This window comes from Urocampus carinirostris, chromosome 8 (assembly GCF_059441175.1).
Source record: "Urocampus carinirostris isolate Australia breed hairy pipefish chromosome 8, RoL_Ucar_1.0, whole genome shotgun sequence".
Taxonomy (NCBI): Eukaryota; Metazoa; Chordata; class Actinopteri; order Syngnathiformes; family Syngnathidae; genus Urocampus; species Urocampus carinirostris.
Genome location: NC_142356.1, coordinates 19,055,971 through 19,299,763, shown reverse-complemented (window position 1 = coordinate 19,299,763; position 243,793 = coordinate 19,055,971). Strand labels below are relative to the sequence as shown.

The window sequence follows — 243,793 nt, the reverse complement described above, 5'->3', positions numbered from 1 at the left end:
ATCAAAAATAAATGTGCTGAAGACTGAGCTTTTGTCTGGGGCGCGGGTTTAGCAATTTAGTAAATTTGTCTCATAATATATGGTGTGGCTCTTTCCCAAAATAAAATTAATATTTTTTGCTTTTATGGCTCTTTGAGTCAAAAAGGTTCCCGACCCCTGATGTAAAAAAATGTCTTCCGAGCAAGCAAGAACCCACCAGGGTCTCACAAAATTCTACGCAAAACACTGGTACATCCATTCTTTTATTTAAGACATAAGTGAAAAAAAGCAGATTAGGAATATGTACAAAGTCAAGTGCTGGTCTCAGATCTGAGGTGACGGGACAGTCAGGAGTCCTGTGGGTTTCAGCTTGTTGATCCCTCCATCAAGGATGCAGACCCGCGGGAATTTGACTTTGACAAGGTGTGCAGCAAACTAGGAGGAAACACAAAGAGGGAACATGTAGGAACTTATGTAGGGTAGCTGCGATGTTGTGTGCTTTATTTACATTGCAGCAATGCGAAAACATGTATATATTATAACTGCACTGACTTGAAGGTATATTTACAGTGGCTTGCGAAACTATTAAGGTACCCTTGAACTTTGTGACCTTTTACCACATTTCAGACTTCAAACGTCTTTTTTAACAAATAAAAAACGAAAAAGTGGATGTGCAAAATCATTCAGCCCCTTTACTTTCAGTGCAGCAAACTCCAGAAGTTCAGTGAGGATCACTGAATGATTCAATGTTGATCCAAATCAGGGGTGAGCAACCTTTTCGGTGTGAAGTGCCACTTTCAAATTTCCTTGTAAATCAGTGTGCCACACAAAGATTAATGACTCGCAAAACATTTTTTTAATATTAACAGAGCTGTCATTTTACACCAGTCCAAATATACAACACGAATATACATTTTAATCGTATAACTCAGTGTTTTTCAACCCTTTTTGAACCAAGGTACACTTTTATTTATAAAAAAAGTTCCGAGGCCCGCCGTCAGTCGAAAATGTCTGAAAATGAAGTTATGTCAAACATTTCACTGTACTACCTCATAAGCAGATAATTAGTACATAAAAAAGAAAATAATACCGTAAATTCCAGACTATAAGCCGCTACTTTTTTCCCAAATGTTCAACCCTGCGGCTTATTCAGTGATGCCGCCAGTTTAGGTAAATTTTTTCTAACGGCCGCCAGCGGCGCTCGAGTACACAAGGTAAGATTTAGACCGCTGGAATATATGCGCCGAGGAAGACTGCAACATCTTAGCTTGTGCACAAATTAAATTAGCGTAAACTTACCCACATCATGCAAATTGCAAAAAAAAGGCACATGACGCAGCCTTCAAGCTAAAAGCAATCGAGCAATCCGATAAAGAAGGAAACAGAGCTATTGCACGTAAACTTTACTTTGCGAGCGTGTTTTGGAATAAGGGAGCGTGGGACGACTTCTATATGACAAAGTTTCTTTCCGATACTGAGGAAGACGACTTTGATGGGATAAGTTATAAGGAGGAAGATGAGGATGGTTTACCGTTATTTTTACAAGTACGGTATATTTTTTTAACAGACCCGTTTACTGTTTTGCGAGCGTGTTGCTAGTAGCGTGTTGCTACCTGTCACAGTCACGGTTTGGGATGAAAGTTATATTATTATTATTAAAGCTTTGAAAACTCTCTCTGTGTACCGTCTTTCTTTGTAAATATGTGTAACCATGTATAATATGTATTTGCAACTGTATATTTTTGTAATGTATTTATTTTAGAGACTTATTCTAATATGTTTTCCATGGGCGAATCAAAAAGAAGGGGCGAAAACAACGGGGGCTGACGGGAAGTGGAGTAAAGGTGAGACGTGTTTTTGGACGCAGCGGACAATAGTGGATGTATATTTTTCCCACCCTTACCTTTGGAAATCTAGACTTTTTTTCCTTGGACTACTTTCAACAGGACCCGGACTCTGCAGGTCTGCATCAAACGTTAAGTACCGGTATAATTTTCCTTTCATTTTGCCGGCTGTGGTTTTTGGACTGTGTACTTTATATTCAGTTACAATCGCGGGACTTAAAGGCGGGTTTGGGTTACCTTTGTGATTGTGTTACATGTTTTAATGTGGGCGCATGCGGCTTATAAACAGGTGCGGCTTGTGTAAGTACAAAAGCGGTTATCCTCTTAAAATGTGGTGGGTGCGGCTTATAATCAGGTGCGCTCTATAGTCCGGAATTTACGGTACTTAAAATAAAAAAGAATGATGTTCTTTATGTCTTTATTCTTCTTTCTATTTATTCTATTTATTACTGTGCAATCTTAAACCAGTTTTTTAAACACATTAAGTTATTAAATGTACAGTGCTACCTCAAGAGCAGATAATTAGTACATAAAAAGTATATAAAAATCTACTGCCACCTACTGATATGGATGACTTTTACAGTTCCTCGTCTGAAGATTGCAAAACTACTGAATAATGGCCTGATTTTTTAGAAAGATAAAATTGAGCAAATTGCAGCGGCACACTAGACAAGGTCTTGCGGCACACTAAAACACCTGTATAACTGACCAATTTATTTTTCACTATTCTTTTTCATCAATCAACTAAAAAATGAATGTGAATAACAAGTGGAAAGCCCTGTAGCCATCCATAACTTTCACTTTTTGCCACAAGAATGAACCAGAATCAACCATTCTTCATTACCAATGAACTACAATCAAAAACAAGTACTATGGACAGCCAACATACCATTCATCAATGATATCTTGTTGCAGAAAATATCAAAACTTGAAATAACAGCAGCAAAGCAGAAGGCACGCGCACGCACACATGCACACACACGCTTCTTTAAAATATTCGCCATCAGTAAATGGTTTTCTGTGCTTTGCTAGGCAGTGAGCAATACTTGTGTTTTTAGGAGTGACAAAGGCGCTTTAATGTCTCTGCCTTGTCGGACTCATCCTTGAATTCATGTTCATGTTTCGTCTCGTAATGACGTTTAACACTTGCTGTGTGAGGTACAACGCTCTCGGGGCATAATGCACAAAACACCACAGTCATTTTTACCACAAAGCCCCAGTCATCTGTCCACACTGGCTGGAAAGAACGAGATGTTTCATTTCTCGCGCGTGTGTGTTTCGTTGGCTCGGTTAAAACACGGATCTCTCCTCTTCTGCGAGGCGCGGCGCAGACACGCACTCACACACGAAGAAGAGGAGGGACGCGATCGTAAACACGGCGAGCAACTGAAAATGTCTAAATTTCGGGTAAAAGTGCGCATTCTTAAAATATAATTATAATTATTCTGCCGTGCGCTCGCGTGCCACTGGTTAACCCCCCTTTTGCGTGGAACCCATCGGGTTAACCAGTGTCATAGGTTGCCGACCCCTGATCTAAATGAATAACGATGATAAATGGAATTCAAGTCTCTGTATAAATGCACCTGCACTCTGATAGTCTCAGAGGTCTGTTCAAAGCGCAGAGAGCAGTGAACAATTATTGTTACAAAGATTCCAAGAGTTTTTATAAATAGTATATATATATATATATATAAAATTCGTTTTTTTATGTAGTAGTAGCAATACCTGGTATCCTGTCCATCACCTCGTTACATGTGTAAGGGATGGGAGGGCTTAATATCAGGTGCATGGCACAGCAGTGTGTAAAGGGCTTCTGAATTTTAGTCAGTAAATTGTTATGTTTTGAGTTTTTCTCTCACTCCCGTGTATATGTTAATGCAAATTTAATTAAGAATGACTGCTGCCGTAATTAATTAATTTCTCTTAATTGCTTTAGTAAGTTTCTCAACACCACTGACTCACTAGCGCACATCCCGACAACACTCCAAGTTTAGTCGTGCTAATTGTCTTTTGTTCACGTTCATAGTTTTTCCTTTTCTTTTGATATTCTATCCTTTCTTTTGATTTCTGTACTGCAATGGCATTGTCTGTCAATAATTTGTAAAAACAAAGGAGTAAACCGAGTCTCTTGCAATCCATAATCCAGATGTTATTTACAAGTGTCATCTAAACTTATGTCAACCATCTTTAGCATTAAAGCCTTCCACCAGAGTAACTGTTACATTAAAAACATGACTAACCAATTTGACCGTCCTGTCTGTACACAATGAAACAAGGAGTTGTCGTTTAGATAGCACTGTCATGTTCATTGACAAAGGAATTTATTTTTTAACGATCGACGAAGAATTTGCACCAAAAACTAGCTTTTGCATGTATTCCATGGTGTTTAGCTTTTTGTTCGATGTGCTTTGAGAATTTCAAGTCTGATATGAGAAATGTAACAAGATTGACAGCTGTGGACATAGTCCGCAAACAAGTGTCTTAATCATTGCACAATGTTACTTTTCTGTTCTAGACATTACCCTGCTGATTTTTTTATGTAAGACATTGAAGTAAATAAGCTCATTTTTAAGGCCATTTATCCGATGCTTCTTGTACAAAACCAAAGTTGAGTTTCTACCTTAAATGTTCTGATACGGTTTTCAATCATGTGCGCTCTGTAGTCAGGAATTCATGGTATTAGGTTGTTTTTTCTAAATACTTCCTTACCGTAGAAGCGCTTTTCATGGCGTGACCGATGACGACGACAACCCGACCCCGGTAATTCTGGAGGGCCCCCGCGGTTGGACATTGTAGCACTTCGTCATCGCAGCCGAACGTTGTGCTGTAAGGAACGTTGATGCTGCCGGACATGTGGCCCTTACTGAAGCTGTTTTGCGTCGGGTCAAGGAAAAACAAGCGCGGCTTTTTATAGATTTTAGTTGGTATGCAACCAGCGTTACAAAGGAACATGGAACGCAATTACTTCAACTACGTGTTAATACGTGTTAATATCATTTTGTAACTCGTTTCTACGTGAAGCATTACTGCATTTAATGCAAATACTGAGAAGTGATTTCCTCCAACTGTTGAATAACTCTGTGTCAATCAAATGGTCATATACAATCCATGATCCACACACAATATTCCTGGAGGGCAGTGTTCATTTTACCTGTGAAAAGTGATGGGTCCCGGGGACTCGCATGCTCAAAAAATCTATGAGTCCCAACAGATATCTATGGGTCCCCAAAATTTAGTTCAATTGAGGTTGAAATTGTAAATCGGCAACAAATATATAATATAAATCTATATTTTCATTCAGTTTTAATCATCACAGTTAATTGGTAATACAAAGCAGTTATCACTTAAAAATAAAAAAAAATAGTGTCCATTATACAAAATACTGAAAATACTGCCATCCACTTAACTATTTTTAGCAGTGAAAGCATTGGCAAGTCTTCTTTTTGATGTCGTATCCGTTCATACTTGCTCTCTTTCTTCCTGCAGCAACGGAATTTCCATAGCTAATTTGTGGTTTTCATTGTCGTTGTGCCGATCCAATGTGCTTTTCTGAAAGTTCGTATTGCGAAATGATTTATGCAATCCAGTTTTTTTGTCACGCTGGGTGCACGCATCACAGAACATGTAGCCTCCATTATCATTCTCCTCATAGCGTAACCAGGAATATAATTTAGTCTATTTTGGCAGAAAAGTCATTTTCTTGCTAGGAGTATTCTTTTATTTTCTTTTGTCAAATCGTTTGCTTCAACACACGTGTTTTCCTTGCCTCCGCGATCTTCTGAAGAATTTCTCTACCGTTTTTTCGTGCCGGAATTATCGCTGTTGTTATCACTTTCTGCATTATGTTTCGACTTATTACTGACATTGAAGAAATTACCAATTTTGTGTTGATTTGCACCTAATACTAACTGTTTTTTCTGAGACATACTTATCTTTCACTCGACGACAACTACCACAACAATGACGTAATCTCGAAGCAACGAGATCTCGTTTGCCGAGATCGGCGTGAAGACGAAAACTCGAACCGCGAGACCAAAACAACAATGGCGGATCTACCTGACGAAAAGTTTGGAGTGCGATAAATCTTTGTCAAAAAAAAAAAAAGTAATCGGTTAATAATGACAATTTTGTGTCAAAAAAGTTGCGTCCCGGGGACGCACGTTGATTTGACACTATGCATCCCCAGCAAAAATGATGCGTCTAGGACGCAGGGACGCGGGCAAACGAGAACACTGCTGGAGGGGTGGGCATGCTTTTATCTACCTAAAAAGTACAACTGAGTACAGTTGTGGTGGTGCCATCTCAAGCGCTATATTTCTCTTCATATTAATATTTAAGCAAAGTTTACAACTATTATTCCATTACTCAAATCAGGGGGGTCAGTTTACAGTGGCTTGCAAGAATATTGCTCCCCCCAAAATGTTTTGACATGTTGTCCTATTTCAGGCTTTAAACTTACAGGTAAAAACTCAAAATATTCTCTCACAAACAACAACATTTGAGACACAATCGTGAAAAGAAACCAAATGCATTCAACATTTTATATTGTCCCAACAAATAAAAAATTAAGAAGTAGACGTTGCAAAAAAGTTGGCCCTCTTTGACTTAATTTTTGTACAACCTTTTTGCTGCAATCACAGTCACAAGTGTTTTTTGGAATGTCTCCATAAATCTTTCACATCTTGAAACAGAAATATTAGCCTATTCTTCTTTACAAACCAGCTAAAGTTCCTTAAGGTTTGACCGTGATCGTTTTTGCTCAGCATTTTTCAGATCTTTCCACAAATGGTTTACAGGATTGAGGCCCTGGACTTTGACTTGTTCATTCTTACAGTGATTTTGTTAGTTTTAAACCCATGTACTGGAACAACAAACCAACTTAAACTATGGAGTCAACGTAGGCACAGAATTTACAGTAGAGAAGTGCTGAAATTTGGTCTTGTTATTTGTAAAATTAGTTTTGCAATACACAATGCCTGGAGAAAAAAAGAAAACGTCTTTGACAGTAGACATAAATGTAGAAGGAAATTGTTGAGTGGTTTGAAGCCCATAGACAAAATGGATATGGAGTGTCTTGGCTGAGTGTTTGTTTGCAAAACTCAAGATTGCACAAGCCAAGAAATATGAAGTGTTTGCTGCTTTTACAGATTGGTGTAAACATTTGTTGTATTTCTTTTTAATTATGTGGCTATTTTAAAGCATTTTCAGCGGGTTGGCTTTCTATGAGAGTATGTACGGTAATTTGTAAGGGTGGGGGCGGGGGACTGAGATACATTTTAAATGAAGTAACTCGTACCTGAAACTACTTAGTGCTTTTCAGTATTGCGCCACACACTGCACACAAAACATTTGGCTGAGAAATTCCCTCTTGGTCATAAATCTTTCAACAGAACTTGCTAAGACAAAAGGCTTTTAACAATCCCGGTTTCCTCAGGGCGAAACCTTTCCCTTTCTTTCCTGATATGAAATTCAAGCCTGCCGTATTAAAATCCCTTTTTTAAGAAATGCGTGAAAATCATTACGTGTAATAAAAAAAAAAAACTCGTATAAACCTTTCTATTTGGCTAGAGTCGAATAAATGATAACCCATGGGGTGGAAATGGAATGAATGGTAAAAGCGACAGTGTGTTCTGTTTCGTGCTCCTTAGTGGTACAAAAAAACCAACAAACCAAAATTAATAAAAAATAATAGGCAAAACTATATGAACTATGACAAAATGTCAATGTTTAACAATACTCAAAGGTTGAGAAATTTGCATATACTTGACAAAACATAAGGTTCACTTAAAGGGAACTGACATCTTGGCCGTCTTCTTGCTTCTACGGTTACTCCGAGAAAACAAAAAACCTTGTAAAAGTGTGTCGCTGTTTGCATGCTAGCTCTGCTAGCTTTAGCTCACGAGCCAAGATGGAGTCCGTGTTGAGGCAGGCTTGTGTTGGCGAATGCAAACGAGGGCTCACTTCATCTTCGTAGTGAACATGTTACGGTTCTCTGTTTGTATCCACTGGTGATTTAAAACACAATTTTTAGATCATTTGTTAGTTTTAAACAATGCAATTTCCATTGGCTAACCGTGATTTTACGCCTTATACCAGCTAAACTTAAAGGGACTGTGTGTATCATTTAGCGCCTCCTAACACTAATGATTTAAATAATAAGATGTTAATACAATTATGGGTAAGTGTAAAGCACATTGTAAAGCGCTTTGGTGTGACTTGAAATGCACTATATAAATGCAGACCATTTACATTTAAAAGGCTGGGCAAATGAATTAGAATTAAAAATGGTGCGCTTTAGTTACATTAAGTCATTGTTTGTATTCGTTGTACTTTTTAGCACTCGTTTTCAGTTACAACTACAAAATGAAGCGACATGTACTAGTCAAATAACACACGCTGTCCCTAGAAAACGATATGAAAAAGCTGATTCGATATAAGGTACTTAAAAGACGGCTGATGTATGAGGAAACAAAATAAATCTTCCTGCTCATCTTACAGCTTATGCACACCATTTCCTGAAGAGACTAACTTTAAAAGGGGGGAAAAGACCTTAGTAAGGATACTCTTCTGCACTCCGAATATCCACAGCAATAATTTTCAGTCTCCTGGTTTTGGTCCGGGTGGTTGCCGTGTAGGACATATCGCAGAGGTCGATGAAGTCCTCAGCCGAAATGCGAGGGGACACTTCGGCTTTCAGGTCCAAGAGGACAAGAGGCTCTCGAGACTGCAAAGAAAATGCAAACTGCATTAAATGCAAAACAGAGGTCACACATTTGGTTCTTCTATCTTTACTCCTGGTTAAGCGTGCGTAAAACACGTATCGCAAGATGGCAAAATGCTTGCCACAGAGCTTCGACAAGAAATTCATTTATTTACCGGCACCCCCTCCAAAGAGACAAAGGGTATACGAATATTTAAGGTTTATAACTGTCAATTGCGGTAAACGAGTTAAAAACTTTCACATAGATGTTCCCAACATTCACTCTCATATTGTTATAATAATAAAATATATCACTGCCCATATTCAGTCATGATAATATAATTTCTTCATTTATAATTTCTTCATTTATTTAGACCTGTTTTTGACTTCAGTTGTGTTTTTAGTCAGAGGTGTCAGAACCAAAGTTAGGTCTATCACTAAGAGTGGAATACACAATTAGAGGCAGAAAAGATCAATTTCAGATCAGCTCAAGAATGCCACTGCGGAAGGTCACAATAAGTAAAAGTCCAGCCTTCACCCCAATCACAAAATCCAACTGATTTCCACAGGAAAATTGAGCGTTTGGATAACCCCAAAGATGAGACAACAGTCAGTAGAACGCAGACAACTGTGGGATCCCTTTGATTACTAATACCCAGCTTTGAAATAGATATACAATCAGTTTACAGGCTGTTCTTTTGCGAATTCCTACAGCTATTGCCTATAGCTCATTTATGCTCAGAATATTCTGTAAATAAAACGTTCGAAGGAACAGCTCATCTCCTGCTATGATTTTGACTGACCACTTGTCTCATAACCCGGATATAAAAATGGACAGAGGAAGAAAAGCTGTTTCTCAACAATATCTCTACTTTGTTGTTCTGGAAAAATATAAACATTTGCCTCAGTAATCTGGATTTCTTTTGTCAGGATATTATTGATATTTGTTATCAAACTTACTAAATCAATCTTGGAAAAATCTTGGTAGTCAGAAGAGAAGTACGTTGAGCTTTTCCCGAAGCCGTTGTCACCAGAGGAGGCCTTTGGTGGCTGTGCGTGTTGTCTGAACGTTGCGCTTTTTGGCGTCCAGAAAAAGAGGTTGATGGATTCACGGACGCAGCGTTCAATGTCAATTTCTAAAAACGAAAAAAATCAAAAGAACCATCAGTTAGCTTCACCGTTATATGCCTAATATTGTACCATTTAGCGATAATAAACTTAGGTATATCCATCCATCCATTATCTGCACCGCTTATCCTTAGTAGGGCCGCGGGGGTGCTGGAGCCCATCCCACCTATCCTTGGGCAGTGGGCAGGGTACACCCTGAACTGGTTGCCAGCCAGTCGCAGGGCACACAGAAACAGACAATTCGCTCGCTCATTCACACCTAGGGACAATTTGGACCGGAGAATTAACCCTACATGCATGTTTTTGGAATGTGGGAGGAAATCGGAGTGCCTGAAGGAAACCCACGCAAGGACGGGGAGAACATACAAACTCCACACAGGAGGTTCGATTTCATGACCTCAGAACTGTGCCGCTGTGCTACCCAACTTAAGTATAATGTGTAATAAAGTGAATACATTTGAGGTGCACCTATTTGTACATAGGGCGTTCCTATCATGAACCTTAGTAACATGCAGTTGAGTGCCGAAAATAGCTCACCAGTGATTGGTCAATTTGATTTCCTAGGAAATTTGAATTCATATAAGGCTATGTATTTTTGAGGCTCGTTAGATTAAACTTGTATAACAAATCTTAAACATGATCTTACATACAAGATACATTTTGAATATCTCGGAATACATTATTTTCCGAACTGCTTATCCTCACTATGGTTGCAGGGGTTCGGAGCCCATCCCATCTCACTTCAGGCAGTGGGCAAGGGACACCCTGAACTGATTTCCAGCCAATCATAGGGCACATATAAACATAAAAACCTTGACACACATTGTTTTTGGAATGTGGGAGGAAACCGAAGTGCCTATAGAAAACCCACCCAGCTTAGAAAACAACATGCAAACTCCGCACAGGAGCTGGAATTGAACCCAAGTTATCTTAACTGTAAAGCAGGTGGGCTTGGTAACCCCTGCTTTATATGCAAACTAAGGATACTTTCTAGCCAAAGGAGGGTCAAAATAACAAATATGTTTACGGATCAGTTTTGCAATTGGTTGCACTTGCAACAAATGCACACATGAAATAGTCAATCTTAACTTATTCAACTCCATCCCAGTAAAACAGATCTCAACGTCTCTTGCAGTCAATGAAAATGAATGTCAGCCTAGTAAAAATGTATCTATCCATTAATATTATTCTGGAATTGTGAACCCTACAAGGTACATTCGATAAACTTCTCAAAAAGTCCCAATTTAATTCGCTCTCTAAAATGCATGTCATTGTAGTTTGACTGTTCCCTAAAAACTAGAGCCCAGAAGTTTCTTTACCTAATTCCTCTTCAGCCACTAATGTTCCGTGAAGGCAAATCCTGCGGCATCGTCAGTAAATAACCCAACGCCTCACCACAAATCAATGAAGTCCCTGAACAAGAGAGACTTACGGTTGGATCGCCCCGGGCTATGGGCCAAACACAATGCAATTGATTGACTGCAGTTGTCAAGCTGAGATGCGTGTCTCGCATGCTCGCAGGCAAAATGTTGCAACTCTGATTTAGCAGATAAAGGTCATATTTAAAGGTAAGCAGAACCCATCATAACATGACACTTCCTGAAATTATTTAGCAACAAGGTATGTTATCTTAGCCATCTACAACTTCTCACCTTTAGAAAATGACTCAAGATGACATGTTTTTGTTGGATCTTTTAAAAAGTATGTCTTATGCAATACTTCACTGTCCTTTTTAGTGTGCTTCATGGTTTCACCCCGGGTCCCACCTTTTGCCATAATCACTAGGTTAGATATGGAAGGGTTGATATCAGATTTCCTCAAGGTGGGGTGCGTAGTTTGAGGTGTCCTTAAAATATCGAAAGTAGATTTTTTTCCCCCTATTAAATATGTGAACAACTGAGTTCAAAGAGCCTTTATATATTTGTTTCCACCGTGCCTATCTGATTTTATCTTACTTTGATCATCGGCGTTCTGGCCATGTAGCGCATTACACTGAAGGAAAGGAAGCGGGGCAGGGAGGGGAGGGGTGGCGGATATTGCTTTCACGCACGTGCTCGTGGTATTATTTTATTCTAGGAAAAAAATGGTGAAGGTAAGGAAATGACTGTTTCAAATAGAATCCTAATGCCAACTCAAACCCCCAAAAAGATATAAAAAAGAAGAGTTTGTTCGAGCGTGTCTAAGAAAGTCAACGTACTTGCACGCACAACAAAAGAATTGACAGAGGCTGCAATGATGATAAGCCAGAAGATGGAGTCAGGAAGTAGACATTTTTTGAAGATACAGACATTGATTTCACTGTGGCCGAAATTTCAGAAAACAGGAGGGCTGCCACATACCGACAGATGTTTGAAGCTTAGTGAGGCAAGACCTTTTAAATGCATTATAATAATAATAATAATAATAATTTCCTTGTATTGTCATTCTGTGTAACAATGTACACAGAACAAAATGTCGATTACACCTGATCCGTTGTAGCGAGCCGATGCAGCCGCAGCCAACAGAGGGCGCCGCCAACCACTTTTTAAGTCTTAGGAATGACATAGGGAAGCCATAAAAACTGTTCGTACACCTTTGTCATGGCCAAATTTAAGCATTTTTAAAGGACTTTCAAAACCAATTTCTCCAGTACTTTTAAAAAGAGCTGGTGTAAATCATGTAAATTTTTCATCTTGCGTGTTATCAAGACATGATTTTTACAACTTGAGTTAATCGGGAATATATTTGTGAATCTCAACAATATGTGTGTAAATATTATTGAGACAAATCTCTCCCCATATAGGTATGGGGTAAAAGTAACAGTACAGTAATATGTAGCTAACATTTTCAGTTGGAGAAAGTTCTTTCCATTACAATTTATCACTAGGAAATGCTACCTTAGTTTTTAGCATGCTCCGTAATAAATATCCATTATTGATACGTAATCCTTGCACTGGTACATATTTCATAGTACCCTATTTAAGTGTAGCATGCACCTGTCCTCTAAGGCGCGACCCATAGGAGGCGATGACGCTTCATAGGATAATGCAATACAAACTAAATCAGCTGCCATTAGTCACGAGAGAAGAAATGCAATGCCAAGACTTAAAACGTAGCAACCATTTCAAGCATTTACAAGCAATTCAATCAAGATTCAAGCGGAAAAACACAAGCATTTTCAAGGATTTCAAGCACCCGTACGAACCCTGAGGGTTTATTAACATTTTTTGAGCAAAGGCATACTTTCTTCTTTGAAAAATCTCGAGGCACACAGTACATAAAAAATGTTTAATAATTAAGTTTAAGTTTTAAGTTTAAATTACTATGCTGCCTAAATTGATAGTGTAAAGTTTTTCTTATCATTTGGGATCTCAGTGGCTCAGAAGACAAGATAGTTTATTTATTTAGGATAATTTTGCTGTAGTGGTGGATTTTATAATTCATTTTTTCTCGAAAAATACCAAAGATAATGCTTAATTAGCAAAAATGTTCTGCCTATGTACCAAATACTTTCTAACTGTTTTCTATTTTCTTTTAGTGTAAAAAAACAAAACTGAAAAAAATCTGTATATTGTACTGTATATTACTGTATTTATACATGTGTAGCGCACTTTTTTTTAAACTAAAAAGAACTCGAAGTTTGGATGGGAGGTTTTACGGTAGTATATCACCGTGTGTGTGGAAAGATTCATCAGTCCAAAAATATCACTGACCAAAATCGCAAAAAATGGGATGCAACGGGAATCGAACCTGGGTCACGGAGGTGAGAGTGCAAAATCTTAATCCAGCGACGTAGGTGACATACGGTACAAAAAGGAATTTGATTTTATCTCATAATCACACTATTCATGGTACCAAAGACAAATGTTAAAGAATGGACTAAGTCGTCCTGAAAGATATAAATCTAGCTCTATGAGGGGAAAGAACTCTGATGTATCTGACAATGAATCAGTCTTTGAAGTACATTGAATAAATACATTGTAAATTTTATGTTGAAATTGAGTAAATAATTTTTATAATGGTCGTATGTATTCAACAACATTTGCCGCTTCCAATTCTTAGTTTGAGCTGAGAAGAAGTGAAAAAAAATGTTTATACCGATTTTTAATAAAAGGGGGTGTGCGTCATACACAAATAGATTAGGTAAGCACAAGATTTTGACTTTATTTTTTTATCTATTTTTTTGCTGTGCAATCTTGAACAGCTTCATACAACCAAATACGGTTTTAATATATAATATATAATATATTTCCCAATACTACTTCATGAGCAGTTTATACAAATAAAAAAATGTAATCTACTGCCACCAATTGATATGGATGAATGTTAGTTACTCTGCTGATGGATAGAAGAAGGCAAAGAAACTGGACAATGGGATTCCTTTTTGGCAAAGATAAAATTGGGCAATTTTCTGTGGCACTAGAGAAAGTCTCACATCACACAAGTTGGCCCCGGCACACTTGATGAATAACACTGGACTAGAAGATATGCTCTCCCCATTTCTTGCACAAAGCACAATAAAAAAATACTTGGGGTGTGCTTATTTGTTGACTTCTATTCTCAGGTCATTCAGGCATCGTTTCTCCTCAGCTCTACTGAAGCAGTAATAACAAGGTAAGCAGCTTTGAATGTGAGCTGGCAAAAACATTGGCTCTTCTCAAATCTTGGCAAAGGAAGCAACTGCATTTTATGACTGACATATTTTACTTTTATAAGGAAACTGCCCCTCCCTTGCCCTTATTCCTAGGCCACATGTGCATGTCAGGGAAGGGCAACCGGGTTTTTTTTCTGGGAAAGTTGCTTGATCTTGATTTTTATTTGTTCTTTTTAAAGGGTAAAGAGCAAAGCGGAGTGGCATTTGGCAAAGCAAGATGGTCACTCTATTTCAGTGATTTGCAACCGGCGTGCCGGGGCACAGTAATGTACCATGAGACCTTGTCTAGTGTTCTGCAGGAAATTTCGCATTGCAAAAAAGCTGGCCATTGTTTAGTTTCTTTATTTTTAATAATGTGATTAGCCCGGTAACTAACATTCATCTTTACCAGTAGGTGGCAGCATATTACCCTTTTCTTTCCTTTTGTATACTAATTATTTGCTTATGAATTAGAACAGTATAATTTAATAACTTATTTTGTATGTGTTTGGCTTTTTATTTGAATTGCATTTAATTCAAATTCAAGTTTTTGTTAGTAAATAAAAATACATATTTGTATATTAGATAAATAGATACATTATTCATAGGAAAAATCACACTTCGAGCAGTATCCTTGTGTTAAAAAATAAAATAATAAAATAAAAATATAGAATATAAAAAATACCCAATATAATGTTTTGCTATAGAGTATTTGAATAGTGCTACGGAAAATACGCACTGTAATATAAAATATAATATAAAATAGGGTAATATGCAAATGTGGGGGTGGGGTTAAATGTGGGCTTTTACTCCCCCGGATGGAGTTAAAGAGCCTATTATGAGTTATACAAAACCTTAGATGAAATGGTGCCTTTATAATTAAATGAAGGGACAATGAAACACAACACGTGCCGGTCAACACAAACAAGAAAAAAGGGATTGGCTTATGTTATCTTTTCTTCCTCATGTGTTGCCAAGGTATGGGATTTAAGGGACTCTTTCGGCAATACAAAAAAAGCCATTTGTCTTTCCTTTCGGCCCAGAACCTATGCAAATTTTTCAACCCATTGTGGCCCGCCTCATAAATTTATAGCCACCTGGCAGGTCAGAGAAGAGCAGGATGCACTCGTTGAAGCCGTTGGCAAGAAGACGTTCCCTGAGTTGCTGCAGAATGGCCATGCCGATGCTTAAGGGGAACGACGAGTTCCCGAGCAGCAGCGTGTCCCACAGGTGGAAGATTTTATGCAGCGGGAACACATCTGCAAAGACGGGCGCAGACACGGGAGTGGGAGAAGAACAAAAAATAATTCAAAGAGACGTAGCCGAATGCAAGACAGCAGGATCGTGACATTATATAAAAAGGCGGGATTTACATATGTGAATTATACATCGTCTAAAGCGTGCTTGTGATTGTAAAAAAGGACCAACATACAAAAAAATGCAGAGAAAACGTTGCCCGTGGGGAGTTTCCCGGTGGAGGTGGTTTTCTTTTTTATGATATACCTAAAACGGCCCTCGATTTTCTAATGATAATTTTCTCATTTGATGGTGATCGTTCTCCTGTTTGGATCCCCTGTGGGTACTCGGAGGCGTCAGGAAGCCAGTCGACGGGGATTTGTGTATATTTATGTATGTGGCGAAGACATGACCCTGAAAGTGATGCTGGGAAGGAGGACATTAGCAGTCAGTGCAAGATACTCCCTAATGCTGGACTTTGCCTCAGGGGAGGCAAGAAGGAGGTAAGAAGGTCATGGATTATGCTCCTTTCCATTACTTGTGTGTGCTTCTCATGCTGGCTGACATTGCACGGACTAAAATGACATCCGGTAACATTTGCAGAATATACCGTATTTTCCGGACTATAAGGCGCACCCAAAAAGGTCAGCAATGTAAACCTGTGCCTTATGATTCCATGCGGCTTCTACGCGGACACAATTGGAATTGAGTTACCATCAACTTTGGGAATAACACCATTATGAATAACGTTAAGGGCGTTATTTTTTCTATAACTGGGTAATCTAAAAATTTTTAGCCTTTACAACGCGGTTACCGCTACTGATGGTCAAAAGTGGTGCATTAATTAGAATAAAGCGGTTTTCCGCTCCCCCCGATGTATTTTCGGATCAAGTCAAGTCATTCAACATAGCGACTACCATATAGTTAGTTAGCGATTACTAATATAGTACAGAGTCCCCCTCGCTACTTCGTACTTCGGTTATTGCTGGGTCACTCCTTAGCGGATTTTTTATTTTGTGGTCTTGATATCAAAGTGTCGTTTATTGTCAGAGAGAGCACACAGCAAGTTCTTGCATGGGGCAGATTGTGTGTGCATGTATTGGGTGGGCGTGACAACTTGCCTGCACGACTCTGATAGGCTGTGTATGCTGTCAAACAGCCGGGGTGGTTATGCGCAGTCTACCTCTCCCAATCAAAAATAAATCGGCGCACGGCTACAGCTACAGATATCTTAAGATAGTTGTTGAGTGGATAGTATCCGATTTGCTCTTGCCGCAAACTGGGTTTGAATTCCTGTTGCATCCAATTGTATACAATGCAATATGTAGTACTTTTTTATTTGTGCAACCCTAGTCCTTCACCAATGTGATTTTAATACAATATGCTTTTATAGTTCGTTGCGCTTTGTATCTGAAAATAAACATGACAAAAACTTTTTGGGGGGTGTGCCTTGTAGTGCGGAAAATACAGTAATAATTAAAATATTTCAAACCAAAACAAATTTTATATAACTGCATGATTTTTAAGAGTCTAACACAGCTGCTCGATGGGATCGAATCATGAAAAATATTATACAAATGAATCCGTAGACTGAACAAAGGTCAGACAATTATGAGAAATAACATATGCCCGGAAGAGCCTCTAACCTTTTCAGTCTCATTCTTCGCTCCCCAAATGGAAGCAGACTCTCGGAGCCTGGGGATGCTAATTGAATTTGGCCTCTGCCACCGCACGTCCACCGTTTCAAATAGCATAATCAAAGTGGAAAGGTGGGAGATGGGAGGGGTGAATATGTTCTGTAGGGATTGTATTCAGTATTTCAAAGAACGTTGAGCATCTTCTTTTGGTGATTCACACCAGATGAAAACAGGATTTGTGTAGTTTTAAATTCCCACGACATAATCTTATCCCTGCATGCTTCATTTTTGAAGATGTAAATCGTTTTCCTTGATCATTTTAATGGTCCTTTTTCTACAGTCATCTGCTGTGTACCTGTTGGTCAGTAATATAGTGTTTCACATCCATATTTTGGATTATATTACTTTTTATATATTATTATTGTATTAGGTCCTATCTCACCACATACATTTTGATTATTATAGTGGGAAAACGGATGAAAACCCATTATAGTTATTCTAAAGGGGTTGGCTACACACAACTTTAAGAACATTCGTTTTACCATTTTTGATAGTTCAATATACTTTCATCAAGACACACACACACTCTCAGATTTGCAGGGTTTTCTTTTGCTAATCATCTACAGAACAAACTGAAATAGAACATAAAACAAAAATAAGAAAATGAACCGGCCTCCTGGGGACTCGTTGTCAAGGCAACCCGGACTGTTCCATTGGTTCACATATGAAAGAAAACAAATCTTACGCCCAGCTCTTATCAGAAAACTTAGTCACTGTGAATAATTTAATTAAAGCATAACATTTAATGCACATGTTCTGACATTGTTTTATCATTTTTCATAACATTGCAAAACGGAATGTTGACCCAACCTTGAATGCGTTACACCCGAGACACACCACAGGAAGTCGTGCTTTAGCGACCCAGAAGATTAAAGGATCCGAGAACCTAATAAAAAAGAGAACACTAACTCTTTTTTAATTGAATTGATACATAAAAACCTTCAATGCTGATATTGACTAGCATTGATAATCAAACGAAACGAGACGAAGACTCCGGTAAAAACAGGGGTTGGAGACTACGCGCTACAATAATAGCGGAACCATTGACACACACTGCTCACTCTATATGGAGTTTCTAGCTATGTACCGGGAGAGTTAACTGTGGTCTTTGTTTGCTGTATACTTTCCACCGCTAACAGTTTCACCGGATGCTAACGTTAGCATAGCTGCTAAACAGCAGCTTGCACACCCCAACGGAGCTTTATCGTCGACGGCGACTTTAATCGGGCATGTTTATGGACTGTACTCCCAAATCCATTCAATTGTGGACTGAGCAATTCGGAAAAACGCTGGACTATGTGTAATGTAAGATCAAACATTCGGTTGTGTCCGGCAACTCTGTTTGACCCTATTCTATTCTGGACGAATTATACAATGGGTTAAAGATTTGCCTTTGCTGTGTTGTAAAAGCCAAGGCAGTTACGGGATCTCTGAACCGTGAAGCGTAAAAAACCTATTCTGGTTCTACTGTTAAAGCTGCAATACCCCAATTTCATTTTCATTTGTGATTACAAGGACTGCTCTTTTAAAAGTATATCCATCACAGTCCCACCAAGGTGAGTTCAGGTCACAGTCACTCAATAAGTCCCAGTTTAGCTGCAAAAATGTAAGATGATAACTACTCACGTGTGAACATGGTCAGGAACCAAGGAATGGCATAAAGCTGTGAATGTGCAAGACAAGAGGAATAATGTTAGTGAGATGAAGCAACATTTGCTATTCACAATGTGCTGAATTGAGTATTATCAAATGGGTTTTAATCAGTGACTTAACTCTGCAGGCCCCGAAGGAACAGACAGCAAAAGCTGCTGACTGTGATTAGGAGTCACAATTAATCTCATTGTACCAATTTGTCATCCCCCATTTCTACCCCCAAGGACTCCTATGAATGCTAAATTAGAGTACAAAACACATTTTTAAGTTTGTCCGTCCTTTAATGAAGCGCCTGTGCACACATCTGCCAGGTTTATGCTTAAAGGGGAAGTGGGTGTTGTCACGGGTTATGAACATCTGGCGCTTATCTGTGCCGCTCAGTTGACAGCTAATTGGAGAGATGCGGAAAACGCAGAGTTTCACTGACTGGCCCCTCACAGATGATAAGCAGCGCCGCCGGGTGCAGACTCAATTTCATCAAGTCGGGCTGGATTGGTAAAGGAATGCACACCCCAGAGGTGGGGGACATAGCCAAATGGAAAACGACCTGAATCAAACCTCTAGGTGCACGTTATGGGTAGGCAAATTTTGGCCGCAAGATTTATTGGCAAAGAAACTGCAAGCAAACTGCAGTACATAAACTCAGATTTTTAAAATTATTTTTATTTTTATGGAACAGATGCCTTCTGCAGATCTACAGAAAACACAGATGTCTTTATTGTTTGCAAGTCCATTGCTAGAATAATTGATGTAATTGAGATCTTTGTATTTCGGGAAAGAGAAAAGCATCTCCTGAGCTGTCACAGCAATTTGTGATATAACTAACACAAAATGTTAATTTTCCAAACCGCTAGTAAAACATCTTTATTTTCACTCACATTAGTTCAACTTATTAGGCAAGCAAAGAAAACACTAGCTTTTCATTCACATTTGTATCTATTCCGCTATAAATTTGGTGTTGTGCTGGAACCTCCACACTGGAAAATGTCCAGAGACAAAATTCAGATATACGGTCTTTACAGTCTAATGCAGTGTATTTCAACCAGTGTGTCGTGAAACCTTGTCTAGTGTGCCGCTGGAATTTGCCCAATTTTATCTTTCCAAAAAAATCAGGCCATTATTCAGAATTTTGCTATCTTCAGACGAGGAACTGTAATAGTCATTCATATCAGTAGGTGGCAGTAGATTTTTATATACTAATTATCTGCTCATGAGGTAGCACAATACATTGAATAACTTATTTCAACAAAGCGGTTTAAGATCGGACTGTAAAAAATAACAACATAAATAAAGCACATCAATCTTTTTTATTTTAAGTATTGCTTTTTTCTTTTTACTAATTATCTGCTAATGAGGTAGTACAGTGAAATATTTGACATAACTTCATTTTCAAACATTTTCGACGGACGGTGTGCCTCTGAACTTTTTTATAAATAAAAGTGTACCTTGGTTCAAAGAGGCTCGGTCTAATGACTCGGATTGGAATGATATAAATCATTCCAACATACTAATGCTTAGACAGTATTTAAAAAAAAAGAAAACGTTATTTATTTTTGGGAAAAAAATTATTTTCTATGCATGTTTGGCTCGGCGTCAAAATTCAATAACCAATAATTCTTCGGAATGTTTTTTTTTTAACATAGACAAATAGATAGTTTCATTATATCAAGTGAAGCTAAAAAGAATATGATGAATCACAGACTACTTGGTGCAATGAAACAAAACAGTCACACCCTTTTGTGCTAATTTCTCATGGATTTAAAATAGAACCTTCTTAAAACAGACTGGAAATAAAGGATGCAAAAACATTGTGCTTTTTCTATTCTTACGTCAGGTATGAAACCAATGTCATTCAGATGGTTGCTGAGCTCCGGATCATGAAACGCGATCATTTGCGAGAACACGGTCAGGTACTCTGAAAAATTCCAGAAAATAAAAGTGAACACAATCATCAGCATAGAAAAAAAGTTAAAATTCTAATTTCTTCCTAACTGAAGCGGTACGATGATGTGAACGATTGTTTGTGAACTGAAACTTGAACTTTGCTCACACAGCTAGAATAATTCCGTCGTCTAAATTGCCTTGGCAAGATGAAGCAAACACATTGTGAGGGGAACTAAACACCAAAACAAATCGAAACCATAACAACAACTGATAAAGCACAAATTGTGAGGGAACTATGGGCTCAACTTCTGGGTGATTCATTAAATAGTTGGTCAAAAAAAGTTTATAAAAGGGGACTCAGGTTAGTCGGCTTAAACGGTTAGTGACCATTATTTTTATTGTCCGGATCTTGGAAATATAATTGTTCAATGTTGGCTAAAAAGAAATGCATTTCTTAAAATTATCATGGACAAACAAAAAAAAAAAAAGCTTTGAATAGAGTGACAAACATAAAGCTAACTTTTTGAAACATTTAACTGGGGAGCAGAAGTTGACTACAAAATTTCCTTGATAGTATTTTGGTATGAATCTGTTACATAACAACCTGAATTAAATACATTTCTGAAAAGTAGTGTATATATATATCTATATTTCTGGATTTTTCTTTTTAGTTTATCCCTCTCACAGTGGACATGCACCTACAATGAAAATTTCAGACCCCTCCATGATTTCTAAGTGGGAGAAATAGCAAAATAGCAGTGTGTTCAAATATATATATATATATATATATATATATATATATATGTATATATAGCATAACACAAATGATCTGTTTACTTGTGTGCATACGCAAATGTGATATTGCTCATGCGTCACCCTTATACAGGAGCTTGAAATTCTTGAACATGCTTAAATTTTAAAGGTTGTGTTTTCAAGGATTGAAAAAATACTAGTATTTTGCGTGAAGTGCGTGTAAATGATTGAAATTGTTGCCATGTTTCACAACAAGTCTGCTTAAAAATGACCCTGACACGACTCTCCTGTGGCTTCGCTTTGCCAATGCTTTTCTTCTTTCTCCTAGTGATTAACGGCAGCCTTTATTAGTTTGTATGGCATTGTACTATGACGAGTCAGTGCCTCCTAAAGAAGAACAGGTGCATGCTACATATATGCTACACATAAACAGGGCACAATGAAGAGTGAATAAGTGCAAGCATTACATAACTATTATAGACGTTTATTGTGAGCCATGCAAAAAAGAAGGTAGCATTTCCCAGTGGTTAATTGTAATGGGAAGGAATTCCTGCAACTGAAAATGTAAGCTACATAGCAGGGTTCAGTTGGCTAACCTGCATTGGCTCCCAGTTAGCCAAAGATGTGACTTCAAAGTTCTCTTAGTATTGTACAAAATCATACATGGACTTCCTCCCTCTTATCTTTCAGATCTGATCTGCCACTATGTCCCGGTCCGTGGAATGCTCTTCCCCCTGAGATTCGATCTGCAACCTCAGTGGAAATGTTTAAATCTAAACTTAAAACTCACTTCTACTCCATTGCATACGAATAACCTACTCCTCTTGTCGGTTGAAAATAGTTTGTGTAATATAGTGTAACAATCTGTGAAGCCCTTTGAGACTCTTCGTGATTTAGGGCTATACAAATAAAAATGACTTGACTTGACTTGACATATTAGTCATTTTTCCCCAACACCTATATGTGGAGAGAATTGTCTCACAAATATTTACGCATGTGTTGTTCACAACCACCACAAATATATTCGTGATTTACTCAACATCTAAAAATCTTATGTCCTTATAAATGCACATGTGAGATAAAAATATGTTTACGTTTTTGTGGATCTGCCAAATACATGATTCACCGTGGATTTCTTCTTTTAATTTTACTGGAAAAATTGGCTTTGAAAGTCCTTTTAAAGTGCTCAAATTTGGCTGTAAAAAATGTGTACGAACCCTGTATAAGGAAGGGTTCATTCGTTTGTCACTGGCCATGCAAGCGATTCATTTGGAATGCTCCAATAGGTACCAGGACACAGAAAGCAGTTCCCTGATTCGTTTGAGTGTGCTGCAACTCTTGAAGTGACGGTGAAATTCCCCAATGTATGCAAAACTCTGCTGAAATAACTAATATCAAAAACTCCCAATGCACTGTTGATGCAAAAAGTGTAACCCGAGTTTGTGAGGAGGCAATGTAGCCCAGTTTGTGGCTTTTTCATCAGTCAGGCAGGAATCGTTTTTAATGCAGTTCCATTTATTTCCGTTTTGCCGGATGATGCGCCACAGCTGTGGAAATGCATTAAGGGGGTCTTAAACTTTTCGCACTTTTGAAACAACACACGCAAATGCAATGAAGACGGAGCAGCTGGCTGCATACGGAGATCATTTGTGTTTGAGGTGTGCTGTGACAATGTTCTATTTTTCTTTTAGCCGCTAAAATCCCAGACTAAACAATCTGAACTGTTATATCATATAGAACTCAGCATTTGTCCTCATTCTCACCTTGGATGACGTGCGAGTTGTCCTTCAGGAAGAAGTTGTAGAGGTATTTTGGGATAAAAGCGGACATGCACGAGTATGCCAATGCTGTAAAAAGCACAGGTATGTAAAGGAACAAAAAACAAAAAGCCAAACTATAAAAATGACACGTTTTGGTTATTTACCTTCATTGTTAAAGTTCAAATAGAGAAACGGGGCACAAAGTGAATCCAAACCTGAAACACATAACACAGTAGAGCAAATGTGTTTCTGAAAGCCAAGTTTGACCAACAAATGCCCTAAATATTTTTTATTCAGATTAGTAAAAACACATGGACCCAAAAATGTAAATTTCTGAGAAAAAGTTTCACACAGAATAGTCTTCCAGGAAATATATTGTTCTTTCATTACTTACATTAACAGCTTTATTAATGTCTTACGATGTCTATAGAATTATCTTTGTTTTCATAGGATTACTTCTAGCATATAAACTCAATGCCTGAAAATGTGTATTTCAAACTTCAAAATGACTAAAATATAAACACAGTGTGTAAGAAAGCATCCAAGATTGTAAATTTTTATTGATGCTACTGGGACATTTGTTAGTGGGGATTAAAAAAAACAGTATTAATGCTTTTTTCCCTCCGACTTTTCTACTGTAAGGTTATTAATTTTGTGGTAGATAGTGTATAGTACTTTTCTTAAAATAGGTTTATTTTATTTAAAATTTTAAATTAAATAAACATACACAACTTTTGAAGGAATTATTAGTTTTAAATAACACTTTTTTCAATCATTTGAACAGTTTATTTTATAGCCAATGCCTTTATGGCAAAGGACTGCTACCACGTGGCTAATTATTTATTATACCTTATCACAGGCGAAAACTTAAGTTGAGGTTGGATTCATCCATCCTTTATATGCACCCCTTATCCTCACTAGGGTCACGGGGGTGGTGGAGTCCATCTCAGCTTTCTATGGGCAGTGGGCAGGGGACACCCTGAACTGGTTGCCAGCCAGTTGAAGGCCACACAGAGACAGCAAACCATTTATACGCATAGTCATACCGAGGGGAAATTTGGAGTCACCAATTAACTTGCCCGAAGTAAACTCACGTAGGCACAGGGAGAACATGCAAACTCCGCACAGGAAGGCCGGAGATTTGAACCCATGACCCCAGATCTTTGCCCCGGGCGCCCTACATTAGATTCAATTGAATTTAATTACCAGTATTGTCATGGATATCAACGTTGTGAAACATTGTATGCATCAAAATTAGACATTACATTAAACAAATGTAAGGTAATGTAAATGAAGGTACTTCCCTGCTACCAAGGCATTTCCCCTAACCTTTTCCAACCATCAACTCTGCACAACAAAAGACCCACAGTTCACTCACTACAAGTGTTCATTTGTAATCAAAAGAATAATGATTTGTATTTTTTGTCATGTTTCATGCCAGGGAATTTATTTCATGATGTGTCTGAATAAAATGTTGTCCCATTATTACTTAATCCACCAATTAGAGACCTTTATCTTAAAAAGCATCAACAAGAACTCCAACTTGTGACAGGACAGGCCTCTAGGGAGAGAGAAAAACTGCCTTTAAAAGAGAAGCGCGAATGACTCTGGCTCTCTCAGCTCACCGGCCTTTACCCCCTTTAGGACAGTGGGGACCAAGAAGGATGAAATCCACGGCCTTGTTTCTTCGGCCAGGAAACATGGTGAAACCAGCCATGTTTCCCCCTTTCCCTATCCATCCGCTGAAAGAGGCCTGATGGATTCAAGAAAAGGAAAAACTTTTTCTGTGGAGGGGGAGGTGTGCCATGTTGTCACTCCCCCTACCCCCCACCATTTTCCCCCTCGCATGCTCTGGCTGACCAAGGTATGCAAGAAAAGCAACTGCAAAATCAATAATTTGAAGCTAAAAATACAATATGTTTAGAAAATGGTTTCCTTTGTGATAAATACTAGACACAATATGAGTCTCATTTGTGTGGGAATCCGTGAGCACCACCTGCCGGCCGAATCAGTAACCAGCGAAATAGATTCTGAACCAAAAAATATAATTGAAATCCCATTCGATTTAAAAGAGAAAAATAAAAAAAAGTTGTCAGGATAAATAGGAAAAAATAATTATAAAGTATTACTTAGAAACTTGGTTAAGTTATAATAATAGTGCCATGGAGAAATAGTGCATCCTAACAGTAGTGCAATGAAAAGGAGTACATGAATTCAATTGGGTAAAACACAAATATTATTCCAGCGCTAAACTGACCCTGCCAGTAGACCAAGTCAGGATGGGAAACCACCCAGGCTTTCAAAAGACGTCTGAACTTAACGTGACCCTGTGGAGAGGACAGCAGCTCATCGTACTGGTGGCAACGTGGGATGTCCACCTCGATCTGGGGGCGAAAATAGACTCATACTTAATTATTGAAAAAACAACAACATTCCAATGGTTGTGTTGCAGAGATGATAAAGACCACTCTTTGTTTTTCTTAATAGTTGGACTTTATGTAATTTTTCCTCCTTGAATTTGGAAATCAACACATACTTTTTCTGCTCTCTAAAAAAAAACAGGACTTCCTTTTTTCAGACTACACAGATGACAGGAAAACAAATAAGCTATTTGAAAATGATAAAGGCTAGTCAAGAACTCGATTGTGATCTTGATTATTGGAAATATTAAGATCTTCTAAGACGGGAAAAAGGAAGGCTGCAGCCACATAAAGCAACTCAAAATTAGGAAACGTACACAGAACAACATATTTGGAAATCAATCAATTTTTTTGTTTACATAAATGTACACCGTCTTTCCATTTTGTGTGTACAAACATACACATACTTTATTGTATCCTGTTTTAAACTCCCATTGTAAAATGTACACTAAGGTTGCAAAGGAAATGTCATTGATATTTTATGTTAATGACATGAAGACAGTCTTGAATTTTAAATAGTAGAAATCTTATCGAAGTTTTGTGATAAAAACATGTGCATTTCTTTTTAAATTCAAACTCAACCTTTTTTGTTGGTCAAGTATTTTTCTTAGTATAAAAACAATGCATGACAATGCAAGGAGTGAACCATTTTGTTTATTTATATTTTGTTAAAAAGGAAAACTAATTTCTATTTTAAGTCAGCAAACACGCCAACCTTTGCACATTTAAAAAGCGGTAAATTTTATCATTCATTCACAAAGACTTAGAAAAAAAATCAGCTGTAGATTAAAATACTAGTCTCGAGGCGAGCTTTTTTTTTATTAAATTTGAAAAGCGTTCGATTTAAAGAAAAAAAATCGATAGGTGTTTTTATGGTGAGAAAAGTAACAGTCCAACGCATGAAGTGGGAGTGTTAACGAGTATAAAGTAAAATTATAACTTTATATTGTAAAGATTTCTACTTCAAATAGCACAACATTTTGATCATTTTATTATGTATTCTAAATTGAAATTTATTGAAAATATTTTCCCGTAATTGACAAATGAACAAAACTATTTTTGTAAAATGAAAAAAAAAAACATACCTAAAAAGAGAACAATTCCAGTAAATGATCTTTCTTTTCTCATAAAAGAGGAAAATTATTTGAACGTTTTTTTTTTCTTTTTTGTCATGTACTTTAAAGAAACAGCTTTTTAAAATTGTTGTCATTGGAGTAAGGCTATAACAGCAATTCAAGTCTACATTTGAAAAAAATTATGTTCATTTGGTACTCCTTTTCTTGTGGCTTTTTATTTAGCACAAAAAAACAACATCAACCACTACCTAACGAAAGGAAACAACAAAATATTTGCACATAAAAAAACAGCTGTACAATATAATAATCCATCCATCCATTATCTGTGCCGCTTATCCTCAGTAGGGTTGCGGGGGTGCTGGAGCCCATCCCAGCTATCTTCAGGGAGTGGACAGGGGACACCCTGGACTGGTTGCCAGCCAGTCGCTGGGCACACAGAGACAGACAACCTACTCATTCACACCTAGGGACAATTTGAATCGGCCAATTAACCCCACAAGAATGTTTTTGGAATGTGGGAGGAAACCCACGCAAGCACGGGGAGAACATGCAAACTCCACAAAGGCTGCAGTAGCTGGACTTGAACCCTGAACCTCTGCACCGTGGGGCTGTGCGCGAACCACCCAGCTGCCATGACAATACAATAACATAATACATAAAAACATGTGCCCAAAGGGAGTAGGCTAAAACCAAAGCTTTTTAAGTTCCTACCCCTAGTCAATTTTTTTCCTTGCAATCCAAAATAAAACCAAGAAAACGTATTTTACCTGTCGGTCAGTTGGAATGGGTGTGTCCTTGTCGATGCCATCATATTTAGCCTGAATGTCCCCCTGTAAAAGAAAAGCGTGCATTTAGGTGGTATTAAATTTTTTCTAAAAGAATATTTTGTACCTCAATACCCAGCAGTGCAGCCCAAGCTAGTCCACGTACAAGAGGGGGGATGTCAACCCTGGCCTCTTTATACACAAGATTCTTCTTATAGGGATAAGCCTGAGAACATTATTACATATTACGTAGAAATTGTGATTTGATCATTCCTAAGCGAAAATGTCTTTGCGTCAAGGGAAGACCTTGAGCAGCCTGTCGAAGAGGATGACGCGGATGAGCTGATATTCGGTGTCCCTCTCGCGGATGATAAGCGGTAGCGTGACCGTGGTCGACAGCTCATTGGCGCTGTTGGAGTGTGCCAGGCTGGACCGTCTGGGACGAGTAAATGAAGAGCGTGCAGGAGAAAGCATTAAGTTTTTTTTCCAGACTATATGGCAAACCCACAGTAAAAGCGATCCTTATAACCGAGTTATATACTGCAAAATATGGTGAATATGATTGGAAATGCATACAGTATTGATACGTGTGTTTTACAGTATACTGCTGTATTTGTGCAATGATTGATCAATCAAAAAAATACATTGCTGGCAATAATCGCAAAGCACTGTGTGCAACGGGAAATAAACCTAGGTCAGGGGAGTGAGAGCGCCGATACCTAACCACTTGACACTAGTGATACAGATGTTAGAGCATAGGTGTCAAACTCACGGCCTCCAGGCCAAATCCGGCCCGGCATAAAATTATACAGACGCTCCCCTGCTTACAACCATTCAACTTATGTAAAACGGTAGATACGAAAAAAATTTCGGAATGCCGAACATTGCTGTAAGTTAGATTTTGTATTGTGCACCTTCATCTGAGTAGAGGACATTACTTTAGTGCTTCTTTCCGCTGCTACCGGTGTGTGGTTGCGGTGTGAGAGATCACCCAGCATCCACCCTGAAGAAGAAATCCGGCTTCCTCTTCCTAGTTCGTGTATAAACATACTCTAGTATATGGCCCGCGGGCCGTAGTATGCCAATGTCTGTTCTATACTGTATCTCTAGCACGCTAAGAACTTTGACATTTTTATTGTTTGATATCTCGTGCATCCATTCAATATGGTTGGTGTAAAGTGTAAAGAAGAGGCGAGCTGTTTCTGTTGAAATGAAAGTGGAATAAGAAAGCTTGATGCAGTTGAGAAAATGAAAGTGGAATAAGAAAGCTTGATGCAGTTGAGAAAATGAAAGTGGAATAAGAAAAGCTTGATGTTTAAGTTAAGTTAAGTTTAAGTTACTTTTGGAAGATAAGCTTCAAGAATTAGGCGACTTGCTCCTTCGTGGTAGAAAGTAGCTGAAAAAAAGCGATCCAACCATTTTCTCAACCGCATCAAGCTTTCTTTTTCTAAAGAAACGGCTCGCCTCTTCTTTACACTTTACAACAACTATATTGAATGGACGCACGAGATATTAAACAAAAAAAAAAAATCTAAGTTCTTAGTGTGCTGGAGATAGTATAGACATAGAGCATAGAATGTTTACACACGAACTAGGAAGAGGAAGCGGATTTTTCTTATTGGGGGTGAATGCTGAGTGACCTATCACACTGCCACCACACACCGGTAGCGGCGGAAAGAAGCACTACAGTAATGTCCTGTACTAGGAAAAAGGTGCACACGATACAAAATCTAGCTTACAGCAATGTCCGGATATTTTTCGACATACCCAAAAAAGTGTTCATATCTACCGTTTTTCGTAAGTCGAATGGTCGTAAGTAGGGGAGCGTCTGTATAAGTAAACGCAATGCATTATCAGATACACCACTTGCGTTTATTTTCAGTTTTCAGGATGACTTTCTGTTTCCTCCATTCTCTAACATTCGTTGTTGGTACCGTGACTATAAATGGTGTGATACTGAGTTAAAACCCAATGCCTTTTTGTACGTCATCTGTATCACTACTGGTCTAGAGGTTAGGTTTCGGCATTGTCACCACCGCGACCCAGGTTCCATTCCTGTTACATACAATATTTAGTGATCTTGGTCAGTAACATTGTTAAAATTGATCAATCATTGTACTTTACATACCGTAAGTGTATAAAATGAGGTAATACACAAAGAAGTATGGTAGCCTTTACTGTAGTTTGAATACCATGCGCCATTTTTGAGGGGTGAGCCTTATAGTGCAGAAAATATGGTACCTAAAGTCAAATGGAGCACAAAAAAATTCCACTCACTCATCATCCAGAAGAGGGAAATATGTTTCTCCCGAGACGTCTTTCAGTCTCTGAAAAAGGACAAAATCATATCGAAAGGTAGCATCAAAATCACCTTTTTAATACACCCTAAATGTCTTGTTTACATTTCTGAGCTGGCACAAGGAAAGCGTCACCGTGGTGTCGTCAAGCAAAAAACTTCGATCCCTGCCCTGGCCGAACGTCTCTCCGTCTTCAAGTACAAAACTGCACAAAAAAAAGAAACAAGGAGGTGGTAAAAAGATTGTCAAATCATGTGGCGGCAACAAATGTTTGGTGTACTTGGGCAGCGTGCATATCGAAGGTTTGGATTGGATGATTTCCTTGTTAGTTAGCTCCTTTTCAAGGTCGCCCCCTGCGAGGCACCACAGGTGGTACACCTCATTAATGGCCCGCTCCGAGAGGTAGTCGTCGCTGTCCCCTAAAAGACGCACAGTCAAGTAAAGTTCGTTTGTGATGCCCTTTATTACAAATACAAATGAAATGATCTGCATTTATATAGCGCTTTTCAAGTCAATGACTTCCCAAAGCGCTTTACAATGTGCTCCACATTTCCCAATAGCGGCCTTGTATTGCAGCCATGTAACCTGCTTATTGGGGGTATTAGGGGTTCAGTGTCTTACCCAAGGAGACTTCGACATGTAACCCGATTCAAACTGGGATCCCTTGATCCCAAGACGAGCGCTCTACCTCCTGACTATATAATACACAATAACCCTTTAGGTTAGGTTTACAGTTCAATTTACACTCCTATTTCCAGATTTTTTTTAAAGTCAAATATTTTTGGTAGGGAGGAGGAATATTACCCAACTCTACATTAATATACCAAACTACTGCATTTTTAAATCACCACAAGGAATACAATCACCTCATCCGCACAAGTCAAGAGTTTCCAGAATCATATTAACTTAAGGAGACACCTGACCGGCATTGTTGAAGAGGACGGAAATATCAGCATGCACGAAGAGAGCATCTGGGCCAACCTTTGCAAAGGTCGCCGATGTCCTCGGGGAGCTCCAAATGGGCACAGCGTAGAGAGGACGAGAACAGACTGACGGGTTTCTGGTAGGCCGAGTAGAGGCACGACACGCCGTCAAACACGCTGTCCCGCAACAACTCGGCTGGGGTGGGCCTGGAAGGTTGCGCACACGGCATCTGTTAGCTAGTATTGGGTGGGGTTTATTATTTCCTTGGGGTAGGGAATATTTTTCATAACACTTCCTTTGAAGTTTTGTAGAATTGAAGTCTGTATCTCATATGCAGCAAATGGCTCGGATGTCTCAATCTTATTTCTCTACTTATAGGCCACATAAAAAAAAGTGGAAGCTAAAAATAACTTTGTTTTAAAACAATTTATTTATATCTAATACATTTTTTTCACGTTCTAATATCAATAAATAAAACAGTGAATCAATCAGGTTAATCCCTTACATCCTGTAAAGTTTGCCTCAAATCCCAATCCAATATGTACCCAAAGTAAATTGAATGCGTTTTTAAACTGTTTGGAAAATATGGATGATTTTGGTCTCCTTTGAAAGGTAAAGACTCTTCGGTTTTGTCCCAAAATGAAATAAGTAATGTAAGTGCTACTTAGATTGAGTAATCTGAGTTGGAATACACAGAAATAGAGGGCTTTCATTCTCGCCTGAATTTTATTTTTGCATTCAAAGCCTGCAAATGAGTGTAAAATACAAACGTGTTCTTTTGTAGCGATTAATTTCTGGTGCTGTGCGTACTTTTTTCTACTCACTGACACCCTCTTCTGGTTTGTGTCATCATTGCAGCCTCTGTCAAACTGCATGCAAGTACGTTCAATTTTTGCACGCACTTGAATAAACTCTTTTTTAATCTTTTTAGAGGTTTGGGTTAGCGTTTTGACTGTGTTTGAAACAGGCCCTTCCTTGTAGAGTAAATTCAACTATAAATGTGTCTTTTTATGTTATCAATTCAGATTCGCTGAGGGTGATGTGATCTTACATTCAACCAATAAGAACAATGTATGGTCTCATTGCACTTCTGCTGATTAAACCCGATGTCCCAAACATATCCTGCTATCTTCAGTGATTGCTTTCCTTGTTACGTTTCCTCAAGATTGCAAAACAGCATCCGGCCATTTGTGCTTGAGATTAAATGAGCTGGGTTACAGATATATCCTGAGAGAAGCTAGTTTCCTTTTAAGTCATATCCTTTTTTGCACACTGTGTAAAGGTAACAATTTTTTATTGTGTTTAAACTCATGTCTTCAATGATTGATATTCTAGTCATATCGTGCTTCACACTCTCATGCCTTGAACTCCATAAAAAGGCGGAACAAACAGTGACTAACACACATTTGGCCGGTGTCCTTCTTGCAAGAAGAAAAAAAAGTGTCACTCCGATCTGAACTCAGACTTCTGTCTTTATTTCACATGTGGGTGGACTGAACCAAAAGAAGAGAGGTTTAGATCCCACACCCTTTCTTACTTTAACAATTTTCATGCTACACTAACAAAAAACTGCGATAAGAGTATAAAGTCACTCTCCATGGTCCCCCCCACCCTAATACCCCTTTCCTCCTTATTTTTGTTTTAATCTGCATATTTCATATTCAAAGTTCCATATTTCAAACATTTAGCATTCATGCAGGTAGGGGAGAAAATGTACCCATCCCTAAACAATGTTCAAAAACAGTCTTGGGAAGACAGAAAATAACCTACCGCTTGGAAGGATGGAAGGTCAAGCATGTCCTAAGCAACTTCATGACGTTGTCAGGAAGTTCCTGTCAAAATATATTTTACAGCCCATCTAAACTTTGAATAAAAACAGAATGCTAAGAAATCAAAACTTTAGAACTGGACCAAAAGGGGGAAAGGGGTCACATAATAAAGAAAAGAAACTCAAAATACTAATTACCTCTTGTTCCAGCATTTTTATTTCAACATATTCTACGCTTAAATCCAGCTGATTTGAAGACTACCTTTATTTTGTCCAAGCAGCCGTGCTCTTCAGCGAGGACTATCACAATGTCATCCATGCAGCCTGGAAAAGGTACTTATACATTACAAAAAATGCTCGCCTCCATTTCCAAATAAGACAAGCTTACCCAAAGTTAGAATGAACTTCAATCTCTCACTTATGTCAAGGTTATGCAGCAGTCGCCTTCCCTGATCCGTGCAAAAACAACCAAAAGAGGCGTTGAGGTAACAAAACTGGCTTGATTGTGATTTTGGGTAAAACATTCTTACAGAACAAAGTTCAAACAGAAGAATGCCAAGTGACCACACATCAGATTTGGGTCCCGATGGATGCGGGGCTTCATTGTGAGAAGGGTCACTGGGGTTAAAGCAGCCCTGCGCGATCACCTCGGGAGCAAGGTATGATGGGTACCTGTCATTAGATAGATAGATAGATAGATACTTTATTCATCCCTACAGGGAAATTCACACGTTATTGAGTTTTTTTGCCATGATTAATGACAAAATAACCAAATAGTCTAGAATTAAATGATGCTAACGGTATATGTAGTGACAAAATGGATTTAACTGAACTGTCTTAAAATGGCAGTGGTTTATTCAGCTTGATTCAGTTTTTACTTTTAGACACCTGCAAAGGAGATCGCATAGGATTTCAGAGTTATTTATTATTTGGACTATTATGAGCTGTTTAAATCACCGTCACAATTGGCCAATTATGTTGCCTTTCTTTGATTTGCACATTTTTTGGGCAGATCTGCTTTTTGTAACGTAGGGGATTTTAATAAAAGGAGGACATTGAGAACAGATTGGAATTTTGCATCTTGAGGATTTTTGTGCAGCCATCTCCTGTTCTCCTTGCAAGTTAAAAATGTATTGATGTCTTGGATGATCAGTTTGTAAACTTAAAAAAATAGAGTTCAGAATTTGCTGCATGAGTATTTCCCAGAAAAGATTGTTTTCCTACACATCATCAGTATCAGACCTCGTTCCTCTTTGCAAATTGCGAAACAACGTCACATGAATTTAGTTGTCTTAACATATTGGAACATAACGAAGAATTTCTGCATTAGAATCCCTTTTTAATTCTTCCCTGAAGGTGCTGCTTGCATGTTTTTTTCCGCAAACTCAGAAAAGAACTCTCCCATATGCAGAAAATGTGTTGGCATAGTACAGTATATAGTATTTAAGTCACTATACATCAGTCAGGTGAAGTGCTATAGTTCTTGACTGCCATCGTGTGGCTTATATTCGCAACTACAATTGCAATGTCATTCATTCAAAACTACTGCATTCTACATTTGCGTCTTCTATCGCTGCTCTGATGCAGACATTTCTCAGATTCTCTATCTTGATAAAAAGGTCAACGTTTTTTCTGTCATGGCAAATAAGTAAAAAGGCTTCTCACCCAATCGGAAAGTCCACATCCGCACCATGATCGGTCATGTGATAGAGGCCAAATTTTGCAAGCTTGACATTTCCCTGCAGAAATCAACAAAACAAAACATGTTTTATTAACATCAGCACACAATATAAGTAACTTATGTTTTAGTAAGCGATATTCTACCTTGCTATCCAGGAGTACATTGTGCACACTGAGGGCCCTGTGCACCATACCATGTTTGTTCATAAAGGCCAAGCCTTCCAGGATCTCATAGGCGATCTGCAGAACTCGCTCTGGGCTGAACGCAAACATTTATGAAATACCGAACAAGGTAAAAAAAATATGTCGAACACTCAAAACTAGAATCATTCCATACATATGAATTTCTTGTTATGATTATGGGATATAAACAAACTTCCAACCTGACTTTGTCCCCTTGTTTTTGGAAATCATTCAGACTTCTTTCATGATGTTCAGCAACAACGATGAGACGTTCTGCAAAAGAGAAGATGCTACTGAAAAATTTAGAACAGTGGTTCTCAACCTCTCTTTAGTGACATCCTCTTTGGGAATTTTTTTTTCAGCCAAATATCCCTAACCAATAGATTTTTGTAGTTGTTGGGATAAATATATATATACTGTATATATTAAAAAATAATTGATTTGATTTAATATTTATAACCTGTGAGGTATTGAATATTTGACATAAACTGATTTAAAATGAAAAACTGCAAAAAGTCCAGGTAGAAAAATAACAGGGAAATGTCAGATGATAGTTGTGTATATATAGTTTTATCCATTGTATTTTTTTTTAATCAAATCATTATCTTGTTTTGCAATTTATTCTAAATGCTATTTTTAGTTAGATATGAAATGTAATATTTAAAATTAAAGAAAGTGGTTTATGTAGCAATATAATTCTAAATTTAAAGATTCGTTTTTTCTAATGTATTTATTATTATGACATTCAAACAAAAATAAGAAAACATTAAATAAGCAAATCCCTCTTCTGTCTTACATAAATTTGCTAATTCTGTGTCTTTTTTCATATTTGGCTGGGCAAAAAATAAAAACATGGTAAAAGAGAAAAATAATATTTGAAAAATGGAAAAACCTTTTTTTGCCCTGTATATTAACGATTTTCTAGTACATTAAATCAATTTTTATTGATCTAGCATTTTTCAGGCAACAAAATGGAACTCAAGCTGCTGTATAAAATAATTAAATGTACAATAAGGAACTATACTTTTCAGAATTAATGATATCATTACACAATTACGTTAAAATGGTTTTACAATGATCCTTTTTAGTGCATTTATTTCTTCTGCCTCCAGGAGGTATCCCTATTTGAAAAAAACTGATCACAAATATATTTCGCATCGCATACCATGCTTTCCTCTGGAGATGTCCACATACTGGCAAAGTCTGGGATGAGTGACTGTCTTCAGGATCTGGAAGCGTCCCAATATTTTGATCGAGTTGGGGGTTAGTGGGAGACCGTTGCTGCCGCACACATCGTGGGGGAGTGCTGAGGCAAAGAATGTAAACGCCCCCAACTGAGCATCCTTAAGGGGATGCATCCTGTAGGGCAACATGCATTAAAACTGGTTTCAGTATTTAGCGTTAGGCAAACCTTAAAACTTGACGTCCAGTGATGTGCAGAGAGGGGAGGCAGCTGAGGCTGTGCTTCACTTGTCATTATGGAAATATAAAATTATTCATATATCAAATGGTTATATTTATTCAGTGTCCGTTATTTCTCATTTAACTTCACAATTTAATGATTTTCTTTTTTTTTTTTCAAAATTGCCATATTTTATCATTGCGGGATATTTTGAATATCCATCCATTATCTACACCACTTATCCTCAATAGTGTCGCGGTACTGGAGCCCATCTCAGCTATCTCTGGGCAGTGGGCAGGGGACACCCTGAACTGGTTGCCAGCCAGTCGCAGGGCACACAGAGACAGACGAGTCACTCGCTAATTCCCACATAGGGACAATTTGGACCGGCCAATTAACCTGAAACGCATGTTTTTGGAATGTGGGAGGAAACCCACACGAGGACAGGGAGAACATGCAAACTCCACACAGGAGATTCGATTTCATGACCTCACACGTGCTAACCACTGCGCCGCCGTGCTGCCATATGGATGGCTAGATATTTTGAATGTTATGATTAAAATTAGTATGGAACATATGGTGCTGAGCGTCTGCAGATCCAGAGTGAGGCATGCAAGTCTCTTGCCTCATGACAGAGGGCGACAGTTGGACTGAGGATTCTGAGTTGGCAAGTACCCTAGTCCCAAACATTGTAATCAGTCATATTAAAAGCAAGCTAACTGCTTCCACCTACTTTGAGTACAGGTTTATATTTTCTCATCTTATTGTACAGCTGCTTTAAATGGAAACATTTTGTTGATTATTTTTCTTAGTTAGTGGTTGATGTTGTTGTTGTTTTTTTGGTACTGAGCCTAAATAAAAAGCCATAAAAAAGTCAAGCCATCTAGTATTTTTATTTTTCTCTATTGATGCTTTTATAGGTAGCAGTATGTAACATATTACTGTCCTGAATGTCTGCATATGCAAAGTGAGACATGAAATTATCTAGCCTCATGGTAGAGGGCTATAGCGAGACCAATAATTGTGATTTGGCACACACCACAGCTCCAAACAATATAATTAGTGATAGTGTTAGCAAACAAACAGCAAGTCCAGCATTCAGTATATTTTTTTCCTCGTTGCATGTATTTTCTTTTCATAAAGGAGGATTACCTATAGATTAACTCTTTTATTCAAAAGGGGGGGAGATTTTGTATAGGTTTATTGTTCTATATTCTTTATCAATTATCCATTACCTAGTATCAGTCATTTCATGATACAGTGCATAAGACTGAGTTTATGAGTTAAGGAAAGACAATAACACGTTTTCCCTTCTATGCAAGAGTGTATATATTGCTTTAATAGTCTGCCAATCAAATGATGAATAAGCTGTAGGTTCATTTATTTGTAACTCTGACTGTGCTTCACCAGACACGAACTTCACCGTACGTCACTTTTGCCATGTTTTCATCATCATCAATTGCATCTAAGAGATGCTTCCAAGACACACTCAAAAACACGCGCTGACATACATAAAAGGTAAGGTGTTAGTGAAGCGTAACTCGCTTACAGCATCATTAAAAAAATGTCGCATTCACTAGAAAAAAACTAACCAAATATAAAGTGTACTCATTACCTATCAAATGTGTTTCTCTTTCCGATTCACAGCAAAGCCAACGTAGGACATGAACAACACTGAGATAAACAATATTTACATTCATGAAATGGGATGTTTTCGCCCAAGAGGAAGCGAACGTGATCTGACGTCATATTAGCGCGACAAGGAGGGACAAGTTCACACACGCTTACAGGATCAATTACATTTTTAGGTAAAAAAATAGATGAATAAAACATTATACATGATTTTTGGGGAATTCATATTTTTATGTTTTTCACCCGGTTGTCAAAATTTATTTATGAACTAAATATCCGGCGATCATTTTGGCCAGCTGACGAAACGATTGATACAACATAAGCTTGAGGGCGCCCATAGCTCTATGTGACATCCTTATCGTATACGAATCGTAGAAGAGGGGCTTAATTTAGCAACCGTGTGCCTGCCTGTCCTAAATTGGTGCTAACGTGGCTAGCAAGTTAATGGCAAGCCACCAACACTTGAGATAACGTGGAGGGGTGATTGCACAAAGTCCATGTAAGTCTCACGAATATTGTTTTATGTTTTCTTCCTCATTATTATTTCACGTACATTTTCACTTATAACTTCAACTATTAGAATGTGTACCTATATAGACACGCGTTTGAAGACAATTCAGTACAATTAATGACATCTAGCTATTGTATTTAACTCTTCTACTATTCAAATAGGCTTGGTTTTGATATCATTTGAATATTTCATTAATTTAAGTGTTGCAACTTGTATCACAACGATTGAATTAAATCCCACGTTGATCGCGTTAAAACCCCCGAATACTTTTGGAATTGCTGTAAAATAAATATCACACAGATTCAAAAAGATTAATCAATCATGACAAATATGGTCATAGCCACCCTTTGTATCTGTGACTAGAATGGTGGTATGGCTATATTTAAATCGCAGTTCACTTTAAAGGCGTAAGGTGGCGCCATGGCTGCAAGTTTCTCTTTGTGATGATGCACGCAATGCAATGCATGATGCATATTTTCCTGTATAGTATGCAAGTGTATCAATAGCAGTCATAGCTCAAACTGCAAGCTGCATTTGCTCAACTACATCTCATTCTGAGAGACGAGATCATCACAATGAAATAAAATATATAACTCATGCAAGCGCTGGTTATTTCCATCTTCCTCTATATGTTCGATTTGTGCACTATCACAGCAGAACTGTGAAGGAAAATCTAACCTAGGGAGAAGCGATGCTACAGGAACCCTCTAGAATAGAATAGAATATAATAGAATATACCTTTATTGTCATTGTTACAAAATGGGTTAACATATTGTGACAACGAAATTGGGCATGACACTCCAGTCTCACACATTCTCAGTGAGGTAAAAAACCCAAGAAGATAAAGGAACAGAGAAGATAAAGTTATAAAACAAGGAGGATAAGGTTAGAGTTATAATTTACACAAAATTTACACAAGAAATGTCGGCATGTAGGATGTTACATACAGTTTGGTATTGTAAGGGTTTGTGCAATATGCATTTGGTGCAAAAATAGTCATCATAGTGCAAAAAAAAGATAGTCAACATTGTGCAAGGTGAGCAGTAAACATAGTGCAGTCAACATTGTGCAAGAAACATAGACATGAGTACCATTTACGTTCGTACGTTCTAGGCATCAGCTATGTGTCAAATGAAATGGTGCGCACACCATCAAAGAACATATTGGCCCCTACGAAGAACTTGTCTACGGTGTGTATACAAAGCCACATCACTAGATTTTCAACACTGGCCGAGATCATTCCTCAGAGTAAGGAGACAGAAGGAGAGAAGGGCAAAAAAAAAAAAGAGCTGGGCCAACAACATCAAGGAATAGACAGTTGCAAACTTTGCCACGACCCAAACTCAGGCTAGGAACCGTCATCTGTGGAGAGAGCTGTCCAGAGTAGCGTCCTCACGGGTGCCCCAACGAGCCAGGCGGTTAAGGGACCTGTGATATACTTGTTAAAAGTTGGAATGTATAAATGAGAAACAAAAGCAGAATTTACCAGTCCACGCGACATGGTCTGTCAATTTAATTGATTGCCCAAATTAGATTTGGTTTTATTTGGCATGCCCTGCCGGGCCTGTTTAAATTACATTAAGACAAACAACTGTTTGATCCATGTTTAGTTGTTTTTTTTCCAAGGAACGGCACCGCTTAAATGTTTCTAATTTTCTTTATCCTTTGAAATTTCTTTTGTTCTATTTTAAGCGAGCTGTTGTTTTCCAGCACCTTACTTTAATCTTTACAAGCCATTCCCTTCTCTAATTTTGAAGTTAAAATAAACTCCAGACTTTTTTAACCTTATGAGTATTCCGCCCGGCATTTAAAGTGACTTCCGCGAGATCAGTATTCAGTCCCGCTGTCATATGTCCCTTAAGGGTTATTTTTTGGGGGGGCTGGTTATGTGTTAATGTTCCATGCACCATGTACCTTTTTAACTCTTAAAACGGGATATAAATTCACAATAAGATGTTCAAATTAGAAAGTATCAAATGTTAAACCGCTAACTCGTCTTGAATGGCAGATAGGACTCTCTTTAAATGCCTTATAATCATCAATAAGAAGTAAACGGCGCTCACTCTAAAAAACCTTTTTCTTGCTGTTTCAGGTTTTTATCTCGTTCCTTTCTCAAAATGTCAAGTCCTAACCCTTTGGCCAGGCTGGAGCAGCGAGCCGCTGAGGCTGACCAGATCATCGAGTACCTAAAACAACAAGTACAGCTGCTCAAGGAGAAAGCCAGTAAATCATTTTACGTATACGTACAGCATATGCATTGCGTTTTTTTCTGTATGCTTTGTCAGGTACGCCCAAAGTTTGGCCCTGGGGCCAGTTATGGCCCATGATGACATTTTTACTGTCCTGCAGCCTCTGTCCATAGTATTAATGTTGACTGAAGTATAAAATGAATTTTTATGAGAGAACAAAAAAAATACAATTTCACTAGACGATGGCAGTATCCCTTTGGGCATCTTGCCCAGGGCTTTCTGCAAGATTCCAGCCCACCCTATTTCTGACATGGCAACTGTAGCTAAAAAAGGAAAGTTGACTGAGGGCTGCCTCTTCCAGGCAAGTCAAAATTGAAGTATTTTTTTTCACTGAAATCTGGAACAACTGCGTCTGTGTAATTTGCCAAGATACTGTGATTGTTTTCTAAGAATAATAATATCAAGACGCACTGCCAGACAAAACATCCTGACTATAAAAAAGATAACTGGAAACGAACGCTGTGAAAAAGTAAAGCAACCGGAAGACATTTTAATGGCACAGCAGCGCTTTTCTACAAGACCCAAATGTAATGCTACTAGGTCGCAACGCTGATATCCAATTCAAACCTTTTACCAAAGGTGAATTAATTAAAGACTGATAAAAAATGCCAGACTGAACAATTGGCCCTCACACATTTTCAGCTTACCAAATTTGGGCTGCTTTCTGAAAGGTTTGGACACCCCTGGCTTAAGTAAAGGATTACTTCTTAAAAGTTAGTATTACAGTGCCTTTGTGGGGGTTGGTGACAGGATTTTACCTTGTTGTAGGTGTCCAAGCCAGCGTCAGAGAGGAGAAGAAGCTACTAGTAGAAAATGCCAAGCTGAAGCAGGACATAGAGGACCTTAAAAAACAGCTGCTGGACAAGGAGAGGAAAAGGGGAGGTAAAGGATATGACTGAATACCCGCCAGTAAAAACGGCTAACAAAAGATTTGATGGATCCATGTCAAGATAGGATAAAATCAACAACTTTACTCTGCCCACAGTGCAAGAAATTGCTATGCCATCCGCTGAAGTCGATGCGAAGTCCAGTGCAATTACTCCAAAACCTAGTGGTCCGGCGCCCTCTGTTGCCCCCACCACCAACACCGCCCAGAATCCTCCCAAAGACGAGGGCCACAATAAGAAGAAGCCGGAGAAAAAAGGTGACAGATGGCGCACATCAACATTCCTCCCATTATTAATTTCTTTGAAGTCGTGACACAACAACCGGTGACGGCTGTCAAGTCACACGTCATAACTCGGGATTTAATAGAATTTTTTTTTTAAATGCGCTACATTGAAGTTATTAAAAATGACCGTTTAGCACTTTTTAAAGCAGTCAGTCACATGGACGTCATATTAAAACGTCCACATTTCTCTTAGATGGGTTGTATTTGATGCTGTGGATAAAAACCCTTATCATAATTATGTGGCGAAAATACTGCATTTGAATTGATTCACTGAGTTAACGTTTGAGAGAATCCGCAGCTGGGTTTCATTCATCTTTAGAGGGCCTTTTAGTTACCCGTTAGTATCTAAATGCTTGTTTTTTTCTTTCCTTTTTAAATAAAATGCAGTCACACCCTTTTTGCGGGCATCCGATTCAAAAGACGAGCCAAAGTTTTAATCTAAACGGATGCCTCCTTGTTATGATGAATCAGAGGATTGCCTCTCAGGGGAATATTTCTCTGAATTATTTCTAATAAACATTTCCTTGAAACCCGTGCTGCACATTTTTCACTAAACTAGCATGAAAATACTCAACAGATGCTCCTGTCCCAAACATTTTGGGAATACAGTGAAAACGTTTAATACGTTTCATACTGGGTTCAGATTTTTGGATAGCCCTAAAAATTTTTTTTTGCCTAAGCAGGGACTTCATTATTTTTAAACAAAAACATGATTAACCACAAAGGTGATGTTTAAAGACAATTAAACAAGAAAGTACCATCAGCTTTTTCCAATTTGTTTGGAGCAGTTTTTCCTCACGATATTGTTTTGAAGACATTTAGATTTCATTACTTTGCTACTATTTCTAGCTACTTAATAAACATAAGTAAAACCTTTTTCAGGAATGTCCAATGAGGGCCAGCCTTAATATTTGAACTTCAACAAAGGATTTTAATTTTTAATTAATTAACCTGATTATTTGCTCAATTTATGGAAGCTTAAAAAAATGTCCTCCTTTTTTGTGAAACGGTAAACTATCGGGCAAATTAAGTATTCAGATATGTTTTCGACAAGAAATTCCATTAATCTGCAGGATTTCAGCTTGACATTAAAAGCATCGTGGAAAGAGGAGTTTACGTGGCTTGTAGCAGACGAGGCAATGCAAACATTGCATGAATGAAGATATGTAAATACAGGTACATACTGATGGCAGATGTAAAACTGCAATGTCATATACGTGCAATGAATGTTATAAGTAGTTTTATAATGAACTTAGTTTTAAAGTGTTGTTCTGCTAAATATTCTTATTATCAGTCCCTAATTGGGGCGGCAGTAGCTCAGGAGGTAGAGCGCTCGTCTTGGGATCAAGGGATCCCAGTTCGAATCCCGGCTCGTCCGTGTTACATGTCGAAGTGTCCTTGGGTAAGACACTGAACCCCTAATACCCCCAATAAGCAGGTTAGCGCCTTACATGGCTGCAAGGCTGCTATTGGGATATGTGGAGCACATTGTAAAGCGCTTTGGGAAGTCATTGACTTGAAAAGCGCTATATAAATGCAGATCACTTCATTTCATAATACTTTTCAACAATGGATTTTTTTGCGATTAGTCGTCTTATTGTGTTTCAAGTTGTGAAAAATGGGGCGGGCAACTTTATGGCTGGGTAGGCAACTTTTCAGAGTTGTCTGCCCTGGTGTCCGCTAACTTTTGTTATGAGTTTCAGACACTGGTAAATAGTTAAGAAAAAAATTGTAAGTATCATAATTGTTGTCAACTCCTAGAGAAAAAGCCGCAGCAGACGGCGTCAGCCAGCCAGGAAGAAGTTAAGGTGGACGTGTCCCGCCTGGATCTCCGCGTCGGGCGCATCATCACGGCCGAGAAGCACCCAGATGCGGACAGTCTTTACGTGGAGCAAGTGGACGTTGGTGAGGCTTCGCCCAGAACGGTGGTCAGCGGCCTGGTCAAGCATGTTCCTCTGGATCAGGTATTCGCTCGGCCTGGAAGAGATTCTTCACTTTGTTCCGTTATGCAAAATTCCCCTTGATTGAAGTATGTCGTAGGCGGTTGGATTTTTCCGCTCTCCCGTCCCGGGATGAGTGCATCTCATCAATGTTTTGGACTGTGTGATGCAGATGCAGAACCGTTTGGCCATTCTGCTGTGTAATCTGAAGCCTGCCAAGATGAGAGGGGTGACGTCTCAGGCCATGGTCATGTGCGCCAGTTCCCCCGACAAGGTGGAAATCCTCGACCCGCCGAGCAGCGCCGTGCCAGGGGATAGAGTCATTTTCCAGGGTTTCTCAGGTTATTTTTTCCTTTTTGCAGTTTTCCACTTAGCAAGTCCATCCGAATGATTGGCTGATCTTTGACATGCCCAAAAAAAACCCACAGCATGTCCGTCATTCGGATCCCCTGACGACGATAATGGCAGGGAAAAACTTGCGTCGTCTGTGCTGTTTGTTACCAACTCCATTTTCTATGACCAACTTATCAACACCGCTGCCAAAAAGAGAACCTGCTTTTCTCTTTCATGGCACGATACAAATTGGAAGTTCCATCAAAACTGACAGACCCCGTTGATGAAGAGGAAAACGATGATAAATATGTATCACATTTTCCACACTAAATGGCAACCCTCTCAAATATATTTTTTTTCTATATAGTTTCCTTACATAAGACACACTGGACTATAATAGGCATGAAATTGAGACTACAGTAAGGGCTACCATGTTTTGTGCAATGATATATCAGTTCATGAGTTGCCCACCCAAATCGCAAAGCATTGTATACCACGGGAATCGAACCTGGTTCGCGGCAGTGGGAGTACAGACACATATCACTAAAACCATCCATAACACAGATGGAAAAGCTTTAGATCGTATTTCATTATCGCACTGTTTTACTTCCGGTGCCAGAAACTGCATTGTGAATTTTCTTTCTGCATTTTGAAAGTTTAAAGAGTCTCTCCACTTTATCACCTGTGTGTCAAAAACTTTGCGCTTGAATTTGTATACGTAAGTAAAAGAGCTTGTGTAGTATTTTGTTGAAATACTTTTGTTTTCTCTATTCACATTTGTTGGTGAAGAAGTGGACGGACTGTCAAACCAATTAGAATGCAGAAAAACAAATGCACTATGCAAATCATTTTTTCTGGCACAGTAAAAGTAGTGTGGTCATGATTTAAGGGCCAATACCTTTTTGTAGGTCAGCTGTACTACTGGTGGTCTAGTGGTAAAGTTTCAGTGTGTCCATTGCTGTGATCTAGGTTTAAATCATGTTCCAAACAATGTAAATAAAGTGACATTAAGAAAACTACTGTTTCTAACATACTCCAAATGCCAACCCAAACCCTAAAAAAAAGAATAAGGAAGACTTTATTCAAACGCATCAAGTTCACATACTTGCACGCAACAAAATGTGCTGAAATGATGATTTCAGTCAGAAGTAGAATATTTAAATACACCACCTTTGAAATAATAAACTGGAGCTAGCGAATCCGTTTTGCGACGCACGTTTTAAAATTGTAGTACCAAGTCTCACATCTGAGAGGCACCCTGTTGCCAAAGCACTTTAAGTCAAGAAGTCAGCGCTGAATGCATTTATCTTTAGAGTTTAAAATGACCCGTGGACAGCATTTACCTTTTTGTTATCTTCCGTTTCAAAGTATGGGTGATAATGTCTTGAGAACAGGAACAAACTCGCCTTAAAGAGAAACCGTGTGGATTTTGAGTTACAGTGAAGTTGTCAAACTTTATGGTTTTGTTATTAGTCACACAAATTGTTTCACGTGGCCATTTAAGAACTCGAACTGGTGGTCTGCTTCAAGTTGGAAATGTTTTGTATTGGATACATTCTTTTTTTTCTTTTCCTAATTATTTATTGTAGTTCTATCCACATCCATTGAATCCTCATGTTCCCAAATGCTCAGCCAAGCGTTAAGAATACAAATATGCCTTGTCGGTTAAGATTTTACGGTTTCTATCGCAATCTCATCACTTTTGAACGTTTTGCAGGCGAGCCTGACAAAGAACTGAACCCCAAGAAAAAAGTATGGGAGCAGATTCAACCTGACCTGCTCACGAACGGAGAGTGCGTGGCCACATATAAAGGGGCAGCGTTTGAAGTGGCTGGGAAGGGAGTCTGCCGGGCGCAGACCATGAGCAACAGCGGCATTAAGTAAGAGGCAAAATTGCTCCAACGTTAAGAAATGGAAGTGAGAAAGCATTTGAAAGGCTTCAATAAAATTTTGATCAGCTTCTTAAAGTGTGTTCAACAATTTGTTTTTCGGAGGGACTAGCAAGATGCATGTTGGTAGTGGGGTTCTCAAATACAGATCATGATGGTTTTAGACTTTTTTAGTGTCTGGGGTCAGTTGCAGCAGATCCCAGATCAATGCACAGGACTGTCTCATAAAATAAGAAAATAGTACTTAAGTTATTTATTTTCTGCAATGCAACTATAAAAAAACTACAATTTCATACATTCCGGATTCATCTCAAAAATCAAAACAATCGAGTCATCTCAAAATAGTAGACCTTCATAAAAACGCATAAGACATAATCAGCAATTTAAAAATAAAAGGTTTGCAATATTTCAGTTGATTGGTAATAAATCCATTATTTATGACACATTTGTATTTTAATTGCATTACAGAAAATAAATTATTAAATCACAATATTTTGATTTTCTAAGACGGCTTTACACTTTGGACTGTAGACAAACACTGCCACAAAAAAACTGTTGCAACTTTCCTTAATTGTTTTTATTTATTTTAAAGTGTATTTTTTAGCATGTTTAAATAAGACTTTAAAACATTAGGTATGAGACAATATCTCAAACGTTCTAGTATTGTTTTTCTTTATTTTGTTTGGCATATTTTCAAAAGTTGGATTCAATAAAATAACAATTCAATATCTAAACAATTCCAAACAGTAGTCCCAGAATTCATAAGGCACTTTTTTTCCAACTAACATCTGATGCCATTTTTCAATTTGAAATTTTGCTATTCCATTAAAATTCACTATACCCAAGAATTTCAATAAATCTCACTTTATATGTAATATACATTTCAAATTATGAAAGTAGCAGCGGATGAGGATAAACCTCCATTTGAATAGTTTCTCCTGCTACATAAACTAATTTGAAATTGAGTTTTTAACTTGTTGTAAATTCATAAATTGTTGTTGTCATTGAAGAAAATGATTAAATTAGACTTGTGTGATGAAATAAAATTGAGACCAATACCCACCACTTTTATCCAGTATACACAATTTATACTTTAGTTTTATTCTAATAATGTAAAAAAGTAATACTTAGATATGCGCTTGTGCTAAAAGTTTAAAGGTTCTAACTTTTAATTAAAAAAACAAAATAATTTATAGCTCTATATTCTGATATAACAGATTTTTTTCCTTTGGAAGTATTTATATTTTGCTGAATTTTTAGATTGTAAAGTTTTAAAAATATTTAAGTGAGAAGGATGCTCTGCCAATATAGCAAGAACACGCTTCTTGGAAAGATAATAATTTTACTGGATTTGTCCTTAATATTCCAACTGGACTTTATGCAGCGTGCAGAAACGCCACTATTCATACTCACCTGTCTGGAAAGAGAAAGGGTGGGCAATATGTCATTAAGGGTCAGAGACCTGCTGGTTTTATGTATTTACTTTCTCTTAACACTCCTTACTCATAATCGGTTCATTAGGATAATCTTATTAGAAACAGGTGTATCGAGGAGGGAAACTGAAAATCTCTTGGACCAAGACCAGACATTTTGACCCAGATTGTCTGAATTGCCAACCAGACACACAAGTGCTTTCAAATGTCTCTTGTGATCGCAATTTTCAAGGACTTACGTAAATGTTTGTGGCTCAGATGTTTCTCTTTTGTGACGCACCACTCAGACATGAACGTTATAGGAGATTGTTGTCATATGTCAGACCCAACAGTCAAAATAATGATAGAGCAATGCCACGCAAGAAAACCCTAAAAATCATATTTTAAAAAAAGTGTATTAGCCCCAAAACACAACAGCATTTCAAACAAGTAAATATTTTGGCACTTAACTGAGATTAGTGCAACGTGAGAAGATTGGGTTTACTCTACTTAAGCCTCTATAGCCGGGGTCGGGAACCAATGCCAACCATGTATGTCTCTTTGTGAGTATATCTGGCTCAGATAAAATAGAACTTGCGCAACTCACTGCTGTGGTGTTATATGTGGAACCAATTGAGGCACATGCAAAGCTGAGGCAACACTGGTTATCACTAGGTTTCAGTCCAGTATATATAGGGAATAGTTTCCACTACAGTCTACAATCCTTTTATATAGATTCTCATTAAACATTGTATTTTTGTCTTCGAGACACTGATGAAAATCCACAAAACAAACCATAAATACCCAAAATCTCTAGCAAAGCACCCAGAGCAAGTTCATTGGATGAGTGGCAGGAATGGGCATGGCTATACACACTGCACACACATTCCTTCTCGCCCAGCGCTGTCTGCACTGAAGGTTAATACATTGGTATCCTTGTTTGCAGTATTTTGTGATATTTTTACAAAATAACATTACTGGCACCTTTTATTGAAACCATTAACAACACTCAAAGGTAACTGCAGGAAGGAGACTGTTTTTAACTGGTATATTCATATTGGTATGGGACACAGGCTGCTCTGACATTATGATTATTTTATATCTATATTTAAATCATCAAACCTGACATGGTGAAATAAAATGTGCTGAAGAATTAGGTTTTGTAGAATTTCATCCTAAATAAACTGGTGCGGCCCTCTCAAAATAAGAAAAAAAATGAAATAAAAATATTTTTTTATCTATGGGTCACAGAGGTTCCCGACTCCTACTCTGGAGTGTCTTTCTTGACCACTTCTCATCTTTTTGATTTCAAAATCCAGGCCCAGTTTCTCCTTTGTATTCCTGTTTTACACTTCAGGTTGTTCAATCATAAAGCGATTTTGCAGAAATCTTCCACAGTGCTCGCCAGGATGTGTTTGCTGGGTTCCCGCGGTTCCTTGAAAAGTCTTAAAAGGCATTGAATTCATTATTCTAAAAATAAGGCCTTAATAGGCATCAAAATGTCTTAAATCCAAATTTTGAAAGTCTTAAATGTGAACACATTTGTATTTGTTTTAACTGAAAAGTAACATTTATTTATTGTCTTTTTTAATAATTTACCGATCTACTTTGGTGGCAACATGGCGTGACCACAATAACGGAACTAGTAAAACGGTGATTTGGTTTCAGTCGGGCCTTTCATGGCAAGTCATGTTTATTTGCATACTTCTAATCACAAGGAGTCTCAAAGGTCGGTATGGACCACAGACTATTATTACACCATCCCCTCATCTAAGACCTACACAAGGGCAAGGAAAACCCTTAACATGAGGACAATGAAGAAACCTTGAGAAGGGGCTGCACATGAGGTAATCCCTTTTCCAGGATGACTAGGCTGCAATGGAAGTTGCAATAACAAAGTATAAAATTAAAAATAGAATACAAAACAATTAAAGTATAATATAAAATGAAAAGGATGACCAGTTTTTTAGAGTAGACCCACGTTTAAGGTCTGGCCCACAATACACTGACCAACTATGGACCATGGGAAAATGTACATTTTTTTTCCATGGTTAAAAGCCGTGCCACGTAATGTGGACGGGGCAAGATGTATCGTGCGCAAGAAGTATTTTGTGTTTTTTAATTTTGTTTGTTTCAATCGTATGTTTTTTGGTCAACTTGGTGTTAAATTTCATTTCAAAGGCATTAAAAAAAAGTCTTTAAAAGTCTTGAATTTAACTGGTTTGTCCTTACTTTCCTTCATTGGTCCTTTGTAGGAAGACTGGAGGGACCACATTTTTCAAAGAGGGGACTTTTACAATTAGTGTCGGACTTAAATCCCATAAAATTATTTGTCACAGTTCATCCACGTTGCCTTTGCATTTAATTTACCTAATGTGTCCAGGCTGATGATTGATGACACAGGCAGACCATTGCAATACAGCTCCCGCTGCTCAGTGCTTTCTGTCGGACATTCAGCAGGTAACGTATATACCTTGACGTCTCTGGGAAAACAAGTTGTAAATCTCAAGTGTGTCCTCAACACTGAAAATAGAAGTAAAGTACAAAAATGGAAGTGTAACATAAAGCACCCAGAGCTGAGGTCCAGCAGATTGAAAGTCAAGACAAAGAACCCCCCGCCCCCTCCACATTTAAAAACAAGGAAGTAAGCACTTTTCCAGAGGCAAGCACATGATTTTTTTTTTTACATTTTAAAGATGACCATTCAACAAGGAGACTTTTTGTGATTAAGGGCTCTACAAATAAATGTGACCTGACTTCTATTCTATAGCTTATGAATGACTTATATTTCACGTTGACAATATCTGTGTATTAATTGTTATTGCAACCTCCATTGCAGCCTCGTCATCCTGGAAGGGGGATGACCTCATGTTTGGTCCCCTCTCAAGGTTTCTTCATTTTCCTCATGTTGAGGTTTTTGAGTTTTTCCTTGCCCTCATTTAAGTTTTAGATCAGGGGGTAGTGTAATAATAGTCTCCAATTTGCAATAATCTGTGGTCTGTGATTAAGGCTATACAAATAAATTGACTTGAGGTAGAACTGAATTCCACATGAACTTACCCCCTGGTATTTGAATCCGTCAAGACTATTTTATATATATATAGCGTGAAGTCAAAGGTGCATTCAGTGGAATTGACAGCTGTGGATGTTATTTTTTATTTTTTACTGCGGTGACACTCTCCACCAATTCCAGATGACTACAAAGAGACCTGACTTTCTTATCCTAAATGCACGTATCACCTGACAGCCTGCAGATGTCACAACAGTGAGAGTATACAAGTGACATGCGCTGCAAAACCCATTGTCCTCAGGTTATTATATTATTTTGTATTTTGGGGGGAAACATCCATCCATTGTCTGCACCGCTTATCCTCAGTAGGGTCGCGGGGGTGCTGGACCCCATCCCAGCTGTCTTTGGGCAGTGGGCAGGGGACAAAAATGCAGTTACAGTACATTTATTTTGGGAACTATGTCTTTTTCTGTTGGAAGACAATATTTTTTTTATCTTTTTTTTTTTTTACCAGAAAAATAGATACATGTTCAAACCTATTTTGCTCAGAGAAAATAAGTTCAAAATTTGGCAATGTAATACTTAACGTGTTATTGTGTATCATGATATTTGAAGGTCCCAAAATTTGTATATATTTTTAATAACATATAGCTCACTTAGAGGGCGCTGACTTGATTGTCCTATGTCTTGCTGCTGCAGGTATCCCCCCCAAAAATAAAAATAAAATGAAAGACTGGGCAAAAAAATGAGAAGAAAAATAGTGCTGTTTGGTCACTGTGAGTCTCCGTAGTTTGTATTCTTCCTTTTGCTTTGTAGCACTCGTTTTCAGTTGCACTACACAGTACAGTGACAAATATTAGTGTGCTCTTAATAAAATCATTTGCCGAATAAACACAATTTCTTTGTGGCAATGACGTAAAAGTTAGCAAATGCTTAATTAGATTAAATAACAATAAAACTGTAAATTGGATTTTCATAAGTTGTAATATTCTAATTTACAGGTGGTGTATTAACTTCAAAATATTCTGCTTGCTGATGCCATCTTCTGTCTGAAATCATCATTGCCGCTTCTTTTGTTGCGTTTGCAAGTAGTCTTCCTTTTCATGATTTTGGGGGCTTTATGTTGGCATTTGGACTGTATTTGAAACAGTCCTTTTCTTAATTTCACCATTTTCATTCTGGAATAAAAGAAGACCATGCATGTGACATTACTCCTTACCTTTAGCATAATGCGCTTAATGGCCTGAACACCAATGACAAAAGTAAGTTAAGAGCAGATAGGCGCGGTGGAAAAAAATATATAACGGCTCTTTGAACTCAGTTGGGCATTGTTAACACATACTTAATAGAGAAACTATTTCATTGTAAACTTTCTAAGAACGCCTCAAACACTTTAATAGTCAGTTTTCTACAAAGTGGCCCGCATGAAATACTTGACTGACACAAGTAAAGTCAAGTTTATTTGTATAGCTCTTAATCACAAAGAGTCTCAAAGGGCTGCACAGATCAGTAGGATGCATTGGAAATTGCTAACTCAGCAGCAGTACCTAAGGTCCCTGTTACTTTCTGATAGTCATCACTCGTTTCCCGAAAACACAGTTTAAATTAATGTATTTCTCTGGACAACATTCAAATTGAATTTTAATGCTATCCAACCCGGCATTATGAACAAAATATCAAGCTGAAAAATAATCTGAATAAACTCTAAAACCAAGCAGTTTGCCGTAGAGCTATTGAGACTGATTGGAATCAAATTGAAACTGATAGCCTCAGAATCTTGCTCAAGACATACTCCTTCGTGAGTCCGCCAAAGGAACGAAAATTGCTGAAAATAGTCAACAGCATTCTTGGAATCATATCTCAAGAGGCACGGAGTTATTCTGCATGGACAGCGCTGATGATAGAAAATGTTGCCTGAGTTGATCTGGCTACACTTGAAAGGGAAGAGCTAGCATACTCTGTGTGTGGTTGGCGCATTGCAACACTGTGCATTGACCAATACGATCCAGGCAAGGTCTGTAATGCGTATGATGGGAGCTGTGGGACCTTCTGAGGCCTCGTCAACATGTCTGCGCTTCGTCTGAGAGGAGCGATCGGCCTCACCTTCCTTTTCAAGAGGCGTCGACTTCGGTTTGCATGCGGTATGTCTGCTCTGCTACCTCCGATGTCAAAAATGGCATTATAGTACTGTGTGTCTTAGTGTTTAACTTCTTTTCTTTAAACAAAGATTAATCCGTTCCACATCTTCATGCTGGAGTTGATGGTTCGATAGCATATCCCTTCATTTGTAGTAGGACCTTTCATCAATTCTTACCGATGGAAGAACTTTACAAACAGCAAGTTCTCAATCTGATTCATTCTGAAAAGATAGTCAAGTGCTATTGAACTGAAAAAACTGTTGCCACATCAGAGTCCAAATTATATTATTTAATTCAAGAAGAAATAAAATACTGTATGTTGACTTTGTTTTTATTTAAGAATTGTCTTTTCAAAACTCACAAAATCCAGGGTTATTACCGGTGCTAGAAATCCTTAAAAATGCTTGAAATTTAATGTTGTGTTTTCTAGATGAAAAGTGTTTGTTAATGCTTGACATTGATGCCCTGTTTCCCAACAAGTCTGCCTTAAAATGACACCGATGCTGCTCTCTTGTGGCTTGACTTGCTTTTCATTTCTTCCCCCGTGATTAACAGGAGCTGATTTACAGTAGTTTGTATGCCATTGTCCTATGAAGCATCATCACCCCCTATAGGTCGCGGCCAAGAGGACAGTTGCAGGCTACACCTAAACAGGGCAACATAACATTTGTATTATTGCAAGGGTTAGGTATCAATTATGGACATTTATTATGGGCCATGCAGAAAAATAATTGTCTCCGTGTGCCCTGTGACTTTCTAGCAATCAGTTCAGGGTGTCCCCTGCCCACTGCCTGAAGATAGCTCGGATGGGCTCCAGCACCCCCGTGACCCTATGGAGGATAAGCAGTGCAGATGATGGACGGATGGTAAATTGTTGAAAAACCTCTTGCCACTCAAAATGTAAGCTACATATTAGTATCATTTTACCCTATATGGGGAAAGATTTGTCTCCAAAATATTTACACACAAACTGTTCAGACACCCTTAATCACAAGGAGTCTCAAAGGGCTGCACAGACCACAGACTATTGCAAACCACAGACTGTTATTACGCCATCCCCTGATGTAAAACCTACATGAGGGCAAGGAAAAAATCAAAACCTCAATATGAGGAAAATGAAACCTTGAGAAGGGACCCCATATGAGGTAACCCCCCTTCCAGGATGACCAGGCTACAATGGATGTTGAAATAACAAAAAATACACAGATATTGTCATCATAAAATATAGGTTATTCATATGCTATAGAATAGAAGTGTGTTTTAAGCCTAGATTTAAACAGTTCCACTGAGGTTGCAGATCGCATCTCAGGGGCCACAGCATTCCACAACACCGGGGCTCCTATGGAGAACGCTCTTGAACCTGTGGTTCTCTTCTTGGCCCTTGAGATCACTCAATATTATGAAGTGAAACAGTACCTGAACTGACAAGGTTGAAATCCTCTCATACACAGACGGATGAGGTCATTGATATTTCCACTCTCATGAAGCTTAATTACTCGACTTGATAAGAGGTAACGTGAGCGTAGTTTGAGTAGTTGGGAAGAAACTTAAGAACAGGGAACCATCATCAGAACCAAATACCGGTACTTGCCAAAATGACTCAAAGTCAACACTGGGAGACTCTGAAATCAATAATTAGCAAGCTATCAGTGGCTCACAAGACTAGGTGGAGACTTTTGAAAGCTTTAAAGAATTTCAAAGCAGCCCAAGTGATGAACTTAATAATTGGTTGTCTGTCAGGTACACTCATCACTCAAGTGTTTTTCCATTATTCCCTCACTGAGGCCCCCTGACTAGGCAAGCAAATCAGCTCAAAATGGGGGTGAGTCAGTGCCTTGTTTCAGGTGTCTGTTCAGAATTTCCATTGTCTTCACTTCGTGATTCTTTTGATAAATATTTCCATTCTGTTACTTTGTATTAGTAAACAAATATGTACAAGCTGTGCACCCCCAGCTTGTTCTAAAACTGCTTGAATGGCATTCTCTGGTTTATTTATCGAACCACAATGCAAATAAAACTCCCTAGCATCCAAAAGAACACAGACTACATGTGTATATTTTCCATTACTTAGTTAACTACTTGGTGCTGTACGCAACTTAGAATGGTAAACAGCATTTGGGTTGGATAAACCATTTTCGGTTTTTGGAAGAAGAGAAACCTTATTATAAACCTATTATAACTCAAAAAAAACAAAAACCTGTAAACAAGTCGCTAATGGCTGTTTCTTTGGGTTCCTGTTATAGCTTCTCTGGGCCAAAATGAAAAGTCTCAAATTGATATTGTCTTGAAGCCACATTAGCTAACAATAACGTACTTGGCATGGGGAGTGATACTGTATCACAATGAGACAAGATCATGGTAATGGAAAAGAAATATTTCAGTTGCAAATGGAATTTCTGAAATGAACATGAACTGCTTAAACAAAAGTTTTAAAAAGAAAACATGCTGGTATTAACTGTTACCTTATTTTTAACTCTGTAGTAGGGGTGGGCAATACTGGGAATATTAGTGTCTAGCCGATCGAAGTCAATATACAGTAGTATCAATTGATCCCCGCCCAATGCCGATACTTTTTGCATGGAAATTTTATGATTGTTGAATAATTGAACCCTTCCCCCTTGAGTTAGTTTATAATTACGATAAACACATCGCACAGATTTCAGGCACTAAAAAGGTTTCATCTTATATATGCCTAGTTCTTCCCCAAGGCCATCACCGGTTTAAACAAATGCACTAAACATATCTCGGGACTTATCTTGTTTTCTTTTTCAATTTCTTGCTAAATGATACTGTGAAAATATACTACTTGTGATTTGTTGTGTTGCACTTCTTTTTATTGCACTATTGTTACAATGCACTACTCTTTTTTTATTCACGAATATTGCAACTTAGGCCAGTCTCTGAGAATTACTTTGTAAATATATACATAGATAGATTGTTTATGTGTGTGTATATATATATATATATATATATATATATATATATATATATATATATATATATATATATATATATATATAGAGAGAGAGTTTACACCTGCACCTTTATACAGTGTGGTTATATATATATTCTGCCTTTTATCATGATAGTCTTTTATCGTTTTTCATTTCAAAATCTTTTTTACATGTTTACCCTGGAGTGCCATGTCTGTCATGGCCAGCATGGTCGCCGTGGCGACCGGTCTGCCCCGCCCCCTGGGCACCAGCTGAAGCAGATCTGCTATTTGCGTGTGTGCTATTTAAGGGTGGGTTGTGGGTTTTGCGGGTGCTGGCTCATTGCATTTTCTGATACACCCTTTCCGTTCTGTTATGCCCTGTCCTTGTACAGTATAGTTTGAGTCGGAGGAAACCTGTACTTGACCATTCTGAGTGTAAGAATGTTTTTGTTCAGTTTTGTCCCGGAGTTTTGGAAAACTTTTATTTTGTTAAATAAAAGTTTTGATCGTCACCGCAATTAAGTTCTCCCTTCCTGCCTCCTGCCTCCGTTCTGGTCCGGTCCCACCTCGTGACAATGTCCAATCTCGTGTTTTGATTATTTGAATATTATTTTGCTTGTATTTTGTTTTGTACAATGAGTTATTCTTAGGGATTTTTATTTTTAAAGTAAAAAAATAAACAAGAACAAAGGACAAAACATTAAAGAAATGAAGAAAAAATGGAAAACACTTAAAAAACTGAAAACCAGAAAAGAAACAAGACCCTGAGAAAATTGGTAGAATGTATTTTTTTAATCATTTTTTTTCATTTCTTCCACTAAATTCCATACACTTCTACTCCTTCACTGTTAGCAACTAAATTTGATATATTTTTTGTGTGTATTGTTGTCAAATTCGCATGAGGAAACAGCAAAAATATGTTGCAGACAATTCCACTAACTTTGCACTTTGGCAGCTGATAACAGAATCCATTAAATTTACGATTGTGCCGCCAGAAAACCCAAATTGCGTAGCAGGAAATTCTGAATGACACTTAGTGGTAAAATTGTGGCGATAGCAAAGCCAATGATAATTAATTGGTTTCCATATTTTTAGGGGTGGTAGCCACAACATCCTGACATGAAACTCTATCAGCAAGTCACAAATGATTGTGTGAAATTCCAACCATCGAACGATGATTTCGATGGAAAACAAATAGCAAATATATTGTCCTTAGTGAGGCATCCGTGAGTGTATTTAAGCATTTTTTTGTACTTTGCTCATTTGTTCAGGGTTATGATCTGATTATAAACATCTGTGCTGTGTTAATTTCAATGAGCAGGATTTTAAAAACAAGACTTAGCACTTCCTGTGGTTTTGTCCGCAAAAGGGGATCCCCGCTGCACCAGTGGTGTGCAAACAACAATGGACGCCCGCCACTGGGGTCCCCACAAACTATACTACACAAAATGTCCAAGAACGAAGTTACCTTTATGGAGTAGCAATTGGTTACAAACAGTGTCGGGCATGTTACTTTTAGAAAGAGTATTTAGTTATAGTTACTCACTATTTCTTCCAAAATGTCACGGTTGCCGTGGTGCCCAATTGGCCCCACCCGTGTGGCGCCAGTTGTGGGTCGTTGACAGATTGGCTTTCCGTCTATTTAAGCTCAGTGCTCTCACTCTCCCTTTGTCAGTCCGTCAACGAACCTTTGCCCCGTGGCTTTTGACTCGGTCCTGTTTCCTGCTTGTTTTTCCTGTCCGGTCTCATTCCCGTCTACTTTGTCCTGTTTAATATTGGTTAACAGTTTTGTTCCCGTCTAGTTTGTCTTGTTTAATGTCGATATCCTGTTTTGATATCAATCCTGTCCGATATCTGCTCGTGCAATTGGTATCGATAGCGTCGGCCTCTGGCTTTCTATCATTCCACGCCAGACTGATGCCTAACGTGCATGACTCCCCATTTCCCGTCAAATAAAAGGTGTGTGAGAAACATGCATTTGGGTGTTGATCCTGTTCCGGTTCTTGACAGGTCTGGCCCACAATACACATCCCATTATATATACATATATACATATGCATTTGGGTATGTTCTGGTTCTTGACACAAACAATCGAGTTAGTAACTGAGTTAATATATAGCAAAAGTAACTAGTTACTCGTGAAAGTTACTATTTCCGTTATTTGAAAAAGAAGTTGTATGTCAAAGAATTTGAAATTTTCTAAACAGTATTTGAGTCACTTGAATAGAGAAGAACACACAGGTAGTTGTGTTATATAACCTTGTAATATTCGTCTCATCTTACCAGCAACAGATTTATCCTACACTTGAAGTGCAACAAATATAAACAGGAAACATCCATCCATCCATCCATCATCTGCACTCCTTATCCTCCATAGGGTCACAGGGGTGCTGAAGCCCATCCCAGCTATCTTCAGGCAGTGGGCAGGGAACACCCTGAACTGGTTGCTAGCAAGTCACAGGGCACACAGAGACAGACAAACAATCATGAGCTCATTCACACATAGGGAAAGTTTAGACCGGCAAATTTACCTGACCTGCATGTATTTGGAAACTGGGGTGCCCGGAGGAAACCCACACAAGCACGGGGAGAACATGCAAACTCCGCACAGGAAGGCTTTTCGCAAGATTCGAACCCATGACCTCAGAACTCTGCCGCGGACGCGCTAACCACTTATCTGCCGTGTCGCCTAGACTGGAAACAATATGATAAAATAACAATCAGCAGTAAACAATATAAAGTGAGTTAAATAAATTAAAAGGAAAAAAATTGAAAAAAAGAAACAAAAGACAAAGGCAATAACTATCATTGTTGCCCATGGCGCCCAATTGGCCCCGTCCGTTTGGCGCCAGCTGCGGCTCGTTGACTGATTGGCTTCCCTCCTATTTAAGCTCAGTGGTCCCACTCAATCTTGGTCAGTCCTTCAACGAACCTCTGCACCCGCAAGACAAGTGTTTTGACTCTGTCCGGTTTCCTGCTTGTGTTTCCTGTCCGGTATGGTTTCCGTCTATTTTGTCTTCTTTAATATTGATCTCCAGTATCGTTCCCGTCTTTCTCGTCCTGCTTGTTATCGAACTCCAGTCTCCAATGCGTGATATCAATCCAGTCAGTCCCGTCCTGTCCGATATCTGCTCGAGCAATTGTTATCGATCTCGTCGGCCTCTGGCTTCCTGTCGTTCCACGCCAGACTGCTGCCTTACGTCTTCCACCCAACAATCGCCGAATCACTGGATTAACGTACATGACTGCCCCATTTCCCGTAAAATAAAGCTTATGTGAGAAACGTCACGCACCTGGGTCCTCCTCCTATTCTGTGTTTTGACAATAACAAAAGGTAAATAGAGAAATACAAGAAGAATAAAAGAATACACTTTACATTTTTATAAAAACATTGAAAAACACAGGAAATAAAATTAGAATATTTAAAAATCTAGGAAAAAAAAGATAGAATACAAAACAATTTTAACCTTTTTTATGCTGGACCAATTTAAAATCAACAACACAGGATCCACCCACTCAGAAGTATCAATCATCCTCTAAGTTTAAACCAAGGGTGTCAAACTCATTTTCAACAAGGGCCAAATCAGCCTAATGCGCTGTCCTCTAAGGACGAGATGTAACTTATGATATAACTTGATGTGATTGAATGCAATGTAAAATCGATGTAACAACGCCTTGTTTTTAAATAACGTGTAAGTTATCATAACCCATACAAGTGAGAATTAAATTTGTATTAAAAACATTTGATTGCTGTTCTAACATAAATCTTTTTGAATATTGTAAGCTTATAAAAGCCACATAACTCCGTTAAAATGAAAGATCAAACGGTCAAAGTAAACAAAGAAAAATAACATTGTGATGATTCATACCAGAAACGTTCATTGATGTGAAACATTTGTTTTATATTGTATTCATAAAAATGTAAAACTAATTGTATCCTCTGCTATAAATAGATTTTCAAAATGTAATTGTCACAAAATAATAATAATGTTGTCTATGGTTATCTACAGTGGCATGATAAAGTATTTGCTCTTTTCTTGAATTCTGTGTTTTTTGAATATTTACCATTTACAAAAGTTTCAGATCATCAAACCAATTTTATTATCACAGGAAGACAAACCAAGGAAATACAAAATGCAGTTTTGAAATGTAGATTTCATTTTTTTAAGGCACAAAGAAAACCTTTCTGGCCCCATGTGAAAAGGAATTGCCTCCCTGAACCTCATAGCGAGTTGGTCCACCTTTGGCAATGATAACAGAAATCAAATGTTTACGATAATTGGTAAAGAGTCAATGCTGTGAAGGAATTTTTGCCCACTCTTCTTTGTAAAACTGATTCAAACCTGCCATATCGGAGAGTTTTCTAGCATGAATTGCCTGTTTAAGGTCACACCATAGCACCTGAATGGGATTTAAATCCAGACTTTGACTTGGCCACTTCAGATTCTTCATTTATTTATTTTGTTTGAGTTATTCAGAGGTGTCCTAGCTGGTGTGTTTCGGATTGTTGTCCTGCTGGATTGTCCAAGAGCGCTTGAGTTTAAGGGCAAAGAACTGATGGCTGTATGTTCTCCTTCAGGATCTTCTGGTAAACCCCAGATCTTTTCACGGCACTGTACTATCTTCGGATTTTGTAAACAAAGCTCGCAATTGTAGTTTGCCTTTTAATTAATAATAATTTCCTTTGTATTGTCATTCTTTGTAACAATGTACACAGAACGAAATGTCGATACACCTGACCCGTTGTAGCGAGCCGATGCAGCCGCAGCCAACAGAGGGCGCCGCCATTTTACCAATGTTATAAGTCTTAGGTATGACTCGGCCGAGGCGCGAACCAGCGACCTCCCAGTCTCAAAGCGGGCGCCCTACCAGCTAGGCTATCGGGCAATGTTCTTGCTTTTGTTTGCTATTTGTAGCTTTGTTGAATGCTAGCTTTAGCAAGCTCCGTGTATGGTGTCAAAATGCAAAATGTACTGACATCGCTTCTTAGGACAAAAGACATAGCGGTCTTTCTTCTTGAACAGGGATATACAACTCAGTTCTGTTCTTTGGCCAGATCCTGACTTTCTCTTCTGAGAATTTTTAGCTTTGTTTTTTAGTATTGAGTTTCATCCTTCAGCCTACATTAGTAGACCACTCTACGTATTGTAATCACGGATGACAACACATTTATTCAGAGTGGAAAAAACATTGTTTATGTTTGGCAATGAATGTGGTAACTATGGTATTTTATTCTAGAAGTTGAATGAATGCAGTTTTACACCTTAACCAACTCCACATGCAATACAAACACTGCCCTCTAGTGGCTGGAGACAGCATTTGATTTGCATTAATTTAAAAAAATCAAACATTTGATATATATGACCTAGAGGCTCGCTCCTTTTTTCAAAATACGTATAAATTTATGACGGGCCGGATTACATCATCCAATGGGCCGGATCCGTCTGTTTGACATGTCTGTTCTTGAACTACAAACAAGTATTAGCCTTCCCATTTTTCGTCTGGCAGGCGGCACGGCGGTTGATTGGTTAGCACAGTTCTGACGTCATAGGATCTAATCCAGCTGCCAGCCCTCCTGTGCGGGGTTTGCATGTTCTCCCCGCGCTTGCGTGGGTTTCCTCCAGGCACTGCGGTTTCCTCCCACATTCCAAAAACATGCATGTCAGGTTAATTGGCCGGTCCAAATTATCTCTAGGTGTGAATGAGTGAGTGAGTTGTCTGTCTCTGTGTGCGCTGCGACTAACTGGCAACCAGTTCAGAGTGTCCACTGCCCACTGCCCAAAGACGGCATGGATGTGGAAATACTGGGAAAAGCATCATGGGAAATGTAGTTCTTGGTCAAAGCACGCTCTTAAATTTTGAGGCGGTATTAATTTTTGGACACTCAAACTTTTAGGATATCGCGGATCACATAAAATGACAAAGCTGGCCACATCTGGCCCGCGAGCTTTGACTTTGACACATGTGGTTTAAAACCAAATGACAAGGTTGAGCCAAAATTCCCATTTTACTACGATGGTTTGGATTTCAGAACGGATTGATTTAATTCCCACAATTTCCTAAGTGAGAAAAAAATGATTGATGATAGATGAGTCATTGACACTTGGTGGTTTTCAAAGTAATTCCAAAAGTGAATCAACAATCTCTCAGTGGTTACCCTTGAGTGATAAAGCTGATGACAGTTCTTGTCTTTTTCATGTCGTGACCTCTTTGACCACCAACTGATACATATGCCTAAAGGGGAAAAAAAAAAAAAAAAAAAAACTCCTCGGGCCTAGACTGACTCCTGGGACCAAACAAAACCAGCACACCAATTATTAGATCAGGTCTCCTAGCTTTTGTCTGGATGTTGTTTTGTTTGTTTGAGAAATTACTGGTGTCCGGTCTGCAGAAAAGACGATCAGGGTTGGAAACTGGAACAATCACAAAGCAGCGACAACGCCTTTTGGCACTTCTTTAGCATGGCGCTGCAACCCGATCCTCGCCTATTCGAATGCTGCGTTTGGCTAAGCGTCGCCATGGGACCCACTGATGCGCAGCCTTTTCGGTAGTGTATGATTCCCATGCATTCTTCTCTTTTCCTTACAAGGTGTGGACACTTGTACGACAACTCATCCACGCATAAAGGCTTTTGAATGGAGAAATAGAACCTTTGGGTGAGCGAGAGGAGCAACGTTAGGGCTGGGGCGAGGTTAAAAGTGCAATGGTATTAGGAAAGGTTACCAGAACTATGAGAAGTTGAATCTTTTTGTTTTCAGTGGAAACATATGTTGGCCTGGAGAGGGATAGGCGCCATCAGACTTTACCTGCCCAAGACACACCACAGGAAATGGTGCCCCTACGACTCTATTGTTAAGGGATCCAACCAACCAATCAACTAGGGTTTGACAAATTGTAAAGTAGGTGGTTTTATCAAGAACCGGACCAGGAGGAGAACCCAGATGTGTAACGTCTCTCACCCAAGCTTTATTTGATGGGAAATGGGGCAGTCATGGACGTTAACCCAAACGCCAGTGATTCGGAGATCGCTGGGCGGAAGATGTAAGGCAGCAGTCTGGCAAGGAATGACAGGAAGCCAGAGGCCAACAAGATCGATACCAATTGCATGAGCAGATATCGAACAGATGCGGTCGATACAGGACGGGACAGACAGGATTGATCTCAGGCACTGGGGACTGGAGTCCGATAACAAACAGGACGAGATAGACGGAAACGATACCAGACACGGGAGATCGAAATTAAACAGGGCAACTTAGACGGGAACGCTACCAGACACTGGAGATCGATGACAAACAGAACCAAATAGCCGGGAACGAAACTGGGGATCGATATAAAAAGGACAAAATAGACGGGAACGATACCGGACAGGAAACACAAGCAGGAAACAGGGCAGATTCAATACCCACGTCATGCGGGTGCAGGTTGCCATGGCGCCCAATTGGTCCCCGCCGTGTGGCGCCAGGTTCTGTCACGGTTGCCACGGCGCCCAATTGGCCCCGCCCACTGAGACCAGCTGAAACGCGTTGACAGATTGCTGCCGGACTACTTAAACGCGGTCTCGCGAGTTGCCTGGTGTCAAAACGTCTGCGAAACTCCTGCTAGACTCTGTGTGATATGCCAAGTCGTGTGAATTTGATCCTGTTTTATTTTCGGCCCGATCTGTTTGATTTTGACCACTCCTTAGTTCTGATTTCGATCTACTTCCACGACCATTGATCGAGTGTGGGCACATTCTTCCTCTCGCCAATAAATTGTGAGTAACGTTACGCGATTGGGTTCTCATTCCTGTTTCCTGTCCTGGTTTGTGACACTGTCAGCTTCCTTTCATTGCTTTTACCCTCGTCGCACTGCTTCCAGATGTGTGCTTTCATATTTAAGCATTTAACCAATCACATTTAAGCCAGCACTTGTTGCCAGGCTTAGAAATCTACCCAGAGACCATCACAATCAGTTCTGTAGGCCCAGAGGCATAATAAAATTGGGATAAAGCTGTTACTTAAGCCAACCAGATTTCAAATTGGTGGACCACAGCCTTCTAGCAGGCTTAAGGAAATGTTAGTGGTTTCAGAAACTCTGACTCAACGTATAGAGAACAGCTTTAAAAGGCAAATGTAGTTGGTCTTAGAACAATTCCCTCTTTGCTAGACTGTACCGTGAGAGTGCGTAGCTTGGAAGGTTCAGCTCAGGTTCTCACAAACGGGTTTACAGGCAAACAATACATTTCATGAAAGGAAGCCATTATAGTGTGTTTGGTAATGCATTTTTATCATGTGACCGTTGTTTACTCTGGTAACATAATCTGAGGCCATGGCGGAGATAGCGGCGATAGCATCAGTGCAAGGGACGGCTTCATTGAGTCTATCTTCCCAATCAGCAGTGAGGCAAGACATTTCTGACAGCCTGTAAACTGTGAGTTCAGTAAAAGTGCAGAAGTGTATTTGTCATCATAAAACCTCAAAGATAAGGCGGAAAACAGGAAACGAGGCTATGATAAACTGTATTGACTTAAATCCTATCCGAAAAATGAGAGGACTGAATTCCAAGAAACAAGTAAACACCTCATTATAGTAATTTGGAAACAAGGAGCAATATTTCCTTGCTAAATTAGTGAGTGAATGTTAGCGGGCTAGCAAACTGCGGTCTTGGCTAATGTTAGTAACGGAGGGGATTTTCAAACTTATTTCTCAACTTGATTATTATGACCATATGTTAGAGTGCAGCATTAAGGGATTTAGCAGGCAACGAGAAAGATTTAAAGGCTAATTGTTAGAAGCCTGAACATATATTTTACTGATCATTTTCTGTTGTCTAGCTTTGATTGTCTTCGTTGTGATTGCACAACAGATAAACATATTGTACATAAATTGATGTCTGATTATGATTGGAAAATTTCCAACAGTAATTTTCTCTGCCACAGCGTTTGGAACCACTTATTGTGTTGCCGGATACATTCCTGACAAGCTTCATAAATTCCCAATTTAACAATCTAATAACCTGAAGGCAGAACTTCGAATATCCTTTTATTATGAAAAGCCACACAAGATTTATTCTTGTAATATCTATCAGTAAGCTTTTTAATCATTCCTCTCCAAAGACAATAAAAGTGATCACTTTTCATTGTTTTTGAGAAGAGCAAGGCATTAGAGAAATACTTGATTTTTCTCTTTCTTCTAAAGAAAAACATCAATCCTTCTGCATTAACCACAACTCATTAAATGTTAAATGAAGGTCTGCTTAGTGTCTATCTGACATAAGCAAAACAAAGTCATACAAATACCTCTGACATAAGCAGTTTTCATTTCTAGAGCTTATCTTTTTGGAAAAAAATAAATACAAATATTCTCAACAACTTCAAAAACAGCTTCTTACAAGGTTTTGCTCAAATGGTCGAGTGTGGATGGACACCAAAATGGCTTGCATTTGAAATTTCAAAGACCATTTTTGGCCTTGAAGAAACTTATTTGACATTTTTTCCCCTTTAATGTGGCGCTCGTCTTGGTGTCTTCGTAAGAAACAGTTTAGTGTTTAGTGATCTTAAAGTACTGCATTTGTAAAGATTAATGGGGGGCCGTCAACACCAACAAGGCCTTCTCTGATGGCCTTGAAAATTGTAATCACACTTTGCCCATGGTTACTCAATAAATAATTCCTACTTGTCTGTTCGCTTCCTTTCATTCCTTTCCCTCTGGTTGCACTGCTTCCAGATGTGTGCTTTCATATTTAAGCATCTAACCAATCACATTTCAGCCATTACTTGTTGCCAGGTCAAGTCAAGTCAAAACATGTTTCTTTGTATAGCCCTTAATCACAAGGAGTCTCAAAGGGCTGCACGGACCACAGATTATTGCAAACTACAGATATTTACTACACCATTCCCTAATCTAAAACCTACATGAGGGCAAGGAAAAACTCAAACCTCAACATGAGGAAAATGAAGAAATCTTGAGAAGGGACGACACATGAGGTAATCGCCCTTCCAGGATGACCAGGCTGCAACGGATGTCGCAATAACAAATAATACACAGATATTGTCATACTCTCCGGTCTCCCCCGAAGTTCAAAACCAAAAGCTTTCAGCTGATACAAAATGCTGCAGCGATGCTTTTAACTAAGACAAGAAAGTTTGATCACCTTTCCCCGATTTTAGCTAACCTCCATTGGCTCCCTGTTAGCTTGAATTTGATTTTTAGGTTCTGTATGTATTATACAAAATGATGCATGGACTTGCTCCCTCATATCTTTCAGGTTTAATTTCTCCTGTCTGTGCCTTTGCTCTGAAATTTCTGGTCTGCTAGTCATCCCAACAGCCGAGAAGAGATCCACAGGTTTGAGAGTGTTCTCCTTTCCGGGCCTGGTGCTGTGGAATGCTCTGCCCACTGAGATTCCATCTACAACCTCAGTGGAATTGTTTAAATCTACGCTTAAAACACACTTCTACTCTCATAAATCTGCCTGAGGTCTTCAACAACAATTCTGAAGGCCCTTTTAGCCGAAAAAGGGTTTTGATAACATTGTTGATTTAGCCAATCAGATTTCAATTTAGTGACACCAAGGCCTTCTAGCAGGTGTTCGGAAACAAAAGTTGGGGGCAGGTAGTGCACAAAAGTCTAAAACCTATCATTCTACTATTTAGTTTTTCACACTATAGTGAACTTTTAACTCATTTTAAACCTTAAACTTTTTTGTCCTAAGCAACTCTAATGTCAAGCTCAAAATCACTGAAAAACACACAACAGAATGGTAAAAACATTGACTTTTCAGTGTAACAACAAATAAACTATGAAATGTTATGTAAAGTTTATTATCCTGGTAAACACAGAAAACAAATACAAATATTTACAGATGTAAAAAAAAAAGGTATACAAAACTACGTTATTCTTATTTTTACACAATAATTTTAAAGTCAACAACACAAAATCCCTGAAACATTTTTTATATTGACCAATCAAGATAACCAATTTTTGGACTAAATCAACTCTCAAGGCGCAGCTCGGCGGATGAGTGTTTAGCGCATCCGCGGCACAGTTCATGAGATCGAACCTTCCTCTGTGGAGTTGTTAATTGGCCGCTCCAAATTGTCCCTAGTTGTGAATGAGCGAGTGAGTTGTCTGTCTCTGTGTGCCCTGCAACTCGGTGGCAACCGATTCAGGGTGTCCCCTGCCCACTGCCCGGAGACAGCTGGGATGGGCTCCAGCACCCTCCGCGACCCTACTGAGGATAAGCAGTGCAGATAATGGATGGAAGGAAGTCTCAAGCCAACTATACCAGATTTAGCCGAAATCTGAACTCTGAAGGATTTTATACATTTTACTATAAAGGATTATATACGATTAAATACAAGTTACATTTATCGAGTGCAATGAAGATTTTCACTGAGTGAGCTTCAGGTCACGCTGTTCCAAATTTGGAATATTTTGGCTGGGGAATTTTGACAACAGGACTCTGACGAAGAACGTCAGGCATTGTGTTGATAAGCGCTCTGCTGTTATGAGTATTTCAGACATTGAGGCAAGGGGGTGGACGCCAAGTGGGGGTTGTCCTGGCACGCCCATGGGAAGAGCCGGCACACCAGCTTGTAGAAAAAACGTGGGCAGAAGAAAAAAAGAGAAGATCGATAGAGGAGGCTTGATGGAGACTCAAGCGACACTAATTCGGCTAATTAGATGGAGTTCACTTAGTTAAATACTTTAAGAAATTAAATCTGCCCCCGTGTGGAAATGCTGGTCTCTTGTCAATCTTTTCCCATCAAGAAACGATCGTGCATTGTTAGGTGAATAATGGTTGTGTTTGGTTAATGGAGTCAGATTACTAATACAAACAATTTGGTAAACGATACATTTTTAATATTTAGTTCCTAACAATGCCCAAAAGACTGCCAGTGCAAAAGGGATCAGCAACATCTAAAAGGAAAAATAACAAATAAAGACTGTTAGTCTCACCAACCTGAGAAAGTTGTTTTAGCTGGGACATTTCTCCAAACTAATGACCTACACTCAACACTTCACATTTCCAGTAGGACATACATTCTGTTAAACCTATATAGATATATTGTCTTAAACTAAAGTAGTACTTGAAGATTTCCAGTCCGGCTCGGTTTTCCCTTATATAACATCTAAGAAAGCAATCGATTAGCGTGGGTTAAGTTGAACCAGAGATGAGCTGGTTTCGATCAAGATTTGTATGGGAAAATAAGCCATGTTTTGAAAACACCAAAGTCAATTTTGTCTCAAATGCATCAAGTGTAGTTTTTTGCTGCTTCGTAATTGTCAAAGATGTTTACATTCTTCGTTCAACCTAACTTGTCCGTCTACGTCAAAGACAATTTATTTTGCAGGGAACGAGCTTCTGCATGGACAGGGCCAGACTTACTTGATCACAGACCAAGAACTGATCCAATCCAATCCAGTGCTGAAAAGTGTGAAGCTGAAGAATATATTCCAAGTGACAGCACGTAACTGTTTGCAGAAAAATGCAGTTGAAAAAATATCTATTCAAAATGTCATGCAATGGGAAAAATGATCAGTAATAGTCTCTGAAGATCCGTCATGTAGCGCTTTAACAGCAGCCAGTTTTCTTATCCAGCGACACCGTATCATGCAGATCTAGATTCCTGATACCCCGGATCGGATTTTTGAACATGTTTCTCACTTTTGCAGCGCTTTAAGATCATTTGGGCCACATGAAACGAAACCACATGTGGAGTGAAAACAAAAATGTATTTGCTCGGGCTGTTAACAAATCATAGACATGCCTGAAACAAGAGCCTGGGCTGCACGCTGATTTTTTTAGAAAGCATAATATAAATTTTGGGGTGAAAACAATTTAATTTTCGACAAGGTGTTTCTTTGCAAACTGTCTGATCTGTAAAATGACCACAAAGGAAAATATATAGAAGTAAGGTGCTGGTGATTTATTTTTTGGAGAAGGTGAGAGAAAACTATTCCATTTTGAAAACTGAATTGAAAAGCACTTTATTTGTGTATTTCACAAATGTTTGTTTGTTTTTTATACAAAAAATGGTGGATAATGGTGATAATTACAGTATACTTAACAGTATACAGTATCTATCTATCTATCTATCTATCTATCTATCTATCTATCTATCTATCTATCTATCTATCTATCTATCTATCTATCTATCTATCTATCTATCTATCTATCTATCTATCTATCTATCTATCTATCTATCTATCTATCTATCTATCTATCTATTTTGAATAAATAAGTGTGCTTAGTTCAGGGGTGTCTAACTGATTTTTAACTCGGGGGCCACATGATAGAACAGACATTCTCTCAGGGGCCAACATTTTTTTGTTGGTATGGATGCATATTCTTCCTGAACCCATGAAGTTACATGTGGAGTTCCCCAAGGTTCAATTCTAAGCCCGGTTCTTTTTAATATGTCTATGCTTCCTTTTGGGGATGTCATCTGGAGTCAACTTCCAGTTACTCAGCTGTACATTGCCATGTCCCCTGATGACATAAGTCCTATACGTAGCCTTTTAAAATGCATTTTGGATATTAAGTCATTGATGGCAGAGAACTTCTTACAGCTTGACAAAACAGAGGTTTTTCCATTGGTCCTCAAAGTCAGAGAGAATTTTTTGCACCCTGATATCACGTTAAAAACCTGGGTGTTATTTTCAACTTTGGATATTTTTGATCTTCAGCTTCTTTTGACATGAAACTCCCAAAGACACTCTTATCAAGGAGAAACTGGTGAAATCACCATGGTCAGTCGTAAAACTGCATTACCATTGAACTGCTGTCATAATCTGTTTTATCGACCCTGATGTAAGGAAAACTTCTGGACAAATATTTGAACATCTGATACAACTTGCTCATGTTTAACAGTAGTCCATGAATGGGCATCCAATTAGTTTTGTTCTTCCTGGATCTTAGTGCCTAGCATAAACAAGAAAAAGGTGAATGTGTCTTGAAGGGTCTCTGCAGGAGTCAATGGCTATGATCGTATAGTGGTGAGTACTCTGCATTGTAGTCGCAGCAACCCTGGTTTGATTCAAGGTCATAGCAGGAGTATGCTTTGATATAGTAGTTTTGACAGTGATGTACTTTGGAAATATATTTGCTAACTTAAATAGTGTGTACTCTGCGTGTTGGTCTAAGCTACCTTTTCGACTCCACTTTATAGCAGGTTGATCTTATCTTTGAATGGTTTGCTTGCCATGAATAGGATTTGACAGTGATTTTTTGGGGAAAATATTTGACTAATTGTCTTTTGTTACACACAGTTCCTAGCTCAGTGGGTCACATATCTGACTAAGGATTAAAAGTTTAGGGAGTCTTCTTCTTGTTATTCCATAACAGCTGTAATTCCCTTCCTGTCCAGTTAAACCAAGTTTTCTGGGTTTTAGTTGAATTTACTACTGTGGTCTTTAGAGTAATGCCAATTGGAAATTTTTATACCAACTGTCAGGTAATTGTCAGGGTTAGTGGAGCAATGGATAACGCATCTGACTACGGATCAGAAGATTCTAGGTTCAACTCCTAGCTAGCTCTGTTTAAACTTTTGTTGGCAACACTATCTCTGTTGCATACTTGACAAAGATCACCCAGCATGTCTTGGTTTCTCAGACCCCTGAAATTCAGTTAAGTATAATCTTTCTTGTTATCATAATCTCATTGGGATTATTTACTAACTGGCAAAATTGATCTTCAGCTTCGTTTTGACATCAAACTCCCAAAGACACTCTTATCAAGTAAAGACTAGTGAAATCACCATGGTCAGTCGTAAAACTGCATTACCATTGAACTGCTGTCATAATCTGTTTTATCGACTCTGATGTAAGGAAAACTCCTGGACAAATATTTGAACATCTCATACTACTTGCTCATGTTTAACAGTATTCCATGAATGGGCATCCAATTAGTCTTGTTCTTCCTGGATCTTAGTGCCTCCCATAAAGAAGAAGAAATTGAATGTGTCTTGAAGGGTCTCTGCAGGAGTCAGTGGCTATGATCGTATAGTGGTGAGTACTCTGCGTTGTGGTCGCAGTAACCCTGGTTCGATTCCAGGTCATAGCAGCAGTATTCTTTGCTATTGTAGTTTTGACAGTGATGTACTCTGGTTTTTCGGAGCAATGCTAATTTGAAGTAATTATACCAACATTAGGGTGGTGGTCAGGGCTAGTGGCGCAATGGATAACGCATCTGACTACGGATCAGAAGATTCTAGGTTCAACTCCTAGCTAGCTCTTTTTAACCTTTTGTTGGCAACACTATCTCTGTTGCATACTTGACAAAGATCACCCGGCGTGTCTTGGTTTCTCAGACCCCTGGAATTCAGTTAAGTATAAACTTTCTTGTTATTATAATCTCATTGGGATTATTTACTAACTGGCAAAATTGATCTTCAGCTTAGTTTCGACATCAAACTCCCAAAGACACTCTTATCAAGTAGAAACTAGTGAAATCACCATGGTCAATCGTAAAACTGCATTACCATTGAACTGCTGTCATAATCTGTTTTATCGACTCTGATGTAAGGAAAACTCCTGGACAAATATTTGAACATCTCATACTACTTGCTCTTGTTTAACAGTTGTCGATGAATGGGCATCCAATTAGTCTTGTTCTTCCTGGATCTTAGTGCCTCCCATAAAGAAGAAGAAGTTGAATGTGTCTTGAAGGGTCTCTGCAGGAGTCAGTGGCTATGATCGTATAGTGGTGACTACTCTGCGTTGTGGTCGCAGTAACCCTGGTTCAATTCCAGGTCATAGCAGCAGCATTCTTTGCTATTATAGTTTTGACAGTGATGTACTCTGGTTTTTCGGAGTAATGCCAATTTGAAGTAATTATACCAACATTAGCGTGGTGGTCAGGGCTAGTGGAGCAATGGATAATGCAACTGTCTACAGTTCAGAAGATTCTAGGTTCAACTCCTAGCTAGCTTTTTTTAAACTTTTGTTGGCCACACTATCTCTGTTGCATACTTGACAAAGATCACCCGGTGTGTCTTGGTTTCTCAGACCCCTGGAATTCAGTTAAGTATAATCTGTCTTGTTATCATAATCTCATTGGGATTGTTTACTAACTGGCAAAATTGATCTTCAGCTTCGTTTCGACATCAAACTCCTAAAGACACTCTTATCAAGTAGAAACTAGTGAAATCACCATGGTCAGTCGTAAAACTGCATTACCATTGAACTGCTGTCATAATCTGTTTTATCGACTCTGATGTAAGGAAAACTCCTGGACAAATATTTGAACATCTCATACTACTTGCTCTTGTTTAACAGTTCTCGATGAATGGGCATCCAATTAGTCTTGTTCTTCCTGGATCTTAGTGCCTCCCATAAAGAAGAAGAAGTTGAATGTGTCTTGAAGGGTCTCTACAGGAGTCAGGGGCTATGATCGTATAGTGGTGAGTACTTTGCGTTGAGGTCGCAGTAACCCTAGTTCGACTCCAGGTCATAGCAGTAGTATTTGTTGCTATTGTAGTTTTGACAGTGATGTACTCTGGTTTTTCGGAGTAATGCCAATTTGAAGTAATTGTACCAACATTAGGCTGGTGGTCAGGGCTAGTGGTGCAATGGATAATGCAACTGTCTACAGTTCAGAAGATTCTAGGTTCAACTCCTAGCTAGCTTTTTTTAAACTTTTGTTGGCCACACTATCTCTGTTGCATACTTGACAAAGATCACCCGGTGTGTCTTGGTTTCTCAGACCCCTGGAATTCAGTTAAGTATAATCTGTCTTGTTATCATAATCTCATTGGGATTGTTTACTAACTGGCAAAATTGATCTTCAGCTTCGTTTCGACATCAAACTCCTAAAGACACTCTTATCAAGTAGAAACTAGTGAAATCACCATGGTCAGTCGTAAAACTGCATTACCATTGAACTGCTGTCATAATCTGTTTTATCGACTCTGATGTAAGGAAAACTCCTGGACAAATATTTGAACATCTCATACTACTTGCTCTTGTTTAACAGTTCTCGATGAATGGGCATCCAATTAGTCTTGTTCTTCCTGGATCTTAGTGCCTCCCATAAAGAAGAAGAAGTTGAATGTGTCTTGAAGGGTCTCTACAGGAGTCAGGGGCTATGATCGTATAGTGGTGAGTACTCTGCGTTGTGGTCGCAGTAACCCTGGTTCGATTCCAGGTCATAGCAGCAGTATTCTTTGCTATTGTAGTTTTGACAGTGATTTACTCTGGTTTTTCGGAGTAATGCCAATTTGAAGCAATTATACCAACATTATGGTGGTGGTCAGGGCTAGTGGCGCAATGGATAACGCATCTGACTACGGATCAGAAGATTCTAGGTTCAACTCCTAGCTAGCTCTTTTTAACCTTTTGTTGGCAACACTATCTCTGTTGCATACTTGACAAAGATCACCCGGCGTGTGTTGGTTTCTCAGACCCCTGGAATTCAGTTAAGTGTAATCTGTCTTGTTATCATAATCTCATTGGGATTATTTACTAACTGGCAAAATTGTTATTCAGCTTCGTTTCGACATCAAACTCCCAAAGACACTCTTATCAAGTAGAAACTAGTGAAATCACCATGGTCAGTCGTAAAACTGCATTACCATTGAACTGCTGTCATAATCTGTTTTATCGACTCTGATGTAAGGAAAACTCCTGGACAAATATTTGAACATCTCATACTACTTGCTCATGTTTAACAGTATTCCATGAATGGGCATCCAATTAGTCTTGTTCTTCCTGGATCTTAGTGCCTCCCATAAAGAAGAAGAAATTGAATGTGTCTTGAAGGGTCTCTGCAGGAGTCAGTGGCTATGATCGTATAGTGGTGAGTACTCTGCGTTGTGGTCGCAGTAACCCTGGTTCGATTCCAGGTCATAGCAGCAGTATTCTTTGCTATTGTAGTTTTGACAGTGATGTACTCTGGTTTTTCGGAGCAATGCTAATTTGAAGTAATTATACCAACATTAGGGTGGTGGTCAGGGCTAGTGGCGCAATGGATAACGCATCTGACTACGGATCAGAAGATTCTAGGTTCAACTCCTAGCTAGCTCTTTTTAACCTTTTGTTGGCAACACTATCTCTGTTGCATACTTGACAAAGATCACCCGGCGTGTCTTGGTTTCTCAGACCCCTGGAATTCAGTTAAGTATAAACTTTCTTGTTATTATAATCTCATTGGGATTATTTACTAACTGGCAAAATTGATCTTCAGCTTAGTTTCGACATCAAACTCCCAAAGACACTCTTATCAAGTAGAAACTAGTGAAATCACCATGGTCAGTCGTAAAACTGCATTACCATTGAACTGCTGTCATAATCTGTTTTATCGACTCTGATGTAAGGAAAACTTCTGGACAAATATTTGAACATCTCATACTACTTGCTCATGTTTAACAGTTGTCGATGAATGGGCATCCAATTAGTCTTGTTCTTCCTGGATCTTAGTGCCTCCCATAAAGAAGAAGTTGAATGTGTCTTGAAGGGTCTCTGCAGGAGTCACTGGCTATGATCGTATAGTGGTGAGTACTCTCCGTTGTGGTCGCAGTAACCCTGGTTCGACTCCAGGTCATAGCAGTAGTATTCGTTGCTATTGTAGTTTTGACAGTGATGTACTCTGGTTTTTCGGAGTAATGCCAATTTGAAGTAATTGTACCAACATTAGGCTGGTGGTCAGGGCTAGTGGTGCAATGGATAATGCAACTGTCTACAGTTCAGAAGATTCTAGGTTCAACTCCTAGCTAGCTCTTTTTAAACTTTTGTTGGCCACTTTATCTCTGTTGCATACTTGACAAAGATCACCCCGTGTGTCTTGGTTTCTCAGACCCCTGGAATTCAGTTAAGTGTAATCTGTTTTGTTATCATAATCTCATTGGGATTATTTACTAACTGGCAAAATTGTTATTCAGCTTCGTTTCGACATCAAACTCCCAAAGACACTCTTATCAAGTAGAAACTAGTGAAATCACCATGGTCAGTCGTAAAACTGCATTACCATTGAACTGCTGTCATAATCTGTTTTATCGACTCTGATGTAAGGAAAACTCCTGGACAAATATTTGAACATCTCATACTACTTGCTCATGTTTAACAGTATTCCATGAATGGGCATCCAATTAGTCTTGTTCTTCCTGGATCTTAGTGCCTCCCATAAAGAAGAAGAAATTGAATGTGTCTTGAAGGGTCTCTGCAAGAGTCAGTGGCTATGATCGTATAGTGGTGAGTACTCTGCGTTGTGGTCGCAGTAACACTGGTTCGATTCCAGGTCATAGCAGCAGTATTCTTTGCTATTGTAGTTTTGACAGTGATGTACTCTGGTTTTTCGGAGCAATGCTAATTTGAAGTAATTATACCAACATTAGGGTGGTGGTCAGGGCTAGTGGCGCAATGGATAACGCATCTGACTACGGATCAGAAGATTCTAGGTTCAACTCCTAGCTAGCTCTTTTTAACCTTTTGTTGGCCACACTATCTCTGTTGCATACTTGACAAAGATCACCCGGTGTGTCTTGGTTTCTCAGACCCCTGGAATTCAGTTAAATATAATCCGTCTTGTTATCATAATCTCATTGGGATTATTTACTAACTGGCAAAATTGATCTTCAGCTTCGTTTCGACATCAAACTCCCAAAGACACTCTTATCAAGTAGAAACTAGTGAAATCACCATGGTCAGTCGTAAAACTGCATTACCATTGACCTGCTGTCATAATCTGTTTTATCGACTCTGATGTAAGGAAAACTTCTGGACAAATATTTGAACATCTCATACTACTTGCTCATGTTTAACAGTTGTCGATGAATGGGCATCCAATTAGTCTTGTTCTTCCTGGATCTTAGTGCCTCCCATAAAGAAGAAGAAGTTGAATGTGTCTTGAAGGGTCTCTGCAGGAGTCAGTGGCTATGATCGTATAGTGGTGACTACTCTGCGTTGTGGTCGCAGTAACCCTGGTTCAATTCCAGGTCATAGCAGCAGCATTCTTTGCTATTATAGTTTTGACAGTGATGTACTCTGGTTTTTCGGAGTAATGCCAATTTGAAGTAATTATACCAACATTAGCGTGGTGGTCAGGGCTAGTGGAGCAATGGATAACTGTTAGGGTTAATATTTTCGTAATAAGTTGAACTGAAGTGATCAGTAAGAGAGGCAAATGTAGTTTAAGAATTTATTCACTGAGCAGTGGGAGGACGGATTCAAAAGTTTCACCCGTCTCACAAGTTTCCCGCGGTGCAGCCGGGTTTTGTTCAAAAGCGTGCGCATGCGCAGAAAGTATCAATGACGTCACACATACATCTACGGTTCAAAGTTCGCACATACGTAGTAATAACCAAGGACGTCATATATATGTCTTTCGGTTTAAAAAATAGTACAAAATAGTAGAAAATGAATTGTAATACAGGTCAAACTCATCAGGATTATTTGTATTATAGTAGACAGAGAAATACACAATTAACTGAATATGATTAGCTCTTACATTTCCCCCCTGTTGTGGATTTCGAAGGACATCAGTGATAACAATACCAGAGGTTTTCAAGTTAACACATCATTAAGAAATACAACAGGTTGGTAGTTTCGTGGAGGGGCGAAAAACCTTCGTAAAGGAAAAAATTCCCCTCCTCCCACCTCATTTCCATGAGGTCGAGAGTGTTTCTTATGCTAGAAAACGTAGTAGTAATGTGCGATAGTTAAAAACACAAAACAAAGAACCCTGCCTGTGCGTTGGTCCCCACAAGGCCTAACCCGAGCCTGTTTGACATCGTAGGTCGTCTGCCGACGACGGTGTAAGCAGGGGCCCGACCGGCCTTACCCACTCGGATCTTCGTGTTTCAGTGGTGTATACAGTGAGGGGGTTTTCCCTTTTAGTTCGTAGGGATAAGTCCATTAGACAACGCTGTGTGGGTCAGTTTCATCATCAGAGTATTGTGGGACAGAAATCAATTTGTAATGGTACATATGAGCAATAAACATTCTTGACACCATCTTCTTTGTCATGGGCACGATGCAGCAAGAACATACGCCACACAGGAGAATAAAGATTACTAGGATTCCGACAAATGGTGCCAGGATCTTCACCAGAATCTGATGCCTATTCTTTCGGAAGAATAGATTAGGGCACCATTGGCGGCTTTGATGCAGTTTTTCATGAGCATGGCCACCTTAAGGATCCCCACACCTCCTGGCGTGATGATGTGTTGCTTGTAGATGAGGTGACACCATCCAGTTGTCCACATTGGATTGCTCCTCTTTTCTGATCTGGAAAGTTAGCTTCTTCCCTGGGATGACAGCCTCCTGCCTCGTGGCGGACGTGTAGTCGACACAGCTGATGGCACGAGTGCTGGCACACTCCCCAGAGTCCTGACCACTGCCCTTGTTAGGTTTGAAACTCCCTGGGCTGACAGAACTCCGTCATCTGTTCAGCAGGGGTCACCATCTCCTGTATGGATGAGAAAAGCATAATGAATATCATAGAACTGGATATTCAGGGAAAGCTGTAGTTGGGGAAAAAAAAGGATAGTCAGGACTTAATTTTTTTTTTAATGGTTTATGTTACCCATAATTTACTCTCCCCCCTGTTGAGACTTTCGTGGCTCAAAACAAATAAAAAAAAACAAATTTATTTATAGATTCGTATATTTTCTTAAGTTGTCTTTATATTTATTATAAGTGGAAATCAAAATCCCCACTATAAGATGCCCTTTCCATTTTGAGCATTTTATCCCAAAATTCCAACTCGAAGATAAACAATTTATTTTTTAAATTGTCAGTTCTAAATTTCAAATTTTGCTTTTTCACTAAATCCAGTCACTGAATCAGTTCAACCATTATCCTTGTCAGAATCATTTACCCTGATTTGAGTGATTGAGTGTTTTCTCTTTTGTAGATTGATCATATTCGAAAAAAAAACATTTTGTATGCACTTTTTTTTGCATTTTCTTATGATTTTCAATGTATTATCTTGCTGTTGGCCATTCCCCTCGAGGCAGATGACCAGGATAGATTGTTAAATTATCAGTTTAACCCAAGAAAAGACGTTTTTATTGTTATGATTCACTCTTTGTTTTGCCTTTTGTAAAAATCATAACCTATGTATTATCTTTTTAGTAAGTAAATTTGTTCAAAATAACAGTATTTTGCAAAGAAAGCAGGTAATTCACGCTCAAAGTGAAAGATTTTGCCAAAAATGAAAAATACCATCCCAAAATGTTCTCAATGTGGGCGATTTTCTAATGGTGAATGGTTATTTTAATTGATTTTTGTTAATCAATTTGACAGACATTGTAAATTTTGTTATATTACAACATTTCTTTTGTGTAATATTTTTCTATTCGTCCAAACTTCGTAATTTGAATTTCAAAAAGTTTTATGGAGAGCTTATTCAGAAGACAATTTTTCATCGAATGCGGAAAAACTAGGTTTTAACTTATATTTTACTGAATGTCTCAAAATTTCCCCCCTGAGTTAAAACCTAAGTTCACTATCTATGAATAGGAGTGAAAGTAGACACATTTATAAATTTGCAAGATGAATTTATCAATCTTCCTCAAATACATTTACACTTTGTATTAACAAGACTCTATATAACTTCAAGCAGACGTATTCTTGAATGTTGTTGTCTTTCAGTCTTTTGATTTGCTTATTCCACATTACATTCACCATTTGAATGTTGCTTTTGGCCCATCAAAAATAGTTTTTCAAAAATGTGTCCATGTCAAACACAAAATGACTTTATTGACTTTTCTGTCAATTCCACTGGCAACGACTGCAGGAATCTCCTGTTAGATTCAGATTCAGATTCAGATTCAGATCTACTTTATTGTCATTCTAGTACACGTGTATACAGAACGAAATGTCGATGCATCTGACCCCCACAGTTTCCTTGAATGTACAGATATAAATAATGTTGTATTGTATTTTGGCTACGTATAGTATTTTACCATAGTTCCGATAGTGCAAGAAGAGTAGCTAACCAGATGCGCAAAATGGGCAGTCAGGTTAACAAGTCAGGTACACAGTAACATTAACACTGTAACAATAACGCTGTAATTACAATAGTGCAGAGAGCAATGTGCAGGAGTGGCAAGCTATAAAAAAAACTGCCAGTAGTGCAAAAGTCAGATTAGCAGCCGTTTAGATTTAAGTTAACTATATGTTAGATTGACCATTTAACAGTCTAATGGCCAGGGGGACTAGACTATTGCGGAGCCTGGTGGTCCTGCACCGCACACTGCAGTACCTCTTCCCAGAGGCTAGCAGAGTGAACAGTCCATGATGGGGGTGAGAGGGGTCCCCGGTAATGTTTTTAGCATGGGATAGGCAGTGCTTCTGGCCAATGTCCTGAATGGAGGGAAGTGTAGTCCCGATTATTTTCTCTGCTGTCCTCGTTACCCTCCTAACACTACCCCAGTCGGTAGCGCTGCAGCCTCCACACCACACAGAGATACAGCTGGTCAGGATACTCTCTATGGTGCCCCTGTAGAATGTAATGAGGGAGGGTGGGGGCAGGTGGGCTCTCCTCATCCTCCGCAGGAAGTACAGGCGCTGCTGTGCCCTCTTAACCAGTGATGCAGTGTTTACGGACCAGGTGAGTTTGTTTGTAATGTGCACCCCTAGGAACTTGATACTGCTGACAACCTCCACAGCCTTGTTGTTGATGCAAAGTGGGGCATGGTTGGGCTGGTTTTTCCTAAAGTCGACAATGATCTCTTTAGTTTTGTCGACATTCAGGACCAGGCTGTTGTCCCTGCACCAGCCCACCAACTGCTCCACCTCCTCTCTGTAGGCCAGGTCGTTGTCATCCCTGATGAGGCCCACCACTGTTGTGTCGTCAGCATACTTCACGATGTGGTTTGTGGCGGACCTAGGGACGCAGTCGTGTGTCATCAAGGTGAACAGCAAGGGGCTTAGGACGCAGCCTTGGGGGGAGCCCGTGCTGAGGTAGATGACATCTGAACTGTTCTGACCTATCCGCACTGATTGGGGTCTGTCACAGAGGAAGTCCAGCAGCCAGTTCCGCAGGGGGGTGTTGAAACCCAGGAGTCTCATTTTGTCCACCAGATGTTGTGGGATGATGGTGTTGAATGCTGAACTGAAGTCCAGGAACAGCATCCGCACATGGGTGTTCTTCTCCTCTAGATGTGTCAGGCTCAGGTGAAGCGCAGAGGAGATGGCATCCCTGGTGGAGCGGTTTGTCCTGTAGGCAAACTGAAAGGGGTCGAATGAGGAGGGGAGACTGGAGGTGATGTGCTCTTTAACCAGTCTCTCAAAGCACTTCATTATGATAGGAGTCTGTGCAACGGGCCGGTAATCGTTGAGTGATAAGATCTGGGGTTTCTTTGGCACTGGGATGATGTTGGCAAATTTGAAGCATGATGGTACTTTGGCTTGGTCTAGCGAGGTGTTGAAAATGTCTGTTAGTACACAAGCCAGCTGATCGGCGCACTCCCTAAGTACCCGCCTCGGAATGTTGTCCGGGCCTGGAGCCTTCCTTGTGTTGACCCTTCTCAGGGTCTTCCTCACGTCAGATGAGTCCAGGTGGAGTGCTCTTTCGCCCTGATTTGGAACCGCTTTCGCTGCAGGGGTGCCGTTTTGTGCCTCGAACCTTCCAAAGAATTTGTTGAGGTCATTCAGAAAGTCCATGCTAGTGTTCTGCACTGGGGCGGTGGTTGGCTTGTAACTGGTGATGGCCTGAATGCCTTTCCACATATCCCTGGTGTTGGTTGTGCTGAGGAAACGTTCCTGGATTTTTTGACTGTGCGTTCGCTTTGCTAGTCTGATAGCCCGGTTCAGGTTAGCCCTCGCTGATAACAGCGCCTCCTTGTCACCAGATCTAAAGGCAAGGTTCCGTACTTTTAGTTGTTTTCGTATTTCAGCAGTCATCCAGGGCTTCTGATTGGCACGGGTTAGCTGTCTGAAAAGCAGCTGGGATGTGCCCCCATCACTCCCTTGATCTCGTTGTTGATGAGCGTAGCTGTGATGTGCTCCATATCACTCCCTTGGCCTCGCTGTTGATAAGCGGCGCTTATAATGGATGACTGATTTCTTTATCTCTTTCAGCAAATGATTTTTGTCCATGATTTCTTTTTGACAGGTTGGTATGTCCTTTGAAGAGTAAACGGACTTTCAAAAAGAAAAGAGTCTTTTTGTGGAATTCACTGGCACTTAAGAGTCTCATTAATTCCATTGTGCTTATGTAGTGGGATTTTTTTTTTGTAAATTGGCCGGATTATTCAATGTCTTAAATTTTTCTCTAAATTTAAGTACTAGTAGACATTATCTTAGTTTAATCAATTTCTATCCATTTATTTCCCATGCAATTATTCTTAAATTAGCCCGATATGTCTCGAAATCAACTAATCCGTTACTTTTATTTCCTATGACCCTCTTCAAGATTGATCAGTTTCTTATTGTCTTCTAAAAATGCTCTTCCATAAAAAACGTTTCCTTTTAACTTAACCAAACCATAAGTCAGTATTTATTACACATTTGTTTATCACTTGTCAATCGTAACACTCAATCTAAAAAAAATATTCAGTGTGTAATCAATTGTCCTCACAATTGTCCTTTGGGCTAAATTTGTCAAAATTCCAAACCCTCACACTATCTAAACATCAAAAATCTCAAAAGATCTAAAAAAAAATTATCAAAAAATGCCAAATCGAACTTAATGTCATAACTTTTCTAATTGTATTTTGTTCTCTCTGTAATCATAATCAATCTTTTATTGATTCACTATAGAGCAATACATACTTGTCACTTATGAATTATCTTGTTGAGTTGTATTTATTTTATTTTCATAATCTTTATTCTGCACAACTATCTTTGTTTCTACGCATTAGTCTTTGTTCTAAGCAGCCTTTCGAGATCCCTTGTGATTAAGGCTATACAAATTAACATGATCTGGTCAGACTATTAATATTTATTTCTTTTTTTTTTTCCCCGTTTAAAAGAAAAAAATTCATTCAGTGACTGAAATAGCTTCAGCTACGTTATTAATGATTTCTAGTCTCGAATTCTTTTCTGTGTTAATTTGTCGTCATTTTCAAACTTCCTTCAAAATTTTGATTATTTGAAATGGTTCCTACATTATTTTATTGAGAGTAATCTACTATTGAATAGGAGAACAACTAAGGAAATAATCTTTTTATATTACGCCTCTTTTGAATTTGTCCATTTACGAACGAGAAGATGAACACTAAAATTATAGACGTTTTTTAGTCATCTTCATTGCTTTTTTTCGTCCCTGCTTTATCAGGAGCAAAACTACATGTCTTAAAGTTATTACCCTTTTGCTATTCGCATATTCAACAAGAAATGATTAGTTCGGTTACTTAAATATTCTTTCTTTTTAAACTATTCTGTATAGTTATCTTGTATTATACACTCATTGTTTTCATTTCCCCACGTCATTTATGCTGGGGACGCAACTTTTTTCCCTTTAAATTGTCATTATCATTTAGTTACTCTTTAACAAAGATTTAACACATTACAAGCCTAATCGTTATTTTGGTTTTGCTATACGAGTTTTATTTTCCTGCACGCTGATCTTAGCAAACGAGATCTCGTCGCTTCGAGATTACGTCATTGTTGTTGGTAATTCTTGTCGAGCGAAGGTCAGTCTTTTTATTAGACAAACTGCTTTTTTCCTTGTTCAATTCATCAAAGAGAGCTTGCTTTTACGGCTCAATTGCTTTGATGATTGACATCACGAATTATGTTGTACTAAGATGTTAAAGAAAGAAGTACAGAAAGTAGAAAAAATGGAAAAAAGACAAGCCTGTTATTTGCAATTACCATCAACAAATGCAGAAAATAAATTAATAATTTGATGATCAAAACTGAAAGAATACGCAGATATCTACTATATTTGTCACCGATTCATAACTTCGATCTTTGTATCACTAAATTTCAGGGGTTCTTAGATCCCTGCCAAGATCTATAAATCTTTTAGCAAGCTAGTACAGGGAATTCAAAATCCCTATCATATTATCATTATTTATAGTTCAGTTTTAAAATAGTTTCATTTATATATATATATATATATATATATATATATATATATATATATATATATATATATATATATATATATATATTATATGTGTATATTATATGTGTGTGCAGCACGGTGGCACAGTGGCCAGCACGTGTGCGGCATTACTAAGGACCTGGGAACAGGTGTGTGTGTGTTCCAAGCCAGCCACTGGGCTCCTGTGCGGAGCCTGCATGCTCTCATTGTTTACGTTAGTTTCTTCCGGCTATCCGGTTTACTTACCTCTTTCAAAAACATGCATTTCAGGTGGACTGGCTGGTCCAAATTGTCCCTACGTGTGAATGAGCTAGTGAATTGTCTATCTTTGTGTGCCCTGCAATTGGCTTGCAACCAGTTCAGGGTGTCCTCCAATCGCTGCTCGATGATCGCTGTGATGGACTCCAACAAGATGAGATCTACTTATCATAGTTATGGTTCATACCGGCCGAATATGAACACAAAACTTTTCTGCATCTCACCTGTAACGCCCTTATTGTTGACATATTCCTTTAATATCATAAAAATTGGTTTTTCACTTACCATCTTTCATCCTATGTAATATCTGCATCATCGTTATTAGTGCTACCTTTCCCTGATCGCTCTTCCTCCCATTTTCTCCTCAGCGGGTTGTTGAGTCCAAATGAGACAAGAACCAAAATTCTAGAACTCAAAAACATTGTTAGTGCAACACTTTTACTGTAAAATCAAACTTTACTTTAGTTCCTTTGTAGTGTTTTCACGATAGTTCCCTAACAATATTTCTGTAGTCTATAATATTTCCCATTATGGCAACGAAATAGTGTTTGTATAGTATATCTATGTTTATTTGCCTTCAAATAGATTTTCATCCTTTAAATAATTTCCGTTAATTTTTATAGCTTATCTATAAAAATACTGTCACATGTTTTGCACAATGCTGACAACTTCTACTGCGATGTCTATTCACCAAATGCATATTACACAAACCTCAATTGTATGTAACATCTTACATGAAATTATTTTTGTGTAAATATTGTTTCAATTATAACTAGAACCTTATTTTCTCTGTTCCTTTACCTTACTTTGAAGATGGATTGTCATGCCAAATTTCATTGTCACTCACAATATGTTAACCCATTTTGTAACTATGTCGGTAAAGGTATATTCTAATCTATTATAAATGGTTTGCATTTATATAGTGTTTTTCAAGACCATGAGGAACTCCAAAAACACTAATGTGATGTTTTTCATACTTTTGTCTCAAGTTTTTCATATCCAATTTTCAGCGAATTTTTTTTTCTTTAAATAACTTTTCCTTTTTACATTCCTTCCTTCTCTTACTTGTATTCTCCCTGCTCTTCTCCTTAACAATTTACTTTCTGTATTTGTAACTTTTTCCTTTCTTGTTTACTTGCAATGTCCTTTCTTCTTTTTTCGCTCTGATCAATCCACATCTTGTGTCTCTTCCTTTCCTCATCTTTTCTTTCCTTTCGTGAACTAATTCAGCCTTCAATCTGATCTTCGTGGTTAAAACCTTTCTTCAGCCATTTCTTCAAAAACTTCGAACTTTCACTGTCCATATTCCACTCATAAATTTCACATCTGGATCATCTAACAACTTCCTTACATGCTTTGCCAACAATCCATTCCCAACATAACACTTTTCCCTTCTGCACCCTTTTTAGCTTACCAGCCTAAATGTAAAAATGACGTGTATTGATCTACGAGTCATTTTATCATTTTTATTCCACTCAATGAATTTTCCCTCCATATTCATTGAAAATAATTATTCGCTCTATTTCGATAATTTTGTACAAAACACCTTTTATCTCTAATTAATCCATTCCAATTCGCTCAATTTGATTTTCCCCCTGTCTTTACAGTCCTTAATTTTCTAATTTTGAACTGAAAACCGGAATATTCTATCTTTATTTTTGTTATTGTATCTTTAGTAAGTGTTATTCTGGCATTAACTTCATTTAACGCATCTAAAATAACTCAAACATAAGTTTTCTAAACTTACCACTCCTAAATTTATGGTTTTCCAATTGAAAAAAAAACAAAAACACAAAAAAAATTTGTACCGAAAAAAAAAATTATTGGAACCCCTTAGGCTCGCAGGCGTTATGTTGTACACCCTTAGCGTCAACCGCCAATTTCCCCAAAAACGAACGTTTTCGATTCCTAACGCGATGTGCTCTCGGTTCCACCCAAAAACAACATATTTTAAACGGTCTTACTCTTAAAAAAAAACGTTTCTCTCGTTGCAATGTGCACTTCGCTTCTTCCTTTTTTTCCTTTTAAAAATGCGCGTGCTTTCTCGTTTGCGGCAATTTTCTTCGTATTTTTCTTTTTTTTTTTTTTTTTTTCAGTCACGTGGGCCGATTAAAAGCTAGCTCAAACAAACATATAAGACAAGAAGAATAAGAATATAGGAAAGAATACAAACATTTACACATTGAACAAACATAAAACATTTGACAAGACAGAGTGGGCCCACAAAAAAATAGTTTAATTTTAGACCGTGTACACTTTTTTATGAAGCCATGCAGTTTACTTAAACCTTATTTTATTTTACCTTATCACAGAGGGATCCGTCCTCTTTTTGAAAAAGGACAACGGGAAAAGTGGGGGGGTCGTTTCAGTACCCCTCCCCCTTACTTTTCTTTCCCACTCTACCGACCCCACGGTGGGGTTAGTGTCGACATTTTCCGTCCCTAGGCAATCCTATTCCGTCTCAAACAAAAAGTTTGAGTATTTAAAATACTTCGTATTTTATTCTGATTCCTTTTGGGTATTTACTTAGCTAAGGTTTTGTAATGGCTTCTCAAGCCCACATATGGCGCCCGTCCAACACTATTTTCCCTCTGTGGCCAATTCAACTTTATCTTTTTATAAAAATGGCTTCGTTCTTAGAATTATTCCAAATTTTTATATTAGAAATGCATCTCTTACCGATCACTTGATCCTGGTTCGTTGACGATGCCGCTGACTCTGAAGCCGATCTCGAAAAAGAACAAAGTTTCCTTTGTTCTAGACCACGCGGTAGAATGGATTGGTTTTTCTTCGTTTTCAACTTCAAAATACTACGTACCGTCCCGGTTTCGGCACCAAAAATGTTAGGGTTAATATTTTCGTAATAAGTTGAACTGAAGTGATCAGTAAGAGAGGCAAATGTAGTTTAAGAATTTATTCACTGCGCAGTGGGAGGACGGATTCAAAAGTCTCACCTGTCTCACAAGTTTCCCGCGGTGCAGCCGGGTTTTGTTCAAAAGCGTGCGCATGCGCAGAAAGTATCAATGACGTCACACATACATCTACGGTTCAAAGTTCGCACATGCGTAATAATAACCAAGGACGTCATATATATGTCTTTCGGTTTAAAAAATATTACAAAATAGTAGAAAATGAATTGTAATACAGGTCAAACTCATCAGTATTATTTGTAACATAGTAGACAGAGAAATACACAATTAACTGAATATGATAAGCTCTTACAATAACGCATCTGACTGCGGATCAGAAGATTCTAGGTTCAACTCCTAGCTAGCTCTTTTTAAACTTTTGTTGGCAACACTATCTCTGTTGCATACTTGACAAAGCTCACCCGGCGTGTGTTGGTTTCTCAGACCCCTGGAATTCAGTTAAGTGTAATCTGTCTTGTTATCATAATCTCATTGGGATTATTTACTAACTGGCAAAATTGTTATTCAGCTTCGTTTCGACATCAAACTCCCAAAGACACTCTTATCAAGTAGAAACTAGTGAAATCACCATGGTCAGTCGTAAAACTGCATTACCATTGAACTGCTGTCATAATCTGTTTTATCGACTCTGATGTAAGGAAAACTCCTGGACAAATATTTGAACATCTCATACTACTTGCTCATGTTTAACAGTATTCCATGAATGGGCATCCAATTAGTCTTGTTCTTCCTGGATCTTAGTGCCTCCCATAAAGAAGAAGAAATTGAATGTGTCTTGAAGGGTCTCTGCAGGAGTCAGTGGCTATGATCGTATAGTGGTGAGTACTCTGCGTTGTGGTCGCAGTAACCCTGGTTCGATTCCAGGTCATAGCAGCAGTATTCTTTGCTATTGTAGTTTTGACAGTGATGTACTCTGGTTTTTCGGAGCAATGCTAATTTGAAGTAATTATACCAACATCAGGGTGGTGGTCAAGGCTAGTGGCGCAATGGATAACGCATCTGACTACGGATCAGAAGATTCTAGGTTCAACTCCTAGCTAGCTCTTTTTAAACTTTTGTTGGCAACACTATCTCTGTTGCATACTTGACAAAGATCACCCGGCGTGTGTTGGTTTCTCAGACCCCTGGAATTCAGTTAAGTGTAATCTGTCTTGTTATCATAATCTCATTGGGATTATTTACTAACTGGCAAAATTGTTATTCAGCTTCGTTTCGACATCAAACTCCCAAAGACACTCTTATCAAGTAGAAACTAGTGAAATCACCATGGTCAGTCGTAAAACTGCATTACCATTGAACTGCTGTCATAATCTGTTTTATTGACTCTGATGTAAGGAAAACTCCTGGACAAATATTTGAACATCTCATACTACTTGCTCATGTTTAACAGTATTCCATGAATGGGCATCCAATTAGTCTTGTTCTTCCTGGATCTTAGTGCCTCCCATAAAGAAGAAGAAATTGAATGTGTCTTGAAGGGTCTCTGCAGGAGTCAATGGCTATGATCGTATAGTGGTGAGTACTCTGCGTTGTGGTCGCAGTAACCCTGGTTCGATTCCTGGTCATAGCAGCAGTATTCTTTGCTATTGTAGTTTTGACAGTGATGTACTCTGGTTTTTCGGAGCAATGCTAATTTGAAGTAATTATACCAACATTAGGGTGGTTGTCAGGGCTAGTGGCGCAATGTATAACGCATCTGACTACGGTTCAGAAGATTCTAGGTTCAACTCCTAGCTAGCTCTTTTTAACCTTTTGTTAGCAACACTATCTCTGTTGCATACTTGACAAAGATCACCCGGCGTGTCTTGGTTTCTCAGACCCCTGGAATTCAGTTAAGTATAAACTTTCTTGTTATTATAATCTCATTGGGATTATTTACTAACTGGCAAAATTGATATTCAGCTTCATTTCGACATCAAACTACCAAAGACACTCTTATCAAGTAGAAACTAGTGAAATCACCATGGTCAATCGTAAAACTGCATTACCATTGAACTGCTGTCATAATCTGTTTTATCGACTCTGATGTAAGGAAAACTCCTGGACAAATATTTGAACATCTCATACTACTTGCTCTTGTTTAACAGTTGTCGATGAATGGGCATCCAATTAGTCTTGTTCTTCCTGGATCTTAGTGCCTCCCATAAAGAAGAAGAAGTTGAATGTGTCTTGAAGGGTCTCTGCAGGAGTCAGTGGCTATGATCGTATAGTGGTGAGTACTCTGCGTTGTGGTCGCAGTAACCCTGGTTCGATTCCAGGTCATAGCAGCAGTATTCTTTGCTATTGTAGTTTTGACAGTGATCTACTCTGGTTTTTCGGAGCAATGCTAATTTGAAGTAATTATACCAACATTAGGGTGGTGGTCAGGGCTAGTGGCGCAATGGATAACGCATCTGCCTATGGATCAGAAGATTCTAGGTTCAACTCCTAGCTAGCTCTTTTTAACCTTTTGTTAGCAACACTATCTCTGTTGCATACTTGACAAAGATCACCCGGCGTGTCTTGGTTTCTCAGACCCCTGGAATTCAGTTAAGTATAAACTTTCTTGTTGTTATAATCTCATTGGGATTATTTACTAACTGGCAAAATTGATATTCAGCTTCATTTCGACATCAAACTACCAAAGACACTCTTATCAAGTAGAAACTAGTGAAATCACCATGGTCAGTCGTAAAACTGCATTACCATTGAACTGCTGTCATAATCTGTTTTATCGACTCTGATGTAAGGAAAACTCCTGGACAAATATTTGAACATCTCATACTACTTGCTCATGCTTAACAGTATTCCATGAATGGGCATCCAATTAGTCTTGTTCTTCCTGGATCTTAGTGCCTCCCATGAAGAAGAAGAAGGTGAATGTATCTTGAAGGGTCTTTCAGAGGTCTTTGGCTATGATCGTATAGTGGTGAGTACTCTGCGTTGTGGTCGCAGTAACCCTGGTTCGATTCCAGGTCATAGCAGCAGTATTCTTTGCTAGTTTAATTTTGACAGTGATTTACTCTGGTTTTTCGGAGTAATGCCGATTTGAAGTAATTATACCAACATTAGGGTGGTGGTCAGGCCTAGAGTCGCAATGGATAATGCATCTGACTACAGATCAGAAGATTCTAGGTTCAACTCCTAGCTAGCTCTTTTTAAACTTTTGTTGGCAACACTATCTCTGTTGCATACTTGACAAAGATCACCCGGTGTGTCTTGGATTCTCAGACCCCTGGAATTCAGTTAAGTATAATCTGTCTTGTTATCATAATCTCATTGGGATTATTTACTAACTGGCAAAATTGATCTTCAGCTTCGTTTCGACATCAAACTCCCAAAGACACTCTTATCAAGTAGAAACTAGTGAAATCACCATGGTCAGTCGTAAAACTGCATTACCATTGAACTGCTGTCATAATCAGTTTTATCCACTCTGATGTAAGAAAAACTTCTGGACAAATATTTGAACATCTCATACTACTTGCTCATGTTTAACAGTTGTCGATGAATGGGCATCCAATTAGTCTTGTTCTTCCTGGATCTTAGTGCCTCCCATAAAGAAGAAGAAGTTGAATGCGTCTTGAAAGGTCTCTGCAGGAGTCAGTGGCTATGATCGTATAGTGGTGAGTACTCTGCGTTGTGGTCGCAGTAACCCTGGTTTGACTCCAGGTCATAGCAGCAGTATTCTTTGCTATTGTAGTTTTGACAGTGACGTACTCTGGTTATTCGGAGTAATGCTAATTTGAAGTAATTATACCAACATTAGGGTGGTGGTCAGGGCTAGTGGCGCAATGGATAACGCATCTCACTTCAGATCAGAGGATTCTAGGTTCAACTCCTAGTTAGCTCTTTTTAAACTTTTGTTGGCAACACTATCTCTGTTGCATACTTGACAACGATCACTCGGCGTGTCTTGGTTTCTTAGACCCCTGAAATTCAGTTAAGTATAATCTTTCTTGTTATCATAATCTCATTGGGATTATTTACTAACTGGCAAAATTGATCTTCAGCTTTGTTTCGACATCAAACTCCCAAAGACACTCTTATCAAGTAGAAACTAGTGAAATCACCATGGTCAGTCGTAAAACTGCATTACCATTGAACTGCTGTCATAATCTGTTTTATCGACTCTGATGTAAGGAAAACTTCTGGACAAATATTTGAACATCTCATACTACTTGCTCATGTTTAACAGTTGTCGATGAATGGGCATCCAATTAGTCTTGTTCTTCCTGGATCTTAGTGCCTCCCATGAAGAAGAAGAAGGTGAATGTGTCTTGAAGGGTCTCTACAGGAGTCAGTGGCTATGATCGTATAGTGGTGAGTACTCTGCGTTGTGGTCGCAGTAACCCTGGTTCGATTCCAGGTCATAGCAGCAGTATTCTTTGCTATTATAGTTTTGACAGTGATGTACTCTGGTTTTTCGGAGCAATGCTAATTTGAAGTAATTATACCAACATTAGGGTGATGGTCAGGGCTAGCGGCGCAATGGATAACGCATCTGACTACGGATCAGAAGATTCTAGGTTCAACTCCTAGCTAGCTCTTTTTAACCTTTTGTTGGCAACACTATCTCTGTTGCATACTTGACAAAGATCACCCGGCGTGTCTTGGTTTCTCAGACCCCTGGAATTCAGTTAAGTATAATCTGTCTTGTTATCATAATCTCATTGGGATTATTTACTAACTGGCAAAATTGATCTTCAGCTTCGTTTCGACATCAAACTCCCAAAGACACTCTTATCAAGTAGAAACTAGTGAAATCACCATGGTCAGTCGTAAAACTGCATTACCGTTGACCTGCTGTCATAATCTGTTTTATCGACTGATGTAAGGAAAACTTCTGGACAAATATTCGAACATCTCATACTACTTGCTCATGTTTAACAGTTGTCGATGAATGGGCATCCAATTAGTCTTGTTCTTCCTGGATCTTAGTGCCTCCCATGAAGAATAAGAAGGTGAATGTGTATTGAAGGGTCTCTGCAGGAGTCAGTGGCTATGATCGTATAGTGGTGAGTACTCTGCGTTGTGGTCGCAGTAACCCTGGTTCGATTCCAGGTCATAGCAGCAGTATTCTTTGCTATTGTAGTTTTGACAGTGATGTACTCTGGTTTTTCGGAGCAATGCTATTTTGAAGTAATTATACCAACATTAAGGTGATGGTCAGGGCTAGCGGCGCAATGGATAACGCATCTGACTACGGATCAGAAGATTCTAGGTTCAACTCCTAGCTAGCTCTTTTTAACCTTTTGTTGGCAACACTATCTCTGTTGCATACTTGACAAAGATCACCCGGCGTGTCTTGGTTTCTCAGACCCCTGGAATTCAGTTAAGTATAATCTGTCTTGTTATCATAATCTCATTGGGATTATTTACTAACTGGCAAAATTGATCTTCAGCTTCGTTTCGACATCAAACTCCCAAAGACACTCTTATCAAGTAGAAACTAGTGAAATCACCATGGTCAGTCGTAAAACTGCATTACCATTGACCTGCTGTCATAATCTGTTTTATCGACTGATGTAAGGAAAACTTCTGGACAAATATTTGAACATCTCATACTACTTGCTCATGTTTAACAGTTGTCGATGAATGGGCATCCAATTAGTCTTGTTCTTCCTGGATCTTAGTGCCTCCCATGAAGAAGAAGAAGGTGAATGTCTCTTGAAGGGTCTCTGCAGGAGTCAGTGGCTATGATCGTATAGTGGTGAGTACTCTGAGTTGTGGTCGCAGTAACCCTGGTTCGATTCCAGGTCATAGCAGCAGTATTCTTTGCTGTTGTAGTTTTGACAGTGATGTACTCTGGTTTTTCGGAGCAATGCTAATTTGAAGTAATTATACCAACTTTAGGGTGATGGTCAGGGCTAGTGGCGCAATGGATAACGCATCTGACTACGGATTGGCTATGGCTGCAACAGCTCGCTACAACGGGTCAGGTGCGATTGACATTTCGTTCTGTGTACATTGTTACACAGAATGACAATACAAGGAAATTATTATTATTATTATTATTAGAAGATTCTAGGTTCAACTCCTAGCTAGCTCTTTTTAACCTTTTGTTGGCAACACTATCTCTGTTGCATACTTGACAAAGATCACCCGGCTTGTCTTGGTTTCTCTGACCCCTGGAATTCAGTTAAGTATAATCTGTCTTGTTATCATTATCTCATTGGGATTATTTACTAACTGGCAAAATTGATCTTCAGCTTCGTTTCGACATCAAACTCCCAAAGACACTCTTATCAAGTAGAAACTAGTGAAATCACCATGGTCAGTCGTAAAACTGCATTACCATTGAACTGCTGTCATAATCTGTTTTATCGACTCTGATGTAAGGAAAACTTCTGGACAAATATTTGAACATCTCATACTACTTGCTCATGTTTAACAGTTGTCGATGAATGGGCATCCAATTAGTCTTGTTCTTCCTGGATCTTAGTGCCTCCCATGAAGAAGAAGAAGGTGAATGTGTCTTGAAGGGTCTCTGCAGGAGTCAGTGGCTATGATCGTATAGTGGTGAGTACTCTGCGTTGTGGTCGCAGTAACCCTGGTTCGATTCCAGGTCATAGCAGCAGTATTCTTTGCTATTGTAGTTTTGACAGTGATGTACTCTGGTTTTCCGGAGCAATGCTAATTTGAAGTAATTATACCAACTTTAGGGTGATGGTCAGGGCTAGTGGCGCAATGGATAACGCATCTGACTACGGATTAGAAGATTCTAGGTTCAACTCCTAGCTAGCTCTTTTTAACCTTTTGTTGGCAACACTATCTCTGTTGCATACTTGACAAAGATCACCCGGCGTGTCTTGGTTTCTCAGACCCCTGGAATTCAGTTAAGTATAATCTGTCTTGTTATCATAATCTCATTGGGATTATTTACTAACTGGCAAAATTGATCTTCAGCTTCGTTTCGACATCAAACTCCCAAAGACACTCTTATCAAGTAGAAACTAGTGAAATCACCATGGTCAGTCGTAAAACTGCATTACCATTGAACTGCTGTCATAATCTGTTTTATCGACTCTGATGTAAGGAAAACTTCTGGACAAATATTTGAACATCTCATACTACTTGCTCATGTTTAACAGTTGTCGATGAATGGGCATCCAATTAGTCTTGTTCTTCCTGGATCTTAGTGCCTCCCATGAAGAAGAAGAAGGTGAATGTGTCTTGAAGGGTCTCTGCAGAGGTCAGTGGCTATGATCGTATAGTGGTGAGTACTCTGCGTTGTGGTCGCAGTAACCCTGGATCGATTCCAGGTCATAGCAGCAGTATCCTTTGCTATTGTAGTTTTGACAGTGATGTACTCTGGTTTTTCGGAGTAAGGCCAATTTGAAGTAATTATACCAACATTAGGGCAGTGGTCAGGGCTAGTGGCGCAATGGATAACGCATCTGACTACGGATCAGAAGATTCTAGGTTCAACTCCTAGCTAGCTCTTTTTAACCTTTTGTTGGCAACACTATCTCTGTTGCATACTTGACAACGATCACCCGGCGTGTCTTGGTTCCTCAGACCCCTGAAATTCAGTTAAGTATAATCTTTCTTGTTATCATAATCTCATTGGGATTATTTACTAACTGGCAAAATTGATCTTCAGCTTCGTTTCGACATCAAACTCCCAAAGACACTCTTATCAAGTAGAAACTAGTGAAATCACCATGGTCAGTCGTAAAACTGCATTACCATTGAACTGCTGTCATAATCTGTTTTATCGACTCTGATGTAAGGAAAACTTCTGGACAAATATTTGAACATCTCATACTACTTGCTCATGTTTAACAGTTGTCGATGAATGGGCATCCAATTAGTCTTGTTCTTAATGGATCTTAGTGCCTCCCATGAAGAAGAAGAAGGTGAATGTGTCTTGAAGGGTCTCTGCAGGAGTCAGTGGCTATGATCGTATAGTGGTGAGTACTCTGCGTTGTGGTCGCAGTAACCCTGGTTCGATTCCAGGTCATAGCAGCAGTATTCTTTGCTATTGTAGTTTTGACAGTGATGTACTCTGGTTTTTCGGAGCAATGCTAATTTGAAGTAATTATACCAACATTAGGGTGGTGGTCAGGGCTAGTGGCGCAATGGATAACGCATCTGTCTACGGATCAGAAGATTCTAGGTTCAACTCCTAGCTAGCTCTTCTTAACCTTTTGTTGGCAACACTATCTCTGTTGCATACTTGACAAAGATCACCCGGCGTGTCTTGGTTTCTCAGACCCCTGGAATTCAGTTAAGTATAATCTGTCTTGTTATCATAATCTCATTGGGATTATTTACTAACTGGCAAAATTGATCTTCAGCTTCGTTTCGACATCAAACTCCCAAAGACACTCTTATCAAGTAGAAACTAGTGAAATCACCATGGTCAGTCGTAAAACTGCATTACCATTGACCTGCTGTCATAATCTGTTTTATCGACTCTGATGTAAGGAAAACTTCTGGACAAATATTTGAACATCTCATACTACTTGCTCATGTTTAACAGTTGTCGATGAATGGGCATCCAATTAGTCTTGTTCTTCCTGGATCTTAGTGCCTCCCATGAAGAAGAAGAAGGTGAATGTGTTTTGAAGGGTCTCTGCAGGAGTCAGTGGCTATGATCGTATAGTGGTGAGTACTCTGCGTTGTGGTCGCAGTAACCCTGGTTCGATTCCAGGTCATAGCAGCAGTATTCTTTGCTATTGTAGTTTTGACAGTGATGTACTCTGTTTTTTCGGAGTAATGCCAATTTGAAGTAGTTATACCAACATTAAGGCGGTGGTCAGGGCTAGTGGTGCAATGGATAATGCAACTGTCTACAGTTCAGAAGATTCTAGGTTCAACTCCTAGCTAGCTTTTTTTAAACTTTTGTTGGCCACACTATCTCTGTTGCATACTTGACAAAGATCACCCGGTGTGTCTTGGTTTCTCAGACCCCTGGAATTCAGTTAAGTATAATCTGTCTTGTTATCATAATCTCATTGGGATTGTTTACTAACTGGCAAAATTGATCTTCAGCTTCGTTTCGACATCAAACTCCTAAAGACACTCTTATCAAGTAGAAACTAGTGAAATCACCATGGTCAGTCGTAAAACTGCATTACCATTGAACTGCTGTCATAATCTGTTTTATCGACTCTGATGTAAGGAAAACTCCTGGACAAATATTTGAACATCTCATACTACTTGCTCTTGTTTAACAGTTCTCGATGAATGGGCATCCAATTAGTCTTGTTCTTCCTGGATCTTAGTGCCTCCCATAAAGAAGAAGAAGTTGAATGTGTCTTGAAGGGTCTCTACAGGAGTCAGGGGCTATGATCGTATAGTGGTGAGTACTCTGCGTTGTGGTCGCAGTAACCCTGGTTCGATTCCAGGTCATAGCAGCAGTATTCTTTGCTATTGTAGTTTTGACAGTGATTTACTCTGGTTTTTCGGAGTAATGCCAATTTGAAGCAATTATACCAACATTACGGTGGTGGTCAGGGCTAGTGGCGCAATGGATAACGCATCTGACTACGGATCAGAAGATTCTAGGTTCAACTCCTAGCTAGCTCTTTTTAACCTTTTGTTGGCAACACTATCTCTGTTGCATACTTGACAAAGATCACCCGGCGTGTGTTGGTTTCTCAGACCCCTGGAATTCAGTTAAGTGTAATCTGTCTTGTTATCATAATCTCATTGGGATTATTTACTAACTGGCAAAATTGTTATTCAGCTTCGTTTCGACATCAAACTCCCAAAGACACTCTTATCAAGTAGAAACTAGTGAAATCACCATGGTCAGTCGTAAAACTGCATTACCATTGAACTGCTGTCATAATCTGTTTTATCGACTCTGATGTAAGGAAAACTCCTGGACAAATATTTGAACATCTCATACTACTTGCTCATGTTTAACAGTATTCCATGAATGGGCATCCAATTAGTCTTGTTCTTCCTGGATCTTAGTGCCTCCCATAAAGAAGAAGAAATTGAATGTGTCTTGAAGGGTCTCTGCAGGAGTCAGTGGCTATGATCGTATAGTGGTGAGTACTCTGCGTTGTGGTCGCAGTAACCCTGGTTCGATTCCAGGTCATAGCAGCAGTATTCTTTGCTATTGTAGTTTTGACAGTGATGTACTCTGGTTTTTCGGAGCAATGCTAATTTGAAGTAATTATACCAACATTAGGGTGGTGGTCAGGGCTAGTGGCGCAATGGATAACGCATCTGACTACGGATCAGAAGATTCTAGGTTCAACTCCTAGCTAGCTCTTTTTAACCTTTTGTTGGCAACACTATCTCTGTTGCATACTTGACAAAGATCACCCGGCGTGTCTTGGTTTCTCAGACCCCTGGAATTCAGTTAAGTATAAACTTTCTTGTTATTATAATCTCATTGGGATTATTTACTAACTGGCAAAATTGATCTTCAGCTTAGTTTCGACATCAAACTCCCAAAGACACTCTTATCAAGTAGAAACTAGTGAAATCACCATGGTCAATCGTAAAACTGCATTACCATTGAACTGCTGTCATAATCTGTTTTATCGACTCTGATGTAAGGAAAACTCCTGGACAAATATTTGAACATCTCATACTACTTGCTCTTGTTTAACAGTTGTCGATGAATGGGCATCCAATTAGTCTTGTTCTTCCTGGATCTTAGTGCCTCCCATAAAGAAGAAGTTGAATGTGTCTTAAGGGTCTCTGCAGGAGTCAGTGGCTCTGATCGTATAGTGGTGAGTACTTTGCGTTGAGGTCGCAGTAACCCTAGTTCGACTCCAGGTCATAGCAGTAGTATTTGTTGCTATTGTAGTTTTGACAGTGATGTACTCTGGTTTTTCGGAGTAATGCCAATTTGAAGTAATTGTACCAACATTAGGCTGGTGGTCAGGGCTAGTGGTGCAATGGATAATGCAACTGTCTACAGTTCAGAAGATTCTAGGTTCAACTCCTAGCTAGCTTTTTTTAAACTTTTGTTGGCCACACTATCTCTGTTGCATACTTGACAAAGATCACCCGGTGTGTCTTGGTTTCTCAGACCCCTGGAATTCAGTTAAGTATAATCTGTCTTGTTATCATAATCTCATTGGGATTGTTTACTAACTGGCAAAATTGATCTTCAGCTTCGTTTCGACATCAAACTCCTAAAGACACTCTTATCAAGTAGAAACTAGTGAAATCACCATGGTCAGTCGTAAAACTGCATTACCATTGAACTGCTGTCATAATCTGTTTTATCGACTCTGATGTAAGGAAAACTCCTGGACAAATATTTGAACATCTCATACTACTTGCTCTTGTTTAACAGTTCTCGATGAATGGGCATCCAATTAGTCTTGTTCTTCCTGGATCTTAGTGCCTCCCATAAAGAAGAAGAAGTTGAATGTGTCTTGAAGGGTCTCTACAGGAGTCAGGGGCTATGATCGTATAGTGGTGAGTACTCTGCGTTGTGGTCGCAGTAACCCTGGTTCGATTCCAGGTCATAGCAGCAGTATTCTTTGCTATTGTAGTTTTGACAGTGATTTACTCTGGTTTTTCGGAGTAATGCCAATTTGAAGCAATTATACCAACATTATGGTGGTGGTCAGGGCTAGTGGCGCAATGGATAACGCATCTGACTACGGATCAGAAGATTCTAGGTTCAACTCCTAGCTAGCTCTTTTTAACCTTTTGTTGGCAACACTATCTCTGTTGCATACTTGACAAAGATCACCCGGCGTGTGTTGGTTTCTCAGACCCCTGGAATTCAGTTAAGTGTAATCTGTCTTGTTATCATAATCTCATTGGGATTATTTACTAACTGGCAAAATTGTTATTCAGCTTCGTTTCGACATCAAACTCCCAAAGACACTCTTATCAAGTAGAAACTAGTGAAATCACCATGGTCAGTCGTAAAACTGCATTACCATTGAACTGCTGTCATAATCTGTTTTATCGACTCTGATGTAAGGAAAACTCCTGGACAAATATTTGAACATCTCATACTACTTGCTCATGTTTAACAGTATTCCATGAATGGGCATCCAATTAGTCTTGTTCTTCCTGGATCTTAGTGCCTCCCATAAAGAAGAAGAAATTGAATGTGTCTTGAAGGGTCTCTGCAGGAGTCAGTGGCTATGATCGTATAGTGGTGAGTACTCTGCGTTGTGGTCGCAGTAACCCTGGTTCGATTCCAGGTCATAGCAGCAGTATTCTTTGCTATTGTAGTTTTGACAGTGATGTACTCTGGTTTTTCGGAGCAATGCTAATTTGAAGTAATTATACCAACATTAGGGTGGTGGTCAGGGCTAGTGGCGCAATGGATAACGCATCTGACTACGGATCAGAAGATTCTAGGTTCAACTCCTAGCTAGCTCTTTTTAACCTTTTGTTGGCAACACTATCTCTGTTGCATACTTGACAAAGATCACCCAGCGTGTCTTGGTTTCTCAGACCCCTGGAATTCAGTTAAGTATAATCTGTCTTGTTATCATAATCTCATTGGGATTATTTACTAACTGGCAAAATTGATCTTCAGCTTCGTTTCGACATCAAACTCCCAAAGACACTCTTATCAAGTAGAAACTAGTGAAATCACCATGGTCAGTCGTAAAACTGCATTACCATTGACCTGCTGTCATAATCTGTTTTATCGACTCTGATGTAAGGAAAACTTCTGGACAAATATTTGAACATCTCATACTACTTGCTCATGTTTAACAGTTGTCGATGAATGGGCATCCAATTAGTCTTGTTCTTCCTGGATTTTAGTGCCTCCCATGAAGAAGAAGAAGGTGAATGTGTCTTGAAGGGTCTCTGCAGGAGTCAGTGGCTATGATCGTATAGTGGTGAGTACTCTGCGTTGTGGTCGCAGTAACCCTGGTTCGATTCCAGGTCATAGCAGCAGTATTCTTTACTATTGTAGTTTTGACAGTGATGTACTCTGGTTTTTCGGAGTAATGCCAATTTGAAGTAATTATACCAACATTAGGGCAGTGGTCAGGGCTAGTGGCGCAATGGATAACGCATCTGACTACGGAATCAGAAGATTCTAGGTTCAACTCCTAGCTAGCTCTTTTTAACCTTTTGTTGGCAACACTATCTCTGTTGCATACTTGACAAAGATCACCCGGCGTGTCTTGGTTTCTCAGACCCCTGGAATTCAGTTAAGTATAATCTGTCTTGTTATCATAATCTCATTGGGATTATTTACTAACTGGCAAAATTGATCTTCAGCTTCGTTTCGACATCAAACTCCCAAAGACACTCTTATCAAGTAGAAACTAGTGAAATCACCATGGTCAGTCGTAAAACTGCATTACCATTGACCTGCTGTCATAATCTGTTTTATCGACTCTGATGTAAGGAAAACTTCTGGACAAATATTTGAACATCTCATACTACTTGCTCATGTTTAACAGTTGTCGATGAATGGGCATCCAATTAGTCTTGTTCTTCCTGGATCTTAGTGCCTCCCATGAAGAAGAAGAAGGTGAATGTGTTTTGAAGGGTCTCTGCAGGAGTCAGTGGCTATGATCGTATAGTGGTGAGTACTCTGCGTTGTGGTCGCAGTAACCCTGGTTCGATTCCAGGTCATAGCAGCAGTATTCTTTGCTATTGTAGTTTTGACAGTGATGTACTCTGTTTTTTCGGAGTAATGCCAATTTGAAGTAGTTATACCAACATTAAGGCGGTGGTCAGGGCTAGTGGCGCAATGGATAACGCATTTGACTACGGATCAGAAGATTCTAGGTTCAACTCCTAGCTAGCTCTTTTTAACCTTTTGTTGGCAACACTATCTCTGTTGCATACTTGACAACGATCACCCGGCGTGTCTTGGTTTCTCAGACCCCTGAAATTCAGTTAAGTATAATCTTTCTTGTTATCATAATCTCATTGGGATTATTAACTAACTGGCAAAATTGATCTTCAGCTTCGTTTCGACATCAAACTCCCAAAGACACTCTTATCAAGTAGAAACTAGTGAAATCACCATGGTCAGTCGTAAAACTGCATTACCATTGAACTGCTGTCATAATCTGTTTTATCGACTCTGATGTAAGGAAAACTTCTGGACAAATATTTGAACATCTCATACTACTTGCTCATGTTTAACAGTTGTCGATGAATGGGCATCCAATTAGTCTTGTTCTTCCTGGATCTTAGTGCCTCCCATGAAGAAGAAGAAGGTGAATGTGTCTTGAAGGGTCTTTGCAGGAGTCAGTGGCTATGATCGTATAGTGGTGAGTACTCTGCGTTGTGGTCGCAGTAACCCTGGTTCGATTCCAGGTCATAGCAGCAGTATTCTTTGCTATTGTAGTTTTGACAGTGATGTACTCTGGTTTTTCGGAGCAATGCCAATTTGAAGTAATTATACCAACATTAGGGTGATGGTCAGGGCTAGTGGTGCAATGGATAACGCATCTGACTACGGATCACAAGATTCTAGGTTCAACTCCTAGCTAGCTCTTTTTAACCTTTTGTTGGCAACACTATCTCTGTTGCATACTTGACAAAGATCACCCAGCATGTCTTGGTTTCTCAGACCCCTGGAATTCAGTTAAGTATAATCTGTCTTGTTATCATAATCTCATTGGGATTATTTACTAACTGGCAAAATTGATCTTCAGCTTCGTTTCGACATCAAACTCCCAAAGACACTCTTATCAAGTAGAAACTAGTGAAATCACCATGGTCAGTCGTAAAACTGCATTACCATTGAACTGCTGTCATAATCTGTTTTATCGACTCTGATGTAAGGAAAACTTCTGGACAAATATTTGAACATCTCATACTACTTGCTCATGTTTAACAGTTGTCGATGAATGGGCATCCAATTAGTCTTGTTCTTCCTGGATCTTAGTGCCTCCCATGAAGAAGAAGAAGGTGAATGTGTCTTGAAGGGTCCCTGCAGGAGTCAGTGGCTATGATCGTATAGTGGTGAGTACTCTGCGTTGTGGTCGCAGTAACCCTGGTTCGATTCCAGGTCATAGCAGCAGTATTCTTTGCTATTGTAGTTTTGACAGTGATGTACTCTGGTTTTTCGGAGCAATGCCAATTTGAAGTAATTATACCAACTTTAGGGAGAGGGTCAGGGCTAGTGGCGCAATGGATAATGCATCTGACTACGGATCACAAGATTCTAGGTTCAACTCCTAGCTAGCTCTTTTTAACCTTTTGTTGGCAACACTATCTCTGTTGCATACTTGACAAAGATCACCCGGCGTGTCTTGGTTTCTCAGACCCCTGGAATTCAGTTAAGTATAATCTGTCTTGTTATCATAATCTCATTGGGATTATTTACTAACTGGCAAAATTGATCTTCAGCTTCGTTTCGACATCAAACTCCCAAAGACACTCTTATCAAGTAGAAACTAGTGAAATCACCATGGTCAGTCGTAAAACTGCATTACCATTGACCTGCTGTCATAATCTGTTTTATCGACTCTGATGTAAGGAAAACTTCTGGACAAATATTTGAACATCTCATACTACTTGCTCATGTTTAACAGTTGTCGATGAATGGGCATCCAATTAGTCTTGTTCTTCCTGGATCTTAGTGCCTCCCATGAAGAAGAAGAAGGTGAATGTGTCTTGAAGGGTCTCTGCAGAGGTCAGTGGCTATGATCGTATAGTGGTGAGTACTCTGCGTTGTGGTCGCAGTAACCCTGGATCGATTCCAGGTCATAGCAGCAGTATCCTTTGCTATTGTAGTTTTGACAGTGATGTACTCTGGTTTTTCGGAGTAAGGCCAATTTGAAGTAATTATACCAACATTAGGGCGGTGGTCAGGGCTAGTGGCGCAATGGATAACGCATCTGACTACGGATCAGAAGATTCTAGGTTCAACTCCTAGCTAGCTCTTTTTAACCTTTTGTTGGCAACACTATCTCTGTTGCATACTTGACAACGATCACCCGGCGTGTCTTGGTTCCTCAGACCCCTGAAATTCAGTTAAGTATAATCTTTCTTGTTATCATAATCTCATTGGGATTATTTACTAACTGGCAAAATTGATCTTCAGCTTCGTTTCGACATCAAACTCCCAAAGACACTCTTATCAAGTAGAAACTAGTGAAATCACCATGGTCAGTCGTAAAACTGCATTACCATTGAACTGCTGTCATAATCTGTTTTATCGACTCTGATGTAAGGAAAACTTCTGGACAAATATTTGAACATCTCATACTACTTGCTCATGTTTAACAGTTGTCGATGAATGGGCATCCAATTAGTCTTGTTCTTAATGGATCTTAGTGCCTCCCATGAAGAAGAAGAAGGTGAATGTGTCTTGAAGGGTCTCTGCAGGAGTCAGTGGCTATGATCGTATAGTGGTGAGTACTCTGCGTTGTGGTCGCAGTAACCCTGGTTCGATTCCAGGTCATAGCAGCAGTATTCTTTGCTATTGTAGTTTTGACAGTGATGTACTCTGGTTTTTCGGAGCAATGCTAATTTGAAGTAATTATACCAACATTAGGGTGGTGGTCAGGGCTAGTGGCGCAATGGATAACGCATCTGTCTACGGATCAGAAGATTCTAGGTTCAACTCCTAGCTAGCTCTTCTTAACCTTTTGTTGGCAACACTATCTCTGTTGCATACTTGACAAAGATCACCCGGCGTGTCTTGGTTTCTCAGACCCCTGGAATTCAGTTAAGTATAATCTGTCTTGTTATCATAATCTCATTGGGATTATTTACTAACTGGCAAAATTGATCTTCAGCTTCGTTTCGACATCAAACTCCCAAAGACACTCTTATCAAGTAGAAACTAGTGAAATCACCATGGTCAGTCGTAAAACTGCATTACCATTGAACTGCTGTCATAATCTGTTTTATCGACTCTGATGTAAGGAAAACTTCTGGACAAATATTTGAACATCTCATACTACTTGCTCATGTTTAACAGTTGTCGATGAATGGGCATCCAATTAGTCTTGTTCTTCCTGGATCTTAGTGCCTCCCATGAAGAAGAAGAAGGTGAATGTGTCTTGAAGGGTCCCTGCAGGAGTCAGTGGCTATGATCGTATAGTGGTGAGTACTCTGCGTTGTGGTCGCAGTAACCCTGGTTCGATTCCAGGTCATAGCAGCAGTATTCTTTGCTATTGTAGTTTTGACAGTGATGTACTCTGGTTTTTCGGAGCAATGCCAATTTGAAGTAATTATACCAACATTAGGGCAGTGGTCAGGGCTAGTGGCGCAATGGATAACGCATCTGACTATGGATCACAAGATTCTAGGTTCAACTCCTAGCTAGCTCTTTTTAACCTTTTGTTGGCAACACTATCTCTGTTGCATACTTGACAAAGATCACCCAGCGTGTCTTGGTTTCTCAGACCCCTGGAATTCAGTTAAGTATAATCTGTCTTGTTATCATAATCTCATTGGGATTATTTACTAACTGGCAAAATTGATCTTCAGCTTCGTTTCGACATCAAACTCCCAAAGACACTCTTATCAAGTAGAAACTAGTGAAATCACCATGGTCAGTCGTAAAACTGCATTACCATTGAACTGCTGTCATAATCTGTTTTATCGACTCTGATGTAAGGAAAACTTCTGGACAAATATTTGAACATCTCATACTACTTGCTCATGTTTAACAGTTGTCGATGAATGGGCATCCAATTAGTCTTGTTCTTCCTGGATTTTAGTGCCTCCCATGAAGAAGAAGAAGGTGAATGTGTCTTGAAGGGTCTCTGCAGGAGTCAGTGGCTATGATCGTATAGTGGTGAGTACTCTGCGTTGTGGTCGCAGTAACCCTGGTTCGATTCCAGGTCATAGCAGCAGTATTCTTTACTATTGTAGTTTTGACAGTGATGTACTCTGGTTTTTCGGAGTAATGCCAATTTGAAGTAATTATACCAACATTAGGGCAGTGGTCAGGGCTAGTGGCGCAATGGATAACGCATCTGACTACGGAATCAGAAGATTCTAGGTTCAACTCCTAGCTAGCTCTTTTTAACCTTTTGTTGGCAACACTATCTCTGTTGCATACTTGACAACGATCACCCGGCGTGTCTTGGTTTCTCAGACCCCTGAAATTCAGTTAAGTATAATCTTTCTTGTTATCATAATCTCATTGGGATTATTAACTAACTGGCAAAATTGATCTTCAGCTTCGTTTCGACATCAAACTCCCAAAGACACTCTTATCAAGTAGAAACTAGTGAAATCACCATGGTCAGTCGTAAAACTGCATTACCATTGAACTGCTGTCATAATCTGTTTTATCGACTCTGATGTAAGGAAAACTTCTGGACAAATATTTGAACATCTCATACTACTTGCTCATGTTTAACAGTTGTCGATGAATGGGCATCCAATTAGTCTTGTTCTTCCTGGATCTTAGTGCCTCCCATGAAGAAGAAGAAGGTGAATGTGTCTTGAAGGGTCTCTGCAGGAGTCAGTGGCTATGATCGTATAGTGGTGAGTACTCTGCGTTGTGGTCGCAGTAACCCTGGTTCGACTCCAGGTCATAGCAGCAGTATTCTTTGCTATTGTAGTTTTGACAGTGATGTACTCTGGTTTTTCGGAGCAATGCTAATTTGAAGTAATTATACCAACATTAGGGTGGTGGTCAGGGCCAGTGGCGCAATGGATAACGCATCTGACTACGGATCAGAAGATTCTAGGTTCAACTCCTAGCTAGCTCTTCTTAACCTTTTGTTGGCAACACTATCTCTGTTGCATACTTGACAAAGATCACCCGGCGTGTCTTGGTTCCTCAGACCCCTGAAATTCAGTTAAGTATAATCTTTCTTGTTATCATAATCTCATTGGGATTATTTACTAACTGGCAAAATTGATCTTCAGCTTCGTTTCGACATCAAACTCCCAAAGACACTCTTATCAAGTAGAAACTAGTGAAATCACCATGGTCAGTCGTAAAACTGCATTACCATTGAACTGCTGTCATAATCTGTTTTATCGACTCTGATGTAAGGAAAACTTCTGGACAAATATTTGAACATCTCATACTACTTGCTCATGTTTAACAGTTGTCGATGAATGGGCATCCAATTAGTCTTGTTCTTCCTGGATCTTAGTGCCTCCCATGAAGAAGAAGAAGGTGAATGTGTCTTGAAGGGTCCCTGCAGGAGTCAGTGGCTATGATCGTATAGTGGTGAGTACTCTGCGTTGTGGTCGCAGTAACCCTGGTTCGATTCCAGGTCATAGCAGCAGTATTCTTTGCTATTGTAGTTTTGACAGTGATGTACTCTGGTTTTTCGGAGCAATGCTAATTTGAAGTAATTATACCAACATTAGGGTGGTGGTCAGGGCTAGTGGCGCAATGGATAACGCATCTGACTATGGATCACAAGATTCTAGGTTCAACTCCTAGCTAGCTCTTTTTAACCTTTTGTTGGCAACACTATCTCTGTTGCATACTTGACAAAGATCACCCAGCGTGTCTTGGTTTCTCAGACCCCTGGAATTCAGTTAAGTATAATCTGTCTTGTTATCATAATCTCATTGGGATTATTTACTAACTGGCAAAATTGATCTTCAGCTTCGTTTCGACATCAAACTCCCAAAGACACTCTTATCAAGTAGAAACTAGTGAAATCACCATGGTCAGTCGTAAAACTGCATTACCATTGAACTGCTGTCATAATCTGTTTTATCGACTCTGATGTAAGGAAAACTTCTGGAGAAATATTTGAACATCTCATACTACTTGCTCATGTTTAACAGTTGTCGATGAATGGGCATCCAATTAGTCTTGTTCTTCCTGGATCTTAGTGCCTCCCATGAAGAAGAAGAAGGTGAATGTGTCTTGAAGGGTCTGTGCAGAGGTCAGTGGCTATGATCGTATAGTGGTGAGTACTCTGCGTTGTGGTCGCAGTAACCCTGGTTCGATTCCAGGTCATAGCAGCAGTATTCTTTGCTATTGTAGTTTTGACAGTGATGTACTCTGGTTTTTCGGAGCAATGCTTATTTGAAGTAATTATACCAACTTTAGGGTGATGGTCAGGGCTAGTGGCGCAATGGATAACGCATCTGACTATGGATCACAAGATTCTAGGTTCAACTCCTAGCTAGCTCTTTTTAACCTTTTTTTGGCAACACTATCTCTGTTGCATACTTGACAAAGATCACCCGGCGTGTCTTGGTTTCTCAGACCCCTGGAATTCAGTTAAGTATAATCTGTCTTGTTATCATAATCTCATTGGGATTATTTACTAACTGGCAAAATTGATCTTCAGCTTCGTTTCGACATCAAACTCCCAAAGACATTCTTATCAAGTAGAAACTAGTGAAATCACCATGGTCAGTCGTAAAACTGCATTACCATTGACCTGCTGTCATAATCTGTTTTATCGACTCTGATGTAAGGAAAACTTCTGGACAAATATTTGAACATCTCATACTACTTGCTCATGTTTAACAGTTGTCGATGAATGGGCATCCAATTAGTCTTGTTCTTCCTGGATCTTAGTGCCTCCCATAAAGAAGAAGAAGTTGAATGTGTCTTGAAGGGTCTCTGCAGGAGTCAGTGGCTATGATCGTATAGTGGTGAGTACTCTGCGTTGTGGTCGCAGTAACCCTGGTTCGATTCCAGGTCATAGCAGAAGTATTCTTTGCTATTGTAGTTTTGACAGTGATGTACTCTGGTTTTTCGGAGCAATGCTAATTTGAAGTAATTATACCAACATTAGGGTGGTGGTCAGGGCTAGTGGCGCAATGGATAACGCATCTGACTACGGATCAGAAGACTCTAGGTTCAACTCCTAGCTAGCTCTTCTTAACCTTTTGTTGGCAACACTATCTCTGTTGCATACTTGACAAAGATCACCCGGCGTGTCTTGGTTTCTCAGACCCCTGGAATTCAGTTAAGTATAATCTGTCTTGTTATCATAATCTCATTGGGATTATTTACTAACTGGCAAAATTGATCTTCAGCTTCGTTTCGACATCAAACTCCCAAAGACACTCTTATCAAGTAGAAACTATTGAAATCACCATGGTCAGTCGTAAAACTGCATTACCATTGAACTGCTGTCATAATCTGTTTTATCGACTCTGATGTAAGGAAAACTTCTGGACAAATATTTGAACATCTCATACTACTTGCTCATGTTTAACAGTTGTCGATGAATGGGCATCCAATTAGTCTTGTTCTTCCTGGATCTTAGTGCCTCCCATGAAGAAGAAGAAGGTGAATGTGTCTTGAAGGGTCCCTGCAGGAGTCAGTGGCTATGATCGTATAGTGGTGAGTACTCTGCGTTGTGGTCGCAGTAACCCTGTTTCGATTCCAGGTCATAGCAGCAGTATTCTTTGCTATTGTAGTTTTGACAGTGATGTACTCTGGTTTTTCGGAGTAATGCCAATTTGAAGTAATTATACCAACATTAGGGCAGTGGTCAGGGCTAGTGGCGCAATGGATAACGCATCTGACTACGGAATCAGAAGATTCTAGGTTCAACTCCTAGCTAGCTCTTTTTAACCTTTTGTTGGCAACACTATCTCTGTTGCATACTTGACAACGATCACCCGGCGTGTCTTGGTTTCTCAGACCCCTGAAATTCAGTTAAGTATAATCTTTCTTGTTATCATAATCTCATTGGGATTATTTACTAACTGGCAAAATTGATCTTCAGCTTCGTTTCGACATCAAACTCCCAAAGACACTCTTATCAAGTAGAAACTAGTGAAATCACCATGGTCAGTCGTAAAACTGCATTACCATTGAACTGCTGTCATAATCTGTTTTATCGACTCTGATGTAAGGAAAACTTCTGGACAAATATTTGAACATCTCATACTACTTGCTCATGTTTAACAGTTGTCGATGAATGGGCATCCAATTAGTCTTGTTCTTCCTGGATCTTAGTGCCTCCCATGAAGAAGAAGAAGGTGAATGTGTCTTGAAGGGTCTTTGCAGGAGTCAGTGGCTATGATCGTATAGTGGTGAGTACTCTGCGTTGTGGTCGCAGTAACCCTGGTTCGATTCCAGGTCATAGCAGCAGTATTCTTTGCTATTGTAGTTTTGACAGTGATGTACTCTGGTTTTTCGGAGCAATGCCAATTTGAAGTAATTATACCAACATTAGGGTGATGGTCAGGGCTAGTGGCGCAATGGATAACGCATCTGACTATGGATCACAAGATTCTAGGTTCAACTCCTAGCTAGCTCTTTTTAACCTTTTGTTGGCAACACTATCTCTGTTGCATAATTGACAAAGATCACCCAGCGTGTCTTGGTTTCTCAGACCCCTGGAATTCAGTTAAGTATAATCTGTCTTGTTATCATAATCTCATTGGGTTTATTTACTAACTGGCAAAATTGATCTTCAGCTTCGTTTCGACATCAAACTCCCAAAGACACTCTTATCAAGTAGAAACTAGTGAAATCACCATGGTCAGTCGTAAAACTGCATTACCATTGACCTGCTGTCATAATCTGTTTTATCGACTCTGATGTAAGGAAAACTTCTGGACAAATATTTGAACATCTCATACTACTTGCTCATGTTTAACAGTTGTCGATGAATGGGCATCCAATCAGTCTTGTTCTTCCTGGATCTTAGTGCCTCCCATGAAGAAGAAGAAGGTGAATGTGTCTTGAAGGGTCTCTGCAGGAGTCAGTGGCTATGATCGTATAGTGGTGAGTACTCTGCGTTGTGGTCGCAGTAACCCTGGTTCGATTCCAGGTCATAGTAGCAGTATTCTTTGCTATTGTAGTTTTGACAGTGATGTACTCTGGTTTTTCGGAGCAATGCTAATTTGAAGTAATTATACCAACTTTAGGGTGATGGTCAGGGCTAGTGGTGCAATGGATAACGCATCTGACTACGGATTAGAAGATTCTAGGTTCAACTCCTAGCTAGCTCTTTTTAACCTTTTGTTGGCAACACTATCTCTGTTGCATACTTGACAAAGATCACCCGGCGTGTCTTGGTTTCTCAGACCCCTGGAATTCAGTTAAGTATAATCTGTCTTGTTATCATAATCTCATTGGGATTATTTACTAACTGGCAAAATTGATCTTCAGCTTCGTTTCGACATCAAACTCCCAAAGACACTCTTATCAAGTAGAAACTAGTGAAATCACCATGGTCAGTCATAAAACTGCATTACCATTGACCTGCTGTCATAATCTGTTTTATCGACTCTGATGTAAGGAAAACTTCTGGACAAATATTTGAACATCTCATACTACTTGCTCATGTTTAACAGTTGTCGATGAATGGGCATCCAATTAGTCTTGTTCTTCCTGGATCTTAATGCCTCCCATAAAGAAGAAGAAGTTGAATGTGTCTTGAAGGGTCTCTTCTTAGTCAGTGGCTATGATCGTATAGTGGTGAGTACTCTGCGTTGTGGTCGCAGTAACCCTGGTTCGATTCCAGGTCATAGCAGCAGTATTCTTTGCTATTGTAGTTTTGACAGTGATGTACTCTGGTTTTTCGGAGCAATGCTAATTTAAAGTAATTATACCAACATTAGGGTGGTGGTCAGGGCTAGTGGCGCAATGGATAACGCATCTGACTACGGATCAGAAGATTCTAGGTTCAACTCCTAGCTAGCTCTTTTTAAACTTTTGTTGGCAACACTATCTCTGTTGCATACTTGACAAAGATCACCCGGCATGTCTTGTTTTCTCATACCCCTGGAATTCAGTTAAGTATAATCTGTCTTGTTATCATAATCTCATTGGGATTATTTACTAACTGGCAAAATTGATCTTCAGCTTCGTTTCGACATCAAACTCCCAAAGACACTCTTATCAAGTAGAAACTAGTGAAATCACCATGGTCAGTCGTAAAACTGCATTACCATTGAACTGCTGTCATAATCTGTTTTATCGACTCTGATGTAAGGAAAACTTCTGGACAAATATTTGAACATCTCATACTACTTGCTCATGTTTAACAGTTGTCGATGAATGGGCATCCAATTAGTCTTGTTCTTCCTGGATCTTAGTGCCTCCCATGAAGAAGAAGAAGGTGAATGTGTCTTGAAGGGTCTGTGCAGAGGTCAGTGGCTATGATCGTATAGTGGTGAGTACTCTGCGTTGTGGTCGCAGTAACCCTGGTTCGATTCCAGGTCATAGCAGCAGTATTCTTTGCTATTGTAGTTTTGACAGTGATGTACTCTGGTTTTTCGGAGCAATGCTAATTTGAAGTAATTATACCAACTTTAGGGTGATGGTCAGGGCTAGTGGCGCAATGGATAACGCATCTGACTATGGATCACAAGATTCTAGGTTCAACTCCTAGCTAGCTCTTTTTAACCTTTTGTTGGCAACACTATCTCTGTTGCATACTTGACAAAGATCACCCAGCGTGTCTTGGTTTCTCAGACCCCTGGAATTCAGTTAAGTATAATCTGTCTTGTTATCATAATCTCATTGGGATTATTTACTAACTGGCAAAATTGATCTTCAGCTTCGTTTCGACATCAAACTCCCAAAGACACTCTTATCAAGTAGAAACTAGTGAAATCACCATGGTCAGTCGTAAAACTGCATTACCATTGAACTGCTGTCATAATCTGTTTTATCGACTCTGATGTAAGGAAAACTTCTGGACAAATATTTGAACATCTCATACTACTTGCTCATGTTTAACAGTTGTCGATGAATGGGCATCCAATTAGTCTTGTTCTTCCTGGATCTTAGTGCCTCCCATGAAGAAGAAGAAGGTGAATGTGTCTTGAAGGGTCTGTGCAGAGGTCAGTGGCTATGATCGTATAGTGGTGAGTACTCTGCGTTGTGGTCGCAGTAACCCTGGTTCGATTCCAGGTCATAGCAGCAGTATTCTTTGCTATTGTAGTTTTGACAGTGATGTACTCTGGTTTTTCGGAGCAATGCTAATTTGAAGTAATTATACCAACTTTAGGGTGATGGTCAGGGCTAGTGGCGCAATGGATAACGCATCTGACTATGGATCACAAGATTCTAGGTTCAACTCCTAGCTAGCTCTTTTTAACCTTTTTTTGGCAACACTATCTCTGTTGCATACTTGACAAAGATCACCCGGCGTGTCTTGGTTTCTCAGACCCCTGGAATTCAGTTAAGTATAATCTGTCTTGTTATCATAATCTCATTGGGATTATTTACTAACTGGCAAAATTGATCTTCAGCTTCGTTTCGACATCAAACTCCCAAAGACACTCTTATCAAGTAGAAACTAGTGAAATCACCATGGTCAGTCGTAAAACTGCATTACCATTGACCTGCTGTCATAATCTGTTTTATCGACTCTGATGTAAGGAAAACTTCTGGACAAATATTTGAACATCTCATACTACTTGCTCATGTTTAACAGTTGTCGATGAATGGGCATCCAATTAGTCTTGTTCTTCCTGGATCTTAGTGCCTCCCATAAAGAAGAAGAAGTTGAATGTGTCTTGAAGGGTCTCTGCAGGAGTCAGTGGCTATGATCGTATAGTGGTGAGTACTCTGCGTTGTGGTCGCAGTAACCCTGGTTCGATTCCAGGTCATAGCAGAAGTATTCTTTGCTATTGTAGTTTTGACAGTGATGTACTCTGGTTTTTCGGAGCAATGCTAATTTGAAGTAATTATACCAACATTAGGGTGGTGGTCAGGGCTAGTGGCGCAATGGATAACGCATCTGACTACGGATCAGAAGACTCTAGGTTCAACTCCTAGCTAGCTCTTCTTAACCTTTTGTTGGCAACACTATCTCTGTTGCATACTTGACAAAGATCACCCGGCGTGTCTTGGTTTCTCAGACCCCTGGAATTCAGTTAAGTATAATCTGTCTTGTTATCATAATCTCATTGGGATTATTTACTAACTGGCAAAATTGATCTTCAGCTTCGTTTCGACATCAAACTCCCAAAGACACTCTTATCAAGTAGAAACTATTGAAATCACCATGGTCAGTCGTAAAACTGCATTACCATTGAACTGCTGTCATAATCTGTTTTATCGACTCTGATGTAAGGAAAACTTCTGGACAAATATTTGAACATCTCATACTACTTGCTCATGTTTAACAGTTGTCGATGAATGGGCATCCAATTAGTCTTGTTCTTCCTGGATCTTAGTGCCTCCCATGAAGAAGAAGAAGGTGAATGTGTCTTGAAGGGTCCCTGCAGGAGTCAGTGGCTATGATCGTATAGTGGTGAGTACTCTGCGTTGTGGTCGCAGTAACCCTGGTTCGATTCCAGGTCATAGCAGCAGTATTCTTTGCTATTGTAGTTTTGACAGTGATGTACTCTGGTTTTTCGGAGTAATGCCAATTTGAAGTAATTATACCAACATTAGGGCAGTGGTCAGGGCTAGTGGCGCAATGGATAACGCATCTGACTACGGAATCAGAAGATTCTAGGTTCAACTCCTAGCTAGCTCTTTTTAACCTTTTGTTGGCAACACTATCTCTGTTGCATACTTGACAACGATCACCCGGCGTGTCTTGGTTTCTCAGACCCCTGAAATTCAGTTAAGTATAATCTTTCTTGTTATCATAATCTCATTGGGATTATTTACTAACTGGCAAAATTGATCTTCAGCTTCGTTTCGACATCAAACTCCCAAAGACACTCTTATCAAGTAGAAACTAGTGAAATCACCATGGTCAGTCGTAAAACTGCATTACCATTGAACTGCTGTCATAATCTGTTTTATCGACTCTGATGTAAGGAAAACTTCTGGACAAATATTTGAACATCTCATACTACTTGCTCATGTTTAACAGTTGTCGATGAATGGGCATCCAATTAGTCTTGTTCTTCCTGGATCTTAGTGCCTCCCATGAAGAATAAGAAGGTGAATGTGTCTTGAAGGGTCTTTGCAGGAGTCAGTGGCTATGATCGTATAGTGGTGAGTACTCTGCGTTGTGGTCGCAGTAACCCTGGTTCGATTCCAGGTCATAGCAGCAGTATTCTTTGCTATTGTAGTTTTGACAGTGATGTACTCTGGTTTTTCGGAGCAATGCCAATTTGAAGTAATTATACCAACATTAGGGTGATGGTCAGGGCTAGTGGCGCAATGGATAACGCATCTGACTATGGATCACAAGATTCTAGGTTCAACTCCTAGCTAGCTCTTTTTAACCTTTTGTTGGCAACACTATCTCTGTTGCATACTTGACAAAGATCACCCAGCGTGTCTTGGTTTCTCAGACCCCTGGAATTCAGTTAAGTATAATCTGTCTTGTTATCATAATCTCATTGGGATTATTTACTAACTGGCAAAATTGATCTTCAGCTTCGTTTCGACATCAAACTCCCAAAGACACTCTTATCAAGTAGAAACTATTGAAATCACCATGGTCAGTCGTAAAACTGCATTACCATTGACCTGCTGTCATAATCTGTTTTATCGACTCTGATGTAAGGAAAACTTCTGGACAAATATTTGAACATCTCATACTACTTGCTCATGTTTAACAGTTGTCGATGAATGGGCATCCAATCAGTCTTGTTCTTCCTGGATCTTAGTGCCTCCCATGAAGAAGAAGAAGGTGAATGTGTCTTGAAGGGTCTCTGCAGGAGTCAGTGGCTATGATCGTATAGTGGTGAGTACTCTGCGTTGTGGTCGCAGTAACCCTGGTTCGATTCCAGGTCATAGTAGCAGTATTCTTTGCTATTGTAGTTTTGACAGTGATGTACTCTGGTTTTTCGGAGCAATGCTAATTTGAAGTAATTATACCAACTTTAGGGTGGTGGTCAGGGCTAGTGGCGCAATGGATAACGCATCTGACTACGGATCAGAAGACTCTAGGTTCAACTCCTAGCTAGCTCTTCTTAACCTTTTGTTGGCAACACTATCTCTGTTGCATACTTGACAAAGATCACCCGGCGTGTCTTGGTTTCTCAGACCCCTGGAATTCAGTTAAGTATAATCTGTCTTGTTATCATAATCTCATTGGGATTATTTACTAACTGGCAAAATTGATCTTCAGCTTCGTTTCGACATCAAACTCCCAAAGACACTCTTATCAAGTAGAAACTAGTGAAATCACCATGGTCAGTCGTAAAACTGCATTACCATTGAACTGCTGTCATAATCTGTTTTATCGACTCTGATGTAAGGAAAACTTCTGGACAAATATTTGAACATCTCATACTACTTGCTCATGTTTAACAGTTGTCGATGAATGGGCATCCAATTAGTCTTGTTCTTCCTGGATCTTAGTGCCTCCCATGAAGAAGAAGAAGGTGAATGTGTCTTGAAGGGTCTCTACAGGAGTCAGTGGCTATGATCGTATAGTGGTGAGTACTCTGCGTTGTGGTCGCAGTAACCCTGGTTCGATTCCAGGTCATAGCAACAGTATTCTTTGCTATTATAGTTTTGACAGTGATGTACTCTGGTTTTTCGGAGCAATGCTAATTTGAAGAAATTATACCAACATTAGGGTGATGGTCAGGGCTAGCGGCGCAATGGATAACGCATCTGACTACGGATCAGAAGATTCTAGGTTCAACTCCTAGCTAGCTCTTTTTAACCTTTTGTTGGCAACACTATCTCTGTTGCATACTTGACAAAGATCACCCGGCGTGTCTTGGTTTCTCAGACCCCTGGAATTCAGTTAAGTATAATCTGTCTTGTTATCATAATCTCATTGGGATTATTTACTAACTGGCAAAATTGATCTTCAGCTTCGTTTCGACATCAAACTCCCAAAGACACTCTTATCAAGTAGAAACTAGTGAAATCACCATGGTCAGTCGTAAAACTGCATTACCATTGAACTGCTGTCATAATCTGTTTTATCGACTCTGATGTAAGGAAAACTTCTGGACAAATATTTGAACATCTCATACTACTTGCTCATGTTTAACAGTTGTCGATGAATGGGCATCCAATTAGTCTTGTTCTTCCTGGATCTTAGTGCCTCCCATGAAGAAGAAGAAGGTGAATGTGTCTTGAAGGGTCTCTGCAGAGGTCAGTGGCTATGATCGTATAGTGGTGAGTACTCTGCGTTGTGGTCGCAGTAACCCTGGTTCGATTCCAGGTCATAGCAGCAGTATTCTTTGCTATTGTAGTTTTGACAGTGATGTACTCTGGTTTTTCGGAGCAATGCTAATTTGAAGTAATTATACCAACTTTAAGGTGATGGTCAGGGCTAGTGGCGCAATGGATAACGCATCTGACTACGGATCACAAGATTCTAGGTTCAACTCCTAGCTAGCTCTTTTTAACCTTTTGTTGGCAACACTATCTCTGTTGCATACTTGACAAAGATCACCCAGCGTGTCTTGGTTTCTCAGACCCCTGGAATTCAGTTAAGTATAATCTGTCTTGTTATCATAATCTCATTGGGATTATTTACTAACTGGCAAAATTGATCTTCAGCTTCGTTTCGACATCAAACTCCCAAAGACACTCTTATCAAGTAGAAACTAGTGAAATCACCATGGTCAGTCGTAAAACTGCATTACCATTGAACTGCTGTCATAATCTGTTTTATCGACTCTGATGTAAGGAAAACTTCTGGACAAATATTTGAACATCTCATACTACTTGCTCATGTTTAACAGTTGTCGATGAATGGGCATCCAATTAGTCTTGTTCTTCCTGGATCTTAGTGCCTCCCATGAAGAAGAAGAAGGTGAATGTGTCTTGAAGGGTCTCTGCAGAGGTCAGTGGCTATGATCGTATAGTGGTGAGTACTCTGCGTTGTGATCGCAGTAACCCTGGATCGATTCCAGGTCATAGCAGCAGTATCCTTTGCTATTGTAGTTTTGACAGTGATGTACTCTGGTTTTTCGGAGTAAGGCCAATTTGAAGTAATTATACCAACATTAGGGCAGTGGTCAGGGCTAGTGGCGCAATGGATAACGCATCTGACTATGGATCAGAAGATTCTAGGTTCAACTCCTAGCTAGCTCTTTTTAACCTTTTGTTGGCAACACTATCTCTGTTGCATACTTGACAACGATCACCCGGCGTGTCTTGGTTCCTCAGACCCCTGAAATTCAGTTAAGTATAATCTTTCTTGTTATCATAATCTCATTGGGATTATTTACTAACTGGCAAAATTGATCTTCAGCTTCATTTCGACATCAAACTCCCAAAGACACTCTTATCAAGTAGAAACTAGTGAAATCACCATGGTCAGTCGTAAAACTGCATTACCATTGAACTGCTGTCATAATCTGTTTTATCGACTCTGATGTAAGGAAAACTTCTGGACAAATATTTGAACATCTCATACTACTTGCTCATGTTTAACAGTTGTCGATGAATGGGCATCCAATTAGTCTTGTTCTTCCTGGATCTTAGTGCCTCCCATGAAGAAGAAGAAGGTGAATGTGTCTTGAAGGGTCTCTGCAGAAGTCAGTGGCTATGATCGTATAGTGGTGAGTACTCTGTGTTGTGGTCGCAGTAACCCTGGTTCGATTCCAGGTCATAGCAGCAGTATTCTTTGCTATTGTAGTTTTGACAGTGATGTACTCTGGTTTTTCGGAGCAATGCTAATTTGAAGTAATTATACCAACATTAGGGTGGTGGTCAGGGCTAGTGGCGCAATGGATAACGCATCTGACTACAGATCAGAAGATTCTAGGTTCAACTCCTAGCTAGCTCTTCTTAACCTTTTGTTGGCAACACTATCTCTGTTGCATACTTGACAAAGATCACCCGGCGTGTCTTGGTTTCTCAGACCCCTGGAATTCAGTTAAGTATAATCTGTCTTGTTATCATAATCTCATTGGGATTATTTACTAACTGGCAAAATTGATCTTCAGCTTCGTTTCGACATCAAACTCCCAAAGACACTCTTATCAAGTAGAAACTAGTGAAATCACCATGGTCAGTCGTAAAACTGCATTACCATTGAACTGCTGTCATAATCTGTTTTATCGACTCTGATGTAAGGAAAACTTCTGGACAAATATTTGAACATCTCATACTACTTGCTCATGTTTAACAGTTGTCGATGAATGGGCATCCAATTAGTCTTGTTCTTCCTGGATCTTAGTGCCTCCCATGAAGAAGAAGAAGGTGAATGTGTCTTGAAGGGTCTCTGCAGAGGTCAGTGGCTATGATCGTATAGTGGTGAGTACTCTGCGTTGTGGTCGCAGTAACCCTGGTTCGATTCCAGGTCATAGCAGCAGTATTCTTTGCTATTGTAGTTTTGACAGTGATGTACTCTGGTTTTTCGGAGTAATGCCAATTTGAAGTAATTATACCAACATTAGGGCAGTGGTCAGGGCTAGTGGCGCAATGGATAACGCATCTGACTACGGAATCAGAAGATTCTAGGTTCAACTCCTAGCTAGCTCTTTTTAACCTTTTGTTGGCAACACTATCTCTGTTGCATACTTTACAACGATCACCCGGCGTGTCTTGGTTTCTCAGACCCCTGAAATTCAGTTAAGTATAATCTTTCTTGTTATCATAATCTCATTGGGATTATTTACTAACTGGCAAAATTGATCTTCAGCTTCGTTTCGACATCAAACTCCCAAAGACACTCTTATCAAGTAGAAACTAGTGAAATCACCATGGTCAGTCGTAAAACTGCATTACCATTGAACTGCTGTCATAATCTGTTTTATCGACTCTGATGTAAGGAAAACTTCTGGACAAATATTTGAACATCTCATACTACTTGCTCATGTTTAACAGTTGTCGATGAATGGGCATCCAATTAGTCTTGTTCTTCCTGGATCTTAGTGCCTCCCATGAAGAAGAAGAAGGTGAATGTGTCTTGAAGGGTCTTTGCAGGAGTCAGTGGCTATGATCGTATAGTGGTGAGTACTCTGCGTTGTGGTCGCAGTAACCCTGGTTCGATTCCAGGTCATAGCAGCAGTATTCTTTGCTATTGTAGTTTTGACAGTGATGTACTCTGGTTTTTCGGAGCAATGCCAATTTGAAGTAATTATACCAACATTAGGGTGATGGTCAGGGCTAGTGGTGCAATGGATAACGCATCTGACTACGGATCACAAGATTCTAGGTTCAACTCCTAGCTAGCTCTTTTTAACCTTTTGTTGGCAACACTATCTCTGTTGCATACTTGACAAAGATCACCCAGCATGTCTTGGTTTCTCAGACCCCTGGAATTCAGTTAAGTATAATCTGTCTTGTTATCATAATCTCATTGGGATTATTTACTAACTGGCAAAATTGATCTTCAGCTTCGTTTCGACATCAAACTCCCAAAGACACTCTTATCAAGTAGAAACTAGTGAAATCACCATGGTCAGTCGTAAAACTGCATTACCATTGAACTGCTGTCATAATCTGTTTTATCGACTCTGATGTAAGGAAAACTTCTGGACAAATATTTGAACATCTCATACTACTTGCTCATGTTTAACAGTTGTCGATGAATGGGCATCCAATTAGTCTTGTTCTTCCTGGATCTTAGTGCCTCCCATGAAGAAGAAGAAGGTGAATGTGTCTTGAAGGGTCCCTACAGGAGTCAGTGGCTATGATCGTATAGTGGTGAGTACTCTGCGTTGTGGTCGCAGTAACCCTGGTTGGATTCCAGGTCATAGCAGCAGTATTCTTTGCTATTGTAGTTTTGACAGTGATTTACTCTGGTTTTTCGGAGTAATGCCAATTTGAAGCAATTATACCAACATTAGGGTGATGGTCAGGGCTAGCGGCGCAATGGATAACGCATCTGACTACGGATCAGAAGATTCTAGGTTCAACTCCTAGCTAGCTCTTTTTAACCTTTTGTTGGCAACACTATCTCTGTTGCATACTTGACAAAGATCACCCGGCGTGTCTTGGTTTCTCAGACCCCTGGAATTCAGTTAAGTATAATCTGTCTTGTTATCATAATCTCATTGGGATTATTTACTAACTGGCAAAATTGATCTTCAGCTTCGTTTCGACATCAAACTCCCAAAGACACTCTTATCAAGTAGAAACTAGTGAAATCACCATGGTCAGTCGTAAAACTGCATTACCATTGAACTGCTGTCATAATCTGTTTTATCGACTCTGATGTAAGGAAAACTTCTGGACAAATATTTGAACATCTCATACTACTTGCTCATGTTTAACAGTTGTCGATGAATGGGCATCCAATTAGTCTTGTTCTTCCTGGATCTTAGTGCCTCCCATGAAGAAGAAGAAGGTGAATGTGTCTTGAAGGGTCTCTGCAGAGGTCAGTGGCTATGATCGTATAGTGGTGAGTACTCTGCGTTGTGGTCGCAGTAACCCTGGTTCGATTCCAGGTCATAGCAGCAGTATTCTTTGCTATTGTAGTTTTGACAGTGATGTACTCTGGTTTTTCGGAGCAATGCTAATTTGAAGTAATTATACCAACTTTAAGGTGATGGTCAGGGCTAGTGGCGCAATGGATAACGCATCTGACTACGGATCACAAGATTCTAGGTTCAACTCCTAGCTAGCTCTTTTTAACCTTTTGTTGGCAACACTATCTCTGTTGCATACTTGACAAAGATCACCCAGCGTGTCTTGGTTTCTCAGACCCCTGGAATTCAGTTAAGTATAATCTGTCTTGTTATCATAATCTCATTGGGATTATTTACTAACTGGCAAAATTGATCTTCAGCTTCGTTTCGACATCAAACTCCCAAAGACACTCTTATCAAGTAGAAACTAGTGAAATCACCATGGTCAGTCGTAAAACTGCATTACCATTGAACTGCTGTCATAATCTGTTTTATCGACTCTGATGTAAGGAAAACTTCTGGACAAATATTTGAACATCTCATACTACTTGCTCATGTTTAACAGTTGTCGATGAATGGGCATCCAATTAGTCTTGTTCTTCCTGGATCTTAGTGCCTCCCATGAAGAAGAAGAAGGTGAATGTGTCTTGAAGGGTCTCTGCAGAGGTCAGTGGCTATGATCGTATAGTGGTGAGTACTCTGCGTTGTGATCGCAGTAACCCTGGATCGATTCCAGGTCATAGCAGCAGTATCCTTTGCTATTGTAGTTTTGACAGTGATGTACTCTGGTTTTTCGGAGTAAGGCCAATTTGAAGTAATTATACCAACATTAGGGCAGTGGTCAGGGCTAGTGGCGCAATGGATAACGCATCTGACTATGGATCAGAAGATTCTAGGTTCAACTCCTAGCTAGCTCTTTTTAACCTTTTGTTGGCAACACTATCTCTGTTGCATACTTGACAACGATCACCCGGCGTGTCTTGGTTCCTCAGACCCCTGAAATTCAGTTAAGTATAATCTTTCTTGTTATCATAATCTCATTGGGATTATTTACTAACTGGCAAAATTGATCTTCAGCTTCATTTCGACATCAAACTCCCAAAGACACTCTTATCAAGTAGAAACTAGTGAAATCACCATGGTCAGTCGTAAAACTGCATTACCATTGAACTGCTGTCATAATCTGTTTTATCGACTCTGATGTAAGGAAAACTTCTGGACAAATATTTGAACATCTCATACTACTTGCTCATGTTTAACAGTTGTCGATGAATGGGCATCCAATTAGTCTTGTTCTTCCTGGATCTTAGTGCCTCCCATGAAGAAGAAGAAGGTGAATGTGTCTTGAAGGGTCTCTGCAGAAGTCAGTGGCTATGATCGTATAGTGGTGAGTACTCTGTGTTGTGGTCGCAGTAACCCTGGTTCGATTCCAGGTCATAGCAGCAGTATTCTTTGCTATTGTAGTTTTGACAGTGATGTACTCTGGTTTTTCGGAGCAATGCTAATTTGAAGTAATTATACCAACATTAGGGTGGTGGTCAGGGCTAGTGGCGCAATGGATAACGCATCTGACTACAGATCAGAAGATTCTAGGTTCAACTCCTAGCTAGCTCTTCTTAACCTTTTGTTGGCAACACTATCTCTGTTGCATACTTGACAAAGATCACCCGGCGTGTCTTGGTTTCTCAGACCCCTGGAATTCAGTTAAGTATAATCTGTCTTGTTATCATAATCTCATTGGGATTATTTACTAACTGGCAAAATTGATCTTCAGCTTCGTTTCGACATCAAACTCCCAAAGACACTCTTATCAAGTAGAAACTAGTGAAATCACCATGGTCAGTCGTAAAACTGCATTACCATTGAACTGCTGTCATAATCTGTTTTATCGACTCTGATGTAAGGAAAACTTCTGGACAAATATTTGAACATCTCATACTACTTGCTCATGTTTAACAGTTGTCGATGAATGGGCATCCAATTAGTCTTGTTCTTCCTGGATCTTAGTGCCTCCCATGAAGAAGAAGAAGGTGAATGTGTCTTGAAGGGTCTCTGCAGAGGTCAGTGGCTATGATCGTATAGTGGTGAGTACTCTGCGTTGTGGTCGCAGTAACCCTGGTTCGATTCCAGGTCATAGCAGCAGTATTCTTTGCTATTGTAGTTTTGACAGTGATGTACTCTGGTTTTTCGGAGTAATGCCAATTTGAAGTAATTATACCAACATTAGGGCAGTGGTCAGGGCTAGTGGCGCAATGGATAACGCATCTGACTACGGAATCAGAAGATTCTAGGTTCAACTCCTAGCTAGCTCTTTTTAACCTTTTGTTGGCAACACTATCTCTGTTGCATACTTTACAACGATCACCCGGCGTGTCTTGGTTTCTCAGACCCCTGAAATTCAGTTAAGTATAATCTTTCTTGTTATCATAATCTCATTGGGATTATTTACTAACTGGCAAAATTGATCTTCAGCTTCGTTTCGACATCAAACTCCCAAAGACACTCTTATCAAGTAGAAACTAGTGAAATCACCATGGTCAGTCGTAAAACTGCATTACCATTGAACTGCTGTCATAATCTGTTTTATCGACTCTGATGTAAGGAAAACTTCTGGACAAATATTTGAACATCTCATACTACTTGCTCATGTTTAACAGTTGTCGATGAATGGGCATCCAATTAGTCTTGTTCTTCCTGGATCTTAGTGCCTCCCATGAAGAAGAAGAAGGCGAATGTGTCTTGAAGGGTCTTTGCAGGAGTCAGTGGCTATGATCGTATAGTGGTGAGTACTCTGCGTTGTGGTCGCAGTAACCCTGGTTCGATTCCAGGTCATAGCAGCAGTATTCTTTGCTATTGTAGTTTTGACAGTGATGTACTCTGGTTTTTCGGAGCAATGCCAATTTGAAGTAATTATACCAACATTAGGGTGATGGTCAGGGCTAGTGGTGCAATGGATAACGCATCTGACTACGGATCACAAGATTCTAGGTTCAACTCCTAGCTAGCTCTTTTTAACCTTTTGTTGGCAACACTATCTCTGTTGCATACTTGACAAAGATCACCCAGCATGTCTTGGTTTCTCAGACCCCTGGAATTCAGTTAAGTATAATCTGTCTTGTTATCATAATCTCATTGGGATTATTTACTAACTGGCAAAATTGATCTTCAGCTTCGTTTCGACATCAAACTCCCAAAGACACTCTTATCAAGTAGAAACTAGTGAAATCACCATGGTCAGTCGTAAAACTGCATTACCATTGAACTGCTGTCATAATCTGTTTTATCGACTCTGATGTAAGGAAAACTTCTGGACAAATATTTGAACATCTCATACTACTTGCTCATGTTTAACAGTTGTCGATGAATGGGCATCCAATTAGTCTTGTTCTTCCTGGATCTTAGTGCCTCCCATGAAGAAGAAGAAGGTGAATGTGTCTTGAAGGGTCCCTGCAGGAGTCAGTGGCTATGATCGTATAGTGGTGAGTACTCTGCGTTGTGGTCGCAGTAACCCTGGTTCGATTCCAGGTCATAGCAGCAGTATTCTTTGCTATTGTAGTTTTGACAGTGATGTACTCTGGTTTTTCGGAGCAATGCCAATTTGAAGTAATTATACCAACTTTAGGGAGATGGTCAGGGCTAGTGGCGCAATGGATAACGCATCTGACTACGGATCAGAAGATTCTAGGTTCAACTCCTAGCTAGCTCTTTTTAACCTTTTGTTGGCAACACTATCTCTGTTGCATACTTGACAACGATCACCCGGCGTGTCTTGGTTTCTCAGACCCCTGGAATTCAGTTAAGTATAATCTGTCTTGTTATCATAATCTCATTGGGATTATTTACTAACTGGCAAAATTGATCTTCAGCTTCGTTTCGACATCAAACTCCCAAAGACACTCTTATCAAGTAGAAACTAGTGAAATCACCATGGTCAGTCGTAAAACTGCATTACCATTGAACTGCTGTCATAATCTGTTTTATCGACTCTGATGTAAGGAAAACTTCTGGACAAATATTTGAACATCTCATACTACTTGCTCATGTTTAACAGTTGTCGATGAATGGGCATCCAATTAGTCTTGTTCTTCCTGGATCTTAGTGCCTCCCATGAAGAAGAAGAAGGTGAATGTGTCTTGAAGGGTCTTTGCAGGAGTCAGTGGCTATGATCGTATAGTGGTGAGTACTCTGCGTTGTGGTCGCAGTAACCCTGGTTCGATTCCAGGTCATAGCAGCAGTATTCTTTGCTATTGTAGTTTTGACAGTGATGTACTCTGGTTTTTCGGAGCAATGCCAATTTGAAGTAATTATACCAACATTAGGGTGATGGTCAGGGCTAGTGGTGCAATGGATAACGCATCTGACTACGGATCACAAGATTCTAGGTTCAACTCCTAGCTAGCTCTTTTTAACCTTTTGTTGGCAACACTATCTCTGTTGCATACTTGACAACGATCACCCGGCGTGTCTTGGTTCCTCAGACCCCTGAAATTCAGTTAAGTATAATCTTTCTTGTTATCATAATCTCATTGGGATTATTTACTAACTGGCAAAATTGATCTTCAGCTTCATTTCGACATCAAACTCCCAAAGACACTCTTATCAAGTAGAAACTAGTGAAATCACCATGGTCAGTCGTAAAACTGCATTACCATTGAACTGCTGTCATAATCTGTTTTATCGACTCTGATGTAAGGAAAACTTCTGGACAAATATTTGAACATCTCATACTACTTGCTCATGTTTAACAGTTGTCGATGAATGGGCATCCAATTAGTCTTGTTCTTCCTGGATCTTAGTGCCTCCCATGAAGAAGAAGAAGGTGAATGTGTCTTGAAGGGTCTCTGCAGAAGTCAGTGGCTATGATCGTATAGTGGTGAGTACTCTGTGTTGTGGTCGCAGTAACCCTGGTTCGATTCCAGGTCATAGCAGCAGTATTCTTTGCTATTGTAGTTTTGACAGTGATGTACTCTGGTTTTTCGGAGCAATGCTAATTTGAAGTAATTATACCAACATTAGGGTGGTGGTCAGGGCTAGTGGCGCAATGGATAACGCATCTGACTACGGATCAGAAGATTCTAGGTTCAACTCCTAGCTAGCTCTTCTTAACCTTTTGTTGGCAACACTATCTCTGTTGCATACTTGACAAAGATCACCCGGCGTGTCTTGGTTTCTCAGACCCCTGGAATTCAGTTAAGTATAATCTGTCTTGTTATCATAATCTCATTGGGATTATTTACTAACTGGCAAAATTGATCTTCAGCTTCGTTTCGACATCAAACTCCCAAAGACACTCTTATCAAGTAGAAACTAGTGAAATCACCATGGTCAGTCGTAAAACTGCATTACCATTGAACTGCTGTCATAATCTGTTTTATCGACTCTGATGTAAGGAAAACTTCTGGACAAATATTTGAACATCTCATACTACTTGCTCATGTTTAACAGTTGTCGATGAATGGGCATCCAATTAGTCTTGTTCTTCCTGGATCTTAGTGCCTCCCATGAAGAAGAAGAAGGTGAATGTGTCTTGAAGGGTCTCTGCAGAGGTCAGTGGCTATGATCGTATAGTGGTGAGTACTCTGCGTTGTGGTCGCAGTAACCCTGGTTCGATTCCAGGTCATAGCAGCAGTATTCTTTGCTATTGTAGTTTTGACAGTGATGTACTCTGGTTTTTCGGAGTAATGCCAATTTGAAGTAATTATACCAACATTAGGGCAGTGGTCAGGGCTAGTGGCGCAATGGATAACGCATCTGACTACGGAATCAGAAGATTCTAGGTTCAACTCCTAGCTAGCTCTTTTTAACCTTTTGTTGGCAACACTATCTCTGTTGCATACTTTACAACGATCACCCGGCGTGTCTTGGTTTCTCAGACCCCTGAAATTCAGTTAAGTATAATCTTTCTTGTTATCATAATCTCATTGGGATTATTTACTAACTGGCAAAATTGATCTTCAGCTTCGTTTCGACATCAAACTCCCAAAGACACTCTTATCAAGTAGAAACTAGTGAAATCACCATGGTCAGTCGTAAAACTGCATTACCATTGAACTGCTGTCATAATCTGTTTTATCGACTGGACAAATATTTGAACATCTCATACTACTTGCTCATGTTTAACAGTTGTCGATGAATGGGCATCCAATTAGTCTTGTTCTTCCTGGATCTTAGTGCCTCCCATGAAGAAGAAGAAGGTGAATGTGTCTTGAAGGGTCTTTGCAGGAGTCAGTGGCTATGATCGTATAGTGGTGAGTACTCTGCGTTGTGGTCGCAGTAACCCTGGTTCGATTCCAGGTCATAGCAGCAGTATTCTTTGCTATTGTAGTTTTGACAGTGATGTACTCTGGTTTTTCGGAGCAATGCCAATTTGAAGTAATTATACCAACATTAGGGTGATGGTCAGGGCTAGTGGTGCAATGGATAACGCATCTGACTACGGATCACAAGATTCTAGGTTCAACTCCTAGCTAGCTCTTTTTAACCTTTTGTTGGCAACACTATCTCTGTTGCATACTTGACAAAGATCACCCAGCATGTCTTGGTTTCTCAGACCCCTGGAATTCAGTTAAGTATAATCTGTCTTGTTATCATAATCTCATTGGGATTATTTACTAACTGGCAAAATTGATCTTCAGCTTCGTTTCGACATCAAACTCCCAAAGACACTCTTATCAAGTAGAAACTAGTGAAATCACCATGGTCAGTCGTAAAACTGCATTACCATTGAACTGCTGTCATAATCTGTTTTATCGACTCTGATGTAAGGAAAACTTCTGGACAAATATTTGAACATCTCATACTACTTGCTCATGTTTAACAGTTGTCGATGAATGGGCATCCAATTAGTCTTGTTCTTCCTGGATCTTAGTGCCTCCCATGAAGAAGAAGAAGGTGAATGTGTCTTGAAGGGTCTCTGCAGAAGTCAGTGGCTATGATCGTATAGTGGTGAGTACTCTGTGTTGTGGTCGCAGTAACCCTGGTTCGATTCCAGGTCATAGCAGCAGTATTCTTTGCTATTGTAGTTTTGACAGTGATGTACTCTGGTTTTTCGGAGCAATGCTAATTTGAAGTAATTATACCAACATTAGGGTGGTGGTCAGGGCTAGTGGCGCAATGGATAACGCATCTGACTACGGATCAGAAGATTCTAGGTTCAACTCCTAGCTAGCTCTTCTTAACCTTTTGTTGGCAACACTATCTCTGTTGCATACTTGACAACGATCACCCGGCGTGTCTTGGTTTCTCAGACCCCTGGAATTCAGTTAAGTATAATCTGTCTTGTTATCATAATCTCATTGGGATTATTTACTAACTGGCAAAATTGATCTTCAGCTTCGTTTCGACATCAAACTCCCAAAGACACTCTTATCAAGTAGAAACTAGTGAAATCACCATGGTCAGTCGTAAAACTGCATTACCATTGAACTGCTGTCATAATCTGTTTTATCGACTCTGATGTAAGGAAAACTTCTGGACAAATATTTGAACATCTCATACTACTTGCTCATGTTTAACAGTTGTCGATGAATGGGCATCCAATTAGTCTTGTTCTTCCTGGATCTTAGTGCCTCCCATGAAGAAGAAGAAGGTGAATGTGTCTTGAAGGGTCTTTGCAGGAGTCAGTGGCTATGATCGTATAGTGGTGAGTACTCTGCGTTGTGGTCGCAGTAACCCTGGTTCGATTCCAGGTCATAGCAGCAGTATTCTTTGCTATTGTAGTTTTGACAGTGATGTACTCTGGTTTTTCGGAGCAATGCCAATTTGAAGTAATTATACCAACATTAGGGTGATGGTCAGGGCTAGTGGTGCAATGGATAACGCATCTGACTACGGATCACAAGATTCTAGGTTCAACTCCTAGCTAGCTCTTTTTAACCTTTTGTTGGCAACACTATCTCTGTTGCATACTTGACAACGATCACCCGGCGTGTCTTGGTTCCTCAGACCCCTGAAATTCAGTTAAGTATAATCTTTCTTGTTATCATAATCTCATTGGGATTATTTACTAACTGGCAAAATTGATCTTCAGCTTCATTTCGACATCAAACTCCCAAAGACACTCTTATCAAGTAGAAACTAGTGAAATCACCATGGTCAGTCGTAAAACTGCATTACCATTGAACTGCTGTCATAATCTGTTTTATCGACTCTGATGTAAGGAAAACTTCTGGACAAATATTTGAACATCTCATACTACTTGCTCATGTTTAACAGTTGTCGATGAATGGGCATCCAATTAGTCTTGTTCTTCCTGGATCTTAGTGCCTCCCATGAAGAAGAAGAAGGTGAATGTGTCTTGAAGGGTCTCTGCAGAAGTCAGTGGCTATGATCGTATAGTGGTGAGTACTCTGTGTTGTGGTCGCAGTAACCCTGGTTCGATTCCAGGTCATAGCAGCAGTATTCTTTGCTATTGTAGTTTTGACAGTGATGTACTCTGGTTTTTCGGAGCAATGCTAATTTGAAGTAATTATACCAACATTAGGGTGGTGGTCAGGGCTAGTGGCGCAATGGATAACGCATCTGACTACGGATCAGAAGATTCTAGGTTCAACTCCTAGCTAGCTCTTCTTAACCTTTTGTTGGCAACACTATCTCTGTTGCATACTTGACAAAGATCACCCGGCGTGTCTTGGTTTCTCAGACCCCTGGAATTCAGTTAAGTATAATCTGTCTTGTTATCATAATCTCATTGGGATTATTTACTAACTGGCAAAATTGATCTTCAGCTTCGTTTCGACATCAAACTCCCAAAGACACTCTTATCAAGTAGAAACTAGTGAAATCACCATGGTCAGTCGTAAAACTGCATTACCATTGAACTGCTGTCATAATCTGTTTTATCGACTCTGATGTAAGGAAAACTTCTGGACAAATATTTGAACATCTCATACTACTTGCTCATGTTTAACAGTTGTCGATGAATGGGCATCCAATTAGTCTTGTTCTTCCTGGATCTTAGTGCCTCCCATGAAGAAGAAGAAGGTGAATGTGTCTTGAAGGGTCTCTGCAGAGGTCAGTGGCTATGATCGTATAGTGGTGAGTACTCTGCGTTGTGGTCGCAGTAACCCTGGTTCGATTCCAGGTCATAGCAGCAGTATTCTTTGCTATTGTAGTTTTGACAGTGATGTACTCTGGTTTTTCGGAGTAATGCCAATTTGAAGTAATTATACCAACATTAGGGCAGTGGTCAGGGCTAGTGGCGCAATGGATAACGCATCTGACTACGGAATCAGAAGATTCTAGGTTCAACTCCTAGCTAGCTCTTTTTAACCTTTTGTTGGCAACACTATCTCTGTTGCATACTTTACAACGATCACCCGGCGTGTCTTGGTTTCTCAGACCCCTGAAATTCAGTTAAGTATAATCTTTCTTGTTATCATAATCTCATTGGGATTATTTACTAACTGGCAAAATTGATCTTCAGCTTCGTTTCGACATCAAACTCCCAAAGACACTCTTATCAAGTAGAAACTAGTGAAATCACCATGGTCAGTCGTAAAACTGCATTACCATTGAACTGCTGTCATAATCTGTTTTATCGACTCTGATGTAAGGAAAACTTCTGGACAAATATTTGAACATCTCATACTACTTGCTCATGTTTAACAGTTGTCGATGAATGGGCATCCAATTAGTCTTGTTCTTCCTGGATCTTAGTGCCTCCCATGAAGAAGAAGAAGGTGAATGTGTCTTGAAGGGTCTTTGCAGGAGTCAGTGGCTATGATCGTATAGTGGTGAGTACTCTGCGTTGTGGTCGCAGTAACCCTGGTTCGATTCCAGGTCATAGCAGCAGTATTCTTTGCTATTGTAGTTTTGACAGTGATGTACTCTGGTTTTTCGGAGCAATGCCAATTTGAAGTAATTATACCAACATTAGGGTGATGGTCAGGGCTAGTGGTGCAATGGATAACGCATCTGACTACGGATCACAAGATTCTAGGTTCAACTCCTAGCTAGCTCTTTTTAACCTTTTGTTGGCAACACTATCTCTGTTGCATACTTGACAAAGATCACCCAGCATGTCTTGGTTTCTCAGACCCCTGGAATTCAGTTAAGTATAATCTGTCTTGTTATCATAATCTCATTGGGATTATTTACTAACTGGCAAAATTGATCTTCAGCTTCGTTTCGACATCAAACTCCCAAAGACACTCTTATCAAGTAGAAACTAGTGAAATCACCATGGTCAGTCGTAAAACTGCATTACCATTGAACTGCTGTCATAATCTGTTTTATCGACTCTGATGTAAGGAAAACTTCTGGACAAATATTTGAACATCTCATACTACTTGCTCATGTTTAACAGTTGTCGATGAATGGGCATCCAATTAGTCTTGTTCTTCCTGGATCTTAGTGCCTCCCATGAAGAAGAAGAAGGTGAATGTGTCTTGAAGGGTCCCTGCAGGAGTCAGTGGCTATGATCGTATAGTGGTGAGTACTCTGCGTTGTGGTCGCAGTAACCCTGGTTCGATTCCAGGTCATAGCAGCAGTATTCTTTGCTATTGTAGTTTTGACAGTGATGTACTCTGGTTTTTCGGAGCAATGCCAATTTGAAGTAATTATACCAACTTTAGGGAGATGGTCAGGGCTAGTGGCGCAATGGATAATGCATCTGACTACGGATCACAAGATTCTAGGTTCAACTCCTAGCTAGCTCTTTTTAACCTTTTGTTGGCAACACTATCTCTGTTGCATACTTGACAAAGATCACCCAGCGTGTCTTGGTTTCTCAGACCCCTGGAATTCAGTTAAGTATAATCTGTCTTGTTATCATAATCTCATTGGGATTATTTACTAACTGGCAAAATTGATCTTCAGCTTCGTTTCGACATCAAACTCCCAAAGACACTCTTATCAAGTAGAAACTAGTGAAATCACCATGGTCAGTCGTAAAACTGCATTACCATTGAACTGCTGTCATAATCTGTTTTATCGACTCTGATGTAAGGAAAACTTCTGGACAAATATTTGAACATCTCATACTACTTGCTCATGTTTAACAGTTGTCGATGAATGGGCATCCAATTAGTCTTGTTCTTCCTGGATCTTAGTGCCTCCCATGAAGAAGAAGAAGGTGAATGTGTCTTGAAGGGTCTTTGCAGGGGTCAGTGGCTATGATCGTATAGTGGTGAGTACTCTGCGTTGAGGTCGCAGTAACCCTGGATCGATTCCAGGTCATAGCAGCAGTATCTTTTGCTATTGTAGTTTTGACAGTGATGTACTCTGGTTTTTCGGAGTAAGGCCAATTTGAAGTAATTATACCAACAGTAGGGCAGTTGTCAGGGCTAGTGGCGCAATGGATAACGCATCTGACTACGGATCAGAAGATTCTAGGTTCAACTCCTAGCTAGCTCTTTTTAACCTTTTGTTGGCAACACTATCTCTGTTGCATACTTGACAACGATCACCCGGCGTGTCTTGGTTTCTCAGACCCCTGGAATTCAGTTAAGTATAATCTGTCTTGTTATCATAATCTCATTGGGATTATTTACTAACTGGCAAAATTGATCTTCAGCTTCGTTTCGACATCAAACTCCCAAAGACACTCTTATCAAGTAGAAACTAGTGAAATCACCATGGTCAGTCGTAAAACTGCATTACCATTGAACTGCTGTCATAATCTGTTTTATCGACTCTGATGTAAGGAAAACTTCTGGACAAATATTTGAACATCTCATACTACTTGCTCATGTTTAACAGTTGTCGATGAATGGGCATCCAATTAGTCTTGTTCTTCCTGGATCTTAGTGCCTCCCATGAAGAAGAAGAAGGTGAATGTGTCTTGAAGGGTCTTTGCAGGAGTCAGTGGCTATGATCGTATAGTGGTGAGTACTCTGCGTTGTGGTCGCAGTAACCCTGGTTCGATTCCAGGTCATAGCAGCAGTATTCTTTGCTATTGTAGTTTTGACAGTGATGTACTCTGGTTTTTCGGAGCAATGCCAATTTGAAGTAATTATACCAACATTAGGGTGATGGTCAGGGCTAGTGGTGCAATGGATAACGCATCTGACTACGGATCACAAGATTCTAGGTTCAACTCCTAGCTAGCTCTTTTTAACCTTTTGTTGGCAACACTATCTCTGTTGCATACTTGACAAAGATCACCCAGCATGTCTTGGTTTCTCAGACCCCTGGAATTCAGTTAAGTATAATCTGTCTTGTTATCATAATCTCATTGGGATTATTTACTAACTGGCAAAATTGATCTTCAGCTTCGTTTCGACATCAAACTCCCAAAGACACTCTTATCAAGTAGAAACTAGTGAAATCACCATGGTCAGTCGTAAAACTGCATTACCATTGAACTGCTGTCATAATCTGTTTTATCGACTCTGATGTAAGGAAAACTTCTGGACAAATATTTGAACATCTCATACTACTTGCTCATGTTTAACAGTTGTCGATGAATGGGCATCCAATTAGTCTTGTTCTTCCTGGATCTTAGTGCCTCCCATGAAGAAGAAGAAGGTGAATGTGTCTTGAAGGGTCTCTGCAGGAGTCAGTGGCTATGATCGTATAGTGGTGAGTACTCTGCGTTGTGATCGCAGTAACCCTGGTTCGATTCCATGTCATAGCAGCAGTATTCTTTGCTATTGTAGTTTTGACAGTGATGTACTCTGGTTTTTCGGAGTAAGGCCAATTTGAAGTAATTATACCAACATTAGGGAGATGGTCAGGGCTAGTGGCGCAATGGATAACGCATCTGACTACGGATCACAAGATTCTAGGTTCAACTCCTAGCTAGATCTTTTTAACCTTTTGTTGGCAACACTATCTCTGTTGCATACTTGACAAAGATCACCCAGCGTGTCTTGGTTTCTCAGACCCCTGGAATTCAGTTAAGTATAATCTGTCTTGTTATCATAATCTCATTGGGATTATTTACTAACTGGCAAAATTGATCTTCAGCTTCGTTTCGACATCAAACTCCCAAAGACACTCTTATCAAGTAGAAACTAGTGAAATCACCATGGTCAGTCGTAAAACTGCATTACCATTGAACTGCTGTCATAATCTGTTTTATCGACTCTGATGTAAGGAAAACTTCTGGACAAATATTTGAACATCTCATACTACTTGCTCATGTTTAACAGTTGTCGATGAATGGGCATCCAATTAGTCTTGTTCTTCCTGGATCTTAGTGCCTCCCATGAAGAAGAAGAAGGTGAATGTGTCTTGAAGGGTCTCTGCAGAGGTCAGTGGCTATGATCGTATAGTGGTGAGTACTCTGCGTTGTGGTCGCAGTAACCCTGGATCGATTCCAGGTCATAGCAGCAGTATCCTTTGCTATTGTAGTTTTGACAGTGATGTACTCTGGTTTTTCGGAGTAAGGCCAATTTGAAGTAATTATACCAACATTAGGGCAGTGGTCAGGGCTAGTGGCGCAATGGATAACGCATCTGACTATGGATCAGAAGATTCTAGGTTCAACTCCTAGCTAGCTCTTTTTAACCTTTTGTTGGCAACACTATCTCTGTTGCATACTTGACAACGATCACCCGGCGTGTCTTGGTTCCTCAGACCCCTGAAATTCAGTTAAGTATAATCTTTCTTGTTATCATAATCTCATTGGGATTATTTACTAACTGGCAAAATTGATCTTCAGCTTCATTTCGACATCAAACTCCCAAAGACACTCTTATCAAGTAGAAACTAGTGAAATCACCATGGTCAGTCGTAACACTGCATTACCATTGAACTGCTGTCATAATCTGTTTTATCGACTCTGATGTAAGGAAAACTTCTGGACAAATATTTGAACATCTCATACTACTTGCTCATGTTTAACAGTTGTCGATGAATGGGCATCCAATTAGTCTTGTTCTTCCTGGATCTTAGTGCCTCCCATGAAGAAGAAGAAGGTGAATGTGTCTTGAAGGGTCTCTGCAGAAGTCAGTGGCTATGATCGTATAGTGGTGAGTACTCTGTGTTGTGGTCGCAGTAACCCTGGTTCGATTCCAGGTCATAGCAGCAGTATTCTTTGCTATTGTAGTTTTGACAGTGATGTACTCTGGTTTTTCGGAGCAATGCTAATTTGAAGTAATTATACCAACATTAGGGTGGTGGTCAGGGCTAGTGGCGCAATGGATAACGCATCTGACTACGGATCAGAAGATTCTAGGTTCAACTCCTAGCTAGCTCTTCTTAACCTTTTGTTGGCAACACTATCTCTGTTGCATACTTGACAAAGATCACCCGGCGTGTCTTGGTTTCTCAGACCCCTGGAATTCAGTTAAGTATAATCTGTTTTGTTATCATAATCTCATTGGGATTATTTACTAACTGGCAAAATTGATCTTCAGCTTCGTTTCGACATCAAACTCCCAAAGACACTCTTATCAAGTAGAAACTAGTGAAATCACCATGGTCAGTCGTAAAACTGCATTACCATTGAACTGCTGTCATAATCTGTTTTATCGACTCTGATGTAAGGAAAACTTCTGGACAAATATTTGAACATCTCATACTACTTGCTCATGTTTAACAGTTGTCGATGAATGGGCATCCAATTAGTCTTGTTCTTCCTGGATCTTAGTGCCTCCCATGAAGAAGAAGAAGGTGAATGTGTCTTGAAGGGTCTCTGCAGAGGTCAGTGGCTATGATCGTATAGTGGTGAGTACTCTGCGTTGTGGTCGCAGTAACCCTGGTTCGATTCCAGGTCATAGCAGCAGTATTCTTTGCTATTGTAGTTTTGACAGTGATGTACTCTGGTTTTTCGGAGTAATGCCAATTTGAAGTAATTATACCAACATTAGGGCAGTGGTCAGGGCTAGTGGCGCAATGGATAACGCATCTGACTACGGAATCAGAAGATTCTAGGTTCAACTCCTAGCTAGCTCTTTTTAACCTTTTGTTGGCAACACTATCTCTGTTGCATACTTGACAAAGATCACCCGGCGTGTCTTGGTTTCTCAGACCCCTGGAATTCAGTTAAGTATAATCTGTTTTGTTATCATAATCTCATTGGGATTATTTACTAACTGGCAAAATTGATCTTCAGCTTCGTTTCGACATCAAACTCCCAAAGACACTCTTATCAAGTAGAAACTAGTGAAATCACCATGGTCAGTCGTAAAACTGCATTACCATTGAACTGCTGTCATAATCTGTTTTATCGACTCTGATGTAAGGAAAACTTCTGGACAAATATTTGAACATCTCATACTACTTGCTCATGTTTAACAGTTGTCGATGAATGGGCATCCAATTAGTCTTGTTCTTCCTGGATCTTAGTGCCTCCCATGAAGAAGAAGAAGGTGAATGTGTCTTGAAGGGTCTCTGCAGAGGTCAGTGGCTATGATCGTATAGTGGTGAGTACTCTGCGTTGTGGTCGCAGTAACCCTGGTTCGATTCCAGGTCATAGCAGCAGTATTCTTTGCTATTGTAGTTTTGACAGTGATGTACTCTGGTTTTTCGGAGTAATGCCAATTTGAAGTAATTATACCAACATTAGGGCAGTGGTCAGGGCTAGTGGCGCAATGGATAACGCATCTGACTACGGAATCAGAAGATTCTAGGTTCAACTCCTAGCTAGCTCTTTTTAACCTTTTGTTGGCAACACTATCTCTGTTGCATACTTTACAACGATCACCCGGCGTGTCTTGGTTTCTCAGACCCCTGAAATTCAGTTAAGTATAATCTTTCTTGTTATCATAATCTCATTGGGATTATTTACTAACTGGCAAAATTGATCTTCAGCTTCGTTTCGACATCAAACTCCCAAAGACACTCTTATCAAGTAGAAACTAGTGAAATCACCATGGTCAGTCGTAAAACTGCATTACCATTGAACTGCTGTCATAATCTGTTTTATCGACTCTGATGTAAGGAAAACTTCTGGACAAATATTTGAACATCTCATACTACTTGCTCATGTTTAACAGTTGTCGATGAATGGGCATCCAATTAGTCTTGTTCTTCCTGGATCTTAGTGCCTCCCATGAAGAAGAAGAAGGTGAATGTGTCTTGAAGGGTCTTTGCAGGAGTCAGTGGCTATGATCGTATAGTGGTGAGTACTCTGCGTTGTGGTCGCAGTAACCCTGGTTCGATTCCAGGTCATAGCAGCAGTATTCTTTGCTATTGTAGTTTTGACAGTGATGTACTCTGGTTTTTCGGAGCAATGCCAATTTGAAGTAATTATACCAACATTAGGGTGATGGTCAGGGCTAGTGGTGCAATGGATAACGCATCTGACTACGGATCACAAGATTCTAGGTTCAACTCCTAGCTAGCTCTTTTTAACCTTTTGTTGGCAACACTATCTCTGTTGCATACTTGACAAAGATCACCCAGCATGTCTTGGTTTCTCAGACCCCTGGAATTCAGTTAAGTATAATCTGTCTTGTTATCATAATCTCATTGGGATTATTTACTAACTGGCAAAATTGATCTTCAGCTTCGTTTCGACATCAAACTCCCAAAGACACTCTTATCAAGTAGAAACTAGTGAAATCACCATGGTCAGTCGTAAAACTGCATTACCATTGAACTGCTGTCATAATCTGTTTTATCGACTCTGATGTAAGGAAAACTTCTGGACAAATATTTGAACATCTCATACTACTTGCTCATGTTTAACAGTTGTCGATGAATGGGCATCCAATTAGTCTTGTTCTTCCTGGATCTTAGTGCCTCCCATGAAGAAGAAGAAGGTGAATGTGTCTTGAAGGGTCCCTGCAGGAGTCAGTGGCTATGATCGTATAGTGGTGAGTACTCTGCGTTGTGGTCGCAGTAACCCTGGTTCGATTCCAGGTCATAGCAGCAGTATTCTTTGCTATTGTAGTTTTGACAGTGATGTACTCTGGTTTTTCGGAGCAATGCCAATTTGAAGTAATTATACCAACTTTAGGGAGATGGTCAGGGCTAGTGGCGCAATGGATAATGCATCTGACTACGGATCACAAGATTCTAGGTTCAACTCCTAGCTAGCTCTTTTTAACCTTTTGTTGGCAACACTATCTCTGTTGCATACTTGACAAAGATCACCCGGCGTGTCTTGGTTTCTCAGACCCCTGAAATTCAGTTAAGTATAATCTTTCTTGTTATCATAATCTCATTGGGATTATTTACTAACTGGCAAAATTGATCTTCAGCTTCGTTTCGACATCAAACTCCCAAAGACACTCTTATCAAGTAGAAACTAGTGAAATCACCATGGTCAGTCGTAAAACTGCATTACCATTGAACTGCTGTCATAATCTGTTTTATCGACTCTGATGTAAGGAAAACTTCTGGACAAATATTTGAACATCTCATACTACTTGCTCATGTTTAACAGTTGTCGATGAATGGGCATCCAATTAGTCTTGTTCTTCCTAGATCTTAGTGCCTCCCATGAAGAAGAAGAAGGTGAATGTGTCTTGAAGGGTCTTTGCAGGAGTCAGTGGCTATGATCGTATAGTGGTGAGTACTCTGCGTTGTGGTCGCAGTAACCCTGGTTCGATTCCAGGTCATAGCAGCAGTATTCTTTGCTATTGTAGTTTTGACAGTGATGTACTCTGGTTTTTCGGAGCAATGCCAATTTGAAGTAATTATACCAACTTTAGGGAGATGGTCAGGGCTAGTGGCGCAATGGATAATGCATCTGACTACGGATCACAAGATTCTAGGTTCAACTCCTAGCTAGCTCTTTTTAACCTTTTGTTGGCAACACTATCTCTGTTGCATACTTGACAAAGATCACCCAGCATGTCTTGGTTTCTCAGACCCCTGGAATTCAGTTAAGTATAATCTGTCTTGTTATCATAATCTCATTGGGATTATTTACTAACTGGCAAAATTGATCTTCAGCTTCGTTTCGACATCAAACTCCCAAAGACACTCTTATCAAGTAGAAACTAGTGAAATCACCATGGTCAGTCGTAAAACTGCATTACCATTGAACTGCTGTCATAATCTGTTTTATCGACTCTGATGTAAGGAAAACTTCTGGACAAATATTTGAACATCTCATACTACTTGCTCATGTTTAACAGTTGTCGATGAATGGGCATCCAATTAGTCTTCTTCTTCCTGGATCTTAGTGCCTCCCATGAAGAAGAAGAAGGTGAATGTGTCTTGAAGGGTCCCTGCAGGAGTCAGTGGCTATGATCGTATAGTGGTGAGTACTCTGCGTTGTGGTCGCAGTAACCCTGGTTCGATTCCAGGTCATAGCAGCAGTATTCTTTGCTATTGTAGTTTTGACAGTGATGTACTCTGGTTTTTCGGAGCAATGCCAATTTGAAGTAATTATACCAACATTAGGGAGATGGTCAGGGCTAGTGGCGCAATGGATAACGCATCTGACTACGGATCACAAGATTCTAGGTTCAACTCCTAGCTAGCTCTTTTTAACCTTTTGTTGGCAACACTATCTCTGTTGCATACTTGACAAAGATCACCCAGCGTGTCTTGGTTTCTCAGACCCCTGGAATTCAGTTAAGTATAATCTGTCTTGTTATCATAATCTCATTGGGATTATTTACTAACTGGCAAAATTGATCTTCAGCTTCGTTTCGACATCAAACTCCCAAAGACACTCTTATCAAGTAGAAACTAGTGAAATCACCATGGTCAGTCGTAAAACTGCATTACCATTGAACTGCTGTCATAATCTGTTTTATCGACTCTGATGTAAGGAAAACTTCTGGACAAATATTTGAACATCTCATACTACTTGCTCATGTTTAACAGTTGTCGATGAATGGGCATCCAATTAGTCTTGTTCTTCCTGGATCTTAGTGCCTCCCATGAAGAAGAAGAAGGTGAATGTGTCTTGAAGGGTCTCTGCAGAGGTCAGTGGCTATGATCGTATAGTGGTGAGTACTCTGCGTTGTGGTCGCAGTAACCCTGGATCGATTCCAGGTCATAGCAGCAGTATCCTTTGCTATTGTAGTTTTGACAGTGATGTACTCTGGTTTTTCGGAGTAAGGCCAATTTGAAGTAATTATACCAACATTAGGGCAGTGGTCAGGGCTAGTGGCGCAATGGATAACGCATCTGACTACGGATCAGAAGATTCTAGGTTCAACTCCTAGCTAGCTCTTTTTAACCTTTTGTTGGCAACACTATCTCTGTTGCATACTTGACAACGATCACCCGGCGTGTCTTGGTTCCTCAGACCCCTGAAATTCAGTTAAGTATAATCTTTCTTGTTATCATAATCTCATTGGGATTATTTACTAACTGGCAAAATTGATCTTCAGCTTCGTTTCGACATCAAACTCCCAAAGACACTCTTATCAAGTAGAAACTAGTGAAATCACCATGCTCAGTCGTAAAACTGCATTACCATTGAACTGCTGTCATAATCTGTTTTATCGACTCTGATGTAAGGAAAACTTCTGGACAAATATTTGAACATCCTATAAAGACTGTACGCTGCTATGCCAACAACAAGCCCTGGATCACGAGAGACATCAAGTGCCTTCTGAACCAAAAGAAGAGGGCCTTTAAAAATGGTGATCATCAGGAGCTAAAACGAGTACAGAAGGAGCTCAAAGTCCAGCTCCAGAAAGGGAAGGAGCAGTACAGGAGGAAGTTGGAGAAAAAGCTGCTGAACAACAACATGAAGGAGGTGTGGGAAGGGATGAAAACAATTACTGGCTGCAGCACCAAGCAGAGTGTGGCTGTGGATATAGATGTGGGGCGAGTCAACCAGTTGAACAACTTTTTCAACAGGTTTGACCACTCCGCCTCATCCTCACCCCTGAGTTGTGCAGCTGTCCTTCCCCCTCCCCCTCTGGACACTAGCATGGAAGACATCCCCCCACTAAAAATAACTTCAGCCCAGGTGTGTGGGGAGCTGAGAAGGCTACGAACCAGCAAGGCAGCTGGTCCGGATGGAATATCCCCCCGACTGCTGAAAGCCTGTGCGTCTGAGCTGGGAGACCCTCTACAGCGCATCTTCAACCTGAGCCTTGAACAGGGGAGGGTCCCTCAGCTGTGGAAAACATCCTGCATCATCCCAGTCCCAAAGAAATCAAGACCAGAGGAACTCAACGACTTCAGGCCAGTCGCCCTGACATCACATGTGATGAAGACCATGGAGCGGCTGCTGCTGCACCACCTGAGGCTACAGGTCCGTCACGCCATCGACCCACTGCAATTTGCTTACCAGGAGAAGGTGGGAGTGGAGGATGCTATATTATACATGTTACACCGATCCCTCTCTCACCTGGATAGGGCGAAGGGGGCTGTGAGGATTACATTTTTGGACTTCTCTAGTGCCTTCAATACCATACAGCCTCTGCTACTGAGTAGGAAATTGACAGAGATGGGAGTTAGCTCACACCTTGTAGAATGGATTACTGACTACCTGACAGGCAGACCGCAGTATGTGAAACAGGGGGGCTGTACATCGGACACCGTGGTTAGCAGCACAGGATCTCCGCAGGGGACCGTTCTCTCTCCGTTCCTATTCATTCTATATACATCGGACTTTAAGTACAACTCTGAGTCCTGCCATGTGCAAAAGTTTGCAGATGACACTGCGATCGTGGGATGTATCAGAAACGGGCAGGAGGAGGAGTACAGGAAATTGATTCAGGACTTTGTCCGATGGAGCGACGCAAACCACCTGCACCTAAACACCACCAAGACCAGAGAGATGGTGGTGGACTTCAGGAGAACCAGAACTCATCCGGTTCCTGTAACCATCAAGGGAGAATGTGTAGAATTTGTCCAGACCTACAAATACCTGGGTGTGCAGCTGGACAACAAACTGGACTGGACTGCCAACACAGAAGCTCTATGTAGGAAAGGGCAAAGCCGACTTTACTTCCTCAGAAGGCTGGCCTCCTTCAACATCTGCAAAAAGCTCCTGAAAATATTCTATGAGACAGTAGTGGCAAGCGCCCTCTTCTATGCGGCAGCGTGTTGGGGAGGCAGCGTCAAGAAGAAGGATGCCTCTTGTCTCAATAAACTGGCTAGGAAAGCGAGCTCTGTTGTGGGCAAAGAGCTAGACAGCCTAACAACAGTAGCTGAGAGACAGGCACTGAAAAAGCTGAGGTCAATCATGGACAATCCATCGCATCCGCTTCACAGCATTATCTCCGGACAGAAGAGCAGTTTCAGTGACAGACTGCTGTCACTGTCTTGTACTACGGACAGACTGAAGAGATCTTTTCTTCCTCATGCCATGAGGCTCTTTAACTCCACCCGGCAGAGTAAAGGCCCACATTAAACCATACCACCTACATTGGATATTACTGAATCTTACTGCATTATGTGTTCTGTGTAGCACTATTTGGTTACTCTATATAACATGCTAAAGTGGGCATTTGCACGTCACACTGGGTATTTGTATATTGTATTCTTTTGGCTTTATTATTGTACTGTTCTCAGCTTAGGGATGCTGCTGGAAATGTGAATTTCCCTTAGGGGATGAATAAAGTATCTATCTATCTATCTATCTATCTACTTGCTCATGTTTAACAGTTGTCGATGAATGGGCATCCAATTAGTCTTGTTCTTCCTGGATCTTAGTGCCTCCCATGAAGAAGAAGAAGGTGAATGTGTCTTGAAGGGTCTCTGCAGGAGTCAGTGGCTATGATCGTATAGTGGTGAGTACTCTGCGTTGTGGTCGCAGTAATCCTGGTTCGATTCCAGGTCATAGCAGCAGTATTCTTTGCTATTGTAGTTTTGACAGTGATGTACTCTGGTTTTTCGGAGCAATGCTAATTTGAAGTAATTATACCAACATTAGGACAGTGGTCAGGGCTAGTGGCGCAATGGATAACGCATCTGACTTCGGAATCAGAAGATTCTAGGTTCAACTCCTAGCTAGCTCTTTTTAACCTTTTGTTGGCAACACTATCTCTGTTGCATACTTGACAACGATCACCCGGCGTGTCTTGGTTTCTCAGACCCCTGAAATTCAGTTAAGTATAATCTTTCTTGTTATCATAATCTCATTGGGATTATTTACTAACTGGCAAAATTGATCTTCAGCTTCGTTTCGACATCAAACTCCCAAAGACACTCTTATCAAGTAGAAACTAGTGAAATCACCATGGTCAGTCGTAAAACTGCATTACCATTGAACTGCTGTCATAATCTGTTTTATCGACTCTGATGTAAGGAAAACTTCTGGACAAATATTTGAACATCTCATACTACTTGCTCATGTTTAACAGTTGTCGATGAATGGGCATCCAATTAGTCTTGTTCTTCCTGGATCTTAGTGCCTCCCATGAAGAAGAAGAAGGTGAATGTGTCTTGAAGGGTCTTTGCAGGAGTCAGTGGCTATGATCGTATAGTGGTGAGTACTCTGCGTTGTGGTCGCAGTAACCCTGGTTCGATTCCAGGTCATAGCAGCAGTATTCTTTGCTATTGTAGTTGTGACAGTGATGTACTCTGGTTTTTCGGAGCAATGACAATTTGAAGTAATTATACCAACATTAGGGTGATGGTCAGGGCTAGTGGCGCAATGGATAACGCATCTGACTACGGATCACAAGATTCTAGGTTCAACTCCTAGCTAGCTCTTTTTAACCTTTTGTTGGCAACACTATCTCTGTTGCATACTTGACAAAGATCACCCAGCGTGTCTTGGTTTCTCAGACCCCTGGAATTCAGTTAAGTATAATCTGTCTTGTTATCATAATCTCATTGGGATTATTTACTAACTGGCAAAATTGATCTTCAGCTTCGTTTCGACATCAAACTCCCAAAGACACTCTTATCAAGTAGAAACTAGTGAAATCACCATGGTCAGTCGTAAAACTGCATTACCATTGACCTGCTGTCATAATATGTTTTATCGACTCTGATGTAAGGAAAACTTCTGGACAAATATTTGAACATCTCATACTACTTGCTCATGTTTAACAGTTGTCGATGAATGGGCATCCAATTAGTCTTGTTCTTCCTGGATCTTAGTGCCTCCCATGAAGAAGAAGAAGGTGAATGTGTTTTGAAGGGTCTCTGCAGGAGTCAGTGGCTATGATCGTATAGTGGTGAGTACTCTGCGTTGTGGTCGCAGTAACCCTGGTTCGATTCCAGGTCATAGCAGCAGTATTCTTTGCTATTGTAGTTTTGACAGTGATGTACTCTGGTTTTTCGGAGTAATGCCAATTTGAAGTAGTTATACCAACATTAGGACGGTGGTCAGGGCTAGTGGCGCAATGGATAACGCATCTGACTACGGATCAGAATATTCTAGGTTCAACTCCTAGCTAGCTCTTTTTAACCTTTTGTTGGCAACACTATCTCTGTTGCATACTTGACAACGATCACCCGGCGTGTCTTGGTTTCTCAGACCCCTGAAATTCAGTTAAGTATAATCTGTCTTGTTATCATAATCTCATTGGGATTATTTACTAACTGGCAAAATTGATCTTCAGCTTCGTTTCGACATCAAACTCCCAAAGACACTCTTATCAAGTAGAAACTAGTGAAATCACCATGGTCAGTCGTAAAACTGCATTACCATTGAACTGCTGTCATAATCTGTTTTATCGACTCTGATGTAAGGAAAACTTCTGGACAAATATTTGAACATCTCATACTACTTGCTCATGTTTAACAGTTGTCGATGAATGGGCATCCAATTAGTCTTGTTCTTCCTGGATCTTAGTGCCTCCCATGAAGAAGAAGAAGGTGAATGTGTCTTGAAGGGTCTCTGCAGGAGTCAGTGGCTATGATCGTATAGTGGTGAGTACTCTGCGTTGTGGTCGCAGTAACCCTGGTTCGATTCCAGGTCATAGCAGCAGTATTCTTTGCTATTGTAGTTTTGACAGTGATGTACTCTGGTTTTTCGGAGCAATGCTAATTTGAAGTAATTATACCAACAATAGGGTGATGGTCAGGGCTAGTGGCGCAATGGATAACGCATCTGACTACGGATCATAAGATTCTAGGTTCAACTCCTAACTAGCTCTTTTTAACCTTTTGTTGGCAACACTATCTCTGTTGCATACTTGACAACGATCACCCGGCGTGTCTTGGTTTCTCAGACCCCTGAAATTCAGTTAAGTATAATCTTTCTTGTTATCATAATCTCATTGGGATTATTTACTAACTGGCAAAATTGATCTTCAGCTTCCTTTCGACATCAAACTCCCAAAGACACTCTTATCAAGTAGAAACTAGTGAAATCACCATGGTCAGTCGTAAAACTGCATTACCATTGAACTGCTGTCATAATCTGTTTTATCGAATCTGATGTAAGGAAAACTTCTGGACAAATATTTGAACATCTCATACTACTTGCTCATGTTTAACAGTTGTCGATGAATGGGCATCCAATTAGTCTTGTTCTTCCTGGATCTTAGTGCCTCCCATGAAGAAGAAGAAGGTGAATGTGTTTTGAAGGGTCTCTGCAGGAGTCAGTGGCTATGATCGTATAGTGGTGAGTACTCTGCGTTGTGGTCGCAGTAAGCCTGGTTCGATTCCAGGTAATAGCAGCAGTATTCTTTGCTATTGTAGTTTTGACAGTGATGTACTCTGGTTTTTCGGAGTAATGCCAATTTGAAGTAGTTATACCAACATTAGTGCGGTGGTCAGGGCTAGTGGCGCAATGGATAACGCATCTGACTACGGATCAGAAGATTCTAGGTTCAACTCCTAGCTAGCTCTTTTTAACCTTTTGTTGGCAACACTATCTCTGTTGCATACTTGACAACGATCACCCGGCGTGTCTTGGTTTCTCAGACCCCTGAAATTCAGTTAAGTATAATCTTTCTTGTTATCATAATCTCATTGGGATTATTAACTAACTGGCAAAATTGATCTTCAGCTTCGTTTCGACATCAAACTCCCAAAGACACTCTTATCAAGTAGAAACTAGTGAAATCACCATGGTCAGTCGTAAAACTGCATTACCATTGAACTGCTGTCATAATCTGTTTTATCGACTCTGATGTAAGGAAAACTTCTGGACAAATATTTGAACATCTCATACTACTTGCTCATGTTTAACAGTTGTCGATGAATGGGCATCCAATTAGTCTTGTTCTTCCTGGATCTTAGTGCCTCCCATGAAGAAGAAGAAGGTGAATGTGTCTTGAAGGGTCTCTGCAGGAGTCAGTGGCTATGATCGTATAGTGGTGAGTACTCTGCGTTGTGGTCGCAGTAACCCTGGTTCGATTCCAGGTCATAGCAGCAGTATTCTTTGCTATTGTAGTTTTGACAGTGATGTACTCTGGTTTTTCGGAGCAATGCTAATTTGAAGTAATTATACCAACAATAGGGTGATGGTCAGGGCTAGTGGCGCAATGGATAATGCATCTGACAACGGATCATAAGATTCTAGGTTCAACTCCTAACTAGCTCTTTTTAACCTTTTGTTGGCAACACTATCTCTGTTGCATACTTGACAACGATCACCCGGCGTGTCTTGGTTTCTCAGACCCCTGAAATTCAGTTAAGTATAATCTTTTTTGTTATCATAATCTCATTGGGATTATTTACTAACTGGCAAAATTGATCTTCAGCTTCCTTTCGACATCAAACTCCCAAAGACACTCTTATCAAGTAGAAACTAGTGAAATCACCATGGTCAGTCGTAAAACTGCATTACCATTGAACTGCTGTCATAATCTGTTTTATCGACTCTGATGTAAGGAAAACTTCTGGACAAATATTTGAACATCTCATACTACTTGCTCATGTTTAACAGTTGTCGATGAATGGGCATCCAATTAGTCTTGTTCTTCCTGGATCTTAGTGCCTCCCATGAAGAAGAAGAAGGTGAATGTGTTTTGAAGGGTCTCTGCAGGAGTCAGTGGCTATGATCGTATAGTGGTGAGTACTCTGCGTTGTGGTCGCAGTAAGCCTGGTTCGATTCCAGGTAATAGCAGCAGTATTCTTTGCTATTGTAGTTTTGACAGTGATGTACTCTGGTTTTTCGGAGTAATGCCAATTTGAAGTAGTTATACCAACATTAGGGCGGTGGTCAGGGCTAGTGGCGCAATGGATAACGCATCTGACTACGGATCAGAAGATTCTAGGTTCAACTCCTAGCTAGCTCTTTTTAACCTTTTGTTGGCAACACTATCTCTGTTGCATACTTGACAACGATCACCCGGCGTGTCTTGGTTTCTCAGACCCCTGAAATTCAGTTAAGTATAATCTTTCTTGTTATCATAATCTCATTGGGATTATTAACTAACTGGCAAAATTGATCTTCAGCTTCGTTTCGACATCAAACTCCCAAAGACACTCTTATCAAGTAGAAACTAGTGAAATCACCATGGTCAGTCGTAAAACTGCATTACCATTGAACTGCTGTCATAATCTGTTTTATCGACTCTGATGTAAGGAAAACTTCTGGACAAATATTTGAACATCTCATACTACTTGCTCATGTTTAACAGTTGTCGATGAATGGGCATCCAATTAGTCTTGTTCTTCCTGGATCTTAGTGCCTCCCATGAAGAAGAAGAAGGTGAATGTGTCTTGAAGGGTCTCTGCAGGAGTCAGTGGCTATGATCGTATAGTGGTGAGTACTCTGCGTTGTGGTCGCAGTAACCCTGGTTCGATTCCAGGTCATAGCAGCAGTATTCTTTGCTATTGTAGTTTTGACAGTGATGTACTCTGGTTTTTCCGAGCAATGCTAATTTGAAGTAATTATACCAACAATAGGATGATGGTCAGGGCTAGTGGCGCAATGGATAACGCATCTGACTACGGATCATAAGATTCTAGGTTCAACTCCTAGCTAGCTCTTTTTAACCTTTTGTTGGCAACACTATCTCTGTTGCATACTTGACAACGATCACCCGGCGTGTCTTGGTTTCTCAGACCCCTGAAATTCAGTTAAGTATAATCTTTCTTGTTATCATAATCTCATTGGGATTATTTACTAACTGGCAAAATTGATCTTCAGCTTCCTTTCGACATCAAACTCCCAAAGACACTCTTATCAAGTAGAAACTAGTGAAATCACCATGGTCAGTCGTAAAACTGCATTACCATTGAACTGCTGTCATAATCTGTTTTATCGACTCTGATGTAAGGAAAACTTCTGGACAAATATTTGAACATCTCATACTACTTGCTCATGTTTAACAGTTGTCGATGAATGGGCATCCAATTAGTCTTGTTCTTCCTGGATCTTAGTGCCTCCCATGAAGAAGAAGAAGGTGAATGTGTCTTGAAGGGTCTCTGCAGGAGTCAGTGGCTATGATCGTATAGTGGTGAGTACTCTGCGTTGTGGTCGCAGTAACCCTGGTTCGATTCCAGGTCATAGCAGCAGTATTCTTTGCTATTGTAGTTTTGACAGTGATGTACTCTGGTTTTTCGGAGCAATGCTAATTTGAAGTAATTATACCAACAATAGGGTGATGGTCAGGGCTAGTGGCGCAATGGATAACGCATCTGACTACGGATCAGAAGATTCTAGGTTCAACTCCTAGCTAGCTCTTTTTAACCTTTTGTTGGCAACACTATCTCTGTTGCATACTTGACAACGATCACCCGGCGTGTCTTGGTTTCTCAGACCCCTGAAATTCAGTTAAGTATAATCTTTCTTGTTAGCATAATCTCATTGGGATTATTTACTAACTGGCAAAATTGATCTTCAGCTTCGTTTCGACATCAAACTCCCAAAGACACTCTTATCAAGTAGAAACTAGTGAAATCACCATGGTCAGTCGTAAAACTGCATTACCATTGACCTGCTGTCATAATCTGTTTTATCGACTGATGTAAGTAAAACTTCTGGACAAATATTTGAACATCTCATACTACTTGCTCATGTTTAACAGTTGTCGATGAATGGGCATCCAATTAGTCTTGTTCTTCCTGGATCTTAGTGCCTCCCATGAAGAAGAAGAAGGTGAATGTGTCTTGAAGGGTCTCTGCAGGAGTCAGTGGCTATGATCGTATAGTGGTGAGTACTCTGCGTTGTGGTCGCAGTAACCCTGGTTCGATTCCAGGTCATAGCAGCAGTATTCTTTGCTATTGTAGTTTTGACAGTGATGTACTCTGGTTTTTCGGAGCAATGCTAATTTGAAGTAATTATACCAACAATATGGTGATGGTCAGGGCTAGTGGCGCAATGGATAACGCATCTGACTACGGATCAGAAGATTCTAGGTTCAACTCCTAGCTAGCTCTTTTTAACCTTTTGTTGGCAACACTATCTCTGTTGCATACTTGACAAAGATCACCCGGCGTGTCTTGGTTTCTCAGACCCCTGGAATTCAGTTAAGTATAATCTTTCTTGTTATCATAATCTCATTGGGATTATTTACTAACTGGCAAAATTGATCTTCAGCTTCGTTTCGACATCAAACTCCCAAAGACACTCTTATCAAGTAGAAACTAGTGAAATCACCATGGTCAGTCGTAAAACTGCATTACCATTGAACTGCTGTCATAATCTGTTTTATCGACTCTGATGTAAGGAAAACTTCTGGACAAATATTTGAACATCTCATACTACTTGCTCATGTTTAACAGTTGTCGATGAATGGGCATCCAATTAGTCTTGTTCTTCCTGGATCTTAGTGCCTCCCATGAAGAAGAAGAAGGTGAATGTGTCTTGAAGGGTCTCTGCAGGAGTCAGTGGCTATGATCGTATAGTGGTGAGTACTCTGCGTTGTGGTCGCAGTAACCCTGGTTCGATTCCAGGTCATAGTAGCAGTATACTTTGCTATTGTAGTTTTGACAGTGATGTACTCTGGTTTTTCGGAGCAATGCTAATTTGAAGTAATTATACCAACAATAGGGTGATGGTCAGGGCTAGTGGCGCAATGGATAACGCATCTGACTACGGATCAGAAGATTCTAGGTTCAACTCCTAGCTAGCTCTTTTTAACCTTTTGTTGGCAACACTATCTCTGTTGCATACTTGACAACGATCACCCGGCGTGTCTTGGTTTCTCAGACCCCTGGAATTCAGTTAAGTATAATCTGTCTTGTTATCATAATCTCATTGGGATTATTTACTAACTGGCAAAATTGATCTTCAGCTTCGTTTCGACATCAAACTCCCAAAGACACTCTTATCAAGTAGAAACTAGTGAAATCACCATGGTCAGTCGTAAAACTGCATTACCATTGACCTGCTGTCATAATCTGTTTTATCGACTGATGTAAGGAAAACTTCTGGACAAATATTTGAACATCTCATACTACTTGCTCATGTTTAACAGTTGTCGATGAATGGGCATCCAATTAGTCTTGTTCTTCCTGGATTTTAGTGCCTCCCATGAAGAAGAAGAAGGTGAATGTGTCTTGAAGGGTCTCTGCAGGAGTCAGTGGCTATGATCGTATAGTGGTGAGTACTCTGCGTTGTGGTCGCAGTAACCCTGGTTCGATTCCAGGTCATAGCAGCAGTATTCTTTGCTATTGTAGTTTTGACAGTGATGTACTCTGGTTTTTCGGAGCAATGCTAATTTGAAGTAATTATACCAACATTAGGGTGATGGTCAGGGCTAGTGGCGCAATGGATAACGCATCTGACTACGGATCAGAAGATTCTAGGATCAACTCCTAGCTAGCTCTTTTTAACCTTTTGTTGGCAACACTATCTCTGTTGCATACTTGACAAAGATCACCCGGCGTGTCTTGGTTTCTCAGACCCCTGGAATTCAGTTAAGTATAATCTGTCTTGTTATCATAATCTCATTGGGATTATTTACTAACTGGCAAAATTGATCTTCAGCTTCGTTTCGACATCAAACTCCCAAAGACACTCTTATCAAGTAGAAACTAGTGAAATCACCACGGTCAGTCGTAAAACTGCATTACCATTGACCTGCTGTCATAATCTGTTTTATCGACTCTGATGTAAGGAAAACTTCTGGACAAATATTTGAACATCTCATACTACTTGCTCATGTTTAACAGTTGTCGATGAATGGGCATCCAATTAGTCTTGTTCTTCCTGGATCTTAGTGCCTCCCATGAAGAAGAAGAAGGTGAATGTGTTTTGAAGGGTCTCTGCAGGAGTCAGTGGCTATGATCGTATAGTGGTGAGTACTCTGCGTTGTGGTCGCAGTAACCCTGGTTCGATTCCAGGTCATAGCAGCAGTATTCTTTGCTATTGTAGTTTTGACAGTGATGTACTCTGGTTTTTCCGAGCAATGCTAATTTGAAGTAATTATACCAACATTAGGGTGGTGGTCAGGGCTAGTGGCGCAATGGATAACGCATCTGACTACGGATCAGAAGATTCTAGGTTCAACTCCTAGCTAGCTCTTCTTAACCTTTTGTTGGCAACACTATCTCTGTTGCATACTTGACAACGATCACCCGGCGTGTCTTGGTTTCTCAGACCCCTGGAATTCAGTTAAGTATAATCTGTCTTGTTATCATAATCTCATTGGGATTATTTACTAACTGGCAAAATTGATCTTCAGCTTCGTTTCGACATCAAACTCCCAAAGACACTCTTATCAAGTAGAAACTAGTGAAATCACCATGGTCAGTCGTAAAACTGCATTACCATTGAACTGCTGTCATAATCTGTTTTATCGACTCTGATGTAAGGAAAACTTCTGGACAAATATTTGAACATCTCATACTACTTGCTCATGTTTAACAGTTGTCGATGAATGGGCATCCAATTAGTCTTCTTCTTCCTGGATCTTAGTGCGTCCCATGAAGAAGAAGAAGGTGAATGTGTCTTGAAGGGTCTCTGCAGGAGTCAGTGGCTATGATCGTATAGTGGTGAGTACTCTGCGTTGTGGTCGCAGTAACCCTGGTTCGATTCCAGGTCATAGCAGCAGTATTCTTTGCTATTGTAGTTTTGACAGTGATGTACTCTGGTTTTTCGGAGCAATGCTAATTTGAAGTAATTATACCAACATTAGGGTGATGGTCAGGGCTAGTGGGGCAATGGATAACGCATCTGACTACGGATAAGAAGATTCTAGGTTCAACTCCTAGCTAGCTCTTTTTAAACTTTTGTTGGCAACAGTATCTCTGTTACATCCTTGACAAAGATCACCCGGCGTGTCTTGGTTTCTCAGACCCCTGGAATTCAGTTAAGTATAATCTGTCTTGTTATCATAATCTCATTGGTATTATTTACTAACTGGCAAAATTGATCTTCAGCTTCGTTTTGACATCAAATTCCCAAAGACACTCTTATCAAGTAGAAACTAGTGAAATCACCATGGTCAGTCGTAAAACTGCATTACCATTGAACTGCTGTCATAATCTGTTTTATCGACTCTGATGTAAGGAAAACTTCTGGATAAATATTTGAACATCTCATACTACTTGCTCATGTTTAACAGTTGTCCATGAATGGGGATCCAATTCGTTTTGTTCTTCCTGGATCTTATAACCTCCCATGAAGAAGAAGAAGGTGAATGTGTCTCGAAGGGTCTCTGCAGGAGTCAGTGGCTGTGATCGTATAGTGGTGAGTACTCTGCGTTATGGTCGCAGTAACCCTGGTTCGATTCCAGTTCATAGCAGCAGTATTCTTTGCTATTGTAGTTTTGACAGTTATGTACTATGGTTTTTCGGAGTAATGCCAATTTGAAGTAATTATACCAACATTTTGGCAGGGTTCAAGGCTAGTGGTGTACTGGATAACGCATCTGACCATGGATGCGAAGATTCTAGTTTCAACTCCTGCCTAGCTCATTTTAAACTTTTGTTGGCAACACTATCTCTGTTGCATACTTGACAAAGATCACCCGGGGTGTCTTGGTTTCTCTGACCCCTGGAATTCAGTTAAGTTTAATCATTCTTGTTATCATAATCTCATTGGGATTATTTACTAACTGGCAAAATTGATCTTCAGCTTCGTTTCGACATCAAACTCCCAAAGACACTCTTATCAAGTAGAAACTAGTGAAATCACCACGGTCAGTCGTAAAACTGCATTACCATTGACCTGCTGTCATAATCTGTTTTATCGACTCTGATGTAAGGAAAACTTCTGGACAAATATTTGAACATCTCATACTACTTGCTCATGTTTAACAGTTGTCGATGAATGGGCATCCAATTAGTCTTGTTCTTCCTGGATCTTAGTGCCTCCCATGAAGAAGAAGAAGGTGAATGTGTTTTGAAGGGTCTCTGCAGGAGTCAGTGGCTATGATCGTATAGTGGTGAGTACTCTGCGTTGTGGTCGCAGTAACCCTGGTTCGATTCCAGGTCATAGCAGCAGTATTCTTTGCTATTGTAGTTTTGACAGTGATGTACTCTGGTTTTTCCGAGCAATGCTAATTTGAAGTAATTATACCAACATTAGGGTGGTGGTCAGGGCTAGTGGCGCAATGGATAACGCATCTGACTACGGATCAGAAGATTCTAGGTTCAACTCCTAGCTAGCTCTTCTTAACCTTTTGTTGGCAACACTATCTCTGTTGCATACTTGACAACGATCACCCGGCGTGTCTTGGTTTCTCAGACCCCTGGAATTCAGTTAAGTATAATCTGTCTTGTTATCATAATCTCATTGGGATTATTTACTAACTGGCAAAATTGATCTTCAGCTTCGTTTCGACATCAAACTCCCAAAGACACTCTTATCAAGTAGAAACTAGTGAAATCACCATGGTCAGTCGTAAAACTGCATTACCATTGAACTGCTGTCATAATCTGTTTTATCGACTCTGATGTAAGGAAAACTTCTGGACAAATATTTGAACATCTCATACTACTTGCTCATGTTTAACAGTTGTCGATGAATGGGCATCCAATTAGTCTTCTTCTTCCTGGATCTTAGTGCGTCCCATGAAGAAGAAGAAGGTGAATGTGTCTTGAAGGGTCTCTGCAGGAGTCAGTGGCTATGATCGTATAGTGGTGAGTACTCTGCGTTGTGGTCGCAGTAACCCTGGTTCGATTCCAGGTCATAGCAGCAGTATTCTTTGCTATTGTAGTTTTGACAGTGATGTACTCTGGTTTTTCGGAGCAATGCTAATTTGAAGTAATTATACCAACATTAGGGTGATGGTCAGGGCTAGTGGGGCAATGGATAACGCATCTGACTACGGATAAGAAGATTCTAGGTTCAACTCCTAGCTAGCTCTTTTTAAACTTTTGTTGGCAACAGTATCTCTGTTACATCCTTGACAAAGATCACCCGGCGTGTCTTGGTTTCTCAGACCCCTGGAATTCAGTTAAGTATAATCTGTCTTGTTATCATAATCTCATTGGTATTATTTACTAACTGGCAAAATTGATCTTCAGCTTCGTTTTGACATCAAATTCCCAAAGACACTCTTATCAAGTAGAAACTAGTGAAATCACCATGGTCAGTCGTAAAACTGCATTACCATTGAACTGCTGTCATAATCTGTTTTATCGACTCTGATGTAAGGAAAACTTCTGGATAAATATTTGAACATCTCATACTACTTGCTCATGTTTAACAGTTGTCCATGAATGGGGATCCAATTCGTTTTGTTCTTCCTGGATCTTATAACCTCCCATGAAGAAGAAGAAGGTGAATGTGTCTCGAAGGGTCTCTGCAGGAGTCAGTGGCTGTGATCGTATAGTGGTGAGTACTCTGCGTTATGGTCGCAGTAACCCTGGTTCGATTCCAGTTCATAGCAGCAGTATTCTTTGCTATTGTAGTTTTGACAGTTATGTACTATGGTTTTTCGGAGTAATGCCAATTTGAAGTAATTATACCAACATTTTGGCAGGGTTCAAGGCTAGTGGTGTACTGGATAACGCATCTGACCATGGATGCGAAGATTCTAGTTTCAACTCCTGCCTAGCTCATTTTAAACTTTTGTTGGCAACACTATCTCTGTTGCATACTTGACAAAGATCACCCGGGGTGTCTTGGTTTCTCTGACCCCTGGAATTCAGTTAAGTTTAATCATTCTTGTTATCATAATCTCATTGGGATTATTTACTAACTGGCAAAATTGATCTTCAGCTTCGTTTCGACATCAAACTCCCAAAGACACTCTTATCAAGTAGAAACTAGTGAAATCACCACGGTCAGTCGTAAAACTGCATTACCATTGACCTGCTGTCATAATCTGTTTTATCGACTCTGATGTAAGGAAAACTTCTGGACAAATATTTGAACATCTCATACTACTTGCTCATGTTTAACAGTTGTCGATGAATGGGCATCCAATTAGTCTTGTTCTTCCTGGATCTTAGTGCCTCCCATGAAGAAGAAGAAGGTGAATGTGTTTTGAAGGGTCTCTGCAGGAGTCAGTGGCTATGATCGTATAGTGGTGAGTACTCTGCGTTGTGGTCGCAGTAACCCTGGTTCGATTCCAGGTCATAGCAGCAGTATTCTTTGCTATTGTAGTTTTGACAGTGATGTACTCTGGTTTTTCCGAGCAATGCTAATTTGAAGTAATTATACCAACATTAGGGTGGTGGTCAGGGCTAGTGGCGCAATGGATAACGCATCTGACTACGGATCAGAAGATTCTAGGTTCAACTCCTAGCTAGCTCTTCTTAACCTTTTGTTGGCAACACTATCTCTGTTGCATACTTGACAACGATCACCCGGCGTGTCTTGGTTTCTCAGACCCCTGGAATTCAGTTAAGTATAATCTGTCTTGTTATCATAATCTCATTGGGATTATTTACTAACTGGCAAAATTGATCTTCAGCTTCGTTTCGACATCAAACTCCCAAAGACACTCTTATCAAGTAGAAACTAGTGAAATCACCATGGTCAGTCGTAAAACTGCATTACCATTGAACTGCTGTCATAATCTGTTTTATCGACTCTGATGTAAGGAAAACTTCTGGACAAATATTTGAACATCTCATACTACTTGCTCATGTTTAACAGTTGTCGATGAATGGGCATCCAATTAGTCTTCTTCTTCCTGGATCTTAGTGCGTCCCATGAAGAAGAAGAAGGTGAATGTGTCTTGAAGGGTCTCTGCAGGAGTCAGTGGCTATGATCGTATAGTGGTGAGTACTCTGCGTTGTGGTCGCAGTAACCCTGGTTCGATTCCAGGTCATAGCAGCAGTATTCTTTGCTATTGTAGTTTTGACAGTGATGTACTCTGGTTTTTCGGAGCAATGCTAATTTGAAGTAATTATACCAACATTAGGGTGATGGTCAGGGCTAGTGGGGCAATGGATAACGCATCTGACTACGGATAAGAAGATTCTAGGTTCAACTCCTAGCTAGCTCTTTTTAAACTTTTGTTGGCAACAGTATCTCTGTTACATCCTTGACAAAGATCACCCGGCGTGTCTTGGTTTCTCAGACCCCTGGAATTCAGTTAAGTATAATCTGTCTTGTTATCATAATCTCATTGGTATTATTTACTAACTGGCAAAATTGATCTTCAGCTTCGTTTTGACATCAAATTCCCAAAGACACTCTTATCAAGTAGAAACTAGTGAAATCACCATGGTCAGTCGTAAAACTGCATTACCATTGAACTGCTGTCATAATCTGTTTTATCGACTCTGATGTAAGGAAAACTTCTGGATAAATATTTGAACATCTCATACTACTTGCTCATGTTTAACAGTTGTCCATGAATGGGGATCCAATTCGTTTTGTTCTTCCTGGATCTTATAACCTCCCATGAAGAAGAAGAAGGTGAATGTGTCTCGAAGGGTCTCTGCAGGAGTCAGTGGCTGTGATCGTATAGTGGTGAGTACTCTGCGTTATGGTCGCAGTAACCCTGGTTCGATTCCAGTTCATAGCAGCAGTATTCTTTGCTATTGTAGTTTTGACAGTTATGTACTATGGTTTTTCGGAGTAATGCCAATTTGAAGTAATTATACCAACATTTTGGCAGGGTTCAAGGCTAGTGGTGTACTGGATAACGCATCTGACCATGGATGCGAAGATTCTAGTTTCAACTCCTGCCTAGCTCATTTTAAACTTTTGTTGGCAACACTATCTCTGTTGCATACTTGACAAAGATCACCCGGGGTGTCTTGGTTTCTCTGACCCCTGGAATTCAGTTAAGTTTAATCATTCTTGTTATCATAATCTCATTGGGACCATTTCCTAACTGGCAAAATTGATCTTCAGCTTCGTTTTGACATCAAACTTCCAAAGACACTCTTATCAAGTAGAAACTATTGAAATCACCATGGTCAGTCGTAAAACTGCATTACCATTGAACTGCTCTCATAATCTGTTTTATTGACTCTGATGTAAGGAAAACTTCTGGACATATATTTGAACATCTCATACTACTTGCTCATGTTTAACAGTTGTCCATGAATGGGCATCCAATTAGTTTTGTTCTTCCTGGATCTTATAACCTCCCATGAAGAAGAAGAAGGTGAATGTGTCTTGAAGGGTCTCTGCAGCAGTCAGTGGCTATGATCGTATAGTGGTGAGTACTCTGCGTTGTGGTCGCAGTAACCCTGTTTCGATTTCAGGTCATAGTAGCAGTGTTCTTTGTTATTGTAGTTTTGACAGTTATGTACTATGGTTTTTCGGAGTAATGCCAATTTAAAGTAATTATTCCAACATTAGGGTATTGGCTTGGGATAGTGGGGCAATGGATAACGCATCTGACTATGGATCAGATGATTCTAGCTCCAACTCCTAGCTAGCTCTTTTTAAACTTTTGTTGGCAACACTATCTCTGTTGCAGACTTGACAAAGATCACCCGGGGTGTCTTGGTTTCTCAGACCCTTGGAATTCAGTTAAGTATAATCTTTCTTGTTATCATAATCTCATTGGGACCATTTACGAACTGGCAAAATTGATCTTCAGCTTCGTTTTGACATCAAACTCCCAAAGACACTCTTATCAAGTAGAAACTAGCGAAATCACCATGGTCAGTCGTAAAGCTGCATTACCATTGAACTGCTGTCATAATCTGTTTTATCGACTCTGATGTAAGGAAAACCTCTGGACAAATATTTGAACATCTCATACTACTTGCTCATGTTTAACAGTTGTCCATGAATGGACATCCAATTAGTTTTGTTCTTCCTGGATCTTAGAGCCTCCCATGAAGAAGAAGAAGGTGAATGTATTTTGAAGGGTCTCTGTAGCAGTCAGTGGCTATGATCGTATAGTGGTGAGTATTCTGCGTTGTGGTCGCAGTAACCCTGGTTCGATTCCAGGTCATAGCAGCAGAATTCTTTGCTATTGTAGTTTTGACAGTGATGTTCTATGGTTTTTCAGAGTAATGCCAATTTGAAGTAATTATACCAACATTAGGGCAATGGTCAGGAGTAGTGGCCAATGGATAATGCATCTGACTATAGATCAGAGGATTCTAGGTTCAAGTCCTGGCTAGCTCTTTTTAACCTTTTGTTGGCAACACTATCTCTGTTGCATACTTGACAAAGATCACCCGGGGTGTCTTGGTTTCTCTGACCCCTGGAATTCAGTTAAGTATAATCATTCTTGTTATCATAATCTCATTGGGACCATTTCCTAACTGGCAAAATTGATCTTCAGCTTCGTTTTGACATCAAACTTCCAAAGACACTCTCATCAAGTAGAAACTAGTGAAATCACCATGGTCAGTCGTAAAACTGCATTACCATTGAACTGCTGTCATAATCTGTTTTATCGACTCTGATGTAAGGAAAACTTCTGGACAAATATTTGAACATCTCATACTACTTGCGAATGTTTAACAGTTGTCCATGAATGGGCATCCAATTAGTTTTGTTCTTTCTGGATCATAGTGTCTCCCATGAAGAAGAAGAAAATGAATGTGTTTTGAAGGGTCTCTGCCAGAGTCAGTGGCTATGATCGTATAGTGTTGAGTACTCTGCGTTGTGGTCGCAGTAACCCTGGTTTGATTCCAGGTCATAGCAGCAGTATTCTTTGCTATTGTAGTTTTGACAGTGACCTACTATGGTTTTTCGGAGTAATGCCAATTTGATGTCATTATACCAACATTAGGGCAGTGGTCAGGGCTAGTGGCGCAATGGATAACGCATCTGACTATGGATGAGAAGATTCTAAGTTCAACTCCTAGCTCGCTCTTTTTAAACTTTTGTTGGCAACACTATCTCTGTTGCATACTTGACAAAGATCACCCGGCGTGTCTTGGTTTCTCAGACCCCTGGAATTCAGTTAAGTATAATCTTTCTTGTTATCATAATCTCATTGGGATCATTTACTAACTGGCAAAATTGATCTTCAGCTTTGTTTCGACATCAAACTCCCAAAGACACTCTTATCAAGTAGAAACTAGTGAAATCACCATGGTCAGTCGTAAAACTGCATTACCATTGAACTGCTGTCATAATCTGTTTTATCGACTCTGATGTAAGTAAAACTTCTGGACAAATATTTGAACATCTCATACTACTTGCTCATGTTTAACAGTTGTCCATGAATCGGCATCCAATTAGTCTTGTTCTTCCTGGATCTTAGAGCCTCCCATAAAGAAGAAGAAGTTGAATGTGTCTTGAAGGGTCTCTGCAGGAGTCAGTGGCTCTGATCGTATAGTGGTGAGTAATCTGCGTTGTGGTCGCAGTAATCCTGGTTCGATTCCAGGTCATAGCAGCAGTATTCTTTGCTACTATAGTTTTGATAGTGATATACTTTGGTTTTTCGGAGTAATGCCAATTTGAAGTAATTATACCAACAATAAGTTAATGGTTGGGGCTAGTGGGGCAATGGATAATGCATCTGACTACGGATAAGAAGATTTTAGGTTCAACTCCTGGCTAGCTCTTTTTAAACTTTTGTTGGCAACATTATCTCTGTAGCATACTTGACAAATATCACCCGAGGTGTCTTCGTTTCTCTGACCCCTCCTCACGCTGGGAGTAGGGCTAGGGTTAAAGCCAGGGCTATGGCTGGGGTTTGAGCTGGGGTCAGGGCGATGGCTAGGGTAAGTGTAAGAGTTAGGGCTAAGGTTTGGGTCAGGGTTAGGCCTAGGGCTGGGGCAGGGGCTAGGGCTCGGGCTAGGAGTAAGGATAGGGTTAGGGCTAGGGTTAGGGTTACGGTTGCGGCTAGGGTTAGGGTTACGTTAAGGGTTGCTATAGTAGTTTTGACAGCGATGTATTTTGGAAATAGAATTAGTAATTTCAATAATGTGTACTCTGCGTGTTGGTTGTAGTAACTTTTTTGACTCCAAGTCATAGCAGGTTGATCTTATCTTTTATTGGTTTGCCTGCCACGAATAGCATTTGACAGTGATGTATTGGGGAAGATATTTGACTAATTGTGTTTTGTTAGACACAGTTCCTAGCTTAGTGGGTCACGTATCTGACCATGGATTAAACATTTAGAGAATCTTCTCCTTATCATTTCATAAGGGCACTACATTAGCCTCTTCCTAACAGTGTTAAACCAAGGTTTCTGGGTTTTAATGGACTTCATTATTGTGGTTTTTAGAGTAATGTTATTTGGAAATAAATATACTGACTTTAATATAATGATCAGGGCTAGTGTAGTAACCTTCTTGATTTTAAGTCATAGCATGTTGATCTCATCTTTTAGTGGTTTGCCTGCCATGTATAGGATTTGACAGTAATGTTTTGGGTAAAATATTTCACTAGGTGCACTGAGTTATATTGAACAGTTCCTAGCTCAATGTGTATTGCACCTGAATATGGATTAGAAATTTATTGATTTTTCTCCGGGCTAGATATTTTGAGGCCACTTCTTTAAACCAAGGCTCCTGGGTTTCAGTTGACTCTTTACCATTGTGCTTTGTACAGTGATGTTTTCTGTAAATAAATCTACTACTTCCATGTTAATGCACCAGATATGAACCAGTAAAGGGTGTCCCCTGCCCACTGCCCGAAGATAGCTGGGATGGGCTTCAGCACTCCCGCAACCCTACTGAGGATAAGCGGTGCAGATAATGGATACATAAATGGATGAAATAATCAACGTAAATTCAAGTGCTTTAAAATACAATAAAATAAAAAAATCAATTAATTAATCACATGAAGCACCAAGTAGCACATTTAAATTCCTTATACTTATCTCAACAGGCTCTGCAAGCAGAACAACAACCTAGCCCGTGAACTCTAACAAAGGGGACATTGCATATTGTAGCTGTTAAGGAGAACATGCTTTTGATGCGAGGCCAGGGGTGCTCCTCCTTTTCTGGGTATTCATAGTCATTACATTTTCGATCTGTTTCCTCTGTAAACAATTTCCCCCCGCTGTAGTTGAATATGGTCACGTGACGAAGCTGCTACGTTTGATTGTATAAACATGGCTTTAGCGGAGACAGACAGACGCGTACTTACGTGTAGGGCATTTATTAAGTAACAAATTAACGACTTCAATGTTTACTAATGTAGTGGAGTCAAAGTACTGTTTTTTTTCTTCAAAAATGTACTCAAGTAAAAGTCAAAGTATAGGGATTTAGAAATACTCCTAGAAGTACAAAAGTTCCCAAACTTACTCAAATAGATGTAACGGAGTAAATGTATTCCGTTACTAGCCACTCCTGTTTAAAATAGATCCCTTTAGAATGGACAAGAAGAGTCCTCACCGGGACGTGTTCATCTTTAGCATAATTATTGATTTCTTTCTATGTTTTCTAGTTCTGCTGCGATAAAAGAGACTGAAGTTAATACGAAGCAATCACCTACATCTCAGCTCTATTGTGTTTCAGTCTGGAAAAGTGAAACTATCTTTTTTAAAGCATCCGAATAGGAGGGGGGAAGTGGTGTGTGTCTGTAGCCTGGACCGAGGCCTTTTGTTTTCGTTTAGGAGAAAGAGTAGGATGTAAGCTATGAAGTCAAGGACAACAATACTGTCTGCTCCACCGATAGTTACGTGATGTGACACAACAGGGGAGTCTGTTTGGGTGCGGCCTTTTATGTGAATGGGTTTTTGGAAGAGCCTCACTTCCGCCTGGATGACATTTGAAACTGTGTCCTGTCGTTTGTTCGCTGCAGCCGCCACAAAAACTTGGATGCTGCAAATTACAATTCTCCAGGGAGGGAGTGAGGGATGTTTCTTCTTCCATTCATAGCTAGCACATTTACCGTATATATATCTGTGTCCCTGAAGAACAAAGACCTTTGGAACCAAATAATTCTGAATGGTTCATTGTTGGACTTTGTTAAGTATAACCAGACACTGCCCTACTTACAAGATCGTTGGTACGTTGAATTTGTTCGTAAGTTGCTTCAGTGCTATATTTTGTATGTTGAAGGTTTATATAAGTATGTTTAAGTCTTGTATAAGTCACATGTATCGTTTTGTACCAAAAAATATGCATTTCATAAAATATTATGCTCTATAAAGATAAATAATGTTGAGTTCAACTTAGTTTTGGAAGATGGGCTTCAAGAGGTCCCCCTCCGTGGTAAAAAGTGGCAGAAAAAAAGCATTCCGACCATTTTCTCAACTGCATCAAGCTTTCTTATTCCACCTTAATTTCAAAAGAAACAGCTCACATCTTCTTTACACTTTGCACCAACCTTATTGAATGGATGCACGAGATATTAAACAATAGAAATGTCAACGTTTTTAGCGTGCTGGAGTATCAGAACAGTATGTTTACACACAAACTAGGAAGAGGAAGCAGATTTCTCTTACGGCGCCACACGCCGGTAGCGGCGGAGTAAAGCATGACAGTTCTGTCCTCTACTCGTAAAAAGGTGCACACTATACAAAATCTAACCTACAGCAATGGCCGGATATTTTTCGACATCCCCCAAAAATGTTCGTATATAAGGTTTTATGTAAGTCGAATGGTCGTAAGTAGTGGAGCATCTGTAATTCATTGTTTTTCGTACAATAAAACACGTTTATTCATTTCCGTGACCAAAATATGGGAATTATAAGTAAATCATTTATTCCAGAGGTTTCAAACTCAATTTACTCGGGGCTACCGAAACTATGTTCAGAGTGAGTTTGCGTTGCATCGGGTTTTCAAAGGCAGAAAGTTCCCAAAAATTAGTTATCTAAGATACATCCAAAGTCCCTTAACGTTGCTGTTAAATTGGCCTTAAATCCATATCCAAGACGTACCTCAAGTAAATGGTATACTGTTCTTGAACCATTTTGAAATTAAGGACAGTTTTTGTTCACAAACTGAAAAAAATCACTGCAGGTGTTACTAACATTGAGTAATCTGAGTTATTTTGCCCTGTAGTTCTTTGTTTCAACTGTTATTCGCTGATTACTCATTGTCACTATTGGCAAATCCTGTTACTGTTCCTTGACTCCCACAGCCCATAGGCCTGATCTGCTTCTTGTAACCTAGGAGAGTTCTATAGAAAGAAACGGCTTGAAGGAGTTCCTTTTAGAACAGATTGGAATCTTCTTATCAAAAGGCTTCTCCTTCTAAGTTCAAAAACGGTTGATGTCTTTTCTCCTTATTCTAACGTCTAACGTCTAAAACACAAAAGTATCAGACTCAAACATCATCCCCCTGCGTGATAATGGTCATCACAGCCCACTAAGATTCCAAACTTCAAATTTCATGACCTTTTTCGAGGTCAACTTTGGCCAGACATTGGGGGGGGGGTTAAACCAGGTCTCAGGGGAGTAGGAGGCGACTGCTTGGAGATGTTGAAAGGAGCACAATGGCGCCCAGTATCAGCTTTGCTGGTTTTGACAAATGTGACTGGGACAAATGGCCTAAATCACTTAAGGTTAACACACGTCACGATGAAGACTAAGCATCCTTTCAAAGTACCCTGTTGACAAAATAAAGACTCAGATGGCACTCTTGAATCGGATTTTTTTTCTCAAACAGAGGCTTTTTGTCAATTTGTAATTATCAAATGTAATACTGTAATAGTGCATGTTAATGGAACCATCTTAATTTTAACATTAAGAAGGCCCCATCTGTACAGTAAAAAACATTTTCTATACCTAAATGTTTAGAACAGAGTGTCAAACTCATTTTCACTGAGGGCCACATTAGCGTAATGACCTTCCTCAAAGGGCTTGATATTACGTATAAATTGTACGTAAAATAAAAGTAATTACTCCTTCATGTAAAGCAACTCTGAATTTATCAATTATTCAAGTCACAAACATTACAGTTGCATTGAAAAAAATGTCACTACCCAGATTTTAGCCAATCTGCATTGGCTCCCTATTAGCTTAAGATGTGATTTTAAGGTTCTGTTCGTATTATACTCCATTCGGGTCCCGGTGCTTGGGAATGCTCTTCTCCCTGACATTTGATCTGCAACCTCAGTGGAACTGTTTATATAAGTATGCTTAAAACATACTTATATTCTTTAGCTTGTGAATGTCCTGTATTTCACATTGACAATATCTGTGTATTATTTGTTATTGCAACAACCTCATGTGTGGTCCCTTCTTAAGGTTTCTCCATTTTCCTCTTGTTGAGGTTTTTGAGTTTTTCCTTGCCCTCATGTAAGTTTTAGATCAGGGGATAGTGTAATAATAGTCTGTAGTTTGCAATAATCTGTGGTCTGTGCAGCCCTTTGAGACTCCCTGTGATTGAGGGGGTCACAAATAAACATGTCTTGACATGACTAAACATATTTAATATGTTATAAATTGAATACAATGATACTTATACAGACAAATGACTACGATACATTTTAGATACAAAAAGTCTTTTGGACAAATATCTTACCTGAAATACAAGAACAAAATCCAAGTTATGAGAATTTCCAGATATTACCACTTAAACAGGGGATTCAAGCATTTTATTATCATTTTATTTACCATATTAAGGGGTTGCTATGTTACATTACGTTTTGAAGTGTTATTAAAGTATCTATCTATCTATCTATCTATCTATCTATCTATCTATCTATCTATCTATCTATCTATCTATCTATCTATCTATCTATCTATCTATCTATCTATCTATCTATCTATCTATCTATCTATCTATCTATCTATCTATCTATCTATCTATCTATCTATCTATCTATCTATCTATCTATCTATCTATCTATCTATCTATCTATCTATCTATCTATCTATCTATCTATCTATCTATCTATCTATCTATTAGTTATCAGGAGGATATTTTTATAGCTATTTACTGTAGGTTTACCTTTGATGCTTTCCAGGGGCCAGGAACGGATTAACTGGTTTTCAGTTATTTTGTATCGGATGAGGTATTGAGTAGAAAATGTTTAGTGATATTTACGTTCAAGAATGATTTGTTAGTCTGTAGAGTTCAAGTTTGAAATTGAAACTGCTAACATTTTAACTCCTATAAATCCTGACACATAAGTTGTAATTTATGTACCGTCCATGTCAATAAGTGAGGTCAATATTTTTATATCGCGGCTGGTGGTCCAGAATGCAACACCCACAATAAAGAGGGGAGTTATGGCAATTGATTTTTATCTCACACCATATAACAAGTTAAGATTGAAATCAAAGATAAAAAGGACAAAAATATATTGAGGCCCTAAAAAATGATTTAAGGTGTTCAGCAAAAATGATGGCTCTGTCTTGGCACAGTTTCCTTTTTTTGGACCAGGGAACCATTACAAGCCTCACCTCCACCAAGTAAAAAAAGCGTTTGAACAACCAATAAAACCGCCCGGCGGACTTCGATCCAGGCCTGTAAATCAAACCCTGTTTGCCGATCAAAGCCGAGCTGCGAATCTCCCGTGACTAAGCCTGCATTCCGTGTTAAACGTATTCACATGCTGCACTTGTTTGTTGTGTGTATTTCCTGCTCGACACCACGCTCATTTAGAGCAGGATAGAGATTGTGTTTGGCAATCTCCCAAAAGAGCGTTTGTCCAACTTGTAACACACTTTGTTAGCTTCTCGTGGCTTGCTGAGTCAGGACTTTATCAGGCAAATGAACAAGTTAAACCCCAAAAATAAATGTCGAAACCCATATTTTTTGCTAAGGATAGCTAAATTAGAATATGTACATTGTCTTACTTGTTCTTTGTACATTTTAAGGGGAGATCATGGGTGTCAAATGGACATAGGGACAAAAAACAAACAAACATTTGGTTACAAACTGAGGGCCAGACTGATTAAATAATGAAAATCTTAAAAACGAAGAATATGGTCTGCTGCAATGGTTCTTAACTGGTTTGACTTCCAGAACCACTGTCACACCCAGAATTACAAGACACATCCATCACCTGCACCGTTTATCCTCAGTAGGGTCGCAGGGGTGCTGCAGCCCATCCCAGCTATCGTCGGGCAATGGGCAGGGGACACCCAGAACTGGTTGCTAGCAAGTCGCAGGTCACGAGGAGACATACACCGCACTCGCTCATTAACAACTAGAGACAATCTGACCGGCCAATTAACCTGACATGCATGTTTTTAGAATGTGGGAGGAAACCGGAGTGCACTGAGGAAACCCAGGCAAGCACGGGGAGAACATGCAAACTCCACACAGGAACCCATGACCTCAGAACTGTGCCGAGGATGTGCTAACCACTCATCTGCTCTGCCGCTCTAGCCACAACCCAAATCAAGAAAAAAAAAAACTCTTCTCAAATATATTGAATGAAAGGATTGTGCAGTTTCAATCATAAAACAATAAAACAAAATGACAGCAAACGACCTCAAGTATTAATTAATAAGTAATTCCCTTTAATGCTTAGCGATCTGAATTTTAAGTTCAGGATGTGTAAATTGGGATTATAAATGCAGATTTTAAAATTTGATTTTGACCGTGCAGTTAGAGGATATTAAAAGGTTTAATTTGTAAATCTGGATATTACAGTTGGAGATTAAGGTAAGCATTAGCACTGGTAGGAAGTTACGATGTAGGGCTTTGGTGTAAAATATTTAAATGCTATATGCAGAGGTAGGTAGTAAAGGAGTACATATACTCTGTTACATTTACTTGAGTAAGTTTCAGGAAATAAATGTTATACTTTTAGGAGTATTTTTAAATCCCTATACTTTTACTTTTACTTGAGTAAATTTGTGGAGAAAAAAATCTTATTTTACTCCGCAACATTAGGCAACATTCAAGTCGTTACTTCACGTAAGTACACTTCTGTCTGTCTCCGCTAAGGCTCGACCATGTTTAACCAATCAAACGGTGCAGCCTAATCCCGTGACCATATTAAACTACAGCGGGGGAATTTTGTTTATGGATGAAACAAATCGAAAATGTTGCTTAGCAATACCGCCTATGAAAACACAGAAGAGGAGGAGCACCCCTGGCCTCACATCAAAAGCATGTTCCCCTTAAAATGGGCGCAAAACACCAGCCACAATATGCAATGTCTCCTTTGTTCGAGTTCATGGGCTAGCTTGTTGTTCTGCTTGCAGAGCCTGTTAAGATAAGTATGGGGCTTAAAATTGCTACTTGGTGCTACATGTGCTTAATTCATTTATTTAATTCATAGTATTTTTATTTAATCGTCTATTAAATCACTTCAATTTACGTTGATTATTTTAATCTACTTTTAAATTAAATGTATATTTTTGTTGATTGGCTGGACTTTGATCATTTGATGATCTGATTGGTTGTTTGAAAAAAAATAAATATATAAATAAATACGAAGTTGCTACAGTTACTCAGTACTATTATACTGAAGTAACAGTACTTTTACGTGAGTAACATTTGTGGCTACTTACCCACCTCTAGCTGTACGGTCAGAGTCATCTTGGAATAGAGTTTAACTTTATGAAAAAAACTGAGTTCTCATTTATAAGCTCGGTAACAAGTTCAAATAAGACTCGCACAAAAAAGGTTCTAACGAGAAAAGGAGTCAGGGAGCGTGTTTAGATTCCCATTATTCTGCCCTATGTCATGAGCACCAGCGGGTTCATTTATTTTAGTCTCTTGTTAAAGGCACAAAAGCAGAGCTGTTATGCAGATGTGAGCTCACTCAAATGTTTGTCTCACTCATAACTTGCGCATGAAGTAGTTGGGTGTGTTGATGCTACGCATTAAAACGTCAATGTGGAACTCTTTTCCGCCAGGTGTAAACACGTAAAGCGCTTCCGTCACGGTTTGAAAAAATATATGGGGAACGTGTCAATCACTTGTCGCTGAATAGACTAAAATCATCAGTCTGTCGTTCATTTTCTTTGGTTGGACTCTGTCATTATGAGTGGTTTTTGGTCTTATGAGCACCAGATGTTCTATTTTTGTGCGTACAATCAACACATTAAGGCCTTTCAACCGGATTCGGGGATTAATTAGGCCACTGCATTCCTTAAAAATGAGATTTAGATAGAAATCATTAAACATAGGAGACATTGAGGTGCTGTGTGCTTTTTAGGAGTCACCTTAGCAATAGATTGGCAAACAGAGGTGGTTGGATCCATCAATTTATCAGTTTTATCGATACTAGGCAAGTACTTGGATCAGGTGGATACTATTATCCTGGGATCAATGCTTCGCTCCTCTATCAATCTCCATAAAGCGGTGCTTTTCAGTGCAGAATTGTTTTTGTTTACACTATTTGTACTTTCAAAATATTGTGCAACGGAAGGTATGGTTGTTGGCATTGTTATATTAGTATTTTCATTACGTTGATATTTTTTTGGGTTTTACACTCTTGAATTATTTTCTTAAAACCAGAGTGCATTTCTTGTGGTTTTCCTTTTTGACATGTTACCATGACAATACATTTTTTAGTAGAAATATATTATATATTGTTAAAGGCACAAGAACGATGGAAGATCAGTAAATCTCATTTTATGTATGGCCAAGTTTTTGTCCACAAAATATCCAAAATGGAACCCCACCTTTCAAAACGTTAATTAATTTTGTTTTTGATTTTGAAACGGTATAAAATATACTTAAAAGGGACAGTGTGTATCATTTAGCACCTCCTAGTGGTAAAAAAACATGCATTTAAAAAAAACAATACTGATTTGAATGATAAGCAAAAATACACGCTCTACTATAACATAAAAAGTGAGTTTTTTTTTTTTTTTTAAGAAATTAGCATTTATTTTACATAACATGAGCCTTACCTAAAAGGGAGCTGATGTAATTGTTTGACATCTTGCTACTGCAAGTACCCAAAAACTTCTAAGAGGCTGGCCAAAAAAGTGTGATGTAAACTAGTGTGTTTTGGTCACTTTGTATCTCCATAGTTTTTATTCTTCCTTGTGCTGTTTAGCACTTTTGGCCACACTCCACAATGCAGCGACATCTAGAGGTCAAATAATACACTCTCCCCTTAGATATTTGCATTGTAGTTATTTAATAATGATAATCTTTGTGCTGTGTTTATCATAATTATGATAAATTAACGTGAGGGTGAGGTCAATTTTACAGTGATCATGACATTTCCATGCAAAAAGTATTGGTACTCAATTCGATACTACCTTGTATTTACCTCGATCGGATCGATACCAAGATTCCAAGTATCGCCCACCCCAACTTTGATTTTGCAAAGCATCTCCAAACCATTTTAAAAAAGCTTCCTCGCAGCATGGTGCCGTCAACACCGCGTGTTCCCGAGAGGACAACCTAATTCGGATTATGGCGTGTGTCGGATGCGCACCAGACAAAGCCTTGCTCTGTATCCAAAAATAAATTCATTCGATTCTCTATCCAGAAATACCACCGGGAGAGCATTATCAGCATTTTTGAAATCCTTTCTTACAGACGCTTAAATGGAGCATTGGCAAGTGTGGTTGCTGAAGAATGTAATGAATAGCTAATGCCTCAGAGTCATGACTGGTTGTGAAAGCCATGTGTCCTACTAATGCAAGTTTTTTTGTATAGAAATACAGTTTTTGGGGCTATTTGTCTTTGGAGGCGTGTTACTGAACAAAACAAGCAAGAGTAAGTCCGACCCGGCTTACCAACAGTTGTTTGTTATTTTAACTAGTATGCAATGTTTATATCATTGACTCTATCAGACAATAATTCTGATGTTCTATAATTTTCTACGCACTTGAGTGAGGATCTGGTTTTTGTAACCTAGGAGATTTCATGAAAAGAAAGGGCTCATAGGCGGGCTATAAGAGTATATTTGGATTTTGGCATTGTGATGGTGTTTGATGTGTTTTTCTCCTCGAAGGTTCAAAACTCATTGGTGATTTCTCTCCTTATTTTTAGTGTCTACGAAACTATAACCTTGTCATTCGGTGTCATGGTATTGACTCGTTCACTGACATTGACAGCTATTTACGTCCAAATTCCATTTGTTGGGCATATTGTTAATGAGATAAAATGATTTTCTAGAGCAGGGGTTGCCAAACTTCGGCCCATGGGCCGTATCAGCCCCGCCAACGGAATTTAATCCGGCCCGTGAGACGATGCTGAGAGAAGCATGAGAAAAAAAATGAGCCGCTTCTCATCAAACAATGGTTGGTTGGTTGGAACCCTTAACCACTTTGGTCGTAGGGGCACCATTTACTCTTGGGCAAGTAGAGCCTGGTGGCGCCCATTCCTCTCCAGTCCAACAAATGTTTCCAACTGGTCTCAAACCGAAGACCTATTGCGTGTTAGGCGAATATACTTACAACTGACCTGTTTAAAATATGTCCACCGGATGTCGCCGAAGCCACATTCCACTCCAAACCACCCACTGTAGCTGTATATGCTGACTACCATTTATCAAACTGAGAAAATTTGTGGAAACGCCTGTCCCAATCTTATTTTATCAAAAAACAAAACTTTTTGTTTAAGGCAATTTAATTTCACTCACTTTCATAGCCTTTGTCCCTTTGTGTAACCAAATAAAAATCATGTTTTTCATTGCACTCATGATCAACATTTAAATAGCTGGCTTCGTTTTTTGAAATTTATTTGATTTTTAAGATAATACATTTCATGCAATAAAACACTTCTGAAGTCACCCTAGGGCATTGCGTTTTTAAATGCAAATCAAATTTAGTGCTTGGAAAAGGGAGATATTACTTTGCTATACCTCCTAATTAGTTTTTATTGGTGAATTGATAGATTTATTTGCATGTTTTGTGTGTTTCAAAACCAATTGGATGAAATGGTCCCTTTATAAACAAATAGACAATGAAATACATCTTGGTCATGCAAATGCAAAACCAGAAAAACTGGATTGAGTTACGTTGTCTGTTTTCCTTATGTATTACCGAGTATTGGATTTAAGACTTTCTATCAGCATCTACATAAAACTAAACACATCAATCAATCTCTGGCCTGGCCCCCGTGCAGATGTTTGCAAACTGATGTGGTCTATGACTCAAAAAGTCTACCCAACCCTGGTTTACATCATTGTCATTATCCGACAATATTGTTGCTGTTCTTTGATACTCGCACACTTTAGGGCGATCTGCCTTTTGTAACCCAGGAGATGTAATAAGAAGAAAGGGTTGAGGGTAGGGCTTTTAAAACAGGTTGGAATAGGGCATTGTGAAGGTGTTTTCTACAATAATTTTCCGTTTTTTTATCAAGTTCAATTATCGTTGATGATTTCTCTCCTTATTTTTAGTGTCTACTGAACTATAAACTTTATACTTTATTTAAATTTTATAAACTCGTTTACTGCCGTAGATGGCTATGTATGTTCAAGTTCCTTTCTACTGAAATTGTATTCTTATATTTGTCTACATTCCCCAAAAGTCCCACCATAAACTTCAGCTGGTCCATAAGTCTGCTGCACGCACCATCACCAAAACCCCTGCTCGCCTCTACATCAACCCTGTCCTTCAGCAACTCCATTGGCTCCCAATCTACCATAGCACCAACTACAAAATCCTGCTCCACACCTCTCCATGGTCATTCATAACCTTGCCCCTCCCTACCTCTCTGAACTCCTTCACATTGCCACACCATCCCGCACCCTCAGATCATCTTCCTCCCTCCATCTCACTAACCCCCCTGCCCGCCTCAGCTCCATTGGGAGCAGAGCTTTCAGCCGCTCTGACCCCCAACTCTGGAACTCATTACCGCCTGACCTCCGGAATTCTGCATCCCTTTCCACCCTCAAATCCGGACTCAAAACTCACCTCTTCAGACTTGCCTATTCTTGACCATATGCCTCACACACCGCCACTTTTAACTATAATGTTTTTTATTGGCTATTTATTACTTGCTTGTTTTATTCTTGTCTTACTCTTTGTTCATTCTTGTGTTCTACACATGTGTACGCAACCTTGGGTGTCCTGAAAGGCGCTTCGAAATACAATGTATTATTATTATTTTCATTATCATTGCATTCAAATTCAAAGTAAAACACACAGGTCTAATACAAAATACACTCTTTAATTTGTTCATTATTGTAAATATGCAAAACAAATCAAACGTCATATACATGCCATTGACACAATGTACGTGTTGTACTAACTTTCCTTGTGATGCATATTCCGTCTGAAATGGCTACGACTGTATGGCTAACATTTGGTCCCTTCGCTCTTCTCACCTAGATTATCTGAACCATCAAGGTTTTAAATCTCATTGTATGTACATGATATACACTTGTTTCTTAAATATGTCATTGTCACCTCCCTTCTATTTACAAAAATAAGAACTCATCTATGTTTTCGAATGGGTACAAACGAAAATTAAAGAAACAAATAATAGGTGGATTACTGCTTTACTTGCTGAAGACATATATTTGAGGAGTTTTGATTATTCACAAATTTTTACTAAACTCGCCTTAAAAAAATGATAAAAACAGTCAAATAATTTCAAAAATTAATCCTGACAATGGATGGTATTCTAATGGGTTCTATACAACTTATTTCTCTTCAGGTATGTCTCCATTTTTGGAAATCGGAATTCCTATCCAGAGATATTGATTGTTGCTTAGCTGAAATAGGAAAACAAAATAAATAAGTGGAGGGAACTAAACATAGTTAGGATATCACAGTATCTACTCGTAATCCACACAATTTCCTAAGAGTGACTACGTTTTTTAGATGGATGAAATCTGGATGTTTCTCGATACCTTTTGACTACAGTAACATTTTGCTTGAATTATATCAAAAATGATAAGGAAAGATTGGTACAAAAGCTATAGAACCTTGGAGCCCACAGCAGGTTCCAGTTTAAGCTTACGCTAGCACGTTGATTTCCGCTTTTATCATTTAGAATATGGGAAATATCACGCCTGTGTTTCTGTTTTTTTTTTTTAAATTGTGCATCCGATGTGATGTTGATATATGACTCTTCATTATCACTTTATTTAGCAATAAGCTGAGTGTTGTAGACATCCAGTTTTCTTCAATGGAACATCAACAAAATGATTAAGATGGGAAACATAGGAGTAAAAACAAAAACAGGTTGGGTCACTAAAATAGTCATAGAACATTTTCATATTCTGCCTGCATGATATCATTGCTATTTTATTCCACTAATAGCTAACTAGAGTTTGCGGTAGCTAACTCTTAGTGACTGACAAAAGGCTTTTCCGCCTTAGAGCAAATGGACTTTGCAGCATTTTAAGGAATGCACCGAGCGGTCGTATTAACAATAATAATGTGGTTTTGTGTTAAAGTCTCCTCTCAGAGTCCCTCCATCTTCAAATGTCATCAATGGGAAGTAACACCCACACAGTCGTGTCTTTTTACTTCATCCCTCTATGAAAAAATTGAAAATCGACAATCCCAGGACTGGTGGAGCTGCCCGCTGATTTGGTTTCCTCTTTCAGGTCTTCTGGCACATGTGCAGTCTGGACTTTGAGGATGAGGTGGCATCCTTCCACACCTTGCAGGAGAGACCTTTGGCGCAGTCGCAGCGCTGGAAGATCTCCAGGCTGTGCGAGCCTTTCTTTCTCTGCTTGCTGCAAACTTCGCCTAGTCGTAGCACCGGCTTGCAGATTTTGGTCCAGAAATGTCGGGCGCAGCAATGGCCCTCGGCGCAATCCGACGTACGTAAGCACGGGTCGCCCTCGTGGCCTGGAAGAAAAGGTGATGTGATGGCTAAGTGGTTTGCACATTTACATTATAATTTTTCGCAAAACACATTTCCAACCGTCTCGTGACCCATTCCGATATTGTCTTGACGAGAAATTTTATTTTTATGAAATCCTTATTGAAGATCGATAGCATACTAATAACTTACTTTATTTTCTGGACTATAAGGGGTACCTAACAATACAAATTTGGCCAGAAATACGATATACAACCCGGTACCCCTTATATAACAGAAAATACTTGTGGATCAAATTAAAAATGAATACAGTATTTATTCATGTGTGTTTCTACATGAGGTTTCACAGCGTACTACCATATTTGTGACTGATCAATCGAAAATATAACTCAACAAAATCACAAAACATAGCATGCAACGGGAATTGAACCTGGGTCCTGGTTTTGGCTGTGAGAGCCCTGGATCCTGACCACTAGAGTCTATCCACACATAATGACTAGACCATCAGTGATATCGATAATACATGACAACACATTAGCTTTTATCTCATTATCATATTGTTAATGGTACCAGAGACGAATGTAGAGAGTTGTCCATAAAAAAAAAGTGTTTTATTTATTTGCGTTATATTAGATTTTGTAATTCACCCTTTCCTTTTATCTTTGTTTCAATTAAGGCTAACACATCGACCTTCCTTTTAGTCGTCATCCTTTGGATTTGCTCTTTCTTCTACTCAGTTGCTTTACTTCCACATCCTCTCACATTTAGTGACCCTATAACTAGGGTTTGCGAGACCTTTCGGTCTTCTTTGCCTTAGGGAGTAGAGATAGAGAGGAGATGAACCCAGTCCCCTCGCTTCCTCCACTTTAATCGCCTCTTACGACACGGAGCGGACCACAGTGGGAGAATTCTCACACCTCCCTTAGGGAGAGGGCCCCTCACCACAGGACATATTTTTGCAGAAGTCAATGGAAGGAGACCAAGACCAAGGCCGCCATTGACGTGGATGAATGGTGCTATGAGTGCACTGCAGGAAAGAGGTCTAAATGTAGTGGAAGCTAGAGTTCTATTTGGTGATAGGAACGAGTGGAGCGGTATTCTGAAAGAATAGTCGGATTTTTTGGACGCGTTTTAAGGGATGGGCAGGGCACCTGTATGATGCGGCAGTGGTAAACCAGTGAAAGCTGTCGGGCCCTGCAGTTGAACAGAAGAGTGTGTTGTGTCACCCTGACCCGAGTGATAAGCAGCTTTCTTGTAACCCGTTTTATCTGGAGGGACGAAAGCATGACGAACTTAATTGCTGAGGTGCCTAACTTGTTTGGGTGTTTGGGCATTTGGGTTGGCCATGGTCAAATATTTTGTGTGAGTGTTTTTTGCTACTTTTTCCTTTTTTCTTTTCTTTGTTTTTGTATATGTGTTTGTCTTGCTGTCAGTCACTCCTTTCAAGGGATATGAACAGGGTAGATAAATTGATAGATATTATATTTTTTCACGTGACTTTCTGTTTTCTTCATTCTTTGACATTTGTCTCTGGCAACATGGGCAAAAAAAGTACAATAATTAGATAAAACCTAATACATATTTGTATGTTATATGCATCAATGGTGGATTAGTGATTAGGTTTTGCCGTGACCCAGGTTTGATTCCCATTGCATCGATTTTTTGAGACTGATCAATCATTGCCCTGATTTATACCATAAACGTATACATGAATAAATACTTTCGCCAAAGACTATTTTTGAGGGTGAGCCTTATAGTGCAGGAAATGTGGTAATGGTTGTCAGTGGAAAATGCATCAAAATTCTTCTTTATCGAAATTATGAAGATGTTCTCTTTTACAAAACATTTAATGGCAATGCAACTACAAATAACATTTACCAAGCTAAAGCTAGGTTTTTGATTTAGTTACTAAATCATTACTTCTGTTTGTACATTTTAATGGAAGTAATGCCGAGAACGAGTTCTTTGATAATGCAGATTGAGGGAAAATATAATGAATGAATGTTATGTTAATCAAACCAGATTCAATAGTGATGTGCCAAACAGATTTTCTGGTCTGTGAACACTCGCAATTAAACAGAACAACTTAAGTGTGGGGAATTTGAAATAAAGCTTAGTGGTACACCAATTAGCTTGTTGCCGACAAAGTGTAGCTAAACACTATAGTCACCCTTGTCATAATTCATTACCTCATTTGTGGGGATCAAATTCTGTCCTACAGGAAAAGATGAATAAGCAATGCTAATTGCTAAGCTAACGGAGCATTACTAGAGACTCTCAATATTAGGTAATTGGTTAATTAGTACACTTCACTAAAGTGTGGTACTGTGTTAAAACAGAGCATCAATACCAAAATAGTAGGCAAACATAGAGGAGTCTGCAAGCAATCCAGTGAGAAAACCATAACAAACCTGGAGAAAAACAACAGGTTGTAATCAGGAGGCATGGCCTCCAAGATCAAAAGCATAGTATCAAAGACTATCTAATAATCAAAATATCGGTATTAGGATTTCATTTACTTTACCAGACTCCAAAGTTTTAATTTTAGATGTTTAGTAGGGATGACTTGATTGTATTCAGTTGAAATGATTTCAACCGTACTTATATAGCCTATTGTTTCCTCAACATTATGAATATCATTTCAACTAAGCAAACGAAAAAATGCTATTCTGGAACATCTTGCAATCCAATAAGAAATACCTTTAATTAAAATGTAGGTTGATATTCTCCCACAATGAAATTAGTTCTACTTTCTGGAAAAAGCTGTTTGTTAGAATGCACGAGAAATGATTTTCCTTAGAACCAATTGTCGGTCTGGTTCTGGTTTTCCTCTGTTATGCAACATGAAATAGTGCGTGTGTTTGAAAAAGTAGAAGAATTAAACAATCAGTAAAAAAATATTATACGAATCATAATAATGTTATCCAGCTAGTTTAAATATTTAGATATATATTTTTAATTCATGCTTTGGAGTATTTAGGCCTCTGGATTTCCAGTTTAAAATAAAACAAAACATGCTCTTCCTGATGCTTGTTACCCAATTTGAAAATGTCGATATTAGATCTCGTGCTCACATTTGGATTTCAAACTCAAATCACGATGCCCTCACTAAGTTTTCATGGAAATGCTGCTTTATTACACGTGATCCGACAATAATACCGCTTTTGATTTGAGACACGAGGGAATTGTGGTTGATGGCCTGAGGTTATGCCGTAAATTTGTGTAAATATCACCGTTTGTGATATTTACACGTTTCACAGAAAATACTGTGGTTGAAGGACATTCTATGAAAGATTGATTTAATGGACAAATACAAGACATGCAAACATTTCCTGTAAAATGCATGCATATTTGAAGTCATTCAGATCTGCCATTGCTCCACAATCAGCTGCTTAGGTTGATGTTTAAAATGGAGTGACACGAACAAAGAGTTGAAGCTGAGCTGGGTGAAGTTATGTTGTTGTTGCTATTCTGCTAAATTCTCATTCTGTGGGGTCGTAAGATTTTTTTTGTCTGCTGATTTTAATGGCCTACACCATGGGTGGGCAAACAACAAGGCAGAGTGTGCAATTGGCACAGTCCTGCAGTCAGTTTGGATTTTCTCTCTCTCGCCCTCTTGCTTGCCCTTGTCTTTTTGGTAACTCACTTCCTGGCTCTTATTTCCAACCCACACTGGGTGTCACTTGTCCTGATTACTCTCTTATCACACCTCTCCTGCTTCACCATTTGAACACTCTGTTTTCTTGGCTCGGTGCTAGTTCATTGCCTCTTTTGTCAAGTTTCAAGCCTTCTTGTCATAACCTTGATTTCTTCCCGTGTATCGAACCCCTGCTTCTAGTGATGGCAAAATGAAGCCCCATAGAGCAGTGAAGCCCTCAAGGGAAATGCAGGTTGGGGCTTCAAGATCTTGTCTTTTTTGGTCACACACTTCCTGGCTCTTATTTCCAACCCACACTGGGTGTCACTTGTCCTGATTACTCTCTAGTCACACCTCTCCTGCATCACTATTTAAACACTGTTTTCTGGGCTCGGTGCTAGTTCGTTCCCTCTTCTGTCATGGTCTATGCCTTCTTGCCATAGCCCTGATTTCTTCCAGTGTACCGAACCCTTGCCTCCAGTGATGGCAAAGAGAAGCCCGTAAAGCCCTTAAGGGAAATACTCCACACACACGTTGGGGCTTCGAGATGACTCATTAGCTCAACTGTCCCATCATGTGGACAGAAAAATGTATAATATGCCAGTAAAATACGCTCTAAATACAAAAAAATGTATATTAGAAGAGAGTAACAGTAAGAGTGCATTATTAATTGTTCTGTGTTACTTTGTGCTTGTGCAAAAAGTGAAAAAGGAGGTAAACTCAATTGTTTATTCTTTTTTTTTTAAACGTTATTTTCTTCCAAATTTTTTCAAGGCTCTTTCTATTTTTGCAGAGAATTTCATCTGCTATAGAAAAACTCCTTAACAAAGTACAGATGAAGCAGGAGTCCATAGATGTGTGATAGCAAGTTTGTAAAGAATTGGAGTTGCATGTTTCTGATCTCCAGTGCTGAAGGGGACTTTCAAGTCTGGATACGTGTCTTTGCTGCTTCTATTTCGAACCACACTACAAAACTAGCAAATAGTTTCCTAAATCATTCATGTGGTACACCTGCTCCGGGGGACTTCAAACGTCACATCTTATGTCATCAAAACACATCTCGACTTTCGGTTCATGAACCCATCCATCCATTATCTGCATTTCTTATCCTCAGTAGGTTCTGGAGCCCATTCCAGCAATCATCAGCCAGCGGGGAGGGGAAAATGTGAACTGGTTGCCAGACAGTCGCAGGGAGGTTCATGAACCACTCATCTAAAATACCGAACACACATTTAATGGATTCGAGCTGAGGCACATCACTGCTTGCCTCCTTTCACGACCACGAATACCGCTTGCAGAACATTTACCGGATCACCGACTCCTTGCCTTCCTCTTGGACCACGACTGCTGCCTTTGGTGATTTTGATACCGTTGCCCTGATATTCGACTCCCCGTGTACTGAATCCTGTCTGAATAAAGACCATTGCTGCACTAAACCATGTTACTGCACTGTGCTTCCTCGACACCCCGAGCGGGTCCTTGACAGCAAGCTATACTTAGGGATGAAATATGAGGAGTGGAGGTAGTTGCCAACATAGTTTGTGGCTTTGTTTAGCAGGGACCATAAACCACAATAATATTTTATTTTCACACAATACAAAAATCGCGTGTCATTCATTTGACTTTAATGGGAGTCATTTGAATGAGAACTCTAAAATGATGTTTACATGGGTGTGGTTTGAAAAACGTTGTCGTGTTGCTAAACCCAAAACGTTTGAGAAAGTTTATCCTACCTTTAAGAGAATGCTTGGTTGGAGTTTTTCCGCTGCTTTTTCTCCAGATGTGGTCTTTGGCCGAATTATGTTGGTCCAAGGCGGAGATATGGGGCGAGATCACACTCTCCGATATCGCCGTGCAAATGTCTGAAATTAAACAAGATATAATGCAAAATAAATACGTTTTCAATCATACAGTAAAAAGAAAAGCTAAAACTTTATAAAATCCTTATGTGGTTTATTACACAATCTAAAATCCAGAATTCAAATTTACACAAGAGTTGTTTTAACCTGCTAGTCTTGAGAATTGATACCAGTTTTTAGCCACGGTTTGCTTACTGCACACAGTCGTTATAAAATATGAAATACAAATTAAAGGTGTATTTTTCTGTTACACTGGCATGGAATTTAAAATCAATTCATTAAAATAATTATTTTCAATAATACACGAAAAATACTAATTGAAAAAGAAATATTACTTCTATAGCAATTAATTTCAAGACTAATGTTACAGTAAAAATACAAGAAAATCCACATTTTAAGCTTATTATTTTACAACAATAACTGAGAAAAAATGAGAAAAAGTAAAATAAAATACATCATACAATGATTCAAGTCATTTTAATGGAAAATATAGTATAGAAAGTATTTTCTTATTTTTGTTTAAAACAAAAACAACACTCTCAGTTACACTTTAATAGTTAATTATTTTATTGTTTACTTTTTGGCATATTAAACTGTTAAACGATAAGAAATACATTTTTAAAATATAGTAAGATATAAATACTTGAAAATGTGCAAATTTTAAATATGTAATATTAAAAGACCAGTATGTTTTTATTTTAATTAAAATTAAGAAAATAATACTTGCAATTTTACTCATTTAAAGCACTTTTTGTTTGTGTTCTTTTTTGGCGGGGCGGATAAAAAAGACATGAACAACAATAAAAAAATACAAAAATAAAAAATATTTGCACGCAATCAGCTGTACAATCATCTATACATGATCAAGAGAGAGTAGTAGTCAGAAGCTGTTCAATGCTTATTCCCATTACAGGCCAGAAACATCCAAACACAAAATGACTTTAAAAACTCTTGATATATTAATTTTCTTTAACGTATCTATGCATAATTTTTTTTCAGTTTTAATTTAGTTCCATAAAATGAGCAAAACTGCTAAAAATTACACGTTTGCAATGTATCACTACTACATAGCTAGGATATAGTTTTAATTAAAAGGGAAAATGTAACCATAGACTTTAGAATGTACGAACTTCATTTATGGTCATTATTTACCCCCATTTTATGTATGTTTTTTTTTTTCCTGCTCCCGGCCTTCCTGTGCGGAGTTTGTATGTTCTCCCCGTGCTTGCGTGGGTTTCCTCCGGGCACTACGGTTTCCTCCCACATTCCAAAAACATGCATTTTAGGTGAATTGGCCGGTCCAAATTTTCCCTAGGTGTGAATGAGCGAGTGAGTTGTCTGTCCCCGTGTGCCCTGCGACTGGCTGCCAACCAGTTCAGGGTGTCCCCTGCCCAATGCCCGATGATTGCTGGGACGGGCTCCAGCACCCCCGCGACCCTACTGAGGATAAGCGGTGCAGCTGATGAGATGAGATGAGATATATAGTATACTCCTGCACACTTCGATTAAATATTTAATATTTATACACTGCTATGCATTTCTGGTTGGATGCTAACTGCATTTTGTTGCCTTTTATTTGCGACTTGTGCAAGAACAATAAAGTTGAATTTAAATCTGAATCTAAAAATAAATAAATAATGAAATTTACATTTTTATTCAAACACATAAAAACTGAAAAACACAGGATAACTGAGGTATATTTTGAAATGAAGTCACTAGTAACTGTAACAAATTACTGTTGCTCACTAATCAACCCAACACCACCAGTGATTGACTGCACTGATGTTTGATGGGGCAATACTTTTGACCTACAGTGATTGCAGCGGTTGCCAGGGCAACACATGGCATCCCTGTGGCAGCGCTTCTTTCTCCTGCGGCAGGCGAGGCAGCGCGAGGGCGCCTGATGGGGGCTGTGGCAGTAACTTCCCACGCTGCACTCCTTGTCATTGCTGCACGGGTAAACCTGCTTAGGAAACCAAACAAATCACTTTAATTGATCTGCACCGAAAACGTATGAAGAAAATCTGAGGGTAGTTTCCTAACGAATCCTATACCAGGGGTGTCAAGCTCCTCTGAGCTCAGGGGCCGCGTAGTAGGAGAAACACTGTTGCGGGGGCCAGACTAGTAGATTAGGGAGATGGCGAGTAAGAGAGGGGAAGAGAAAAAGAGAGAGAGGGAAAAAGAAATAAAGACAGAAGACATAGAGAGAGAAAGACAGAAGAAAAGAGAAGGAGGTGGAGAAAAAAGAAAGAGGAAATAAAAAAGAAAGAAAGTGAGGAAAAAAGAGATGGATCCAGACAAAGAAAGAGAAAAGGAGAGAGAGAGATAAAGAGAAAGGAGATAAAGAAATAGAGTGAGAGAGAAAGAGTGAAAGCAAGAGAGAGAGAGAGGAAGAAGCAATTCGTTATTGATCTTTCTTAGTTTCCTCTTCTTCTTTTCCCCTTTTTCCATTTTCTTTCTTTTATTATCTTTTATTTTTTTTTACATCCTTTGCCCATTTCATCTTTGTTTCTTTTTTATTCTTTATTCCTTCTTGTTTCTTTATTTTCAAAAGGCTGAGCAGAATTTGAAAATATTGTGCACTTTGCTCACTTTGAATGTCCATAATTTGTTATTTTCCTATTGGTTTTTACCTGCACTTCACAACGCAGTGACATTTAGCGGTCCGATATTACACACGGTCCCTTTAATTCAATTAATGGAAACTCATGCAAACTGGAAAGTGACAAAAATTGCACACAACCACTCAATTAAATATTTGAAATGATATAAAAGTATTTTTCTGCTTTTTATTTCTATGACTTCCTTTTTAGATGAATAACATTGAATGTTCTCTGATTGATAAATGGTAGTCAGCAAAAACAGCTGCAATGGATAGTTTCCTTTGCATGTGGCGCGTGCCTTTGGCGACATAAAGTGGACATATTTAAAACTGCTGCTCATTGCAGGTCTTTTTTTTCTCTTGCGCTTCGCTCAGTGTGGTCTTGGCCTGTTGGCGGGCCGGATCCGGATTTGCCCATCGGTAATGAGGTTTTTGGATAGAGTACAATATTCTGTGTCTCTTGAGGAGAATGCCTAATGTGAGACCTCTCTTGATATTTTGTTGTTTTTGTGTGCTCCAGACAATTGGAGTAATTAGATTTCCAAATCCGACTCTCCCCGAGCCTTTGGCGATTTAATGAGGCCTGCAGACAGACGTAATTACCCCACTAATCATACAACTTTTGAGTCCATTTAATCTTGTTTATGTTGTTTGTTCAAAGTTTGCTTTGTTTTTACAACCCTATTTCGTTCTCGTGCCAACGTCTAAGTGTTTGGTCTGGGTTGTTGAGAAAAAGAATGTGATTTGAGTACATGGCCTTGCGTAAGAGGTTTTGGTTCAATGGGACCACCACTGGTGAAGTTAAACTGGAACTGGAACTCAAATTTAGGGTTTTGACGTTTGAGGGGGAGAGGTTAAATCTTGAGTTTAGGTCTCTCAGCCTCTTCAAGTTGAGTTTTATCAGGTTAAAGGATTCGACTTTTGACAGTTTAATGAGTTAAAACAGGTTTAAAGTTTAAACTTTTAGAAGAAACATATGAAAATGATTTTACTTAGATCTAAAAATTTATATTTTAATGTTTAACTCTCGAGTTGAAGTGTCACCGCTTCTTCAACTTGAGTTAAATAAAGTTTAAAGTTTTGAGTCAAATTTACAGATTAAAAGCTTTAACTTTTGACTGTTTAATCCTTGACTCAAAGTCTCACTTCTTCAATCTGAGTTAAATCAGGATTAAATCTTTAACTCTGATGTACAATTTTAAAGCTTTCCATTTTGTCTGTTTAACTCTTGAGTTAAAGTGTCACAGCTTCTTCAACTTGAGTTGAATGAGGTTTAGAGCTTTAAGTCAATTTTACTGATTTAAAGGTTTAACTATTGACTATTTAACTCTTGAATCAAAGTCTCACAGCTTCTTCAACTTGAGTTGAATAAGGTTGAAAGCTTTAAGTCAAATTTACAGATTTAAAGCTTAACTTTTGACTGTTTAACTCTTGACTCAAAGTCTTACAGCTTCTTCAACTTGAGTTAAATCAGGATTAAATCTTTAACTGTGATGTACAACTTTAAAGTTTTCCATTTTGACTGTTTAGATCTTGAGTTAAAGTCTCACAGCCTTTTCAAGTTGAGTTAAATGAGGTTTAAATATTTGACTCTCGACCGTTTAATGAGTTAAAACCGGATCAAAGTGTAAACCTTCGGAAGTAGCATATGAAAATGATTCTACGTGATATTTAAAAATTTCCATTTTGACTGTTTAAATCTTGAGTTAAAGTGTCATAGCTTCTTCAATTTGAGTTGAATCAGGATTAAATCTTTAACTCTGATGTACAGCTCTAAAGCTTTCCATTTTGACTGTTTAGATCTTGAGTTAAAGTCTCACAGCCTCTTCAAGTTGAGTTAAATGAGGTTTAAATATTCGACTCTCGACTCTTTATTGAATTAAAACCGGTTCAAAGTGTAAACTTTCAAAAGAAGCATATGAAAATGATTTTACGTGATATTTAAACATTTCCATTTTGACTGTTTAAATCTTGAGTTAGAGTGTCACAGCTTCTTCAATTTGAGTTAAATCAGGATTAAATCTTTAACTCAGATGTACAATTTTAGAGCGTCCCATTTTGTCTGTTTAACTCAAGAGTTAAAGTCTCACCGCTTCTTCAACTTGAGTTAAATAAGGTTTAAAGCTTTCAGTCAAATTTACAGATTTAAAGCTTTAACTTTTGATTGTTTAACTCTTGACTCAAAGTCTCACAACTTCTTCATCTTGAGTTGAATCAGGATTAAATCTTTAACTATGATTTGCAGATTTAAAGCTTGAACGTTTGGACGGTTTAACGCTTGAGATAAAGTGTCATAACTTCTTCAACTTGAGTTAACTCAGGATTAAATATTAATATGATGCACAGCTTTAAAGCTTTCCATTTTGTCTGTTTAACTCTTTAGTTAAAGTCCCCCAGCTTCATCAGCTTGAGTTAAATACGGATTAAAGATTTAAGTCAAATTTACAGATTTAAAGCTTATAACTGTTTAACACTTAAGTTGGATAAGTTGTGAGACTTTAAGTTGAGTTTAATCAGGATCAAATCCTTAACTCTGATTTTCAGCTTTAAAGCTTGAACTTTTGACTGTTTAACTATGGAGTTATGTCTCGCAGTTTCTTCAACTTGAGTTAAATCAGGTTTAAAACTTTAACTCGGATTCGAAGCTATAGAGCTTAAACTTTTGACTGTTTGACAAGTGTTTTTCTCATGCAACTCATGAGCTTAAGAAGGTTTATGGCTTTAACTCAAGATTTAGGAATTTAGTTTTATTGTACATCAATTTTATTGTATTCATATTTTTACCAATTGTATCTTTTACATTTCTTACTTTTTTACCATTATTTACATTACTGTCACTATTTGCTGCTGCTTTGAAAAATCTATCGTATGCCGTGTCTTATATGTCAGTTGTTTTTACTTTAGTATTAGCTGGAAAGTCACTTACACTATTATCTTAGGTTAGGACTGTTCCATGCATATGCACTTTATTGTCAATTGCTGTCTGCACATTGGAGAATGCGAAACGGAATTTCGGTTTCTTGTATTATGAAATTGCCTTTGACAGAACTGACAACCACTGATCCAGAGTGTGTGGTCTGAAAGGTCAACCACTCTGGAACTGTTTGATGTAAAAAGCACCTTTCTATAAATTTCACAAATATTCCTGACTTTTTCAAAATATTTGATAAAAGACCTACCGGTACTTAATTCAGACTATTAAAAAGTGCTGGTTTCTCCGATGGCTTAATCAAAAAAACGAAAATAAATGCATTATAGTCAAACATGGGAAAATACAAAGAATACCACTAAAAGTATATCTACAACTGAATACTTTAAACACATGGTATGGTTAACCTTATTTGTTCAAAACAACTTTAACCTAAGGACATTCTTTGCCCCCTCCCCAACATAAATCATGCTCAGACTATCAGAATTACCATTGGCGACATAGTACATATTAGCATAACTTCAAACACGATTTAGTTGAATGCAGAGCATCAAACGCTGCCCAAACCACCCAAAAATCTTAAAATCTGAAATATGATGAGGTGGCGAAAAATGAACCAAAAAACAGCAATATAACTTTCAGCAGTTTGAAGTTTTCTTCGGTTGGAATACTTCGATGCGATCCTTTACACGCGTTAAACACTGTTGTTCTGGGACTTTGAGCCGAGTCCATAAATCAAATTGGAATATGAGTTACTGTACCGAAAACGTGCCCGTGTCAAGATCAGGTTGGTGAAACCTTCCCTTAGCAAGAATATATTTATGTTCTGAGCGCTTGACGGCGTTTTTAAAATATTGCTCAATATTAAAACAACATGTTTGTGAGCGGAGTTATCAGAGAACCAACGCTACGTAATTGCTATCGCTCTTTAAATAGAAAAGCCTGGGAAAAAGCTGAAGAATTTCCAATGGCTGGTCGACATAACATGTTTCATTCCCTCCTCCGTTATTTAAATTTGAACAAGCTGGAAGACTTTAACGTCAAGTGGAATAGGTTTTGTTGTGTTCTAGACTGAAGACTGAATTGTAAGGGAGCACCATTGATAATAGTTATGTCATTAAGTCAAGTCAACTCATGTTTTTTTGGATAGCCCTTAATCACAAGGAGTTTCAGAGGGCTGTACAGACTATTATCACACCATCCCATGATCTAAAACCTACATAAGGGCAAGGAAAAACTCAAAAACCTCAACATGAGGAAAATGAAGAAATCTTTCAGGATGACCAGGCTGCAATGGATGTTGCAATAACAAATAATACACAGATATTTTCAACATGAAATATAAATCATTCATAAGCTATAGAATGTAAGTGTTTTAAGCCTAGATTTGCACAGTTCCACTGATGTTGCAGATCGAATCTCAGGGGCCAGAGCATTCCACAATATCAGGGCCCCAAGGGAAAACGCTCTCGAACCTGCGGTTCTCTTCTTGGCTCTTGGCATTCACGCATAACAAAATGAGAAATATTTGTCCTAAGTCTTGGTTAGGGCTGGGGAATACCGGGATTTTTGGTCCTGATCCGATCCCTATAAACACACGATGGTATTGATCGCTACCGATCCGATACGGTTACTTTTTGTTTGAAAATGTCATGATCGTTAAAAATGAACCTTTCCCCCTTTGAGTTAGTTTATGACTTCGGTAAACACAGCACAATTATTAAAATGTTTCATTAAAAGTATTTTTTCAAAATGAGAAATTTCCCGATTACAACTGAACAGAAGCTAGGAGAGTCAAACAAAAAAGCAGCAATGTGATGAAAAGGATACAATATCAAGAAGGCGGGTAAAGAAAGTTCCATTGCGCAATATTTTGAAAATAAAATTAGCCATCCAAAAAAAATGTCAATTGTCACTCATTGGCTCTGTATCAAAAGTGACAATGGATTTACAGTTATTTTTTCAGGAACACACACATATTTACAAGTTTGGGTTGCAGCTTGTTGCTTTATTTTTTTATTGTGTTCATGTCAATTTGTGGTGTTGCTTCAGTAGCATACCACTTTACCACACAAATTACACCTGGCTTTGTCCTTTTCTGTGGTTTAAAAACTGTCCACACAGCACTGCATTATTTGGCCCTCTCTTTTGCCTGGAATTCAGAATGTAGCAGCAGGACAGGTAGGGAGAGGTGCTAAATGTATGCCTGTCAGTCACACACTCAACATTTACTTAAAGAGAAGCAGAGAGAGAGGCAGAGCGGTTGGGTTATTTCCGTAGAATTGTTACTCTTTGAGGTAATTAATGGAGGAACAGAGTATCAATCCCAGGACTGTAGTCGAGATCCAATACAAGCACTTGCTTAGTATTGATAATATAATTTCCAAGTGTGGTCACTCTATAAGTTCACTGCTGCATTGCAAAAGTTGAGGCAGTGTGCCTTGAACGTAATATTTTATGTAAGTAATTTGAAACATTTTCTATTCATTCCAGAAGGTGGCGATGACATTTTCGGTAATTAAGATAATACAAGGTCATTAATTCTTTTTTAATTGTTAGCTAATGCAGTTTTACTACTTTCATTGATTTCTAGTCCCTTTTTTTCTTAGAGCAGGCAGTCACTCAGGTGGTAAAGTGCCCGTCTTGGGATGGAGTTCGCAGGTCCGATTCCCAGTTCCTCCGTGTTATATGTCGAAGTGTCCTTGGGCAAGACACTGAATCCTTAATGCCCCCGATGAGCAGGTAGTTGACCTGCAAGGCTGATGCTGCTATCGTTATGTGTGAATGGGTAAGTATGAAGCACATCGTAAAGCACTTTGGGAGGCCTTCCTTGACTTGAAAAGCAGACCATTTATATTTAGACCTTCTGGCACGTACTCTAGTTTCAGTTGTGTCACTTTTCATGAGACAACAAAGAACAGTGAGACTGATGAACATTTTCACCATTTGAGAAACACAACTGACGAATGGAGACATTTACAAGACAAAGCATTGGAAAGCTAACCGCTATTCTTTGAGGGAACGTGACGAAATACAATTTAGCGTTAGCCAAAAACAAAGCCAGGCCCGACCACATGACTTCAAATTTATTAAGGAACAATAACAGCCGCATGATAACAAATGAGATTTTTCCTATACACCATAACAGGATGTTTACAAAGGGGCCTTTTGAACTGAAAACAAATAATCAGAAACACAATTTGAAAATAGAACACTGTGGACCTTCTTTCGCTCTTTCGCACAACCCTTTCTATCGCAAACCCTAAAAACATCGTTAAAATGCACAAAACCCATGCTCCAGGCTGCCTTATGCCAGTGATGTTCTGGTGAGGCACAGTCAGATTTACAAATTAATGAAATTGCATCATTATTGGATAAGTAGAGCAATAAATCAATAAATAAACTGTAGCATAAAAAAATAGTTGTACTGTCTTACCCTAGTAACATCAAAGCGGCGCCACTGCGAGCGACAGCCTTACCAGCAGCTCCGTGTTAATTCACACTTATTGTGATTTATTGTTTTAATGTCTGCTTCTATCTTCGGTGTTCTTCGTCCCGTTTGACAACTACACTTTGGATTACTTTCTATCCTATCGCACAAAAATGCGTTTATTCGAGGAATCAACTCCTTGCCCTGAAGAATTCTGGTGCCGGTGTGACAAGGGGGCCCTATCGTGGATGGAGAGCCGGAGCTAGCTAAGCGGCTAGCGGCGTTATAAGTCTTCGGTACTGTCCGTAATCATGGTAAATGTGAACTCTACCAAATAAGACCGACGAAGTGGCTGTGCCGGTGAAAAACGGCAAAGCGCACAGGGAGTGCAGTTTGCTGTGTTTTACAGAAACGTGGCTCACGTTTAGCATCCCGGATGCTAATGTGGAGCCACCCGGAGCTACCCAGACCGGAGCTATCCGGAGCTATCCGGAGCTACCCGCTTCAGCGCTGTTAGACAGAGACACGAAAGCCTGCGGGAAGCGGTGAGGAGGTGGGCTCGCTAACACGAGGTGGTGTATCCCTGGGCACAAAGATTTCCATCAGCTGCAAGGATATCGAACTTTTGGACTAGCGAGTGACGTCATCCACTCCGCTGTGGCTAAACTACAACAAAGCACCCCGAGGGCATCCTGTTAATCTGTTAATTAAACAACAAAGGAGACTGCTGGAAATGTGATGAAGAAAGTATCTATCCGTCTATCTATCTATCTAGTTTATAAAATATTTTACTGGATGGCTTTACTAGCTGTTAGTTTGCTAATACCAACACTAGTTCTATTGATTGGGGTTTGACATGTGTGCCAAATCATTGAGATTATCAATAGCAATTGTTAGCAAGACATTGCTTGGAAAATAAACCTCTCAGTTTCTTCTGTTTGACTCCACTCGGTGACTGTGTGATTCACAATGGATGAAAAAACCCATTTTGGACAACTTTTGGCGAGTTTTGTTTCCGTATCTCTGTGTAGTTTTAAAAGGTCGCATTTACGCGCTAATAAAACATTGCTCATGGTAACAGATTAAAACATAAAAATCAAATTAGAGATCTCTCTTTAATATTTAATTTTTAGGGGCGGCAGTATCTCAGGAAGTAAAGTGCTTGTCATAAGATCAAGAGGTTAGATCCCCGGCTCCTTCATGTCAAATGTCGAAGTGTCCTTGGGCAAGACACTGAATCCCTAATGCCCCCAATAAACAGGTAGTTGCCTTGCATGGCTGACGCTGTAATCGGTGCGTGAGCGCTAGATAAATGCAGAACATTAACATTTCATGCCTCTGTTTTTCATAGTCGTACTTGATTTGCCCAAATTCCGTGTGAATTTAAAAGTTATTGTAACTAGCTAAGGCTATGGTCATCCCTCTCATGTTTCTTGACATGTAGTCTCAGACAGCTTGACTTTTTCAAAGGCCAGGTTTTTTTTCCATCCGAGGAAAATTGCTCGATTCTTTGGATGTTTTGGAAATCTTGATGATCCGAGTGGCAAGTTAATGGTACCAAGAATCTAGCAAGGATCTGATTCACCTGTTTCATCTGATTTAGCTTTACATCAAGGTTGCGGTAGGAATTGGATTTTTGCTTTAATCTTGTCTGTGTATTTCTAAACTTTGACAAACCAGCAATACCAATGGATTTGGCATTTTTCAATTGGAGAGCATCAAAATTGTGTTTTGTTTGCTTATTTGATTATCCTTGTCATTTATTCAAAATGTGTTATTGTGCGACTTTAGATTCTGACACAAGACGGATTAAGGTCGATTTAAATGTAAATATTGTGACTGACAATAGGTTACCAACCGATAATAGAGGAGATGACAAGTCATTAAACTGAAATAGAAATAAAACAGGCTTAACAAATCAAGATTAACCAAACTTTCAACTTCACACTCAACATCTTAATGTCATGGTTGCCATGGTGCCCAATTGGTCCCCGCCGTGTGGCGCCAGGTTCTGTCACGGTTGCCACGGTGCCCAAAATTGGCCCCGCCCACTGACACCAGCTGAAACGCATTGACAGATCGCTGCCGGACTACTTAAACGCGGTCTCGCGAGTTGCCTGGTCTCAGAGCGTCTGCCAAACTCCTGAATTTGCCTGTGTTTGATCCTGTTTTATTTCAGCCTGATCCGTTTGAGTTTGACCACACTTTTGTTCGGATTTCAATCCACTTCCGCGACCATCGATCCGAGTGTGCGCGCATTCCTCCTCTCCCTAATAAACTGTGAGTATGTTACGCTATTGGGTTCTCATTCCTGTTTCCTGTCCTGGTTCATGAAACTTAAACTAAGTAATAGTGTTCTTTTACTATAATTTATGTTAAGTGTTGTTTATTTTCCTGTCCGTTTTTCATTACATTTAATTAAATTTGACTCCGGTGTTTCCTCAAATATTTTTACCACTCATAAAACCTAGAATGAGCTTTTCTTCCATCTGCCACAAAAGCCAACGGTCATGTTGGTTAGGGAAAATTCCCAAGTTCATTTTGACGTAAATATGAAGACAAATGGGCAGTTCCCAGCTGCTGATAATTCTTCATTCCACTATGTATGTTTTATCTGTCTCAGGCTCGCATCCACGTTGAAGGTGTGGAAGAAAAATGGGACCTCACCTCTTCCATCACAGCCAAGTCTTTGAAATGCGGTGAGTCGGCTCCTTCACCCTCCTCTCCCCCTTCCTTCCTCTTCCCATCAGATTACCTCACCTTATCTTCTGGTATTTTAAAACGCTTCATTCGCTACTTCTGAGGGACGTGTGGCTCTAGTCTCGTCTCTGTTGTTGTTCCCTTGTTTTGGCCGGGCACATAAAAGCGTAGGTCTTAGATCCCGCGCAGGAAGTGGCCCCCGAGAGCTATTTTACTCTGCCGAGGCGATAAGGATGGAGACAGACGTAGCGCCATGAAGGAAGCACCGTCCCCCCCTTCCCCTTCCTCTCTAAAAGCAATGTTGTGGAACCCTTATTTACAGGTAAAACTGTTACACTCTACAGCTCATGCCACTGGAACGTGGCGTAGAAGAGGGATATGGATGCCTGAACATGTGGCTTTTGTTTAACTATCAACAACAAATGGAGGTATTTTCCAAATTTTAGAGTAACTTTGACCACAATTTCTCAATTTCACTGAACTTCAGGGCACTACTTACTTTGTGTTTATGTTGTCACGATTCTGTCACTTGCCCGCTAACTTGCGCCCACTCTTTCAGCCAGAGCTGCCACTCGTTTCCTAATTATCCCTCTCCCTATTTAAGCACTTTATTCTCGTTCACTCTTTGTCAGTCCATCAGCGAACCTCAGCACATGCAAGGCAAGCAATTTTTGACTCTAGCTCCCGTTTTGATTCCGACCTGTTGCTGTATCCTGCCTGATCCCGTCCCCTGATTCCTGTATTGATCCCCGGTCCCTGGCTTCCCGATCATCTCCGGTTACCTGTCTTGCTTCCGATCCCCGAATACGCTTCGTTCTCCTGTCCCTGTTACCCGACTTGCTACCGATCCCCAACCACGCTTTGTTCTCCTGTCCCGACTACCCGACCTGCTTCCGATCCATGACCACGGTTCGTTCTCCTGTCCCGGCTACCCGACTTGCTTCCGATCCCCAACCACGCTTTGTTCTCCTGTCCGGGCTACCAGACTTGCCACCTGTCACAGGCCGCGAGGGGTTCCTGCTCCTCCTGTCCAGCAAGCACCAGATCGCTGTCTTTTTTTTCCCCTCGCCCTGACTTCCCCCGGATAAGCGGAAGATAATGTATGTATGGATGAATGGATGGATGGAGGACATAACGCCAAAACCACAAACTTTTATTTTCAACAAAAATATGAAAACAACAAGTGATGCAATGCATATTGTACGCGGAGATACCCCAAATTTCAGAACAAAACCGTTTTCCCCCTGCGATTCAGAATCTAGTATCAGTATTGACACATGCCGCCGCCGATCAATGCCCAATGTCCAGCTCATCTCTGAGGATGCCACGTTTCACCGAAAAAACTACGGCGACCAGATGAGGAAGGTGCTCAATCTGAGTCAGATTAGGAGGCTTCTCCTTCTACTGGTCGCCATGGAAATCAGTACTATTTGTTCCATGTGGAGATCACACCAGTAAAATCTCTATTTTCTCAGAAAAATATTGAAAAACCCTGTTGAGCCAAGTAGACTAAAAAGAGAGTCCATTTTTGTCATTCTGTAGGTGTTTTATAGGTGATTTAACATAACTTTTCCACAATATTAGTTGAATATGAAATCTGGTTTCAGTCACTGCAAAAATCAGAAACCAAATTAAGTTAAAAAAATTGAGAAAAATGAATTAAAATGAGTGATGTAATAGTAATATTCTAAGTACTATAACTGATCTTATTTTGAGTATTGTTTTTGTCATTTGATCATGTTTTCCCTCTTGATGAAGCTCCACACTGCCAAAAGTCCAGTTTAACTCATGTCAGATATATAAAAAATATCATAGAATTAAATAACCAATAGAAAAACACTGTATCATAATGCTTAACGGGACAGTGTGTAACAGCCCAGTGATAAAAAAAAAACACCATTACAAAATATTTATTTAAATAACAAGTAAAAACTCACAAAAACGTACATTTTTAAAATAATCCTAGGTTGAGAAATTAGCATTTATTTTACATGACATGACCCTCGCCCAAAGAAAGCTGAAATAATGATCTGCCATCTTGCTGTTACGGGTACCAGAAAACCTCAAACAGATTGTGCAAAAAACAAAAGGAAAATATTGTGTTATGATCACTTTGAGTCTCCGTTGTTTGTAGTATTCCTTGTGCCTTTTAGCACTTGTTTTTTGTGGAACTAATCAACACAGTGACATCTAGTGGTCAAATAATACACACTGTCTCTCTAAGATGAAAAAGCAAAAAAAAAACAAATTAATAAAAATGGTGGCCATATTTTCGCACTATGTCTATTCAGTTAGCTCACTGGTGTCCAAATTACGGCTCCCGTGCAGTTTGTGGCCCACTTTGTAGCTTTCAGTGGCCTGCAACTTATAATTAAAGTGCTTGCTTCAAAAAAGGTACATGATGTTGAAAAGAATGGAATCACTACTACAAATAAAGTATGTACTGTTTAACTCTGTGTCATGATTGCTGATCCAGGGCACCTGTGTGACCAACAGCCCTGAGCACTGATTGGTTGACAAAGACTCTTTTTAAACCCACGGTTTAAGAGGAAGCTGTCAGACCGTTTGTGAACCTATGCTCCCAGCTAGGCAAGCTCCATACCTTCCGACATTTTCCTGCCCTGTTTTCTCCTGCCTGATACCTGTTGCCGACCTGTTTCTGGACCCGTTTCTGCCCTACTCTTCCGTCCCGACCATCGCCTTGTTTTGCCCTGTTTCCTGCCTCATACCTATTGCTGACCTCTTTTCTGGACTCGATACCGCCCTTGCTCTCCCGTCCCGGCTATCGACCAGTGTCCCTGCTGCCTACGATTATCCTCGCTCGACACGGAAGTGCCACTTCCGCGATCCTGGCAGCTGCTACCCGTGTCCGCCGATCATCGGATCTTGGAAGCAAGCACTGCTCTCTCTCTCTTTATCAATAAAACTGAGTAAACGAATGCTACTGGGTCCTGTCTCCGTTTCTGGCTTGTGACACTCTGGGTATAAGTCCAGTCATTTTTATTTGTATAGCCCTTAATCACAAAAAGTCTCAAAGGGCTGCACAGACCACAATCACAACATCCCCTGATCTGAAACCTTCATGACGGAAAGGAAAAACTTAAACTTAAACTTCACCTGGATAAGGCGAAGGGGGCTGTGAGGATTACATTTTTGGACTTCTCCAGTGCCTTCAATACTATACAGCCTCTGCTACTGAGTAGGAAACTGACAGAGATGGGAGTTAGCTCACACCTTGTAGAATGGATTACTGACTACCTGACAGGCAGACCCCAGTATGTGAAACAGGGGGGCTGTACATCGGACACTGTGGTTAGCAGCACAGGATCTCCGCAGGGGACCGTTCTCTCTCCGTTCCTATTCACTCTATATACATCGGACTTTAAGTACAACTCTGAGTCCTGCCATGTGCAAAAGTTTGCCGACGACACTGCGATCGTGGGATGTATCAGAAACGGGCAGGAGGAGGAGTACAGGAAATTGATTCAGGACTTTGTCCGATGGAGCGACGCAAACCACCTGCACCTAAACACCACCAAGACCAGAGAGATGGTGGTGGACTTTAGGAGAACCAGAACTCACCCGGTTCCTGTAACCATCAAGGGAGAATGTGTAGAATTTGTCCAGACCTACAAATACCTGGGTGTGCAGCTGGACAACAAACTGGACTGGACTGCCAACACAGAAGCTCTATGTAGGAAAGGGCAAAGCCGAATTTACTTCCTCAGAAGGCTGGCCTCCTTCAACATCTGCAAAAAGCTCCTGAAAATATTCTATGAGACAGTAGTGGCAAGCGCCCTCTTCTATGCGGCAGCGTGTTGGGGAGGCAGCGTCAAGAAGAAGGATGCCTCTCGTCTCAATAAACTGGCTAGGAAAGCGAGCTCTGTTGTGGGCAAAGAGCTGGACAGCCTAACAACAGTAGCTGAGAGACGAGCAGTGAAAAAGCTGAGGTCAATCATGGACAATCCATCACATCCACTACACAGCATTATCTCCAGACAGAAGAGCAGTTTCAGCGACAGACTGCTGTCACTGTCTTGTACTACGGACAGACTGAAGAGATCTTTTCTTCCTCATGCCATGAGGCTCTTTAACTCCACCCGGCAGAGTAAAGGCCCACATTAAACCACACCACCTACATTAGATATTACCGAATCTTACTGCAATATGTATTCTGTGTAGCACTATTTAGTTACTCTATATAACACGCTACAGTGGGCATTTGCACGTCACACTGGTTATTTGTATATTGTATTCTTTTGGCTTTATTATTGTACTGTTCTCAGCTCAGGGATGCTGCTGGAAATGTGAATTTCCCTTAGGGGATGAATAAAGTATCTATCTTTCTATCTATCTATCTATCTAAAAACCTCATCATGAAGAAAAAGAAGAAAACTCGAAGTGGCCATACATGAGTTTGTTAGTTTCTTATTCGTCAAGCAATTTTTTAGCCAACCAAACCTCATAAACAAAACCCTGCTTTTGCATCTAAAATGAAGAAATACCCGTTTTTACGGCAAACACATAGATGTACAGGATATGACTGAACAAATGGAACGTTCCCAATTTTACATACATATTTGTTTAATTTTTGTTGTTTATGAACACAAACGATAAACAACGGAAAGTGGTTGATTTTTAGCACTCTATTTGAAAATCCGCAACTGTTTTCCTTATAAACTTTTAAAAACAAATCCATATTAAAGAGATTCATCTCTACTTGTAATTCCAAGTGTACAAATAACTCCTTCACTGTCTATCCACCAAGGGACTGAATGAGATAAAGAGAATACATTATTCTCATGTAAATGTGTTCAGATGAAAAGGGATAATGGATTTTCTGATAAAGCATCCCTTAATGAATCAAGTTTTGGTTTTATTTCCTACTTTTCTTTCTTTCTATGAGTGATGCACTCTGGACGACCCCTTAAAAGTCCATAATTAAACATTTGCTTTACTCTTTGCTTTTAACCGTACCTCTCTGTGCTTTCATCATTTCTTGCTACTGCGGCATGGAACGTTCCACTAAAACCTTTGAAATTTTCTTTGGAGTTTTCGTTCTATCCTTAGGGGAATGCTGTATCGCCACACACGGTGTTCCGATTTGAAATGATTGCTCGTGGCGGTTTTCTTTCGACTGGAAACGATGCTCTAGTTCGGCCGGATCAGGCCCGCTAAGGGGATGAATTTATTACATTGTGTATTTTATGTAGCACTATTTAAATACTTTATATCAACATGTTACACTGGGTATTTATGTATTATATTCCTTTTACTTTATTATTGTTTTATTTTCAACACAAGGATACTGCTGGAAGTGTGAATTTCCCTACGGGGATGAACAAAGTATCTATCTATCTATCTATCTATCTATCTATCTATCTATCTATCTATCTATCTATCTATCTATCTATCTATCTATCTATCTATCTATCTATCTATCTATCTATCTATCTATCTATCTATCTATCTATCTATCTATATATCTATCTATCTATCTATCTATCTATCTATCTATCTATCTATCTATCTATCTATCTATCTATCTATCTCGGTCTCAATCTATCTATCTCGGTCTCTATCTATCTATCTCGGTCTCTATCTATCTATCTATCTCGGTCTCTATCTATCTATCTCGGTCTCAATCTATCTATCTAGCTAGCTCTGTCTCTATCTAGCTGGCTAGCTCTGTCTCTCTCTAGACATCCATCTATCTATCTATATCTATCTCTGTCTCTACAGATCTATCTATCTATCTACAGATCTATCTATGTCTCTACAGATCTATCTATCTATCTATCTATCTATCTATCTATCTATCTATCTATCTATCTATCTATCTATCTATCTATCTATCTATCTATCTATCTATCTATCTATCTATCTATCTATCTATCTATCTATCTATCTATCTATCTATCTATCTATCTATCTATCTATCTATCTATCTATCTATCTATCTCTGTCTCTAGACATCTATCTATCTCTCTCTGTCTCTAGACATCTTTCTATCTCTCTCTGTCTCTAGACATCTATCTATCTCTCTCTGTCTCTATCTAGATATCTATCTATCCATCTAGCTATCTATCTAGTTGACTGAGCCTATTTTAACTCAACTTCTAAGAAATACAACCTGGTAATAACATAGTAATAACATGCTAAGTTGTCATTTGAGAAATGCATATCAAACTGGTAGCCCCTTATGCTAATCAGTAATATAAAGCATCTCTCAGGTTAAAAAATCCTGATGACCCCTGACTTAGAGAAATAGAAAGCTTGAAAATCAATACGAGGATCGACCCGGGCGGAGCTACAAACGGGAACGAATCCCCCTAGGTTTAAAAGGAAAAGACAAAGTGGCCCCTGTGTCGGCGCACTTGAAGGTTTATACCAGCGGATGACAAAATAATTGCTTGCAGAGTCAAATAAAAGAACCACGGCGGGTAAACAGAAAACAGAAAAAGGCAGCCGATATCAAATGAACCCGGGATGAATCGGTCGGCCGCCTTCAAATGCCGACTTTGGCGTCCGACATGTCTGTGAACTTTGGACCCCGACGTCCCCGACGTCCCCGCTTGCCACGCTTACAGACAATGTCTTTAAATCGTGGCGGCTCTCCTCCGTCATTAACAGGTCCAATTACGGGGAATGAGGTCACCTTTAATAGGTCGGGGCCCCGGGGGGCCCCCAGCCGGCACCTGAGAGAGCGGCAGACTGGAAAGGCCACCGGACGGGAGGCCGACGGGGGCGCTAACAAGCCGCCACACCTCCGCCCGACTTTCGCAGCTCATTAAGGTCGCGTCGCAGGCGAGCCCGGGGAAAAAGTGGGGCCGGTGGGGATTAGGGGCCGGCGGGGGGGCAGGGGCTTCTCACAGATTGCTAATAAAGTGACTGGTGGAGTCTTTGACAGTGAGTTGGTAAGTGCCACCCACTAGTGGGTAATAGATTTCGTTTGAGGGGTTAAATAACTCAATGAGATAAACGTTTCGTTTAGCTTGTGTATATCAAAGACACATTGTCATCTTAGTCATTGTCGAAGGAGAGATACCATTTTTTCAGGCAATCTTTTGTAGAATACACTTCAAATTGAAGCCTAATACAAATGACGTTTTATTATTGTCATAAACAGCAAGAGCAACTGAAAGTCTTTAATGAATTTCGCAATCTCTCTCTGTTTCTCTCTTTATTAATTTTTCTGTTTTTCTCCCTCTCTCACTTTCTGCCTCTTTGTATTTACTTTTTTGTCCCTCTGTGTAGTCTTTCTTTTTTTCTTATCGTCCCTCTTTCTTACTGTCTCTCTGTATCCCCCCTCATGTTTTAAAAAATATGTCTTTTTCTTTCTTTCTTTCTTTCTTTCTTTCTTTCTTTCTTTCTTTCTTTCTTTCTTTCTTTCTTTCTTTCTTTCTTTCTTTCTTTCTTTCTTCTTTCTTTATGTCTGTTTTCCTTTTTTTCTTTTTTTCTTTCTCTGTTTCTTTTTTGTTTATTTGTTTCCCTCTTTGTTTCTTTCTTTTTTCCTTCTTTACCTTGTCGATTCTTTCTTTCTCTCTTTCTTCTGTTTTCTTTTTTCATTTTTCTGTCTTTTTTTCTTATTTCGTTCTTTCTTTTTTGTTTGTTCTTTCCTTTGTCTTTCTTTCTTTTTTTATTCTTTCTTTCTCTATTTATTTATTCCTTTCATTCTTTCTTTCATACCTTTGTCCTTTCTTTTTTTCATTCTTTCATTCTTTCTTTCTTTTTTTCTTTCTTTTTTCTTTCTTTCTTTATTTCTTTCTATCGTTCATTCGTTTGCGCTTTCGTTTTTTGTTCTATTGTTTTTCTTTCATTCTATCGTGCTTTCTTAAATTCTATCTTTTGTTCAATAGTTCTTTCGATCATTCTATTTGTCTTTCGTTCTTTCTTTCATTTCATCTTTCTTTCTTTTGTTCATTATTCCTCTCTTTCTTTCTTTCTTCCTTTCTTTTTTTTCCCTTATTCTTTCTTTTGTTTATTATTTCTTTCTTTCATTCTCTCTTTTTTTTTCTTTTTTGTTCGTTCTTTCTTTCTGTCTTTCGTTTTCTGTTTCTCTCTTGCTTTGTTTATCTATTTATTTCTCTTTGTCTTTCTTTTGGTCTTTTATCATTCTTTCTCTTTTTCTTTCACCCTTCTACCTTCCTTTCTTCATTACTTTCTTACTTCCTTTAATGCTTTCCTACGTTCTTTCTCATGTACTTACTCACTTATCCACTTATTCACCTATGCCATGTCTGGTCATTATCTCTGAATTCAAAGTTGCCCTGAATTTTTACTTTGATTTTAGTCCCAGGTTATTGTGTCTCTGATGTCCACAATAACACGTGTATCATGTTTGTTAAAGAACTCATGTCTTTCCACTCGGACATTTTTCATTCAGACCCCAAAACCGACTTTGATGTTTCCCCCCCTAAAAAGCGCAAATTTCAACCCGGACTGGCTGTGGAAAACCAGACGAGGACGGATACACGGATGGTTTCCGACGCCTTCAAGGTCTGTTAAATAAGAGGCAACAGCGCGTACGCCAGGTGAAAGGCCTTTTTTACCTCCTGATTTATTCCGCTCGTAAATGGCCCCACTGTTAGTGGATGCAGGGGCCCCGCTCGCATTTTATACACTTAAGCGGCATAATGTGGCCGAAACCGCAACTTTACAAGTGTGGAAAGGTTCCTGGCGCGCATTTCGCTCGCACTTACTGGACTGGACGCGTGCGTATAACCTGTAAGTTTTTGCCGTACATAGGACGTTTATTATGCATTTTAAGACGAGTACGACGTACGAGAAAATCTGTACGGAAAAACGCAAATTTGTCAATTATGGGTACCATCCGGTATACACTGACTGTGACAAAACAGCAAAGTCAAACGAGTTCGCCGCGGTAGCCTCTATCTCTGTATCGTTTTTTTCGTTGCAAGCGAAGCGAACGGTTTGATGCTACTGTGCCCATGCGTCAGCCGCCTGGGGATTTCCCATCATGCATCATTCCGATCACACGTGAACAAAGCGAAAGCAGATCAGTAGGCCTACTTTTCAACATAGTTTTGAATTTTCTTTAGATACAATCATCAAGTCGCAATGTCCGAACCTGAATTAAAACGCCGTAAGTTATTCTGATCTGAAAACAACAGGCGGGTTGATTGAGTCAATTTGAAATACATGTGGTCTTAAAAAACGGATTTCACGTGGTAGTTGTGTAGTGAAAGGAAGTCCGTCTCTTTTTAGCGAACCGGCTTTTTCAGCTCAACTCATTAAAGAGAGCCGGCTCTCAAACGGCCCACTTGCTTTGATGCATTATATTACGAATTATTATGTTGTATAAAGCAGTTAAGAAAAAAAGGATGTATAAAAGGAGAAAATGAAAAAGACAGGTTTGTGGTTATCCCTTTAATCAGTATATTACCGACAATATTCCTTTATATTGTGTAAATTATAACCTTATCTTCTTTGTTCCTTTATCTTCTTTGTTTTCTTTTATCCTCACTGTTAAATGTAAAACTGGAGTGCCACGTCCAATTTCGTTGTCACAATATGTTCAACCCATTTGTAACAATGACAATTCAAAAAAGAATTGAATGCAGAAAACGAATTCATAATTTGAATAAGAAAATGTATTATTTTACTTAATTATATTCGCATGTATTTGTTCCTTCTACAGTGAACGTCAAAGCTTTTTTTGATAATAAACCTCATTCATGTCGAGCAACTCAGTATCTCACAACAAAATGTTAATTAACAATATAGATGATATAACGAAACACATGTACTTTCACGACCCGGAGCAGGAAACAGGGTTGAGAAGCCAATAGCCTAACGTACTCACAATTTATTAGGGAGAGGATCTGGGGATCGATGGTCGCAGAAGTGGATTGAAATCCAAACAAAAGAGTGGTAAAAATCAAACAAATCAGGCCAAAAGTAAAACAGGATCAAACGCAGGCAAATTCACAGTCTTGCAGAAATCTCACAGACGCTCAGACAACTAACAGCTCAAGGGACCGTGTTTAAGTACTCCCAAGAAGCAATCAGTCAACGCGCCTCAGCCGGTGTCCATGGGCGGGGCCAATTGGGCGCCGTGGCAACCTCGAAAGAACCCGGCGCCACCCGGCTGTGATCAACTGGGAGCCATGGCAACCGTGACAGAGATCGGCGAAAACTCGAACCGCGAGACCAAAACAACAATGGCGGATCTGCCTGACGAAAAGTTTGGAGTACAGTAAATCTTTGTTAGGAAAAAAGTAATCGGGTACTAATGACAATAATTGACACTATGCGTCCCCAGCAAAAATGATGCGTCTAGGACGCAGGGACGCGGGCAAACGAGAACACCGTCCCACTTCTGAAAAGTGCTATCGATATACATTTCGATTCGATTGGATCATCGCTGGCTCCGTGAGGGATGTCGACACGTTCGGAAATTTTGCAGGTTCGGCTGCCAAAGAACAAGTCAGAAGAGTCATGTTGAAAGGCTAAGTCCGCGTAGATGAATTCATATGATTCTTAAAATGCGCTGATGAGACTTTTCTGTCGGTATCGGAATTAAACTTCCTGGAACGGACGAGAAAAAGCCAAATTAAAACCTTAAATGTAAGAAATGTGTCACTGGAGTCTTGTGTTTTATTTTTGTATGTTGCTTCATTCAAGTCACATTTATTTGTATAGCCCTTCATCACAAAATGTCTCAAAGGACTGTACAGGTTACAATGACACCATACCCTGATCTGTAACCGACATGCAGGCAAGGAAAAACTCAAAAACCTCAGCATGTGGAAAATAGTCAAGTCATGTTTCAAAGGGCTGCACAGACCAGATTATTGCAAACTACAGATTATTGTGACACCATCCCCTACTTACGAACATTCGTCTTACGAAAAATGGTAGTTACGAAAAAAAAATTGGGGAAGTCGAAGAATCTACAGACATTTCTTTAAGTTATATTTTGTATTGTGTGCACCTTTTCGGTGTACAGGACATTACTGTAGTACTTTTTTCTGCCACTACCGGCGTGTGGCGCTGTGAGAAGTCGCTCAGCATCCACCACGAAGAAAAAAAATCGCTTCCTCTTCCTAGTTTGCGTGTAAACATTCTATACTGTATCTCCAGCGCGTTAAGAACTCTGACATTTTTATGGTTTAATATCTCGTGCATCCATTCAATGTGGTTGGTGTAAGGCAGGGGTGTGAAATAGGTGGCCCGCGGGCCAGATCATGCCCACTAAGGGATTGAATCCGGCCCGCGAGACAACGCTGAGGGAAGCGCAAGAGAAAAAGAGCTGCAGGTTGAAATATGTCCACTTGTCGTTGCCAAAACCAGGGGCCTCTCACAAACACTGTACATGTATTCTTTCTCTTTCTCTCTCTCTCTCTCTCTCTCTCTCTCTCTCGTGTTCTCTCTCTCTCTCTCTCTCTCTCTCTCTCTCTCTCTCTCTCTCTCTTTCACTCAGTCTGTCTCTGTACGCTAAAAACATTGTCATTTTTATTGTTCGATATCTTGTGCATCCATTCAATATGGTTGTTATGAAGTGTAAAGAAGAGGCGAGCTGTTTCAATTGAAATGAAAGTGGAATAAGAAAGCTTGATGCGGTTGAGAAAATGGTTGGATCGCTTTTTGTGCCCACTTTTCACCAAGGAGGAGGAAGTCGCCTAAATTTTGAAGCCCATCTTCCTAAGATAAGTTAAACTTTATTTTGTATTTTTTATTTTATTTTGTTGAACACAAAAAATGGATAAAATTGTTTTATATTTTATCATTTTCTCCCTCTCTTTCTCTCTCTTGCCTTCTCTCTCTCTTTCTGTCACTCTCTTTCTGGTCCCTTAAGTCCCTAAGTCTTTCTCTCCCATTCTCTCTCACTATTTCTCTAATTCTCACTTTCTTATTCTCTCTTTCTCGAACTCTTTCTCTCATATTCTTGCTCTATTTCTCACTTTCTGTCTTGTGTTCTCTTTCTTTCCTTTTCTCCTTCTGATCCTGTTTATTTTTCTCTCTCTCACTTTCTCTCTTTCTTTCTCTCACATTGTTGCTGTCTTTCTTTCTTTGCTCTCGCTCCCTCTCTGTCGCTCTCTTGCCTTCTCTCTCTCTTTCTGTCACTCTCTTTCTGGTCTCTTCTCTAAATGTCTTTCCCTCAGTCTTTCTCTCTCTTTATCTCTCTCTCTTTCTTTAATTTTCCTCTCTCATATACTTGCTCCATTTCTCGCTTTCTAATTCTCATTTTTCTCTCTCCAAACCATTTTTGTCTCTCTAGCTTTTTCTGTATTATTTTCTCTTTCTTTTTCCCCCTCTGATCCTGTCTTTATCTATTTTTCTATCCCTCACCTCCTCTCTTTTTCTCTCCCCATTCTCTCTCTTTCTTTATCTCACTTTGTCACTGTCTTTCTCTCTTTTTTTTGCTCTCTCTCTCCCTTTCTCTTTATCTCTCTCACTCTTTATCTCTATTTTTTTAGTGAGTAACTATAACCAATTACTTTTTAAAGTAACATGCCCAACACTGGCAATAACATGATAAGTAAACTGGCGTTGCTTTTTCCGTTACTTAGCAACAAAAACAGCCTCAAAAGGTTGGAGACACCTTCCTTACGCAGTACAGCGACACTAAGTGGTCAAATATCACACAGTCTTCATTTTAAAAGTCTCAAAACTTTTGCCAATTGACATGATGCATAAACTCGGTTCCTTTGTCAATTGTATCACTTAAAAAGCAGGATGAGTGTCACTTGTAAAATAAGAAATAAAATAAGAATATATTACTACTACATAACAGATTACATAGTACTATTATGTCACTCAAAAAAAAGCTAATAATGCTAAATCTGTAATAGTCTGTAGTCTGTGCAGCCCTTTGAGACTTCTTGTGATGGCAATAAACATGAATTGACTTGAATTTAGTACAGAATAAGTCTATTTTTAAAATACAACCCAACCATTTGGGAGGGGGGTTTCCTTGGGCCCATTGGTCACTTGTTCCCCCCTCCTCACACTACTGCCAGTGTTAATGATTTACTATAGAGGTACATGGTGGCGTCACGTCTGAAGGGCAATTAGGAGTTTATGGAGGACTGATGGCAGTGTGTACCGACCACTCGGATAGCAGGGATCCCTAATAACCATACACATAAGGGAGCCTTGCATCAAATGCTATACTGTTCGAGTGTTACTTTCTTTAAAAGACCCCCAGGTTTCTCATTGCGCTGGAAGAATAGGTGGCGACACGAATGTATATGGGTATGATTGCTTATAACGGGTGGGAATTTGTTTATAAGTTGCTTCAGTGCTATATTTTGTATAGCAGGTTTATATAAGTATGTTTAAGGCATGTAAAAGTAACCTGTATTGTTTTGTACTCAAAAGATAAACATTTCATAAAATAATATGCTCTATAAAGATAAATAAAGTTAAGTTTAACTTACTTATGGAAGATGCGCTCCAAGAGGGCCTCCTCCGTGTTAGAAAGTGGCAGAGAAAAAGCCCATCCAACCATTTTCTCAACCGCATCAAGTTTTCTTATTCCACTTTCGTTTCAAATAAAATGGCTCGCCTCTTCTTTACACTTTCTACCAGGAGTGTCAAACTCATTTCAATTCGGGGGCCACATGATAGACCAAATATTCTCTCTGGGGCTGGACTTGTAGATTAGAGAGAAAGAAATAAGAGAAAGAGAGAGAAAAAGAGAGAGAGAGAGAGAGAGAGAGAGAGAGAAAGAGAGAGAGAGAAAGAGAAACAAAAGAGATAAAATGAGAAATATTTAGAGAGGGGGAAAGAAAGGGTGAGAAAGAAAGAAATCCAAAGAGTTATAGAAAGAGAGAAAGATAAAAGGAGAGAAAATAGGAGAGAAAGAGAAGGGGAGAAAGAACGAATAGGAAAGAGAGAGAGAGAGAGAGAGAGAGAAAGAGAGAGGGAGAAAGAAAGAAATACAAGTACAGCGTTTGTGAGAGGCACCTGGCTTTGGCAACATCAAGAGGACATATTTCAACCTGCAGCTCATTCTTATCTTGCGCTTCTCTTCGCGTTGTCTCGCGTGTCGGGTTCAATCCCTTAGCGGGCCTGACCCGGCCCTAACCCTCATCACTTTTTAGTCATGGTACCAGATATCAATTGTTGAATTTGTGCGGCCATGATTACAATCTGTTATTGACAGATAATAAACCCAATATTAACATATAATTCTGCAAGTATTTATTACATATCCCTAAAAGTCGAAAACATTAAAGAGTTGTTTTTCCTCAATGGGATTTTTTGTGTTTATTTATATCTTTCAAGTCGACATCAGGTTTTCTCTATTCTCTAAGGTAGTACTGACTTAAAGTAGTGTAATGCCTCTTTATTCCATGTCGTCCAGTAGATAGGAAACGGCGCTCTCCCCACCGCGATCCAGGTTCAGTTGCCGCTGCCTGAAATGTGATCAATCAATGCACGAATACGGCACTTTCTTTTTTTTTTTTTGCAACCCTACTGTAGTTTTAATTCTGTGCGCCTTTTAGATGAAAACATATCATGAAATACTTTTTTAGGAGTGCACTTTATAATCTGGTGCGCCTTATAGTGCGTAATAAAAGGATATTTGCTCGCATGAGGTACACCTGCACAATCACAATGATAAATTTCGCCTTAGTTGAATTGGCCTATGCGTTATCTTTTGATATCACGTGTCATTAAATAAAGGTAAATGCTCGATACCTGTGCAAAGATGTTGAACTTCTTGACGGTCCCCGCGTGCGCAGACGCCGAGCGGTTGGATGCCGCCCGGTGCGCGCGCTCCTCTGCGGACGATGCCCCATCAAGGAGGACCGGCCTGATGGAATTGGGTTTGGGGCGACCCCCCAACATTTGGCACCTGGCGGCGATGGCGCACAAGAGCAGCAGGAGACAGCGTTTATTCCAAGTGCGCACCGGTCGCGTCATCCTTGCGCGCAAAAATGAAGGAAACCCAAGTGCGCGTGCCGATTGTGCGTGTTTTCGGTCAGAAAATCACAAAACGAAACTCAGAATCAACATTTAAAAGGTTTTTCGAGAAAAAATAGGAACTCGAAATAGATTTAGGAGAAATTGCAAAGAAATTCAAGCTGCGGGGTGGACAGAGCGAGTGTCAGGATTGCGCTGTCGCTTGTATTTTTATTAGTGATGTGTCGTTTGCGAACGAAAGGGATCTGGGGCCGACTCTTTGAAGTGAACGACAAGAGGCGGCTCCTCGCCAATTGGTGGCCGCCTCCCTTCAAAATGCTCCCTCTCACTCACTCTCACTCTCTCTCTCTCTCCTCCTTTCACCCTCTTTATCTCTCTCCTTTTCCTCTTCGTCCTCTTTCTCTCACCCTCTCCCTTTCGCTCTCTTTCTCTCACTTTTCTTTTTTTCTTTCTCTTGTTCCCCCTCTTTTTTATCACTTTCTTTCTCTCTTGTTCTTTCTCTGTCACTCACTTTCTCTCACTTATTTCTCTCGCTTGCTTTTTCTATCTGTATTTCTCTTCCTTTCTCCCTCTCTCTCTCTTGCCTTTTCCCCCTCGCTTTCTGTCACTCTCTTCTGATCTCTCCTCTCAACGTCATTCCCTCCGTCTTTCTCTCCCTTTCTCTCTCTTTTCTCTAATTCTCACTCTTTCTTACTCTCTATTTCTCTAACTCTCTGTAATTTTCTCTCTCATATTCTTGCTCTATTTCTCACTTTCTGTTTCTCTTTTTCTCTCTCTCTAAACCCTTTATTTTCTCTCGTTTTTCTGTCTTGCTTCCTCTTTCTCTCCTACTGATCCTCTCTTTATCTATTTCTCTATCGCTTAGTCTCTCTACCTATCCTTCTCTCTCTCTCACTTTGTTCCTCTCTCTCACTTTGTTCCTCTCTTTCTTTCCTCTCTCTCTCTTTCTATCCCTCTATAATTTCTCTCCTCTCTCTTTATCTCTGTCTCTCTTTTTTTTCGTTTGTTTTCTCTCTCTCTCTCTTTTTAATCTACTAGTCGGACCCCTGTGAGAGTTTTTTTCTTGAACCCTGCAATAAACCATTCAGGAGAGTTTAGATTAGTTCTCTGTTTATTGAATGAATAAAGACTATCATAATAGAGTGGCATAATACTGTATATATGTTTCATCATTGGTAATGTATTATTTCAAGCGAAAACATTTATCCCAAAACCGTTTAGGAAGTGGAAGAGCCGGCTCTTTTTAGTTAGCCAAGCCTAAAAAGCCGGTTCTCTAAAAAGAGCCGGAATTCCCATCACTGCTTTTTTTTATAGCATTAATGAAGCATCTTCCTCCGCCCACACGGAGGCGCGTGTGCACGCGGACACACAAAGGCTGAAAGCGATCCGTATGTGTGTGCGCGTGCACGCACTGTCTGGAGCCCCGCCGGCACCAGGAGCCCCGCTGGGAAAAAAAAATCATACTCTGAGTACTTTAACTTTTCCCTAAAGCTTCTACTTATAGTGAGTACTGTGCAGGAAATGGAAAGATTAGGGTTAAGCTGCAGTAAAAGGTGTTTTATGAGCTTTTAGATTCCTTTTATTCCTCTTAATGAATTGCCCTTTCAGAGGACAGTGTGTATTATTTGCCCACTATATGTCACTGCATTGTGTTGTACAATCGAAAACGAGTGCTACAAAATACAGAGACTCAAACTGAACAAACTGCACCATTTTTCTCATCTGTTTGGTGCAGCCTTTTACATAGAGAGGAAAAAAAGCAAAAAAGAAAAGAAGAAAAAGGAAAAGGAAAAATAGGGGGGAGAAAACAAGAAATCATAAAGCAAAAAGGGAAAATGTCAAGGACCCACTCAGGAGGTCAGGTAGTGAGGCAACAGTCATGGTCCAAAATGCAGCCGAAGGGTCAGTGGTCAAGTAAATGTTCCGTGAAAGCGACAGTGCAAGAGTTTATCTGGCGGTACCCTTGATCCGGAAGGGAAACCAAAGGGGTTTGGTACACAGGATTAACAAAAAAACTGCGACAAGAAATCTTGGGACGTGACAAGGAAGGAACTAGCACAGACCCAAGGGGACAGAGTTTCAATAGGCATGAGGGAGAGTTGCTATAAGAGGAACATCAGAAAACTGACCTGAGCTGACAGGAGGAAAATTGAACCAGGAAGTCAGTGACCAAATAAGGTAAAAGTGAGTGACATAGAAGGAGAAAGAGAGAGAGGTAGGGATAGAGAGGGGACCTATAAAGACCCAGGGTGCAGGGATGAGAGAAAAAAATAATCAAACAAACAAAAAAAGAAAAGAAAAGGGTAAAAGGGCAGACAATATAAGAAAAAAAGGATAAAATAAGGGGAAAGAAGAGAATGGAAAAGGAGGAAGAGAAAAAGGGGAAAAGGAGAGGGGAAAAAAGAGCATGACAAAAAGAAGTAAAGGGGTGGAAAAAAGAAAACAGGAGAAGAAACAGAAAAAGAGTAAAAAACAGGATTTTGGTTTTCGGGAGTATCAAACATGGCCGACATTCATGTCAGCTCCCTCTAGTTGACTCTCGTGTTATCTGAAATGAATACTAATTTCTCGACCGTATACGAGTATCTAAAAAATTCACGTTAACATGATAACTCATTCAGTTTTGCTTCTACAAATCAATTTTATTTTCTTTCTTAATGAATTACCTTTCATTTACCACTAGGAGGCACTCAATAAAACACACCGTGCCTTTATGTGAAGATTTGGACGATAACTGTTGAAAAAAAAGGTACAGACAACAAAAGCATGCGTGCTTATGTTTCATGAGGTTAAGTAAAAATAACAGGAGTATTTTTCACAAGAGTAGTATCAGTTTTGTCCATGCCGAGGTCCGGCTCATCTCTGAAAAACAACAGCGACCAGATGATGGAGGTGCTGTATCTGAGTCAGATCGGGAAGCTTCTCCTGTTACTGGTAACCATGGAAACCAGTACTGTTTCATGTAGGGGAGCAAACACCTACCCCAAAAAACGGCTTTGAGAGGTATAGATGCCACCAGGCTGTACTTGCCCAAGACACACCAAAGGTAGTGGAGCCCCTAGCCGTTAAGGGATCAGAGTGTGAATAAGAGATTTGCGGAACAAGTTAAAAAAAAATCATAATAGGACGGATAATTAACCAATAAATGAATTAATCTTAATAAAAGTCACAGATATCAAATTCTGCAACGTCGAGCCACATGCTGCTTCACCATGTCTTATTCGAACAATATTAAAGGCGTGTATCCAAAGATCAAATGCGATTGGCTACTCCATTCTCTCCTTTTCTCCACCCTGGACAGGAAGTGTCTGGTGCGGGCGACAAAGGTGACTTTAAAAAAAGAAAATAAGAGTATCGCCTCCGAGCATCTCCAGTTACATCAAACACGTCCAATACTTCCTCCCACTCCCCGATGGAGGCGCTCCTCTATTGTGCGCCACAATGCCAGTTGACACTTTGAATTGGAGCCTTTGATGGATCGCCTTTGAGGTCAGGAGCCTTTCCCGGTCTTCTGGTTTCATCCCTGCCCAGTCGGTCCTCAATAGATGCCTTCCAATTGTGTGAAGAGTTTTTAAAGAAAAACAGTGGGGAGGGGGAGAAGTACAAGACGGGAAATAACGATATTTCTTAATTGAAAAAAAGAAAGTGTTTTTGTAGTGAAACTATTCAAAAAAAAAAACAAGCTCTTCACATTCTACCCGCTACCTTTACTTCAGTAATTATGTTAATCTCTTATTTGCCAGAACCCGAACAGACGGTGGACCCAGATGCGTAACGTTTGCAAACAAGCTTTATTTTACGGGAATAGGGTAGTCATGCGCGTGAACACAAACACCAGGGATGCGGCGATCACTAGGCGGAAGAAGTGAGACGGAGAAGTCAGAGGCAGACGAACAAATGGGATCGATACATGACACACGGGTAGATACCGGATGGATAGACGGGATTGATACAGGACACTGGAGCAAGGTACCAGACAGGACGAGACAAACGGGATCGATACCGGGTACAGAAGACTGGAGCAAGATACTGGACAGGACGAGACAGGCGGGCTTGATATTGGATACCGGAGACTGGAGCAAGTTACCGGGCAGGAAGAGAGAGACGGGATCAAGATACCGGACGGGACGTGACAGGCGGGATCGATATCGGATACTGGAGACAAGAGCAAGATACTGGACAGAACAAGACCAACGGGATCGATACCGGATACTGGAGACTGGAGCAAGATACCGGACAGGACGAGACAGGCGGGATCGATATCGGATACTGGAGACGGGAGCAAGATACAAGACAGGACGAGACAGGCAGGATCGATATCGGATACTGGAGACTGGAGCAAGATACCAGGCAGGAAGAGTCAGACGAGATCAATATCTGATACTGGAGACTGGAGCAAGATACCGGACAAGAGGAGACATACGGGATGGATACCGGATACTGGAAACGGGAGCAAGATAATGAACAGGAAGAGCCAGACGGGGTCGATACTGGATACTGAAGATGGGAGCAAAAAAACGGACATTACAAGACAGGCAGGATTGATATGGGATACTGGAGATTGGAGCAAGATACCGGACAGGACGAGACAGGCAGGATTGATATCCGATACCGGAGAGTGGAGCAAGATACCACGCAGGAGGAGACAGACGGGATCATTACCAAGTTACTGAAGATGAGAGCAAATTAACGGACAGGACGAGACAGGCAGGATCTGTATCGGATACTGGACATTGGAGCAAGATACCGGACAGGAGGAGACCGACGGGATCGATACCGGATACTGGAGACAGGAGCGAGATACTGGACAGGAGGAAACAGATTGGATCGATACCGGATACTGGAGACGGGAGCACGATACCGGACAGGATGAGACAGACGAGGTCGATACCGGAAACTGGAGCAAGATACCGAACAGGACAAGACAGGTGGGATCGATTTCGGACAGAGTCAAAACACAAGTCTTGCAAATGCAGAGGTTTGTTGACGGACTGACAAGGAATGAATGAGAGCACTGAATTTAAATTGGAGGGAAGCCAATCAGGCAATGAGCCGCAGCTGGCGCCAAACGAGCAGGGCCAAGTGAGGGCAATGGGCAACCGTGACATTAATTTATACATTTGGAATTTTCCACTAGTAACACAGACTAGTAATAAAACAAACCTCAATTATGTCAATGTCAAGTTAGATTTTGTATTGTTTGCACTTTTTTCCAAATAGAGGACATTACTGTAGTGCTTCTTTCCGTCGCGTGGCGCTGTGAGACATCACCCAGCATCCGCACCGAAGAAGAAATCCAGCTTCCTCCTCCTACTTCATGTGTAAACATACTATACTGTATCTCCAGCGCGCTAAGAACTTCAACATTTGTATTGTTTAATATCTCGTGCATCCATCAGATATGGTTGGTGTAAAGCTAAAAGAAGAGGCAAGCTGTTTCTTTTGAAATGAAAGTGGAATAAGAAAGCTTGATGCGGTTGAGAAAAATGTCTGATCGCTTTTTTTTCGTCCATTCCGTACCACAGAGAAGGAGCTCTTGAAGCACATCTTCCAAAAGTAAGGTAAACTTAACTTTATATATAACACTAAAGTGACTTACGAACAAATTCAACTTATGAACGATCTGTCAGGACCAGAACGGAAAAAGGACCCAATTGCGTGACATTAAGTTTTATTGAAAGAATGAGGAAGGGCTGTGCCCATGATACTGGACGCGGGAAGCAAGTCGCTCTCGGATTCGGACTAGGATCCAAACATGGAAGTAGATCTTCCGTAGTGAGCAATGGCGATGTCAGGGACGGAAAAACTGGTCGGTAACCGGGAATGAGAGAGCAAGGCTTGGTCGGGGTCGGAAACGAGTCTTAAGCCAGAACGGGAGAGCAGATATAGTCAGGGACAAAAAGAGGTCGTAAGCCGGGATGGGAGAACGGACGTGGTCAGGAGCAAAACAAGTCGTAGCTGGGGACAGACAGGAGCAAAAACGGGACAGGTGGGAGTCGGGGTTGAAAAAAAGGCTTGCCTAGTATATACTGAGGTTCGCAGACGGACTGACAACAGAGGATTGACAGGACTGGGTTTAAATAGGGACAGGGAGCCAATCAGAACCCGAGCGGGCACAGGTGATTCACATCGTTAATCATGACACGATCATCTGGAATCTCGTACGAAAGTAGGGCAGCGTCTACGCAAAATATTAGTCAGCTTAGTTTTTTATAAAATAAATAAAAAATACAAAAAATGTCATAATTGGAATAAAATACTCTCAGAACACGTTAGATAAATTCTTAGAAGAGTAATGCTTGGATAAGCAAAATTACAGGAATTCCCATTTTTCTTTCTCTTTAATCCTATCAGACCCATATATGGAAAAACATTGTTTTATAACCACTTGGATGGTGTTGATGAGGCTTTTGGAGATGAAAGTAATAATAATAATAATAATAATAATAATAATAATAATAATGATAATAATGATAAAAATAATAATAATAACAATACATTGTTTTTCGAAGCGCCTTTTAGGACACCCAAGGTTGCTGTACATATAGTGAGTAAAACAAGCAATTAATGAATAGCAAATTAATGTTTAAAAAAATATATAAAAATCAAAAGTTTTATGCCCACGTTGAAATCTCAGTTTCGGCTTATTGTGTTCATCGTCAGAACACAAAGTTCCAAACAATTATACCACAATAAAAACAACAACACTTGCATGATTGGTTGCTTGTTATGGTAAATAAAATAAATAATCATTTAGAAAGTTTTGCAGAAAGTGAAAGTTCTAGACCACAGGTGTCAAACCTACGGCCCACGGGCCACATGCGGCCCGGCGTACAATTATATCCGGCCCGCAAAATCCTTTTATATACATCTACTATAATGGCCCGGGTCCACGAAACCCTGATAACTTTCAAATTATACTCGGATACTGAAAACCACAATGGCAGAGAAAATTACGTTAACTAACATTGCCGGTAAACCCGTGTGTCTTATTTGTGGAGATTTTGTGTCCGTAATTAAAGAATTTAATGTAAAACTGCACTACAAGAAAAAACTTCAGAGTAAGCTGAGAAACCTTGAATCCAAAAGATACAGAAAGTTGAAGAGTTAAAGAAGTTATTTATATTTCATATTTTTATTTCTATAGTTTTAACAGGAGATATTTTTATGGAGAGCAACGATTTTTAATTCGTTTAATGTTTAAGTTTGTTTGTTCTGGAATAATATTCCTGACTGTTTTAAATTCATATTTATTAATTTATTTGTTTTTTTAAAAAAGGAAAGTTTATTTTATTTATTTATCCTGTTCGGCCTGCGGCCAAAGGTGCGGTTTGAGTACTGGCCCTCTGTGTAATTGAGTTTGACACCTCTGTTCTAGACCTAAGGACAGGGTTGGGTAGGGTTACTTTAACTTGATTACTTTTGGATTACTCCAATACCAAATATGCTAATAAAAGACAAAATAAACTAAACATGAATAAAATGACTAAATTTTGTGCAGGTTTGGGGAGTAACGGAATACATGGAACGGCAAAAATGATGTTGGCAAGCTGTTTGGATTTATTTTCATTTTGTTTCTGTCGCATTTTATGTTAGTTTTGCCAGATATCAAAGACAGGGGAGAAAGCTTACCACGTGTTGTGAGTCATAATTTTATTCATATTTGGTTTCTTTTGTCCTTTATTAGCAAATTTGGTATTGGAGTAATCCAAAAGTAATTGAAAGTAATCAAGTTAAAGTAACCCTGCCTAAGGACCATGCTAGTACACAAATTTTGCACCCATAATCAGTTTGAGTCCAAATAATAGCATCCAATCATTACGTTTTGGTAAAGAAAGTCAACATCCCCAAAACCCCAATTTCTAACGGTTTTTTGGGAGAAAAAAATAAAACTGTAATAAGTACAAAAGTGAGTACTTATTACAGCATGTTCCAGTTCGCACAAAGTTGTTCAAAACGTGTAATTATTTGACTACAGAGGACCAAACGATGCCGTGTGAGAGTCCAAATTGGATGCAGCCCCTGTTAAAGGCATCCACGTGTACCTAATGTTGTGGTTGCTGAATTATGCATAAGAAAAGGCTCCTTTACATTTGTGAATTCTCAAGAGCAGATGCCTTATCTTCATTGCAAACAGCTGAGATGAAGTAAAAGTGTCCCCCTCTGAGCCCCCCTTCGTCGTCCCCCCTGCATTGATACTCGGGTTCAAAGCGTAAATGACATCGAAAACGGCGTAGCGGTCAAACTCGCTGGTGAGCTTGTGGCGATGATAATCAGATGAGGATTTGACATACGAGCAGTGTTTGGGACTAAAAGTAAGATCTTGAAGGGATTCTAAAGGACTTTTTTTTCAATCAGGCACAGAATTTTCTAGTGTTCCTTCCTCCAACCGTGCAGACACGTTTCAAAATATTCCACGCATCATGAATTTCAAGGAATTAATTCTCAAAGTAGACAGATTGATCTCATATCCCTTAGAGCTGTGATGTCAACCGATGACAACAAGAACCAAAACAATGGCGCACCCCGTTGAAAAACAGACGCTGGTTGGAGTTATCAGCGAATGCGTAGCGCTCAGTCCTGCTTGGAGTAATTGGAGCTTTGCTTACCGTGTCGCTGGGGGACTTTTGACTGTTTTGTCCAAGTGAATCCTCAAACGGAATGTTTACCTGGCGTCGTGTACAGCATGCGTTCCTTTTTTCACTTGGCCTCGTTTTAGGTATTTGATTGTGACTTTTCCTCTCGTGTTTTTTCTGCTTGTCTTGCAGTTAATATAAAATTGTCAAAATAGCTCCCTGTTTGGTCTAGGTTAGCCCCGCTAGCAGTCGGCTAGCTGGCTTGCCTGTCGTGCTAATTGTTTTTTCTCCCGGCTAGGTCTGTATTTGTTGCTGTGGATTACGGTTATCCTGGCTCAACATGTTTTCTGTCGGCTGGCCTCACGTTTTTTACGCCGATCGGTCTCAGATTGTCCTTTATGGCAGCCGGCTAGTCTGTCGTGTCCTGGCTGGGTCACCCCCTGTTAGCTTTGTGCGTGTTATTTTTGCCAGTTAGTCCCATTTTGGCTGCTCGCTATTTGTTGTACCATTGCTGCACCCATCTGCGACACAACGCCATTCTCCACAAAAACTACATAAACTCGGGTTAAAACACTCAAAACATTTTCGACTAGTTAACATGTAAACCAATAGGGTGACTAGTTTGCTAGGGTACTGGTGTTCTTCACATAATATCACAGCTAAGGAAGTCAAAGACGAAACAGACTGTCTTCAAAATGCATTATCTCGGAAAAGAATTGGAATATACCAATGACATATCAATAGATATTATGCAAAAGAACGAGTCGAAATTTAGGTACTTCACAGCTTCCACCGGTTAGTGTACGCGTTTTCTGATATTTCACTCATTATGTGGCTAATTTAAACCAGTCCAAGGGGTTCGGCCTCTGTGCGATTACGGAGAACCCTCACTAATTTGCACTCCAGTTATCGCTGGGAACGCTCCTTTGCAGGAAAATAAAATTTTTAAAAAGATAGAATAAAAAAGAAAGAACAAGAGATTATTCCCACACCACAGAGGAATGTGTCAAGCAGCCAAGATTTAAGCTTTTTCAATTAAAACAAGATTAAAGAAACAACAACGAATGGTTGCTGAAGCACACAGGAACGTTTCGGACAGCCAAGATTCACGCCAATTGGCCAGCATCTCTTGGTTTGACATTCTTGATGCCGATAGGCCAAATTATATCATAGCCTCTTTTATACTATACCGTGACCGGACACCTACTCTGCATTCCTCTGCATATCGCTGAGAAAATCTCGTGTCCCGCTCCTTTCGTCATTCCGTCTCACCGATGCATCTCTGTCTTGCTTTTAAAGCTTTTAATCAAGGTGTGCCCGATAAAAACAAAACCATTGACTAATTTAGAATACGTAGTGGGTTTCAATTGGTCCTCTCTCTCTGTCTTTCAGTCGGCGAGTCTCTTTAATTAAAGCGTGTTCCCCCCTTTAAACATAGACTACAAACTGGGTTTCAATTTGTTCTCTGTCTCTCTCTTTCATTTTCTTTCAGTCAATAAATCGAAGGCCGCAAAAAGCAAATAAGTGCAAGATTACTTTGCAGATTTGCACTGTTCGCGGGTGGTTCTGGTCCCCATTAACCGCAAAAACCAAGTGATCATTGTATATTTCTCATCTCATCTCATCTCATTAGCTGCACCGCTTATCCTCAGTAGGGTCGCAGGGGTGCTGGAGCCCATCCCAGCAATCATCAGGCAGTGGGCAGGGGACACCCTGAACTGGTTGCCAGCCAATCGCAGGGCCATTGTATATTTGGTCATTTGAAACTGTACAACTACATCCAGAGTAACGCACTACTTTATAGTATCAGTAATCTAGGGAGTAACTGAATTATTATTTAAATGAAGTAACTAGTAACCGTAACTAACTACTCATTTTTTTGCAGTAACGCAGCCTGCATTGCTCACGAGCTCGGCAGCCAAGATGTGTTCAACATGTTTGGATGTTTTCGGGCCCCAAGCTGGTTCCCGGAGGCGCATCTTGCAGTCGATAATGCAGGCCACAGTGTCGTCACATTTGTCTGCGCGATTGATAGGCGAAAAGGAAGGCGCAAATAAAACCAGCAAAGGATTTGATGTGGGGAATATTATTGATTTTGAATATGTATCGTATTAGTTTGTTGCAATACGGCATCAAATAAGAATATTGTGGTTTTGCGGCAGACTGCATCTCTACGGGCGGGTGATGGAAAACATGAAGCTGGGAATTAGTGAGGTTTTATTCAGAGCCCACATTGTTTCTTTCATGTCATGATGTTTTTATTGCAGAGAGATTCTGTCGAAAATAGACGGATCGTCTTAACCCTTGGCTGCACGACCTTTTCCATGAGTAGGATCGAAAATTAGTGGGGAAAAACAATAAAAATACTAACAGCATCACAGTGCACCCCCACGATGCAGGGATTCAGGGTTCAAGTCCAGCTACTGCAACCTCCTCGTGTGGAGTTGCATGTTCTCCCCATGCCTACGCGGGTTTCCTCACACATTCTGAAAAACATGCATGTCGGGTAAATTGGCCGGTCCAAATAGTGTCTCGGTGTGAATGAGTGAGTGGATGGTTGTATGTCTCTGTGTGCCCTGCGACTGGCTGGCCACCAGTTTAAGGCGTCCCCTGCCTGAAGATAGCTGGGATACTCTCCAGCACACCCAAGACCCTACTGAGGATAACCGGTGCGGATAATGGATGGATGGATGGATAACGGCATCATGTTATAAACATGTTTTATAATGAATTCCTAGGATATGACAATATTACAACTTTCTTTTATTCATAAAGTGTCAAGAACCGGAACAGGATCAGGACCCAAACGTGTGATGTTTCAATGACTTTTATTTTGCGGTAAATGGGGAGACATGCGCGTTAGGCAGCGGTCTGGTGTGAAAAGACAGGAAGCCAGAGACCGATGAGATCTATTCCAACTGCCTGAGCAGATATCGGACAGGACGGGACAGACAGGGTATAATGAAAAAGGATATCGAAATAAACAGGACAAACCAGACGGGAAAGAAAACTGGAGAGAATAATAAACAGGACAAAAATAGACGAGAACGAAACTGGAAACCGCTTTTTAACAGGACAAAATAAACGGGAACAATACTGGACAGGAAATACCAACAGGAAAACAGGACCGAGTCAGAACGGGGCAGAGGTTTGTTGACGGACTGACAAAGGAAAAATGAGAGCACTGAACTGGCGCCACACGGGTGGGGGCAATTGGGCGCCATGGCAACTGTGACATAAAGATTTTAGAGAATAACAACCCACAAAATCAGTTTTGACCCCACTGCCCCTTTTAACCCTTATACACGTGAGTATAAGGGTTAAACGGGGCAGTGGTTGAAAATGAAATAAATAATTCATTTTAAAAGCCCGTACTTTTCAACTTATATACTTGGTTTTGTATAAAGATGGATGTACAGGGGAAAATGTAATACTAATAAAAATGTTCTCGTTTTGCCTATTTCTGCTGTAATCCAGCTCGTCTTAGTATCAGTGGGCAAAGAACAAAGAAACAATTGTTTGTGTTGTTTATTTGTTAAAAAAAAAAACATGTTTACACGAATTACCTTTCTTATTTTTATACACAGTCTGTCCTTCTGTGAATAAATAGGTGCTGCATTGCGCTTGTAAGGTTCATTGAGAGGATGTAGGATTTATTGAGGTTCATTGAGTTTCTTAAGGCTCATCTAGGAGAATTGTAATCATTATACAGGTTGCAATTGGCTGAGGTTGACAATTGTGTTTAATAATATGCAAAAAAATATGTTGTACTACCTTTTTAGGTACTTTGATTATAAATCCCTATTGTCCCTATAAATCTATAAATAAGTATGAAAAAAATATATCACACTAGAGTGAGCTGCAAAGCACTGTGATGTTTAAAGTATTTACAAAATATATCGTGACATCTGGATGGCACGGCAGTACAGTGGTTAGCACGTACATGGCACTGTTCAGAGGTCATGGGATCAAATCCAACGACCGACCTTCCTGTGTGGAGTTTGCATGTTCTCCCTGTGCGTGTGTGCATTTCTTCCAGGCTCTCTAGTTTCCTCCCACATTCCAAAAACATGCATGTCAGGTTGATTGGCCGGTCCAAATTGTCCCTAGGTGTGAATGAGTGAGTGAGATGTCTGTCTCTGTGTGACCTGCGACCGGCTGGCAACCAGTTCAGGGTGTCCCCCTCCTCACTGCCCGAAGATAGCTGGGATGGGCTCCAGCACCCCCGCGACCCTACTGAGGATAAGCAGTGCAGATAATGGATAGATGGATCGTGAAATCTAAAAAATGAGATCAGCTTCTTTTGCTTTGGATATTTTCTGTTCCATCTATCCACTATCTTCTGCTTATCCGCTGGGGCAACAGCCTCAGCAAGGAAGCCAAGACCTCCCTATCCCAAGCCACTTCATCCAGCTCATCTGACGGAATCCCGAGGCGTTCCCATGCCAGTCTAGAGACGAAGTCTCTCCAGCATGTCCTGGGTCGTCCCTGTGGCCTCCTACCGAAGTACCTCCCAAATGAGGAGTCCAGGAGGAATCCTCATCAGATGCCCGAACCTTCTCAGTTGGATCCTCTCAATATGGAGGAGGAGCAGCGGCTCTACACTGAGTCCCTCTTGGTTAACTGAACTTCTCACCCTATCTCTAAGGGAGACCTCAGCCATCCTGCGGGGGACACTCATTTTACTTATTTCAGCTGCTTATATCTGGGATCTTGTTCTTTTAGTCATGACCCAAAGTTCATAACCATATGTGAGGAACATACTCATAACCACCCACCCAAATGAAATGTCGATTGACTGGTAAATCAAGAGCTTTGCCTTTCGGCTAAACTCCTTCTTTACCACCAGAGACCAGTACAGTCTGCATGATGTCAGACGCTGTACCGATCTGCCTGTCGATCTCCTTTTCCAACCTACCGTGCTCGTCAACAAGATTTTTGAACTCCTCCACTTTGTGAAGGTTCTCATCCCCAACCCAGAAAGATTATTTTCTGTTGTTACTTGATATTTAGGTTGTGTCATGATTACCCTAGTGGAGCCACCTGGGGTAATCATCTGACGCGCGGGAATGCGCTCCCTGATTGGTTTATGTTCCCTTTTTAAGCTCGCTACGCCGAGACCTGTTTGTCTGAGGATTACTTCTGTACCCCGTAAGACTCTCCCGATGACATGTGCCTTCTTGTTTACCTGATTCTGCCTGCCTGCCTCCGATCCGACCTGCCTCTGATTCGACCTGCTTTCGTCCCACGCTACGATCTTCTCTTCAGTCCTGGTAAACTCGACCTGCCTTCGTCCCACGCTACGATTGATCACGTCTCCCGCTAACCCTTACGCTTCCCCAAATAAAGAACTGTACAAACGCTCTGGGGTCTCCTGCTCTGTTCTGGTCTTCCCTGACAGAATCCTCCGACCAGAATGGACCCCGCGTTCGTACATTTGCCCCCTGACCACTATGAAAGCCTGAATCAGCAGCGCAATTCCTTCAGAATGTGCAGTTCGGCAAGTCCTTTCCGACGTGGCAAAATTGGCTAAGGCACCTCCGGCCGTATGACTGCGCAATGACTCCCATGCCTGCCTGTTCGACTCCCATGCCTACCTGTTCGACTCCGACTCCGCTGCCGGCCCTGATTCTGCCTGTTCTGATTCTGTCCTTTCTGCCTGCTCTGTTCGCTGATTCTGCCTGTCCTGTCTCCGCCCCTGTCTTGCCTGATCTGATTCTGCCTGTCCTGTCTGAATCGCCGGTCCTGATTCTTCCTGTTTGCCCTCCGGACCCACCCTCTGCCGCCCCTTCGGATGCTGTTGAGGGGGCTTCCCTCCATTCGGAGAGATTCTGAGAGGTACTGTGCTGTTACATAGTTTCCCTGTGACGTCTCTTGGATTAAATTTTTTTTTTTTTCCTGGGGGACTTCTGGAGCCGTCCCTTGAGGGGGGGGTTCTGTCATGATTACCCTAGTGGAGCCACCTGGGGTAATCATCTGACGCGCGGGAATGCGCTCCCTGATTGGTTTATGTTCCCTTTTTAAGCTCGCTACGCCGAGACCTGTTTGTCTGAGGATTACTTCTGTACCCCGTAAGACTCTCCCGATGACATGTGCCTTCTTGTTTACCTGATTCTGCCTGCCTGCCTCCGATCCGACCTGCCTCTGATTCGACCTGCTTTCGTCCCACGCTACGATCTTCTCTTCAGTCCTGGTAAACTCGACCTGCCTTCGTCCCACGCTACGATTGATCACGTCTCCCGCTAACCCTTACGCTTCCCCAAATAAAGAACTGTACGAACGCTCTGGGGTCTCCTGCTCTGTTCTGGTCTTCCCTGACAGGTTGTTCACTTTGACCCCAAGACTCCACCAATCGACCAAAGTCTTCAGATCTTATTTCATTCAGTGTCATTGATGTACATAGCCATTAAATACATTGAATGAGTTGATGCCAATATTGTCTATATCCATAAATGGCATTGAATCAGTCAATGCAAATGGCGTCTATGGCAGTCAATGATCACCTGAAACCTCAATGGCAGTGAATGAGTTAATAGGTCGACGTTCATTCAATCAGCATGCAATTCCAAGTGTTCAAAAAATTAAGTGGCAAGCTTTTATCATTTTCATTATGGGTGGCTGTGGCAGAAAAATGGCGTCACATGACAAATGTTTTGTCGTAAATAATTGGAATAAAACAAGTTTTATTCGATAGGGTCATTTTGTGACCGCAACCTTCAAAGTTAACAACCATAAAACAAGCTACCAATGGTGTTCTGGTGTTAATGACTTTTCATTTTCAAAAACATAATATGAAAGACATCTTTCTTCCAGGTTTTATTCGCCATGCTGCGGACCAGAGCCATCAAACCGTAGGGATTGTGGAGTTTACACGGACGAGCAACGTGACATTTTCAGAAAAAAGCTACACATTAAGGCATATTTTCCATTTCGTGTTTTTGCCCTCCTTGGCCCAGTTTCCATGTATACAAACAGCTGGAACATCTGTTAGACACTAGCGATAACAGTATTGTTTTAATGTGGACTCATTCATATTTGTGTTTTCAGGCTGCAGAACTGGTGTCGTGTAAATGATTCTTCCAAATTTAAAAAAAAAACATTTTCCAAAAACTTGCTCTCTGACACGTATTTTCTTTTCATCTTCGGGGTTTTCGGAAACAAGACAGGCCCCATGAAATAATCTGTTTTCAGTTGAACACTTCGATATTTGAAAAAACAAAAAAAATGTTTAGGACCATTTGGAGTTTGTAGATCGTCATGTCCAAAACTTCCCTGAATATTTTAAGATATAATTCAACAAAACGACCAAATCTCCAGAGGAATGTTAGTTATCCAGCAGTCACAGTGTGACGTTTGCTGATTTAATAAAATCAGAGAAATAAAAACAATGCCAGTCTCTGTGTCTCTTACCAACAGATATAGATTTTGTCACACTCCTGCACTCAGGTTTGGTTTCCTTGTCACAGACCAGAAACTGAGACGGGACCAAATTGTGTTCGTTTACTCAGCTTTATTTAGAAGGAGGAAAGGACTTGCACCCACGATCCGGTGATCGTCGGTCGCAGGTAGCAGATCGCTTGGAACGCGGAAGTGGCACATTCGTGTCGAGCGAGGGCAGTGTCGATAGAGGAAAAAACAGGTCGATTGCCGGGACGGAGGAGCAAAAACGTAAAACGGGTTCAGAAAAGAGGTCGGCACCAGGAATCAGACGGGAAACAGGGCAGGATTGAGTCAGGAGTCCAAAAGGGCTTGCCTAGCGTGTAGCAGAGGTTCGCAGACGAACTGACAAAAAGAGGTCAGCAGCCAATCAGCGTCTGTGGCTGTTGGCGCCAACAGAGCAGACTCAAGTGCCCCACATCAGTAATCATGACATTCCTCTCTTTATAGCTCTCTCTCACCCCCTCTCGCTTGCCCTTACTCTATTGAACCACTCTAATTCCCACACCTGATGTCACTTATACTGATTACCCTCCAATCACACCTTTCCCTCTTCACCATTCAAACTCTCTGTTTACTTGGCTTGGTGGTAGTTCATTGCCTTCATCTGATGTACCGAGCACTCCTGTCCCAGTGTTTTGTCATTCCAGGATACGGAACCCTTGCCTGTCCTTCTGGGTCATGAATACTGCCCAACAAATTATTGGACTGTCGACCTGGCTATTTGGATTCGCTGGAAAACCGGCCCCACACCTGCATCCTCACCTGGATACTTGACTTGCTGTGTACTGAACTCTTCCCAAATACACGTTTGCTGTCTGAGCTTCCACAGCACCTCATGTGGATTCCTGACAAAGTTTGTCTTTCTTCCGCACTTCCGGTGAGGCTCATTTTGCTCCACATTTTTTTGTGAATAACGATTTTTAAAATAAGGTCGAGCAGAGTTCTTTTGTAAAATTGTCACAAAGTACTGCAAACAAGAATGATACGGATGTATATGGGGGAGTGCACTATGTGTGCAGGGATCCGCCCACCCACCCCGCTCACCCAATGAAATTGTTCCGAGCGGTTGGTTGGCGTTTTTGGTTGTTTACAGTTTCTACAGTTTTTTCCTCATAAAGTGTCTCAACATAAATTAAGATTGTTTAAGGATTCCTTCAAGAGAAAGCGCCAAAACGGGGTCTGTTGGTGTAACACGGTGAGTGTACACCAGACCTGGGCACTCCGGTCCTGGAGGGCCATACGTCCTGCCAGATTTTGAAGTTTGCTCTTCTTTAACTCAGGTGATACAAATTATAATCTCGTTAGCAAGCTAGCAAGTGCTCGTTAACGATGCTGGTGATTGGAATCACCTGTATTGGATCAGAGAAACCTCAAAAATCATGCAGAACATACGGCCCTCCAGGACCGGAGCGCCCAGGTCTGGTGTACACGCTAGTTGACATTTTTACCTCGACATTTTCGACCAAACAACCAGGTCACTGTTTTACTTTTGACTTCGCCAACACAAATTTTGTAAATTCACAGAGAAGATTGCTCTAACCCACAATTTATCTCTGAGCCAGATATACTCATGGAAAGATGCCTATCTGGCTCTTGAGCCATATGTTCCCAAACCCTGAACTTAAACATACAGGGGAGACAACTTTACTCGCACTTCTTAACCACCTTAGTTAATGCTATGACCACTGGGGCATTTTTTTTTCTGACAAATCAGCATATCAAAACCTCTATGACATATATTTTCTTTTCATCTTTGGGTTTTCCAGATCCAAAACAAGCCACATTAAACTTGTTTTCAGTTGAACACTTTTACATACAGAAAGTCTTCATGTTCCTTTTAAATGTTTAGGACCATTTGGAGTTCAGAGATTGACAAATCCAGAATTATTCCTCATATATAATGAACCACACCAGTCATTTATTTGGGAATCGTACCCTGGAGAGGGATGGGTGCCACCAGGCTGTACTTGCCCAAGACATACCACCAGAAATGGTACCCCTACGACCTTAACCAACCAACCAACCAACCAACCAACCAACCAACCAACCAACCAACAAACCAGCAAACCAACCAACCAACCAACCAAACAACCAACCAAACAACCAACCAAACAACCAACCAAACAACCAACCAACCAAAGCCCAATGATAACATTGGTAAGAATAACGATAACAATACTATTACTAATAACGAACCAACCAACCAACCAACCAACCAAACAACCAAACAACCAACCAAACAACCAACCAACCAAAGCCCAATTATAACATTGATAAAAATAACGATAACAATACTATTACTAATAACGATAATAAGAATAATCCTAATTTTTGGGGGGTTTGAACAATTTTTATTGACACTTTTAACAGCAATCAAACATATTCACAATTTCATTATATCATTTTCTAACAATATGAGGTTTGAACCATTTTTGTCGACATTTTTACAGCAATTAATACCACTGTGTATTCACTAGACAACTACGGAACTAGATATGGTAGGAAAAGGCATATGATCTTCTCTCATCATCACACTATTTTTAGTCATGGTACCATAATGTACAATGTTGTTTTGTCTGAACTATTTCCCATAATGCTCAATTAGAACATTGTATATGTCACCATGAGAAAAATAATGTGATTATGAGATAAAATCTAATGCCCTCTCCTATATGATCGACAATAATAATGGCCTAGTGGTCAGCATTCTGTTTTAAACGCTGGATCGGGGTTTGATTCCGGCTGCATCTAAATGTGGTCAGTGGTATTTATCAGGGTGTCTCCTAAGGACAGCTGAGGTGCCCGCGGACCCTTTCTGAAAAAAGCTTACCAGTGCAGCTGGGTCATTGTGATTTTCCAGTAAAATTATTTTTTAGTTGTTGACTGGGTCTATATAACCCTACTTCTGATAATTAACAAGGTAATAACATAGTAATAACAACATAGTGATAACATGAAAAGTTATTTCAGAAATGCATATCAAACTGGGTGCCTTTTGCCCTGACCAGTAACAAACAGTAGCTCTCGGCTTGAAAAGGTTGGAGATCTCTGGTATTTATCCAATGAACCACCAAGTCAACTATTTGGGAATTGTACCCTGGAGAGGGATGGAGGCTGTACTGTAAGTGTGTTGATATCAGCAAATCCGCCTTACAGTCCAGAGGTGCCTGTCATGATTGCCGATTCAAGGCACCTGTGACTTCCCAATTGGCGCCAACAGCCCTGAGAGCTGATTGGCTAATAAACTTTTTTTAAACCCCCGGCTTTCAAGAGAACCCTGTCAGATCGTTGCGAACCGATGCTCCCAGCTCGGCAAGCTCTCACTTTCAGACACTTTTCCTACCCTGTTTTTCTCTGCCTGAAACACGTTGCCAACCTGTTTCCAGACCTGACTCTGCCCCGTTCTGCCTTCCGATATCCGACCTGTTTTGCCCTGCTACCTGCCTGACACCTGTTGCCAACCTCGTTTCCGAACCTGATACCGCCCCTGCTCTCCCGTCCCGGTTAACTACTTGTGTTTCCTGCCAATCTTCGACCATCCTCGTTCGAGACGGAAGTGCCTCTTCCGCGTCTCCCGCTACCTGCTACCCTAGTTCGTCAACCATCGGATTGTGGAAGCAAGCCCTACTCTCCCTCGTTATTAATAAAAACTGAAAAAAACAGCGCTATTGGGTCCTGTGTCTGTTTCTGGTCCGTGACCGGGTTTTAAATTATTAGGTGAGCAGATCGACATTAAACCTTCCGATAGCGGACAAAGTGTGTTGATATCAGCGAATCCGCCAGAGGTGCCAGGGTTAATTCCAGCATCCGGCCTGCTTGTGCGGAGTTTGCATTTACTCCAAGTACCATAGGCACTCCTATTTCCTCCCATATTCCTGAAACCAATATTCTATGGCATATTCATTTCATCTTTGGGCTTTTCGGATCTTCGACCAGCCAAATAAAATAATCTGTTTTCAGTTGAACACTTTGACATTCAAAGAAAGTCCCTAGTGTTCCCTTTAAACGTTAAGGACCATTTGGAGTTTGTAGATCGCCAAATCCAGAACTTTCCTCCCCCAATGAACCACCCTACCTGTTATTTCCCCCAAATTGGAAATTCCCGGAACATCAAATTCCTCTCACAGGAGAATAAGCGTTGGTGGAGTTCGGTTCTTGTGACTCACTCTGATTATGCGTACGGGCGTCACCCAGATAAACAAACGGACGTCTTCTCAGCTTCCCGTTGCCGTGACGAAGCCTCGTCAGCAGGTGGCTAGCAAATGAGGGAAAACCCAAAGTTTTACCGTTCGGCGTTTTCCAACCTCGCCAAAATACTTGTTTTCCTTTCAAAAACACACACTGCCGCTCTTATTTCTCTTACCGGAATATCTCGGCGTGACGTTTAAGAAGGATTATCTGGAAAAGCCCTGCATTAGGAGTTGTTTCCGAACAGGATATTGCTTTGTGTATTTCGCCGGCTAATTTAGATCCATCATTTTAAGGGAGATGGGTACGTATCAGGACACACTCCTTTGAACCTCCTTCCAAGAAGATTAAAAGAAAGGGGGTGGGGGGGCTACAGCGTATGCGTATGTTTATGATCAAGAGCGAGTCGACGGCGGGGCCTAGCCAGAAAAAAATTAAGAAAAACAGCTGCTCGACTGCGCGGAGACACAAACATTTTTATACTGCTGTAATTATTCGAATTCTGAGGCCGTACATATACTTTGCTTATAAATCTTGGCTGTGTTCGAGTGGCTACGCATGAGTCACGGAGAGAAACTGATTTTTAAATATTATTCTGCTGGACAGTGTTTCCACGCTGACATATAAACATTCAACTTTTTCTTGGCATTGATCCCGAAAGAACATGGTGGGAGTTTAAAAAAAAAACGAGGCCCTTTAAACGCCTCTAAATCTGTAACTACCGTAAAGTCAAGATCAAGACAGAGAGAGACAGAGAAAGGAGAATGAGCAAAAGAAAGAACAAAGAAAGAGAGATCAAACAAAAGAGAGAGGGGAGGAGAGAGAGAGGAAGAGGGACAGAGGAAGAGAGACAGAGATAGAACAAGAGAGAGAGAAAAAAAAGAGAACAAGTGAGAGAACAAGAGAGTGAAAGAGAGAGAAAAAGAGATGAGAGAAAGAAAAAAGGGGAAAGAGAGAGAGAGTAAGAAAGAAAGGAAGTAAGAGAAAGAAAAAGAAAGAAAGAGATATATTAAAAGAGAGTAAAACAGAGAAGTGAAATAAGAAAGAGGATAAAAGGAGAGAGAGAGCAAGAGATACAGAAAGAGAAAAGAGAGCGAGTAAAAAAGACAGAGAAAAATAGATAAGAAAGAGAGTGGGCGATATAGAGAAATAGAGAGGGAGAAAATAGGGAGTGTAAGAAAGTGAGAGAGAGAGTGAGAGAGAGTGACAGAGAAAGAAAGAGAGAACATAATATAGCTCCAGTTGCTTTCAAAGTGGCGCCATCAAAGTGTCAACATCAAATGTACAATACAAACTGCAGATGATTTTTCTCTTGTGCTTCTCTGGGTGCCGACTTGCAGGCAAAATTAAAAACCTTGGGGGGCAGGTGGGGGTCATGATCCGGCTCGCTACTTTTTTCCCAAACTTTCGACCCTGCGGCTTATTCAGTGATGCGGCCAATTTATGTAATTTTTCTAATGGCCGCCAGCGGCGCTCGAGTACAAAAGGTAAGATTTAGACAGGTGGAATATATGCGCCGAGGAAGACTGCAACTTCTTAGCTTGTGCACGAATTAAATTAGCGTAGACATATCCTCATCATGCAAATTGCACACAAAAAAAAAGGCACATGACGCAACTTTCAAAAACTTTCAAGTTAATCGCAATCGAGCAGTCCGATATAGAAGGTAACTTTACTTAGCGAGCGTGATGCTAGCGTGTTTTTCAATAAAGGAGCGGGACGACGGCTACATTACAAAGTCTCTTTCCCATGCTAAAGGAAGACGACTTTGATGACGTCGGTTATAAGGAGGAAGCTGAAGACGGTTTACCGTGCTTATTCCAAGTCCGGTATGTTTTTTTAACAGAGCTGCCTACTGTGTTGAGAGCGTGTTGCTAGTAGCGTTTTGCTACCCTTCACAGGCACGGTTTGGGATGAAAGTTATAATATTATTATTAAAGCTTTGAAAAGTCTCTCGGTGTACCGTCTTTCTTTGTAAATATGTGTAACCATGTATAATATGTATTTGCAACTGTATATTTTTGTAATTTATTTATTTTAGAAGCTTATTCTGATATGTTTTGTATGAGCAAATGAGAAAGAAGGGGCGGGGCAAACGCGGGCTGACGGGAAGTGGAGTAAAGGTGAGACGTGTTTGTGGACGCGGCCGACAATAGTGGATATATATTTTTCCCACCCTTACCTTTAGCAATATACATTTTTTTTCTTGGATTACTTTCAACGGGCACCTGGATTCTGCAGGTCTGCATTAAATTTTAATTATCGGTTTCATTTTCCGTTCAATTTGCTGGCTGTGTTTTTTGGACTTAATCGGGTATTGTTTAATTTCGTGTTTGAATTGCATGTGGGCGCATGCGGCTAATATACAGGTGCGGCTTGTGTATGTAGAAAATCGGTTTTCCTCCCGAAATGTGGTGGGTGCGGCTTATAATCAGGTGCGCTCTTGGTACATTGATTACGAATCGATTTACCTTTTTTTTTTGTTCTACTCCAATTAGAACGATTCTAATTGGCTTTGTTTGAAAGTTGAATAAAAACAGAATTTGTGTTGTGGAAAAGCAACTGTTGATAAAACAAAAACAGAATGTTCTAGCGAATTTTTTTTTTTAAAGGCATTAAAAAAAAGATCAAGGATTGGTTTACTTTAGTCTTACATCACTTTTGCTTTTAATGAGACAATGACAAAACTTTATTGTTCTACTTAAAGTACAGGTGTCAAACATGCAACCAGCGAGCCGGATCATGACCCCCACCTGCCCCCCCAAGGTTTTTAATTTTGCCTGCAAGTCGGCGCCCAGAGAAGCACAAGAGAAAAATCATCTGCAGTTTGAAATGTACATTTGATTTTGACACTTTGATGGCACCACTCGCAAAGCAACTGCAGCTATATTTTTTTCTCTCTTTCTTTCTCTGTCGCTCTCTCTCTCCCTCTCTTACAGTCCCTATTTTCTCCCTCTCTATTTTTCAATACCTCCCCCTCTCTCTCTTTCTTATTTCTTTTTCTCTGTCTTTTTCTCCCTCTCTTTTATCTTTCTGTATCTCTTGCTCTCTCCCTCTCCTTTTCTCTTCTTTTTCTATTTTGTTTTCTCTCACTTCTCTGTTTTACTCTCTTTTAATATATCTCTCTTTCTTTATTTTTCTTTCTCTTACTTCCTCTCTTTTTTACTCTTTCTCTCTTTGTCCTTCTGTCTTTCTCTCATTTCTTTTTCTCTCTCTTTCACTCTCTTGCTCTCTCATTTGTTATGTCTTTTTTTCTCTCTCTCTTGTTCTATCTCTGTCTCTCTTCTTCTGTCTCTCTTGCTCTGTCTCTCTTCCTGTCTCTCTCCTCCTCTCTCTCTCTCTTGTTCTATCTCTCTTTTGCTCTTTCTCTGTTCTTTCTTTTGGTCTTTCTCGTTTCTCCCTCTCTCTGTCTCTCTCTGTCCTGATCTTGCCTGTGGACTCCTGAACTTTGAGAAACCAACAATACCCATGGATTTGGGATTACCTGAATTAAAAAACAACGGAAGTGTGTTTTCTTTGCTTATTCGATTAACCTTCTTTTAGTTTATTTGCAATGAAGTGTGTTATTGTGTGACTTTAAATTCTGACACAAAAACCTGATTTAGATTGATCCTAAAATCCTATTGATGGGCCTAAATACATATTTCGTGACGAATAATAGGTTTATCAACCAAGTTAGAGTAGTTGACTGATGACTAAGCACGGCGGCTGGATGTTTAGCACACAGCCCCACGGTGCAAAGGTTCCACTACCGCAGCCTCCCCGTGTGGAGTTTGCATGTTCTCCCCGTGTCTGCATGGGTGTCCTTCGGACACTCTGGTTTCCTCCCACATTCCCCAAAACACATGTGTCAGGTTAATTGGCCTGTCCAAATTATCTATTGGTGTGAATGAGCGAGTGCGTTGTCTGTCTCTGTGTGCCCTGCGACTGTCAAGATGAGTGATGGATAGATGGATGGACTGGTCATTAAAAAGAAATAGAAATAAAACAGTGTTAGTAAACTAAGATTAAACAAACCAAGGATTTCTTATTTTTTTACAACTATAATTTATGTTAAATGTTGTATATTGTCTTGTCCATATTTCTGTCATGATTTGTCAATTGCACTCACCTGCGCTGACTCTTTCAGACCCACCTGCCACTCATTCCCTAATTAGTCATCCTCCTATTTAAACACATCATTCTCGTTCACTCCTGGTCAGTCCGTCAAAACATCTGCACATGCAAGGCAAGCATTTGGCTCCCGTTCTGTTCCTGTTTCCTCCTCGTCTGTCCTTGGCTTCCCGATCGTCTCCGGTAACCTGACTTGTCCCGATCCAAGACCACGCTCCGTCTCCCGTCCCAGCTGCCGGACTTGCTTCTGGTCTCCGACTACGCCCCATTCTCCCGTCCCGGCTGCCCGACTTGCTTCCGATCTCCAACCACGCTCCGTTCTCCCGTCCCGGCTGCCTGACTTGCTTCCGATATCCGACCAAAATGCCGGCTTTTGTTCAAATTCATTTTGACTTTGGTGTTTCTTTTATCAATTTTACCACTCATCAAAGATAGAACTATTCCAGTAGCTTTTCTTTCCTCTGCCTAACAGCATAGGTGATACAAAATATCACACTGTGTCCCTTTAAAGTGCTTTCTTACATACCAAATACCTCTGTGTCTGGTTTATTTCATTAATTTTAGTGTACTACCTGAATTCTCCCCGGAGAGAAGTGGCTGCTATTTCTATTCTCGCCAGTTGTTTATGCTAAGATTGAACATTCTGCGGTTTTGAATAGCATGGGCCACACATAAATGGCAATGAGCGCCAAAAAACACAATCTTGCAAAACAAGCATACAAACAATCCAGTGTATCCTATAAAGAAAAATATCTTAAAATAGAACCAGTATAAGTATAAATATGTCGTGCCCCAGATTAGCAGCACATATAACCTTAGATTACTTTAATTATCCTGTAAATAACCGATCATTAGTTTTGTCAGTGATAGTGTTTTAATTGAAGCCATATGTAACCAAACAAATGTGCTCTGTATTTGCCAGTGACCATATTTCAAATACTCTTCTAATTAAAGCCGGGCAACATATTTTCATAAATGTTTTTTACTAAATATGTGCAAATGTTGCATAAATGTCTAGGTAGGCAGACATGTGGATGTACGCTGGTGAGACAATCCCCTTAAAGAGCCTACAATTGCCTTGAATTGTAGTATTCAAAGTAGAGTACACATAATGAAATATAAATACATATATGATATACAATATGAGCATGTGAAATACTCATCTTAGTTTTCCTCAATTAAATCAAAAGCTGCTGAACTGACAAATATGGTAATAAAATTGAAAACCCACCACAAACCGAAATAAGACAGAATCAATATTGGATCAGTATCTGTAAAAAGAACATTCCTATTACCAACTCAACATTGTTGTAATATTGAAATGTGTCGCTGCATATATAGTCATGATTGCACGAGTTCTTCATTTATAATAGGGGCGATACTGGAAATTCGAGTATTTGTGATTCAGGCAGGTCAAACATCCGGCCCGAAGGCCGGATCCATCCCATTGGATGATTTAATCCGGCCCGCCTTCAATTTCTGAGTATGTGAAAAAAAAGCAAGTCCTTAGCTTATTTTTAGCATAAGTTATGATTCTTTATTTATTTATATAAATACAAATCAAAGGTCAGAACAGACAATGGAGCCAGACACGTAACATTTTCACACAAGCTTTATTTTACGGGAAAGGGGCAGTCATGCCCGAGAACACAAAAGCCAGCGATTCGGCGATCGCTGGGCAGAAGAGATCGGAACCGGTCAGGACAGACGGGATTTATACCAGATACAGGATACACGAGCAAGATACCGGACAGGACGGGATCGATACTGGATACTGGCAGGGTTGGGTAGGGTTACCTTAACTGGATTACTTTCAATTACTTTTGGATTACTCCAATACCAAATATGCTAATAAAAGACAAAAGAAACTAAATGTGAATAAAATGATGACTCACAACACGTGGTAAGCTTTCTCTCCTGGCTTTGATCTCTTTGATCTCCGGCAAAACGAACGTAAAATGCGACAGAAACAAAATGAGAATAAATCCAAACAGCTTGCCAACATCATTTTTACCGTTCCATGTATTCCGTTACTCCCCAAGCCTGCACAAAATTTAGTCATTTTATTCATATTTAGTTTGAACGATAAAGCATAGTACTGAAAAAACGGTTAAATATTTGGTGTTGACATTTTTTTTATTTTACTTATCCGGCTTCCCCGAGAAAATAAAGTCTGGATCCAGCCACCGAACCAAATTAAGTTTGACATTCCCGACGTAAATACAGGGTAGGATCAATCGATACCGATCGGATACCATTGATCATAAATAAATGAACCCGTCCCTTTATGAGTAAATTTCTAATTAACAATTACGATAAACACAGCACAACAATTTTAGGCAAGAAAATGTTCTATTTTTTATTTAATAACTCCAAGCAATTTTCGACAATATAATAAATAAAATATGTCCACTCAAACGACAAATATTTCAGAACAAAAGTCAGGAGAGTCCAACCAAAAAATCAGCAATTTAACAATAATACAAATACTGTATAAGAATCTCAACAAAACAACTAAAATGCCTTTGATTGCCCAGTATTCCTAAAAATAAAGTCATCATTGCAAATAAAGTGTAAACACCAACGGTGTGATCAAATTTGAAAGAAATAATGTAAAAACAGTATTGATCCCGAGACAATAGTATCAATCCAATCTAAGTACTCGCTCATTATTGATAATATCTATATTTGGATTGATCCACCCACCCTTAATCGATAACGTTTTCATTATTATAGTCATTTATAACTCCTTACCTTATTTCGTCATAATTAATGCACATGCTAATTATTCATGTATTTGAGAGTAACTATTTATGTCTTGATATAACTACTTGACTTCCTTACATATCCATTCATTCAATTGTTATTTAGTGTCTACATTGTTTCAAGTGATGTTTTTCGAGTTTTGTTTTTAGTTTGCAGTTGGGAGAAGGGCTTGAGTTGTATTAGTACTTGCCGGTTTTTGTGAAGGGATTTTTCCACTACCTCTATGGCAGGCATGTCAAATGTACAGCTGCTTGCCATTACCTTAATAATGTCAAGGTCATTTTTGGCTAAATTTATGATTCGCTTCAAATAAATGCAATACAAATGCTCTCTCCAACATGGAAGTGTTAAGTTTGCATAGCGTGGTGAGTTGTTTACGCTGTAAAACTGTAAAAACTGTTAAAATAAACCAGTTGACACAATTTATGTCAAACATGAAAATCATTTTCCCTAATATTTGTGAACAAATGTGTTGTGTTTGGAAAAGGTCCTTTGTCATCCGTGATTATAATATGTAAGTTAGGTTGCTAATATATATGTGTAATATATATATGACATACATAAAATGTGGGTATGTGTGTATTTAAACATGTGTATGTGAATATGTATGCATATATACTGTATAATTATCCACGTGAAAGTATACATATGGGATTTTATGAATTTATATATATGAAGGATTGTAAACGTTTATATGCAGGTATGCCCATGTATATACAGTATGTACATATATTTATATTTGTTTTGTTTGTGTAAAAGGGTGAGAGCTAATAAGCTATGCTTCTTCTCACTCCTTTCTGAATATTTAATTGGTTTTCTAACACTTCATTTTGTGGTTTATTTAGCTTCCTCATTTTCCTTTTTTGCCATTTTTACATGTTTTCATTTCCTGAAATTTAATGACAATGATCAGGAAGCCTTGCACTGCTTGTGACTTACTTACTTACTTACTTATTGCTCCAGCGAAGGTCGGGGGGTCCCGTCCCTGTGCATATTCAAAATTAATAGATGACAACAACAACAATATAGGCTTGATGATCAAACATAAGCACTCAAAACAAAGCTAAAACTCTGGAAGTGATATTATTTTAGCGATCCAGCCCTGGAACCAAACTGATTTTGACATCACTGCTCTGAGGTTTTGTTTTCGTGATACCTCGCCCTCCCAGTATGAAAGTAAATCTCGGACATTTTGAGAGTTCACTCGTGAATCATACAAGCCATTGTTCTGTAGCTCACTTACCCCTGGAATACTCTGTCACAATAATAATAAAGAAAACCAAAATAAACGAAAAAAGAAGCAAAAAGAAAAAGTCAAAGCATTATTATGGCTGTGTAAATAAAAATGACTTGACTTGTCTTGACTAGATGGGTTGTTGAGGTGTTAGCTCTTAGTGAGTCACTCAAGCAAATGCTGGGTATAATGACTTTGATCGCAAATTATTTGAACATTTACATACTTAAATTTACAGTTTTTTTAAATCACATACAATCTGGAAGGATGCACTAACATTTAACGAATGTGGTTCTTTTAAGTGAGTTGAACCTAAGTCAAAGATATGCCCATCCAGAAAGTGATCCTTTGTTGCTTATGCTTGTGACATCATACACTGTGATCACTTGCTATCGCCTCTCCTGAAAGCGTGGTCGTGGATTGAATGACCGTGCAACACAATGCCTTCATTGTGTTTTCACCCCTCTTGTAATGTTGTCAACCTTTTTGTAGGTTTTCGGCTATCAAAGGCAACTTCCGAGCAGAGCTTCTAATCCTGCCGCATTTGCGGATGCTCATCTTGTCCCGACCTTATGACGAGGTAAATCCTAAACATTTCCTGCCTACTTTTGATTTTAAGAGATATCTTACAGGGCTTAGCTGGACCATCCTCTGCACTCTTGGATCTTGATTAAAGTAGTCAAATGCTTGGAAAAAGGGAAGTCTGGATTGTTCTTACCGTCTGGACAATATAGCCGACAATATTCCTCGTATTCGCTAGGACCGGGAAGTTTGCATGAGTAATCATCAAACAGACTTGTATAAACTTGACTTAGTTCGTATAACGTGTTTCAAAAGCTCAAGTGATAAGCACACCGCAATAAAACCTCCTACTGATTGGTTGAGCAGATCCAGAGAAATTTGGTTAATGGGACGACTGGTACGAGCTAGATTCCTTATTCAGTGCTTACTGTATGATAGCCTGGCAATAATATTGATGTTTGGCTAAATGCCAGTTCACACATCAGAGTTCCTGAAACATTGAACACTTTCATATATTTAAGTACTTTTGGTTTTAGATTGCTGCGACTGGCTCACAACCAGTTAAGGGTGTCCCGTGCCCACTGCCCGAAGATAGCTGGGATGGGATCCAGCACCACCCCTACTGAGAATTAGCGGCGCAGAAAACGGTTGGATGGTTGGTAATAGATTGACATGTCCACTGCAAAATTACTCTGAAGCACCTAAAACTGGCTTGTGTTTGTGTTAATTTCAAGTATTTTTTTGTATCTTAAGGCAAGTAGGGCATAAAAAAATATCTATACTTTTTCAGAAGTAAACGTTAAACTAAATTTTTCAGAGCATCCACTCTTAGATTTCATCTGTTCAGCACCCAAATCGACTTGAGTGGTCAGAACAGAACAAGTCTACACTTGTGCTTCGAGTGACAAGCTGACGTCATAGGGGTGAAGGTTATCCAAGAAGAATTAGCTATGAACAATTTTGCTTTTGTGTGTATAATGTCAGCTTTCCTTCCGGGAGCTTCATTGATATTCAATGAATGTGATATGAGAAGCTGAGAAATATTTACAACTCTAGTATTAATCCAAATGTGATGTTTCAAGGTCTATAAATCATATTGCATTGAGGAATTCCCATGAGTTTACTTGACAATGAAAAATAGCGTTAGAATTCCAGCATGCAAGATGTGTCAGAAAAATGTAAACTGCTGTCATGAATACTACATTTGGTGTGGGCCAGATGAGCAACAGCACATTTACAAAAATATCCTGCAGCATGTGCTCCATTTACTGCCCAGGAACAAAAAGTTGTGCCACCACAACCCAAGGCTGCTTTCCTTCATCATGACAAAGCCGCAAGCATCTGACACTTTCTAGTGAAGAACCCCTTTGTTTTGGTACAACCAGATACTAATCTGGATTGCCTTTTTGGAGTTCATAGTTTGGATTTTTTTATTCGTGTTACTGTATGTTGCACAAGTTAATTTCTTTGGACACTGATTGTTCGTTGTCTTTCACATACCTGTCAACCTGTACGTTTGTGCCGGACAAAGTACGTTTTTTATGTATTTTAAGACGAGTACGACGTACAAGGAAATCTGTACAGAAAAACGCAAATTTGTCAATCGCATGCGTCTGCCGCCTGGGGATTTCCCATCATGCATCATTCAGAAAAAAAAGAGCTAGTGTACGATTATCTTGGGAGGTCGCTGGTTCGCGCCTCGGCCGAGTCATACCTAAGACTTATAACATTGGTAAAATGGCGGCGCCCTCTGTTGGCTGCGGCTGCATCGGCTCGCTACAACGGGTCAGGTGTATCGACATTTCGTTCTTACAAAGAATGACAATACAAAGGAAATTATTATTATTATTATTATTTTGTAGGGGAAAATACGACAGTTTGTATGGGCATGGAGCCGTGGAGATTGACAGGTATGCTCTCATACCCGCAAAAAGGTTACACACACTTAAAACTAACAACAAAAATTGTATGTAAATTATCATGGCCTAACAAATGGATGAAAATTCAGCATTATTGACAAGGGTGACAGCATACTTAATTTGCCTTTCAACTCCTTTACTTCACCTCCTTCCCTTGAGCTTTCTGTCCTCCCTTTTCTAAAATATGGGTGCGTCAATGTGGAACACTGATAGAATCTTGACCCTTTTTCAAGAAACTTCCCGCTGTTTAAGTACCCAGAGACTCAGAACACAAACTCAAGGTACTCAATGGATTAGACTTTTCTAGCTTCCTCCAAGTAATCCAGTGAAAAAAAAAGACGTCTACGTTTGAGACAGCAAATAAGTTTGTAGACAAATTTGATTATTGACATGAGACACTGAATTAACTGAGAGGAAAGATAAATCATCATAAGAAAACAGAATGAACCCAAAGACCTTAGAAAAAAAGCTTCCATTCTCCAATACATGATCCACTAGATATCGAATAGTCACACCCAAAATGCTTTGTTACTCATGAGTATGAATAATTACATTTTTGCACATAAAACTATCATCTTTGACAAGCCAAGAAATACAAATGTTTTATATACTTCAGAAAGATTGAAATCAAACGAAATCAGTTAGATAATCAGCATGCTCTTCTGAGAATGATCACTGATACCTTTATGAAAGCAAACAATTGGCCATAGGGAAATCAAACTGAATTTGCTTTTACAAACTGGTAGCACGAGAGATCAGCTGCTACTGATTGTAAAATGGGTAACAGCTTCTAAAACACTTCTTAGAACCTATTTCTACACAGAGTTGCTTTAATGTGCAATCTGCCCCAGCTGCCCACTCGTGCGCTCTTTATGGAAATTCTGGAATCATAAGTTGCTGTCACACAACCCTGTTCAGTTTATAGTGGTATTATTTCAAAAAATGTCCATTTCTGCCTTCAAGTGTTTAAAGTTAACAAATAGCAATCTAGCACTTCAGTAAATGTCTATCTATCTATCTGTCTATCTATCTATCTATCTATCTATCTATCTATCTATCTATCTATCTATCTATCTATCTATCTATCTATCTATCTATCTATCTATCTATCTATCTATCTATCTATCTATCTATCTATCTATCTATCTATCTATCTATCTATCCATCCATCCATCCATCCATCCATCCATCTATCTATCTATCTATCTATCTATCTATCTATCTATCTATCTATCTATCTATCTATCTATCTATCTATCTATCTATCTATCTATCTATCTATCTATCTATCTATCTATCTATCTATCTATCTATCTATCTATCTATCTATCTATCTATCTATCTATCTATCTATCTATCTATCTACCTACCTACCTACCTTGGTCATATCCCTCAAGAGGGGTGACCGACAGCAAGACACACACATACAATAACAAAGAAAATAAAAGGGAAATAAATACCAAAAAAAACACACACAAAAGTTTTTGGACCATGGCCAACCCAATTGCCCAAACACCCAAACAAGTTTAGGCGCCTTGGCACCCAAGTTTGTCATGCTTTCGTCCCTCCAGATGAAATGGGACACCAGAAAGCGGCCATGTAATAATAATAATAATAATAATAATTTCCTTGTATTGTCATTCTGTGTAACAATGTACACAGAACGAAATGTCGATTGCATCTGACCCGATGCAGCCGCAGCCAAGAGAGGGCGCCGCCGACCACTTTTTAAGTCTTAGGAATGACTCGGCCGGGGCGCGAACCCGAACCTCCCAGTCTCAAAGCGGGCGCCTTACCATCTAGGCTACTGTCACTCCACACACTCTTTTGTTCAACAGCAGGGCCCGACAGCTTTCACTGGTTTACCCCTGCCGCATCATACGGGTGCCCAGCCCATCCTTAAGAACGCGTCCACAATCCCACTATCCTTTCACAACACCTCTCCACTCCTTTCTACAGGGAGTGCAGAATTATTAGGCAAGTTGTATTTTTGAGGATGAATTTTATTATTGAACAACAACCATGTTCTTAATGAACCCAAAAGTCTCATTAATATCAAAGCTGAATATTTTGGAAGTTGGAGTGGGGCTTTTTTAGTTTTAGCTATTTTAGGAGGATATCTGTGTGTGCAGGTGACTATTACTGTGCATAATTATTAGGCAACTTAACAAAAAACAAATGTATACCCATTTCAATTATTTATTTTCATCAGGGAAACCAATATAACAGCTCAACATTCACAAATATACATTTCTGACATTCAGAAACAAAACAAAAACAAATCAGTGACCAATATAGCCACCTTTCTTTGCAAGGACACTCAAAAGCCTGCCATCCATGGATTCTGTCAGTGCTTTGATCTGTTCACGATCAACATTGCGTGCAGCAGCAACCACAGCCTCCCAGACACTGTTCAGAGAGGTGTACTGTTTTCCCTCCTTGTAAATCTCACATTTGATGAGGGACCACAGGTTCTCTATGGGGTTCAGATCAGGTGAACAAGGAGGCCATGTCATTAGTTTTTCTTCTTTTAGACCCTTTCTTGCCAGCCACGCTGTGGAGTACTTGGATGCGTGTGATGGAGCGTTGTCCTGCATGAAAATCATGTTTTTCTTGAAGGATGCGGACTTCTTCCTGTACCACTGCTTGAAGAAGGTGTCTTCCAGAAACTGGCAGTAGGACTGGGAGTTGAGCTTGAGTCCATCCTCAACCCGAAAAGGCCCCACAAGCTCATCTTTGATGATACCAGCCCATACCAGTACCCCACCTCCACCTTGCTGGCGTCTGAGGCGGACTGGAGCTCTCTGCCCTTTACCGATCCAGCCACGGGCCCATCCATCTGGCCCATCAAGACTCACTCTCATTTCATCAGTCCATAAAACCTTAGAAAAATCCGTCTTGAGATTTTTCTTGGCCCAGTCTTGACGTTTCAGCTTGTGTGTCTTGTTCAGTGGTGGTCGTTTTTCAGCCTTTCTTACCTTGGCCATGTCTCTGAGTATTGCACACCTTGTGCTTTTGGGCACTCCAGTGATGTTGCAGCTCTGAAATATGGCAAAACTGGTGGCAAGTGGCATCTTGGCAGTTGTACGCTTGACTTTTCTCAGTTCACGGGCAGTTATTTTGCGCCTTGGTTTTTCTACACGCTTCTTGCGACCCTGTTGACTATTTTGAATGTAACGCTTGATTGTTCGATGATCACGCTTCAGAAGCTTGGCAATTTTAAGAGTGCTGCATCCCTCTGCAAGATATCTCACTATTTTTGACTTTTCAGAGCCTGTCAAGTCCCTCTTCTGACCCATTTTGCCAAAGGAAAGGAAGTTGCCTAATAATTATGCACACCTGATATAGGGTGTTGATGTCATTAGACCACACCCCTTCTCATTACAGAGATGCACATCACCTGATATGCTTAATTGGTAGTAGGCTTTCGAGCCTATACAGCTTGGAGTTAGACAACATGCATAAAGAGGATGATGTGGTCAAAATACTCATTTGCCTAATAATTCTGCACTCCCTGTATCACCAACAAGAGCACACTCTCATACAGTCCCCTCTTAACATCCATATTCATACTCTTGTTGTTCATCACTCTCCTCAGAGCACCCAAAACCTTGCTTCCTTGATTCACTCTGTGCAATACCTCACAATGTACTTTCCATTAATTTGCCAATCAACTAACCAAACCAGCAAACCAAAAGACAGGGTTGGGTAGGGTTACTTTAACTTGATTACTTTCAATTACTTTTGGATTACTCCAATACCAAATATGCTAATGAAAGACAAAAGAAACTAAATATGAATAAAATCATGACTCACAACACGTGGTAAGCTTTCTCTCCTGGCTTTGATCTCTTTGATCCCCGGCAAAACGAACATAAAATGCGACAGAAACAAAATGAAAATAAATCCAAACAGCTTGCCGAAATCATTTTTGCCATTCCATGTATTCCGTTACTCCCCAAGCCTGCACAAAATGTAGTATTTGTATTCATATTTAGTTTATTTTGTCTTTTATTAGCATATTTGGTATTGGAGTAATCCAAAAGTAATTGAAAGTAATCAAGTTAAAGTAACCCTACCCAACCCTGCCAAAAGACTGTCCATCTAAAAACTTGAGAAATAATCCCGTATTTGCACTGCCCAGGTGAGCTGAGGAAATCCTGTAGTTTTCCTGAACCTTGAGTTCATTCACTTGAATGATTGGGCCCTTTCGAATGCCTGCTTCCTCTGCAAACGGCCGTTATTCTTTGTCTCAATAATCAAACTGGAATTCCTCTTGAGGAGAGAGCCTTCAGCGTTATCGCAACCTTTTACCTCTGCAGCATTGGCAATATCCTCCCCAGGCCTGGGAGACTTAACCTCTTAAGACCCCTTGAGCAGCAAAAGTACATCAGAACACAGCTGAGAGCAAAATGTCAGGATCGGTTTTTATTTACGGCCGCCACCCGTCGTGGACCGCCTCGACCCGTGTTTTTACTGGTGTCCACATGTCTTAAGGTGTTAGCTTCTCTTTGTCCTCCTTGCGAATAGAATCACCAAGACAAAACTCATTCCTCGGGCGTGTGGTTTCAATTTCTCAGCCAAATCCAAATGATTTGTACGCAGCAGCGGCGGTAAATTAAAGCTAGAAACAGTCGGAATAAGTGTCTTTTGATGGCGGTGTGCTTTCATGTGATCACGGTGGTTTGATGAAGGCATGCTCCCAAGTTTGATATCATCTTGCCTCCAAGAAATCTGATCAATATCTGATAGTTTACGCAGTGCTTGACATCACTATTAACGCATTTGCTTTACAAATATGTGGTCAAACTCCTTTTTGAATCTTCAAACACCTCATTTTTTTGTTTATGAAATTTGGGACAGGTCCATATATGGCCTGGAGATAAAATACATTCAATGGACAGATGAATGACTGGATGGATTCCCTTTGGAATATTTCTACCAAACTGTTATTGAACAAAAGATCTTTAAAAATTATTTCTAGTAATGTTTTTGCTCATAAAAAAACAAGCTCCCTATAACAGGTTTTAAGCATATAGCGGTACAGTAGGTGGTACAATTGTCACAAACCAGAAACAGACACAGGACTCAATAGCGCTCGTTTTCTCAGTTTTTATTTGAAAAAAGAGGGAGAGTAAGGCTTGGTTGCTTGATCCGAGGACTGACGGACAACAGGAGCGAGCGAGGCGGGAGTGACACTTTCGTGTCGGACAAGGAGGAATGGAGACAGGCGGGAATAGCAAGTCGTTGGCCGGGACTGGAGATTAAAGGCGAAATCGAGTTCGTAATCAAGGTAACAGGAGGCAGGCAGAACGGGCGTAATCAGGTCCAGAAACAGGTCAGTAACAAAGATCAGACAGGAAAAGGCTTTAGCAAAAATGAGGTCGGATCGGACTAGAAGGCTAACTGAGCAGAAGGCGACAGTTTGCAACGATCTGACTGCCTCCCAGAGGAAGCCGGGGGTTTAAAAAGGGAGTGTCCACCAATCAACTGTCCGGGCTGTTGGTACCAATCAAGCCGCCGCACTGAATAGCATCACTGATGAACAGTCATCCGAGCAATCTATGGCAGCCTCTTTTGTCGTACGACAAGTGTTTCTCATCAATATCTGAGTACAGCTTCACAATTCTCATCCTGTAGTAGTCCTTAATTTTAGGTGGAAAGAGTCCCCCGCTGGTGAGGAAGTTTTAAGGCAAAAAGGGAGAGTCCATAGATATGGAAAAGCACATGTTTCCCTTCCCTATCAGTCTTTCAGACCTTTTCTGAGGTTAGATGAAGGGAGTAAAGCAGGTAGAGAAGGACAATGGTGGTGCACCATCCAGCCAGTTCAGGACGGTGAGCTGGCTGCAAGGCAACCACTAGGGCAAAGTGCGAAAAATTATAACCTTCAACGTCTGGACCTGAACCATGGCAAGGTCTGCATTGACCAGCCTCCAGAGATAAGAAGCCGTGTCGTTGCTGTCAGGGACTTTTTGGGATAAATTTCAACATAGTACCTATTGTTTTCTTTTATTGATGTTCACTATGTTTCATTTACTGTTACCCAATGCTAAATCTATTGCACCCTGGTCATCCTGGATGGGGGATTATTACTTGTGAGGCCCCTACTCAAGGTTTCTTATTTTCCCCGTGCTTAGGTTTTGAGATTTTCCTTGCCCTCATGTTGGTTTAAGATCAGGGGATGGCTTATTTGTGACCTTTTCCGATCAAGGGCTATACAAATAAATGTGACTTAACTTGGCTTAACGTTCAAGCAGGTTCAATCCATTTCTGTATAATAGTGTTGTTCGAAAGGGGTCGAGTGACTTTTGGGTGAAAATGGGCTCAGAGGTAACTGGACCCTCTTGAGCCACACTTGTAGAAACCAGTCATCTATTAAAGATTTGGTTTGTTTAGTTGAGGCCAGCAGTATGGACTTGTGAGGGTTGCCAGCTAGCAGAGTTTGGAATGCAGAGGTCTGAGTAAGAGTTTGCATTTAAAGTAGTACTGAAAAGATGCTGGTCTAAGACATTAGACAGTGTTGGGCAATTGAGAGAACCCATCTTAGACCAGAATCAACAAAGATAATAAGGGTACTCGGGATGATATAAGGAGATGTGTCAAGAAGAACCAAATTCCTTGAGGATTGTCTCTTTAACGTATGGTATCCAATATAGGGAGTGGAATACTAGCTCCAGTAAAAGTGTCATTAGGCAACGGCTGACCGTCTTGGCTGGTTAGTGGCTTCTTGGTGCTTCTGGCGCAGGATTTTCAGTAATGAGGCATAGGTAGAATCCAAATGCTATAAACAGCTGCAACCATAAATGTTTTTGACTTCTTACTATAAATCTGACGAGTCCAAGAACAGACGGGTGAGTCAAATCCCAAATAAAGCATCTTGGAAAATTAGGGAAGAATTTTGTAGCCAGGTCAGGTAATGCGCCAAAATCCACGGAAAGCAGGACGGGGAACCTCACGTCATACGTAGTAGTGGCAGGACTTCAAAGAGGCTCGGGCTAAGGCAAACATGCTCATGCGTAACATGGCAAATAACGGGAGTGTCTTGCATCAGCTTGTCCGGCTAAAAGTGAGTCATCACAGAGCCCGAAATAGGCGGGCGTGACAGGTTGGCATTGAAAATACTTTACCGAGCATCCAATTTTTCTGATGTGTTCAGATAACATCTTGGTGAAGCAGCATGTGGCTCTCTGCCCAATGTTGTCTTTTATTCTCTCTAATCCAAGAAGTTGTCCACCAACAAATTTGTGGGTGTTCATTTCCAATACAATAACTCGGGTAAACTCATGCTGACTGAGGAGTGAAAATTCTTCCGGAGTCTCACAAGTAAGGACGCTTCTCTTATTTGACCCTGAAGTTTTTTCTTTGTAACTCCCTTTGCCACTTTTGAAATTGTTTGTCTGTTATACTGCTGCAGTTTTTTTTTTCTTCTTTCGTAAAAAACAAAATTTCAACCAAAAAAGAAAATGTCCAAAGCAAGGAAAATACACGACATGGACCGAATAAAACATTCAAAAGAAGGTTTTGAAAGGATGGACTACAAAATTGAGAAAATAACTGATACAATGGAGAAAATGGTGAATAATTTGATAGAAACAAAAAAAGAGAATGAGGATGTATGGAAAGAAATGACAGAAATAAAAATACATTTCATGGGACTTAAGAATTGATATTGATAATGATTAGACAGTGCAAAAGAAAACTACAAAGACACACAAATAAATCATGCAACATTGTTTTATTCTAAAAAGTTATAATGTATTTACATGGCAAGGAAAATCAATCAAAAGAAGAAGAAAGGACATTATTGACAAGAGAAAATCACATTTTTAATTATCAAAGAGGGAGTGGTAAGAAGGGAGAAAGGGGTAGAGAAAAGCACTTCTCTAGCAGGAATGAAAGTACTGATCCATAAGCCCTGTTTTAAGTGAATCAATTCATTTAAATGACTGGGAATGATTTCATAGCGTGCTACATGGTGCCGTCCCCTCCACAGAAAACGCTCTCTCTCCTTTGTTTACTCCATCTTTTTTCAGCCGATGGAGAGGAGAAACATGGGCAAACCCGGCCACATGACTGGGTGGCGCCAGGCCTCCTTGCCCAGGAGCAAGAGCCCTGGATCTCAGCCTTGTTTGTCCCTATTGTCCCTTCAAGCTGCAGTCCAGGAAGAAACAAGGAGCGTGAAGAAAAGCGGGAGAGAGGTGTTCGCACCTCGCCTTTTAAATTATGATGATGCCATCAATCACCGGAGGCGCGTCCTGTTGATGCTTTTCAAAATAAAGTTCTCCAATTAAAAGATTGATGATAGGTGAAATATCATTCGGACACGCAATGAAACAAGTCTCTGGAATGAAACATGACACATGTACAAATTATTAACTAATCTTTATTATACAGCTAGAGAATAAAACATGGGATTGACTTCCTCTCGATGTTTTAAGGTTGACTAATGGTAAATGATAGTCAGCAAAGCCATTCCACTCTCCCAGGCCAGAACAACATTGAATATCAACACCATATTTTACAGGTGATGTAGGTTACGCCAGATGTGAAAACTGCCCAAAAAGCTGACTAGGCTTCTTTTTTTGCGGGCCTGGCAGCTTTCCCAAAAAGACATTCTACACTCTCGCAGAAAAGGGACATGCCTTCAACAAAACGGTTTTGCGTCTCGACGCGTGTGATTGGTCAATAAACATTCTTGACTTTAGATCTGTTGAATATTTAAAAAATTGAGTTTTCTTTTTTTGCATCTTATCTTTTTGGGTTTATTTGTAAATATTTTAATTCATTTAATTTTGGTTGCCGGGGTGCTTAACTTGTTTGGGTGTTTGGGCATTTGGGTTGGTCATGGTCAAATATTTTGTGTTTTTTGGTACTTTTTCCTTTTTTCTTTTCTCTGTTTTTGTGTGTGTGTTTGTCTTGCTGTCGGTCACCCCTCTCGGGAGATATGACCAGAGTGAGATGGTGGATAGATTTTAATTTAAGTTTCTTGTGTTTTTCATTGATAATGTGTTTCACAATTATCTTTTTTTTTTACATACAAATTGTGTTTATTCTTGTATTTCATTGTTTATTTATTGTTGCACTGAAAGATTAATATTTTTCATTTATATTATGTTGTTTTGTGAGTTATTTGACTTTTTTTATACATATGTATGTACACATATATACATATATAGAGGTTCAAAGTTTAAAAGAGTTAAAAGTTCACTGTAGAATAAAAAAATAAATGCAATTATAATTTAGTACAATAATGGATTATTTTTTTTTTGAATTATGATTATTATTTTTGTGCACAATGTTACATTATTATCGGCCATATCCTGATCTGGTTCCAATTTTGCCTTATTGCCCTTTTGTGTGTCTACAGCAAAAACACTACTAAAGAAATACTACAAAAAATACTTTAAAAAGACCACAAAAAGAAATATCAAATTTAGCCCTTATAAAAGGACCTAATGTATTAGATAGATAGATAGATAGATAGATAGATAGATAGATAGATAGATAGATAGATAGATAGATAGATAGATAGATAGATAGATAGATAGATAGATAGATAGATAGATAGATAGATAGATAGATAGATAGATGGATAGATGGATAGATAGATAGATAGATAGATAGATAGATAGATAGATAGATAGATAGATAGATAGATAGATAGATAGATACAACTTGTCTTTAATTGGGAGTGTTTCAAAACCAATTCGATGCTATTGATCTACCAAAAGAACAAATATTAGGAAGTGTAACATGCATGTATATTTATTCAATTGGAAAATTGCATAGATCTGCAGGATCGCCCCGTGGCCAATTTTTTTTTTCAACCCAATGCAGCCCTTAACTCCAAATGGTTGCCCATCCCTGGATTGAAGGGACAAAAGAAAAATCTGCTTCGTAGCCGCAATGGCGGCTCGGCTCACGAAAAAGTAGGAGAGGTGTCTTGGCTGATCTGCCAATATCATAAGAGTGCACCAAGAAATACATTTTTCCTTCTTGCGGGCCAGTGTAGCATCTGTGCGATTTTTATTGGAGTTATTAAATGTGGTGATTTAGAAGTTTCTGCCTAATTTCTTTGGGAATCTGATGTTCTTTCCAGAGCAAAAAGAACATGACAGAAAATATTTGTTTAGCACCAAGACAGTCCGTTGAGCCTGACTTAATATTATTAAAACACTGAATAAGATTTATTTGCAGGATTATCATGTGTGCTAGTGTTTTTGTTCTTCTAGAGTACTTGTGTCAAACTCATGGCCCAATGGTCCAGTCAGGCCCTCCACATTATTTTATGTGGCCCGCGAGACAATTCTGAGTGAAGCACGGGATAAAAATGTGTCAACAATTAATTGCAGTTTTGAATATG

The 243,793-nt window shown here is 39.8% G+C and overlaps 3 protein-coding genes and 138 non-coding genes across 143 annotated transcripts; 139 read left to right on the top strand and 2 right to left on the bottom strand.

The window, feature by feature from the left end:
- Nucleotides 1-229: 229 nt before the first annotated feature.
- Nucleotides 230-37,707, bottom strand: tbck (TBC1 domain containing kinase). Its single transcript, XM_088341866.1, has 26 exons — nt 37,376-37,707; nt 35,524-35,717; nt 34,559-34,631; nt 34,320-34,434; nt 34,161-34,234; nt 33,026-33,167; nt 32,884-32,944; nt 32,758-32,819; nt 32,498-32,559; nt 30,785-30,933; nt 30,084-30,222; nt 29,909-30,008; nt 29,784-29,833; nt 27,813-27,942; nt 27,634-27,732; nt 27,510-27,572; nt 25,504-25,630; nt 23,411-23,461; nt 23,250-23,333; nt 20,679-20,764; nt 18,823-18,859; nt 15,361-15,522; nt 9,484-9,659; nt 8,387-8,547; nt 4,533-4,692; nt 230-414 (listed from the first exon to the last, which is right to left on the bottom strand). Exons 2-26 carry the CDS (start codon nt 35,714-35,716, stop codon nt 304-306), a joined length of 2,667 nt encoding a protein of 888 aa, XP_088197992.1. The 5' UTR covers nt 35,717; nt 37,376-37,707; the 3' UTR covers nt 230-303.
- aimp1a (aminoacyl tRNA synthetase complex interacting multifunctional protein 1a) lies at nt 37,420-45,563 on the top strand. 2 transcript variants are annotated; one of them, XM_088341868.1, is made up of 7 exons: nt 37,420-37,568; nt 39,996-40,126; nt 40,921-41,034; nt 41,138-41,296; nt 43,085-43,287; nt 43,436-43,604; nt 45,314-45,563. In XM_088341868.1, exons 2-7 carry the CDS (start codon nt 40,021-40,023, stop codon nt 45,478-45,480), a joined length of 918 nt encoding a protein of 305 aa, XP_088197994.1. In that variant the 5' UTR covers nt 37,420-37,568; nt 39,996-40,020; the 3' UTR covers nt 45,481-45,563. The 2 variants fall into 2 exon arrangements, with proteins under 2 accessions (XP_088197994.1, XP_088197993.1); XM_088341867.1 differs by lacking the exon at nt 37,420-37,568 and adding an exon at nt 37,624-37,891.
- Nucleotides 45,564-69,953: 24,390 nt separating this feature from the next.
- trnah-gug (transfer RNA histidin (anticodon GUG)) lies at nt 69,954-70,025 on the top strand. Its single transcript has one exon. It is a non-coding gene; the product is annotated as a tRNA-His (tRNA).
- A 99-nt stretch (nt 70,026-70,124) lies between these two features.
- Nucleotides 70,125-70,197, top strand: trnar-acg (transfer RNA arginine (anticodon ACG)). Its single transcript has one exon. It is a non-coding gene; the product is annotated as a tRNA-Arg (tRNA).
- Nucleotides 70,198-72,044: 1,847 nt separating this feature from the next.
- Nucleotides 72,045-72,116, top strand: trnah-gug (transfer RNA histidin (anticodon GUG)). The gene has a single exon. It is a non-coding gene; the product is annotated as a tRNA-His (tRNA).
- Nucleotides 72,117-72,215: 99 nt separating this feature from the next.
- On the top strand, nt 72,216-72,288 carry trnar-acg (transfer RNA arginine (anticodon ACG)). Its single transcript has one exon. It is a non-coding gene; the product is annotated as a tRNA-Arg (tRNA).
- A 453-nt stretch (nt 72,289-72,741) lies between these two features.
- Nucleotides 72,742-72,813, top strand: trnah-gug (transfer RNA histidin (anticodon GUG)). Its single transcript has one exon. It is a non-coding gene; the product is annotated as a tRNA-His (tRNA).
- A 99-nt stretch (nt 72,814-72,912) lies between these two features.
- Nucleotides 72,913-72,985, top strand: trnar-acg (transfer RNA arginine (anticodon ACG)). Its single transcript has one exon. It is a non-coding gene; the product is annotated as a tRNA-Arg (tRNA).
- A 1,318-nt stretch (nt 72,986-74,303) lies between these two features.
- trnar-acg (transfer RNA arginine (anticodon ACG)) lies at nt 74,304-74,376 on the top strand. Its single transcript has one exon. It is a non-coding gene; the product is annotated as a tRNA-Arg (tRNA).
- Nucleotides 74,377-85,945: 11,569 nt separating this feature from the next.
- Nucleotides 85,946-86,017, top strand: trnah-gug (transfer RNA histidin (anticodon GUG)). The gene has a single exon. It is a non-coding gene; the product is annotated as a tRNA-His (tRNA).
- Nucleotides 86,018-86,116: 99 nt separating this feature from the next.
- On the top strand, nt 86,117-86,189 carry trnar-acg (transfer RNA arginine (anticodon ACG)). The gene has a single exon. It is a non-coding gene; the product is annotated as a tRNA-Arg (tRNA).
- Nucleotides 86,190-87,339: 1,150 nt separating this feature from the next.
- On the top strand, nt 87,340-87,411 carry trnah-gug (transfer RNA histidin (anticodon GUG)). Its single transcript has one exon. It is a non-coding gene; the product is annotated as a tRNA-His (tRNA).
- A 99-nt stretch (nt 87,412-87,510) lies between these two features.
- Nucleotides 87,511-87,583, top strand: trnah-aug (transfer RNA histidin (anticodon AUG)). Its single transcript has one exon. It is a non-coding gene; the product is annotated as a tRNA-His (tRNA).
- Nucleotides 87,584-88,035: 452 nt separating this feature from the next.
- Nucleotides 88,036-88,107, top strand: trnah-gug (transfer RNA histidin (anticodon GUG)). The gene has a single exon. It is a non-coding gene; the product is annotated as a tRNA-His (tRNA).
- Nucleotides 88,108-89,429: 1,322 nt separating this feature from the next.
- On the top strand, nt 89,430-89,501 carry trnah-gug (transfer RNA histidin (anticodon GUG)). Its single transcript has one exon. It is a non-coding gene; the product is annotated as a tRNA-His (tRNA).
- A 99-nt stretch (nt 89,502-89,600) lies between these two features.
- Nucleotides 89,601-89,673, top strand: trnar-acg (transfer RNA arginine (anticodon ACG)). The gene has a single exon. It is a non-coding gene; the product is annotated as a tRNA-Arg (tRNA).
- Nucleotides 89,674-90,124: 451 nt separating this feature from the next.
- trnah-gug (transfer RNA histidin (anticodon GUG)) lies at nt 90,125-90,196 on the top strand. The gene has a single exon. It is a non-coding gene; the product is annotated as a tRNA-His (tRNA).
- A 99-nt stretch (nt 90,197-90,295) lies between these two features.
- Nucleotides 90,296-90,368, top strand: trnar-acg (transfer RNA arginine (anticodon ACG)). The gene has a single exon. It is a non-coding gene; the product is annotated as a tRNA-Arg (tRNA).
- Nucleotides 90,369-91,628: 1,260 nt separating this feature from the next.
- Nucleotides 91,629-91,700, top strand: trnah-gug (transfer RNA histidin (anticodon GUG)). Its single transcript has one exon. It is a non-coding gene; the product is annotated as a tRNA-His (tRNA).
- A 99-nt stretch (nt 91,701-91,799) lies between these two features.
- trnar-acg (transfer RNA arginine (anticodon ACG)) lies at nt 91,800-91,872 on the top strand. Its single transcript has one exon. It is a non-coding gene; the product is annotated as a tRNA-Arg (tRNA).
- A 624-nt stretch (nt 91,873-92,496) lies between these two features.
- Nucleotides 92,497-92,569, top strand: trnar-acg (transfer RNA arginine (anticodon ACG)). The gene has a single exon. It is a non-coding gene; the product is annotated as a tRNA-Arg (tRNA).
- Nucleotides 92,570-93,022: 453 nt separating this feature from the next.
- On the top strand, nt 93,023-93,094 carry trnah-gug (transfer RNA histidin (anticodon GUG)). The gene has a single exon. It is a non-coding gene; the product is annotated as a tRNA-His (tRNA).
- A 99-nt stretch (nt 93,095-93,193) lies between these two features.
- trnar-acg (transfer RNA arginine (anticodon ACG)) lies at nt 93,194-93,266 on the top strand. The gene has a single exon. It is a non-coding gene; the product is annotated as a tRNA-Arg (tRNA).
- A 453-nt stretch (nt 93,267-93,719) lies between these two features.
- trnah-gug (transfer RNA histidin (anticodon GUG)) lies at nt 93,720-93,791 on the top strand. The gene has a single exon. It is a non-coding gene; the product is annotated as a tRNA-His (tRNA).
- Nucleotides 93,792-94,416: 625 nt separating this feature from the next.
- trnah-gug (transfer RNA histidin (anticodon GUG)) lies at nt 94,417-94,488 on the top strand. The gene has a single exon. It is a non-coding gene; the product is annotated as a tRNA-His (tRNA).
- A 99-nt stretch (nt 94,489-94,587) lies between these two features.
- On the top strand, nt 94,588-94,660 carry trnar-acg (transfer RNA arginine (anticodon ACG)). Its single transcript has one exon. It is a non-coding gene; the product is annotated as a tRNA-Arg (tRNA).
- A 453-nt stretch (nt 94,661-95,113) lies between these two features.
- On the top strand, nt 95,114-95,185 carry trnah-gug (transfer RNA histidin (anticodon GUG)). Its single transcript has one exon. It is a non-coding gene; the product is annotated as a tRNA-His (tRNA).
- Nucleotides 95,186-95,284: 99 nt separating this feature from the next.
- trnar-acg (transfer RNA arginine (anticodon ACG)) lies at nt 95,285-95,357 on the top strand. The gene has a single exon. It is a non-coding gene; the product is annotated as a tRNA-Arg (tRNA).
- A 1,146-nt stretch (nt 95,358-96,503) lies between these two features.
- trnah-gug (transfer RNA histidin (anticodon GUG)) lies at nt 96,504-96,575 on the top strand. Its single transcript has one exon. It is a non-coding gene; the product is annotated as a tRNA-His (tRNA).
- Nucleotides 96,576-96,674: 99 nt separating this feature from the next.
- On the top strand, nt 96,675-96,747 carry trnar-acg (transfer RNA arginine (anticodon ACG)). The gene has a single exon. It is a non-coding gene; the product is annotated as a tRNA-Arg (tRNA).
- Nucleotides 96,748-97,200: 453 nt separating this feature from the next.
- trnah-gug (transfer RNA histidin (anticodon GUG)) lies at nt 97,201-97,272 on the top strand. The gene has a single exon. It is a non-coding gene; the product is annotated as a tRNA-His (tRNA).
- A 99-nt stretch (nt 97,273-97,371) lies between these two features.
- trnar-acg (transfer RNA arginine (anticodon ACG)) lies at nt 97,372-97,444 on the top strand. Its single transcript has one exon. It is a non-coding gene; the product is annotated as a tRNA-Arg (tRNA).
- A 453-nt stretch (nt 97,445-97,897) lies between these two features.
- trnah-gug (transfer RNA histidin (anticodon GUG)) lies at nt 97,898-97,969 on the top strand. Its single transcript has one exon. It is a non-coding gene; the product is annotated as a tRNA-His (tRNA).
- A 99-nt stretch (nt 97,970-98,068) lies between these two features.
- Nucleotides 98,069-98,142, top strand: trnar-acg (transfer RNA arginine (anticodon ACG)). The gene has a single exon. It is a non-coding gene; the product is annotated as a tRNA-Arg (tRNA).
- Nucleotides 98,143-98,595: 453 nt separating this feature from the next.
- trnah-gug (transfer RNA histidin (anticodon GUG)) lies at nt 98,596-98,667 on the top strand. The gene has a single exon. It is a non-coding gene; the product is annotated as a tRNA-His (tRNA).
- Nucleotides 98,668-98,766: 99 nt separating this feature from the next.
- Nucleotides 98,767-98,839, top strand: trnar-acg (transfer RNA arginine (anticodon ACG)). The gene has a single exon. It is a non-coding gene; the product is annotated as a tRNA-Arg (tRNA).
- A 453-nt stretch (nt 98,840-99,292) lies between these two features.
- trnah-gug (transfer RNA histidin (anticodon GUG)) lies at nt 99,293-99,364 on the top strand. The gene has a single exon. It is a non-coding gene; the product is annotated as a tRNA-His (tRNA).
- Nucleotides 99,365-99,989: 625 nt separating this feature from the next.
- Nucleotides 99,990-100,061, top strand: trnah-gug (transfer RNA histidin (anticodon GUG)). The gene has a single exon. It is a non-coding gene; the product is annotated as a tRNA-His (tRNA).
- A 796-nt stretch (nt 100,062-100,857) lies between these two features.
- trnar-acg (transfer RNA arginine (anticodon ACG)) lies at nt 100,858-100,930 on the top strand. The gene has a single exon. It is a non-coding gene; the product is annotated as a tRNA-Arg (tRNA).
- Nucleotides 100,931-101,383: 453 nt separating this feature from the next.
- trnah-gug (transfer RNA histidin (anticodon GUG)) lies at nt 101,384-101,455 on the top strand. The gene has a single exon. It is a non-coding gene; the product is annotated as a tRNA-His (tRNA).
- A 99-nt stretch (nt 101,456-101,554) lies between these two features.
- trnar-acg (transfer RNA arginine (anticodon ACG)) lies at nt 101,555-101,627 on the top strand. The gene has a single exon. It is a non-coding gene; the product is annotated as a tRNA-Arg (tRNA).
- Nucleotides 101,628-102,080: 453 nt separating this feature from the next.
- trnah-gug (transfer RNA histidin (anticodon GUG)) lies at nt 102,081-102,152 on the top strand. The gene has a single exon. It is a non-coding gene; the product is annotated as a tRNA-His (tRNA).
- A 625-nt stretch (nt 102,153-102,777) lies between these two features.
- On the top strand, nt 102,778-102,849 carry trnah-gug (transfer RNA histidin (anticodon GUG)). Its single transcript has one exon. It is a non-coding gene; the product is annotated as a tRNA-His (tRNA).
- A 99-nt stretch (nt 102,850-102,948) lies between these two features.
- Nucleotides 102,949-103,022, top strand: trnar-acg (transfer RNA arginine (anticodon ACG)). The gene has a single exon. It is a non-coding gene; the product is annotated as a tRNA-Arg (tRNA).
- Nucleotides 103,023-103,475: 453 nt separating this feature from the next.
- trnah-gug (transfer RNA histidin (anticodon GUG)) lies at nt 103,476-103,547 on the top strand. Its single transcript has one exon. It is a non-coding gene; the product is annotated as a tRNA-His (tRNA).
- Nucleotides 103,548-103,646: 99 nt separating this feature from the next.
- On the top strand, nt 103,647-103,719 carry trnar-acg (transfer RNA arginine (anticodon ACG)). The gene has a single exon. It is a non-coding gene; the product is annotated as a tRNA-Arg (tRNA).
- A 453-nt stretch (nt 103,720-104,172) lies between these two features.
- On the top strand, nt 104,173-104,244 carry trnah-gug (transfer RNA histidin (anticodon GUG)). Its single transcript has one exon. It is a non-coding gene; the product is annotated as a tRNA-His (tRNA).
- A 625-nt stretch (nt 104,245-104,869) lies between these two features.
- trnah-gug (transfer RNA histidin (anticodon GUG)) lies at nt 104,870-104,941 on the top strand. Its single transcript has one exon. It is a non-coding gene; the product is annotated as a tRNA-His (tRNA).
- A 625-nt stretch (nt 104,942-105,566) lies between these two features.
- On the top strand, nt 105,567-105,638 carry trnah-gug (transfer RNA histidin (anticodon GUG)). The gene has a single exon. It is a non-coding gene; the product is annotated as a tRNA-His (tRNA).
- Nucleotides 105,639-105,737: 99 nt separating this feature from the next.
- Nucleotides 105,738-105,810, top strand: trnar-acg (transfer RNA arginine (anticodon ACG)). Its single transcript has one exon. It is a non-coding gene; the product is annotated as a tRNA-Arg (tRNA).
- Nucleotides 105,811-106,434: 624 nt separating this feature from the next.
- Nucleotides 106,435-106,508, top strand: trnar-acg (transfer RNA arginine (anticodon ACG)). The gene has a single exon. It is a non-coding gene; the product is annotated as a tRNA-Arg (tRNA).
- A 453-nt stretch (nt 106,509-106,961) lies between these two features.
- On the top strand, nt 106,962-107,033 carry trnah-gug (transfer RNA histidin (anticodon GUG)). Its single transcript has one exon. It is a non-coding gene; the product is annotated as a tRNA-His (tRNA).
- Nucleotides 107,034-108,354: 1,321 nt separating this feature from the next.
- On the top strand, nt 108,355-108,426 carry trnah-gug (transfer RNA histidin (anticodon GUG)). Its single transcript has one exon. It is a non-coding gene; the product is annotated as a tRNA-His (tRNA).
- A 99-nt stretch (nt 108,427-108,525) lies between these two features.
- trnar-acg (transfer RNA arginine (anticodon ACG)) lies at nt 108,526-108,598 on the top strand. The gene has a single exon. It is a non-coding gene; the product is annotated as a tRNA-Arg (tRNA).
- A 453-nt stretch (nt 108,599-109,051) lies between these two features.
- trnah-gug (transfer RNA histidin (anticodon GUG)) lies at nt 109,052-109,123 on the top strand. The gene has a single exon. It is a non-coding gene; the product is annotated as a tRNA-His (tRNA).
- Nucleotides 109,124-109,748: 625 nt separating this feature from the next.
- trnah-gug (transfer RNA histidin (anticodon GUG)) lies at nt 109,749-109,820 on the top strand. The gene has a single exon. It is a non-coding gene; the product is annotated as a tRNA-His (tRNA).
- Nucleotides 109,821-110,445: 625 nt separating this feature from the next.
- On the top strand, nt 110,446-110,517 carry trnah-gug (transfer RNA histidin (anticodon GUG)). Its single transcript has one exon. It is a non-coding gene; the product is annotated as a tRNA-His (tRNA).
- A 99-nt stretch (nt 110,518-110,616) lies between these two features.
- trnar-acg (transfer RNA arginine (anticodon ACG)) lies at nt 110,617-110,689 on the top strand. The gene has a single exon. It is a non-coding gene; the product is annotated as a tRNA-Arg (tRNA).
- A 453-nt stretch (nt 110,690-111,142) lies between these two features.
- On the top strand, nt 111,143-111,214 carry trnah-gug (transfer RNA histidin (anticodon GUG)). Its single transcript has one exon. It is a non-coding gene; the product is annotated as a tRNA-His (tRNA).
- A 99-nt stretch (nt 111,215-111,313) lies between these two features.
- Nucleotides 111,314-111,387, top strand: trnar-acg (transfer RNA arginine (anticodon ACG)). The gene has a single exon. It is a non-coding gene; the product is annotated as a tRNA-Arg (tRNA).
- Nucleotides 111,388-111,840: 453 nt separating this feature from the next.
- On the top strand, nt 111,841-111,912 carry trnah-gug (transfer RNA histidin (anticodon GUG)). Its single transcript has one exon. It is a non-coding gene; the product is annotated as a tRNA-His (tRNA).
- Nucleotides 111,913-112,708: 796 nt separating this feature from the next.
- Nucleotides 112,709-112,781, top strand: trnar-acg (transfer RNA arginine (anticodon ACG)). The gene has a single exon. It is a non-coding gene; the product is annotated as a tRNA-Arg (tRNA).
- A 453-nt stretch (nt 112,782-113,234) lies between these two features.
- Nucleotides 113,235-113,306, top strand: trnah-gug (transfer RNA histidin (anticodon GUG)). Its single transcript has one exon. It is a non-coding gene; the product is annotated as a tRNA-His (tRNA).
- Nucleotides 113,307-113,405: 99 nt separating this feature from the next.
- trnar-acg (transfer RNA arginine (anticodon ACG)) lies at nt 113,406-113,478 on the top strand. The gene has a single exon. It is a non-coding gene; the product is annotated as a tRNA-Arg (tRNA).
- Nucleotides 113,479-113,931: 453 nt separating this feature from the next.
- On the top strand, nt 113,932-114,003 carry trnah-gug (transfer RNA histidin (anticodon GUG)). Its single transcript has one exon. It is a non-coding gene; the product is annotated as a tRNA-His (tRNA).
- A 625-nt stretch (nt 114,004-114,628) lies between these two features.
- trnah-gug (transfer RNA histidin (anticodon GUG)) lies at nt 114,629-114,700 on the top strand. Its single transcript has one exon. It is a non-coding gene; the product is annotated as a tRNA-His (tRNA).
- A 99-nt stretch (nt 114,701-114,799) lies between these two features.
- trnah-aug (transfer RNA histidin (anticodon AUG)) lies at nt 114,800-114,872 on the top strand. The gene has a single exon. It is a non-coding gene; the product is annotated as a tRNA-His (tRNA).
- A 453-nt stretch (nt 114,873-115,325) lies between these two features.
- trnah-gug (transfer RNA histidin (anticodon GUG)) lies at nt 115,326-115,397 on the top strand. Its single transcript has one exon. It is a non-coding gene; the product is annotated as a tRNA-His (tRNA).
- Nucleotides 115,398-115,496: 99 nt separating this feature from the next.
- On the top strand, nt 115,497-115,569 carry trnac-aca (transfer RNA cysteine (anticodon ACA)). Its single transcript has one exon. It is a non-coding gene; the product is annotated as a tRNA-Cys (tRNA).
- Nucleotides 115,570-116,022: 453 nt separating this feature from the next.
- Nucleotides 116,023-116,094, top strand: trnah-gug (transfer RNA histidin (anticodon GUG)). Its single transcript has one exon. It is a non-coding gene; the product is annotated as a tRNA-His (tRNA).
- Nucleotides 116,095-116,193: 99 nt separating this feature from the next.
- On the top strand, nt 116,194-116,267 carry trnar-acg (transfer RNA arginine (anticodon ACG)). The gene has a single exon. It is a non-coding gene; the product is annotated as a tRNA-Arg (tRNA).
- Nucleotides 116,268-116,720: 453 nt separating this feature from the next.
- On the top strand, nt 116,721-116,792 carry trnah-gug (transfer RNA histidin (anticodon GUG)). The gene has a single exon. It is a non-coding gene; the product is annotated as a tRNA-His (tRNA).
- A 796-nt stretch (nt 116,793-117,588) lies between these two features.
- Nucleotides 117,589-117,661, top strand: trnar-acg (transfer RNA arginine (anticodon ACG)). The gene has a single exon. It is a non-coding gene; the product is annotated as a tRNA-Arg (tRNA).
- A 453-nt stretch (nt 117,662-118,114) lies between these two features.
- On the top strand, nt 118,115-118,186 carry trnah-gug (transfer RNA histidin (anticodon GUG)). Its single transcript has one exon. It is a non-coding gene; the product is annotated as a tRNA-His (tRNA).
- A 625-nt stretch (nt 118,187-118,811) lies between these two features.
- Nucleotides 118,812-118,883, top strand: trnah-gug (transfer RNA histidin (anticodon GUG)). The gene has a single exon. It is a non-coding gene; the product is annotated as a tRNA-His (tRNA).
- A 99-nt stretch (nt 118,884-118,982) lies between these two features.
- Nucleotides 118,983-119,055, top strand: trnah-aug (transfer RNA histidin (anticodon AUG)). Its single transcript has one exon. It is a non-coding gene; the product is annotated as a tRNA-His (tRNA).
- A 453-nt stretch (nt 119,056-119,508) lies between these two features.
- On the top strand, nt 119,509-119,580 carry trnah-gug (transfer RNA histidin (anticodon GUG)). The gene has a single exon. It is a non-coding gene; the product is annotated as a tRNA-His (tRNA).
- Nucleotides 119,581-119,679: 99 nt separating this feature from the next.
- Nucleotides 119,680-119,752, top strand: trnac-aca (transfer RNA cysteine (anticodon ACA)). Its single transcript has one exon. It is a non-coding gene; the product is annotated as a tRNA-Cys (tRNA).
- Nucleotides 119,753-120,205: 453 nt separating this feature from the next.
- trnah-gug (transfer RNA histidin (anticodon GUG)) lies at nt 120,206-120,277 on the top strand. The gene has a single exon. It is a non-coding gene; the product is annotated as a tRNA-His (tRNA).
- Nucleotides 120,278-120,376: 99 nt separating this feature from the next.
- On the top strand, nt 120,377-120,450 carry trnar-acg (transfer RNA arginine (anticodon ACG)). The gene has a single exon. It is a non-coding gene; the product is annotated as a tRNA-Arg (tRNA).
- A 453-nt stretch (nt 120,451-120,903) lies between these two features.
- trnah-gug (transfer RNA histidin (anticodon GUG)) lies at nt 120,904-120,975 on the top strand. Its single transcript has one exon. It is a non-coding gene; the product is annotated as a tRNA-His (tRNA).
- A 625-nt stretch (nt 120,976-121,600) lies between these two features.
- On the top strand, nt 121,601-121,672 carry trnah-gug (transfer RNA histidin (anticodon GUG)). Its single transcript has one exon. It is a non-coding gene; the product is annotated as a tRNA-His (tRNA).
- Nucleotides 121,673-121,771: 99 nt separating this feature from the next.
- On the top strand, nt 121,772-121,844 carry trnar-acg (transfer RNA arginine (anticodon ACG)). Its single transcript has one exon. It is a non-coding gene; the product is annotated as a tRNA-Arg (tRNA).
- A 453-nt stretch (nt 121,845-122,297) lies between these two features.
- trnah-gug (transfer RNA histidin (anticodon GUG)) lies at nt 122,298-122,369 on the top strand. The gene has a single exon. It is a non-coding gene; the product is annotated as a tRNA-His (tRNA).
- A 625-nt stretch (nt 122,370-122,994) lies between these two features.
- trnah-gug (transfer RNA histidin (anticodon GUG)) lies at nt 122,995-123,066 on the top strand. Its single transcript has one exon. It is a non-coding gene; the product is annotated as a tRNA-His (tRNA).
- Nucleotides 123,067-123,165: 99 nt separating this feature from the next.
- trnar-acg (transfer RNA arginine (anticodon ACG)) lies at nt 123,166-123,238 on the top strand. The gene has a single exon. It is a non-coding gene; the product is annotated as a tRNA-Arg (tRNA).
- Nucleotides 123,239-123,691: 453 nt separating this feature from the next.
- Nucleotides 123,692-123,763, top strand: trnah-gug (transfer RNA histidin (anticodon GUG)). Its single transcript has one exon. It is a non-coding gene; the product is annotated as a tRNA-His (tRNA).
- A 99-nt stretch (nt 123,764-123,862) lies between these two features.
- trnar-acg (transfer RNA arginine (anticodon ACG)) lies at nt 123,863-123,936 on the top strand. Its single transcript has one exon. It is a non-coding gene; the product is annotated as a tRNA-Arg (tRNA).
- Nucleotides 123,937-124,369: 433 nt separating this feature from the next.
- On the top strand, nt 124,370-124,441 carry trnah-gug (transfer RNA histidin (anticodon GUG)). Its single transcript has one exon. It is a non-coding gene; the product is annotated as a tRNA-His (tRNA).
- A 625-nt stretch (nt 124,442-125,066) lies between these two features.
- trnah-gug (transfer RNA histidin (anticodon GUG)) lies at nt 125,067-125,138 on the top strand. The gene has a single exon. It is a non-coding gene; the product is annotated as a tRNA-His (tRNA).
- A 99-nt stretch (nt 125,139-125,237) lies between these two features.
- trnar-acg (transfer RNA arginine (anticodon ACG)) lies at nt 125,238-125,310 on the top strand. The gene has a single exon. It is a non-coding gene; the product is annotated as a tRNA-Arg (tRNA).
- A 453-nt stretch (nt 125,311-125,763) lies between these two features.
- trnah-gug (transfer RNA histidin (anticodon GUG)) lies at nt 125,764-125,835 on the top strand. The gene has a single exon. It is a non-coding gene; the product is annotated as a tRNA-His (tRNA).
- A 625-nt stretch (nt 125,836-126,460) lies between these two features.
- On the top strand, nt 126,461-126,532 carry trnah-gug (transfer RNA histidin (anticodon GUG)). Its single transcript has one exon. It is a non-coding gene; the product is annotated as a tRNA-His (tRNA).
- Nucleotides 126,533-126,631: 99 nt separating this feature from the next.
- Nucleotides 126,632-126,704, top strand: trnar-acg (transfer RNA arginine (anticodon ACG)). The gene has a single exon. It is a non-coding gene; the product is annotated as a tRNA-Arg (tRNA).
- Nucleotides 126,705-127,157: 453 nt separating this feature from the next.
- On the top strand, nt 127,158-127,229 carry trnah-gug (transfer RNA histidin (anticodon GUG)). The gene has a single exon. It is a non-coding gene; the product is annotated as a tRNA-His (tRNA).
- Nucleotides 127,230-127,328: 99 nt separating this feature from the next.
- On the top strand, nt 127,329-127,402 carry trnar-acg (transfer RNA arginine (anticodon ACG)). Its single transcript has one exon. It is a non-coding gene; the product is annotated as a tRNA-Arg (tRNA).
- Nucleotides 127,403-127,855: 453 nt separating this feature from the next.
- trnah-gug (transfer RNA histidin (anticodon GUG)) lies at nt 127,856-127,927 on the top strand. The gene has a single exon. It is a non-coding gene; the product is annotated as a tRNA-His (tRNA).
- A 625-nt stretch (nt 127,928-128,552) lies between these two features.
- On the top strand, nt 128,553-128,624 carry trnah-gug (transfer RNA histidin (anticodon GUG)). The gene has a single exon. It is a non-coding gene; the product is annotated as a tRNA-His (tRNA).
- Nucleotides 128,625-129,420: 796 nt separating this feature from the next.
- trnar-acg (transfer RNA arginine (anticodon ACG)) lies at nt 129,421-129,493 on the top strand. The gene has a single exon. It is a non-coding gene; the product is annotated as a tRNA-Arg (tRNA).
- Nucleotides 129,494-129,946: 453 nt separating this feature from the next.
- Nucleotides 129,947-130,018, top strand: trnah-gug (transfer RNA histidin (anticodon GUG)). The gene has a single exon. It is a non-coding gene; the product is annotated as a tRNA-His (tRNA).
- A 1,493-nt stretch (nt 130,019-131,511) lies between these two features.
- On the top strand, nt 131,512-131,584 carry trnah-aug (transfer RNA histidin (anticodon AUG)). Its single transcript has one exon. It is a non-coding gene; the product is annotated as a tRNA-His (tRNA).
- A 453-nt stretch (nt 131,585-132,037) lies between these two features.
- On the top strand, nt 132,038-132,109 carry trnah-gug (transfer RNA histidin (anticodon GUG)). The gene has a single exon. It is a non-coding gene; the product is annotated as a tRNA-His (tRNA).
- Nucleotides 132,110-132,208: 99 nt separating this feature from the next.
- Nucleotides 132,209-132,281, top strand: trnar-acg (transfer RNA arginine (anticodon ACG)). Its single transcript has one exon. It is a non-coding gene; the product is annotated as a tRNA-Arg (tRNA).
- Nucleotides 132,282-132,734: 453 nt separating this feature from the next.
- Nucleotides 132,735-132,806, top strand: trnah-gug (transfer RNA histidin (anticodon GUG)). The gene has a single exon. It is a non-coding gene; the product is annotated as a tRNA-His (tRNA).
- A 99-nt stretch (nt 132,807-132,905) lies between these two features.
- Nucleotides 132,906-132,979, top strand: trnar-acg (transfer RNA arginine (anticodon ACG)). Its single transcript has one exon. It is a non-coding gene; the product is annotated as a tRNA-Arg (tRNA).
- Nucleotides 132,980-133,432: 453 nt separating this feature from the next.
- On the top strand, nt 133,433-133,504 carry trnah-gug (transfer RNA histidin (anticodon GUG)). Its single transcript has one exon. It is a non-coding gene; the product is annotated as a tRNA-His (tRNA).
- Nucleotides 133,505-133,603: 99 nt separating this feature from the next.
- Nucleotides 133,604-133,677, top strand: trnar-acg (transfer RNA arginine (anticodon ACG)). Its single transcript has one exon. It is a non-coding gene; the product is annotated as a tRNA-Arg (tRNA).
- A 453-nt stretch (nt 133,678-134,130) lies between these two features.
- trnah-gug (transfer RNA histidin (anticodon GUG)) lies at nt 134,131-134,202 on the top strand. The gene has a single exon. It is a non-coding gene; the product is annotated as a tRNA-His (tRNA).
- Nucleotides 134,203-134,827: 625 nt separating this feature from the next.
- Nucleotides 134,828-134,899, top strand: trnah-gug (transfer RNA histidin (anticodon GUG)). Its single transcript has one exon. It is a non-coding gene; the product is annotated as a tRNA-His (tRNA).
- A 625-nt stretch (nt 134,900-135,524) lies between these two features.
- Nucleotides 135,525-135,596, top strand: trnah-gug (transfer RNA histidin (anticodon GUG)). The gene has a single exon. It is a non-coding gene; the product is annotated as a tRNA-His (tRNA).
- A 625-nt stretch (nt 135,597-136,221) lies between these two features.
- Nucleotides 136,222-136,293, top strand: trnah-gug (transfer RNA histidin (anticodon GUG)). The gene has a single exon. It is a non-coding gene; the product is annotated as a tRNA-His (tRNA).
- Nucleotides 136,294-137,089: 796 nt separating this feature from the next.
- trnar-acg (transfer RNA arginine (anticodon ACG)) lies at nt 137,090-137,162 on the top strand. Its single transcript has one exon. It is a non-coding gene; the product is annotated as a tRNA-Arg (tRNA).
- A 2,501-nt stretch (nt 137,163-139,663) lies between these two features.
- trnah-gug (transfer RNA histidin (anticodon GUG)) lies at nt 139,664-139,735 on the top strand. Its single transcript has one exon. It is a non-coding gene; the product is annotated as a tRNA-His (tRNA).
- A 99-nt stretch (nt 139,736-139,834) lies between these two features.
- On the top strand, nt 139,835-139,908 carry trnar-ucg (transfer RNA arginine (anticodon UCG)). The gene has a single exon. It is a non-coding gene; the product is annotated as a tRNA-Arg (tRNA).
- Nucleotides 139,909-140,361: 453 nt separating this feature from the next.
- trnah-gug (transfer RNA histidin (anticodon GUG)) lies at nt 140,362-140,433 on the top strand. The gene has a single exon. It is a non-coding gene; the product is annotated as a tRNA-His (tRNA).
- A 625-nt stretch (nt 140,434-141,058) lies between these two features.
- trnah-gug (transfer RNA histidin (anticodon GUG)) lies at nt 141,059-141,130 on the top strand. The gene has a single exon. It is a non-coding gene; the product is annotated as a tRNA-His (tRNA).
- A 99-nt stretch (nt 141,131-141,229) lies between these two features.
- On the top strand, nt 141,230-141,302 carry trnar-acg (transfer RNA arginine (anticodon ACG)). Its single transcript has one exon. It is a non-coding gene; the product is annotated as a tRNA-Arg (tRNA).
- Nucleotides 141,303-141,755: 453 nt separating this feature from the next.
- trnah-gug (transfer RNA histidin (anticodon GUG)) lies at nt 141,756-141,827 on the top strand. Its single transcript has one exon. It is a non-coding gene; the product is annotated as a tRNA-His (tRNA).
- A 796-nt stretch (nt 141,828-142,623) lies between these two features.
- Nucleotides 142,624-142,696, top strand: trnar-acg (transfer RNA arginine (anticodon ACG)). The gene has a single exon. It is a non-coding gene; the product is annotated as a tRNA-Arg (tRNA).
- Nucleotides 142,697-143,149: 453 nt separating this feature from the next.
- On the top strand, nt 143,150-143,221 carry trnah-gug (transfer RNA histidin (anticodon GUG)). The gene has a single exon. It is a non-coding gene; the product is annotated as a tRNA-His (tRNA).
- A 796-nt stretch (nt 143,222-144,017) lies between these two features.
- On the top strand, nt 144,018-144,090 carry trnar-acg (transfer RNA arginine (anticodon ACG)). The gene has a single exon. It is a non-coding gene; the product is annotated as a tRNA-Arg (tRNA).
- Nucleotides 144,091-144,543: 453 nt separating this feature from the next.
- Nucleotides 144,544-144,615, top strand: trnah-gug (transfer RNA histidin (anticodon GUG)). Its single transcript has one exon. It is a non-coding gene; the product is annotated as a tRNA-His (tRNA).
- Nucleotides 144,616-144,714: 99 nt separating this feature from the next.
- Nucleotides 144,715-144,787, top strand: trnar-acg (transfer RNA arginine (anticodon ACG)). Its single transcript has one exon. It is a non-coding gene; the product is annotated as a tRNA-Arg (tRNA).
- A 453-nt stretch (nt 144,788-145,240) lies between these two features.
- trnah-gug (transfer RNA histidin (anticodon GUG)) lies at nt 145,241-145,312 on the top strand. The gene has a single exon. It is a non-coding gene; the product is annotated as a tRNA-His (tRNA).
- A 99-nt stretch (nt 145,313-145,411) lies between these two features.
- trnar-acg (transfer RNA arginine (anticodon ACG)) lies at nt 145,412-145,484 on the top strand. The gene has a single exon. It is a non-coding gene; the product is annotated as a tRNA-Arg (tRNA).
- Nucleotides 145,485-145,935: 451 nt separating this feature from the next.
- trnah-gug (transfer RNA histidin (anticodon GUG)) lies at nt 145,936-146,007 on the top strand. Its single transcript has one exon. It is a non-coding gene; the product is annotated as a tRNA-His (tRNA).
- A 99-nt stretch (nt 146,008-146,106) lies between these two features.
- Nucleotides 146,107-146,179, top strand: trnar-acg (transfer RNA arginine (anticodon ACG)). The gene has a single exon. It is a non-coding gene; the product is annotated as a tRNA-Arg (tRNA).
- A 624-nt stretch (nt 146,180-146,803) lies between these two features.
- On the top strand, nt 146,804-146,876 carry trnar-acg (transfer RNA arginine (anticodon ACG)). Its single transcript has one exon. It is a non-coding gene; the product is annotated as a tRNA-Arg (tRNA).
- A 451-nt stretch (nt 146,877-147,327) lies between these two features.
- trnah-gug (transfer RNA histidin (anticodon GUG)) lies at nt 147,328-147,399 on the top strand. Its single transcript has one exon. It is a non-coding gene; the product is annotated as a tRNA-His (tRNA).
- Nucleotides 147,400-147,498: 99 nt separating this feature from the next.
- trnar-acg (transfer RNA arginine (anticodon ACG)) lies at nt 147,499-147,571 on the top strand. Its single transcript has one exon. It is a non-coding gene; the product is annotated as a tRNA-Arg (tRNA).
- A 453-nt stretch (nt 147,572-148,024) lies between these two features.
- Nucleotides 148,025-148,096, top strand: trnah-gug (transfer RNA histidin (anticodon GUG)). The gene has a single exon. It is a non-coding gene; the product is annotated as a tRNA-His (tRNA).
- Nucleotides 148,097-148,195: 99 nt separating this feature from the next.
- Nucleotides 148,196-148,268, top strand: trnar-acg (transfer RNA arginine (anticodon ACG)). Its single transcript has one exon. It is a non-coding gene; the product is annotated as a tRNA-Arg (tRNA).
- Nucleotides 148,269-148,721: 453 nt separating this feature from the next.
- On the top strand, nt 148,722-148,793 carry trnah-gug (transfer RNA histidin (anticodon GUG)). The gene has a single exon. It is a non-coding gene; the product is annotated as a tRNA-His (tRNA).
- Nucleotides 148,794-150,115: 1,322 nt separating this feature from the next.
- On the top strand, nt 150,116-150,187 carry trnah-gug (transfer RNA histidin (anticodon GUG)). Its single transcript has one exon. It is a non-coding gene; the product is annotated as a tRNA-His (tRNA).
- Nucleotides 150,188-150,286: 99 nt separating this feature from the next.
- trnar-acg (transfer RNA arginine (anticodon ACG)) lies at nt 150,287-150,359 on the top strand. The gene has a single exon. It is a non-coding gene; the product is annotated as a tRNA-Arg (tRNA).
- A 453-nt stretch (nt 150,360-150,812) lies between these two features.
- Nucleotides 150,813-150,884, top strand: trnah-gug (transfer RNA histidin (anticodon GUG)). Its single transcript has one exon. It is a non-coding gene; the product is annotated as a tRNA-His (tRNA).
- A 1,322-nt stretch (nt 150,885-152,206) lies between these two features.
- trnah-gug (transfer RNA histidin (anticodon GUG)) lies at nt 152,207-152,278 on the top strand. The gene has a single exon. It is a non-coding gene; the product is annotated as a tRNA-His (tRNA).
- Nucleotides 152,279-152,377: 99 nt separating this feature from the next.
- Nucleotides 152,378-152,450, top strand: trnar-acg (transfer RNA arginine (anticodon ACG)). The gene has a single exon. It is a non-coding gene; the product is annotated as a tRNA-Arg (tRNA).
- Nucleotides 152,451-152,903: 453 nt separating this feature from the next.
- trnah-gug (transfer RNA histidin (anticodon GUG)) lies at nt 152,904-152,975 on the top strand. Its single transcript has one exon. It is a non-coding gene; the product is annotated as a tRNA-His (tRNA).
- Nucleotides 152,976-154,994: 2,019 nt separating this feature from the next.
- trnah-gug (transfer RNA histidin (anticodon GUG)) lies at nt 154,995-155,066 on the top strand. Its single transcript has one exon. It is a non-coding gene; the product is annotated as a tRNA-His (tRNA).
- A 13,924-nt stretch (nt 155,067-168,990) lies between these two features.
- Nucleotides 168,991-202,842, bottom strand: dkk2 (dickkopf WNT signaling pathway inhibitor 2). 2 transcript variants are annotated; one of them, XM_088343075.1, is made up of 4 exons: nt 202,448-202,842; nt 177,926-178,079; nt 175,988-176,116; nt 168,991-170,643 (listed from the first exon to the last, which is right to left on the bottom strand). In XM_088343075.1, the coding sequence occupies exons 1-4, from the start codon at nt 202,670-202,672 to the stop codon at nt 170,393-170,395; spliced, it is 759 nt and encodes a 252-aa protein (XP_088199201.1). In that variant the 5' UTR covers nt 202,673-202,842; the 3' UTR covers nt 168,991-170,392. The 2 variants fall into 2 exon arrangements, with proteins under 2 accessions (XP_088199201.1, XP_088199202.1); XM_088343076.1 differs by having other exon boundaries at nt 177,926-178,076.
- Nucleotides 202,843-243,793: the final 40,951 nt, after the last annotated feature.

Bases quoted from the DNA above. Each gene is read 5' to 3' on its own strand.
- tbck (XM_088341866.1), bottom strand. From the start codon at position 35,716: ATGCATCCCCTTAAGGATGCTCAGTTGGGGGCGTTTACATTCTTTGCC. The intron at 32,560-32,757 runs GTAGTCTTCAAA...ATATTTTGACAG, and splicing joins GCTGCTTGGACAAAATAAAG to GAACTTCCTGACAACGTCAT. The intron at 23,462-25,503 runs GTCAGTTTAGCG...TATGTGTTTCAG, and splicing joins TGACTTGGTCTACTGGCAGG to GTTTGGATTCACTTTGTGCC.
- aimp1a (XM_088341867.1), top strand. The intron at 41,035-41,137 runs GTAAAGGATATG...CTCTGCCCACAG, and splicing joins CAAGGAGAGGAAAAGGGGAG to TGCAAGAAATTGCTATGCCA. The intron at 41,297-43,084 runs GTGACAGATGGC...GTCAACTCCTAG, and splicing joins GAAGAAGCCGGAGAAAAAAG to AGAAAAAGCCGCAGCAGACG.
- dkk2 (XM_088343075.1), bottom strand. From the start codon at position 202,672: ATGACGCGACCGGTGCGCACTTGGAATAAACGCTGTCTCCTGCTGCTC. The intron at 178,080-202,447 runs GTATCGAGCATT...TGGTTTCCTAAG, and splicing joins AGTTCAACATCTTTGCACAG to CAGGTTTACCCGTGCAGCAA. The intron at 176,117-177,925 runs GTAGGTCAAAAG...GTTTAATTTCAG, and splicing joins TGGCAACCGCTGCAATCACT to ACATTTGCACGGCGATATCG.